Here is a 288,358-nt window from a genome sequence, read left to right on the forward strand (position 1 = left end):
TACACTGGTAGTGAAGGGGTTAACTTTATTCGAGAGGGAGGGGCTGTGTGTGTCCCTAGGGGCGTGATTCTAACTGTGAATGGCTGTGGCTTCAACTGTATGCAGAGTGATCAATGGATCTACATAGTAGATCCATGTGATCATCTCTCATACAGAGAGGAGAATGACAGGCAGCTTGTTTACACAAGCTGCCTGACTTTCTCCCTCTCCCCCGCCGATCGCAGAGTGGCCGGCGGCGATCGGGTCCGCCGGTCACACGCGCGGGGGGGTCCGTGACCACGCGGGAGCGGGAGCGTGCCTCCGGCGGCGCGCGCTCGCTCCCTAAACCCTCACAGGCGAGCGACGTAGACCTACGTCACTTTGCCTGTGAGGGGCTGACCGCCGCCGTAGATAGTCGTGCGGCGGTCGGCAAGTGGTTAAGAGAGCAAATTTTGCAAGGATGAGGGCTGCTTTCCAGGATTTACACTGGGAGGGAATATTAGCATAGATCCGCACAGAACAGAAGTGGGAAATTTATGCAAAGTATATTCTTATGGGCAATAAGTTTAAAAGGCTAAAAATAAAACCTATGTGGCTCACGCCCAAAGTTAAAAAAGCTATAAATAATAAGAAAAAATGAAGGAACACTATCATTGTTTAATTGTTATAAAGAGTAACAGAATATGTAAACAGGAAATCAAGGACGCAAAAATTCAAAATGAACGTCAGATTGCAAAAGATAGTAGGACAAACCCCCAAAAATTCTTCAAATATATTTATAGTAAAAAGGTTAGGTCTGAGCATGTAGGCTCTTTAAAAAATAATCAGGAGTGCGTAACTGGTGACAAAGAGAGGGCAAATGTATTAAATACTTTCTTCAGCTCTGTGTATACAAAGGAGCATGGGGGAGCATAATGAGGATGGTATTGACACAGCCCCAAATTATCAACAATGGCTCAAATATGATATGGTCCAGAAATATTTTGACAGAATAAAGGTGGTTAAAGCACCTTGACCAGATGTCATCCACCCACGCATCCTAAAAGAATTGAGAGCTGTAATTTTAAAGCCTTTGTTTTTAATTTTTAGTGATTAATCAAGGACTGGAATAGTACCACTGGATTGGCATAGGGCCAATGTGGTGCCTATATTTAAAAAGGGATCAAAGTCTTTGCCAAGTAACTATAGACCCATTAGTTTAACTTCTATAGTTGGGAAGATACTGGAGAGTTTATTATAAAAAACCACATAGATGAGTTCTTGCCGGAAAAAAATATCTTTAGCAACAGACAGCATGGATTCATTAAAGACAGAAGTTGTCATACAAACCTTATTTCTTTTTATGAGGAGGTAAGTAAAACTTTGGACAGAGGAGTGGCTGTGGATGTAGTATACTTGGATTTTGCAGAAGCGTTTGACACAGTTCCCCACACACGCTAATGTGTAAGGTAAAGTCTACAGGCTTTGAAAGATCAGTTTGTAAATGGATAGAAAATTGGCTGAAAGATAGGATTCAGAGAGTAGTGGTTAATGATTCTTACTCTGAATGGTGATGGTCTAAGGTTATCAGTGGTGTACCCCAAGGTTCAGTGTTGGGATCCTTACTTTTTAATATCTTTATAAATGATATAGGGTCTGGGATTAAAAGTACCATTTTAATCTTTGCAGATGACACCAAGCTTTGCAGTGGAATAACTTCCTTACAGGATATCTCCAACTTACAAGCTGACCTTAAAGCGGAGTTCTGGCCACAAAATCGACATGATCGATTTTGTGGCCATCCGCTTGCTTTTCCTCACCTGAAACAGAAATGGATAGTTAGGATTTTTTTTTTTTTTTACTTACCTTGTTATTGTAGAAAGATATACTCACCTTTCTTCCACTTCCTCCCTCGGCGGCCGCGGCCCGCGCCGTCACTTCCGGTTTGCAATGGTTCATTGCAAATGGCCTGCCCAGAAGCTGTGGAGGAATGCGGCGCCGCACCGGAAGTGACGAGAGGGGCCGGTGCAGGCGCATTCTGGGAGAAGAAGACACGGAAGAGGACGCAGAAGAGGATCGCGCTGGCTTCAGCTGTCCACATCAGAGATGGCAACGCTGGAGAAGAAATTTTAAAAGTGAGTATTTCTTCTTGCAGGTAAGTGCAAACCGGGACAGATCAGAGGCTAGCCATTGTGGAATGTACTAGCCCTGACTGTCCCGGGGGTATTTTCATTGAAAAAATGTTTTTGTGCCCGGAACTCCACTTTAATGCACTGTTTCATTGGTCAACTATGTGGCAAGTGAGGTTTAATGTTGATAAATGTAAAGTTATGTACTTGGGGGCTAAGAATATGCATGCATCATACATACTAGGGGGAGTAGAACTGGGGGATTCCTTAGTGGAGAAGGATCTGGGTGTTCTGGTGGATCCTAAGCTTAATAATAGCACGCAATGCCAAGCTGCAGTTTCCAAAGCAATCAAAGTCCTTTCTTGTATTAACAGAGGCATGGACTCCAGGGAGAGGGATATCATTTTGCCCCTGTACAAATCATTAGTAAGACCTCATCTGGAATACACAGTTCAGTTTTGGGCACCAGTTCTTAAAAAGGATATCGGGGAACTGGAGAAAGTGCAGAGAAGGGCAACCAAACTGATTAGAGGCATGGAGGAGCTCAGCTATGAGAAAAGATTAGAGGAACTTAATTTATTCTCGCTTGAGAAGAGGAGATTAAGGGGATATGATCAACATGTATAAATACATAAGGGGTCCATATAGTGAACTTGGTGTTGAGTTATTTACTTTAAGGTCAACACAGAGGACAAGGGGCACTCTTTAAGGATTCTTCACCTTAAGAGCTGTGAAAATGTGGAATAGACTCCCTCCAGAGGTGGTTCTGGCTAGCTCACTAGATTGCTTTAAAAAAGGCCTGGATTTTAAAACAGCTAGAAGGGATCATAATAGTGAGATTGAGTCGCTGCAGGAGATGGAGCAGATGCGGGCAAGGGAACATGCTGATTCGCCGTCTGAATACAGCTACTCTGCTTTGCTGGAGGCGAGACACCTTCTCTCCCTGCATCTGTCCGATCTTGCCCACACTGAGGCCAAAAACATGAGGGAATCCGTGTTTGCTCAGGGGGACAAAAATGGTGAGTTTCTGGCGCTGATGGTGGCTGACCAAAGGGCCCCTGTTAATATCCCACTCATTAGAAGTCCTGGGGGTGCTGTGGTGACTGATCTCCGTGACATACTAGAGACGTTTCGCAACTACTTTAAGGATCTGTAGGCTCCGGTCTCAGACGCGGACCCCTCGGGAATGGATAGGCTTCTGGGGGTGTCACTCTTCCAACCCTGACAGATGAGGATAGCGCCCGTTTGGATGAACCGATCACCCCTCTGGAGGTAGAAAAGGCCATTGCAGCGTTACCACCACACAAAGCTCCTGGTCCGGATGGCTTTCTGGCCGACTTCTATAAACATTTTTCAGAACAGTTGGCCCCAATAATAAGTTCTTTATTACAGCATTGTTTAGAGAGAGAGGAACTCCCCCTCTTCCATGTTAGACGCTGCTATTACTCCCCTGCTTCCATGTTAGCACTAGGTGCTGTTACCGAAACCTGGTAAGGACCCCCTGGACTGCTCCTCCTATCGCCCCATCGCACTTTTAAATATGGACCTTAAAATATTAACAAAGGTCCTGGCTACTAGACTGGCTGGGGTCATTCATTCCTTGATTGACCCAGACTAGACGGGCTTTATGCTTGGTAAGTCGGTTGATACCAACATTAGGAGGTTATTCACTCATCTTCAACTCCCAGGAGGGGACTTTAAACAGAGGGTGGTGGTCTCCATTGATATTGAGAAGGCCTTCATGCTTAAAGTGTTGGAGCTCATGGGTTTTGGGCCTAACTTTAGAACTTGGATCAAATTCCTTTATAGGGATCCTAGGACTGCCATCAGGCAAGGTTATCTGACATCTCAATACTTTGCAGTGGGACGGGGAATGAGGCAGGGATGCCCCCTTTCCCCTTTTCTGTTCGCCCTCACTCTTGAGCCCATTGCCATAGCGTTGCACAGTTCGCCAGCTGGTCAATCAGGGTGGGTTCCTTTAAAGAATGTCTTGCGCTATACGCGGACTATATGCTATTGTTTCTTGAGGACCGGGGTCCCTCTTTGAGGACGGCCCTGTCTATCCTGGATGACTTTGATAAGTGCTCAGGACTCCGGGTCAACTGGAGGAAATCCTCAATCTTGTCCTTAGATGAGGATGCCCGAAATGCTGCAGCTGGGGACCTTCCGCTCTGCTGGGTGGATACCTTCACTTATCTGGGAATTAAGGTTACTAGAAGCCCCCAAGACTATTACTCTTTGAACCTTCTACCCATGTTGCCCAGACTCCAACAACATGTACTGGCTTGGAAAATGCTCCCACTTTCTTTGCTGGGTCGTATTAGTGTCCTCAAAATGAAATTCCTTCCAGTGGTATTATACTTCCTCCGTAATTCCCCGCTATGGGTGCCCACATCCTTTTTCAAGAAGTTGGATAGCATCATAGGTTCCTTCCTTTGGTCCCCGGGGGCTCCCAGGATAGGCCTGTGGGCCCTCCAGGATCCTTGGGGCAGTGGTGGCCTGGCGCTTCCCAATTGGCGCAAGTATTACCTGGCGGGCCAGATGGTGTTTGCGTGGTGCTGGCTGCGGGTGGATGAGGGAGATTCGGCCACGATCCTGGAGGCAGCTCACCTGGGTTCCTTTGAGACCCTGAGGTTGGCACTGTACAGGGGCCTGGGCTCGGATGTCCCCCTGACGCTCTCCATGAAGGTTATCATTAAAGGGTGGGCCCAGTCTAAGAAACTGACTTGTCCCAGTTATGTGGGATCCTCTCCTTCAACCTCTCTGTGGATGAACCCTACTCTTTCCCACTTCTACCGATTGCCAGACCCAATGCTGTGGGCTGTGCGGGGGGGTGAAAACTTTGGGGGACATAACGGTAGAGGGGGCTCTCCTTCCTTTTGATCGTCTCCGGGATAAACACCACTTGCCGAATACTTACCTTTTTCGCTATTTCCAACTGCGCCATGCCTTTTAGAGCCAATTTGTCGACTTCCATGTTGAACCAGTTCCCTCTGATTTGGAATGTGTGTTGAACTTTGATACCACGCTCAAGACCCTCTTAACAGTATATAAGGACATGTTTAGGCTGACACCCCCAAGCATAGTCAGGTGCAGAGAGAAATGGACAACTGAGGTGACTGAACTTCAGGGTGATGACTGGGAGGAGGTGTGGACCGAACCCTTTAAATATTTAGTGGCTGCTAGAGACAGGCTCATACAGTTTAAATCTCTTCATAGGATTTACTACACACCAGCCCGCCTGGCCAAAATGTATCCAACCTCGTCGGCTGAGTGTTGGCATTGCTCCGCCTCCCCGGCAGATGCGACTCGTGTTTTCTGGGACTGTAATCAGATCCAGCAGTTCTGGTCTGAGGTGACTTCTTGTCTTGCGAAGGTGTTGCTGACTCCGATTCTGCTGACCCCGCGAGTCTGTCTCTTGGGTTTGGTGGAGTAGGTGGTACCCTCTGTGGCACACAGAATGTTACTGGTTATTCTCCTTTTTTATGCTAAAAAAGCGATCCTACTACATTCGAAGAAGGTGACTCCCCCTTCGCTCTTGTTCTGGAAGGGGTTGGTGAATGTTGTCCTGCCTCTTTATAAGGCGACTTACATTTCTAGGGGTTGCCCTAAGAAATTCGAGAAGGTATGGAGGGCGTGGGTTGAATCCTCGGATACTGTAGGTTAAATGTTTTCATCCTGCTAAACCAGACACTGGGCATGCATCTTGTAATGCACATTATTTATGCTGTTCTCTTCGGACTCTTTGAGTTTGTTGTATATTTGCATAACTAGGGTGGGCTTCACTATTTAGAGCTCAGGAGCTTTTACTTCCGGGGGTTGGTGCTGGACCGAGGCACTGGCCTGCGCCTACCCTCTAGCCTCAGTTCTCACTGAGTGTTTCGGGTTGCTGGTGCTTGTTCGGGGGGGGGGGGGGTGGAGTGTTGGGGGGGGGGCTTTGGTTTTTATTTTTTTGAGTGGATGTTTTTCTTGTCTGCCTTGTTTTTTCTTGTTCTGTAATTGTATAGTACTGTTTTTCTGTTCTTTTAAAACCAATAAAAATAATAATAAAAAAAAAAGGCCTGGATTATTTCCTGGGTGTACATAATATAAATGGGTACTAATATATATAGGTAAAGTTGATCCAGGGAATTTTTTCCCTCCAACTGGGACGTAAACTAAACCCGATAACAAAAGCATTGAATAACCACAAAATCCAAAATAAATGGTGCTAGCCTGCAACTATAATAATCACCAAGAATGGCACCTCGCATACTATTTTTACCCTCACTGGTGGGATGAAACTCCTGTACACACGGGGCATCATCTTAGAACCCCCAGAAGACACCAACCCATCCCCTGCTCTGAGACGTCAGTCGCAGCAACGTGGACACAACACAGGCAATTCACAAGGGAAACCTGGATGACACTACTACCAGTCATCCAGTCATGACAGGAATTCTTCCTCCAGCCCTAGGCTTATTTAATTTGTTGTTGTTCTTGACTGTTTACCCCCACCGTAGATTTGCTGAGTTCAGCATAGATCTTCCGCTACGTTACCACACAACATCTAGGAACTCCTTCTCATCTGCGGCAGGCTTCTCTTCATTATACCAACAAACCGTGTTTGAGACCCAAACATATACCAGCTCTTACACCAACGATGCTGATCAACTTCTTATCAATCAACACAAACAGTCTCAATCATCCCGCCAAGTGTTACTCTCTCTGGAACACTGCCCAAACTCACAGCTGTGACATATTCTGTGTACAGGGGACCCACTTCTCATTCACAGCTACTCCTAGATGTTCCAACAAACGCTTCCCACACATTTTTCAAGCTTCCTTCTCCTCCAAAAAATGAGGAGTTATGATTGCTATAAAAGACTCCATCACCTTCCAAATGCCATGCCTCATTCAGTCCTCGATCCCAGTGGGCAATACATGATATTAGTTTGTACTATCAAAAACACCCCATATACCCTGCTAAACATCTATGCCCCTAATGACCATCAAATGCACTTTTTCCACAAGGTTATGCGTTCAGTCAAACCAATTCAACCGGGTCACCTTATTTGCGGAGAGTTCAACTTGGTATCTAATACTCACCTAGACTCATCCTCTTCAGCTAAACACCGCAAATCCCCCCGCAAAAATTTCTATTTACTCAAGAGGTTTTCAATTGTGGTCAGACCTTGCACTCATTCACATTTCCATTGCGGATACACCAGTGCACCCACATCTTTGGCGGGTGAACAATTTCTTGTTGCAACAACCAATGTACTCAGCAGATCTCAACAACCACCTGTTGGAATTTTTCAAAAATAACACAGGGTCTGTGTTTGATCCCGGTGTGGTGTGGAATGCGCACAAGGCCTTTTATTAGAGGAATTCTCATTCAAATGAGTTAATGCTTGAAAAGGGAAAGGACGCGGCGTATAAATACACTTATGTCCCAAATCACTGACCTGGAAAAACAGAATGAAGCTAGTGCCCAACAACCCTGTTTAGCTAAACTTATGTCTCTTCGTCAGGAACTTAGGCTTCTTCTCCTAGAGTCCTTTAAAAAAAATGCAATATAAACTGAAGGCAGTTTCATATTCAACTTCCAACAAAGCAGAAAAAGCCCTAGCTCGTAATATCAAAGGATAAGGGTGAATATTATAAACAATTTTCCCAACTATTGGCTCCTCATACGTGTACAATTTTCAACAACGCTGCCTCCTTTTCCGTACTCCCCCCTGAAATGCAGACTTGTATAAAGTACTCGAAATTTCTACTTGAGTAAAAGTACAAGTGCTCGATCAAAAAATTACTTGAGTAGAAGTGGAAGTGCTCGCAGAAAAAGTTACTTAAGTAGAAGTACTAAAGTATTCAACATTTTTTTTACTTAAGTATTGCAAGTAGTTTTTTCAAAAAAATTGCTACTTAAGTACTAAAAGTAAAAAGTACCAGTAGTTTTGAAAAAAAAATTCTACTCAAGTACTGAAAGTAGAAGTACGAGTACTGTGTTATGTAGTTCTTAAAGAAATAAGTCAAAAGTTTGAACATCATATTGTTTTTATTATTTCAAATGATTTATTCAAATGATTAACCTGTGTTTGTTAGTAGTTTCTTGATGCACTTTAAGCGCTGTAGCACCATTTATTTGTTTGTTTCATATTTTCTTTTTATTGGAAAGATTTGGTATAGCAGCTTTTATTATACACAGCCTTTATTTTCGTATGCGCTGATTTACAAATGACATTATACGCATTTTTTTTAGCTTTATGCAACCTGCCATCTACTGTTCTGGCAGTGGTAATTTTTTTAAAAGTAACGAGTAACTATGCAGCACAAAAAAAAAATACTTGAGTAGAAGTATCGAAATCATCGAAAAAATGTAGTGAAGTAAAAGTAGAAGTAGGAGAAAAAAATTCTACTCTAGGAAAGTACAGATACCGCATTTCGGTACTTAAGTACAGTACTTAAGTAGTTCTACTTCGTTACTATACATCTCTGCTGAAATGTTGCAGGCATTGATAATATCTCTTCCAAAGCCAGGGAAGGGAGCCAACCTCTCCCCAAAATTTCAGACCGATTTCCCTACTAAACCTAAAATCATAAAAATACATGTAAAAGCTATACCCACTTGTTTACTTGATATCCAACCCTCTCTGATTCACTATGGCCAATCAAGCTTTACCAAAGGACGCCAGGTGTCCAATGCCACTTGAAGGCTTGATAATATTATCCACCATGCCGAATCCTCTGGAACGCCTTGTCTGCTTCTCTTGCTGGACGCAGAGAAGGGGTTCGACAGAATTCATTGGACTTACCTTCAACAAGTCCTCCACAAATTTGGATTTCATAGGAACATCCTGAATGCAATCCTTGCCCTTTACACTACCCCTCAGCAAAAGTATTCTCCTCGGATATGCTCTCACAGCCATTCAATATCATTAAGGGCAATAGGTAGGGATGTCCACTCTCACCTTTAATATTTAACCTTCTCATGGAACCTTTAGCTGCACATATTAGATCTAACCCCTTAATATCAAAATAGGCCAGATTTCCCACAAAATTAGTTTATTTGTGGATGACGTTATCCTCATGATTACAAACCCGGTTCCTTCCCTGGTAGAAATACAAAGAACTTTACATTGGTTTAGTAAGGTGTCATACTATAAGGTGAGAGAAATAAAGTCATTTTTTTCTGCATTTAGGACTTCCCGCCACAACTAGAAACCTGTTACAATCCCAATTCCCCTATATATGGGCAGACAACAGCATATCGTGTCTGGGTACCCAGCTTACAAACCCGGTTCCTTCCCTGGTAGAAATACAAAGAACTTTACATTGGTTTAGTAAGGTGTCATACTATAAGGTGAGTGAAACAATGTCATTTATTCTGTATTTAGGACTTCACGCCACAACTAGAAACCTGTTACAATCCCAATTCCCCTATATATGGGCAGACAACAGCATATCGTGTTTGGGTACCCAGCTTACAAAATCAGTGAAAGGCCTCTTTGCGGCCAATTACAAACCTTTTGCTACCAAACTATATATAGACTTCAAAGATTACTACCTAGCTACTGAACTAGCAAAACTATTTTCAACCCTTCCCTTGGATTCTATTAGAGCAAATCGAATCATCTCTAATACTTAGTTCCAATTTACAGACATGGCTACTTGGAGTCCCACTAGGATCCCCCATCTCCTCCGCCGTCTCCCCACCAATGAAAGCTTCGGCTCTAGCATGGTAAAAACTGGCTAGGACTGCGACATCCTCGCAATACTCTATTCACCCCACATGAGACTTTAAAGATATGTCCAGGATCTTTACTCTGGGTCGGCCTTTAAACCCTTTGACCTGCTAAGCCAAGAGTTTATCCTCCCATCCTCTGAACACTTTAACCACCTTTGTGTAACCCACTGTGTACGCAAACTACCTAACCCACTCTAAACTCTCCCCTAAACTCATGGTCTTACCTCACCTTCCCATCTATGAAGCGAAAAGGCATCTCTCTGTTATTTAATATGCTCCAGTAAAACGTGAATTCATGAAGCTCAAACCTCATCTACAGTGGGAATCGGACCTAGGAGACTCCAACTCTGACCAACAGTGGACAAGAGCATTTAAGACAAAATTCCAATCCACCTGTCGCTCTGCATTATGGGAAATGTCCCAAAGAATTTCATTAAGATGGTATCTGACACTTGCTAAACTAGCTTCTTGCAGGTTTCAACATTCTGAATCCAGCTGGAGATGCCGAGTGACGAGAGGAGATATGTTCCACATATTTTGGTCTTGCCCTTCCTTACACTCCTAGATGCAAATCTTCCGGATAGTGGGAGACATCACAGGAAGCAATACAGTATTCCTATTTCCCCTGGATTAGCCCTCCTGAGCCTCACAATTGAAAACATTCCTCCTGCAATTAGATATATCACAACATGTCCTCCTAGCTGCCAAGCTATGCTTAACTAAACTGTGGAAATCAGCTTATGCCCCTTCCATCAGTGATACCCTTGAACTAGTGAACACACATTTTACATACAAAGTGATGATAGCTTCCAGCAAGGGTAACTATTCAAAAGCAATAACCCTTTGGCAACCATGGTCTACTTGGAATAGGGCAGAAATGTACATTAGCTCCAAAAAGTAAAGGAAGATAGTGAACGCTCTTGATAGTCATGATATGCCCTACCTGATATGGCCTGTACTTGGTTATTACTAATGTTCTTAGTTGTTATTTATGCTATGACTTAATTTAATTCATTATTTGTCCCAATCTATGAAAAGCTTACTGTTAATTTTATACCGATTGCAAAAACTGTATGTCTTTGTATTGTTTCATACTCTTTAAAAACAATTTATTGAAGCGTAAACTATTGAAAATAACAGGTGGTTTGGTTGTTGCCCCCCCCCCCCCATGACACAGTTTGTTCCCAGATGGGGTGTCTGGAGGAGTCGGACAAAACCCACCACCCTACAGTTTGCACTTGGAACTAATTCCATAGCTCACTTATGCGTGTTACTTGTGTTCTGTATCCGCTCAGATGATCTTCTTTACTATGTCCTATTGTATGGCAGATACTGATTACTTTTCTGTTCTTTTCGATAAACACTATTAAAAATATTGAACCAGAGAATACATACACAAATCGTTTTTTTGTTTTTGTAAACCAGAGTTTAGTGACACTTTAAAGTGGTTGTAAAGGCCAAAGTTTTTTCTCTTTTTTACCTTAAAGTGAAAGTTCAGTCAAAATTTAACAAAGGCTAAACCTACTCCCACCCCCATTCTAAGGACTATTTTATCTACCATGTAAAAGATAAGATGCTTATACTTACCTGAAACCCATCTAGATCAAGCTCTGTGGCTGAGAGCAGCAGTTTTGCTCTCTCTCCCTCTTCTCACAGGACACAGAGGTAGCAGTGGGAGCCACGGGGAAAAACAGAATTGCTGGAAAGCCAAGCTAGTGTTCACAATAATATTGATTGATAATACCTGCTCACTCTTTTAAAATCTAAATTAAGTCAACAGAATGATACTCATGGCAAAGAAGCATATATAGAAAAAGAGAGGACATACAAAAGAAAATGCCCAAAAGCTTGGCTTTCCAGCAATTCTGAAGCCTTATTTAATTTTTCCATTTCAATCTGAACTGTTCCACTTAGACCACTAATATGATTGGGTACTATTTTGGATTCTAAGGGACAGCTGGAATATTTCATGATTTTTTTTTTTTTATTATGGCATAGGTGTTGGGTGATGAAGTAGATCTAGAAATTAAAGCGGCCCTTCAGAGTGGCTCAATTAATACATAAGATCAACACAATGAAATTAGGAGAAAATTCAGGAACCATAAAAAATTACTAATAAGGCACCTTAACAGGAAGTGGGATGTGTCTTCATTGTAGATATATATAGAACAAAAAAATATTCCAAGAGGCCTGAGGGAACGTGCCATTCCTGCTGAACATCTGCATAATGACCGTTTTCTACCAAAATGGAGGGAACTCTGCGTTGCGCAGTTCAACTGATGCAGTTGATTGTGAATGAGTAGAAGATTCAGGTTGAGAAATTGATAACTGAAATTAATAAAAGCATGTCTGAGATAGATCCCTTCAAGGACTGTGAGGAATTTTTGAAGCAAAATGAAATTCTGAAAAAAGAAGTTGAAAAAGCACAACGGAATCTTAAAAATACTAAACAAGCTAAATTTAAGAGAGATTTATCCGATTGGGAAAAAGGTGAAATCGTTGACCTGTCATCTCAAAGAGGTCACAATCGCTCGAGACACAGGAGGTTTAGGAGTAATTCTCAAACTGGCACTGAGTTTTTGACTAGTGACACTCATAGTAAAGGACATCAAAGATCGGTGGGGTTTTTTTTAGATCTAAATGGGGGGAGCTCTCCTCCCTCCCCACCAGGAAAAGAAATACAGGGACGGCCTGGGATCCTAAAAGGAAATCAAAAAATACCAAAAAGCTCAGGAAGGGTAGATGTGGATCACAGAAACAGAACCAGGAGCCAGAAGAAAAGGAATTAATAAAAATAGGGATACCTATGGAAAGAGATAATAAAGTGGTCAATCTCTCAACCTTTCCCCTTAAATAGCATCATATTTCTCTTCTTAGAAAAGGGCTCTCTTTCTTGCCCAAAGTGAATATGGAGGAATTTGTTTAAAGATTTACACCTATTTTTGCGCAAAGTTCTGTTACGGTACTTACATGAGGTTAGGGACTTGAACCCTTCTAGTCACGATAGTGCCCTTGATGAGGGAGAACTAAAGGCACTCAATGATCTTTTGGATCTGTTAGATGAGGGTGATCCTGTCTCTGATGATTCAGATGATGTCCTTGGGCAAGCTAACCTAAATATGAGATCCAAAAAAATGGTCCCTCTTACTAAGAACAAATTGATCAACCAATTCATGTATAGAGTGGCCCTCGACCTCAAATCCATGGATTGGCTTTCAATGGGCATGGACAATCTTTCCAAAACTGAAAGCGACAACTTAACGATAATAGGATTTATAAGAAACTGAGTTCCTCTCCCTTTGATGATGTCATTGGAGAGTTGAATGCTTTTCTGGCCTTGGCACATGAGGCGGGTCTCATTTCAAGGAAGGAATTAAACTTTCTTAAGGTATCAGAGTTTAACATTCCGGTGTCGGCAATCAATGGCCCCTTGGAAAGGATCGGTCAGTATATTGATAAACTTTTGAAACCGATGGTTCCACTATTGGACTCCTACGTACAGGACACAAAGGACGTGCTGGGCAAGCTTGTTGGTTTTAATGTTGAAGAAGACTGGACCTTAGTCGGAATTGACGTTGAATCACTATATACATCGATTCCCCATATTTGGGGCCTTCGTGCTGCCGAGTACTTCCTGTCCAAACATTAACCGGAAATGGCTCACCAGAATGAGTTCATTCTTAAACTCTTGGAATTTGTTCTGAACCATAATTTCTTCCAATTTGACGGAAATTACTTCCAGCAAATTTCTGGCACATCCATGGGGGCACCATGGGCTCCGGCCTATGCGTGCCTCCATCTTGGTATGTGGGAGGAGAAATTGGTCTATAATGTCCCAGACTTCACTGACTCGGTGGCCCTTTGGGTACAGTACATTGACAATATTTTGGTGATCTGGAGAGGTCAGGAACAGGGGTTGCAAAATTTTGTTGATGCGCTTCAGCAGAATAATTGTAACATTAAATCACCATATTCCTATGATCGGGCGAGTTTTTCATTTCTTGACCTCCAGATCACCAAAGATGGTGGTCACCTGATTACTTCTACGTTCCGTAAACCCACTGCAGCTAATACGCTGCTGAGAGATGACAATTTTCATCCCCCCTCCTTGATTCGTGGCATTCCGGTGGGGCAATTCCTTCGGATTCTGAGGAATTGCTCCAGGGACAAGGATTTTACCCAGGAGGCACATGATATGGTCAATCGTTTCAAGGAGAGGGGTTACACCAACAAAGTTCTCAAGGCCAAGAAGAGAGCCTCACTTAGGGAACGTGGTTCCCTATTGGCCCAGAAAGTACCATCAGAAAGAATGGGTGAAGTGTATGAACCAACAAGGTTCATTACCCGTTATGGGGCCCAGTGGGGTAAGGTGAGGAAAATTTTAACATCACACTGGCATATTCTACAGCAATGCCCCGCCTTGTCTAAAATCGTGGGCGATTATCCTCAAATGGTCCCCCAGCGTGCCCCCAGCTTGGGTGATAAACTTACCCAGTCTGCATATACAAGGTTGCAGGATTCTACTTGGCTTTCATCTATTCCTAGAACTGTAGGGATGTTCTCATGCAGGCACTGCCAAATATGTCCTCATGTTGAGCGAACAGACCGATTTTTTGACTTGGCTAATAAGAAGTCCTATTCTATTAAAAGTCTGATCAAGTGTGCTACAACTCGTGTGATCTATAGTATCAGGTGCCCATGTGATAAAATTTACATAGGTAAAACTAAAAGACAATTGCACGTGCTCATTGGAGAACACCTTAGAGACATAAAGAAGAAAGAACCTGAAAGTCCTCTTGCTCAACACTTCCTCCAATTTCATGACTCTAAGGCCGTTGGCCTTAAAGTTAAGGGCATTTTTGCACTGAAAATAAGCCCTAGGAGGGGGGATTTTGATAAAATTCTTCTTAAAAAAGAAAAATTCTGGATATATAAATTAAATACACTCTTTCCTTTTGGATTAAATAAAGAAATTAATTTACAGGTATTTTTGGATTAAAGAAAGGAAAATAATATAAAAGGAGTTGAGTATTTAATTTAAAACTAAAAAACATTTAATAATTAAAGTCCAGCTTTTTGCAGTCTATGCGTTTTTTTGTAGTCTATGTAGTCTATTTTTTTTTTGTTTTTTTTTTTTTTTGCAGTCTATTCGTTTTTGTTTTTTTTTTTCCTTTCTGTTCCTCCTGCCCCTTAATGTTCCAAAATGTAATCTTTAAATCTAATTGTGTTTTTAATACTGTTTTGTCCTTTTCTGGATGCATATCTAGACTGGTTGTCCCCTTTAAATTTTGAGGTAATTTGAATGGATGGGTGTATTTAAGGCAACCAGAGGCTAGGTGGCGCCACATCCTGACGAAGCTGATTGGTCAGCGGAATGCGTTGGCGGAAGGTCACTCACCTGCTGCTGTTCACCTGGAGCTGTGCTTATGAAGTGTTTGGAAGAGGTTTATTAGAAAAACTGTGGTGGAAGGCAGAACGCTATTATTGCAGTGCGACTCTATCACACTATCAGCCAGGCAGGATCAGTAAGGCTGGGCTCACTCATCCCTGGATTTGGACTGCATAGACTGCACAGTTGGGATGCATTCACGGTAGCACTGTAGAGCCGGGGCTAAGACCTGGTGCATCTGCTCACCATAGCATCAAGGCAGTGACAGGGAGGAGTTCAACAACGGTCTGGTGGCTCAATGACTGCACATGTCTGGTGCGAGTCTGAGCCAGCTGCTTACCTTTCACGCGCTGTCTTCACCCTGCCTTCCTCTGGGACCCCTACCGGTCTAAGTTACCACCGTGAGCTGTCTGAACTTCAAGCCCTCAGTGCCCTCTTACATAGCAGTGGATATGTGAGTAATACAACTGTCTCTCCTTGCTCTTGAATCTGTATGCTGCTGCTAATGGCGATATGAAGAGATTTCTGCTTCTGTGATCACCTTTTCACTGCACTGTTTATCTACATTTGCTGTTTCTCTGCATAGCTGTTTCTGGAGCCCTTGGGACTATTCCCCTAATATTATCTGTGGACCACAAGATTGTGTCACTTCATCTACTATTAATCCATGGTGGAACTTAATGAGACTTTTTGCTCTATTGATCAGTATCTCTTTCCATGCAATCCTATCAACCACAGCAGGGCCATCTTAAATATTGTTTGGGCCTTGGGCAAGCATTTTCTTGGGCCCCCCCCCCCCTATATGCAATTTCCCTCCCCACTCCAAAAAACAAACACACACTCTGTACCCCTTGTCCACAGCCACCTCTGTACAATCCCCCCATCCACAGCCACCTCTGTACAACCCCCCCCCACATCCACAGCCACCTCTGAATGCCACCTGTCCACAGCCACCTTTTGTACCACAGCCATCTCTGGACCCCCCCCCCTTGTCCACAGCCAACTCTGGACCCTCTCCTGTCCACAACCAACTCTGAACCCCCCTCCTGTCCACAGCCACCTCTTTACCCCCCCACCCTGTCCATAGCCACCTCTGTACCACAGCCACCTCTGTACCCCCCACCCTGCCCACAGCCACCTCTATACCCCCACCCTGCCCACAGCCACCTCTGTTCCACAGCCACCTCTGTACCCCCACCCTGCCAACAGCCACCTCTGTACCACAGCCACCTCTGTACCCCCCACCCTGCCCACAGCCACCTCTATACCCCCACCCTGCCCACAGCCACCTCTGTTCCACAGCCACCTCTGTACCCCCACCCTGCCCACATCCACCTCTGTACCACAGCCACCTCTGTACCACCTCTGTACCACAGCCACCTCTGTACCACCTCCACCTCTGTACCCCCACCCTGCCCACAGCCACCTCTGTACCCCCACCCTGCCCAAAGCCACCTCTGTACCCCCTACCCTGCCCACAGCCACCTCTGTACCCCCACCCTGCCCACAGCCACCTCTGTACCCCCAGCCTGCCCACAGCCACCTCTGTACCACAGTTACCTCTGTGCCCCCACCCTGCCCACAGCCACCTCTGTACCCCCTACCCTGCCCACAGCCACCTCTGTACCCCCTACCCTGTCCACAGCTACCTCTGTACCACAGCCACCTCTGTACCCCCACCCTGTCCACAGCCACCTCTGCACAGCCACCTCTGTACCCCCCACCCTGCCCACAGCCACCTCTGTACCACAGCCACTTCTGTACCCCCACCCTGTCCACAGCCACCTCTGCACAGCCACCTCTGTACCCCCCACCCTGCCCACAGCCACCTCTGTACCACAGCCACCTCTGTACCCCCACCCTGCCCACAGCCACCTCTGTGCCCCCACCCTGCCCACAGCCACCTCTGTACCACAGCCACCTCTGTGCCCCCACCCTGCCCACAGCCACCTCTGTACCACAGTCACCTCTGTGCCCCCACCCTGCCCACAGCCACCTCTGTATCCCCACCCTGCCCACAGCCACCTCTGTGCCCCCACCCTGTCCACAGCCACCTCTGTGCCCCCACCCTGCCCACAGCCACCTCTGTACCACAGGCACCTCTGTGCCCCCACCCTGCCCACAGCCACCTCTGTACCCCCACCCTGCCCACAGCCACCTCTGTACCACAGCCACCTCTGTACCCCCACCCTGCCCACAGCCACCTCTGTGCCCCCACCCTGCCCACAGCCACCTCTGTACCACAGCCACCTCTGTGCCCCCACCCTGCCCACAGCCACTTCTGTGCCCCCACCCTGCCCGCAGCCACGTCTGTACCCCCACCTCTGTACCACAGCCACCTCTGTACCACAGCCACCTCTGTGCCCTCACCCTGCCCACAGCCACCTCTGTACCCCCACCCTGCCCGCAGCCACCTCTGTACCACAGCCACCTCTGTACCCCCACCCTGCCCACGGCCACCTCTGTGCCCCCACCCTGCCCACAGCCACCTCTATCCACAGCCACCTCTGTCCACAGCTCATACAAGGAGAAGACTGATCAGAGATGCAGCCAAAAGGCCCATGATCACTCTGGATGAACTGCAGAGATCTACAGCTGAGGTGGGAGACTCTGTCCATAGGACAACAATCAGTCGTATACTGCACAAATCTGGCCTTTATAGGAAGAGTGGCAAGAAGAAAGCCATTTCTTAAAGATATCCATAAAAAGTGTTGTTTAAAGTTTGCCACAAGCCACCTGGGAGACACACCAAACATGTGGAAGAAGGTGCTCTGGTCGGATGAAACCAAAATCGAACTTTTTGGCAACAATGCAAAACGTTATGTTTGGCGTAAAAGCAACACAGCTCATCACCCTGAACACACCATCCCCACTGTCAAACATGGTGGTGGCAGCATCATGGTTTGGGCCTGCTTTTCTTCAGCAGGGACAGGGAAGATGGTTAAAATTGATGGGAAGATGGATGGAGCCAAATACAGGACCATTCTGGAAGAAAACCTGATGGAGTCTGCAAAAGACCTGAGACTGGGACGGAGATTTGTCTTCCAACAAGACAATGATCCAAAACAAAGCAAAATCTACAATGGAATGGTTCACAAATAAAATAAAACATATCCAGGTGTTAGAATGGCCAAGTCAAAGTCCAGACCTGAATCCAATCGAGAATCTGTGGAAAGAACTGAAAACTGCTGTTCACAAACGCTTTCCATCCAACCCCACTGAGCTCGAGCTGTTTTGCAAGGAGGAATGGGCAAACATTTCAGTCTCTCGATGTGCAAAACTGATAGAGACATACCCCAAGTGACTTACAGCTGTAGCAAAAGGTGGCGCTACAAAGTATTAACTTAAGAGGGCTGAATAATTTTGCACGCCCAATTTTTCAGTTTTTTATTTGTTAAAAAAGTTTGAAATATCCAATAAATTTCGTTCCACTTCATGATTGTGTCCCACTTGTTGTTTCTTCACAAAAAATTACAGTTTTAGATATTTATGTTTGAAGCCTGAAATGTGGCAAAAGGTCGAAAAGTTCAAGGGGGCCGAATACTTTTGCAAGGCACTGTACATAGTCAAGTCTTCATCTAGGCACATATTGTCAATAACATTGTTTGTTTTTCTGGTTCTTGTTTTTTCTGCTTTTTTTTTTTCTCCCTTTTCTCCATTTTGTAAAAGGCTGTCCCGTGCTGCACTGTGGCTGAACCTTATGGGATGGAGACTTGTTCACCTGGCGCACAAAGGGCCCCTTTCTCACTTCTGGTAGGCCAGGGGCCCAATCTTTGCAGTAGAGGGTCTTGGGAAGGGAAGTGCTGTCCTTATCTTCCTTTGGCTTGCGTTCTGGTCTGGAACGCAAGCTTTCTGCTTTTCCTGCGTCGGTGGCGTCATGGTGCGGGACACTGCCCACCCCTGTGATGTGGGATGGGGCAGCGTCGCACACCCCTTCACCAGGGGACTATAAGGGAGCGTCTGGTGTCACCATGATGACACCGGCTCCCGTCGATTGGCGCCCGCCCAGCTGTCGGCCAGGAACCTTAATTATCTACAGCTGATGGGGGGTTATTTTACTGCCGCCGTCTCCCATGCTCAGGTTGTAGCATGAAGAGAACGGCGGTGCATACCCCTTCATCGGCTGAACTTTGACTGACCACTCTATTTGTCCCTCTCTCCCCCTCTCTCTACCCAATGGTCTATTGGTCACACAATACTTCTAATTGGGACTTTACAGAAGGTGGATATTTTACATGTTGGACCTCTCCCCCTCCCCCCATCATCATTTATTGCAAACTAATTTAGAGCCTATCTAGGCAAGATTACCAGGTTGGAGTGATACAAATTAAGCTAATAATACAAATACTTAATAGGGAAACTATGTAGTTTGAGGCTGTATTCGCCTTTTTTTCTATTTGTATACTTTCATATATCTATATATCTATTTATATCATTCCTAGACATCGCCTATCGATAATTCAAGCAGAGGCATAGTGCCTGCTGCTCCATGTATTTCATGTTACATTGTGTATAATATGTCGGTTACATCTGTGTGAGTATTGGTTTGAGCTCATTTTTGTTTGATGTTTACTAGATCACATCATTATGAAGACATAAACTAAACATTGAATGACGAATATTGATATGAATATGTATTACTAATAAGCTAATATTTATGCTTTCAGAACAATAATGTAAATGCCCTTTATTTGACATGTCTCTGAAGAAGGACTCAACATAATTTTTAGTCTGAAACATTTTAGACGAACCCATGACCTACACCTCATAGCCACCATAGTGTACACCCCAAGTGGCGACGTACTACTGGTTTCTCCAATGAGTATTGGTGTATGATTCACCATGGGAACTATTGCCACTGTTGTTTGTTTTAATAATCAGTAATGTGTTTTCCATTTCTTGATGTTTGTATCTCACTATGTTTGTAAATCTAATAATATACTTTTTTTATTTATATTCATATTGCATGTCAAGTCCACGAGGGGTATTAGCACAATTCTTGTGCATTTTTTAACTTTTTTCTTGTTGTATATTTAGTGGACAAGACTTACCATATGTTATACACGTTTGTCTATTCATACCGCACCCCCTTTATTGTTATATGTATATGAGAGGGTTAAGTTGAAGCAGAGCGCATAGTCCTGCTGACTAAGTAAGGTTTGTGATCGAGATGAACACATACCTGCAGTGGCTGATAGTGATGTCCTCCAGCACGTATTAACCACAATGAGCTGCATTAGCTTGATCACTAGGGGTTACAGTAACATTTCACCTTTCACAGTAAAAAATGGCTTTAACACCTTGTCTGACTGGTGTTAAATCCAGGGGACTTTTCATCTTTACACTGGTGTTAAGACTCTTCTGTGCTTTTTACAGTTTATTTAACAAGTACATTCCTATTACTTTCATTGTAGTTATAAAATGCAGACTACACAGTAAAGTTAAGAGATGAGATATTTGGTTCCTACCTCAATTTACAAGCTTTATTTTACAGCTTAATGCGGAGTTCCACCCTGGGAAAGCTTTTTTTAATAAAAATACCCCCGGGACAGTCAGGGCTAGTACATTCCACAATGGCTAGCCTCTGATCTGTCCTGGGTTGCACTTACCTTTTAGAAGAAATACTTATCTTGAAAAAGTATTGTCCAGCGCTGCCATCTCAGGTGTGGGCAGCTTGAAGCCAGCGCGATCCTCTTCTGTGTCCTCTTCCGTCTTCTTCGGTCCCACGATGCACTGCACCGGCCCCGCCGTCACTTCCGGTGCCGCAGCATCATCCCTGCACAGCTTCTGGGCATGCCCAGAAGCTGTTTAGCAAGGTATGACGGCGCCTGCACCGGAACTGACGTCGGGGCCGGTGCAGGCGCATTGATTCCTGGGAGTGATGACCTTCAGCTTCCAGGAATCATTGCAAGCCAGGAAGTGACGAATCACCGTGGCCGCCGAGGGGAGGAAGAGGAAGTAAGGTAAGTATATTTTCTTCTAAACCAGGTAAGAAAAAAAAAAAAAATTGCCATTATCCATTTGTTTTTCAGGTGACCCCGGGCATGAAGATGGAGGTAAGTTTAATTTTAGGGTGGAACTCCGCTTTAAATACCGGGCCCTTTTACCCCCTTCCTGCCCAGGCCAATTTCTCACACTCTGAATGACAATTACTCATGTAACACTGTGCCCAAATTACATTTTTATTCATTTTTGAGACAGATAGAGCTTTCTATTATAAAATTTTGAATATAACTGGATTTTTGTCTTCCCGTAAAATCCTTTTCTCTGATGTTTATTGATGGACACAGCTCTATATCTTCTTTGACCCTTGGGTTATGCTGCTCTTCATAGGGGAAGGACTAGGTGGAAACAAAACTTTACTATGCCCATAGGGCAGTCCTAGGGGGTATACTTCCAACTTCCTGCTACAGTATAGGACTTCAGTTTGTAACAAGCAGTGTCAGAAGAATACATAACCCAACTCAACAGAGGGGTGGGTGCTGTGTCCGTCAATAAACATCAGAGAAAAGGATTTTACGATATGACAAAAATCCAGTTTTCTCTTTTGTTCATTGGCGGACACAGCTCCATATCTTCATTGACCCTTGGGATGTCCCAAAGCAGTGTCAATATGAGGGGTGGGAAAAACACAGCAATGCACAAAATTTCCACAAAGGGCTAAGCATAGCCAACCAGGTAAACCAGGAGCTCAACCAGGAACAACTGGAGCTCACCAACCATAAAGAATACACCCTCAAGATGCAGGAACCTCTGCGACAGCAGCTTGCAGAACTTTACGGCCACACGCAGCATCCGAAGATGCGAATACATCTACCTTGTAAAACTTGGTGAATGATTGCACAGAAAACCATGTGACAGCCTTGCACCCCTGTACCACTGATGCCTGATGACGGAAGGCCCAGGAGGCACTAAGCACCCTTGTAGAATGCGCCTTAACAGGGAAAGGAGGAGCCTGACCCTAATGGAATAGGCCTGCACCACCGTCTGCCTCATCCATCTGGAAATGGTCACAGCAGACATGGCCTGCCACTTACGTGATCCATCTGTAAGGACAAACCAAGAACCCTATTTTCGAATCAACTCTGTTGCCGCCAGGTACACCCTGATTGCCTGAACCCCATCCAGGCAATGCAAAGCAATCTCTTTAGGATGTGTCGGTTTAGGGCACAAGGAAGGCAACACAATGTCTTCATTCAAGTGGAAACCCGAGACAACCTTAGGAAGGAACGACTGACAGGGACGTAGCACCACTTTGTCCCTGTGAACCACCAGGTAAGGTGACCGACAGGACAACATAGCCAGTTCCGACACCCTGCGTGTAGAAGTAATAGCCACCAAAAAAGCTACCTTCTGTGACAGAGTAAGCAGAGGAAGTTCACAAATATTTTCAAAAGGCGGTCTTCGAAGAACTGACGGTACCAAATTGAGGTCCCATGGAGGGTTCTGTCCTGTTTAATTTATTCATAAATGATCTAGAGGAGGGGATATCTAGTACAATCTCAGTATTTGCAGATGATACTAAATTAGGCTTGCCAATATCTTCTATGCAGGATGTGTAAACCTTGCAAGCGGACCTGAACAAAATAACGGGGTGGGCAATTACATGGCAGATGAGATTTAATGTTGAAAGATGTAAAGTAATGCACTTGGGGGCCAGAAACCAGAAAGCAAGCTACTCACTAGGGGGGGAACCTCTGGGTGAGTCTAGGATGGAAAAGGACTTGGGGGTACTGGTAGACAACAGGCTTGGCAGTGGCATGCAATGCCAAGCCGCCGCAAGCAAAGCCAACAGAATACTGGGTTGTATAAAAAAGGGGATTCACTGTAGAAATAAAGAGATTATTCTCCCACTCTACAAGACTCTGGTCCGGCCACATCTGGAGTATGCTGTCCAGTTCTGGGCACCGGTCCTCAGGAAGGATGTGCTGGAACTGGAGAAAGTCCAGAGAAGGGCAACAAAAATAATTAGGGGAATGGAGGACATCAGCTATGAGGAAAGACTACAAGCACTGAACCTATTCTCTCTGGAGAAGAGACGATTGAGGGGGGATATGATATCAATGTACAAATACTGTACTGGCGACCCGAGCATAAGGAACAAACTATTCAGAGTAAGGAGATACAATAAGACACGTGGCCACTCACTAAAACTTGAGGAAAGGCGGTTTAACCTTAAAGTGCGTAAGGGGTTCTTCACTGTAAGGGCGGTAAGGATGTGGAATTCTCTTCCACAAGCAGTCGTATCAGCAGGGAGCATTGATAGTTTCAAAAAACTATTAGATGGACACCTTAAAGACCACAACATACAGGGGTATACAATGTACGGCTAAAAGCAAACACACACACACATCATAGGTTGAACTGGATGGACTGATGTCTTTTTTCAACCTCACTAACTATGTAACTATGTATCTATGTAGGTACCAGAGACCTTACCGTATTAGCCAAGTGACGAACCCCCTGGACGAAAGTGTGAACCCAAGAATTTGCAGCCAACAGCCGTTGGAAATAAAATTGCCAAGGCAGAAATCTGGTCCTTGACGGTGCCCAGAGCCAAATGTTTATCTACACCTTGTTGTAGAAACTCCAGCAGACGGGACACTGAAAAGGAACGGGGAGGGACCCCCCCGAGACTCACCAAGAAATGTACGCCCTCCAAATTCTATGTTAAATCTTCCTAGAAGTATATTTTCTAGCTTTTAACAGTGTAGGAATCGCTGAATCCGACAACCCTCTATCCTTCAGTATCTGGCTTTCAATAGCCAGGCCGTTAAAGCTAGCGACTGTAAAGCAGGATGGAAGATCGGCCCTTGAGACAAAAGATCTTGTCCGAGAGGAAGTCTCCAAGGAACATTGGTTACCAGCCTCACAAGGCTTGCATACCAAGACCGGCGAGGCCAGTCTGGAGCCACCAGAATGACTGGAATCCCTTCTGCCTCGATTCTGTGCAAAAGCCTCGGCAGAAGCTGTAGTTGACGAAAAACATAAATCAGGAGATATTGACTGGAGCCAAAGGATCCCGAGATCTTCCCACAAACCTCTGAACCTTCTGGTTGAGACGAGAGGCCAACAGGTCCACACAGTTGTTGAGACACTTCCGGGTGAAGAGACCATTTGCCTGGACTCGGGCCCTGCCGACTAAGGTAGTCCGCCTGCCAATTTTCCACCCCTGGAATGTGTACAGCAGAGGGCTGGAACATATCATTCTGCCCACCTTAGAATGCCGGCTACTTCTCTGGCCACTAGGGCACTTTTGATGCCCCCTTGATGATTGATATATGCCAAAGCCATGGCATTGTCCAACTGAATTCCTACCAGACATCCCTGCAGATGATTCGTCAACAGACAGGCAAAGCCTAATCGCCCGAATCTCCAGGATATTGATCGGCAGACTGGACTCCCCCCGAGTCCAAAGCCCTTGAGCCGAATCTGTGCTCAAGACCCCACCCGGACAGGCTGTCTGTGGTAACCACTGTCTAGTACAGGGGGAGAAAGGACTTCCCTTGTTGAAGAGCCAGGGGAACAGAGCCACCAAAGCAAGGATCCCCTTGCGCCCCAGCTCAACAGGATCAGATTGCCCAGAGATTGAGGATTCTTGTCCCATTTGGCAAGAATTTCCCTTTGCAGAGGCCTGGTATGGAACTGCGCAAAAGAAACTGCCTCGAAGGTGGAGACCATAAAACCCGGCACTTGCATGCAAGTCCTGAGAAATGACCGATAGTTGGACAACAGGAGCCGAATCGCATGCTGCAACTTCAGCAGTTTCACCTCCGGAAGAAACACTCTGGCTAAGGCTGAATCCAAAGTCAGACCCTGTTAGTGCAGGTTGGTGGATGGAATCACAGCTGATTTATGAAAATTCAGCGTCCAGACAAACTCTTGCAGAGTTCGCACAGTGATGTCCAGATCGTCTTTTAAGACAGATGGAGACTCTGCTCGCAGAAAAAGATTATCCAGGTACCCCAGTACCGCGATCCCCCTCTGCCTGAGCAAGGCTAACACCGGGGCCAACGCTTTTGTGAACACCCGAGGAGCTGAAACGAGACCAAAGGGTAATTCCACAAATTGATAATGTTCCTTTCCCATGGCAAAATGAAGAAAACGCTGATACCCTATATATATATTGGGATATGAAGGTAAGCGTCCTTGATATCGAGAGAGGCCAGAAAATCCCCTTGATTAGAGAATGCCACCACTGGGCGAATGGACTCATACGAAATTTCTGAACCCGCACAAAGCGATTCAGGGCCTTGAAAATTCAAGATCGGATGGACCTTGCCTTCCTTCCTGGGAACAGTAAATAGATTTGAATAAAATCCCTTAAAGAGGTCCAATTCTGGAACCGGGACAATTACTCCCTGTGATAGCAGATCCTGCACTGCCCTGCAACTGATCCGGGGACCGGTGCAAGTTGGAATGAAAGAACCTTGCCCGAGGCAAGGACTGAAACTCGATCTTGTAACCGGACCGAATCAACTCGTGGATCCATTTATCTTGAATGAGAGAGGTCCACGGGTATGGAAAGCAGCGTAGACGTCCCCCCACCCCAGATACCTGTGAGGGTGCCCCTTCATGCAGAGGAGAGCTTGTCTGCCAAACTAGTGGAACTTACTTTTGACTTACCAGCCCAGGGCCTATTGGAACCCCCCCCCCCCCACGAAGTGACAGGTGGACTTTTGTCCTTTGTCCTGTGAGCCCGCAGGACAAAAGGGCCAATTGTGAGCCGAGAAGAAAGGACCACGTTTACGACGAAGCTCTTTGCGCTTGGCAACCTATGGAAGCAGAGTACTTTTACCTCCTGTAAGACCTTTAACGATCTCTTCCATAGAAGAACCGAACAAACGGTCTCCTGCAAACGGTAGATGAGTCAGCACCTTTTTGGAAGCCTGTACAGCCGACCAGTACTTCAACCAAATCATGCTAGGATGATCACCGCAGTCACAGACACACTGCCAGCCAAAGGGGCAGAATCCAAGGATGCATCACAGATGTACTGTAGTCCCTGTATAAACTGACCTGCCAGCTCAGGAGGATGTTGACCCCCTTCCAGATCCTGGCGTAAAATTTTAGCCCATTTCGTTAGGGTCTGGGAGACCGGGAGACCAAGGTGATAGCAAACACCAGCTTCAAAATTGAACCCGCCACGGTGAAAAAGTATCGGACCAGAGCCTCAGCTGTCCACAGGGTCCTTAAAAGATGGAGAATCCTCTACCAGAAGAAGCATGGCCTTGTTTTAACTGCAAACCTAAGAGTCCACCGCCGGTGGAACTGTCAGCTTCTTCAAAAGAGACTACTCAAGAAAAACTTAGGTATTCCAACCATGCGTTTTGGGGATCCCCATTGACTAGCGACAATCTTGTTGAAATAGGAAGGAAAAGGGAACACCTTAGTCAGCTTGGATAGTCTACGGGTGCCAAATTGCACCGGCGCAACCGACGAAGCATCAGCTGTGTCCTCCAATTTAAAGTTTCCCGCACTGATATAATCCATGCCTCCACAAATGCCTTTTCATGCGTGGCTGTAGTGGAAGAGGAACCATCCTCACTGTCAGAGCACTTAGGGTGCGTGGACACAGACCCAGTTGGTTGACTCGCATCCATAGCGGCCAAATCCACCTCAGACTCTGAGGAGGCAGAGGACACAGGTGAAGGTGGGGAGGCCATATAAACCTTTGGCACAAGTGACTTTAGGACCGGTGTCATGGCCGCCAGGGTAGACTGAGATCCAGAGGGTCCCGCAGCTTCTGCGAATGGGTCAAGTGGTAATACCTGCTGCAGGGATTCCATGGTTAATCCAGAGGTCACCCTTATTATGCAAAAAATTGTCACAAAAAAAAACCCTCGCACCGCTACCGCTGTGGTACTGAAAGTCTTAGCACACCAGCGGTGCTACTATGGCAGAAGAGGGAGTTGTATACCCGCAGGGACTCACCACCACCTATTCAGAGCAGGAAGCTGCAATCAGAAAGGAAGAGGAAGCCCTGTCACTGCCACAAGAGGCTCACCGTGGCATCATCGCTCAACAGGCTACAGGAAAATGGCCGCCACATTGACTTCAATGGAAACTCCAAAAACATGGCCGCTGGGCTACAGAAACATGGCCAACGAGGCTGTATAACAGCCATCCACAACAGAATGGTGGCACAGCGCGGCACCCAGGATCCTAGACTGGCCCTTCAGGTACCTGTAGTCCACCAGGGGGCCTCCACAGGGACAATCATGCAGCCATTCACCGCAGGATCATCTGAATGTAAGCTGCCGGTGGCGTGCTACCACCCCCCTTCAGCCCATCACAATTTGACACCCCATACATCACAACAGCCCGTGCACCCTGAAGGGGGGTAGGAGAGGGCGACCTATGCAGGGGAACCCCGCTGGTGAGGGGGGAACCAGGAGGGAAGGAAGGAACCTGAGCGGGCACCACTAGTGGCAGTCCACCATGCAATCTTGGAATGGGGGGGCTGCGGGCCAGAGGTACACTGGGGCTCTGGCCGTGACCAAAGTCGTGACCAGGGCTAGGTGTCCCCGTGAGGTATTTCACTCGCCGGCCAGCCCTCGTACAGTGAGGCTAACAGTTGGGTCACGCTCGCTGGCCAGACTGGGAAGACCGTAAGGATCTAGGATATTCAGTGTGTAGCCCAGTCGGGCAGTAGATTTTAGTTCTCACAAGAAGCAACTTGATTGCAGTTCTCACAGGAACAGATAATAATCGAAGACAAAATTCCCTGTTAAAAGGAAAAAATGCTAGGACCAGAGATCCCAACAAGGAACCAGGCCCTTACTTCTGACTAGGCAGAAAAAACCTGAAGTCTTATAGCAGGAAGTGGGAAGTATACCCCCCCAGGGCTGCCCTAGGGACGTAGTAAAGTTTTGTTTCCGCCTAGTTCTACTCCTACGGAGAACAGTATAACCCAAGGGTCAGAGAAGATATTGAGCTGTGTCAGTCAATGAACGAAAGAGAAAAGTAATTTTTATTCATATATTTTGGCCAAAATTTATATTGCTACATTTCTTTGGTAAAAAAATAACCAAAATGAGTGCATATTATTTAGTCCGTGTAAAAGTGATGGCGAAACAGTGATGGCGAACCTTTTTGAGCCCGAGTGCCCAAATTTTAACACAAAATCAACGTATTTATTTCAAAGTGCCAACACTGCAATTAAATTTGAGTACTGAGGTTTTAGGTTAGAAAAAACAACTCATACAGTTGTCAGAACTAATTAACATCTTTTGTTCTTTTACTGAAGCCTGGACAGAATTTGGCAACCCTGGATCCTCAGCACAAATCGCAATAGCAGGGCTTCTATCAAAATGGGGTCTTGCGTCCTATGGGGTGCAGGCATTATGATCTATGTCCTTGTAATATTGGACTCTCTCGCTATAAGATTTGGTTAGGGAGTGTGTTGCTCACTTGCATATATTTGTCTCAGCAGCTTAAGGCCTCCACTCAGATCTCACAGAGAAAGTCGCTGATCTTTTAAGATTTTGACAAACTAATTTATGTGTTTTCTCCCCAATTCCAGATCCTAAAAGTTTGGAAGGATCTCATAAACTAAAGCCAGGTGACTTGTGGATTGTTAAGAGACATCACAGTTTGGGGTACTATTTATTCAAATGCTTTAATTGTAAGGAATATAAATATATATATATTTATTGTGATTTGAAAAGTAGTTCAGTCATGTTGAAGTCATATTGTCTTCTTTACGTCTTCCATTTTATGTAGAATTGTCTGTGTTTACCTATGCTAATAAATCAGCATGTCCACAGTTAAGCTAAAAGGCCATTCAGGCCACAGGAGTGTACAGCCAATTACTCTGTAAATATTTTTTATCAACCATTTTTTACACTGCAAAGACATTTTGTAATGAAAAAGCTGCTCTCTGCTATTTTTCTCCACAATGGAGTTTGCCTCTTTGGCCGGAATTACCTCCACCTAAGCATGTGGAGGTTCCAGGTTAAAGGTGATAGCAGGTATGGTTAGTGATCAAAAGAGAGGAGATTGTAAAGGAAATTTATACATCTTGTATATTATTGTATTATATTTATTTATTATATATATTTATTTCACACTGCACTCATTGTGCGCACGGAACTAATAATATTTTCATTACATGATTGCATTCTTTCGAGTCCTGATTAGAATTAGCCTGCCTATGTTACATCCCTTGTTACCATAAAAGTACAATTATAATAGCTACATAATCATGTGTATAAAAAACTTCAATTGCATCAAATAAAGCAGAACAGTTATTTTGGAAAGATGCGGAGTGCATCTTTTTGTGTCGGTTTCCTACTGCAGTAGTTATTATTAATTTGGAACCACAAATCAATATTAGGATAGGAGTTGCCTATCTATAAAATATCCAGAACAGCCAGGAGGGAATTTACAGGTGACCCTGAGAATCCGAAACGAGGAGCTTGAGACGATCTGGGAATTTATGATAAGCACCCGGCTGAGGTAAGCCTTTTGCTTACATTTGTGTTATCAGATTTCCTTGATCGGTAAGGCATTTTCAGGACAAAGGGTACCTATTTTACTCAAAAATGCCTAGCGCAAAAGGAGCGCTAGAAAATATTTGAACAGAAAGGTGCCTATACTGAGCCCATAGATAAAAGGTTAAAGTGGACAAGGATCCACAATGGGTACCAGGGTTACCAAAAGTCCATGGGGACTATGAATCATGCAGAATAAACAGCTAGAGGATCAGCTATCTATTTGAGCAGTATGGATGAAGGGTGACAGACAAATTAACACTAGACACAAAGGGAAATTTTGATGTGATAAATTTAGGGTCAGGCACACTACAACTAGTAAATTCCTAAACATGGGGAAAATGCCAAAACAGACAAATGAGAGTCACACTGTATAAGAATAACAATTTTTGGCCCTAGCTCAAACAGAATATTGTATATGGAGTGGGTAGATGGGATGAGCATTATGGCTGCCCGTCTGATCATAGGAGCTAGAGTAAGTTAAGTACAGCATTACAGTACATAGGATGCAAGGGGATATCAGAACAAAATAAGGAAAGCAGATTTTAGGGAGGTAAAACTAACTTAGGCAGGGAAATAAGGTAAAAGAAAGTGTTAGAACGATATGCATGTGTTGTGTATGAATGGGAAAAATGTAAGCGATTTTAGAGAGATAATTGTGTATGTGTGTGAATGCTGGAACTCTTAGTTCTAGCTCTTGTGTGTGTCATGTTAGCTCTGTGCAGACGTGATCCTCTCCCTTGCCCCCCTCCCTTTTCTCTTTCTCATAAAAGGAATGTACTGTGATGAGACATTACTGATATCTGGCAAGGTCAACCATGAGATGACTACACGTATATCATAATATGTGCAGGGTTAATTATTCTAATGATAAACAACGTGCTCACATTTATTTTGAGTCTGTTTCCCAAACAGAATGGTATAATTAAGGTTAAATTAAGAAAAGTGCACACAGTTTGGAATAACACATATTAAAAATCATTTGTTAGTGGAAACAGTGCATTTAAAAAAGAAAAGAAAAAAAGGAAATTAGGTAAAACGTAAGGGGATATATCTGTGGGGATATATTGAAATTAGGGTGTGATATTGAGATTATCAGATTTGAGTATTACTTTCTGATGTGATGTTAACAATTTTATTAATATTAAAAAAATATATTTTAATTGATTTAGACAACCTTTGGTTGAAAATAAAATACAGGTTATTGGGAAAACATGTAATATGGGGTTAGTTTAGATTAGGATGAGGTTGAGAATTATAATATAGCTGCCATAATACTGAACAAAGCCAAGATGGATGGGATAAATTCGAATTTTCTACAAAAGATGAAATCTAAAGGCCTGATAATAACTTGATGTGCAGTCCATGATGTGAGAGTAATAAATACAATTTAAAATATAACAGGCCCATCACATCAAGTCCACACACCCTTTTAGGATAGATGCCACCTGCAGCCAAGCTGTTTTATACTTTTTGATCTGGCTGATGATTTTTCTGCTGGTAGTTTTTTTTTTTTATGTACAATTACAAAGCAGAATGTGTGGATTGTGAAATGATGTGTTCCTTTTCCTTGTAAGTGCAGTGGTAAACTGCTGCAATACCGCACGGTATTGTTATCATTTATTATGAAATATATTATATTGTCAGATATAAACTAGGGACTTGTGTTATCTTGTTAAGACTAACAACAGCACAAGCAATGAGAATTTATAATATTGCCAGGAAAAGGTTTTATTTTTGAAACATGAAACTGGAGTTTTTACACAAACGGCATGATAGAAAAACAAGCCATTGTAGTTTATTTCATGCAAGCTGGACCCAATAATGAAGGATTCACCCAGCTAAATCAGAGTAGTAGAAGCAAAGTTACAGACATTATTTTGGTCAATTATTTAACTTTTAACCACTTTACCACCGGAGGATTTTGCTGTCTTACGTCCAGGCCACTTTTTGCGATTCGGCGCTGTGCGACTTTAACTGACAATTGCGCGGTCGTGCGACGCCATACCCAAACGAAATTTACGTCCTTTTTTTCCCACAAACAGAGCTTTCTTTTGGTGGTATTTGATCACCAGTGCGCTTTTTACTTTTTGTGCTATAAACAAAAAAAGAGCGTTTATTTTGAAAAAATAACAATATTTTTAACATTTTTTTATATGAAATTCCCCCCAAAAAAATGTAAAAATCAAATTTTTTTTAAATTTTTGGCCAATTTGTTTTCTGCTACCTATGTTTGGTAAAAAAAAATCACGATAAGCGTATTTTGATTGGTTTGCGAAAAAGTTATTGCGTTTACTAACTACGGGAAAGATTTCTGTCATTTTTGGTGTTTTTTTTTTTAACGCGTAATGGCGGTGATCTGCGATTTTTTTTGCGGGACTGCGACATTGCGGCGGACAGATCGGACCCTTGACTGACATTTTTGACACTTTTGGGGGTACCAGTGACATTACTGCAGTAATCAGTGCTATACATATGCACTGTTACTGTAAAAATGACACTGGCAGTGAAGGGGTTAATTTTATTGGAGAGGGAGGCGTTAATGTATGCCTGGTGCTTACTGACGTGTGGGGGGGGGGAGGTGACTGAGTGACAGAAGGACAGATCGGATGTTCAGCTATGCTGAACACTCCGATCTGTCAGTCCCTGTCACTTAGGAGATCCGCCCGCTCTGTTTACACAGGCGGGCAGATCTCCTCACTCGATTCCCCGACGATCGGGGCAGAGCAGCGGCGATCGCCGCCGCTCCTCCCCTGGCCCGACTCCCGCTGTGAATGAAAACAGTGGGAGCACGCCGCCTACAGGGGGAGGAGTCCAGCAACGTAGGTCTACGTCGCTGGACGGGAACGAGCCACTTTGCCGCAGTACGCTCAATGTGAGCGGTCGGCAAGTGGTTAAGGTCCCACATTTTGTGCAGCAAATATTGCAAACAGCCAAACTAATATTTATTTAATGAAAGGTTTACAAAATATGAATTTGTATTGTTGTTTATGTACAAATCTAACAATGAAAAGTGCATACATTGAAATCAGCCACCTTATTGCCTGTATTGGAGGAGGCTGGAGACAAAGAAAAACAACATGTTTTAAACTAATGACGTAGGAATCAACTGCTGTGAGCCCAGTGCAGGACACACTCCCGAAAGACCCAGATATTTGATTTGTTTTGTAGATTTTGATCCTGGTTTTATACCGAGGATGGCAATAATACCTATACTGAGTATGCAATTATCACCCAAAAGGGCGCTCTGTATTCAGAGTTGTTGGATCCTTCTACCATTGTTCAAGAAACAGAGCTTCATGCTTTAGCAATACCTGTGAGCTATCAAAAGAGTATACATTTATATAGATAGTAGAGATTTAGAGAGCTTTTGGTTCCATTTGAAGGGCCAGAAGTTTGTTTTTACTTCGGCAGGTAAACCAATCAAACATGCCAAGTTAATTAATTGGCTGTCTTCAGCCTTCCAGCTTCTTGCTGAGGTAGCCATACTAACATTAAAACTCACACATGGTAGCAGACCAGGTGACTAAGGATGCTGCATTAGAGCCCTGGACATTTGCTGGATCTGTGCAATTCACAGATTCCACCCTTGTTCTGGCCCAGTAGAGCTGGGAATATTTAAATTTTAAGGACCCCAGAATGAAAAGAACAAGTGGTCCACATAGGGCAACTTCTTATGAAACAGGACTTTGGAACAGGTGATCTTTTATGTCTGCCAGCCACTCTTTTCCCTCCAGCTTAACACATGGACCGTGTCATAAGTCAAAGGCAGTTATGGCTATCTTAGTAAACGAGTGTGGGATAGTGCCAGGGTTCACCTAGTTGTTTTTATAGTGACGGTTTCTTGTTTTACCTGTTACCAAAGGTGTTACCAAAAGCTGAACATCCCATCCAGAGATTACAAAAATGATATCCAAATGCCTAAGTCAGGATCTTACGAGTATGCATTTTATCTGTATGGACATGTTTTCTGGATGGCCAGAAGCTTGGCTAGTTGCAAATGCTATTGCAAAGGCCGCAGTAAAAGGTGTTATCAGAAGTAAATTGTAAGTACAGAGTCCCAGAAGCTAGAGAGGGTAACAGAGGGTAACAGAGGAACTATTTTTATGGGAGAGTCCTTACAAAAGGTTTTGAGGTTTAATTTTACACCTTTTACCATCTATCATGTAGTAGAAAAAGAGGAGTAAGAAACTAGAAAACGTTTGCCTGAATGTCGTCATAATATTTTTTATCAAGCCCGTAAGGGGATATTGGACTCTCTCCCTATGAGATTTGGTTAGGGAGTGTGTTGCTCACTTGCATATATTTTGTCTCAGCAGCTTAAGGCCTCCACTCAGATCTCACAGAGAAAGTTGCTGATCTTTTAAGATTTTGACAAACTCATTTATGTGTTTTCTCCCCAATTTCAGATCCTAAAAGTTTGGAAGGCTCTCATAAACTAAAGCCAGGTGACTTGTGGATTGTTAAGAGACATTGATATATATATATATATATATATATATGGAAATGTGTGGAGACACAATACAGCGTCTATTTTAGGTACAGTTTACAAAACTTAAAGGAAAAGTCACCTGGATCCACGCCAGACACTAAAAAATTACTAAATGAAAGTATCTCTATGTTTTATTTATTTTCCTCTTGGAATCACAATTTGGGGTACTATTTTATTCAAATTGTAAGGAATATAAATATATATATTTATTGTGATTTGAAAAGTAGTTCAGTCATGTTGAAGTCATATTTTCTTCTATACGTTTTCCATTTTATGTAAGATTGTCTGTGTTTACCTATGCTAATAAATCAGCATGTCCACAATTAAGCTAGAAGGCCATTCCAGCCACAGGAGTGTATAGCTAATTACTTTGTAAATATTTTTTATCAATTGTTTTTTACACTGAAAATTCATTTTGTAATGAAAAAGCTGCTCTTAGCTATTATTCTCCGGAATGCAATTTGCCTCTTTGGCTGGGATTACCTCCACATAAGCGTGTGGAGGTTCCAGATTAAAGGTGATATCAGGTATGGTTAGTGATCAAAATATTGATCAAAAGAGAGGAGATTGTAAAGGAAATTTGTACATCTTGTATATTATTCTATTATATTTTGTATGTATTGCACACTGCAATGAATATTTTTATTACATGTTTGCATTCTTTCGAGTCCTGATTAGAATTAGTCTGTCTATGTTACGCCCCTTGTTACCATAAAAGTACAATTGTAACACTAATGTGATACCTACATAATCATGTGTATAAAAACCTTCAATTGCATCAAATAAAGCAGTAAAGTTATTTTAAAAAGATGCGAAGTGTATCTTTTTGTGTCTGTTCCCTACTGCAGTAGTTATTATTAATTGAGAACCACTGATCAATATGAGGATAGGAGTTGCCTATCTATAAAATGTCCAGAACAGTCCTCGACAGGTAATGACCGCACCATGGCCATGCCATGCTCCTATTCAAAATTATCCCTTTGCTGTGGCCTAGATAAAGGATGCCAGCCCTGGATCCTCAGGACAGATCACAATGACAGGCTACCATTCATAGTGATGTCTTAGTCCTTGCAGGGTGTTGCTGTGTCCTGGCCATTGGAAGACACAGATCATGCCCGGCTCCCATTGACAGTGATAATCCTGATGCTGCCATGCTGCTCCATGTGAATAAACGTTCACCCACAGATATCAGGCTCCAATTACTCTCCCGGTCAGGTGATATTTCCGTGTTTCCTGAGTCTATTTTGGTGCAGATCTCAGTATACATGCGGCCTGGAAGCCCCGGCCCACCAGTGCTTGGCCTGGTCCTGCATCTGGCAGAGAGGAGGAGGAATGCAGTAGGCTGGTCAGGAGTGGTGAGCGAGCTGCAGTCTCATCGGGGGGGGGGGAACACTGGCGATGGCAGGTCAGTGTGCGCTGTTCTTCCGAGTATAGCCCGCTTGCCATGGGTTCGTTATCGCTGGTGTACATGCTGTGGTACGTATCAATGGAAATGTATCGGATCCGATGTACTAACTTTTCAACATGTAATTTTTTTCCACAAGTTTTTGGAAAATATGGAAAAAACATTTTTTTTTTTTTTTTTACACAAAGTTGTCAATTTATAAGATATTTCTAAAACACTGTATGGACATACCAAGAATTACACCCCAAAATTCATTCTGCTACGCCTTAGGATGGGGATACAACATGCGTCTGATTTTTTTCACAACCTGGCCACATGGAGAGGCCCAACATCCAAGTAGCACACTCGCATAAGGCCCGGCTATTCACGGAAACCTTACAGGATAACTACATGTCGCAGTTGGTGGATTCCCCTACTAGAGAGAATGCTATCCTGGATCTATTGATCACTAATGACCCAGACATAATCTCGGAGGTAGGAGTCCAGGACAACCTGGGCTCTAGCGATCACAGGATGATCACATTTAGTATAAATAACAATATAAAAAGGCAAGTGGGGAACATAAGAACCCTAAACTTCAGAAGGGCAGACTTTCCAAAATTGTACTCATTGATGGAAAGGGTAAACTGGGACCAAACCCTGGGATCACTGACCACAGAGGAAAAATGGGAATGCTTTAGAACAATATTAAGCAAAGGCATCTTGCAGTGCATTCCTATGGGGAATAAATTTAGAAGAGACAAAGCCAAACCTGGCTGGCTAAACCGTAGCGTTAAAAAACTTATTAGGGGAAAAAAATTGGCCTTCAAGAAATATAAATCAGAGGGCACCATATCGGCCTTCCAGCAATACAAGGAGGAAAATAAGAAGTGTAAACACGAAATCAAGATGGCTAAAATCAACTTTGAGAGACAAATAGCGGAGGATAGTAAAAAAAACCCAAAGAAATTCTTTAAATATATCAACAGCAAAAAAACTAGGGCAGAGCATATTGCACACATAATTAGCGATGATGGGAGGATGGTTACAGAGGACACTGAAAAAGCAACCGTGCTGAATTCTTTTTTCTCGTCAGTCTTTACGCAGGAAAAGGAAGGGTACACTGACCATGACTGTATGGTTAGTAGTAATACACAGGACTTGCCACTATGGCTAACAGAGGGGGAAATCAGGGAAAGACTGGATAAACTTAACACAAACAAATCACCAGGCCCGGATGGCGTACATCCGAGAGTGCTCAAGGAACTCAGTATGGTTATATCTAGACCACTGTTCCTGATCTTTGCTGACAGTATTAGGACAGGAGATGTACCAGGGGATTGGAGGAAGGCTAACGTGATTCCGATATTCAAAAAGGGCCAGAGACATATCCCGGGAAATTATAGGCCTGTCAGTCTGACATCAATAATATGTAAACTTTTGGAGGGGATGATAAGGGACTATATCGTAGAGTATGCTAAAGACAAAAACATCATCAGTAGTAACCAGCACGGGTTTACAAATGGGCGATCTTGTCAAACCAATCTCTTAGCATTCTACGAGGAGGTAAGCTGTGAGCTAGATAGGGGGAGACCAGTGGATGTGGTGTACTTGGATTTCGCTAAGGCGTTTGATACAGTTCCCCACAAGCGCTTAATTTATAAAATAAGGTCTGCAGGTATCGACAGCAGGGTTTGCTCTTGGATACGGAATTGGCTAAAAGGCCGTGTCCAAAGGGTAGTAATAAACAGCGCATACTCAGACTGGTCTGAGGTAGTAAGCGGGGTGCCCCAGGGCTCAGTCCTGGGACCAACCTTGTTCAATTTATTCATAAACAGCATTGAGGACGGGATCAGTAGTTCGTTATCAGTTTTTGCAGATGACACAAAATTGGCCAGGGCAATAACTGCACAGCATGAAGCAGATATCCTACAGAATGACCTGGACAAAATTACCGAGTGGGCAACGACATGGCAAATGAGGTTTAATGTGGAGAAGTGTAAGGTTTTGCACTTGGGGACCAAAAACATAAAAACACAATACACGTTAGGAGGGGAACCCTTGGGGGAATCAAAAATGGAGAAGGATCTGGGAGTCTTAGTTGATGATAGATTAGGCAACAGCATGCAATGCCAAGCGGCAGCTTCCAAAGCCAACAGAATATTAGCATGCATAAAGAAAGGGATGTATTCCAGAGATAAGACTATAATCCTTCCACTTTATAAAACTCTGGTCCGACCGCATCTGGAGTATTCTGTCCAGTTCTGGTCGCCAGTCCTCAGGAGGGATGTGTTGGAGCTGGAGAAAGTCCAGAGAAGGGCAACTAAACTGATTAGGGGGTTGGAGGACCTTACCTATGAAGAGCGGCTGCAATCGCTCGATTTATTTTCCCTGGAGAAAAGACGTCTGAGAGGGGACATGATAGCAATTTATAAATATCTTAATGGGGATCTCAGCTTAGAAGAAAAGCTGTTCATTCGAAGGAATTGCATGAGGACTCGAGGACATACAATGCGATTAGAGGAGAAGCGTTTTAACCTCAGGCAACGTGGGGGGTTCTTTACTGTTAGGGCTACAAGATTGTGGAATTGTCTACCACAAGAGGTGGTTTCTGCGGGTAGTATGGTGACTTTCAAAAGACTCTTAGACTTACATCTCAAGGATCAGGAGATTGAGGGCTATGTTAGATGATTACAGTCACACACACCTACACAGGTTGAACTGGATGGACTATTGTCTTTATTCAACCTCACCTACTATGTAACTATGTAACTATGTAACTCAAATTTCCTGACAACCTATCAAATTTTGAAGGTCCTAAAGCACAAGGACAGTGAAAACACCCACAAAGTGACCCCATTTTGGAAAGCAAACTCTAATGTTTAATCTATGAGGCATGATGAATCTTTGGACGTGTAATTTTTTTTCCACAAGTTTTTGGAAAATGTGGAAAGAATATGTGTTATTTTTTTTTATGAAAAGTTGTCAATAAGATATTTCTAGTACACAGCATAGGCATACCTAAAATTTCACCTCAAAACACATTCTCTAACTGCTCCTGAATATGGTGATACCACATGTGAGACTTTTTTCTTTTTGTTTACTGAGATTTTATTGGAATTTTTTAATATAACAAGAGAAATAAAAGCGGTACAAAAACAAAATGTAAACAGAAGGTATTAACACACTTTGTACAAATATTGCTCCCCAAATAAAAAGTGAGAGTGGCAACATCCTTATACTGTAATAGGACTTGGATAAGGAAGACCTACAGAACATCAAATTGTAAAAGTAAGTTGAAGCATTTAAGACATAAATGTCATTTGTTCACGAAAGATGCCAAAAGAAAAACATCCAGGCAATCAAATTAATATCATGAGTTAAGAAGGGGGGAATCAGCGCTCAATTTCTATAATTGGTGGGCCACAAGACACTTCATTATCATCATTAAGATTGCAGCAGTCAGGAGTGTTGAATTTGTGTTCAGCCTTGCAGTCCTGAGTTCTGACAGCTGGTCCCAGGAGACACAAAGAAGCAATCAGCAGGTGTTGAGCTGTCTTTAGTCGGAAGACCGTGTGAGACCAGCGTGGATTGTTACTGTACAAGCTATCCCGCTGCTACTATCGGAATTCTGGGCCTGCCTCCTAAAACATGTGACAGGAACTTCCCAGGATGAATCTGTGAGGCCAGAGTTACATCACCAGTGCCACACTCAACCAGAAAGTGTCAAAACAGATGATTAAATGGCTTAGGAATACACCAAGATACAGGTCCCATGAATTAATCACACACGAATATCACTGGATGCGACTCTGTTTTATTCACCGGAACACCTTTGAACTTTTTCACTTTTTGCAATTTATATATTTATTTATTTTTGTGCACATCACTTATTGGCACATGGACTATTATTATTATTGCTGCTAGCTTTTTCCACAAGTGTTTTTGTATGCTGCTTCTTTTCCTTATTTGCACCTTTATTGTCATTTATTGATTATTCATTTGCTGTTCAGCATTTTCACAGTCACTTTTTGTGTGCTGCTCCATTGCATCTTTTGCACCTTTATTATTGATCATTTATTTTATCACTTCACCAGCACTTCAGCACCTTTGGCTTATTTGCATATTTTGGCAATATTTGATAACCTTAGCAGCTTTTTCACTATTTCAATGTTCCTTATTGCGTATTGTATTTACACATATTGTGATTTTCATCTTTCATTACTTCTGGACATTCTTCATCTACTTTAAGTGTCTTGTGGCCCACTAATTATAGAAATTGAGCGCTGATTCCCCCCTTCTTAACTCTTGACCAGTATGTCGTGACACTACTACAATCGGCTGCTAATTTCGGTGCTCCACTTTTTCTTCTTCTTTTTAATTAATTATTCATTTACCTCATTGGTAGCGCATTGGTGCCTCCCACTTTTCCAAATTAATATCATGCAGTCTAAACTACCAATGTTCTAGCGATTCAATGAAATAACTGAAAGAGATTAGCAAGAGGCCTGGCGCAAAAAAAAAGGGAAGGGGGGAGGGGATCAAAAAATAGGCATCCATGGCCTACACTGTTCATCCAGAGCTTACTGGAGCACAACAAGGTGGGAAGGAACATGTAGAGGCTGGAAGCAGGGAGAATAGAGAAAGAGAGAGAGAAAGAATGAAAATAGAGAAGGGAAGGAAATGGGCATCCCAGGGGTTTTAAGCTGTACTATGTGGAACCATCGCAGTTCTAGGAATCGGGAGGTCATTGAGGTGGGAAGTGGTTCATCAAGGGCTGCCAAGTCCGTTGAAATTTGTCATACTTGTCTTTGAGGATCAAGGATCATCGTAACTCTTTTGTTAATGAGCGTGCCCTGAACCCGACGGGTTTTTAACCTCTTCAAAAGGTAAGAAGTGGTGTTTTCCATGACTGGGCTATAGTTTGTTTCCTTGCCATTAAAATGTAAGTAATTAGGGTGTGTTCCCAGCGGGTAACGTCTGTGATAGATTTATTTAAACGTGCTTCCTATGGGTCTCTCTATAGATTCACATTGAAAACTTTATCGACCAATATGTATACCCTAATCTATAACCTCTGGACTTTGGGGCATGTCCACCAAATGTGTTTCATACCACCCAAGTCTGGGCATCCTTGGAAGCAGTTGGACAAATACAATGGTAGACATTTCTCAAACCTAGCTGGGGTAATAAAAACAAGACATGACTTTGAAAGAAGAAAGGGCCAAGACATGAGTGGATTTAAACAGGGCCTTCCACATTTTGAGCTAGTCGCAGGGTTGTGGAGCAGAACCAAGGTCTTTTGCCCATTTGTCACAGTACATAGGGTTTTCGATCTAGTATTGTTCAATCAATACAGAGGAATATAACAAAGAGATCAGACCCTGAGTGGTAGGGTTGGTTCGACATCTGGTCTCGAAAGCAGTGGACAATAATGGGTGTTCATGATGTTTGATAAGGGATTCCAAAAAGTGGCAAATTTTTATATATTAAAAACGTTCCAATTCGGGGATCTCATAAGAATCCCTCCCGTTGTAAGGTAAACCAGATTCCTAGCACCAGAAAACCAGTGTGAGCTTATGCTAATATTCGTGAGCATTGTTCACATGCTAATACTTCTAGGCAAAGATGTACTATTCCTGTTCAATGTGCTCATATTTGTTTGCGCACTCGCACACACGCAGGCAAACGTGCACATACGAATTAGCATGCATACTTGGCACCCAGCTGCCTATTTAAACTGGCCTGTCAACATAAGCAGTTGCTAAATGGTCTTCAGCTTGTACCTGTATTCCTGTGACCTGATCTATTGAACCTGCTTACGTGTGTATGACCTTGCTTGCTCCTAGACTCTGCCTTTGCTCATACATTAACCTTGTTCACCTGATCTCTCTGACCTTAGCCTGTTTACTGGACTTGTCTTTGCCTGCTGATTCTGTACTGAGCTGCCTGGCTGTTGCCAACCTTAGCCTGCTTCCTGGACCTGCTTTACCAGCTGACTTGGTCTTTTGTTACCCGGCTGCCACTGGTCACTGCCTGCATATCAGTTCTGCTACCATCTCCTGCTCTGGTGCCAAGCTGCTTCAGTATCCTGTTCCTAGGACTGTGCCCCCCAGCTTCTTCCACTTATGTGCAGACTTCACTAGCCAGCTACTTAGCACTTGTGCCACTCTGTGCCCTCACACTCTGTCTCCACCTTCAGGAGTGTTGGGCAGGAGGTGCAAGAGATGGCTCCACAACATTCCAGTTGTCACCAGGTACGTGATACCTGTAAGTATTGGTATGAACAGATTCCTATAGCCATGAGCAAAGAACAGACCGTGGTGAGACCCATGTGTTTCCACCATTGAAAGTGTCTGGGATTCTCCAACTTATGTGGGAACGTAGGACAATTGAGCAATGGTAAGAGGGGGAGGTTGGGGGATATCAGACGTGCAAGGTATTTAATGGAGTCCCAGACCGAGAGCGTATGGGGGAAAAATTTGGGTTTAGAGGTTCAGGACAGTGCACGGGAGGAATCCATGGTATAGAAGGAGGAATTGGGTCAACATTCAAGACATCAATAAGTCCATATGGTGTATAAGGTCCATAGGGGTGCCGAATTACCCACATGTAGTTAGGCGATGGGAGCGATCTGGGTTGCTTTGTAATAGTGTGCAATATTGGGAACTCCCAACCCTCTCCTAACTTTGGAGTGTACAACAGGGACCTATTGACCTGCGGTCTGGTCCTACCTCAAATTAATTTTAAGATACGACATTGAAGAAAGCGAAGGACATGAGGGGGAACAACTATAAAATTTTGGAAGGAGGGACATTTTGATAGCATCAAAAATATGACCCATCCCTGAGATTTGGGGAATGTACCAAGTATCTAGCAGGCGTGTCAGAGAAGATATAAGAGGGGGATAATTAGCAGCATATAAGGAATGGAAAGAGGGGGTAAGATGAACCCCCAAGTACAGTATCGAGGATGTCCACTGGAATGGGAATTGTACTTGCAAAGATTAATAAAGGGAATCAGGTAAAGAAAAGTTGATATGAAGACCTGAAATGGTTGCAAAGTTACCCATTAGGGAAAGAACATTTGAAGAGGAGACATAAATAAACGTGTCATGTGCAAACATTGCCAGCTTGTGGGATACTCCCGGCAACTCTACACCCCCTATGTTTGGATTAGCAGTTATATGGGCCACAGAGGTTCTAGTGCGATAATGAACAAGAGCGGGGACAAGGGACAGCTTTGCCTCGTGCCTCTAGCGATAGAAAAAGTGGAAGACTCATAACCTATGTATTTCACAGAGGCTGAAGGGAAGCTATAAAGGGAGTCAAACTAAGGTAAAAACCCGTCACCCAGCCCTCTATGATGTAATACTACTCGCAGATAGGTCCAGGAAAGAGTGTCAAAGGCTTTGCGAAGGTCCAAAGAGAGAAACATAAGCTGCTGCGACCTTTGATGTGCATAGTGAGTAAGAAGGATCGCGCGTCGGATGTTATCCACTGCCTCTCTCAAAGTGGTGAAACCCAGCTGATCCTTGTTAATTAAGGCATGAAAGACGTGCTAGACTTTTTCATAGTCTAGCCACACAGAGGGGCCCCACATCCAATAAGCACCTTTAGGCGTTCTAGGGGCAAAAAATGCACATCTCATTTCTTGACTATCTATCACATTTTTAGAGGCGCTGGAGCACCAGTACAGTGGAAACACCCAGACAATGACCACATTTTGGAAAGCAAACAGCCAAGGTATCTTCTAAGAGGCAGGTTGAGTCTTATGAAGATTTCATTATTTTGCCATAAGTTTTTGGGAAATGTGGAAAGAAAATAAAAGTGTGGTTTTTGTTTTTTTTTTTGTTCAAAGTTGTCAATTAATAAAATATTTCCAATACACAGCATAGGCATACTTAAAATTACACCTCAAAACACATTCTGCTACTCCTCCTGTGTATGGCAATACCACGTGCCAGACTTTTTCATAGCCTAGTTAAACAAAGGGTAAAAAAAAAAAAAATTACCCGTGGTTTTAGTAGAGCAGTTGTCCGCAGAGGAGCGCATTGGTCAAGGAAGCAGGCAGAGATGTAGTCAGCAACAGCCAAAGGAATTGTCCTGGCAGGAATATGGTCCATAAACAGGCCAGGGTCAGTACATGCAGTGATATGATCAGCACAGCCAAAGATTTGGTCCAGGCAGCATTCAGGAACATGATCCAAAAAAAGACCAGGGTCAGTACAGGCAAAGATATGATCAGCAGAGCCAAAGTATTGGTCCAGGCAGCAGGCAGGAACATAGTCCATAAAAAGTTATGGGTCAATACAAGCAGCAGGCAGAGATATGGTCAGCACAGCCAAAGTGTTGGTCCAGGCAGCAGGCAGGGACATCAGACTTAGGGCCTTGGTCAGGTAAAACCTGGGCACAGGGGTAAAGGCTTTTTCCAAACCAAATCTTAACAAAGCCTCCGGACTCCAGACCTTGATCAGGGAATTACAACACCTGTAAAAATTCAAAAACTGTTTTTCTCTACTTGAAACACTACTTTGAAGCCCCTAACAAATGTGAGACCCCTGTGTTATCTTCAATCCCACTACCACAGTAGTTGGGTAAAAGATCAGTTCTCCCCCCCATTAAAGAGGAAGTAAACCCTCCTCTGCAACCTTTACCTATAGGTAAGCCTATGATAAGGCTTACCTATAGGTACTGTAAATATCTCCTAAACATGTACCGTTTAGGAGATATTTACCTTACATGCAGCCAGTGACATCACTGGCGCATGCGCTCTGAAGGAACGGCCGCTGGTGCCGTTCCTTCAGAGCCATGTGCCGTGACTGTCGGCTCCCGCGCGCGTGCGCGGGAGTGACACCACCGCGGCTCCAGCCAATCAGATGGCCGGAATCCCGGAAGACGGGCGACTGAACATGTCGCCCGTCATAGAGGTAAGGGGGCGGCACGGCGGGGGCTCGTTGTAAGGTAAATATTTCATAATGCATACTAGCTCATTATGTGTTTCTCTTTCAGGTTAAAAAAAAAAAAAATGTTTGGTTTTACAACCTCTTTAACCGATAATAATCATGGATGCACTTAGGCTTTTGGATGGGACCACATCTTCCGTGAATTTCCACCAAAGTGTAATTTTGGATGGCGGGCAAGGTGTATACATCTCTCTATCCCTACACTTCATGGTCAATGTTGTGGGAAGCTCTTCCTGTTTGTTTGCGTTGTACCTCAATCCAGTTTTATAGATAGAGATGATCTAGGTAGATGTGATACCACCTTTTTGAATAGTGAAAATGCAACGTCCCCGACAATTTTTCCACTTGTGCGGATGTAGGTTGGGCGCTTAGGGAGCTGTAGCTGGGAATCTTTGCCTACTTGCAACTGCAAGGCATCCACATAGCCTATGGCTCTATCACAATGTGTAGAGCTTCACTCCATATCTGGCCCTTTTTACTGGGAATGTACTGCTTGATTCAAAGCCTGCCAGTCAAATGGATAAGGGATTCGTCTACACAGATGTTTTTGTCAGGGACATACAATTCATCAAATCTCTGGGGAAAATAAAATAAATTATTAGGCAAATTTTGTAGAGCTTTTTTTATTAGCCTGGCTGCTTTTAGGGAGGACACAGTGTATTATTGCTGAAATGGAAGAAGTGCATGATCATGTCAAAGTATGACCTGGCCATACAGTATCTCACAAAAGTGAGTACACCCCTCTCATATTTGTAAATAATTTATTATATCTTTTCAAGTGACAACACTGAAGAAATGACACATTGCTATAATGTAAAGTAGTAAGTGTACAGCTTGTATAACAGTGTAAATTTGCTGTCCCCTCAAAATAACTCAACACACAGCCATTAATGTCTAAACCGCTGGCAAGAAAAGGGAGTACACCCCTAAGTGAAAATGTCCAAACTGGGCCCAAAGTGTCAATATTTTGTGTGGCCACCATTATTTTCCATCACTGCCTTAACCCTCTTGGACGTGGAATTCACCAGAGCTTCACAGGTTGCCACTCCTCTATGACGACATCATGGAGCTGGCGGATGTTGGAGACATTGTGCTCCTCCACCTTCCATTTGAGGGTGCCCCACAGATGCTCAATAGGGTTTAGGTCTGGAGACAAGCTTGGCCAGTCCATCACCTTTACCCTCAGCTTCTTCAGCAAGGCAGTGGTCATCTTGGAGGTGTGTTTGGGGTTATTATGTTGGAATACTGCCCTACGGCCCAGTCTCAGAAGGGAGGGGATCATGCTCTGCTTCAGTATGTCACAGTACATTGTTCCCTCAATGAACTGTAGCTCCTCAGTGCCGGCAGCACTCATGCATCCCCAGACCACCATGCTTGACTGTAGGCAAGACACACTTGTCTTTGTACTCCTCACCTGGTTGCCACCACACACACTTGACACCATCTAAACCAAATAAGATTATCTTGGTCTCATTAGACCATAGGACATAATTTCAGTGATCCATGTCCTTTGCTTGTCTTCAGCAAACTGTTTGCGGGCTTTCTTGTGCATCATCTTTAGAGGAGGCTTCCTTCTGGGACGACAACCATGCAGACCAATTTGATGCAGTGTGCAGCGTATGGTCTGAACACTGACAGGCTGACCCCCACCCCTTCAACCTCTTCAGCAATGTCGGCAGCACTCGTATGTATATTTCCCAAAGACAACCTCTGGATATGATGCTGAGCATGTGCACTCAACTCCTTTGGTCGACCATGGCAAGGCCTGTTCTGAGTGGAACCTGTCCTGTTAAACCGCTGTGTGGTCTTGGCCACCGTGCTGCACCTCAGTTTCAGGGTCTTGGTAATCTTCTTATAGCCTAGTCCATTTATGTAGAGCAACAATTCTTTTTTTCAAATCCTCAGAGAGTTCTTTGTCATGAGGTGCCATGTTGAACTTCCAGTGACAAGTATGAGAGAGTGATAGCGATAACACCAATTTTAACACACCTGCTCCCCATTCACTTCTGAGACCTTGTAACGCTAATGAGTCACATGACACTGGGGAGGGAAAATGGCTAATTGGGCCAAATTTGGACATCTTCACTTAGGGGTGTACTCACTTTTTTGCCAGCGGTTTAGACATTAACCAGTTGCCGACCACCCACCGCAGATATACTGCGGCAGGGCGGCTCGGCTGCGCAAAATCACGAATATCTGCGTGACTTCTTGCATGCTATCTCGGCTAACGGAGGCAATCGCCGCTGACCTCCGTGATCGTCAGAGAAACTGACAGAAGACCCGCCTGCTTATGTTAACAAAGCAGGTGAGTCTTCTGTCACACAGGCCGGGAGAGATCAGGAGATTCACCAAAGCTAAAAAAACCCTTCTCTCTGTACCTGTCACAGAGCCATTCTCCCACACAGTAAGTAAGCATAGTTAGGCATTCATTAACCCCTTTGATCAACCACAGTGTTAACCCCTCCCTGCCAGTGTCATTTTTACAGTAACAGAGCATATTATTTAGCACTGATTACTGAATTAATGTCACTGGTCTCCAAAAAGTGTCAAAAATGTCAGTTAGGGGTCCGATCTGTCCGCTGCAATGTTGCAGTCCCACTAAAAATCGCAGATCGCCGCCATTACTAATAAAAATAAAGAAAGAAAAAGTCAAATAATCTATCCTGTAGTTTGTAAATGCTATAACTTTTGCGCCAACCAATTAAAATACGCTTTTTGGGATTTTTTTTTTACCAAAAATATGTAGCAGAATACAAATTGGCCTAAACTGATAAAAAAAATTATTTTTTTCATTGGGAATGTTTTATAGCAGAAAGTAAAAAATATTGTGTTTTTTCCCAAATTGTTGCTCTTTTTTTGTTTATAGCGCAAAATATAAAAACCGCAGAGGTGATCAAATACTACCAAAAGAAAGCTCTATTTGTGGGAAAAAGGACATCAATTGTATTTGGGTACAGCGTTGCATGACCGCACAATTTTTCGTTAAAGTAACGCAGTGCACAATCGAAAAAAATGGTCTGGTCATGAAGGGGGTAAAACCTTCTGGAGCTGAAGTGGTTAATGGCTGTGTGTTGAGTTATTTTGAGGGGACAGCAAATTTACACTGTTATACAAGCTGTACACTCACTACTTTACATTGTAGCAAAGTGTCATTTCTTCAGTGTTGTCACATGAAAAGATATAATAAAATATTTACAAAAATGTGAGGGGTGTACTCACTTTTGTGAGATACTGTAACTGCTGAATAATTGGGCATGTGATGAATGGGACTGGTAGACCAGTAAACATGTACTTAATTTTTTTGTTTCGTAAGTCCCATGTTAATTGTGAGGCCCAAAAATAATTTGAACTCCTCCACTGTGAGACGTCTTCATTGAAACAGATGGGCATGGGATCAATAGGGGTTATTTGCAATGTATTGCTTGGCAAAAAGATTGGTCTGGTCCACAATCACCTGAAAAAAATGTCAGTAAAAAAAAAAAAAAATGGGAGAATATTTTTCAGTGTTGACTTGAACACCCGGCTGTGTACAGTAAAAGGGGGGCTGTAGTGGATCCTGAGTTGGAAAGCAGCCATAATGGGTTCTCAATAGGGATGATCGAACGGTTCGAACATTGACTGTTCGAGGTTCGGCCGAATTCCGAACTTTTTGCTGAAAAAGTTCAGATTTTGGCAACCAGAACCGACCAAAATGCAATGGGACAGGAAATGGGCTTTAAAAGCCCGCGATTGGACCAGAACCATCAGTAAAAGCCAATTGAGGGGGCAGGAGAATGCTAGGAATGTGATTGGAGTGACTAGGGGGTCCAGAGGCCAATCATTAGTAAATACGCCCGCCAATATATAAGATAGCCCCGCCAAATTCCTAGCATTGTAATACAGGGACGTGGAAGAGAGTGGAAGCAGTTCTGTTACTTCTGCTTCAAAGTGTCATTTAGCAATTATTAGTGTGAGGAAAGGGATAGCTAGTGTAGTTGGGGTACTATTTTCCACTATAGTTAGATTTAATAATCTAGTTTCTGTAGGGAAAGTGTTAAAGCGGAGTTCCACCCTGGATTTTTTTTTTTTAATACCCCCGGGACAGTCAGGGCTAGTACATTCCACAATGGCTAGCCTCTGATCTGTCCCGGGTTGCACTTACCTGTTAGGACAAATACTTACCTTGAAAACGTCTTGTCCAGCGCTGCCATCTCAGATGTGGGCAGCTTGAAGCCAGCGAGATCCCCTTCGGCGTCTTCTTCCGCCTTCTTCGGTCCCACGATGCTCTGCGCCGGCCCCGACGTCACTTCCGGGTCGCGCGCGTCATCCCTCTACAGCTTCTGGGCATGCCTAGAAGCTGTTTAGAAGGGGATGACGCGCGCGACCCGGAACTGACATCGGGGCCGGTGCAGGCGCAATGATTCCTGGGAGCTATGACGTTCAGCTCCCAGGAATCATTGCAGAGCCAGGAAGTGACGACGGGCCGCGGCCGAGGAAGGAGGAAGAGGGAAGTAAGGTAAGTATTTTTTCTTCGCTACGAGGTAAGTAAGAAAAAAAAAAAATATGCGATTATCCATTTCTTTTTCAGGTGACCCGGAGCGAGAAGATGGAGGTAAGTATTAAATTAGGGTGGAACTCCACTTTAAGTGTAAGGGGACCGTAGTGTAGTGTAGGGTTAACTGACTCTGACTGCTATGGCAGGGTGACAAAACCCTTCCATTTCAGGGTGACCGCTATAGAGAAAAGATTGTTTGTATTAGAACACTTATAGAACCGTGATATGGCTTCGCCCCTGTCACCCTGCTTTTTGCTGCAGGCGTTTATAGGGCTTTTTTGAGGACATGTTTGGAGTCAGGCATGACATCTGAACTTCTCTGTAGGGGTATATATACACACTCACATGTATGTATATATACACATACACATATATAGGTGTGAAAGTAGCAGAACCCTATGCTTGCGCTAATGAAATAATTAACAGGCATATGGCTCCGCTCCTATCACACCTATATATGTGTATAAATACATATAAGTGTGTGTGTATATATACCCCTATACAGAATTTCAGATGTTTTGCCTGCCTCCAAAGACCCCAAAAAAATGCCCAAAAAAAACGCCTGTTGCAAAAACACACCTGGGCGTTTTTGTAGCTGGCGTTTTTTTGGGCATTTTTTGGGTGTCTTTGGAGGCAGGCATAACATCAGAACTTCTGTGTAAGGGTATATATACACACACACATGTATGTATATATACACATACACGTATATAGGTGTGAAAGTAGCAGAACCCTATGCTTGCGCTAATGAAATAATTAACAGGCATATGGCTCCGCTCCTATCACACCTATATATGTGTATGTGTATAAATACATATAAGTGTGTGTGTATATATACCCCTATACAGAATTTCAGATGTTTTGCCTGCCTCCAAAGACCCCAAAAAAATGCCCAAAAAAAACGCCTGCTGCAAAAACACACCTGGGCGTTTTTGTAGCTGGCATTTTTTTGGGCATTTTTTGGGTGTCTTTGGAGGCAGGCATAACATCAGAACTTCTGTGTAGGGGTATATACACACACACACATGTATGTATATATACACATACACGTATATAGGTGTGAAAGTAGCAGAACCCTATGCTTGCGCTAATGAAATAATTAACAGGCATATTGCTCCGCTCCTATCACACCTATATATGTGTATGTGTATAAATACATATAAGTGTGTGTGTATATATACCCCTATACAGAATTTCAGATGTTTTGCCTGCCTCCAAAGACCCCCAAAAAAACGCCTGCTGCAAAAACACACCTGGGCTGCAAACGCCTGCTGCAAAAACAGCTCCAATCCCAGAAGCCGACTCTTCAGTAGAAACGCGTCGGGGGGGGGAGCCAGCCGTGCTGCTACAGGTCCCGGATCGCACTGCAGGCAACCGCGACTTCTTCTGAGCATTTTGCTGTCAACCTCAAAGGATGTTTGTAAGTGTTTTTACCATTTTTTATTCAATAAACCTTGGGTAACGCACTATTAGTCCCTTCCTCTTCTTTATTGTGGCCCTCCTGCTGGCAATTCTACCTGTGGAAGCCTCCAGACCCATAAAAAGATACCGGGAAGCTCCGTCCATCCATCCATCCATCCATCCCTCTGGATATTTTATCAAGTGTGGCCGTTTGACTGGACTCCCTGGTACCACAGCACATGCTCCATTCTCTCTCCATTGTGGTAAGAGTCCATTCACATCACTGGGTGTCACTTTAAGTTTTCAGTTTTTGCACCAAGTCACGTTTTACTGGATTATTGCTTTGGTAAGAGGTTAATTCACCTATCACCAATCAAGTTGGTCCGTTTTACATGCATCACCTTGGGAACACTCCCATTCAGATGGAATAGACTCCTCATTGTTTTCTGCATTGTTTTTTGGATTTTTTCACATATGGACAATGTTTATCGTTTTATTGTTTAGTAATAGCGCACTTTTGTAATTTTCAGTTACAATTTTTTTCACACATTCACTTCATAGACATATGCCGGTTTTCGGTAATTCGATATATTGCGGTATTGCATAGCCACGGTATTGTTATTGTGGCATTTTTAAAATACCGAGTTTCTCTGTCAAGTCTGCCTGACTTGTGAATTGATACATTTCAGTGAGCTGGATGACTCATTCACTCACACAGCTAACCCCTTTCAGCATTAAGTCTCCTAACTATAAACAAAAATGATTACATTTGTATCTTTTCCTTCCCTCTGCCAGGGAGAAAGGAAGTTTAACCTCTTAAAGACTGGATCTTTTTCTGACACTTGTTGCTTGCAAGTTAAAATCAGTTTTTTTTTTGCTAGAAAAGTACTTAGAACCCCCAAACATTTTATATATTTTTTTAGCAGAGACCCTACAGAATAAAATGGCGATTGTTGTAATATTTGATGTCACACTGTATTTGCGCAGCAGTCTTTCAAACGCAATTAATAGACTTTAATGAATAAAAAAAAAAAAAAAACGTAACAGTAAAGTTATCCCAATTTTTTTTTTTTTGTTACACAGAGAATCGTGAGAGAATCGTGATCTTTATTCCAAGCTAAAAAATCGTGATTCTCATTTTGGCCAGAATCGTGCAGCTCTAATAAATATATATATATATATATATATATATATATATACACACACACACACGCATAGCAGCCCACATTACATTATTATATAGCCATCAAGCAGTGTCTACAAAAAATGCAGAAAGCTTGCCAGAGCAGGAACTGCAGGTTAGTCGCATGGTGCAAAAGCAGGATGGATTTCAAGGCCACTGAATTTTAAAAAAATGCTGCATGCACCTTTTTTCTGCGGAAAATGAGGGCATAGCAGCCCATTCAAATCAATGGGCTGCTATGCCTGTGCAAATGTGGGCCGCCAACCCGCATACATGTGAACCGCCAACCCGCATACATGTGAACCGCCAACCCGCATACATGTGAACCACCAACCCGCATACATGTGAACCACCAACCCGCATACATGTGAACCAGGCCTAAAGCAATAGTAAAGTCATTTATAAACAACACCTCCTTCAGGTTTAACCACTTCTTGACCACAAGGATTTGCCCTCTTAATGACCAGGCCATCGGATCGGAGCCGAGCGCCAGGACCAGTTATCACCAGTTAGGCCAGACACTGCTTGATGACCTATTTTAGGCCTGGTTCACAGAGTCTGTACTGACTGACTATATAATAATGTGCATAAGTGAACCAAAGCCCCTAAATTCAGCAATGAAATTGAAGTGAGGTGGAAATTTAATAATTTAAATTTAATAATAGAATACCGTGATAATACCGTATACCGTGGCAAAACCTTAATCAATTAATCGCAGCATGAAAATCTGATACCGTCACAAGCCTATCACTTCATCACAGTGCTGCTTTTACACTTTTATATTGGTTTGCGCACCTTTTTTCATTATCATTTCAAGTATACACATACACATATATAGGTGTTATAGCAGAGAAGCCATATGGGTGTTAATTATTTCATAAGCGCAAGCATAGTATTCTGCTACTTTCACACCTATATATGTGTATATATACATACATGTGTGTGTGCATATATACCCCTACACAGACGTTCTAATGTTATGCCTGCCTCCAAAGACGCTCAAAAAATGCCCAAAAATACGCCAGCTACAAAAACGCCCAGGTGTGTTTTTGCAGCAGGCGTTTTTTTGGGCATTTTTTTGGGCATTTTTTTGGGGTCTTTGGAGGCAGGCAAAACATCTGAAATTCTGTATAGGGGTATATATACACACACACACTTATATGTATTTATACACATACACACATATAGGTGTTATAGTAGAGAAGCCATATGGGTGTTAATTATTTCATTAGCGCAAGCATAGTGTTCTGCTACTTTCACACCTATATATGTGTATGTGTATATATATATATATACATACATGTGTGTGTGTATATATACCCCTACACAGAAGTTCTGATGTTATGCCTGCCTCCAAAGACCCCCAAAAAATGCCCAAAAAAACGCTTGCTACAAAACCGGCAAGGTGTAAAAATAGCGGAGCCATATCCCTGTTCTATATTAATTCTAATACAAACAAACTTTTTTTTCTGGTTCTGGACATGCTACAGAGCTGAAACTTCACAGGTACACTTTTTAGACCCCCCAGACACTATATCCAAAGAAATCTCATTTATTATTTTCAATACTTTTTTCAATAATTGGCTCTTTATCAAAAATGACAATTTTTAAGAACTTTTTATTGTGTCATTAATAGTCCCTGGGGCATGACCCAGAACCCTAGGCACTTTTTAGGGGCATTTATTGGGTTTTAGGGCTTCAAAATTGTGTTTTTTGATTACCGAAGTTCGGGTTCCATTGATTTCAATGGGGTTCTGAAATCTGGGCCGAACTTTCGGGAGGTTCAGGTGTTCTGGTCGAACTGAACTTTTCGAAAGTTCGATCATCCCTAGTTCTCAAGTGTGTCTGGGAGGAATGTATGGGCCTTAATTCTTGTGATCTGATGTGATACCCCACTACTAGTACTGGGCCTTTCATCCAGGGGTCTAGGGAGATTGGTGTTTGCCAATTAACCAGTGGGTTTTATGCCGCTGCTTGTGATTGCTTGGGCTTCGGAGCATCTTATCCTTTTTGGAGGGGCCATTTCCTCCTTCCCATTGGGTCACTGATCCACTACTTTCGATGGGTTCATACTATGAATCAAAATCAGACAGTTGCTCCCATCCGTCATACTAAGGATTTAAAATGCCTCCTCACTAGTATAAACTTTCTTTGGACATGGCTGGTTTTGGTGACACTGGGACAGGTATACTCCTGATGGCAGCTGTGTGATGGGTACACTGCTGATGGGCAGCTGTGTGATGGGTACACTGCTGATGGGCAGCTGTGTGATGGGTACACTGCTGATGGGTAGCAGTGTGACGGGTACACAGCTGATGACGGCTGCGTCGCATGTACTCTGCTGATGGGCAGCACTTATGATACTGAGGATATGAAATGCCTCCTCACTAGCAATAACATTTTTTTGGACATGGTTGGTTCTGGTGACACTGGGACTGATACACACCTGATGACGGCTGTGTGATGGGTACACTGCTGATGGTGGCTGTGTGACAGGTCCATGGCTGATGGCGGCTGTGTGACGGGTACATTGCTGATGGCTTCTGTGACAGGTACACTTTATTCTGGGGCAATCAATGTGTTGTGCACAGGATCTGGGTGTGAGGAGGAGAAGCTGGTAACCGTGAGTTACCGATCTTTATTTACATTTGTGATCGGCTGTGATTGCACCTAGCAATCATGTGGTAAAGAGCCGCTGTCATTGGCTCTTTACCCTGATCGGTGATGCACTGTGTGCAAGAGAGATAGCTCACAAATAATTGCCGTACGCATGCACATCAAGTCTACCCAGAACAGGGACTGTCCTGCCCAGCAGTCATTTGACTATAGGCCAGGGGGGAATCGAAAAACATCTCTCTAGCATAGGCGGCCCCTCCATTGGGGGGCGCCGTGTTCGGCCCCCTAATCTACATGCAGGGTGCCAAACGCATGGATTCCAATGGGGTTTTTTATTTTATTTTGAAGCACATGATTAGAGCCAGAGGTTCTAATAGGCTTCAAAAAAGGGTGGCCTCGGGGCGCAGCTCCGAGCCCACCCAGTTGTGTGATAATAGCCGCTGCTGCCTGCCCTCCACATGTCCAGGATGAGAGGGTGAGTGAGCCGGCGATGGGGGGGTAGGGTGTGCGGGATGGGGTGGTCCGGGGGGGGGGGGGTTTATGGTCCGTCTGCCTCCCCACCCATGGAGCACCAGCCGCCACTGCTCTCTAGGCAATTATCAGCCTGATAAATCGTGTTAAGCCAATTCACAAGTAATTAGCCACTTTTCATGTATTAACCATACACCTCTAAGAAAATAATAAAACAAAGTATCCTTTCCAACTGTTTTAAAGTCAGCAATGCCTAGCAGCTCCCTTTCATTATATCCTCTGAAGTTCCATTGTTTCTTCTCAGCAGTTTCATAGTTTACAATAAGCCCCCCAAGTCTTTGTCGGTGTCCCTGTATAACGTCGTCCTATGCAGCTGTGTGTACTGGCTGTGCTCATTGCTGATAACATTCATGAGGAGAAAACACCACCAAAGCCAGACACGACAGGCAAAGGCTTCTGTCCAGGCCGCCTCTACACGCCCCTCGGACCCTGAAGAAACACGATCTCTGTGGTAACAGTTCAGCCAACCAGCGGCTGCAGCCTGACACGGGGGCGTGTCCTTATAGCCCCCTTCCTATGCTGTAAGCGCTGATGCGAAGCCTGGAACATGCGCCCTCTTCCCTGACAATCCCAGACAAGGTGTAAAGAGCGGGCCTTTGGGCGCGTCGGCTCTCCGCCCATCCGCCTGTGCCCGCCCCTTTCCCCTCCTCCGCCCGGCTCTCCTTTGGATAAGCGTAGTTTTGTAGCGTCACATCAGACAGAGAGGGACAAAAGCCGTCGAGATGTCGTCTTCTTCATCCTCCGAGCAGTACGAGGAAGGCGAGTACGAGAGCAAAGCCAAGAGGCTAAAGAGTGGCCAGGAGGACGGCGAGATAGACTGTACATCGGAGGAACAGGAGGGGGAGCTGGCCACAGTACCTGGAGACTCCGCCAGCTATGGGGTAATTCTATACACTCGTCTAATGCGTACACAATTCTCCTCACATCCCTGAATCAGGGGATACAGTCCCCATAGACTGACACAGTCCCCATAGACTGACACTGATTACTGATAAATGATCGCTAATGATGGCCACACATGGAATAGAATTGCTATTGGTGGCCAAACACGTAGTGATCCGATAGAATGATTCCTCCCAGAATTGGATCTATTGGTGGCCAAACACGTAGTGATCCGATAGAATGATTCCTCCCAGAATTGGATCTATTGGTGGCCAAACACGTAGTGATCTGATAGAATGATTCCTCCCAGAATTGGATCTATTGGTGGCCAAACACGTAGTGATCTGATAGATTGGATTCCTCCCAGAATTGGATCTATTGGTGGCCAAACACGTAGTGATCTGATACAATGATTTCTCCCAGAATTGGATCTATTGGTGGCCAAACACGTAGTGATCTGATAGAATGATTCCTCCCAGAATTGGATCTATTGGTGGCCGATAGAACGATTCCTCCCAGAATTGGATCTATTGGTGGCCGATAGAACGATTCCTCCCAGAATTGGATCTATTGGTGGCCGATAGAACGATTCCTCCCAGAATTGGATCTATTGGTGGCCAATGATTCCTCCCAGAATTGGATCTATTGGTGGCCAAACACGTAGTGATCTGATAGAATGATTCCTCCCAGAATTGGATCTATTGGTGGCCAAACACGTAGTGATCTGATAGAATGATTCCTCCCAGAATTGGATCTATCCATGTAATCTCCTAATCTGATGATACAAATACAATTGTATTCATGAATGAAGTATCTGATTACTGCTGATCAATGTAAATCAATTGATGATAATCCACCCTGGGCGATCAACATAGTTTGAATCTGTTTAAGATTGAGTATAAATCGATCAGAAGGGAAGTTTTGGCTATTTGATTGATCACAGAGCCTTTCATTTTGATTGAATCGCACAGATTAGATAAAATAGAAGCGTATATGGCCACTGTATGAATTGTCGAAAAGACACATGCAGGGGAATTCAGTAATGCTGCTGCACTGCTTTTCTGGCGTTAGTCCCTCTTGTTATTGTATTGCACCAAATTCATGAAGTGTTTAGATTCTGACAGAGACTTGTATGCCAAATTCATGAAGTGTTTAGATTCTGACAGAGACTCGTACGCCAAATTCATGAAGTGTTTAGATTCTGACAGAGACTTATACGCCAAATTCATGAAGTGTTTCGATTCTAACAGAGACTTATACGCCAAATTCATGAAGTGTTTCGATTCTGTCAGAGACTTGTACGCCAAATTCATGAAGTGTTTAGATTCTGACAGAGACTTGTACGCAAGATTCATGAAGTGTTTAGATTCTGACAGAGACTCATACGCCAAATTCATGAAGTGTTTAGATTCTGACAGAGACTCATACGCCAAATTCATGAAGTGTTTAGATTCTGACAGAGACTCGTACGCCAAATTCATGAAGTGTTTCGATCCTGACAGAGACTTGTACGCCAAATTCATGAAGTGTTTCGATTCTGACAGAGACTTGTACGCCAAATTCATGAAGTGTTTAGATTCTGACAGAGACTTGTACGCCAAATTCATGAAGTGTTTAGATTCTGACAGAGACTTATACGCCAAATTCATGAAGTGTTTCGATTCTGTCAGAGACTTGTACGCCAAATTCATGAAGTGTTTAGATTCTGACAGAGACTCGTACGCCAAATTCATGAAGTGTTTAGATTCTGACAGAGACTTGTACGCAAGATTCATGAAGTGTTTAGATTCTGACAGAGACTCGTACGCCAAATTCATGAAGTGTTTAGATTCTGACAGAGACTCGTACGCCAAATTCATGAAGTGTTTAGATTCTAACAGAGACTCGTACGCCAAATTCATGAAGTGTTTCGATTCTGACAGAGACTTGTATGCCAAATTCATGAAGTGTTTAGATTCTGACAGAGACTCGTACGCAAAATTCATGAAGTGTTTAGATTCTGACAGAGACTCGTACGCCAAATTCATGAAGTGTTTCGATTCTGACAGAGACTCGTACGCCAAATTCATGAAGTGTTTAGATTCTGACAGAGACTCGTACGCCAAATTCATGAAGTGTTTAGATTCTGACAGAGACTTATACGCCAAATTCATGAAGTGTTTCGATTCTAACAGAGACTTATACGCCAAATTCATGAAGTGTTTCGATTCTGTCAGAGACTTGTACGCCAAATTCATGAAGTGTTTAGATTCTGACAGACTCGTACGCCAAATTCATGAAGTGTTTAGATTCTGACAGAGACTTGTACGCAAGATTCATGAAGTGTTTAGATTCTGACAGAGACTCATACGCCAAATTCATGAAGTGTTTAGATTCTGACAGAGACTCGTACGCCAAATTCATGAAGTGTTTCGATTCTGACAGAGACTTGTACGCCAAATTCATGAAGTGTTTCGATTCTGACAGAGACTTGTACGCCAAATTCATGAAGTGTTTAGATTCTGACAGAGACTTATACGCCAAATTCATGAAGTGTTTCGATTCTGACAGAGACTTATACGCCAAATTCATGAAGTGTTTCGATTCTGTCAGAGACTTGTACGCCAAATTCATGAAGTGTTTAGATTCTGACAGAGACTCGTACGCCAAATTCATGAAGTGTTTAGATTCTGACAGAGACTTGTACGCAAGATTCATGAAGTGTTTAGATTCTGACAGAGACTCGTACGCCAAATTCATGAAGTGTTTAGATTCTGACAGAGACTCGTACGCCAAATTCATGAAGTGTTTCGATTCTGACAGAGACTTGTATGCCAAATTCATGAAGTGTTTAGATTCTGACAGAGACTCGTACGCAAAATTCATGAAGTGTTTAGATTCTGACAGAGACTCGTACGCCAAATTCATGAAGTGTTTCGATTCTGACAGAAACTTGTACGCAAAATTCATGAAGTGTTTAGATTCTGACAGAGACTTGTATGCCAAATTCATGAAGTGTTTCGATTCTGACAGAGACTCGTACGCCAAATTCATGAAGTGTTTAAATTCTGACAGAGACTTATACGCAAAATTCATGAAGTGTTTAGATTCTGACAAAGACTCGTACGCCAAATTCATGAAGTGTTTAGATTCTGACAGAGACTCGTACGCCAAATTCATGAAGTGTTTAGATTCTGACAGAGACTCGTACGCCAAATTCATGAAGTGTTTAGATTCTGACAGAGACTCGTACGCCAAATTCATGAAGTGTTTAGATTCTGACAGAGACTTGTACGCCAAATTCATGAAGTGTTTAGATTCTGACAGAGACTTGTACGCCAAATTCATGAAGTGTTTAGATTCTGACAGAGACTTGTACGCCAAATTCATGAAGTGTTTAGATTCTGACAGAGACTTGTACGCCAAATTCATGAAGTGTTTAGATTCTGATAGAGACTCGTACGCCAAATTCATGAAGTGTTTCGATTCTGACAGAGACTTGTACGCCAAATTCATGAAGTGTTTAGATTCTGACAGAGACTCGTACGCCAAATTCATGAAGTGTTTAGATTCTGACAGAGACTTGTACGCCAAATTCATGAAGTGTTTAGATTCTGACAAAGACTTGTACGCCAAATTCATGAAGTGTTTAGATTCTGACAGAGACTTGTACGCCAAATTCATGAAGTGTTTAGATTCTGACAGAGACTTGTACGCCAAATTCATGAAGTGTTTAGATTCTGACAAAGACTTGTACGCCAAATTCATGAAGTGTTTAGATTCTGACAGAGACTTGTATGCCAAATTCATGAAGTGTTTAGCTTCTGACAAAGACTTGTATGCCAAATTCAGGCAGTTCTAAAATGCTCCATGTTTACATTGTGGCGCAATGCATGGACCAAACTCAAAATAATGCAATGTGCTAACAATTGTAAATCTAAAAAAAACATCAATAGAATACATCAAAAAGTAAAGTGCAAAAATGTCCATGTAAACATATAAAGTGTATTAACAATTCACTATGGGGGATACTTAAAGCTGAGCTCCGCTTTAAGTGGTCCTGACCCCCTGACATGCCACGTTTGGCATGTCATTTTTTTTTGGGGGGGGGGGGGGTACCTAGATTTGACAGGTACCCACTCCCACTTCCACTCTGGCCACCTAGGCGGCTCAGGCGGAAGTTCTCCTCTGCCCCTCCCACCATGCAATCTTCTGGGACACGCCAGAGGTCCCAGAAGATTGCCTGTACATTCAGCACGTGCAGCGTGACTCGCGCATGCGCAGTGCGCACCCGGCTGTAAAGCCGCAAGCTGTCACAGCTGGGGTGCCCACACCAGAGATGCCGGCGCCACAGGGAGAAGACGGAGAGAACCGAGGCTCCCCCTGGCCGCATCACTGGATCCTGGGACAGGTGAGTGAGTGTTTATTAAAAGTCATCAGCTACAATTTCTGTAGCTGCTGACTTTTAATAAACTTGGAAACGACTGGAACTCCACTTTCAGTGCAATAACCACAAACAAAAAGTGCTCTGTGCTTCTCCATCACCCTTGTAGATGAGCCTCTCACCTCACTATCTGACCCCTGTTTCACCAGCGGGTCAGAATAAGCAGTTCCCCAATGGGGATAACTCCAATCGGGTGAAGGTCTCTGGCTCTGATCGCTCACTCAGATAAGTGATAATGGTCCACATATAAGGCTGAAAATAATATCTAGTGCTCTCCGTAGATTAAAATCACCATAGCGTTTATTAAAAAATTGGTACTCACAAGGAAGGCGGCGCTAAAAGGTGTGCATGCTTTACAGGCATTCAAAAAATCTCATGGCCATGGTCTGAAGTGGACAAACAGGCTCCGCCCCCTATACGCGTTACGTCGGCGTTGGCTTCTAAAAATTCTCATGGCCACGGTCTGAAGTGGACAAACAGGCTCCGCCCCTATAAAAATTCTCATCGCCACGTTTTGAAGTGGACAAACAGGCTCCGCCCCTATATGCGTTACGTCAGCATTTTACTTCCAAAAATTCTCATGGCCACATTCTGAAGTGGACAAAGTTTGTCCACTTCAGAACATGGCCATGAGATTTTTTGGACGCCTGTAAAGCATGCACAGCTTTTAGTGCCTTCCTTGTGAGTACCAATTTTTTTAATAAATGCTATGGTGATTTTAATCTACGGAGAGCACTAGATATTATTTTCTGCATTATATGCGGACCATTATCACTTATCTGAGTGAGTGATCCGAGGGATCAGAGACCTTCACCCGATTGGAGTTATCCCCATTGGGGAACTGCTTATTCTGACCCGCTGGTGAAACAGGGGTCAGATAATGAGGTGAGAGGCTCATCTACAAGGGTGATGGAGAAGATCAGAGCACTTTTTGTTTGCGGTTTTTGCACTGAATTATCATCCATGATGATTTATTATTACACTTTATGTGTTTACATGGACATTTTTGATCTTTACTATTTGCTAGTATTTTTTGATGTATTCTATTGATGGTTTTTAGATTTCCAGTTGTTAGCACATTGCACTATTTGCACTTTCTTCTGGCGCAGCATTGTTTGATATTTATGTATGTTGATGTGGAGTGGAATACACATTTAGTGTCAGCAGCGGGATTTCTATGCACTTAGCTTTTTGGATGCTTATTTTGTTTTAAACTTTGTAAAGATTGTGCTGATTGTATTTTTGATTTACAAATTCAAAATAATATACCAATGCTTGTAATCTTACGGAAGTGGAGCTAGTCAAGACCAGCTCAGAGAGACTGGCAAGAGTCTCTCTATTGCCTTCTAAAAGTGGCACAGCGTGACCAAATTTAAGTACAAGTTCTATCACTTTTAGAATGCATGTGAGACATTTTTTCAGAATCTGCGTATGCCAGACTTTATGATTTCCAGGGACTGTGTCATTAGTCAATTTTCAGCAGAATCAATTGATTTTTAACTGATTCTGATAGGATGGAAAATGTGATGATGGGGAAGTAGATCATTTGTTATGATCAATTAGTGTATGAGATGTTAAACTATTCTTTTGACTTTCTGATTATATTTCCAATCAGACAGCAAATCTATCAACAGCACAATTGTATATAAAGTCGTTCTGTGTATGGCCACCATAACATTATTCTACAGGATTTATATAGCGGAAACACTTTACAACACGAGGGCAAACAGTACAGTTACAATACAATTTAATACAGGAGGAATCAGAGGGCTCTGCACACTTGGCTTTGTGTGTCTGTGGATGGGCAAATCTGTTTTTGAGAACATTGGTTTCTGAGAGGTCTGCCCGTCTTCAAACATCTATAACCAAAGAAGAAAAAAAACAAAGGCCACTAGTACAAAAAATGTAATAAATAAACATGCCACATTTGTAGTTACAGTAAACCCCCCTCCTTTGCGGGGATTACGACCCAGCCGCGAAAAGTGAAAATCCGCGAAATAGAAAAACCCTATTAAAATGCATTGTAGGCATGTTTTTTTTACTGTCACTGTACGTGTAAAAGCATTTTAAGGTCTTTAACCACTTAAGCCCCGGAAGATTTTACCCCCTTCCTGACCAAGGGGTATTTTGCGATTCGGCACTGCGTGACTTTAACAGACAATTGCGCGGTCGTGCGACGCTGTATCTAAACAAATTTGGCGTCCTTTTTTCCCACAAACAGAGCTTTCTTTTGGTGGTATTTGATCACCTGTGCGATTTTTTGATCATGCGCTATAAACAAAAAAAGAGCGTAAATTTTGCAAAAATAGCAATATTTTTCACATTTTTTTATATGAAATTCCCCCCCCAAAAAATGTAAAAATCAAAATTTTTTAACATTTTCGGCCAATTTATTTTATGCTACATATGTTTGGTAAAAAATCGCAAAAAGCGTATTTTGATTGGTTTGCGCAAAAGTTATCGCGTTTACTAACAAAGGGAAAGATTTTTGTCATTTTTGTTGTTTTTTTTTAAACGAGTAATGGCGGCGATCTGCGATTTTTTTTTTTGCGGGACTGCGACATTGCGGCGGACAGATCGGACCCTTGACTGACATTTTTGACACTTTTGGGGTTACCAGTGACATTTCTACAGTAATCAGTGCTATACATATGCACTGTTACTGTAAAAATACACTGGCAGTGAAGGGGTTAACTTTTTTTTGAAAGGGAGGGGCTATGTGTGTCCCTAGGGGCGTGCTTTCTACTGTGATTGGCTGTGGCTTCAGATGTATGAACAGTGATCAACGGTTCTACATAGTAGAACCGTATGATCATCCTTCATACACCGGGGAGAATGACAGGCAGCTTGTTTACACAAGCCGCCTGACTTTCTCCCTCTCCCCCGACGATCACAGAGTGACCGGCGGACATCGGGTCCGCCGGTCACACGCGCGGGGGGGGGTGCGTGACCGCGCGGGAGTGCGCCTCCGGCGGCGCGCGCTCGCTCCCTAGACCCTCACAAGCTAGCGACGTAGACCTACGTCGCTTTGCCTGTGAGGGGCTGACTGCCGACGTAGATCTGCGTTAGGCAGTCGGCAAGTGGTTAAACACACTTTTAAAACAACAGAAACTCATTTAAACACATAAAAGATACTGAGAGACATAGCAAGAGCTATGGAATACGCAAAAATATTTCATTTTTAATGATTTATATAGTAAAATAACATTACACAAAAAAACGCAATATACCGGGACCACAAAAACTGAACCGCGATGGAGCGGGGGGTTTACTGTACACGTTTTTTTTTTTTTACGGATCTGAACCAAGATGCAATACACACAGCTGTGTAAAGATCTATAGTTCAGAGGTGTTAAAAAAAATGTTACGTTTCAGTGCAGTTATATACATAGGAGTGTATCCATGTAAATAATTACTGGTTGCTAGAAGAGGATAAGACCCCGTTCACACTGGGGCGACGCTACTTGCCGGGGCGACCTCACAGGTCACCTCGGAGCGGCCGGCACGGACTTCATATCATTGAAGTCAATGCAGGTCGCTCCAGGTCGCCCCAAAGAAGCTCCGGACCCTTTTTCTAAGTCGGAGCGACTTGTGTTGCTCCTATTAGAACGGGTCCACAGCTACTCTATGGCAGACGACCTACGGCGACCTGTCAGGCGACCAGGTCGTCCCAGTGTGAACGGAGTCTAAATGAGAACGTAGGGTGTTTACCTAAGGTCTTTACGGAACATATATTGTGTCTTTTATTTGGGATCTTTCTGCCAGCAAGATCCTGCGTCTATACTTCAGTAAATGAGTACGTCTGTGTGTAAGGGCCTGTTCACACCAAGATTTCTGTGCAATTTAATTGCAGTGTGTTTTCATCCATTTAATTTGAATGGGCTTAAATTGCACAGCATCGCATCAAAAGTAGTGCATGCACTACCTTTAAAAATGCATTGCAACTGGATCACAAGGTAGCATGCAATCTGTGCAGGCAAAAGCAGTGCGTTTGCTATCTATCTGCATTTGGGGTGTAGATAACTTTACACCGACACCTGCTGCAGATTGCAGACACAGCGTGTTTTGGGTACGATGCAGGAAACACGCACGAAATGCATTCCAGTGTGAACCGGCTCTAAGAGTCTTTATTCCTCCTATATGACTATGACTGATCTACCTTGTTATGATTGGACTGTCTGTATAGAGGTAGTGTACAAAGCGAAATTTCTCAGCTTGTATGACTGACCTCCTACTGATGGGCACTGGTCTGGAGCAGTTGTTTTCGGGAATCCTATTATTAGGACTGTCAGTTTGTTCAGGTTGTTTTACAATCTATTTCTCCATACTGCGTATTAAAACTCATCTAAAATGAATGCACATTTAATATGCATTTTACATGCTTGTTTTGTTTTTGTGTCATCCGTTGTCCCAGGAAGGGTTAAAATACTATGGCCCCCATTCACACATTTTTGCAGGGCAGAATGTTGTATGCGCTTGCCAGGTGAGCGGATTTCCTAAGGGCATGATGGCCTGAGAAAAATATTGCAGACTGTTCAAAAGAAACGGATGAATGCACACCAGCTATTTCCAAACTCCGTCTTTAATTGTTCATAAAAGCAATAGAGAAAATGAATAAAGACCTCCTGTTTTCTGTTAAAAAAAATTGCATAGTGGGGGAACATGTATAAAAAAAGATGAACTGCACATTTATCTGCAAATCCGATCACCTCTCACATCAGACAATACAGCAGTTTTGTGTTTGTACCCCTGGGTCTGCAATCCTGGGCAGCCAACTGAGGACTGTGATGGAATTACCACCAGAGATGACAGATTTGTGCTCCAAAGAGAGAATTAAAGAGTAATCAGGGGCAGATTTTATTGTTGCAGGGCTACTTTGGAGAAGCTGAGGGTGCAGTTTAAAAATCTAGCTGCCATATTATAATAAATGTTTCTCAGAATCTGTCTTGCGGCTCCTGTTTTCTAGATTTGCCTTGCTAAGTGAAAGAATTGATACATTGTCCCCTAATTCTTACATTATTGGGTACAGTAATCCCCCGTTTTATCGCGGTTCAGTTTTTGCAGTCCCGGTATATTGCGTTTTTTTTTCTTTAAGACCTATTAATGTTATTTTACTAATTAAATTATTGTTAATTAAATATTTTTGTGTTTTACATTGCTCTTGCTCTGTCTCTCAGTATCTTTTATGTGTTTTAAAAGTGTGTTTAAGTCCCGGTTCACACTTGTGCGATGCGGGAAGGCTGCGAATTCGCAGCCTGTTCCCGCATCGCAAACGCACCCCTGGCAGTTCACACTGCCATATGTGATATGCAGGGGGTGTCAATGAAATGTTAACGACACCCCCAGTTTGATCGCATATCGCAGTGCGATCTGACAGTTCGCACAGGATCGGATCGCACAAGTGTGAACCACTGTGCGATCCGATCCTGATGCGGCTGGAAAAATGCCTCATGTGCGTGTTTGGTGCGGATACAGTGCGAATTCAGCCATACAAAGTGTATGGCTGAATTCGCATCCGCACCTCCGATCGCATGTAATGAAGGAGCAGTGCGCTCCGATTTACATGCGATCGGCGCACTCGCAGGAATGTGAACCGGCTCTAAAGACCTTAAAATGCTTTTAAAAGTACAGTGAAAGTTATAAAAACATGCCTAGAGTGTATTTAAATAGGGTCTTTCTATTTCGCAGATTTTCACTTTTCGCGGGTGGGTCTGGAACGTAACCCCCCGTGATGGAGGGGGGGAGTTTACTGTATTTGAAATCTGTATACAATGAAGGGCCTGGTCAATCTGTGCGCAGTTGCCCACATTTTTTCACACTACATAAATGCAGATAACTGCAGTGACAATGAGACTCAGTTTATATGTGTTCAGGAGATATGTATTGAAATGCATCACGCCTGCATTTCATTTAAATGCTTAATCGCAAAATACACTTTTTAAAACCACATTAAACAAAACAAGCACATGCAAAATGCATGTAAATGTACATAAAAACGCATGTGATTGCAGGCCAATGCAGATGTATTTTTATGACATTTTTATGCACATCAGTGTGATTGACTCCTGATTATAAACTTTTAAATCAAATAGAATTATGTTGTAATTTAAAAATATACTCCTAAATGTTTATAGGACTACACACCTATCGATTCATTGTAATCAAAGTAGCTAAATAGTGTACTACATTTGCCTAGCATATGACCAGCCTAGGGCCCTTACACAAAGGGATGTCTAGCTGCTGTGCACCCCTCCTGGTGTTTTAGTGCACCCCTGCTGCCTGCAGCCGGTCAGACTATGGCAGGAAGCAGCTGAATACTGTACAAAGTGGTGCCTGCATTTTTTTAGGAGCCTACACGTTCAGAGACAAATTCCTGAAATGCAGATGACCTATGACTAAGAAATCAGAAACAATGCACAGCAGCTAGACAGCCCCCTGTGCAAGGGGCTTAACTCTGGCTATAAGGCCCTGTTCACACCTAAGCGTTTTTTTTTTTACGAGCTGAAAAACGCTCATCTCTATAGTCTCAAATGCCCAACAAGCAAATCCCATTTATTTCAGTGACACCTGTTCACATATGAGTGTTCTGTCGCCTGAAGCAAAACATCTGAAGCTCAAAAAAGTACATGAGCTTCTTCTTTGGCAGATTTACAGGCCTGTTTGTTAGATGTCAATGCCTGCCTCCAAACGCCTGCAAAAACGCCCGTAAAAACACCTAAAAAAACTCCTGAAAATGATACGCTCAGGTGTGAATAGAGCCTAAGGCTCCTTTCACACTATCTGTCCGTCGGACGGATTCCGTTTTTCTCAGCGGGGGATCGATCCGCCAATCCCCCGCTGAGCAGGAGAATGACAGCTGAGTGCGGAGACACAGCTGTCACAGCCCCATAGATCTCTATGGGGGAGTCGGATGGGAACGGACCGTCGGTCCGTTCTCATCCGATCCCATCCGATCCAATCCCCTAGACGGATGGAAAATAGGGTTTCCAGATTTGATGGATCGGATCGGGTGTCAGCGGATATGTCTCCGCTGACATCCGATGCCCTATAGAGATGCATGGGGGGACCGTTCAGATCCGCCAAAAAAAACGGACAGGCGGATCTGAACGGTCCGCCTGTGTGAAAGGGGCCTTAAGAAAGCAATATTTTGCCTTTTTTTTTTTTTTCTTTTGGCAGTTTTCACCAGATTTTGATTGCTAAGCCAATCAAAGGAGTCAACAGTATTTTTTATCCCTCCCATATAAATATAACATTTAAAGCTGAACTCTAGAAGTAATCTATTTTTAAAGTATGTACATTAGGACAGCTTGGTTAGCTGTAAATATTGATATGCAAGAGATTCTCAAAATCATCGTAGTAGTCAATGCCACATATGGGAAGTGCTTTTCTGTTCCAGCAGTGCTGGAGCATCTTCCCCTCGGTAAAACTGAACACAGAGAGTCGCTTGCCCAGCAACTCCACTGTTTGGAAAACGTCTTTTTTTTTTTCATGAATAACATTAACCCCCTTTGTCAAATTTCAGAATGCCTACTATTAAAATAAAATAAAAAATGTGTTTTCTGAATGAGGGAGGTGCCAGGCAAACAACTCCTTGCGTTCTGTGTACCAGACGGGAAGATGCTCCAGCACTGCCATGTCAGAAAAGCACTTCCTGTAATACTAGAGTGATTATGAGACTCCACTGCAGCCCACAGATGTGGCATATTGATAATTAAAGGTAACCAAGCTGACCCAATGTAAATAGTAAAACTAGATTTTCTCTTTTGTTCATTGATGGACAAGGCTCCTGTCATTCTTGACAGGAGTAAGACGCTAGGCAGAAAAGAATTCTGGCTACACCTATGAGCAGTCCCAGGGGGGATACACCCTTTTGCTGCTATAGTCACCTAAGGCTCTTTTCCACTGCATGGAACCGAGCGGTTTGGCACGCTTTTGCGCTTTTCCACTGCATGGTACCGCATGGTACAGTGTTGGAACGGTTCGGTACGGTACGGCAGTGCTTTTCCACTACATGGAACCGAACGGTACGGCTCGCTTAAACAGTACCACCTCGGTTGTGGTTCCAAGAGGGCCGTACCGATACCATATCCCACAATCCTTTGCATGCAGCCTTGGCTGTTTGTCACTACTAGCCACTGATTGGTCAGAGAATCGTTATTATCCCACCCACTTACTACTTAGTGGAAAAGCAAACCGTACCAAACCGTTCCAACACCATACCATTCGGTACCATGCAGTGGAAAACCAAACCGAGCCAAGCAGGGCTGAGTGGAGCCAAGTCGGTACTTGCAGTGGAAAAGTGCCACTAGTCAGGAGTAAGGACCTAGTTCCTTGCTGCTATCTTTGGTCCTGGCAACATTTTTCTTTTAAATAGAAAATATTTTCCTTCTGGATTTTTCCTGTGAGATTTACTATCAACTGTTGGACTGGACGATTGGCTAGATAATCTAGACCCAGTTGTCGCCCCCAGTCTGGTCACTTGCCTGGAATGAGGGCAGGGTGCTATCTGGCGATGGGAGCAGGGGGGTGCACCGCCAGGAAACCGGACGATCAACTGTGCAGGGGGGGGTTTGTACCATTGTGGGGGCTCCTGCCAGGCCCCCCGCCTTGCCTCGATCTGTCCTTGAGCCTAGTCTCCTTGTGGTGCCACACAGGGCCATCATTTTGTTGGAGCCTGTGTGTTCCTATACACGGCGGCCATGTTTGTGTAGTCCGGCGGCCATTTTCCTGTGGTTTGCCATTGCAAATAGCGGCGGCCATGACAGTGGAGCCCTGTGGGTGGGCATTTCGGCGGTGGGAGCCCCTTCTCATTTAGCTTCCTGATCGCCGCATGTGTAGTGCAGATTCTCCTGGTGCTTGCAGGTACCTGTGTCAAAGAGTGGTGAGTTTGATGGGGTCCTCTCCCTCTCTGCTGAGGATCGCTCTGTGCCTTGTGCTTGGCGACTTGGTGGTGCTGCCAGCCCGGTGGGGGATGTCCCTTAGCAGTGTGTTACACTTTTTTGTGGGGTCCCCCTAGTAACTCATGGAGCCTTTGGGGCACATTTACCCACCTATTCCCCTCTCTGAGGCTGCGGGGCCCTCCGGGTCCCAACCAACCATCCATGCACTGACGGCAGTCCTGGAGTCCCTTGTGTCCAGGGTGGAGGCGGCTTGGGGACGACGGGCTTGCAAAAAGCACCTCCCCCTTCCCCTGCCTCATCTGTCTCATCAGATCCTGAATCCGATTCACCTGCTGTGGGCATGGGTTACCCTTCTGGGTCTGCGGCCATGCACCTAGAATCCTCTGATAGTGAGGATGATTCCTTCATGTCTGCGACCGCACGTGCAAAGAGGTTGGTGGATGCACTGATTGTATCTGTGCGTGAGACCCTAAAGATGGAGGATGCAGCTGAAGGTGCGAGGGAGGTACAGGTACCCTTTGGCACTCACACCAGTGTACTCGGCCCAAGGTGTTTGGACTCGAGGAGTCCAGTTCCAGGAGTAAACATCCTGGAAAGTCGGGTGATCAGACTTTGTCTGTCTCAATGAACGGATCGTCTGCAGGGACGCCCTATGAGGATACAATCGGACAATGCTACGGCTGTGGTATATGTCAATTATGAAGGGGGCACAAGGAGTGCCCTGGCAACCTGGGAAGTGGCCGGTATCTTGAGGTGGGCAGAAGTATATGTTCCAGCTCTCTCTGCTGTGCACATTGCAGGGGTAGAGAAGTGGCAAGCGGACTCTCTGTCGGCAGACGTTGGATCCGGGAGAATGGTCTTTCCACCCGAAGGTGTTTCATCAACCATGCCTTCGGTGGGGGATCCCTGATGTTGACCTGCTGGCCTCCCTTCTCAACAGGAAGGTTCAGAGGTTTATGCCCAGGTCTTGGGATCCTCTGGCCGATGCTGAAGACTGGTGGCCCCTTGGGGTCAGTATCCTCTGATTTATGCCTTTCCTCCAATACAACTTCTGTCGGGACTGCTACATAGAGTTGAGGTAGAAGGGATTCCAGTCATTCTGGTGGCACCAGACTGGCCTCGCTGGTCTTGGTACGCAGGCCTGGTAAGGCTGGTAGCAGACGTCCCTTGGAAACTTCCTCTAAGGGAAGATCTTCTGTCTCAGGGATCTATCTTCCATCCTGCTTTACAGTCGCTTTCATTAATTTCTTTTGTGCAATTTTATTTTTTTGTGTGTATGGCCTGCATGCAAAATTTTGGGCTGTCCTAATCATGTCATGCAAAATCGTGCAGATACCGTTGTGCTTACATATGTGTGAACAGATCCTTAAAGAGGAGCTAAACTTTGCAAGCAGAAGAGTCAGACAGAGGCGAAAGACTAGTCACTATGATGTCACTATGATAGCCTGTGATGTCACCATTATCAACTGATGTTTCTCCCATTGTTCACTTTTAAACCTCGTTCTCTGCATGGAGGTGGCCTCCTTATGTCAGAGCCTCCAGCAAGGAGAACAGTAAGCCGTAATGATATTCTCAAATCTCCCCCCCCCCCCCCCATATCTCCTGATACTAGCAGAGGCAGCATTGTTTTAAGCTTGGCATATACACTGATCAAAATGTGGAAAATCAGTTTGTGACTTTCCTCGCTCAACATGTTAGATACTGATGGGAGATTCCTCCATCCACTTTGTGCAGACAGAGGATTCTGTTAGTTTTATTTTTTATTTTTTCACTCCGTCCACTAGCTGAATGGAAAAAATAATGGTGTATGACCAGTTTTATGTCTCACACTACAGAGTCTAGGGACCCTTATATTCCAGAAATTACACTGTAGTTCAAATGAAATTCAAGAAAAAAAAAAAAAAGTACTACTTGGGTAAAAAACATTTCTAAATGTTACCTGTACCATGGCAAATCTTCACCACTTTAATGTTTTAAAAAACCTTCTTTGTACAATTTGTATTAATCCCTACATTTTGGCGCTCTCAGTCCTGTACGATTTGAGTGCAGTATGTTTTCAGCCCATTGATTTGGATTGGCTGAAATCGCACTGCATTGCACCAAAAGTAGAAACCTTTTTTTAAAATCTTTGGTACCATGTGATCTGGCGCAGAAAAAAGCACTGCACAGCAAATTCAGTTTGGGTGTCAATTTTCCGCGGACACCCACTGCAAATAGCAGACACATTGCATTTTGAACGCAGGTTTTTGACAATAAAATTACATAAACCCCCCAAAACATTATATATAATATATATATAATTTTCTGAGAGCAGAGGCCATGTAGAACAAAAAAGGTGAGAGTAGCAAATTTTTGTTTCACGTCATATTTGTGTAACTGTTTATTAACTGCTTCCAGACAGACTGCCGCACATTTACTGAGGCAGGCTGGCCCTCCTGCGCGAACTAAAGTAGCCCTACCTTGGTCGTGCGCTTGGTGCTGGGGGGCGAGCGCAGGCACTAGGCAGCGGGAATGCCAATGCACGGGGCCGGCGGCCACGATTGCCGCCGGCACCCTCGATCGCTCCCCACTGAGAGAGAAGAACGGTCAGCTGTTGTAAACACAGCTGACCGTTCTTCTCTCTGAAATGATCACAGACCGCCTGTGATCCTTCTATATAGGATCACAGGTCTCTATGGTAATTTCACAAGTCCCTCCCCCCACAGTTAGTAAACACTCCCCTAGGCTCACACTGAACCCTTTGATCACCCACTAGGTTAACCCCTTCCCTGCCAATGTCATTATTACAGTAACAGTGCCTATTTTTAGCACTGATTACTGTAGTAATGTCACTGGTCTCCCCGAAAGTGTCAGGGGTCCGATCTGTCCGCTGCAATGTGGCAGTCCCGCTAAAAATCGCAGATCGCCGCCATTATTAGTAAAAAATAAATAAAAATTACCTAAATATTTCCCCTAGGTTGTAGACGCGATAACTTTTCAAATACGCTTAATGCAAAATTATTTATTTTTATTTTTTTGTACCAAAAATATGTAGTGGAATACAAATTGGCTTAAAGTAATGACATTTTTTTTTATGGGAATGTTAGATAGCAGAATGTGAAAAATATTGTTTTTTTTTCCCGAATTGTTTATAGCGCAAAAAATTTAAATCGCACAGGTGATCAAATACCACCAAAAAAACCCCTCTATTTTTGTGGGAAAAAAAGGACATAAATTTTATTTTGGTTCAGTGTCACACGACCGCTCAATTTTTAGTTAAAGTAACGCAATGCCGAGTCGCAAAAAATGGCCTGGTCATTAAGGGGGCAAATCCTTCCTGTCCAGAAGCAGTTAAACGCAAATTTTCTGGGAAAAATCTAATAAAATGAATTTTAGTGAAAAATCACATTGAGTAAATAGATACCTAACATGCCATGTTTTAAAATTGCATGCGCCCACGATCCTGCCAAAAACTATGGTGCCCGAAAATCACCATAGGTGATGCTTCAAAAGCGATTATAGCTCATCAATTTAGAGTTAACTAGGAGCTCTTTTGCTAGAATTATTGTTCTCACTCTGACGTTCGCGGCGATATGTCACGTGTGGTGCAGCTGAGGTTTACATACAAGTTCACTTTCACTTTGAAGCCGGTCACCGGCTTTACAAAACCCACACAAGCGCAGCCATCAGCTTGTGATCAAAGGTTAATTCTTTGGACATATAACGTATGCTCAAAGAGCTGAACTGGTTAAACAATCCATACAATAAATATGATGCATCCCTGTATTAGAGCTGCACAATTAATCGCAATTTTTATTCAACCCCCCTCACGATCTTATTCCAGCATTTCCACGTTTCATGTAACAAGTGCAGAGCCATTCCCTGCTCACAGCTGTCAAAAAAAAAAAAGCAGCCGGCAGTGTTTATCAACAAAATGCGCTTAAAGAGAGCGAAAAAGAAACATTGTATCATGTTCTTTTAGAGATCAAAGGGATGAACTTCTGTCTGCAAATAAAGGCAGTTTAATCACTTAAAGACTAAGCCTTTTTCTGACACTTGTTGTTAACAAGGTAAAATCAGTATTTCTCTATCGTTCATTGACGGACACAGCTCCTGATCTTCTCTACCATACTGCCCCCTACAGGAGTAGGACACTAGGCAGGAAAAAAGCTACCATGGGCAGTCCCAGGGGCCACTCTCAGCTATAGACACTCAGTTTTTTTCTGCCTAGTCAGGATTAAGGACCTATTTCCTTGCTGGGATCTTCGGTCCTGGCAATTTTTTCCTTTTTAATGGATTTTTCTATTTTTTTTCTGTGAGCATGTACAATCAACTGCTGGACTGAGTGATAGGCTGGATATTTTTTTAAAATCCAGTGGTCACCCCAGTCTGACCAGCGAGGGCGCGCAAGCCTCATCTCCTCGCTAGGTCGGCCACAACATAGCCCCACTGGACGGGGGCTGGCCTGTGAGTTAAACATCTCGCGAGGTCGCATACGACCTGGCCTCGGCCTGAGTCGCAGCGTTCTTCCTGGCCGACAGCCCCCCCAATTTGAAGAAGAGGAGGTTCTGGCTGGAGCGGTGCCTTTCTGTTCCTGGTATGGTAAGTAGCTGTCCCCCTCTCCCCCTAGAGGGTTTTGGGGTGGATGTGGGTCCCTCCCTTTGATGGTGGGACCCCTGGGTTCTCCTCCTTCCCATGCCGCATCCCCCCCTCTCTCAGTGGTCCCTGCGGACACTTCTCCCCTCATCTACCTACCCCCCTTCCCCATAGGGGGCCATACCACCTTTTCATATCGCTCTGAGGTGCTGAGCTGGCGATGGGGGGCGTGCCGCCGGTGACCGGCTTTTGGGAGGGGGTTGTACCTGGTGGGGGCTCCTGCCAAGGCCCCCCCTTCCTGCTGGTGTCATTTTCTGGGCTCTTGGGACCACTCGTGGGCTTCTGGGAGCCGCATGGTGCTGCCATTTTCTTGTAGCCTGTGTGTTGTAGATTCGGTGGCCATGTTTGTGTAGCCTCAGCAGGCATTTTCTAGTGGTTTCTCATTGCTAATAGCGGCGGTCATAACTGTGAAGCATATATGGGCGGTGATTTCGGTGGTGCTGACTCCTGGATCTTTCTCTTCCTGATTGCTGCATGTGTGTGCAGATAGCCTGGTGCTGCGGTGCTTGATTAGTGCGTGGTGAGTCTGGTGGGGTCCTCTCTGCTAAAGGATTGGTTGGTGCTCTGTGCCTGGCAACCTGTGGTGCTGCCAGTGCAGTGGGGGTGTCCCTAGAAGTGTTTTTACACTGGAGCACATTTCCCCACCTGATCCCCTCTGAGACTGCCAGGCCCTCAAGGTCCTAACAATCCCCTACAGCACTGACGGCCGTCCTGGAGTCTTTGGTGTCCAAGGTGCATTTGGGCCTGGGGAAAGGGGTAGAAGAAAGCGTCCCCCACCTTTACCTGCCTCATCTGTCTCATCAGATCCTGAATCTGATGCGGACGCGAGTCACCCTGCTGGGTCTGTGTCCATGCACCCTGATTTCTCAGATGGTGAGGATGATACCTCTGCTCCTGTGGCCGCACGTGGCCCACACGCTGGTGGATGCACTGATTGTATCTGTGCGTGAGAATTTAGAAATGGATGATGATGCCGCATGGGAGGAGTCGGTTCCTTTTGGCACCCACAAGCCCTCCACAGCGGCAAGGGTGTTCCCCATTCCCACTTACTTTGACAAAATTCTTGCAAAACAGTGCGGTAGTCCAAAACGCTCCCTTGTGGTCCCTAAGCGTTTTGCTAAGCGGTACCATTATGAGGACTCCCTGGTTAAAAGTGGACTGTCCCACGTGTGGATGACTCTCTTGTTTCTAGGTTAAACAAAGCAACCATGATTCCGGTTGAGGAGTCCCCGGCCTTTAAGAACTCGGCTGACAGGAAGGCAGAGGCTGTAGCCCGCCGTATGTACACTGTGGCTGGTTTGGCACTTAGGCCGGTATTTACTATTGCCCTAGTGTTGCAAAGTCTGACAAAATGGGTCAAGCTTTTACGCCGGGACCTGGAGGGGGAGCAGCTTCCCCCTGCCTTTGCTTAGCTGGCGGACCAGTTGGTCCAGGGGCTGCAGTTTGTCTGTGATGCCTCTTTGGATGTGGCTCCCCTGATTGCAAGGCTCTCTGTCTCAGCAGTGGTCCTTAGGCGTGTTATTTGGCTTAAATGTTGGTCTACCTTCTGCAGGCTACTAAGGGCAAGGAGCCCCGTCGTAGACGTGGTCCATCCTTCACGGCTCATAACTAGTTTTTTTCAGCCCTCAGGCTCTCCTCTGGAGGATCCAAACGAACCTGGTCTGGCAAGCCGAGAGGGGGCTTCTCCAGACCTGCGGACAAGACTCCCTCTGCATGAAGGGGCGCCCTCATCCATATTTGGGGTGGGGGGATGTTTTTGGACCCGTGGACTTCCCTGGCACAGGACAAGTGCGTCCATGAAGTCATATAGTCTGGCTACAAGATCGAGTTTCATTCTCACCCTCCGGAAAGGTTTTTTCCCTCCAACTTGCACCTGTCCCTAGACCGCCAACGGGTTATTGTCCCAGTTTCGACTTTGGAACATTTTCAGGGGTTTTATTCAATCCTGTTTACAGTCCTCAGGAAGGAGGGCAAGATGCATCCAATTCTGGACCTCATAGCGCTAAACTGCTTTGTGCGGGTGCAGAAGTTCAGAGTGGAGTCCATTCGCATGTTAGTGGCATCCCTGCATCAGGGGGATCTTCTTGCTTCTATCGACTTTAAGGACGCTTACCTTCACATTCCAATATATGTTGGTCACCAGCGCTTCCTCCACTTTGCCGTGGGAGAGGAGCATTATCAGTTTGGTCTCGCCTCCGCTCATCGGGTCTTCACAAAAGGCTTGGCCCTGGTGCTGGTATTGTTGCATCAGCCGGGGATGGCGGTACAGGGGTACCTGGACAATCTTCTTCTGCGAGCAGAGTCTCCGACTGCTCTGGTGGACAACTTGGGAGATTACGCTGCAAACTCGGAGGGAGTTTGGTTGGATTCTGAACCTTCAGAAGTCTGCGCTGGTTCTGTCCACAAATCTGGACTATCTGGGTTTGACTCTGGACTCCGGTCTTAGCCAGAGTGTTCCTGCCTCTGGAAAAAAGCCAGAAACTGCAGCAAGTAATTCAGCTTCTGTTGTCCAGCAGACGGTCATCCCTAGGGACTTCGGGTTCTGGGACTGATGGTGTCTACCTTCAAGGCAGTTCCGTTTTCACAGTTTCACACGAGATATCTGCAGAGAGATTCTGGTCAAATGGGACAAGAATCCACTGCCTACAGATGATCTGATCCAGCTGAGCCGGGGTACGAGTGGGTCCCTGATCTGGTAGCTTTGTTCTCTGGAACTTCGCCAGGGCAAATCCTTTCTCCCCCTGTACTTGACGTCAGTCACCACGGATGCCAGCCTGTCCGGGTGGGGAGGTGTCCCTGGAAAAGATTCTGCTGTGGGGGTCTGAAGGCTGGAAGAGTCCAGACTGCGATCAATATACTGGTACTCTGAGCGATCAGACTTTGTCTGGATCATTGGACGGGTCATCTTCAGAGGTGTCTGGTGCAAATTCAATCAGACAATGCCACAACTGTGGCCTATGTCAATCACCAAGGGGGCACGAGTAGCATCCTGGCGGCTCGGGAAGTAGCCAGCATTCTAAGGTAAGCAGAACATTTCATTCCAGCCCTCTCTGCTGTACACGTTCCAGGGGTGGAAAATTGGCAGGCGGATTACCTCAGTCGACAGGCATTGGACCAGGGGAAATGGTCACTTTACCTGGAGGTGTTTCATCAGTTGTGCCTCTGGTGGGGTACTCCCGAGGTGGACCTGTTGGCCTCTCGTCTCAACAGGAAGGTGCAGAGGTTTGTGGCATGGTCTCGGGACCCTCTGCCAGATGCCACAGATGCTCTGGTGGCCCTGTGGGGTCCCATATTGTCTGATTTACGACTCCCCCCCCCCCCCTCAAGCTTTTGCCAAGACTTCTGCACAGGATCGAGGCAAAAGGGATTCCGGTCATCTTAGTGGCTCCAGACTGGCCTCGCTGGTCTTAGTACACCGATCTGGTATGGCTGGTCACCAATGTTCCTTGGAAACTTCCTCTCAGGGAGGATCTGTTGTCCCAAAGCCAGTCTTCCATCCTGCTTTGCCATTGTTGTCTTTAATGGCTTGGCTGTTGAAAGCCAGGTGCTGAAAGATAGAGGTCTGTCTGATTCAGTTATTCCTTCACTGTTAAATCCTAGAAAACCTACCTCTAGGAAGACCTACCGTCATACAGTGCCTTGGGAAAGTATTCGGCCCCCTTGAACTTTTCGACCTTTTGCCACATTTCAGGCTTCAAACATAAAGATATAAAACTGTAATTTTTTGTGAAGAATCAACAACAAGTGGGACACAATCATGAAGTGGAACGAAATTTATTGGATATTTCAAACTTTTTTAACAAATAAAAAACTGAAAAATTGGGCGTGCAAAATTATTCAGCCCCCTTAAGTTAATACTTTGTAGCGCCACCTTTTGCTGCGATTACAGCTGTAAGTCGCTTGGGGTATCTCTCTATCAGTTTTGCACATCGAGAGACTGAAATATTTCCCCATTCCTCCTTGCAAAACAGCTCGAACTCAGTGAGGTTGGATGGAGAGCGTTTGTGAACAGCAGTTTTCAGTTCTTTCCACAGATTCTCTAATGGATTCAGGTCTGGACTTTGACTTGGCCATTCTAACACCTGGATATGTTTTTTTGTGAACCATTCCATTGTAGATTTTGCTTTATGTTTTGGATTATTGTCTTGTTGGAAGACAAATCTCTGTCCCAGTCTCATGTCTTTTGCAGAGTCCATCAGGTTTTCTTCCAGAATGGTCCTGTATTTGGGTCCATCCATCTTCCTATCAATTTAAACTATCTTCCCTGTCCCTGCTGAAGAAAAGCAGGCCCAAACCATGATGCTGCCACAATCATGTTTGACCGTGGGGATGGTGTGTTCAGGGTGATGAGCTGTGTTGCTTTTATGCCAAACATAACGTTTTGCATTGTTGCCAAAAAGTTCGATTTTGGTTTCATCTGACCAGAGCACCTTCTTCCACATGTTTGGTGTGTCTCCCAGGTGGCTTGTGGCAAACTTTAAACGACACTTTTTATGGATATCTTTAAGAAATGGCTTTCTTCTTGCCACTCTTCCATAAAGGCCAGATTTGTGCAGTATACGACTGATTGTTGTCCTATGGACAGTGTCCCACCTCAGCTGTAGATCTCTGCAGTTCATCCAGAGGGATCATGGGCCTCTTGGCTGCATCTCTGATCAGTCTTCTCCTTGTATGAGCTTAAAGTTTAGAGGGACGGCAAGGTCTTCGTAGATTTGCAGTGGTCTGATACTCCTTCCATTTCAATATTATCGCTTGCACAGTGCTCCTTTGGATGTTTAAAGCTTGGGAACTCTTTTTGAATCCAAATCCGGCTTTAAACTTCTCCATAACAGTATCTCGGACCTGCCTGGTGTGTTCCTTGTTCTTCATGATGCTCTCTGCGCTTTAAACGGACCTCTGAGACTATCACAGTGCAGGTGCATTTATACGGAGACTTGATTACACACAGGTGGATTCTATTTATCATCATTAGTCATTTAGATCAACATTGGATCATTCAGAGGTCCTCAGTGAACTTCTGGAGAGAGTTTGCTGCACTGAAAGTAAAGGGGCTGAATAATTTTGCACGCCCAATTTTTCAGTTTTTTATTTGTTAACAAAGTTTGAAATATCCAATAAATTTCGTTCCACTTCATGATTGTGTCCCACTTGTTGTTGATTCTTCACAAAAAATTACAGTTTTATATCTTTATGTTTGAAGCCTGAAATGTGGCAAAAGGTCGCAAAGTTCAAGGGGGCCGAATACTTTCCCAAGGCACTGTACATGGGAAGTCTGTACATTGCATGGTGTGAGTCTCTTGGGGTTCATCCTCGCTCCTTTGTGGTGGCTCAGATTTTGACCTTCCTCCAACAGGGTATCGAGCAGCGCCTGGCCTTGAGTACTTTAGGTTTCAAGGGCCAGGTCTCAGCCTTGGCGGTCTTCTTTAGACAACCATTGGCCACCCTTTCTGTGGTGTGTGTACGTTTTATCCAGGGAGTTTGACACTTGGCTCTTCGGTGCGGTCTCCATTGCTGCCTTGGGACCTCAATTTTGGTGCTTTCAGTCCTCCAAAAACCTCCTTTTGGAAATCTTAGGGATGTTCCCCTGCTTATGTTATCCCAGAAGGTGGCCTTTTTGTGGCAATCACTTCTGTGTGTAGGGTGTAGGAGCTGGCATTGTTGTCTTGTCATTTACCTTACTTGGTGGTTCTTAGAGATAATGTGGTTCTTCGCCTCTGTCCGTTGTTCCTTCCAAAGGTTGTCTCTGATTTTCATTTGAATGTAGACCTTGTGTTGCCTTCCCTGTGTCCCAGGCCAAAAAAACATCCTAAGGAAATTGCCTTTCATTCCTTGGATATGGTTTAGGCAATTAAGGTGTACCTGGCAGCTACGGAGTCTTTTACAAAGTCAGACTCACTATTTGTGCTCACAGATGGATCTCGGAAGGGGTTGTCCGCTTCTGCTGCGACCATTTCCAGATGGATCAGATAGACGGTGTTTCAAGCCTATTCAAATTAAGGGTCAGGTTCCTATTTTCGCTGTTACAGCGCATTCTACTAGGGCGCTTAGTGCCTCCTGGGCCTTCCGTCATCAGGCATCAGTGATGCAGGTTTGTACGGCGGCCACCTGGTTGTCTGTGCACACCTTTACAAACATTTTATAAAGTGGATGTGTTGCCATCTGAAAATGCTTCCTTTGGCCGCAAAGGTTTTGCAGTCTACTGTATAAAGGACTTGGTCCTCTTTGACGGTGTATGGTTGTGAGCTCCAGTTGTTCTTGATATAATCTAAAAAGTGCTGCGCAGTGTGCTAAAAGGTGTACATGAAATGTTGAACTAAGTGAGATATAAGAATATTATATAAATAAGATAATACAACTAAATAGTAGAACAATGCAACTTCACGCGATTATGTGCTAAATCACTGAAGCATATATGGAGACAAATCTCTATTTTCCAAAAATGCAAAGACATCCATAGTACTACTATCAGGTGATGAGGTGATTAGACTACATTACAATAGGGGATCCTGTGAGCAACTATGCATAAAAGAATGCAGCTTGCATTCTTTTAGGCATAGTTCTTTTAGACATGAATTAAAAAAAAAAAAAACCTAAACAGTAAAGTTAGCCCAGAATGTTTTTTCTATAATGTGAAAGATGCTGTTTTGCTGAGAATCGTGATCTTTATTCTAAGCAAAAAAATTGTGATTCTCATTTTATCTAGAATCGTGCAGCTCTACCCTGTATATAATGCATGTGCGGCTTCTTTGCAGCACCACAGGAAATTAGGGATCACTTAATTTCATTACCAAATGATCGATCATATTTTACTGTGTAGTGCCACCTGCTCAAAGCAGTCTTGAAATTTATATTTTTCTCTTAAAGACACACAAACCACTAATGTGTCATGCACGCTGGACATTTAGCCCCAGTGGCTTCAGCATTTAGGTGTGGGTGGAAGAAGGCCCAGGTGTACTGTACAGTCCCGGTCCTGGTAGCCTGTAAAACTCTGAGAGGCTGAAAACAGCTACAAACGGCGGTGCACCAAGCAGTACTTACGTTTAATGCAGCAAATACCCAAAATTCAAGCATTCTTTGTTCTTGGCATTTGTCCTTGGGCGCATACTGCAGTAAAGGTAAGTAGCCCACACTGCACCATCCAGCCGTAGCAGCTGTCAGCCTCTCCTAAAGTTTGACAGGCCAGCAGCAGTGGGGCTGAGGTATGTCTGTCCCTTTTTCCCACACCTAAACGCTAGAGCCTCATGCACTGAAGCTAAATGCACAGTGTGCAGGAGGCCTAAAACATTTGGAAAATATTGTGCAAGAAAACACAAAGGCCTGACCTGTGATATTCCTTATCATCAATCAGCAGTAAAGATCAACATACTGGGGCGTAAAATGCAAACGGTTTCAAAATGAGCATTGTATGTTGGATATCTACCTGAAACCTGTTCAGTGAGCATTTGTATTACTATCTCCTATCATACCATCTCAAATCATACCTAATTTATTGCGAGTGTGAGAAACCCACAATTGCTATGTGTCATGTTTGTGCTCCTTTATAAAGGGTTTGACATTGTCTACACTTCCTTTCATTACGCTGTTGAAAACTGACTTCATAACTGAAAGCATATGAACTCAAAAGTGGTCTTCAAAGAAAAGGGACATAAGGCCCAAATTGCAGAGCTATTACAATTAGATAGGTATCTTTATTTTTATTTTTTAAAAAAGGGACATTTTTATTTTCAGTTCAATATAATTAAATTTAATTGTGGTATAATTCTCTTAAACCAAGAACAGCAAGAATATACTGTAATTTACCAGTCTTTTAGATGTGGTGACAACGCTCATTCACTGTTCTGTATCTACATAAGATCAACATTGTCACCTTAGGCCAAGAAGTGTTGGGACTACACAACACCCCCTCTCTTCTAATATCCATACTATAGAGGGTGTTTTTTATATTTCACAAAGCTCATCTCCCACTCCTTGAGATAATGCTGCAGAGTGGATGGCAAATTGTAAGCTCACTGGATTTCATTTATTTATTTATTTTTTCTGTCGAACGGCTATAAGAAATCATGGTACATTACTACATTGTAAACCCTTACATATACCCAGTGAAGTGACAGGCATCAGGGGATAGAAATAGATGAAACAAATCCTCCTAGATAAGTTGTACCTGTTTATATGCAGTCTTCTCTCTACATCCGTTCAAAGTGCTGAATTTATAAAGCTTGTTAGAAATAAGGGGGCAGAGAGCTGAAGTTACATTTTGGAGAACACACACAAAGAGCTGAGGCTGTCAATCATCTGGGGGCCCATCCCCATCACCTTTTTTCTTGGTGTCAGGAAAACTTGTCAGAAATTGACTCATGCTTTTAAAATATAAAAATCTCACCTGGTGCCCACAAAAATCAGGATTGGATTTACTGGAGGATAGCTTGTCTACCATTACAAACAAGGCCTGCCTCCAGCAATTTGGTTGTTTTTGTTGATGTGCACATAAGCCTCATGATCTCTTCTGTTTTATTACTTCTTTATCACTTCTTTGTATGTGCTAGCCTTTTAGCGCCTTTCGGATGGAGCGGAATCCGTCATATGGATCCCCCTGCTCAGAGGGGGATCTCTCTGCTGATCCCCTCTGAGCAGGTGGGTGACAGGTCCGTGTCGGACACAGCCTGCTCCACTATGCAAAGCAGACACAGTCCGCTGTTCTTTATGGGGTAGTCGGAAAGAAACGGGCCGGCAGTCGGTTTCAATCTGACTGTCATCCGATCCGCCTGACAGATGGGGAACAGATCCCTATTAGTCTGTTTTTAGCAGGTCAGATTGGATGTCAGTGGGTGTCAGCGGACACGTCATCATGATATCCGCCACTCCATAGAGAACACTGGGTGGTCTGACAACGGACAGGCAGACCTGATTGGTCCACTAGTGCAGTGTTTCTCAACTCCGATACTCAGGGCACACTTACAGGCCAGGTTCGTAAGATAACTGAAATACATCACAGTTGATATTATTTGCTGCTCAGTGATTGCAGTATTCTAGTCTGCATCTCCTCAAGGTAATACTTAAAATCTGGCCTGTTAGTGTGCCCTGAGGACCAGAGTTGAGAAACACTGCACTAGTGTGAAAGGGGCCTAAGGCTGTAGTCCTTTCCCACACTCGGTATGATGCACTGCTTAATGTTTTATTTGATGTTGATTTTCGATGTTTAAACTTAACCACTTCCATACAGGAGGGCCCTTTTATCCCCCTTCCTGCCCAGGCCAATTTTCAGCTTTCAGCGCTGTCACACTTTGTATGACAATTGCGTGGTCATGCTACACTGTACCCATATGACATTTTTTTGCATTTTTTTTCACACAAATAGAGCTTTCTTTTGGTGGTATTTAATCACCACTGGGTTTTTAATTTCTTACAAAAAAAAAAGAAAAAAGACAGAAAATTAAAAAAAAAAAAAAAAAAAAAGAAAAGTTTTTCTAATTTTCTGTGAGTAAATTTTGAAAATAAGTAATTTTTCTCCTTCACTGATGTGCGCTGATGAGGCGGCACTGATAGGCTGCACTGATAAGGTGGCACTTATGTGCACTGATGAGGAGGTACTAATATGCCGCACTGATGGGAACTGATAGGTGGCACTGATAGCCACTGACGGGTGGCACTGATGAACACTGATGGGCAGCACAGATGAGCAGGCATTGATGGGAACTGACGGGCAGCACTATGGGCACTGATTGTGGGAACTTTTTTTTTTTTCTTTACTGTAATGCCCTGATTACCTGTCCTAGACTCGCCTTTAAGGAGGAGCTGCTGATCGGCTATCCTCACCACACACTCTGATAGTGATTGGACAAGTCATTGGCTCTTTTTCAAGATCGGGGTCGCGCCGTGTCCTAGGAACACGGCGCGGACAAGATTGCCTCACTGCGCGCCCCGTCATATGATGTTGTCCCAGAACGAGAGCCGCACCGCTCCGCTGTCATTTGTTGGTGGGCGGGCGGCAAGTGGTTAACCTACCTATAGCACACAACACCTATGTTCTTGATGATGGAGTCATGTCATGCTAATATGTTTTTGTTGCATACCAATAAATTAAAAACAAAAAAAAAGTGACTCGTGCTAATAGCGGAACAAAGCAGCAAACAGAAACAACACTTAATGCTCTTAGTCGAGGCAAGTACACACTATAGAGGGATATGCTTTGTTCATATTTCTTGTCTAATGTTTACAACCACTTAAAGGGCACATTCTGACTAGATGCACTTAACAAAATGCATGATTTGTGTGTTATTAGCTTGAGTTCATGCAGTTGACAAGGCAGCAGTTGTCAGATCTCAGGGGTCCTTTCAGATATAAATCTTCTCTCCCAAGAGCTATCCTCTGACAAACAAATTCAAAAAAGGGGATAATTATAAATCTTTTTTTAGGTAAGCTTTCCAAAATATAATTCAAGGCTCAGGGCCCCCATTTATAACAACATATGCTACTGTTTGCGGATCAGCAAGTATTTATGCCATGCTACAAGGTCATTTTAGGGGCCCTTGCATGCGGGGTGTCTAGCTCCTGTGCATACAGTCCCAGCGTTTTAGTGCTTCCGGTAGGCACAAGTGCTATGTCCAACATTCAGCCGCTGCTTGACAAAGTCTTTGGCAGTCTGAACTACCTGCAGCTGGATGGAGTTGAATACTGTACTGAATGTTACTTGTTTAGGGACCTATGCATTCAGGTAAGAGTGCCCAGAACGCAGGTATTCTGGTAATAACCCAAAGTAGTTGTTCCGTTTTGGGGTGGCATTTGTGGGTTAAAGTGGATAGAGAAAAGCTACAATCTAGAAACAGTTTAGTAACCCGGAGCTACCACAGTGGGGGGCCTCCATCCCAAACTATGTATACAAAAAATATTGAAAAGGTCATGGGACTTTGAGTAAGGCCAACCACTTTACCAAAATAGGTATATAAAATACAAATAATGTCAAATTAGTTGGAAAAATAAAACAATGCAGAAAAAAATAAATACAACATGCCAGTTTCTAAATGAAATAAAAAAAATATGTATTGAAAAATTAACATATGACAATTCATGATAGGTACAGTAAATGATAATATAAATATAAAGAATAAATACATGATTGGTATAGGTATAATAACTAAACAACTTGGAATGCTGACACTTGTCGCGGAACCCCGAGCGCTTCTTAAAGAGTATAATGCAAAGTGAGATCTAAAAATCTGAATAAAAATAAAATAAATAAATAGGGGGAAAAAAATTTTTTTTATTAATAATAAATGAATTACCAGCATCTAAAAAAGGGGTAAAGGGGCGGCCGACAAGTCTCATCCGGGGCTTTGGCACAAAGATCCATCCAAGTCGAGGGGACATTCGGGGGCCAGGCCAAGTGCAGAGTGTAATCCATAAAAAAGATAATGAGGGGGTAAATTCCAACCCATGTAAATCTAAAAAATAAATATGATGAATGTGCAATATATGTAAAAGTGAGGGATGAATGAGCAGCAAAATAGAAAATGTATAGGTTAAGGATTGTATCCCACAATTCCAAAGGAAATGAATCCAAATGTGTGCACATGAAGAAACAAAGCTCCTGGAAACCAATAGTGACATGAAAGAAGGACATGTGAACTAGGTGAAAGCAATGTTTAAAAAACAAACAAACGTGCCTGTGCTGAAAAACACGCTAGAAAAATAACAAAAAGGCAAAAAAATGTGTAAATTAAAAAACACACCCCAAGTAGATAAAAGTTGATGCGTCTATGATACAAAGTGAAGTGATATCCCAGTTGTAGATTAAGCGTTTGTGGGGAACTGTGTCGAATGCCTTAGCAAAATCCAGATACACCACATCCACAGGTCTCCCCCTATCTAGCTCACAGCTCACCTCCTCTTAAAAAGTTTACAGATTGGTTTGGCAAGAACATCCTTTTGTGAACCCGTGCTGATTACTGCTGATGATACTGTTGACCTTAGCAAATTCTTAGGTATAGTCCCTTATCAACCCTTCCAATAATTTACATACCATTGGTGTCAGGCTGACCGGTCTATAGTTTCTCGGAATATCCCTCCTCCCTTTTTTGGAATATTGGTATCGCATTAGCTTTTCTCCAGTCACCTGGTACAGTTCCTGTCAATATACTGTCTGTGAAGATTAGGACCAACGGTCTAGAAATAACCCTAGAACCTAGTCTAGACATACTTTTTAGTAAGCCAGCATTTCTGTATTAAAAATCCTTTTTTTTGTTGGTCTTATGTAATATTCAAATTTTCTGAGATACTTAATTATGGCTTACAGCTAGAGAAACCCCAAAATGATAAAAATTAAAAGAAACATGCTTGAAATATATCCCTCTGTGTGTAATGCATCTATGTAAAATGAGTTTCACTTTTTAATTGAATTACTGAAATAAATTATTTTTGATGATACTCAAATTTTTTAAGATTTAGGCTCCATGTACACGGGACGCTGGAAATGGCCGTTTAGGAGCAGTTGGGCGTTTTTTTCAGAAGCTCCTGAACCCATCTACATTTTATCTTATCTGTCCATGTACACCAGGTCGTTTACAGTAATTTGCAGGCAGTTGCGTTCAGGGACTTTTTTTAGAACGCAATTATTTGCGTTCGAACGTGTGTTTCCCGGCGAACGCGTCTGAACGCGATGACCCGCGTTTAGCGTTCGCGTTTTTCCATTTTAAAGGGAAATAATTTTTTGGACCTCTAGGAACGCTTCTAAACGCAAACGCCGCTAAACGCGGGTACAAACGCGACCGAACGGACGTTTCAAACGTCCTAAAAATTCCAGCATTCAAAGGGACTTTTAACAACGTCCCGTGTACATGGAGCCTTACTGTGTACCACAGGTAGAAATTGAAGCTTTATTTTCATTCTATGAACATTGTCTTTTGTGTGGAATAAGGCTGGCCATACATTATACAATTTTTCTTGTAGAATTCTTATGAATTCCGGTAGAAATTCTTATGTTTAAAGAAAGGCCTTTGCATTAATTTAGGCTTTTTCAAGCCACATCCAATTAATGTGTAAACAGCCTTTTTTTTTTTTTTTTACTCCTGAAGAGTGTTAAATCCACCTCAAAAATCCATTTACAGCAGAAAATTCAGAAGCATGTGTGCAGCTTAAATTACCATCCATCTATGGCCAACGTAAAATGGTTTAAAGTCCAAAGGTTTTTTAATGCATTTTCTGCACTAGGATAAAAAAACTTTCAAGAATAGCTAACCCTCAGGCCCCCTTAATACTTAAACCTGATCTCAATCCAGCACTGTGCTGGAGAGCAACTCTATCCCTCCCACTAGACATGGAGGCAACATGCAGCAAACAATCAAATAGAAATGAGGAGGGAGGACAGGGGGCGGGGCTTGAGCTGCGCTATGCGAGCTTGCACGTCAGACATCATAACAAGCTCTTGCTTTAGGGGCAAACACTGAAGAGGAGGGGACCTGAGAAGAGGAAGAAGAGGAGGTAAGTGCAACGTGTGTTATTTAAAAAAAAAAAAAAATAGTCTTTATTAACCCTTTAATTTAAGGATTACAGCCTTAAAAAGAAATATATACACACACTGCTCAAAAAAAAAATTAAAGGAACACTTTTTTAATCAGGATTTAACATCACGTCAATTAAACTCCTGGGATATTGATCTGGTCAGTAAAGTAGCAGAGGGGTTTGTTAATCAGTTTCAGCTGCTTTGGTGTTAATGAAATTAACAACTGGTGCACTAGATGGGCAACAATGAGACAACCTCCAAAACAGGAATGGATTTACAGGTGAAGGCCACTGACATTTTTTTTCCCTTACTCCCCTTTTCTGACTGTTTTTCACTAGTTTTGCATTTGGCTAGGGTAGTGTGACTACTGGTAGCATGAGGTGATACCTGGATGCTATAGAGGTTGCACAGGCGGTCCAACTCCTCCAGGATGGCACATCAATACATGCCAAAGCCAGAAGGTTTGCTTTGTCTCCCAGAACAGTCTCAAGAGCATGTAGTAGATTCCAGGAGACAGGCAGTTACTCTCGGAGAGCTGAACAGGGCTGTAGAAGGTCCTTTACCCACCAGCAGGACCAGTATATGCTCCTTTGTGCAAGGAGGAACAGGATAAGAACTGCCAGAGCCCTATAAAATGACCTCCAGTAGGCCACTGGTGTGAATGTCTCTGACCAAAAAATTAGAAACATAATTCATGAGGGTAGCCTGAAGGCCTGACGTCCCCTGTGGAGCTTGATTGGCATTTGCAATTGATTACCAGAATTGGCAGATCCGCCACTGGCACCCTGTGCTTTTCACAGATGAGAGCAGGTTCACCCTGAGCACATGTGACAGATGTAAAAGGGTCTGGAGTATCCGAGAAGAACGTTATGCTGCCTTTAATATAATTCAGCATGACCGGTTTGGTGGTGGGTCAATGATGGTCTGGGGAGGCATATCCATTGATGGGTACACAGACCTTTACAGGCTAGACAATGGCACCTTGACTTTCATTAGGTATCTGGATGAAATCCTTGGACCCATTGTCAGACCCTACTACGCTGGTGCAGTGGGTCCTGGTTTCCTCCTAGTAAACAACAATACCCGGCCTCATATGGCAAGAAAATGCAGCCAGTTCCTAGAGGATGAAGAAATCAATACCATTGAATGGTCCCCACGCTCGTCTGACCTAAATCCAATAGAACACCTCCGGGTCATTCGTTTTCAGTCCATCCGACACCGCTAGTTTGCACCTCAGTCTCTTCAGGAGCTCAGTGATGCCCTGGTCCAGATCTGGGTGGGAATACCCCAGGACATCATCAGTTGTCTCATTAGGAGCATGCCCTGATGTTTTGTCAGGTATGCATACAAGCATGTGGGGGCCATAAAACTACTGTATCATTTTGAGTTGCTGCAATGAAAGTTCAGCAAAATGGACTAGCCTGCTGCATCATCTTTTTCACTTTGATTTTCGGGGAGTCTTTGAATTGGGCCCTCTGTAGGTTGATAATTTTCATTTCCATCAAACGATGTGGCATCTTTTCCTTTTAGTTTTCATTACCTAGTCCATATCAGTATAGATATCCAGCATGATATTTCACCTAATATTATTTTATATAGACAGCCTTGCCGGAAGAGTTGAAGCTGTTATAGCTGCAAAGGGTGTCCAACTCAATTTTGAACCTTACGGACAAAGACTGGGATGCCATTAAAGTTCATGTGCATGTAAAGGCAGGTGTCCCAATACTTTTGACAATATAGTGTATGTCTGTTTACATCCAAGAACCTCTCCAGATTAAAAATAAATAAATCAATGATAGAAAAGGTCTGCGTACTTATCCAGATTTTTAAATCTAGCATGAAGGATCTGAAGTAGCTGGATGTAAAAGGATTCTCATAGACCTAATATGGGTCCGGAAAACTTTTTTTTTTTTTTTAAATACAGCAAAACATTGAAAAAACATGGATGTCGAAAATGTGAGATCAGTTCTGTTCTTCTCCAGTTCATAAGGGAATCTATCTGTTCACGGGGGCTTCAGTTGGGAAATATTTCCTTTCTTCAACTTGGTATACTACTTTTAAGGGCAGATTATTGTATTACCTTTGCTGAGAGGTACATTGGTGTATCAGATAAAGTGTATATATTTATGGATAGATTGTTTCTTATATCAAACTTTAGTGATAAAAGCTGTGTTAACACAGTGCGCTGGGACCTTGTGCTATAGTTGGCACAATGAAACCAATGTTCAGTCACTGCTGGAGTGTGTACGCATCCACAGGAAGTTCATCTAACGTGTCTACAGGATGTGCACGCTGCAGGTAGAGAGAAAGTAAATTGAAAAAAATGTTTAATTTTATTTTTAACAAAATAAAGATTCAATCCTGTTTTACTTACAATGCTCAACAAACTGCAGGGCTAATTTAAAACGCATGCTCTCTATTACACTCTGCTTCTCACGCCATGCCTTTCATTTTATGGCCCATTCGTAAAATGCAGGCCCTGTGGTATGTAGCGTTCATCACTCCATGGAGTTCTCTCCGTTTACCCACTTTAAGACTGGAAGATTTTGCTGCTTAATGACCAGACCACTTTTTACAACTTGGCACTGCGTGACTTTAACTGACAATTGTGCGGTCATGCAATGCTGTACCCAAACGAAATTTACATCCTTTTTTCCCCACAAACAGAGCTTTCTTTTGGTGGTATTTGATCACCTCTGCGCTTTTTATTTTTTGCAATATTAATAGAAAAAAGCGAAGATTTAGAGAAAAAATTACATTTTCTACTTTGTCTTTTAAAAAATATCCAATATACTCAATTTTTGTCATATATTATGGCCAAAATGTATTTAGCTACATGTCTTTGACAAAAAAAATCTCAATAAACGTATTTTTATTGGTTTGCGCAAAAGTTATAGCGTCCACAAACTATGGTGTAAATACTGGAATTTTATGCAGCTTTTACTTTCTTTTTTTTGGAAAGTAGACATCCTAAGGAATGTCCTGAGAGGCATGTTGATTGAGCTCATTGAATATTTAATTTTTTTTTGTCACAGGTGTTTAAAAAATGACAAAAAACCCCCCACAAAGTTGTCATTGAAATTATATATTGCTCACGCATGCCATGAGTATATGTGTAATTACACAAAATATATACTGCTGCTTCTCCTGAGTACAGGGATACCGCATGTGTGAGACTTTTTGGGAGCCTAGCTGTGTACGGGACCCCGGAAACCAATCACCACCTTCAGAACATCAAAGGGCGTAAATTTTTCATTGCACTTTCTCACTACCTATCATGGTTTCGGAGGCCCTGAAATGTCAAGATAGCACAACCCCCCCCCCCAAATTACCCCATTTTGGTAAGTAGACACCCCAAGCTATTTGCTGAGAGGCATGGTGAGTTCATGGAACAATTTAAATTTTGCCACAAGTTTTGGGAAAATTTAATTTTTTTTTAAATCTTTTTCAAACACAAAGTTGTCACTAAAAGATAAATTGCTCACACATGACATGGGTATATGTGGAATGACACCCCAAAATACATTCTGCTGCTTCTCCTGAGAACAGGGATGCCACATGTGTGAGACTTTTTGGGAGCCTAGCTGTGTACGGGACCCCGAAAACCAATCACCGCCTTCAGGTTTTCTAATGGTGTAAATTGTGCATTTCACTTCCTCACCGCCAATCACAGTTTTGGAGGCCCTGAAATGTCAAGATAGCACAACCCCCCCCCCCCCCCCCCCAAATGACCCCATTTTGCAAAGTAGACACTCCAAGCTATTTCCTGAGAGGCTTTGTGAGTCCATGGGATTTTTTATATTTTGCCACAAGTTCCGGGAAAATTATTATTTTTTTTGTTTTTTTAACACAAAGTTGTCACTAAATGATCTATATTGCTCACACATGCCATGGGTATATGACACCCCAAAATACATTCTGCTGCTTCTCCTGAGTATGGGGATACCCCATGTGCGAGACTTTTTGGCAGTCTAGTCGCGTACAGGACCCCGAAAACCAATCACCACCTTCAGGCTTTCTAAGGGCATAAATTGTTGATTTCACTCCTCACTACCTATCACAGTTTCAGAGGCCATGAAATGCCAAGATTTTCGGAAAGTAGACACCCTAAGCTATTTGCTGGGAGTCATGTTGAGTGTTTTGCAGATCTCACTTTTTGTCACATAGTTTTGAAAATTTTCCTTCATTTTCCAAAATAAATGAGAGCTGCAAAATATTCACCATGCATCTTAGCAAATACCCTGGGGTGTCTACTTTTCGAAAAGTGGTCATTTGGGGGGGGGGGTTGTGCTGTCTTGAAATTTCAGGGCCTCTGAAACTGTGACAGGTAGTGAAGAAGTAAAATAAGCAATTTATGCCATTAGAAAACCTGAAGGTGGTGATTGGTTTTCAGGGTCCCGTACACAGCTAGGCTCCCAAAAAGTCTCAGACATGTGGTATCCCTATACAGGCGGTCCACGGGTTATGAACACAATAGGGACTGTAGGTTTGTTCTTAAGTCAAATTTGTTTGTAAGTTGAAACAGTGCATTTTTAAGTGCAACTTCAGCCTGTGAAGGGATGTGGGATGTTTCGGGTGCTTCTGGGTGTGCAGTCATGTTACAAGGGTGTTCGTAACTCGGGGACTGCCTGTACTCAGGAGAAGCGGCAACATTTATTTTGGTGTGTCATTTCACATATACCCATGGCATTCGTGAGCAATATATCATTTAGTGACAACTTTGTGTAAAAAAAACAAAAACAAAAACAAATTGTCACCTTCCCGAAACTTAGGGCACAGTATAAAATACTTCCAAAAAAGGGTTATTTGGGGGGTGTTTCAACTGTCCTGGCATTTTATGCTCAATCTCAGCCACACATCACCCACTCTTCTAACCACTTGAAAACCAAGCCTTTTCTGTGGCTTTTTGTTTACATGAAAAAATATTTTTGTTTTTACTAAAAAATTACTTTGAACCTCCAAACATAAGCAGAGGCCCTACAGAACAAAATGGTGGATGTTGCAATTTTTTTTGTCACACGGTATTTTCCAAACGCAATTTCTGAGAATTTTTTTTTTTAATTTAATGCACAAATACACTATATAATTCCTAATTGTTTGGTAAAATGTAAAAAGTTGATCTTATGCCGAGTACATAGATACCAAACATGACATGCTTTAAAATTGCGCACGCCCGTGCAGCGGCAACAAACTACGTACATTTTTAAAAGTCTTTACAGGTTACCACTTTGGCCTTACAGAGGAGGTCTACTGCAAGAATTACTGCCCTCGACCTGGCGTTCGCGGTGATACCTCATCACATATGACACTAGACCAACGCTTGCATGCGCCTTTGCGTGCAAGCAGGGGGGGACAGGGGGGCTTGATTTTTTATTTTGCTTTCTTATGTTATTTTGACACCTTTCCTTTCATTTTTTTTTTTTTTTTATAATTTTTATTGTTATCGCAGTGAATTTAAATATCCCCTATGATAGCAATCTGTAGTGACAGGTACTCTTTTTTAAAAAAAAATTGGGGTCTTTTAGACTCTAGATCTCTCCTCTGACCTTAAAGCATCTAACCACACCAAGATTTGTGTGATAAGAGGCTTTCCCAATTTCCCAATGGCGCTTTTTATTTCTGGCGAAACAGAAGTCATGAAATGCCCGTAGCTTCCGGTATCTTAGGCCATAGAGATGATTGGAGCCATTCTCATCTCCAATCAGTTCTATGGTTAGATAATTGAACCTCCGGCTGAACTCTCGTGTTAACCGGTGGGACAGGAGAGCCCGAGAAAAACCGCGGAAGGTGGCCGGGGGGGGGGGATGTAATGCCCTCCCACTGCTTGTAAAAGCAGTGTAGCAGCTAATTATCTGCTAGAATCACTTTTACATGTAAGCTGACTGCTGGCTGTAAAAAACGATACCAAGATGATACCTAAATCTGCAGACAACATCCTGGTATAACCACTCAAAGTCCAGCAACGTAGCAGTACATTGCTGGTCCTTGTTTGGCATATATTGTAGGTTTTTTTTTTTTCATGCAGCCTGTGGGCTGAAGGAAAATAAAGAGAACCTAACAGAAATCTCCGCCAGACAATGTGTAGACCACGCATCATTAGCCGCCCAAACATCCAAACCCACTTTCTCTTACGTCCTCCGACAGTCGCCGCCACTTCATATTCGTCACTAAGGGGTTAATGACCTTTGCTCCGTAGCAGTAGCTAGGCAACAGAATATGTCAATATTAAAGCTTTTAACATATCCCACCCCCAGGGGGTGGTCCCCTCAGTCAATAACCTCCTACTTCCTGTATCCATACCTCAGTTTCAATGTCTAGCTTGTCAGGAGTAGCTGGATGTCTCTATGCTGGGGCATTTTGTCTCAGCCTTTCTCTTCCTTTTTGATTTTATTTGAGTTTTTTTTTCTCTCTCTTTACTTAGCTGTTACTTTTGTCAGCGTTAGTTAGGTCTTCTGATGAAGAGGATCGTGCAGGCTGGGTCTCGGGCTGATTCCCCTGCTCGCAGGTTGTGGGTCAGTGGCTTCCCAGCCTGCCATCGAGCGTTCAGTCAGGTACTTTTCCTGGCACTCTGAACGACCCATCCCTGTTCGATGCAGGGATGCTATGGTGAGGTGGCTACCTCACTGGACGCCATGCGGTTTCGCACCGCAATTCTCCTGCGTCCTGACTGCGACTCTCCCTGTCCCATGTACAGTGGCTTGTTCGCTTGTGCGGGTTCCCCGCGCCATTTAGAAGGTAAGTGTATCTGTGTGGGGAACTGTCTGTTTGGGGGGTGTCAATCTGGGACTGTGAAACCCTGCCTCTGTTCACACTGTTTGGTCTCCCTGTCTGCTTGGCTGCATTCTGTGGGCTGCAAGGAGGGGGGCTATGCTGCACTGTTCTGTGTCAGATTATGTGCTGTGTTTTACTGTGTGACAGGCTGTGTGCTGCGGGGCATGATTGTATCGTGTTATGCACATTTGCGGCGACCGCTGCGGCGGTCCGCCATTATTTTACTTTACTGCATGTGTTTTTGGCAGTTTCACTGTGTGTGAAGGAGCGGCGTTTCGGCGCCAAACGCCGCCATTTTGGCGGCGCTCGCTCCGGCCGCATGTTAGCACTGCAGGCGGCCATTTTTTTGTAGCCTTCCATAGGCTTTAATAGAGCGCCCTACGTGACATCACTTCCTCTTCCCTGGGCGCACCGATCGATGCAGCAGCAGCAGCGGTCTCTCCAGGTTTTTACCTCTCTATCCCTGTATCCTTGCCTGAGTTGTACTTTTTCCCTGTGGGGGTCGGCTTGTGCTGGTGTGTGTGTGCGGTGGGCTGCGCTCGCCGCGCTTTTTAAAGGGGCAGTTAACCCTTTATTCTTCCACATACTTGGGGGCATGGATTCTCAGGAAAGCAAATTCCCTGCCACCTTGGTGGGAGGCCAAGGGACTGCTGTGTCCCCCCCAGGGGGTGATTTGGCTACGGTTGTGGCTAACCTTGCTGCTCAGGTGCAAATGCTTGTGGCTGCTCAATCCACTTAAAGGCCCAGAGTTTCAATTTCCTCTAATTCAGAGGGTGAGGGTGATGGGGCTGCCATGGCTGGGGTCTCCTTATCGGGGTCCCGTTCCTCCCTGGATCTTGTGGGGTCTGAAGGGGAGGCAGAGTTTGAAGGGGTTGATAATTCTCCCCCTGGCTTGTCTGAAGAGCTTGCACTCATGGATGAATTGGTTGCTTCTATCAAACAGACACTGCGCTTACAGGATGAACCATGTCCTCCTGCTGCCCTGGCCGCTTATGGGACGCAGAAAAGGCGCAAGACATCGCAGGTTTTTCCCTGCACTGATGATTTTCAGCGCGCTGTTAAGGAACAATGGTGCAATATACGCAAGCCTTTTGCGGTGCCGAGTAGGTTCAAGCTGCATTATCCTTTCACGCCCGCTACTGATGAGCGTTGGTGTGTGCCACCTCCGGTGGATCACGCCATAGCGGTTTTGAATAAGTCCACTGCGGTTCCTGCAGAGGATACCCCGGTGTTCCGGGATGCCACGGACAGGAGACTGGAGTCTCTTGCTCGTCATACTTATTCTGTTACTGGCTCTATGCTAAAAGCTCTTTTTGCTTCACTTATGGCAGCCCAGGCTGTCGCGAATTGGACGCAGGTGCTTAGACGCGTCCTGGTGGCTGATTCTGCCCCACCGGCGACGTTGGCCATGGTGGATCAAATCCATCAGGGTGTCATGTATTTGTGTGATGCGGACTTGGATATAGTACCGGTGGCTGCACGTGTGCACAGTGTGGCGGTGTTGTCTCGCCGCCTGGTTTGGTTGAAGTGTTGGTCTGTGGACCAATCTTCGCGCAAGACCTTATCCAATCTGCCCTATGATGGATCTCGCCTTTTTGGCGAGTCCTTGGATACACTGATAAAGGGGATCACGGGTGGTAAGAGCACGCTCTTGCCCCAATCCCACAAGGCTAAGGGCGCTCAAGGTAAGAAGCATGCCTCTTTTCGGCCCTCTCAGGGGTCCTTTCGTGCCTTTCGGTCGCACTATAAGGGCAAGCCATTCAAAGGTCAAGGCTCCCAAAAGAAGCCGTGGACAGGTAAGCAGAAGTCCGGCCAATCCGGATCCGCTGGCCATAACAATGCGGCCTGAAGGGGCGCCCTCACCCAGTTCTGGGGTGGGGGGACGCTTGCTCGGTTTTCTTCAACCTTGACTGGCCCGTGTTCGGGACAAATGGGTTCAGGAAATCGTTCGGTCTGGCTACAAGATCGAGTTTCTCTCTCGGCCGGAGAGCAGATTTTTTCCCTCAAATCTTCAACTGTCTCCGGAGCGTTTGCGGGATCTGCACCTGGCGGTGCGGGACCTGCGGGCTCAGGGAGTGGTGGTTCCGGTGCCTTATCGGGACAGATTTCGGGGGTTCTATTCCAATCTGTTCACCGTGCCCAGGAAGGAGGGCAAGGTACGTCCAATTCTGGACTTGAAAGCTCTGAACCGCTTTGTGCGGGTTCGCAAGTTCCGCATAGAATCCCTGTGGTCGTGGTGGCTGCCCTGGTTCCGGGGGAGTTCATGGCCTCCATCGACTTGAAGGATGCATACCTTCACATCCCGATTTTCGAGGGTCACCAGAGGTACCTTCGATTCGCCATTGCGGAGGATCACTACCAATTCGTGGCGTTACCTTTTGGTCTCGCTTCGGCTCCACGGGTATTCACCAAGGTGCTTGCACCGGTTCTGGCTTTGTTGAGATCCCAGGGCATCTCTGTCCTGGGGTATCTGGACGACATTCTGGTTTGGTCTGCGACCAGCCAGGGTCTGGTGAATGACCTGTCCGTCATGACGCAGACTCTTCAGGAGTTTGGTTGGACGATAAATTTTCCAAAATCGACGCTGTGTCCGTCGGTTCGTCTTCCCTACCTGGGAATGATCCTGGACTCGGTCCAGGCGAAGGTCTTCCTACCGGACGACAAACTCAGGACTCTTCAGGAGGAAGTCAGGTCCCTCCGGGACGTTCCGTGCTCGTCCCTCCGGACGTGCATGCGGAGCCTGGGATTGATGGTCTCGGCCTTCGAGGCAATTCCCTTCGCCCAGTTTCACACGCGGGATCTCCAAGCGGAGATCCTGTCCAGGTGGGACGGGCGACCGCAATCTCTGGAACTCCAGATTTCATTGAGTCATCGCACCAGAAGGGATATTCTGTGGTGGCTCCAGTCCCCGACGGTGTCGGGGGGCAAGTCTTTTCGTCCTCTCTCATGGACGGTGATCACCACGGATGCCAGCCTGTCGGGCTGGGGTGGTGTTCTGGGCGTTCTGTCCGCCCAGGGAACTTGGTCGGAGGAGGAATCCTCCCTCCCGATCAACATTCTGGAATTGCGAGCGATAAATCTCTGCCTTCGACGTTGGACGGACAGGCTGCGGGGCCGTCCGGTTCGGGTGCAGACGGACAATGCCACAGCGGTGGCCTACATCAACCACCAAGGGGGCACCAGGAGTGCCCGAGCGGCTCGGGAGGTGGCCAACATTCTGTCTTGGGCCGAGACGCACGTCCCGGCAATAACAGCTGTTCACATTCCGGGGGTGGAGAACTGGCAGGCGGATTATCTGAGTCGCCAGACCCTGGACCAGGGGGAATGGTCCCTTCACCCGGATGTCTTCCAGATGTTGTGCGCGAAGTGGGGTCTTCCAGAGGTGGAACTGTTCGCGTCTCGTCTGAACAACAAGGTGGGAAGGTTCGTGGCAAGGACGCGCGATCCTCGGGCAGATGCGTCAGACGCATTGGTAGCTCCGTGGCATCAGTACCGACTGATGTACGCATTTCCACCGATTCAACTGCTGTCCAGGTTCCTTCGCAGGTTGAACTCGGAACCGCACGCTGTGATTCTTGTGGCACCGGACTGGCCTCGCCGGTCCTGGTACGTGGACCTCGTAAATCTGGCGATCGACGCGCCGTGGCGTCTGCCTCTTCGAGAGGATCTCCTGTCTCAAGGACCGATATTCCATCCTGCTTTACAGTCGCTGGCTTTGACGGCCTGACTGTTGAAACCAAGGTCCTGAAGGATAGAGGCCTCTCCCCTGAGGTCATTCACACCTTGATCAACGCGAGGAAGTCTTCCTCGGGGAAGGTCTATTACCGTACTTGGAAGGCCTATTTTGCCTGGTGTGAGTCCAGGGGGTATTCACCTCGCACGTACTCGGTGTCTAGGGTGTTGTCCTTCCTTCAAACGGTTGTTGACCAGCGTTTGGCGCTGGCTACGATCAAGGGTCAGGTATCTGCATTGGCCGTTCTTTTTCAACGTCCTGTGGCGTCTAACTCCTTGGTTAGCACTTTTGTTCAAGGGGTGCGACATCTGGTCCCTCCTAGGAGGGAACCTCTGCCTCCTTGGGACTTGAATCTTGTTCTGTCTGTGTTACAACATGCTCCTTTTGAACAGATCAGGAGGATCTCGTTGGCTATGTTGTCCAAAAAGGTCGCCTTTTTGGTGGCGATCGCTTCGGCTCGCAGGGTGTCGGAGCTGGCAGCTTTGTCCTGCAGGTCTCCGTATCTGGTCGTTCACTTGGATAAGGTGGTCTTGCGACCTAACCCTTCTTTTCTTCCGAAGAGGATTTCGGAATTTCACCTCAATGAGGACATTGTCTTGCCTTCGCTCTGCGCGAAGCCCAAACATCCGAAGGAGGTGGATTTACACTCCCTGGATGTTGTTCGGGCGATCAGGGTTTACCTGAAATCGACTGAATCTTTTCGCAAGTCAGATTCCTTATTTGTTCTTCCAGAGGGTCCTCGGAAGGGCATGGCGGCGTCGGCTTCTACCATCACCAAATGGATCAGACAGACCATTGAACAGGCATATGCTTTGAAGGGAAAAGTTCCTCCTATGCCTGTGAAGGCGCACTCTACCAGATCTCTGAGTACGTCTTGGGCCTGTCACCATCGGGCTTCTGTGGCCCAGGTGTGTAAGGCAGCAACTTGGTCGTCCGTTCACACCTTCTCAAAGTTCTACAAGGTGGATGTTCAGGCATCGGCAGATGCTTCCTTTGGCCGCAAGGTTCTTAGTGCGGCAGTTCTTTAGGGTCCCTTGTTTTGGGCCCTTGGCTGTTTGGGATATATTTTTATCCCTAGGTTATTTGCTTTTTTCCTGGGTTGTTGCTCCTGTTGAGCAAGTTTTTTTTTTTTCATGCTACCCAGCTGGTTTCCTTCCTTTGGTAAGGTTCCTTTCTCTGATGTGGAGACGGCGTTGCCTTAGGCGCGGCTGCGTTTCCCACCCCTCATGTTTGCACTGCTTTGGGACGTCCCCATAGTGACGAATATGAAGTGGCGGCGACTGTCGGAGGACGTAAGAGAAAACTGAATTTTTGTAAAATCTTACCTGTAAAATTCCTTTCTCTGAGTCCTCCGACAGTCGCCGCCCCCGCCCCTGTTTTGGGGTTTGGTTGTATACTCTACTGCTATTCCACTGAAACTGAGGTATGGATACAGGAAGTAGGAGGTTATTGACTGAGGGGACCACCCCCTGGGGGTGGGATATGTTAAAAGCTTTAATATTGACATATTCTGTTGCCTAGCTACTCCTACGGAGCAAAGGTTATTAACCCCATAGTGACGAATATGAAGTGGCGGCGACTGTCGGAGGACTCAGAGAAAGGAATTTTACAGGTAAGATTTTACAAAAATTCCGTTTTCTAATGATGGGTATACATGACAAATTCCATGTATACCTATTGTTTTTTTAACTGCGGTGGTGAAATCACCTCCTACAGGAAGTAGGAAGAGTAGAAGAGCAGAGTAAGAACAGAAAAATAACTCAAACGACAACTATTTTTGGCGTTTTTTATTTTATATTATTTTTGCTACAGACACGACATCTTCTTTGGGGGTTTCTTTTGGCAGGGGTACTCGGGAGGACATGTGTAAAATGCCTCTCATGCTGCCAGCTCACTGCATCTGGTAGGGAAAGTGGAGCAGGAGCACCTCCTGGATACAGGTAGGCACTGATGATCTCTTCCTGGAATTCTAGGAAGGATCCAGTTCGTCCTGACGCTTTGTATAGCACAAAAGCATTCAGCATAGCCAACTGAAATAAATAAACAGACACTTTTTTTGTACCATCGTCTGGCTTTACGGGTAACTAAGTATGGTGCCAAAAGCTGGTTGTTGAGGTCCACCCCTCCCATATTAAGGTTATATTCGTGGACACAGAGGGGCTTCTCCAAAACATCAGTTGCCGTATAAATATGGACCGTCGTGTCTGCATGAATGGAGGACAGAACAAAAACATTCCGTGTATCCCTCCACTTCACTGCAAGCAATTTGTCCATTTTCAAGCAGGCTCTCTCCCCCCGACTAAGACGGGAATCTACAAGCCGTTGGGGGAAGCCCCGGCAATTAGGTCGCCTGGTGCCACATGTGCCAGTTTGAAATTGAAGAAGATGTCTAAAAAGTGGCACGCTTGAATAAAAATTGTCCACGTACAAATGGTACCCCTTTCCGAATAAGGGTGACACCAAGTCCCAAACTATCTTGCCGCTGCTCCCTATGTAGTCTGGGCATTTCGGGGGCTCCACAGTGCTATCTTTTCCCACGGAAACTAACTGTATAGCCTGTGGCCCTGTCACACAGCTTATACAGCTTGACCCCGTATCTGGCACGCTTGCTGGGGAGATACTGCTTGATAGCAAGGCAGCCAGTAAACTTAATCAAGGACTCATCAACCCAGACAACTTGTTGGGGGTAAACAAAGCTGCAAACCGCTGATTGAAGTGGTTTATGAGGGGCTGAATTTTGTGGAGCCGATCATATCCAGGGTCTCCCCGAGGACGGCAGAGTTCATTGTCACTGAAGTGCGTGAACTGCAGAATTTGCTTGTATCTCGCCCTAGAGAACGCGAGTATATGGTGAATTGGGTTAGTGGACCAATAAAACCGCAACTCACTCCTTTTAGTTATACCCATGTTGAAGGAAAGGCCCAGAAAAGTTTTAAACTCAGAAACCGTTATAGGTTTCCAGCCAAATTCTCTGGCAAGGGACGAATTTGGATTGGCGGCGATGTATTGACCAGCATGTAAATTGCTTTGGTCCACAATAGATCTGAAAAGATCTTCCGTGAAAAACAGCACGAAAAAATTAGGGGAGTATAATTGGCTGTTTCCACGTGAATTCCGGGTTGGGCAGTGAATGGGGGAAGTATGGGCGCTGTAGAATCAGTGGGTTTGCCAATTAGGATATGCCAGCGCTTCAGGGAGGATACTATGGGCTCTACGGGTCTGTCTTTGAATTTGCGGTGGCTGCGGGCCACTACTCGTGCTAGCCACTGCACCAGCTTTAACTGCACTTATGGGACTCGCCACGTCACCAAGTGATACTGCAGTGCTGGTATGTCTAGGTCCAGGGTGTACTAGGCCGCTGGTGCTTGCCAGTTCACCAGAAGTGTGAGCAGCACTTGTACTGGCGCTCTGCTCCATGCGAGCACCCTGCAATTTTTACAGGTACAGTAGTGTCACTCACAGGTAATAAAGCACCTGGTTGTCAAGGACTATTTCAACCGCTACCAAAAAACTGCTAGTGCTAGCAGGAATCAGGTCTGACTCTGCCTAAGCAGCGGTTTTGTGTGTTGTGTTTTTTGGAAGTGACAGTAATCTATTGCTCACTTGCCTGGGTGGGGTGGGGTGGGCGGAGGGGCTTAACGCAGGTGCTAGCAGGTGTCGTGACTGATCCTGCTAACGCTGCGTTTTGGGGCGCCTAAACTATTGGGGACGCTAGTATGGTTCTGATCAGATCAAAGATATTGATCCGTTCAGATACTATACTAGTAGTGGAGGTGTATGTGTGTGTATGTGGTATTCAAGGGGTTAACTAATATTTCTAACTATGCGGCGGGGATCTGCGCTGTCCTAGACTGACGCTAACGCTAACTAATGTTACCTGTGACACTAATAATAGTGATCAGAAAAAAAACTGTACACTATAAAAGTGACACTGTGACAGGGCAATGAAGGGGTTAACTGGGGGTAATCAGGGGGTTAAATATTTTTTGGGGGGGGGGTTGTCGGGTATCCTAAGCCTATTTGGGACAGGAACTAACTCGCTAGCGCTAATTTAAGTCACAATCACACTAATACAGAAATACAGAAAAAAGCTATATACTGTAAATTGTGTGCGATGTGACAGGGGGTGAAGGGGTTAACGGGGTGATCAGGGGGGGATCAGGGGGTTAAATCTTCATGGGGGGGTGGCAGGTATCCTAAGCCTAAAAGTAACGGTCGCAAGCGGTAACCAAGTCACACTATTACAGAAATATAGATAAATGCTATATACGGTCTATAGTGTGCAATGTGACAGGGGGTGTAGGGGTTAACTGGGGGTGGCGGGGACCCAAAACCTACTTGGGATAGAAACTAACTCGCTAGCGCTAACTGAAGTCACAATCACACTATTACAGGAATACAGAAAACCACTATGGTACCTGAATATAGTGTGCAATGTGACAGGGGGGGAAGGGGTTAACTGGGGGTGATCAGGGGATTAAATCTTTATTGGGGGGGTGGCGGGTATCCTAAGCCTAAAAGTAACGGTCTCTAGCGCTAAATGATGTCACAAGGCACACTAATACAGAAATATAGAAAACTGCTATATACTGTATACAGTGTGCAATGTGACAGGGGGTGTAGGGGTTAACTGGGGGGGGGGGGTGATCGGGGGTTAAATGTGCCTATCTACCTGTGTGTGGGTGTGCTTGGTGCAGTACTCACGTTTTGGTCCTCTCTCTTCTCTCGATGAAATCCAAAAAGGATTTTGGGAGGGGAGAGAGATGACCTTTTTTGTGCCTGTGTTTGCAGTTCACAGGCACAGCTAGGTCTGTGATTGGTCAGGACCGATCAGCAGGTCCAGGCCAAAAATCATTGGCCTGGACCTGATGACTTATCGGTTCGGAACCGAATCAGACCATCAGCGGGGCCGGGGGTGTGCGGGAGTGCGCCCCAGGGCCCTGGGAACGAGCACCGTACATGTAGGGGGCTTTGCCTGTACGAGCCAGCCTGCCGCAGAACATTTGCGGCGGCTGGTCGAAAAGTGGTTAAAGTAATATTAAAGGTATTTTTTAAAATAACAACCATGTTATAATAAACTTACCTGCTCTATGCAGCAGTTTTGCATAGAGCAGCCCTGATAGAAACATAGAAAAGTGATGGCAGAAATGGCCTGAGTAGTCCATCGAGTCTATCTATGTTTGTCCCAAGCATGTTTGAAGCCATTTACATTTGACTGTCTCACTACTTCTGCTGTTAGTTTATTCCAAACTTCAACTACCCTTTCAGTAAAATAATACTTTTTTTAAGATAAGAGAGTTTTGAACTTTCCTCCAGTTAGTTTGAGGTCATGTCCCCGTGTTCTTGATTTTGATTTCATATTGAAAAAATGCCCTTCTAAACCTTTTCACCCTCCTGATGTATTTAAAGGTTTCAATCATGTCTCCCCTTTCCATTCTTTTCTCCAGACTATACATATAAAGTTCCTGAAGTCGCTCTTGATATGTTTTATCCCCCAAGCCTTTAACCATTTTTGTTACCCGTCTCTGGACTCGTTCTATTTCATCATTATCTTTCTGTAAGTGAAGCCCCCAGAACTGGGCACAGTATTCTAAATGAGGTCCCACTAAAGATCTTTATAGGGGAATTGGAACCTCCTCCTTCCTGCTGGTGATCCCTCCAGTCATGCATCTTAGCATTCTATTTGCTTTGCTTTTCCCGATCCTTCTCTTCTTGGGTCCCCTGCGAGCGCTCTTGTCCCCCCTGCCAAGTGCCCCCAGAGCAAGCAGCTTGCACACAGAATCTTTTTTGCACTTCATACATAGAATGAGAAAGCTCTGTGATTTGGAGATGAGCAGGTCACCTGACTGGCATTTTCTTCCAGCTGTAAACAACGTAACTTTTTATGTGCTGCACCAGCTTCTGAGTAAGGTAATGTCTTTTAGTTAATTTAAAATATGTTTTAATTAGAAAAAAGAAACTCTCTAGTTGTGAAGCATCGACTTAGGAGTGTAAGGACTCATCTTTATGTCCTGACAGATAAAAATCGAGAGAAACTTTCAACTTGGGTAAAAAAAAAAATGTCTCTAGGTTCCATTAATAAATGTTTTTGCACTACTTTTACCCACAATTTACACATTTTTCCAACTGAATCAGATTAGAAAAATGTGTGAGTAATGAAAACATTAATAAATTGACCTTAGGGCAGGGGCGAGTAATTCATTTTCCTAAGGGGCCGCATTAGAAACTGGGACTGTTGTGGAGGGCCAAATGAATAGGCTGAACTTAAATAGGCTGAACCAGCGACTGACTGTGACTGACGGCGACTGAGTGCGGCCTGCGACTGAGTGCGGCCTGCCACTGAGTGCGGCCTGCGACTGAGTGCGGCCTGCCACTGAGTGCGGCCTGCGACTGAGTGCGGCCTGCGACTGAGTGCGGCCTGCCACTGAGTGCGGCCTGCCCCTGAGTGCGGCCTGCGACTGAGTGCGGCCTGCGACCGACTGCGATCTGTGACCGACTGCGATCTGCAATTGAGTGACTTTCTTGAGACTGAGTAGCATGTGACTTTCTTGCGACCGAGTAGCGTGCGCCTGGGAGTAACCGTCGGGCAGGGAATACCTTGTTACTGGTGAGTACCTGGGAGGACTGGTGAGTATCTTAGCGACTGGTGAGTACCTTAGGGTTAGTACCAGGGGAGATAGAGGTAGAGTAGGTAAGGAATAGCAGGTCGTTACTAATTATCCCCATAGAGTAGTGGGTAATAATGTCTGACAGGATTGGGTATGCGTTCCTTGATGAACCAATCGAGGGCGAATACTGCTGTGCAATATGTGAGCGACTTGTTTCTCTGGAAGCTCAGATCCTGGATCTAGAGAACAAAGTGGCAACACTGCGTAGCATCAACCTGCAAAGGAGCTTGGACATTACCCATCAGGTGCTGACAGGGGCCAGCATAGAGGAGGGAGGAGAAGAGGAGACGCAGGCATCAGAGGTAGGCAGTTGGGTGACCGTTAGGAAGGGTAGAGTGCCAGTCCTGAGTTGGAACACCGCAACAAATATGCCAAGTTGCATGTTGATGGGGATATCAGCTCAGGGTTGGCAGTGTTGGAGCATGCGCCCTCCCCCAGCTACCAGGGGAGCAGCGGCTCCAGGAAAGAGGGGGGCCGAGACACAGGGAAGGTTAGACAGTTTGTGGTAGTGGGGGACTCAATTATCAAGAGGACAGAGAGGGCAATCTGTCAAAACCATCGTGGTAGCCGAACAGTATGTTGTTTACCAGGCGCTCGAGTTCGGCACATCGCGGATCGGGTAGACAGATTATTGGGCGGGGCTGGGGACGACCCAGCGGTCATGGTACATGTGGGTACCAATGACCAAGTAAGAGGAAGGTGGAGGATCCTAAAGAACGATTTCAGGGACTTAGGGAATAGATTGAGGAATAGCACCTCCAAGGTGGTTTTCTCTGACATACTGCCGGTACCTCGAGCCACACTGGAGAGGCAGAAGGAGATTAGGGAACTTAACAAGTGGCTGAGGAACTGGTGTAGGAAGGAGGGGTTCAGGTTCCTGGAGAACTGGGCTGACTTCTCAGTTGGCTACCAGCTCTTTAGTAAGGAAGTGCTGCACCTTAATGGGGACGGTACAGCTCTTTTGGGGAGAAAGATGACCACCAAGTTGGAGGGGCTTTTAAACTAGGAGACGGGGGGAGGGCTCAGAAGTAGAATCAGTCAGAAGGGAGCAAATGACAGAAGGTATTATTAGGGTCAGCAGCGACAATAGATCCGAAACGTCAATTGGGGGGTATGTGCAGGCAAACCTCAGACCAAACAGGAATAAGAATAAGCACCATTCACTACCAAAAGTTCTGGTGCTCCCCTTGGGTGAGCTATTGAGAACGCCCAATAGGAGGGAGAAACGCAGTGTCTAGTGAGGCAGAGAGCGTGTGACGTCAGCCCCTACTACTTCCGGTCGGTGGAACGCACGCTGCGAGAGCAGCGTCCATCAGACCAGACCGCATTTTATTACCTGCAACATTGTAAGTGTGATTCTTTTATTTTAATAAACTTTCATAATGTACTTCACCATGGCGGGCTATTCTTGTTTTGTTTAAATGAGGAAATACACAGCCAGCGATATTACCAGCAACCCTGTAGAGATATAGGATCAGTGTGGGATTATCCAGCTATCGTCATATCCAGATACAAAGCGCAGTATCTACATCTTTCTGCTGAGTGGGGCCACCCAAGGGGAGCACCAGCACTTTTTATGTGAATACTGCACTGAAGCACCTTTTGTTCACTATCAACTGATTTATTGAAGGACTATTTTCATTTTATATTTATATATTTATTAATTTGGTTATTTATTGATTGAAAAGCACAACTAGCACTTGATCATTTATAAAGTATAATTTTATTTTGTTAAAGATATTTAATTGTATGTTTATGGATTTTACTAGGATCCATACAGATGGTAATGCGATTTGCACCTTTGCACTTTATTATATTTATAGTTTTATTACACAGTATGTCAGAAATAAGAGGGCAGCGCTGACTCACAAATCTTTTCACTTTTAAAGGCAGTACACCTTATTAGTCAGCAGCAGCCTCTTTTGGATTAATTTACACGTTTTGATTAATTTACACCACTGGTTTAGATAAGATCCATAAGCGCTCAGACCCCCCTTTTTTAATTTACCATTCACTACCAACTTCCACAAATCTAAGAGGGGTATATGCAAATGCCAGGAGCCTAGCCAATAAAATGGGTGAGTTGGAAATGTTAGTACATGAGGAGGACTGTCACGTACCTGGTCCTGAAGCCGAAATGCTGAGAGGGCTCTCCTTGTGGCTGAGTGCTTGGTGTCCCTGAAGGTGGTAACAGGAAGCACGAAGCCCAAAGTAGCAGGGATTGCCAGCTGTGCCCCAGATGAGGGTTGGTGGTAGGTAGATCTCTCTGCAGGTGAACACCAGAGGAGGTGAGCACTAGGACCCAGGAGTGCTGTGGAAGTTGCAGACTGCACACAGCAGGAAGTAGTTTGTAATGGAGAGTGCAGCTGGCAGGATCAACAGGTAAGTACTGGAAGCAGGTTCTGCAGGCAGGGTACAGCAGGTGGATACCAAGGCAGATCACAGCAGACAAGGCACAGCCGAAGGCGTAGTCGGGGACAGAAGCAGAGGTCAGTAAGCCAGTGGTCAGCAGATCGGATAGCAGAGTCGTGGTTAGGCAAGCCGGGGTCATACACAGGGCAGATGACAAGAGAAGATCCGTGAACAATCCGAGGTCAGAGCTGGGAGCAAGACAAGAGGAATCCAAGAACAAGCCGGGTTGACAACAGGTGATCAGAAGCAGCAGCAAACATAGGAAACAGGAAGCTGAAGACCAGTCAGCAAAGTTCATGTGCCACAGATATCCTTTTAAAGGCCAGAGGGTGCTAGGATTGGATGTCCACTCTGTGCGCCAGCACGCACACGTCTTCGCCCTAGCGGACATGCGTTTGCAATACGTGTGTGCGTATTCATGCGGGCGTGGCCATGTTGAGAACTGGCTAATGTGTCAGGTCTATGAGTGTTTATTCTCCGGCTAGTTCCCTGGCAAGGACATTGACCTTGTGGGAATAACAGAAACTTGGTTCGACCCCTCACATGACTGGCTGGCCAATATCCAAGGGTATTCTGTGTACCGGAAGGACAGGGTAGGAAAAAGAGGGGAAGGGGTATGTCTCTATGTCAAGAATAATGTAAGGGTGATAGAGAGGAATGATATTATTGAAGGGATGATTACGGAGTTAGAATCTGTGTAGGTAGAACTCCATAGGAAAGAAGAAAAGGGAAAAGTAATTTTGGGGGTTTGTTATAGGCCACCCAACCAAAGGGAGGAGGTGGAGCTTGAATTTATATCACTGTTGGGTCATCATATTAGGGGACTTCCCGACATTGACTGGGAAGAGGGGACTACACACTCACAGAAGGCCCGTCTCTTCATTGAAACCTTACAGGACAACTATATGTCTCAGTTGGTGGATTCTCCTACTAGAGATAATGCAGTGCTGGATCTATTGATCACTAATGACCCAGACCTAATCTTAGGAGGTAGGAGTCCAGGACAACCTGGGCTCTAGGGATCACAGGATGATCACATTTAGCGTAAATAACAATATAACAATGCAAGACGGGAACATAAGAACCCTAAACTTCAGAAGGGCAAACTTTCCCAAATTGTGCTCAATGATGGAAAGGGTAAACTGGGACCAAACCCTAAGAACACGGACCACGGAGGAAAAATGGGAATGCTTTAGGAACATATTAAAACAAATGCATCTCGCAGTTCAATTCCTATGGGAAATAAATTTAGAAGAGACAAAGCCAAACCTGGCTGGCTAAACCGTAATGTTAAAAAAAAATACTAGGGGAAAAAAAATGGCCTTCAAGAAATATAAATCAGAGGACACATTATCAGCTTTCCAGCAATACAAGAAGGCAAATAAGAAAAGTAAATACGAAATCAAAATGGCTAAAATCAACTTTGAGAGACAAATAGCGGAGGATAGTAAAAAGAACCCTAAAAAATTCTTTAAATATATCAACAGCAAAAAAACAAAGGCAGAGCATGTTGCACACATAATTAACGATGAGGGGAGGATGGTTACAGAGGACACTGAAAAGGCAACCTGTACTTAATGCTTTTTTCTCCTCAGTCTTTACACAGGAAAAGGAGGGGTACGCTGACCATGACTGTATGGTTAGCAGTAATTCACAGGACTTGCCGCTATGGCTAACAGAGGGTGAAATCAGGGAAAGGCTGCATAAAATTAACACAAATAAATCACCAGGCCCGGATGGCTTACATCCGAGAGTACTCAAAGAACTTAGTAAAACTATATCTAGACCACTGTTCCTGATCTTTGCTGACAGTATTATGACAGGAAATGTACCAGGGGGTTGGAGGAAAGCTAACGTGATACCGATATTCAAAAAAGGGCAGAGGCTTGTCCTGGGAAATTATAGGCCGGTCAGTCTGACATCGATAGTATGTAAACTTCTGGAGGGGATAAGGGACTATATCGTAGAGTTTGCTAAAGACAACAACATCATCAGCAGTAATCAGCACGAGTTTACTAAAGGGCGTTCTTGTCAAACCAATCTAGCATGGTACGAGGAGGTGAGCTGTGAGCTAGATAGGGAGAAACCAGTGGATGTGGTGTACCTGGATTTCACTAAGGTGTTTGATACAGTTCCCAACAAGCGCTTAATTTATGAAATAAGGTCTGCAGGCATCGACCACAAGGTTTGCTCTTAGATACGGAACTGCCTAAAAGGGCATGTCAATAGGGTGGTAATGAATAGCGCATACTCAGACTGGTCTGGGGTGGTAAGTGGGGTTCCCCAAAGCTCAGTCCTGGGACCGACCCTGTTCAATTTATTCATAAACAGCATTGAGGACGGGATCAGTAGTTCTATATCGGTTTTTGCAGATGACACAAAATTGGGCGGGGCAATAACTGCACAGCATATGGCAGATATCCTACAGAATGACCTGAACCAAATAACAGAGTGGGCAATGACATGGCAAATGAGGTTTAATGTGGAGAAGTGTAAGGTTTTGCACTTGGTGACTAAAAACATAAAAGCACAATACACTTTAGGTGGGTCCTTTGGGGGAATCAAAAATGGAGAAAGACCTGGTAGAGGATAGACTAAGCAATAGCATGCAAAGTCAAGCGGCAGCTGCCAAAGCCGGGAGAATATTAGCATGCATAAAGAAAGGGATGTATTCCAGAGTTAAAACTATAATCCTACCACTAAAACACTGGTCCGACCGCATCTGGAGTATTGTGTCCAGTTCTGGTCGCCAGTCCTCAGGAGGGATGTGTTGGAGCTGGAGAGAGTCCAGAGAAGGGCAACTAAACTAATTAGGGGATCGGAGGACCTTAACTATGAAGAGCGTTTACAATCGCTTAATTTATTCATCCTGGAGAAGAGTTGCCCGAGAGGAGACATGATAGCAATTTATAAATACCTCAATGGTGATCTCAGCATAGAAAAAAAGCTATTCAGTCGCAAGGATTGCATGAGGACTCGAGGACATACAATGCGATTAGAGGAGAAGCGTTTTGACCTAAGGCAACGCAGGGGGTTCTTTACTGTTAGGGCTACAAGAGTGTGGAAGTGTGGTAGTTTCTGCGGGGAGTATGGCTACTTTCAAAAGGTTCTTGGATGTACATCTCAAGGATCAGAACATTAAGGGGTATGAGGATTATGGCCACGCACGCCTACACAAGTTGAACTGGATGGACTATTGTCTCTATTCAACCTCATCTACTATGTAACTATGTAAATTCTGCTTAAAGTGGAGTTCCACACGAAAGTGGAACTTCCGCTCATTCCCCCCCCCCTCCAGTGCCGCATCCGAATGCGCAGTGCGCTTCGCGCATGGAGTTTGACTAGGAGACATCCTCGCACCACAACCGAGCCTCCCTGCTGTATCAATTGGCTCCTCAGGTTCTCCTTCAAGTGCTTGCAGCTTTGCTGCTAATCTCCCTGAGCCTGTCTGTCCAGTGACACTGGAGGGACCAGACAAGGACAGCCAAAGGATGTAAAATAACCAGGTCTGCTATAGGGTTTATTTATAAAACGTTAGCAGAACCATTTAGTCCTGTGAAACTGCTTGCATGTTTTTTTGTGCACCTGGGGGCAAAATCAAATTTTACTAGGCCATTTTTTTCTCCAGAGAAGTAGAATGAATCTGGAAATTTACCATATTATGGCCACTAGATGGAGTTGATGATCATAGGAAATAAGTACGTATTTACTATGATTGTCAGCTCCATCTAGTGCCCATAATGTGGTATTTTCACAAAACATTTTATTTTTGATGAATAAACAACATTCTACCTGGAGAGAAAATAGCCTTATAACATTGGATTTTGCTCACATTTGCACAGAATGAATATCCATGTAGTTCCATTGGCCAAATTGTGATTTTTTTTTTCATATATATATACAATCCTTTTGTGTTTGCAGTACACTTTTTTCACCAGAACAGATTTCTGATTTCAGCACTTGACAAATTTTACTTGTCATTATAATATAATGTAATTTGTAGCTTGAATCTTAAAGTTGAACTCCAAACAATCTTTCTTTCTGTTTTGGTAGAGTAGTTTAAAATTGAATTGCCTACCAGGTCTTTTCTGATTGTGTGAATAAAATAAACAGGAGTGCCTCTAAAGCCGGGTACGCAATAACCATATTTTTTTTTTGTGTAACCCAAAAAGAAACTGATAGCTCTTGTCAGAGCCGCTGTACTAAACCATGCAAGGTTAGTTTAGCGATCTCCTCCACTGAGCTGTTGTGTTCTGGCAGGGGGACAGAACACTCTTGTCAGCGCTCTATGCCACTGGTTTAGAGCGCGGATCGGGGGTCAATCAGGGGCTGATTTTCCAGCAAGCATGTTGAACAGAAGCCGGCTGAACAACATGCACATGGGCCAAATGTCAGACGTGTTTGTTTTTTTAACCGGCATTTGTCTCCCAACATTCGGCTCGTGTGTACCCAACTTAAGAGTATTCCTTTAAATGGTCTTATGCAGATAGAAGATGTTGTTTGCTTACTTCTGATTTTCTGACACTCCCTAAATTCTTTTGTCTTTGTACTTTTCTTACTGATTGTATTTAATCACTTGTGTCACTGCCTAAGGAGCTACTTTTTAACCCCTGCAGTTTTGACAGTGATAACAGAAATGTACTTTTATTCAGCTGTAATTTTCAACAGTTGATTCACAGTAGGTGGATTACCGAAGGACGGTTGATTACGATTACTTCTGTCCGATAAGGCACTAAAGGCTCATTCACATGTGTGGCTATTATTGCCGCCCCTCTGAAAAGTAATCCATGGTGGATTGCTTTTTAGAGGGTGTTTGAGAAGGGATGGGGAGGTGTTATTTTGCCTCCTGTATAATTTGCATTGAGGCATGTTATTGGTACAGCCCTGAGGGACTGCATTTCTCTGTTTTAGTTGGGTTGTTGGGGGATGGTAAAACTGTGGCTTAACTGCTGCTTTTAACGCCCGTGTGAATAAACCCTAAGTGATGTAGGGTGATTCACAGCCTCACCACAATACAGTAAGAGGGCAATCGGAAAGAACACTGGTAATTGGCCAAGATGGGTTTAACATAATTACATAGTTAGGTTGAAAAAAGACCCAAGTCCATCTGGCTTAACCATTAAAAAACAAAAAAAACGTAAAGACAACCCAACCATACAATCCCATATACACAATCCTATACCTGCAGTTGATCCAGAGGAAGGCGAAAAACCCCAGCAAAGCATGATCCAATTTGCTACAGGGGAAAAAAATTCCTTCCTGATCCACCGAGAGGCATTTGGATATTCCCTGGATTAACTTTACCTATAATTATTAGTACCCACTTATATTATGTATACCCAGGAAAGAATCCAGGCCTTTTTTAAAGCAATCCAGTAAGCTGGCCAGAACCACCTCTGGAGGGAGTCTATTCCACATTTTCACAGCTCTTACAGTGAAGACACCTTTCCGTATTTGGAGATTAAATCTGTTTTCCTCTAGACGTAAAGAGTGCCCCCTTGTCCTCTGTGTTGACATTAAAGTGAATAACTCAACACGAAGTTCACTATATGGACCCCTTATGTATTTATATATGTTGATCATATCCCACCTAAATCTCCTCTTTTCAAGAGAGAATAAAATCAGTTCCTCTAATCTTTTCTCATAGCTGAGCTCCTCCGTGCCTCTTATCAGTTTGGTTGCCCTTCTCTGCACTTTCTCCAGTTCCCCGATATCCTTTTTGAGAACTGGTGCCCAGAACTGAACTGCATATTCCAGATGAGGTCTTACTAATGATCTGTACAGGGGTAAAATGATCTCTCTCTCTCTCTCTATGGAGTCCATGCCTCTGTTAATACAAGAAAGGACTTTACTTGCTTTGGAAACCGCAGCAATTATATTCTTATACATCTGCTGAAATTAATCTTATAAATAGTAACATCTGTCAGTGGGTTTGAGTAACCTAAATTAATTTGCTACAGAGGTATGGAAGTGTTCTCATTTTATTGAAGAATAGAAAGATAGTGTCTCACACTGAATGGAAAGCTTCATACAGAGCTTTTAATGTCAAAGTTTTAATATATTTATAATTTGTATCTTTTTCAGGACACAGGTGGAAATCAACACAAAGTATCGGTCTCTCCTGTTGTCCATGTGCGAGGGCTGTGCGAGTCTGTGGTAGAGGCTGATCTAATGGAGGCTCTTTCGAAGTTTGGGACAATATGGTAATGTGTATTTAAGTTACACATCATATTAATTCTGTTCTTTTTGATTGAGATCAACCTAGGGAATTTGGGCGCCAGGTAAAAAAAAAAGTCAGCAGGGGATTCTGTCAGCATACCTTTGTTTTACCCTTTGTAGTTATATGCGTTTGAATAGTTCTTGTTTTTAACAGTCTTGTTTTCTCTGTGTTCCAGTCTTTCTCACAGTGTGACAGAGATGCAGGGAACCAGTATTCCCTATTCACTTAGCATGCTTCTGTACCAAAAGTCACATCTGATATAACATTTCGGTAGTACAGAGATAAGGAGTGAACGTTGAACACTAGTTCCCTGGGCTCTACATGGCTGCAGGGTGCCATTAGAAATCATGGGGCCCCACACAGCTTACCTTACAGCCCCCTCTCCCTATAGGGGCATAGAAATTTGTTGGCACCCTTGGAAAACCAGAGGAGAAAATTAGGTGGTTTGTTGATTGTGCTGCAGTAAATTGTAGGTGTAGCAAGTCTGCACTAATTAAGAGCGGTTTAAAATGTGACTACTTCAGAGTGCAGGGGTGAGAAGTATGTAAAGTACAGAGTGCTGGGGTCAAGTGTGTGTAATGTACATAGGGCAGCAGGCAAAAGATGCAGGACATGTGCCCTGCTGGTGCTGCCCGCTGCACTGGTTCCTGACTCCCGGCCAGTGGTGTAGCCTGCAGGGGTAGCTGGAATTTTCAAGGGGTGTAGAAATTAGTGCAAAACCCCCCTGGAAAACTCAGGGTTCCATCTACCTTTCTTCCCCTTCCTTGGATGGCCGGTACGTCCTCCTGACCATCCTGCTCTGTCTCCTCAAGGATGCCTGAGCTTTACATTTCTCTCTCTCTCTCTCGCTTAGATCTTCACCTGCAGGTTCATAGGTTATTGTCACGAACCGGCAGGACTGGTAGTGGATCCTCTGGACCAGAGAGGCGATGGCGCGGGTTGTACTAGAGGACCGGTTCTAAGCAGTTACTGGTCTTCACCAGAGACCACCGCAAGGCGGGATGGATTTGCTGCGGCAGTAACTACCAGGTCGTGTCCCCTAGTAAAAACTCGACCTCTCTGGCAGCTGATATGGCGTGGTACACAGGGAGTAGGCAAGAGCGTAGTCGGATGTAGCAGAGGTTAGGGCAGGCGGCAAAGGTTCAAAGGCGAGTAGTCGGTAGCAACTGGTTCGGCAACAGGCAAGGCAAACTAACACAGTAGGGAACGCTTTCTCAGAGGCACAAAGATCCGGCAGGAAGCTGTGGGGGGAGAAGGTATTTATGGGCAGTGCACAGGTGAAGCCTAATTAAGTCAGCACTGCCTCTCACAAACCTTTACCCTTAATAACCACTTTGGGCCAGGCACCAATCACTGGTGCACTGGCCCTTTGAATCTAAGAGTCCCGGCGCGCCCTAGAGAGCGGGGACGCACACGCCGAGACGCTGGAGTGCTGCCTGGGGGCATACGCTGTGAGCGCTCCGAGGCCAGCAGGGGGCCCAGAGCGATCAGCGTAACAGTACCCCCCCCCCCTTTGGTCTCCCTCTCTTTTTGGTACCGAAGAACTTGAGGATGAGGCTGCGGTCCAGGATGTTCTCCTCCGGCTCCCATGACCTCTCCTCAGGACCGCAGCCCTCCCAGTCGACCAAAAAATATCTTTTTCCCCGGAAGATCTTGGTCGCCAAGATCTCCTTGACAGAGAATATATCGGAGGTACCGGCGACAGGGGTGGGAGAAACAAGCTTGGGAGAAAAACGGTTAAAGACAGCAGGTTTACGAAGGGAGACATGGAAGGAGTTATGGATTCGGAGGGAGGGAGGGAGGAAGATGGAGCTGATAAGAAACTTGATTGATACGACTCTTGATTTTATAGGGTCCCAAGAAATGAGGGCCCAACTTGTAACTTGGGACCCCAAATCGGATGTACCTAGAGGAGAGCCACACCTTGTCACCTGGGCGAAATTCCGGAGGAGATCTGCGTCTCTTGTCAGCTTGAACCTTCATACGGGCGGAAGCCTTGAGGAGAGCAGTGTGGGTTTCTCGCCAGATGGAGGAAAAGTCCTGTACAAGACTGTCAACGGCAGGTACAGAGGAAGGAGTGGGAGACTGCGGCAGAGGTGGAAGAGGATGACGGCCAAAAACTACAAAGAAAGGAGACTTGTTAGAAGCAGAGGATTGTTTGTAGTTGTAGGAGAACTCCGCCCAGGGAAGTAGATCAGCCCAGTCGTCATGGCGTGAGGATACAAAGTGACGCAGATAGTCACCCAAAATTTGGTTCACCCGTTCTACTTTGCCGTTAGACTGAGGATGGTACGAAGAAGAAAAGTCCAATTTGATCCCGAGCTGAGCACATAGAGCCCTCCAGAATTTGGAGACTAATTGTACCCCACGATCCGAGACAATATGTTTGGGAAGGCCATGGAGACGGAAGATGTGTTGGAAAAATTGTTTAGCCAACATGGATACAGAGGGTAGACCGGGCAGGGGTACAAAGTGAGCCATCTTGGAGAAGCGATCCACCACTACCCAAATAACGGACTTGCCATGGGAGGAGGGAAGATCTGTAATAAAGTCCATAGCGATGTGAGACCAAGGAACTTCAGGAACAGGTAGAGGCAAGAGGAGGCCCGCTGGTTTCTGGCGAGGCGATTTATCCCGGGCGCAAATCATACAGGCCTGGACGAAGTCCGAGACATCTTTCTCCAGAGAAGGCCACCAGTACCTTTGGGAGTTCAGTTGGAGAGATTTTAGCACCCCTGGATGACCGGCAAAAGGGGAGGCGTGGCCCCACTTGAGAATTCGCAATCGCTGACGTGGAGGTACGTAGGATTTGCCAGGAGGAAGAAGGCGCAGGTCCACGGGAGCGACTGTAATAAGGCGTTCTGGAGGGATAATATATTGAGGTGTTAACTCGTCGCCCACCACATCAGAGGAGCGAGACAGAGCATCTGCCCTAATGTTCTTACAAGCCGGACGGAAATGGATCTCAAAATTAAAGCGGGCGAAGAACAGAGACCAACGGGCCTGACGGGGATTTAATCTCTGAGCAGACTGGAGATAAGCCAGGTTCTTGTGGTCCGTGAAGATGTACACAGGATGTGTGGCGCCCTCAAGTAAATGTCTCCATTCCTCCAGTGCCAATTTAAATGCCAGCAGTTCCCTGTACCCAATGGAGTTATTTCTCTCTGCGGGGGAGAATGTTTTCGAAAAGAAGCCACAAGTTGAAGTCTTGCCCCTGGAAGACTTCTGGGTGAGGACAGCTCCGGCTCCCACCGAGGAGGCATCCACTTCAAGAGAGGCTTGGTGGAATCTGGTCTAGAGAGAACGGGTGCTGAGGCAAAGGCGGATTTCAGGGACTGGAAGGCTTCCTCGGCTTGGGAAGGCCAGGATTTGGGGTTAGCTCCTTTTCTTGTGAGAGCTACGATAGGAGCTACCAGAGTGGAATAGTGAGGGATGAATTGCCTGTAGTAGTTCGCAAAGCCCAGAAATCTTTGTATGGCTCGGAGACCAGAGGGGCGTGGCCAATCCAGAACCGCCGAGAGTTTGGCTGGGTCCATTTGAAGTCCTTGGGCTGAGATAATGTATCCCAGGAAAGGCAGGGAGGTCCGTTCAAAAAGACATTTTTCAAGTTTAGCGTACAGGCGATTCCTCCTAAGACGAGTAAGAACTTGTCGCACATGGGCCCGGTGTTGATCCAAATTGGAGGAGAAGATGGGGATATCATCCAGGTATACGACCACGCAGGTGTAAAGTAAGTCCCTGAAAATATCATTGACGAATTCCTGGCAGGTGCGTTGCAGAGGCCGAAGGGCATCACCAAATACTCAAAATGGCCGTCCCTTGTGTTAAAGGCGGTCTTCCATTCGTCTCCCTCACGGATACGGATCAGATTATAGGCCCCTCGAAGGTCCAATTTAGTGAACATCTTTGCCCCTCGGAGACGATCAAATAGCTCAGAGATTAGAGGCAGAGGGTAACGGTTCTTGATGGTAATTTTATTAAGACCTCTGTAGTCAATGCAGGGGCGGAGGGAGCCGCCTTTTTTTGTCACGAAGAAAAAACCGGCCCCAGCAGGAGAAGAAGATTTTCTTATGAATCCTCTCTGTAGGTTCTCATGTATATAGTCGGACATGGCAAGAGTCTCAGGAGGTGAGAGAGGATAAATTCTGCCCCGATGTGGAGTAGAACCAGGTATCAGGTCGATCGGGCAATCGTAGGGTCGGTGAGGAGGAAGAACCTCAGCTTGTTTCTTGCAGAAGACATCCGCAAAGGAATGGTATGGCTTGGGCAGCCCAGGAGGCAGAGAAACTTGCGGGTCCTGTTTGACCAGAGCAGGCTTGAGACAGCGGTCAGAACAGGAGGAACCCCAACGCAGGATCTCACCGGTGGACCAATTCAGGACAGGACTATGATGTTGAAGCCACGGCAGACCCAGGAGGAGTTCGGAGGAACAGAAGGGAAGGACAAAGAACTCTAAAGTCTCGGTATGAAATATTCCGATGTCCATCTGCAGAGGCTGGGTACGGAACTGCACGGTGGCAGAGAGTCTCTCACCGTTAACAGTAGAGATGAAAAACGGTTTGGGTAGACAGATTACTGGAATACGGTACTTGTCAACCAAGGAGGCGTGAATGAAGTTGCCAGCTGAACGGGAATCCAAGAAGGCGGTTGCGGAGAAAGAGGACTTGAAAGAGATGATCAACTGCACAGGTATGATGAGACGTGGAGAGGAAGAATCCACACCTAGCAACGCCTCTCCCACGTTTACTAGGTGCGAGCGTTTCCCGAACGCGGTGGACGGAGAGGACAATCTCTAAGGAAGTGCTCGGTACTGGCACAGTACAGACACAGGTTCTCGTCTCTGCGGCAGCTTCGTTCTTGCGGAGTCAGGCGTGACCGATCCACCTGCATGGCCTCCACGGCGGGAGGCCCAGTAGTGGGTTGAGGTGGACGCAGAAAAACGGGAGCCAGACGAGGGTAGCGTCTAGGACGAGCTTTTTCCTTTTCAAGGAGGAGTTCCTCTTGTCTTTCGGCGAAACGCTTGTCTATCCTAGTGGCCAGCAAGATGAGGTCACTAAGAGTGGAAGGAAGCTCACGTGCAGACAGGACGTCCTTTATCTCGCTGTTAAGTCCCTTCTTGAAGGTGGCGCAAATGGCTTCATTGTTCCAGTTCAGCTCAGAGGCCAGGGTGTGGAACTGAATGGCATAGTCACCCATGGAAGAACCTCCTTGGGTCAAGTTTAGTAAGGCAGTCTCTGCGGAGGTAACCCGGGCAGGCTCCTCAAAAACATTCCGGAACTCTAGGCAGAAGCTCTGGACTGAAGCGGTGGCAGGATCAGCGCGGTCCCATAGTGGTGTAGCCCAGGCCAGGGCCTTCCCGGACAGTAAACTGAGAATAAAGGCTACCTTGGCTCGCTCAGAAGGAAACTGGTCGGACAGTAGCTCGAGGTGGAGAGAGCACTGCGACAGGAACCCACGGCACTGCTTTGGATCTCCGTCATATTTGTCTGGTAGGGACAAACGGATTCTGGAACCGGTGGCAACTGCAGGCGGAGGTGATGGCTGTTGCTGAGAAGGCAGGAGCTGCTGCAACATAGCGGTCAACTGGGCCAGCTGTTGACCCTGCTGGGCCACAATGGTGGTGAGGTCTGCTAGGCTTGGCAGGGGAACATCAGCGGGATCCATGGCCGGATCTTACTGTCATGAACCGGCAGGACTGGTAGTGGATCCTCTGGACCAGAGAGGCGATGGCGCGGGTTGTACTAGAGGACCGGTTCTAAGCAGTTACTGGTCTTCACCAGAGCCCGCCGCAAGGCGGGATGGATTTGCTGCGGCGGTAACTACCAGGTCGTGTCCCCTAGTAACAACTCAACCTCTCTGGCAGCTGATATGGCGTGGTACACAGGGAGTAGGCAAGAGTGTAGTCAGACGTAGCAGAGGTCAGGGCAGGTGGCAAAGGTTCAAAGGCGAGTAGTCGGTAGCAACGGGTTCGGCAACAGGCAAGGCAAACTAACACAGTAGGGAATGCTTTCTCAGAGGCACAAGGCACAAAGATCCGTCAGGAAGCTGTGGGGGGAGAAAGTATTAATGGGCAGTGCACAAGTGAAGCCTAATTAAGTCAGCACTGCCTCTCACAAACCTTAACCCTTAATAACCACTTTGGGCCAGGCACCAATCACTGGTGCACTGGGCCTGGGAATCTAAGAGTACCGGGGACGCACACGCCGAGACGCTGGAGTGCTGCCTGGGGGCATACGATGTGAGCGCTCCGAGGCCAGCAGGGGGCCCGGAACGCTCAGCGTAACAGTTATGTATATATAAATGCATAAAACTATAACATAAAATAACATATAAAATCTGTAACACAGAGGGACCAAGCGAAAAACCCTAGTACTAGTTTTTATTATCAATATCCATATCCCCACCACACACCGATCTTGCAAGACTCTTAGCGTCTCATCCCCAACCCATGCCAAGTGCTCTGGCACCTCTCCAGGTGTCAACAAGATATATATATGTGCTGCTCTTTGGCCTTTATATACGAAGTGGCAGAGTGAAAGCTGATAGTGACTGGCACCGTATTATGGTGTGCATCTAGAAACACCTGCAGCTCACCCGAACTCCAGGGATGGTTCCTGTATGGGAGATACACCTCTCTCTCCTCTACAGTTTGGGTTATGGTCCCTTTATAAAGGACATCAAAGGGTTTGTAGACCCACAGGAGATGTTTAAAATACAAGAAACTACACTGATGAAACAGTTGAGCTGTAGTAGTTTTTGAGGTTGGAAAACATCCCTAAAAGCTGTAGTACTGTAACACCCCTCCTGTAGGTGCAAGCGTGTTGTATTTTGTATGCTAAAATTAAGTGGACTTTTGATGTTACTAAGCTGAAGAAAGGCTACATTTTTTTTTCTGTTGTGTTGCTATTTCGGAAAATAGACTGTGGATATGCAGCTGCTGGTGACGCAGACTCTTTAAAGTGTTACTAAACCCTGGACCCTGCATTCACTATTTCTGGTCTCCCACAGTACACAGAACATGGAAATGCAATTATTTTAGTAAGTATAAACTGCTAAATACCTTTTCTCATCAGTAGTATATAGCAGTCTTGTGACTGCTGTCAGTGTCCGGCCGCTTGTAGAAGGAGTTTTCATTCTCCTCTGGCTGTCCTATGAGGCTGCATGATCCCTGACTTTCTGTTTGGACAGTTGTAATTGGCCCTGTGCTGATTACATGCACCCTCCCAAAAAAATAATACAAAACCTCTCTAGTAGGGATAGAACGATTATCGGTGGCCGATAATGCACTTTCCCCGATATATCGGTATCAGCCCTGGAACTGGCCAATATTTTTGTGACGTCATTCTGCCTTCTTAGGCCGCCTCCCTCGCCTTGGACAGCATTGTCTGGAGTCGGGACTAGTCTCGCGGGAGCGTATCACAGCCATACACCCACCAATAGCAGCCCGGTACCAGCCAGCCACCCACATCCACAGGCCCTGTACTAGCGAGCCAGCCACAGGCACTGTACCAGCCAGCCACCCACAGGCCCTGTACCAGCCAGCCACCCACCACAGGGTGCCAGACAGACAGCCACCCACAGACAGGGTGCCAGACACCCACAGGCCCTGTGCCAGCCAGCCACAGGCACTGTACCAGCCAGCCACCCACCCACCCACCACAGAGTGCCAGGCAGGCAGCCACCCATCACAGGGTGCCAGACAGGCAGCCACCCACCACAGGGTGCCAGCAAGCAAGCCACCCACCACAGGGTGCCAGCAAGCCAGCCACCCACCACAGCTTGCCAGCAAGCCAACCATCCACCACAGGGTGCCAGACAGCCAGCCACCCACCACAGGGTGTCAGACAGCCAGCCATTAAGGATTAAACAAAAATTAACATGTTCAGTACCAGATTTGTGTCAAAAATTGTCTTTATTTTTCAAAACTTTAAATGTACAAAATATCGGCCCATATCGGCCAATACCGATACGTTGTGACCAAAATATCAGTATTGGTATCGGCCCTGAAAAAAACATATCGGTGCAGAGTGCCTCCTAGGGCTCTGTTCTATCAGCAGATGGATTGGAGACAGTACAAAAAGTGGAGGATCAGAGGAGACAGGATCAAACCGCCTTTTTACACAATGCGGAGGATTCACCCCTTCGGTTCCACATTGAGTATACCCAGCTTGCTTTACTGCATATACAGATTGATTTTACTGTTGTGGGTTTAGTAACACTTTAACTACAAAAAATGAATATACATTTATAATATAATCTCAATTTTGTTGCCAAAAGTGATCTGGTACCTAACATAATAACCTTTCTTTTCTATGCAGTTATGTGATGATGATGCCCTTTAAGCGTCAAGCCTTGGTAGAATTTGAAAATACAGAGTTTTCTAAGAAATGTGTTACATTTGCTACCTCTGAGCCTGTGTATATAGCAGGACAGCAAGCCTTCTTCAATTATTCCACAAGCAAGCGAATCACAAGGCCAGCAAACACTGAAGATCCTTCTGGAGGAAATAAAGTTCTTCTACTATCAATTCAAAATCCCTTATATCCAATCACCGTTGTAAGTCTTCTCTCATGCATGGATTAGGCTCAGTGTGAGAACTGGTTGCCAGTTGCTTACACTGTTAACCTTTTTTGTTATTATAATAATGAAATGCATCGCTAAGTGAACATGTGTAATCCAAAAAAATGCAATAAATACTAAAATCAAACCTAGCATCAACAGCATTCAGCAGCGCTCAATATGTATGTACATATCGTTAATCATAATAGTCCTCATAAGTGATATGCAAATAGGTCTAAAATGTTCAGTCCTCCTGATGGTTAAACAAGATTTCACAATAAACGATGGTACTCCCAGTGCTCTTAATACAGATCCAGCAAACGCCTTCACCACACCATACGTGCTCCCCTTCAGAATGGGCACTCACCAGATGACCACTGGTCATTCGCATGTAAAGCATAGGTTGCTTGTACGCTTGGTGACCTCGAGTAGGGACCCTCCTATTCTGTGGGTAATCACTGGTGTTCTCAGAGACCGGACCGTACCAAATGTAAAGATAGGATAGCAGGCACAATAGTGTAATACTGCTTTTTAAGTTTATTTCACAACACAGCATACAGCACCAAACCTCCCTAATCCCATCTGCCTACATTCAAATTTAAATGACAAGGCAATACGATCAAAAAACCGCAACCCAGGCGTTCTGGCCGGCTCACCGCTACTGATGGACCTTCCCACAGCTTCCCAGTGGTGAGTTCCGGATCCCAGCCGTGATGTCACTGGTTGCCTTGGAGACAGCGTGCCTACGTGATGACGCGTTTCGTCACAGGGACTTCCACCGAGGACCTTGGAGACAGCGTGCCTACGTGATGACGCGTTTCGTCACAGGAACTTCCACCGAGGACCTTGGAGACAGCGTGCCTATGTTCTGAGACGTGTTTCATCACAGGGACTTCCACCGAGGTCTTTGGAGACAGCATGCCTATGGAATGACACGTTTCATCACAGGGACTTCCATCGAGGACCAAGGCAACCTGTGACGTCATGGCCGGGATTCGGAACTCGCCGCTGGGAAGCTGTGGGAAGGTCCATCAGTAGCGGTGAGCCGGCCAGAACGCCTGGGTTGCGGTTTTATGATCGTATTTGAATGTAAGCAGATGGGATTAGGGGGGTTTGGTGCTGTATGCTGTGTTGTGAAATAAACTTAAAAAGCAGTATTACACTATTGTGCCTCCTATCCTATCTTTACATTTGGTACGGTCCGGTCTCTTAGAACACCAGACAACAGTGATTAACCACAGAATAGTAGGGTCCCTACTTAAGGTCACCAAGGGTACAAGCAACCTATGCTTAAATGCGAATGACAAGTGGTCATCTGGTGAGTGCCCATTCTGAAGGGGAGCACGTATGGTGTGGGGAAGGCGTTTGCTGGATCTGTATTAAGAGCACTGGGAGTACCATCGTTTATTGTGAAATCTTGTTTTACCATCAGGAGGACTGAACATTTTAGACCTATTTGCATATCACTTATGAGGACTATTATGATTAACGATATGTACATACATATTGAGCGCTGCTGAATGCTGTTGATGCTAGGTTTGATTTTAGTATTTATTGCATTTTTTTGGATTGTCCTATTTTTTGACAGCAGCTGATATCAGTGAACCATATGGTGTTTGTTTTTAATTATTTATGAAATATCTCTGATAGATCACAAGCGCTGGGCGAGTGTTTCAAGATTTTTGTCTGCAACCACTATACTCTTTTAAAGTGAACATGTGTGTCCTATACATTATCATTATAATATTATTTGTCTACTGTGGTTACTGGTAGATTATTAATGGAAAAGATCAGTATATAAATATTGGAGCTACAGCTGCTAACTTATTTCTATTATTGCGTGATCAAGGGCTGTCTTCCTAATTCCCAACTTTAACCTGTATTTTGTCATTGACCTGAAAGATATTAGTTTAGGTGGCCCAACACATTATTGGTTGAATGCTTGTTCTGGTCAGTTATTCACTACATACTGCAGCCAAGATCAGCATGACTCCCCCATTGCATGCATCTTTGAAACAGGTCTGCAATTCACATAAGCACCTCTAACATTACTGTATCATTGAGGACTGTTTGGTGTTTTTTTTTCCCCTAAAATGCTGCTCTGGGCCTGAAGCCCATTGTATTATTGTTTAGTAGTAAATTGGAATTGCATTTAACCCCAAGACAACCAGTAAATACACAAATCAGATACATGTACAGTACCTTAGAGTGGTTTACCTGCCGATAATTTGTAATTTTAGGATTAAGGGTTCTATTACATAGGTGGTTAAAGCAGGCGGTTGAGCCTTATTTCTACTGCTCACGTCCAAAGGAACTTGGTGGCACTCAAGTGAGTACACATGGCTGTGATGCTTCGCATTGCAGTGTAGCAAATTTTAACTTGGCAGAGTATAGCAAGTGGTGCATACTTGCCAAACTCACCCATTGAAGTCGAAGGGACCGTGACACTTTTCAGAGGGGCAGTAGGAACTGCCACTTTTGTGTGAACCTAGCCTTAAGACCCGTACACAAGGGCCAAATGTTGAGAGACATTGGCTGGTTTAATAAAAACCAGCCGGCATTCGGCCGGTGTGTATGCCAGCCGGTCCGACAGAAACTGGGTGTGCTTACTTACTTTTTTTTTTTCGTTCAACCCACTGGTCAACTTTACCACTTGCTCATTATTATGTGGCGCCTGTCAGGTTTTGAAATGTAACAAAGGTATATAAATGACTATTAATGAAAAGCATTAAAAATCCTTTGTCAAGTTAAACAGTTCACATATACTGTGTATTTAAACTGTGTATTTTACAGTTTCTCTGGATTCCCACTTTAATCTTCACCATTTTATTGGTTAGTGTATATTTTGACATGACTTAAAGAGGAGCTCTAGCCTCGCCCTAAGGAATTGCCGACTTTTAATATAAGGACACTTACCTGCCCAGGGATCCAGCGCTGTCCTACCCTGAGCCGATTCTTCAATAGGCTTCGGGTCCAGGCACCGGTATCTTAACTTGCCAGCTTCCTACTGCCCATGTGCAAGCCATACTATGCTTTGTGAATGGTCACGCAGTCTTCTGAGACCTGTGATGTATCCAAGAACGCTGAGGGGGAAGGAGGGGGGAGCTGAAGTACCGACCCAAGGTTACAAAAAATACACAATAATTTTTCTTACCTGCCAATCTTTTCATCCAATGGTTATTTAAAGTAGAACATTTTTTCATTTTGTATAGAGTATGGGAGGATCAATACCCTTTTTGTTTAGTTTTTTTTTTTTTTTCTTATGGTGGGGATTTCTTTTCAGTTCCTGTTCTGTATCTACAATAGGAAATTAGAGGATATCCCTCCAAAGTGAAGGAAATCCATGGTAGTCACCAGAACTAGTGTTCCAGTTAGAAGATTTCTCCTGTATTCCTGTTCTGTTCACTACTTAGAATTTGGGATTTTCTTTCACTTTTGGCGCTAGCACCAGGACAAAGAAAGGGTGGATCTCCCTAACAAGGACACAGACCACAATAAAAACCTGACAGGTTTTCTAATCCCTCTCCATTCTATCTAAAACTAAAACATAGTTTTACCTTCAGTTATTATGTTTATTAATAAAAGAAAAATGTACACATTGCAATGCATTTATTAAAGGTATTGTTTTCACAACTATAAAATATTCTTCTTCCTTATTCCTTTCCTATAGGATGTCTTGTATTCAGTCTGCAACCCAGTAGGAAAAGTGGAGCGCATTGTAATTTTTAAGAGAAATGGGATTCAAGCCATGGTGGAATATCCTTTTTATTTTTATTTTTTTCTTCGCTATTTATTTTTTAATGTTTAGAAAGGGTAAAATAAAGAATATAAACAAGGTTTGTTTCATAGAGATTTCATTGGTATAAGTTTTTAGAACTGGTTGGAAAAACCGCTTTCTATTTCTTTCATTGAGGCACACAAAATTCAGACAGAAAAAGAAAACCTGACCAGGCTGGCATAACCCCTCACATTTTTAGCATGTATCGTTTTTTTGCTATTGTCCTAGGCGGATGGACACCTTTTTTCTGTTTGTTGTAAGAAGTTTTTAACCATTTTGTTCTGGCTATTTGTCCTGTCTTTCAAGATTATTTTCTTTATCATAAATTACAGCACTTAGGAGGTATTGAGAAATGTAGGGTTATGCTGCCATCTTCAGGAGTTTGGACACAGACAAAATTGTTGGGGCAGTCCTGCACAACCCCTCTCATCCTAGCATGCCTTCAGTTTTTGCAAGTGTTCTTAGGAACTTTCCAGATCGGCTTATTTTCCACATTGCCTCCGTACCCGGACCCCGCAGTGAAGAGGAAGCAGATTTGGCCTGTAAGTGCCTTAGTGCATTGGATACTGTGTTAGGTAACCAATTCTTAGTACCGTCAGTGCAACATGGGTGGCAACCACACAGCACTATACAGGTCCAGGGATGTGGTTCACACTTTGGTGGTGCCCTGTCCCTAAAGACTCCTGTGGGAGTTTGACATCCAGAAGGGTAATTTTTCGAAAACCTACTTTCTTTCATTCATTGACAGACCCAGCTCCTGATCTTCTTAACTATTGGGTTATACTGCCCCCTACAGGAGTAGGACACAAGGCAGGAAAAAAGTCTGACTACACCTATCGGCAATCCCAGGGGGTATACTCCCTCTCTCTGTTGTAGGTACTCAGTTTTTTGCTGCCTAGTCAGGACTAAGGACCTAGTTCCTTACTGGGATCTCTGGTCCTCGCATTTTTTTTCTTTTGAGATCTACAATCAAATGCCGGAATGGTGCCATGGGCTGGATAATCTAGATCCAGTGGTCACACCAGTCTGGCCAACGAGCACGCGCAGACCTCAGCTCCACGCTAGGCTGCAACTTAGCGCCACCGGATGGGGGCTGGCCTGCGAGTTAAACGCCTTGCGAGGTCGCATGTGACTGGGTCTCGGCCCGAGTCGCAGCGTTTCTGCTGGCCGACAGCCCCCACATTTCGATGGAGAGGAGGTTCTGTATGGAGCGGTGCCCGCCTGGTTCCTGGTATGGTAAGTAACTGTCCCCCCTCTCCCCCTGGAGGGTTTTGGGGTGGACGAGGGCACCTCCATGGGATGGTCGGACCCCTGGGTTCCCCTCCTTCCCGTTAGGCATCCCCCTTATCCGTATGGTGGTCCCTGTGGGTCATCTTGCCCCCCCTCTTTTACTGATGCTGGGAATGTGGGGTGGCCTGGTCCACTGCCTAGGGTGGGGGCAGAGTGCTCTCCTGGCGATGGGGGCAGAGGGGGTGCGCCGGTTGGGACCAGACGATTGGGGGGGGGGCTGTACCTGGTGGGGGCTCCTGCCAGGGCCTTCCATTACTGCCTGTGCCGTTTTTTTGAGGCCTAGGGATCCCTCCTGGGATCCTAGGTGCCGAATGGGGCCGCCATTTTCTTGTAGCCTGTGTACTCAATGCAGAGCGGCCATGTTTGTGTAGTTCAGCGGCCATTTTTCGATGGTTTGCCATTGAATATAGCAGCGGTCATGAAAGTGGATCCCTCTGGGTGGCGATGTCACGGAACCATGAACCAGACGTACAACAACAGATAAGTGAAAATAAGAAAGCTTTATTGAAAAACAAGCTATAAAGCAAAAGTCCAAACGGATGGCGAAACCGATGCAGAGTCTTTGCGAAGCCAGGGGTGAGGAACCAGCAGGGTAGTCAGACGAAGCCAGGATCAGGAACCAGCAGGGTAGTCAGACAAAGCCAGGATCAGGTACCAGCAGGGTAGTCAGACGAAGCCAGGAACAGGAACCAGAAGTAGCAGCAGTCTTAGTAGCATGTGAACACAGGAGGACCAAGCAGGGAACTGAAGCCACAGACCTCCTATATATATGAGCTAGGTATCCAGCTCCTCCCAGTGGGAAGGAGGAGCCGCAGGGGGGGAGGCTACAAGAAACCCAGAAACCAAGATGGCCGCCAGCACATGTCAAACGAAGGAGAACAGCAAGAAGGTAAGACCATGACAGTACCTCCCCCTCAAGGGCCCCTCCTCCGCGGAGTAAAGAACGGTTTCTGAGGGAAGCGTGCGTGGAAGGCTCGGAGCAAGGCAGGAGCATGGACATCTGCGGAGGGAACCCAGGAACGCTCCTCTGGACCATAACCACGCCAATGAACCAAAAACTGCACCCGACCGCGGACCAGGCGTGAGTCCAGGATATTGCTCACCTCATACTCCTCACGATTGCCCACTCGGACCGGACGAGGCCGAGGAACCGAGGAAGTGAAACGATTACACACCAGAGGCTTCAACAGGGAGACATGAAACACGTTGGAGATCCGCATGCCAGGAGGAAGCGCAAGGGCATAGGCTACCGGGTTTACCCTGCGAAGCACTCGGAAGGGACCAACAAAGCGAGGCGCCAGCTTGGGAGTGGGCACTCGAAGGTTGAGGTTGCGGGTGGACAACCATACACGGTCTCCGGCCTGGTAGGAAGGAGCAGGCGCTCGTCTGCGATCAGCCTGGAGTCTCTGGCGCTGCGCAGAGACCTCAAGGGACCTCTGGATCTGTACCCAAGAAGCACGTAGGACGGAAAGGTGATCCTCCACAGCCGGAATATCCTGGGGAGAGAATACCTCCGGTAACACGGCAGGTTGGAACCCATAGTTGGCCATGAAGGGAGACGTCCCAGAGGAAGAGTTCACCGCCGTGTTCCTGGCAAACTCAGCCCAAGGCAGGAGGTCAACCCAATTGTCTTGGTGATCGGAGACATAGCAACGAAGGAATTGCTCCAAGGCCTGATTGGAACGTTCTGCGGCCCCATTGGACTGAGGGTGGTAGGCCGAGGAGAAGGAGAGATGAATCCCCAACTGGGAGCAAAAGGCGCGCCAGAACCTGGACACAAACTGACTCCCCCGATCCGACACAATCTCCTTGGGCAAACCGTGCAACCGGAAGACCTCCCTGGCAAAAATCGTGGCCAACTCCTGTGCAGAGGGTAACTTCTTGAGAGGAACACAGTGACACATTTTGGAAAACCGATCCACAATCATGAGAATGACCGTATGGCCTCGGGATGCAGGGAGGTCCACAATGAAATCCATCCCCAGGTGTGACCATGGGCGCTCCCCGGTGGCTAAGGGTTGCAGAAGGCCCAACGGAAGGTGCCGAGGGGACTTACTCTGGGCACAAACGGAGCATGCCGCTACATATGCGGCGATGTCGGAACGTAGGGAAGGCCACCAGAACAGACGTGAAACAGCCCAGGACAGCTGATTCTTTCCAGGATTCCCCGCGGTCTTGGAGTTATGGTAGGTTCGCAACAACCGAGTGCGCAACTCCTCAGGCACAAAACATCTGCCGTTGGGTCTCCCAGAGGGAGCACCAGATTGAGCCGCCAAAATCTGCTCACCCAGGGGAGAGGTCAGGCTGGTGCGAATGGCAGCCAGGATCTGATTCGGAGGTATGACCGAAGTCGGAATCGACTCCTCCCTGGACAGGTCGGAGTACTGCCGTGATAAGGCATCAGCCCTGATGTTCTTGGAACCGGGTAGGTAGGAGACCACGTAATTAAAACGTGACAAGAACAGAGCCCATCTGGCCTGACGTGGTGTCAATCTCTTGGCCTCAGAGAGGTAGGTCAGATTTTTGTGGTCCGTCAGGATGAGGACCGGAACCACCGAACCCTCGAGCAAGTGCCTCCATTCTTTAAGAGCCTGCACGATGGCCAATAACTCCCTGTCACCAATCTGGTAGTTGCACTCCGCGGAAGACAGTTTCCGGGAGTAAAACCCACAAGGAAGCAGAGGACCCTCTGGTGTTCTACGCTGAGACAGAAGGGCGCCTACTCCCGTCTCAGACGCGTCCACCTCGAGGACAAAGGGCAACCCAGGGTTGGGATGCGACAGAATCGGAGCCGACACAAAGGCGGACTTTAGAGCCTCAAAAGCTCGGATGGCCTCGGGCGGCCAGACCTGGGAATTACTGCCCTTCCTGGTCAGATCCGTGAGAGGCTTGGCTAGCATGGAAAAGTCCCTGATGAACTTCCGATAATAATTGGCGAAGCCCAAAAAGCGCTGCAGGGAGCGAAGACCACTGGGCTGGGGCCACTGTAAGACAGCCGAAACCTTCTCAGGATCCATGGAGAACCCCTCAGCGGAAATGATGTAACCTAAGAAGGTTACCTGGGATCGGTGAAATTCGCATTTCTCAAGCTTACCGAACAGCTTGTTCTCTCGTAACCGTTGCAACACTCGTTTGACATCCAGAATGTGGGTCTCCATGGACTCAGAATATACCAAGATGTCATCCAGGTAGACCACCACACACTGCTGCAACAGGTCACGGAAAACATCGTTGATGAATTCCTGAAAGACTGCGGGCGCATTGCACAGCCCAAAGGGCATAACCAAGGATTCATAATGACCGGTCCTGGTGTTAAACGCGGTCTTCCACTCATCGCCCGCCTTGATCCTTACGAGGTTATATGCCGCCCTCAGGTCGAGTTTGGTAAAGACCGTGGCCCCTTTAAGGCGATCGAACAGCTCGGAAATCAAGGGTATCGGGTAAGCGTTCTTGATCGTGATGCGATTGAGACCCCTGTAATCGATGCAAGGCCTCAACTCACCGCCCTTCTTTTTCACAAAGAAAAATCCAGCCCCTGCCGGGGACGAGGATTTGCGAATGTGTCCACGTGAAAGGGCCTCCCTCACGTACTCCTCCATGGCCTCATTCTCCGCTACCGACAGTGGGTAGACTTTGCCACGAGGAGGAACGGCACCAGATTGTAACTCGATGGCACAATCGTATGGGCGGTGCGGAGGTAGGGCAACCGCGCGCACCTTATCGAATACATCCCGGTACTCCTCGTATTCAGGGGGCAACAGAGAGTCCGAGGAAGTACAAAGCAACTTGACAGGCCCATGGATGCAACTAGCCCCACACTGCGGTGACCACGAGAGGATCTCGGCCGATCTCCAATCGAAAATCGGATTATGCTTCTGGAGCCAGGGGTACCCCAAGACCACCGAGTAGTGTGGAGACGAAATAACCTGGAAGCAGACCGACTCTCTGTGGACGGCACCAATGGCTAACCCCACTGGAAGGGTCTCATGAGTCACGTGTGGCGGCAGAAGGGGTCTGCCGTCTATCGCCTCAAGAGCCAGAGGAGAACCTCGAGCCTGCAGAGGAATGGAATTGGCGGCAGCGAACACACTATCAATGAACAAACCACCAGCACCAGAGTCCACCAACGCCTGGGTCGTCACCGAGCCCCCGACCCAGGAAAGGACAACAGTGATCAGTGGTTTGTCAACACGGGAAACCGGGGACGAGGAGACTCCACCCAAGATCTGCCCCCGACAGGATCTCAGGTGCGAGCGTTTCCCTGGACGGTTCGGACATGCCAACCGAAAATGCCCACCGAGACCACAGTACATGCATCGGCCCTCGCGTCTCCGGAGTACCCTCTCCCCCTCGGACAGGCGAGCAAACCCCAGCTGCATGGGTTCACCCCCAGACAAGTCATCCCCAGGAGGCGTGGGAGGAGAGGGAGGCACGGGTGGGACAACAAAGGTAGGCGCCAATCTGTTAGGAGGCCTCCGCATACTCTCCTTAAAGGAAGGTCTCTCCCTGAGTCTGGTGTCAATCAAAATCAGGAAAGAAATAAGAGACTCGAGCTCCACTGGTAGGTCCTTAGCTGCAACCTCATCCTTCAAGGCATCCGAGAGACCATGAGAGAAAGCAGCGACCAGAGCCTCATTATTCCAGCCCACCTCTGCTGCCAGGGTACGAAACTCAATGGCGTATTCAGCTACGGATCGTGAACCCTGTCTGATGGACATAAGGAGCTTCGCAGCAGAGGCAGCACGAGCCGGCACATCGAATACCTTCCGAAGAGAAGCAACAAAACCGGAAAACTCGGCAACCACCGGATTGTTGTTCTCCCATAAAGGGCTGGCCCAGGCCAAGGCCTTGTCCGAGAGCAGCAAGATTAAGAAGCCCACCTTTGATCTCTCAGTAGGAAAGGCATGTGGCAGCAACTCGAAATAAATGCCCACCTGGTTAAGGAAACCTCGGCACTGAGTTGGCTCTCCCCCAAAGCGCTGTGGAAGGGGGGCAGAACCGGACATACCCCGAAACACCGCAGGCGCAACAACAGGTGTCGGGGTAGACTCTGGCGCAACAACCGGAGCGGCAGTAGGAGCGGACCCAGGAGCGGACCCAGGAGCGACAACCGAACCATCGGCAACGGGAGCGAAATGAACCGTGCGTTCAAGCAGGGTTTGCAACGCCACGGCGAACTGACCCAACAGGTGATCCTGCTGATCAAGTCTGGCAACCAGCGTGGGTAGTGAGGATGGCCCTGCACCGTCAGAATTCGTGGCCTGTGGTACCGTGCGTTCAAGCAGGGTTTGCAACGCCACGGCGAACCGACCCAACAGGTGATCCTGCTGATCAAGTCTGGCAACCAGCGTGGGTAGCGAGGATGGCCCTGTACCGTCAGAATTCATGGCTTGGTCCTAATGTCGCGGAACCATGAACCAGACGTACAACAACAGATAAGTGAAAATAAGAAAGCTTTATTGAAAAACAAGCTATAAAGCAAAAGTCCAAACGGATGGCGAAACCGATGCAGAGTCTTTGCGAAGCCAGGGGTGAGGAACCAGCAGGGTAGTCAGACGAAGCCAGGATCAGGAACCAGCAGGGTAGTCAGACGAAGCCAGGATCAGGTACCAGCAGGGTAGTCAGACGAAGCCAGGAACAGGAACCAGAAGTAGCAGCAGTCTTAGTAGCATGTGAACACAGGAGGACCAAGCAGGGAACTGAAGCCACAGACCTCCTATATATATGAGCTAGGTATCCAGCTCCTCCCAGTGGGAAGGAGGAGCCGCAGGGGGGGAGGCTACAAGAAACCCAGAAACCAAGATGGCCGCCAGCACATGTCAAACGAAGGAGAACAGCAAGAAGGTAAGACCATGACAGGCGATTTTGGCAGTGGGAGCCCCTCCTCATCCCTTGGTGCTGACTCCTGGATCTTTTAATTTCCTGATTGCTGTTCGCGCAGTGCAGATTCTACAGGTAGCTGCGGTGCCTGGTTTCTGCAAGGTGATGAGTTTGGTGGGGTCCTCTCCCTCTCTACTGAGGATCGATTGGTGCTCTGTGGCTGGAAACCCCTGGTGACTCATGGAGGCTTTGGAGCACATCTCCCCATCTGATCCCCTCCTCTGAGGCTGCAGGACCCACTGGGTCCCATCCATTCATCGATGCACTGACGGCGGTCCTGGAGTTCTTGGTGTCCCGGGTGGAGGTGGCTTTTGGGCGACAGGCTGGCAAAAGGCGCCCCCTGCCTTCCTCTGCCACCTCTGTCTCATCAGATCCTGAATCTGATTTGGCCGCCACAAACGTGGGTCACCCTGCTGGGTATGCGACTACATTCCCTGAATCCTCAGATAGTAAGGTAGATTCCTCAACTTCTGCAACCGTGTACGAAAAGGTGCTGGTGAATGCACTGATTGTAGCTGTGCGTGAGACTTTAAAGATGGAGAACGCAGCTGAAGCTGTGGTGGAGGTGCAGGTTCCCTTTGGCATTCACAAGCCATCCATAGCAGAAAATGCGTTCCCTTTCCCCTTCTGTTTTAAAAGAATTGTCACTAAATAGTAGGGATGACCAAAGCGCACCCTTGGGGTCCCTAAGCGATTTTGCTAGGCAATACCCCTGTAAGGAGTCCCTTCTTAAGAAGTGGACTGTTCCACCGGTGGTGGACCCTCCAGTTTCCAGATTAAAAAAGGCAGCCATGATTCCGGTTGAAGAGTCCCCGACATTTATCCTGCTAACAAAAAGGTGGAGGCTGTGACCCGCAATATGTCCATCCTGGCTGGTTCGGTAAGATATTCACCATTGGCTGGGCTAGGCTTTTGCGCCATGACCTGGAGGGGGGAGTAGCTCCCGCCTGCTTTTGCTAAGCTGGCGGACCATCTGGTCCAGGGGCTGCAGTTTATCTGTGATGTCTCTTTTGATGCGGCTCCCCTAGTGGCTGGGCTCTGTTTCAGCAGTAGTCCTTCAGCGTGTCTTTTGACTCAAATGCTGGTTTGCAGACCAGACTTCTAAAAAGACCTTGACTGATCTTCCCTTTCAAGAGGATCGCCTGTTTGATGCTACCCTGGGTGACATCATTAAAAGGTCTCAAAGGGGGAAGAGTACCTTTCTTCCACAGGCTACTAAGGGCAAGGACCCTCATCGTAGACGTGGGCTCTTCTTCTTGCCTCATGAGAAGTTTTTTCGTCCCTCAGAGTCAACTGACAAGGGGTCGGAGCCCTTCAGAGCCTCCTCTGGTGGATCCAAACGAACTTGGTCTGGCAAGTCAAGAGCGGGCTTCTCCAGACCCACGGACAAAGCCCCTTCAGCATGAAGGTGCGCCCTCACCCGTATCTGGGGTGGGGGGGTGTCTTCGCTGGTTCCCAGGACCCGTGGACCCCCCTGGTACAAGTCAGGTGGGTCCACGAGATCATTCGGTCCGGCTACAAGATCTAGTTTTGTTCTTACCCTCTGGTAAGGTTCTTCCTTCTAACGTGCGACTGTCTGCCTACAGGCTCTTTTTGGGGCAGTGCAAGACCTTTTACCTTAAAGGGTGATGGCCCTGGTTCTGGCCAAATGGGACAAGAATCTGCAGTCACTGGACAATCAGATCCGGCTGAGCCAGGGAATAAGAGTTCCTGATATGGTGGTATCCATCCCTTGTATTAGACAGCGGTCACAACAGATGCCAGCCTGACCAGCTGGGGAGGTGTCCTTTGCAGAAATTTCTGCTCTGGGTTGTCCGGACACTGGAAGAGTCCAAACTACCGATCAATGTCTTGGTACCCTGAGCGATTAGACTGTGCCTTGAACATTGGACAGATCGTAGTCACGGGATGTCCAGTGCACATTCAGTGGGACAATTCCACACACTGTGGCTTATATCAATCAACAGGGGGACCAGGCGGCTCTGGAGGTAGCCAGCATTCTAAGGTGGGCAGAATGGTTCGTTCCAGCCCTCTCCGCCATACACATTCCTGGGGTGGAAAACTGGCAGGTGGATTATCTCAGTTGGCAGGCGTTGGACCAAGGGTAGTGGTCCCTTCATCCGAAGGTGTTTCATCATTTGTCTCCGGTAGGGCATCCCTGAGGTGGATCTGTTGGCGTCCCGGCTCAACAGAAAGGTGCAGATGTTTGTGGCTCGGTCACGGGATCCTCTGGCGGATGTCACAGATGCGCTGGTGGCCTTGTGGGGTCAGTATCGTGTGATTTACGCCTTTCCCTCCTCTCAAGCTGCTGGCAAGACTTCCACGCAGGATTGAGGAAGAAGGGATTCCGGTCATCTTAGTGGCCCCGGGCTAGCCTCGCGGGGCTTGGTACGCTCATCTGGTTCGGCTGGTCGCCGATGTTCCTTGGAAGCTTACTCTCAGGGAGGATCTGCTGTCCCAATGACCAATCTTCCATCCTGCTTTACAGTCGCTGGCTTTGACGGCTTGGCTATTGAACGCCAGGAGATGATGGATAGAGGTTTGTCCGAGCCGGTGATTCCAACGCTGTTAAAAGCTAGGAAATCTATTTCTAGGAAGATCTACCATCATATGTGGAAGACATACATTGGGTGGTGTGAGTCTCTTGGGGTTCATCCTCGCTCTTTTTTCCGTGGCTCGGATCTTGACCTTCCTTCAACAGGGGGATGAGCAGAAACTGGCCTTGAGTACTATCAAAGGGCAGGTGTCGGCCTTAGCAGTGTTTTTTCAATGGCCCTTGGCCACATACTCCTTGGTTCGTACTTTTCTTCAAGGAGTTAGGCACTTGACCCCTCCAGTGCGGTCTCTGTTGCCACCTTGGGATCTCAGTTTGGTGCTCTCAGTCCTCCAGAAGCCTCCTTTTGAGAATCTTCGAGAGATTCCCCTACTTACGCTGTCCTAGAAGGTGGCCTTTTTGGGGGCTTTCACCTCTGCGCACAGGGTGTCGGAATTGGCGGCGTTACCCTGTTGTTCACCTTACTTGGTGGTTCACAGTGATAAGGTGGTGGTTCGCCCCTGTTCATCGTTCCTTCCTCAGGTTGTCTCTGATTTTCATTTGAATGAAGACATTGTGTTGCCTTCCCTGTGTCCCAGGCCAAAACATCCGAAGGAAATTGCTTTGCATGCCTTGGATGTGGTCCAGGTGATTAGGGTGTAATTGGCAGCTACAGAGTATTTTAGGAAATCATACTCCCTATTTGTGCTTACGGATGGGCCTTAGAAAGGGTTTTCCGCTTCCCCTGCGACCATTTCTGGATGGATCGGATAGATGGTGATTCAGGCCTATTCCATCAAGGGTCAGGTTCCTCCTTTCCCTATCAAGGCACACTCTACTCGGGCGCTCAGTGCCTCCTGGGCCTTCCATTATCAGGCATCAATGATGCAGGTTTGCAAGGAGGCCACCTGGTCGTCGGCGCACACTTTCACAAAGTTCTATTAAGTGGATGTGTTGGCATCTGTGGATGTGTTGGCATCTGTGGATGCTTCCTTTGGCCGCAAGGTTTAGCAGGCTGCTGTTTAGAGGACCTGGTCCTCTTTGAGGGTGTATTTGTTTTTTTTCAGGTGAGCTCCAGTTGTTTTGGTTGAGCTCCTGTTTACCTGGTTGGCTTTAGTTAGCCTTGGGAAATTGTTTTTCACTGTTCCCACCCCTCATGTTTAACACTGCTTTGGGACGTCCCAATGGTTTAGATGATCAGGAGCTGTGCCCGTCAATGAATGAAAGAGAAAATGTGATTTTTGACTTACCGTAAAATCTATTTCTCTGATGTTCATTGACGGACACGGCACCCACCCCTCTGTGGAGTTGTCATTTTTCTGACACCTACAGCAAAGAGAGGGAGTACACCCCCTGGGACTGCCCATAGGCATACCCAGACTTGTTTTCTGCCTAGTGCCCTACTCCTGTAGGGGGCAGTATAACCCAATGGTTAAGAAGATCAGGAGCCATGTCAGTCAATGAACATCAGAGAAATGGATTTTACAGTGAGTCAAAAATCCCATAATCCAATATGCAGCTGCGAGTGTACACAGCAGTAAATCTGGGCATCTGGCCTTCATTTCGGGGGGGCAGACAGGATGCATGCCTTGCTGCACTCTTGGAGGTTTGTACAGCTCACTGGTTGTGACACTTGGATTGCAGTTGAGGTGGGTGGAACACAGTACCATTTTTTAATTTGGTACATTTTCCGTACTCCCAGGCAGGTCGTCCTATTATATCTGCACAGCCCTTCGTATGGGACTTCCTTCTGCACATTTTTCAGGACACATGCAGCTGTATCCACACCTTGCCAGCTCCACGGCTGCAGTACACTGTGATCCTTAGACATTTCTGGGCTCCTTCTGCCCCTGGTGCAGAATCATTGGCACCCCCCCCCCTTCCCCCTCTGCGGGTGCTGTGAGTGGTCCTTTTGGAATCCTTCTCCGGCATATTACAAAGGATCACAGGTACAAAGCCATCAGTACTATGGGTCTGCACAGCTTGCGATCCAGATACAGTACTGGGTGGTTTGCAGTGCACTTCCTAAGAAACCTGAACCTGACATTTCAGATCTTGGTCTGAATTATAGCCCTCACCTGCTTCTTCCTTAACCCCTTTTGGGGCAGATCCCTCCTCTGTCATGTATAGGGAGGAGTTTAATGCTGTTATGGCTAGTTTTTGGGAACATTTTCAGCCATGATTACTCACTTTGCAACACAATGGCTGCAAACGGGTTTCCTTGCTCTCCAGAATCATCTGTTTCTGAATTTCCTGCTGTGGCTGGGAATGCAGAGGTGGGTGCCTTCTCCTTGGTAGATGGTTTGATACTTGAGGAATCTGTCTACTTGGATACGCCTACAACTAAGAGGCTCCGTAGCTAAGCTCACTGATGCAGTTCGCATACGTCTAGACCTGAAACAAACAGGTCAGTTGTACTTAAGTTTTCTCGTCTGTGGTCTCCTAAAAGCCCGCAGCTAAAAGTAATTTTCTTGTACAATCATTTTTACACCCTTTTTTAAAATGGTGATTGGCCTAACCCATCTAAGGTTTTTACTCCTCCCAAGCAATTTGCACGAAAATGCCCTATGGAGGATGAGGAACTACACTGCATCTGAGCACTACAAAACGAAAACACTATTTTTAATTCATTTTTAATATTTAAAGCAAACTCGCCCATCTATGAGTTCTTTTGCTGAGAAATCATTTTGAGAAACACCCCCTAGCATTTCTGGCCATTGCCTTCTTGAGTAAGGACAGATGATTATGTAGCACTTACTTCCTGGAATCCATCTGCTTTTGGCTTACAGGCACAAGGGTGTGCTCAGCTGAGAAAACCCCTCCTGAAGATTCCTGGGATGTATGACATCATTTGCCTAGACCTGAAAACCAGGAAATAACTGAAGAAATGTTAAAACAAGTAAATATGAGTAAATATGATATACTCCTATCTATTTACTAATGCTAGTAGCATGGAGTAAAAATAGTCAATGGGATTGAGAGAATGAAGTTCTGCTTTAACTGTCCTAGTTAGGGATGTACCAGCATTTAAGACTAGATGCCTTTTGAGGTGGGGATGCCTATCTCGTACTATCCTGCACGTTTACAATTAACAGGGGGGAAAGAATTTTGCCCAAGCAAAATCTCAATCTGGGAAAATCTTTGTCTTGGTTTCTGGAAATAATTCCTTTAGTTACCCAAAGTTTTTCAAGGCAAAACCTTGATCTAAATCCCCCAAGCCTGCAACTAAGTCCTCCTCACCAAGAAGGTATGCCCCCACAAGCGTAATTTCCTTTGCGTACACCTGGACCTGGGACAGGTGGTTGGATCCAGAAAGTTGTCGCAAAATAATACAGATTAGAGTTTCTTCCCTTTCAATGCCACGTTTCAGGTTGTGAAACCTGTCAGCTTCCCTACTTTCTAGTTATTTTATGTGTAGGAAGGGGTTACCAATGTTCTGGGATGGGTTTTAAATGTATGGTTATTAATTGCACCTATTTGACTGAATGCCAGGTTCCTTAACACCAGTGAACATTTGACACAGTGCAAAGTGCCCAGAAGGCCAAAGCTGCATTAAATGGCGCAGATATTTATGCTGGATGCTGCACACTAAAAATAGAATATGCCAGGGTAAGTTTTACTCTTGTTGCATGTATTTTTGTTTTTTTCGTCTGCTATAATATTGATTGTCTCTTTCATTGTGTGCAGCCTACACGTCTCAATGTTATTCGGAATGATAACGATAGCTGGGATTACAGCAAACCCTACTTGAACAGGCGAGGTAGGAATTTCAAATCAATGGTTCCTATGCAAACATGAGAAATTACATTCAGTCTTTTATGGTGTATGGCAAAATCCTGATTAGGGTTCTGGTTAGATGCTGTCCAGGGTATTGTTTAAAAGGCTGTCTGTGATAGCTTGCAGTTTTCTACTTTTCTCTCCATGCAGCCTCTTTTTCCCTGTTGTCCCTTTTCACTTTATCGCTATCACGCTTTGATGAGGGGGAGGGATGCATTTCCAAACCATAAACTTGCACGCTGCTTTTCAACGGACGAGACTTTGTTCCTACGCGTTAAAGCTGGACAAGGCATTCAGAAGTCCAGAGGAGGACGTCTCAGCAGGCTGACTCTACACCTCTTCATGCATCACTGAGACAACTGCAAACAGCTCTCCGAAATACCATCCTAAAATCAGACTTGCAACTCACCTTGACTGCATTCTGCATGCATCCTTACCACCAGCACAGGCTCTCAGTGGAGGACATTTGAAAATCTTTTATTTGCTTGGATTCAAGCTGTCACCGGGATGTATTCTGACTTATCTCCAGTAAAGAGGTTGCAAATCAGTCTTTTAAGAGGACTGTTGAGCATGTCCAAAGCTTAATACATTGACTTTTGAGCTACTATATCCACGTATTATGGACCATCGATCAATGTAGTTTAGCAAAAGTTTATACAAGTTGGGTAACTGTTTTACCAGTGTACTTTAAATAATCAACAACAAAATTAACTGCAGTGATTTGTCCACATTTATTAAGATGAGGGAGTGTATTATCCAACTGTGTGAAGAACAGTTTTAGAGGAGCTTACATCTTTTCAAATGTGATACATTAAAAAAATGTATTATAGCATTTGTGTAGTATTTAGGATGTGTATGACATTTGGATAATTTTCTTTTTATTTACTAAATGAATCAAAACTGAAAAATACAAACTATTAGGATGTTCTATAGCACTTATGGGGCATGACCTTCCCTTTTAAAACAGTGTTTCTCTTTCGTTCATTGACAAGTACAGCTCCTTAGAATTCTTAACAATTTGGTTATACTGCCCCCTACAGGAGTAGGACACTAGCCAGAAAAAAGAACTTAACTAAGGCTATGGGCAGTCCCAGGGGGTATACTCCCCCTCTCTCCTATAGGTACTCAGTTTTTTTGTGCTTAGTCAGGAGTAAGTGTCTAGTTCCCTACCGGGATCTCTGGTCCTGACATTTTTTTCCTTTTTTTAAATGGCTTTTTTTCCCCTGATTTTTTTTTCTTCTTTTTTTTTCCCTGCGAGATCTACAATCAACTGCCCGACTAGGCAAGGGGGTGGATAATCTAAATCCAGGGGTCACCTCAGTCTGGCCAGCGAGTGCCGTGTAGACCAGAGCTCCACGCTGGGTTGGCCGCGACTGGCCGCATCCTGGACCAGGATGGCCAGCGAGTTAACGTCTCATGGGGACACATATGACTGGGCGCTGATAGTCCGCGTCAGTGTTACACGCATGCTGGACTGGTAAGTAGAAGGCCCCTTCCCTCCTTCTCAGATGGTAACTGGGATGCGGGTACTCCTTGGGGTGGCTGGTCCCTCAGGCTTTGCAGCCTACTGGCCAGACGCTTCTTTCGGCAGCTCTAAAGAGGTCGTATGCCGCCCCTCCTCCGCTGCCTCGGTCTGTCCTGGTCCCTTTCAGGCGCCTGAAAATTTAGGCCGCTTGGCCGAGCCGGGCCCCTCCTTTTAGAGGGGCAGCACTGTGGGGGTGGTCCAGGTTTGTTACCAGATCCTGAATCTGGCTCTGTTGCTGCAGACGTGCCCACCCTGCGGGGTTAGTCCACATTCCCTGACCTGTCAGTGAGGATATTTCCTCCACAGCTGTAGCTGTGTTCAAGAGGCGCTGGTTGACGCAATGAATACATCCGTGCGGGTGACTTTGCAGATGGAGGGTGCAGCTGAGAAGGCTGAGTAGGTTGCCGTCACCTTTTTTTGGCACTCACTAGCCATCTCGCAAGGCAACAGTGTTTCCTTATCCTTCCTATTTTGACAAATTTGTCTATATTAAATGGGAGCGTCCAAACCACCCCCTTGTGGTTCCTGAACGCTTTGCTGTGAGGTACCCCTTTGCAAAGTCACTACTCCAGAAGAGGACTGTTCCACCAGTGATGGACCCCCTCTGTCTCCAGGTTGGACAAGGCAACCATGATTCCGGTTGAGGAATCTCCGGCCTTTAAGGATCCGGCTGACAGGTAGGCGGAGGCTGTGGCCACAATATATTCTCTACTGCTGGCTTGGCCCTTAGGCCAGTCCTGGCCATTGCCCTGGTGTTACAAACACTGAGTGGGTTAAGCTTTTGTGCCATGACCTAGAGGGTAAGCAGGTTCCCCGCCTTGGCTGAGTTAGCAGACCAGCTTGTCCAGGGGCTGCAGTTTGTCTGCGATGCCTCTTTGGTTGCGGCTCCCCTGATTTCTAAGCTGTCTGTTTTGGCAGTGGGCTTAAGCGTGCATTTTGGCCTAAGTGTTCGTCTGCAGACCAGACTTTTAAGAAGCTCTGACTGCCTTTACTCCTTCAATGCGATCACCTGTTTGGGATTACCCTGGATGACATCATTAAGAGTCTCACAGGGGGCAAGGGTACCTTTCTTCCACAGGAAAGGAAAAAGCACCTCTTTGCAGACGTGGCCCGACTTTCTCCGCTCACAAGAAGTTTTAAGTCCTCCTCGGGAGGTTCCAAGCAGCCCTGGTCTGGCAGGCCGAGAGCGGAATTTTTTCCAGCCCCGCAGACAAGGCATCTTCAGCTTGAAGGTGTGCCCTCACCCGTGCCGGGGGTGGGGGGATGTTTTACTGGTTTCTGAGCTGTGGACCTCCTTGGTAAACAACCAGTGGGTCCACAAAGTGATACTGTCCGGTTACAAGTCGGAGTTCCGTTCTCCCTCCGGAAAGGTTCTTTCCTTCCAATGTTTGTCCCGAACTGATTGCAGGCTCTCCTTGGGGCGGTGCATGTCCTGTCGCTTCAGGTATCGGAATGGTTTCAAGACTTTTATTCAAGCCTGTTCGTGGTCCCAAAGGAGGAGGGCTAGGTTCATCAAATTCTGGACCTTTGGGCTCTGAACTGCTTTATGCGGGTACAGAAGTTCAGAATGGAGTCAATTCGCATGGTGGTGACATCCCTTCCTCAGGGAGACTTTTTGCTTCTATCGGCATCGCAGATGCTTCCCTCCACATTCCAATGTGTGCCGGACTCTAGCGCTTCCTCCATTTTGCTGTGGGAGAGGAGTTTTACCAGTCGTGGCGTTACCCTTGGCTCTCGCCTTCACTCCTCGGGTCTTCACAAAGCATTGGCCCCGGTTCGGACGTTGCCACGTCAGTGTGGGATTGTAGTACTGGGCTCCCTGGATGACCTCCTCTTGCGAGTGGAGCCCTCTGCTGTCCTGTTGGACGACGTAGGGATCACTATACATGCCCTGAAAGAGTTTGGTTGGCCTCTGAATTAACAGAGGTCTGCTCTGATTCCATCCAGAAAATTGGATTATCTGGGTCTGACTCCGGATTCAGCTTTAGACAGAGTATTCCTTCCTCTGGTATCTACCTTTTGAGGCGGTTCTGTTTGCACGGTTCCATACGAGGTCCCTTCCAAAGGAGATCCTGGTGAAATGGGATGAGTGTTCGAAGTCCCTGGACAATCCAATTCGGCTAAGCCAGGAAATCATGAGGTCCCTGGTTGGTGGATTCATTTCCAGGCTCTTCGGCAGGGCAAATTCTTTCTTCCCTTGTATTGGACAGTGGATGCCAGTCTGTTCGGGTGGGGAGGTGTCCTGGGCCTGAGCTCTGCTCAGGGTTGTTAGATGCGGGACGAGTCCAGATTACTGATCAGCACTTTGGACGATCAGGCTGTGCCTGGATCACTGAATGGATCATCTCAGGGGACTGCTGGTACAGATCCAGTTGGACAATTCCACAGGAGTGGCCTATGTCAATTACCACGGTGGAACAAAGAGTGTGTGGGCAACCCTGGAAGTACGATGCGTTCTGGCCCTCTCTGCCGTACACATTAGAAGAGTGGAAAAATGGCAGGCGGACTATCTCAGTCGGCAGGAGTTGGACCAAGGGGAATGGTCCCTTCACCCAGACATGTTTCGTCAGATATATCTTCGGTGGGGCTCCCCTGAGGTGGATAGATTGGCATCCTGACTCAACAGAAAGGTACCAAGGTTGTGGCACGGTCATGGGATCCTCTGGCGAACGCCACAGATGCTCTGGTGGCCTCGTGGGGCCAGTATCTGATTTACACTTTTTCCTCATATCAAGCTTCTGCCGCGGCTTTTACGCAGGATCAAGGTGGGAGGTTTTCTGGTCGTTCGTTCTAGGGGCCCTGGACTGGCTGGTCTTTTGTTCGCCAACCTGGTGCGATTTAGTCGCTGACGTCCCTTAGAGGCTGCTTTTTAGGAAGGATCTGCTGTCCCAAGGGTCGATCTTCCATCCTGCTTTACAGTTGCTGGCTTTAAAGCCTGGCTGTAGAAAGCCAGGTGCTGAAGGATAGAGGTTTACCTGGGTCAGTGATCCGACACTGCTGAAGTCTAGGAAGTCTACCTCTAGGAAGATCTACCATTGCACGTGGAAAGCCTACATATCGTGGTGTTCACCCTCGTTCTTTTTTCGATGGCTTGGATTTTGACCTTTCTTCAACGAGTTGTTGAGCAGAAGTTGGCCTTGAGTACCATCAAGGGCAGGTGTAGGCCTTGGCAGTATTCTTTCAGTGGCCCCTGGCCAAGCATTCTCTGGTGCATACCTTTCTTTAAGGGTTTCGACATCTGACTCTGGCGCAGTCTCGTTTACTGCCTTGGGGTTTGAACTTGGTGCTTTCAGTTTCCCTGAAGCCTTCCTTTGCAAATCTTCGAGAGATTCCCCTGCTTACACTGGCCCAGAAGGTGGCCTTTTTGCTGGTTATCACCTCTGCTAGCAGGGTGTCGGAGCTGGCGGCGTAGTCTTGTTGTACCCCCTACTTGGTGGTCCACAAGATAAGGTGGTTCTTTGCCCATGTCCGTCATTCCTTCCTAGGTTTGTCTCTGATTTCTATTTGAATTAAGACATTGTGTTGCCTTCCCTGTTTCCTAGGCCCAGACATCCTAAGGATGTTGTTCAGGCAACTTGAGTGTATCTGGTAGCTACGGAGTCTTTTTTGGAGGTCAGACTCACTGTTTGTGATCATGGACGGGCCATGAAAGAGCTGTCCGCCTTGTTTGCGACCATTTCCAGATGGATCAGACAGACGGTGACTCAGGCCTATTCTATCAAGGGTCCGGTTCCTCCTTTCCCTGTAAGGCACATTCTATTCGGCGCTTAGAGCTTCTTGGGCAGGTTTGCAAGGCGGCAACTGGTCGTCGGTGCACATTTTCACCAGATTCTAGAAAGTGAGTGTGTTGGTATCTGTGAAAGCTTCTTTTGGTCGCAAGGTTTTGCAGGCTGCCATTTAGAGGGTTTGTTCCCTCTTTGGGGGTGTGTTGTTCAGGTGGGCTCCAATTGTTTTTTTTTTCTGTTAAGCTCCTGTTACCTAGTTGGCTAAGGTTTAGCCTTGGGAATTTTTTTGTTGTTCCCACCCCTCATGTTTGACACTGCTTTGGGAAGTCCCAATGGTTAAGAATTTTAAGGAGCTGTGTCCGTCAATGAACGAAAGAGACAGACAATGGGATTTTTGACTTACCGTAAAATCCATTTCTCTGATGTTCATTGACTGACACAGCACCCACCCCTCTATGGAGATGTAATACTTCTGACACTGCTTGTAACAAACCTGAGTACCTATAGCAGAGAGGGGGAGTATACCTCCCGGGACTGCCCATTGGCGTAGTCAAGTTCTTTTTCTGCCTAGTGTCCTACTCCTGTAGGGGGCAGTATGACCCAATGGTTAAGAATTTTAAGGAGCAGTGTCTGCTAGTGAACATCAGAGAAATGGATTTTACTGTAAGTCAAAAATCACTTTTTTTTTTTTTTCAGTTGCTAGTAATGGCTAAGAATACTGATACCGTTAACAAGCCTGCATAGGATGCAGAACAAAGTTTGTGTGTTTGACATTGTGTATACAGTGGCAGTGCAACTAAAGCACTTTTGTCCTGTGTGATATTGGCCATTTAAAGCAAAAGTTCCCCATTAAAGAAGCCAAAATAAGCTAAAGTATAGGCAAAGTTTGAGTCATGCTATTCAGTTTTCATTTTGAACATAGAGATTATTTTATTAACTATTGTAGTAAGCACTAAGTGTCATTTCTGTCTGCTGCTTTGTTCCTCTGCTATCAGCAGGAATCTTTTCTGACAAGTTTTCCTGACGCCAAGAGAAAAATGGTAACAGGGGAGGGACCTCTGCCTGATTGGCAGCCTCAGCTCTTTTCCTGTGTACTGTGTGAAGGGGGTGCGTTTCTTCCCTCCAATAAGCTCTCAGAGTTCTCCTCACTGAGCTCTGCAGAATTTAACTTCAGCCCCCCCCCCCCCCCACACTTTTTTCTGAACTCTTCAGACAAACTTAGAAATTCAGCACTTTGAAAGGATGTAGATAAGAGAAGACTGTGGATAGACAGATACAACCTATGTAGGACAATTTTGTTTTATCTTTGTGTATCTCCTGAAGATCGTTCCATCACTGGGTATATTGAAGGGTTTCCAACCACTTTAAGCACTAAGGTGCTTGGAGAAGTTTGATTTTGCTGCCTTCTGACCAGTTCTCTGGCGTGTGACTTGGTCCAAAAGGAAAGGCTGGCACAAACGGCGATGCTCATTCTTCTCTTTTATAATTCTACTTCAGCCTTTAGTGTTGGTGCTCGATTACCTTTTAGATGTGCCAGGGATGAAGCGAAATGAGCTTTGAAGGGATGCTGATACTCCCCTCTACTATATTATTTTAGCTAAATAAAAATATATGTATAGCCTTGTTGACTGTACACCTAATAGATGATGAGCATGGAGGATTCATTTAATATCCATCTATGTTGTATGAATAATACTAGCATATATGGGCAATATTCTGAAAAATCGGGATAGCTACAAATTCATACCACTGTATTTATACAGAGTTTCAAGTTGTGCTGAAGTAAGATACCATCACATGTGTTTTAAAGTATTATTAGACATTCATTGCAGAGATAGAATGAAGAAAATTAGAATGAGAAAAGGCATATTAAAGTGATTGTAAAGTCTAATTTTTTTGGGTTAAAAAATAACAAACATTTCATACTTACCTTCTCTGTAAAGTGGTTTTGCACAGAGTGACCTGGATCTTCCTCTTCTCAGGTCCCTATTCTGCTCTCCTGGCCCCTCCCTACTGTTGAGTTCCCCCACAGCCAGCAGCTTCCTATAGGGCAACCTGAGCCGAGCCTCAGCTCCGTGTATCCATTCAGACACGGAGCCATGACCTAGCCCCTTCTCCTTCTCTCTCATGATTGGCTCACTGGACTTGATTGACATCAGCAGGAGCCAATGGTGCCGATCTGCGATCTCAGCCAATCAGGAGGGAGAGTCTCGGGCAGCCGAGACACTCCTGAAAACATTGCCAGATAGAGATGGGCTCAGGTAAGTATTGGGGGGGTGTTGCTGCACACAAGGCTTTTTATCTTAATGCATTAAGATAAAAAAAAAACCCTCTGACTTTACAACCACTTTAACATCTTTTCAGTTTGTTTAGGAAAATGTTTGTAAAAAGTTCTTAACGCGCCTGGATATTTTAGATATTTGGTATGTATGATATGTACAGCGCCTTACCAAAGTATTCACCCCCTTGAATTTTTACCTATTTTGTTACATTACAGCCTTAAGTTCAATGTTTTGTTAATCAGAATTTTATGTGATGGATCAGGTCTAAGTTGGTGAAGTGAAATGAGAAAAATATATATACATAAAACTATTTTTTGGAAATAGAAAACAGAAAATTGGCATGTGCGTATGTATTCACCCCCTTTGTTATGAGGCCCATAAAAAGCTCCAGTGCAACCAATTACCTTCAGAAGTCACATAATTGGTGAAATGAAGTCCATCTGTGTGCAATCTAATTATCACATGATCTGTCATTACATATACACACCTTTTTTAAAGGCCCCAGAGGCTGCAACACCTAACCAAGAGGCACCACTAACCAAACACTGCCGTGAAGACCAAGGAACTCTCCAAACAAGTAAGGAACAATTGTTGTTGAGAATTACAAGTCAGGGTGAGGTTAAAAAAAATATCCAAATCTTTGATGATCCCCAGGAGCACCATCAAATCTATCATAACCAAATGGAAAGAACATGGCACAACAGCAAACCTGCCAAGAGATGGCCGCCCACAAAACTCATGGACCGGGCAAGGAGGGCATTAATCGGAGAGGCAGCACAGAGACCGAAGGTAACCCTGGAGGAGCTGCAGAGTTTCACAGCAGAGACTGGAGTATCTGTACATAGGATGACAATAAGCCGTACACTCCATAGAATTGGGCTTTATGGCAGAGTGGCCAGAAGAAAGCCATTACTTTCAGCAAAAAACAAAATGGCACGTTTTAAGTTTGCGAAAAGGCATGTGGGAGACTCTCAAAATGTATCGCAGAAGGTGCTCTGGTCTAATGAGACTAAATTTAAACTTTTCGGCCATCAAAGAAAACGCTATGTCTGTAGCAAACCCAACACATCACATCACCCAAAGAGCACCATCCCCACAGTGAAACGTGCTGGCAGCATCATGCTGTGGGGATGTTTTTCAGCAGCCGGGACTGGGAAACTGATCAGAGTTGGGGGAAAGATGGATGGTGCTAAATACAGGTAAATTCTTGAGCAAAACCTGTACCACTCTGTGGGTGATTTGAGGCTAGGATGGAGGTTCACTTTCCAGCAAGACAATGACCCCACACTGCTAAAGCAACACTTGAGTGGTTTAAGGGGAAACATGTAACTGTGTTGGAATGGCCTAGTCAAAGTCCAGACCTCAATCCAATAGAAAATCTGTTGTCAGACTTAAAGATTGCTGTTCACAAGCGCGAACCATCCAACACGAAGGAGCTGGAGCAGTTTTGCAAGGAGGAATGGGCAAAAATCCCAGTGGTAAGATGTGGCAAGGTCATAGAGACTTATCCAAAGCGACTTGTAGCTATGATTGCTGCAAAAGGTGGCTCTACAAAGTATTGACTTTAGGGGGGTGAATAGCTATGCACATTGACTTTTTCTGTTATTTTGTCCTATTTGTTGTTTGCTTCACAATAAAGGAAAAAAAATAATCAAAGTTGTGGGCATGTTCTGTAAATTAAATGATGCAAAACTTCAAACAATCCATGTTAATTCCAGGTTGTGAGGCAACAAAACACGAGAAATGCCAAGGGCGGTGAATGCTTTTGCAAGGCGCACTGTATGTGTAGGTGTACTCCTAGGGTATGTTTTTTGGAATATATCTCCTTGTGGGTATCCTATAAAAGTTGTAGGATGTTTCTTGTAAGTTCTTTAGGCCCTTTTATCAGTATTTCAACAATTCTTTGTTGCTCCCTGAATCTGCAGAAATCTGAGCCATGGGTGACCCACCCGACTCAACAAAAGTTGATTTAATATCAACTGAGCGGGATTGAAAATTATCAGCTGAACAGTCCTCTATCTGAAAAGCCCATCTTGGCTGAATAATCCCATTGGATGTAATCTCTATTGGGGTATAACTGACAGTGGAGGTTCTTCCATCCATATGTTGTAGTGTTGATATGAGAATCAGCTGAGTTTCTATCATTCGAATGTATGAGAGAAATCAGTGTATAGCTACCCAAAGCAACAAATGCAGCACTACATTGTAATCATGATAATCTGTGGAGGTAATAACAGAGCATGAATGTTTAACTCCTAATTATTTATAACATACATTTTTTTAAGGTATGGAGTGGTTAGAAGCTCCTGTATTTTTACACTATATTGTCAAAAGTATTGGGACACCTGCACTTGCTTTGTGCACTAGTATTTAGTCATGTTAGAACAGGAAGGGGCCATTGTCCAAAATGTCTTGGTATGCTGACGCCTTAAGAGTTCCCTTCAATGGAACTAAGGGGGCAAGCTAAACCCCGGAAACACAGCCCCAAAAACAGTGCACAAAGCAAGATCCATAGAGACATGGATGAGCCAGTTTGGGGTGGAGGAATCTTTACATTTAGTGTATTCTCTGTAGACACTTTTTTGCTTCCTATTCCAGTGACCACTGTCTCTTTGACTTGGTTGCATTTCTAATGGATCTTTGTATTACAGTATTTTCGAATAATAAGCTAGAACAGGGGTTTCAACTTCAATTTTATCACGGGCCGCATCAGCATTATCTTTGCCCTCAAAGGGCCGGTGGTATCTGTAAGACTAGATGTCCAGAGCACCCCACCCCCCCTTACATCAGATGTCAAGACCCCCCCCCCAACCATTAGCAGTCAAAAGTCCCCCACCCTCCCTTACATTACAGTGCACCCCCCCCCCTTACCTTGTGCTGCTGCCAGGAAGGAGCTGGGAAGCAGAAGGTGAAGGGTCTGGAGGAGGACCAGAGAAAAGCTGGAGTCTGCTGAATGCTAAGAACAGGAGAGGTGAAGAACAGGGGGGTTCTGTGGCTGCAAAGAGAAGTACAGGATCTGTAGGAGGCATTTTATTCTCCTCTCTGCTGCTGTTTGCTGAGACAGAGAGGGGTCAGGGACGAGCCTCCCTGCGGCTACACAGAGAAGTTCAAGATCTGGCGGAGGAGTTCTGTCCTCCTCTCTGTTGTCTACAGCTGAGAAAGGGTGAGGGCAGAGATGAGGGTGATGCTGCAGGAGAGGTGCAAGGGCCACATGAAATTGCGTGGCGGGCCATGTGTTTGACACATGTGAGCCAGTGGATGCAAGCGGCATTGATCTTCTGGGTTGTACTGGCAGATTCTCCAATTTTATTCTACTTTAAAGTCCTGGTCCACGCTGGTGCGATGTGGGAAACCCTGCGCATCGGTGCCGGTTCCCGCATCGCACCAGAATCTCACAGTGGTTCACACTGAGATTTGCGAATCAATGTAAAGTTAATGACACCCCCAGATTGGATCGCAGTGCAAACTGACAAATGGTGCAGGAAACAGATCACATAGGTGTGAACACCCAGACGATCTGATTCTAGTGCAACCCAAAAAAAGGGTCCTGCACCATTTTGGTGTGAATGCGATGCAATTTCAGCCATACATTTTGTATGGCTGAAATTGCATCGCACAGACATCGCATGTGATCTGCACAGCAATGCGGTGCAAATCACATGCGATGTCTGCCATTGCACTAGTGTGAACCAACACTAAATGACCGCACTTCTGTGGTTGTTTTGTTGAGTGGTTAGAATATCTCATGTTTTTTATTAGCGTTTTTGCTCTCAGTGGGAAGAACTACTTTCTGCTTCTATTTGTGACCACTGTCTCCTTGACTTGGTTGCATTACTAATGGATGTCTGTGTAGCAGTATTTTTATAGAAAAAGGATACATGGCTATCCTTTTGTGCCATCCTGGAAGATTCCCCAATGTATTTGACTTTTAAATGGCATGACATTGTTTCTGTTTTGTTTTTCCCAAGGATTGGCTTTGGGAGCTAATTTTTCATCACCACTATGGGTGACAATTTCATCACTATGGGTGACCATTTATATTTTTTATATAAAGACCAAACCTAACCCGCTCTTATGTATCAGCAATAATAAAAAAGAGAGAGAAACCGCAGCAAGCACAATACACTGGTTATGACATGTTAAAAATATAAAATACAAAATGCAGCACTTCAGATAAAATCCTATATGGGAGAATTCAAAGAAAATCAAGATAAAAAGTCTAAGGGTGTATGGTTCAAATCAAGGTGCCAGAGTAAATCTTCCACCAAAGTGTAAAGTACACATTAAGGTGCCAAACCTGATCCTCCACTGACAATAATGAACACACTGAACCTTACCATATGAGATAGACCACTATTTTCATAATGGTCAAATGCGCAATGTTTGATTGTAACAGGGATCACACAGCCTCTGATCTGCATAAATCTTTCCAGATATAAGCTCATCCGCATCATAGGTATGGGCACATGGGTATCAAAAGAAATCAGCAGGGGAGCCTCATGATGAAGTAGGTTTTAACCCCATTTATTTGGCAATAGCATAATATCACTCAACGAACAAACAGCATTTAACGCCTGTAGGCCGCAGTGCTGTGGAAATGTTTCAAACCCACAAAATGGCCAACCTCCGTGCGTGGTGACATTTATGCGAACCAGCTCCTCCCAACGCGTTTTGTCACATAGACGTCATCAGGGGCATTATATTTTTTGTTTTAAGTTTTTGTATGTTTTGATCTGATCACCTGCCAATAGAAAGGGTCCACTTTGCTGTAAACAGACACACTGACAGAATGAGCCTACATTGTAACTGTAATTTACAAAATCTGGTTTGCTGTGAAACAATAATTTTATTCTAAAAATGTGTGTGTGTATATATGTTTTTGTGTGCATTTTCTGTCTAGTTCTTCTATTTCAACATTGTTCATTTATGTAGAATGTTAATTGTGAAACCATGTAATACAGGTTGTTTTTGGATTATGCTGAAACCTCTTGAAAGGAGACATCTTTGAAAATATCTTGCTGATGAAGCTTGTAATTGATTTCAGGTACTGTTTTTGTTATCTGAACCTATTTCTTGATGTAGTCTGTAATATTGTTATTATACTGTTGTACTATAAGCCTTTATTTATTTTTACAATTTTGTAATGATTGTGATTAATTTGTGCATGGTGATAGGCTTGAACAATACTTTTATTGTTTTTAGATAGGAGGATTAGAGGGCAAGAGTGTAAAGTATTGCTGGCCATACATGTAGCTCTATAATTGTTCACTATAACAATCATTTGATGAATACTATATCCTCTAGAAATGCCTTGCACTAAATCGGTAACCTGATTAATACACAGGTATTTTTATTAAACAAAATATGCACTTGGTGGAAAATCTGTTAGAATATCCCAAACTGATCTTGTCTTTGTTGTGTTCAGTGTTTGTTTCTGAACAAAAAAACATTTAGAAAATATGGAATCTATGGCTGATTTATTACATGTATGGCTATTTTAACAGTGTTTATACCCACTAGGCTTGTGACGGTATCAGATTTTCATGCTGCGATTAATTGATTAAGGTTTTGCCACGGTATACGGTATTATCACGGTATTCTATTATTAAATTTAAATTATTAAATTTCCACCTCACTTCAATTTCATTGCTGAATTTAGGGGCTTTGGTTCACTTATGCTCATTATTATATAGTCAGTCAGTACAGACTCTGTGAACCAGGCCTAAAATAGGTCATCAAGCAGTGTCTGGCCTAACTGGTGATAACTGGTCCTGGCGCTCGGCTCCGATCCGATGGCCTGGTCATTAAGAGGGCAAATCCTTGTGGTCAAGAAGTGGTTAAACCTGAAGGAGGTGTTGTTTATAAATTACTTTACTATTGCTTTAGGCCTGGTTCACATGTATGCGGGTTGGTGGTTCACATGTATGCGGGTTGGCGGTTCACATGTATGCGGGTTGGCGGCCCACATTTGCACAGGCATAGTAGCCCATTGATTTGAACGGGCTGCTATGCCCTCATTTTCCGCAGAAAAAAGGTGCATGCAGCATTTTTTTTTAAATTCAGTGGCCTTGAAATCCATCCTGCTTTTGCACCATGCGACTAACCTGCAGTTCCTGCTCTGGCAAGCTTTCTGCATTTTTTGTATACGTGGGCACGGCATTTAAAAACAGTTTGCGTGTGCAGCAACGGCAGGTAAGTCGCATGGTGCAAAAGAAGGATGGATTTCATGGCCACTGCATTTTTTTAAATTCTGCATGCACCTTTTTTCAGCTGAAAACGCAGGCATAGCAGCTCAAGCCCATTCAAATCAATGGGCTGCTATGCCTGTGCAAATGTGGGCCCCCAACCCGCATACATGTGAACCAGGCCTAAAGCAATAGTAAAGTCATTAATTGGTTAAACCTGCAGGAGGACCGGTGTTTTTGGACCAGTCATCACCAGGTAGGCCAGACACTGCTTGATGGCTATATAATAATGTAATGTGGGCTGCTATGCGTGTGTGTGTGTATATATATAATATATATATATATATTAGAGCTGCACGATTCTGGCCAAAATGAGAATCACGATTTTTTAGCTTGGAATAAAGATCACGATTCTCTCACGATTCTCTGTGTAACAAAAAAAAAAATTGGGATAACTTTACTGTTACGTTTTTTTTTTTTATTTTATTCATTAAAGTCTATTAATTGCGTTTGAAAGACTGCTGCGCAAATACAGTGTGACATAAAATATTACAACAATCGCCATTTTTTTCTGTAGGGTCTCTGCTAAAAAAATATATAAAATGTTTGGGGGTTCTAAGTACTTTTCTAGCAAAAAAAAAAACTGATTTTAACTTGCAAGCAACAAGTGTCAGAAAAAGGTCCAGTCTTTAAGAGGTTAAACTTCCTTTCTCCCTGGCAGAGGGAAGGAAAAGATACAAGGTAATAATTTTTGTTTATAGTTACTGGGAGACTTAATGCTGAAAGGTGTTAGCTGTGTGAGTGAATGAGTCATCCAGCTCACTGATATGTATCAATTCACAAGTCAGACCCAGGAGCAGAGAAACTCTGTATTTTAAAAATGCCACAATAACAATACCGTGGCTATGCAATACCGCGATATATCGAATTACCGAAAACCGGCATATGTCTAATACCCACTAAAAAAAAAAATCTGACTGGTGGGATCCTGAACAGTTTTTCTCCCTGGAACAGCAGACTGGTTGGTGTAAACATAGTGAGTCCAACATTACCTGATGGCTAGAACATGATCCGCATGCAAGTGTGTGTGTATACCCAATCCTTTGTTACCCCTAGGTCATATAGATTCTTTAATGAGGAGAAATATCTTCTTTGAACATATCCTAAGATTTGTTTGTAATTGGATAAATATGAAATATTGCATGTAAAACTTAATTTTTATCCTTTTACAGGCAGCTAGTCTAGAACTCCAGGGTATCAGGTTTTGGACATTTGGGTTTCTGATGTGCCATTTATATATGGCACTTCATGTGACACAAGAGTTGCCAGTGCGCCTGTGAATGACTTTGAACTGAGCTGTCATTGGACGATAAATAAAAATCATCAATACAAAGGCAGCAGCAGATTCAAGGTTAGGGTTTTATTTATTTATAGTGGAGGTGTTTCTTAATGCCTTTACCACCCCTTGTCCTGCACAATAACCCTTTCATCTCCATCCTCTCACTGTATGTGACCCCCCTCACCTCCTCCCTCTGTTTATGACCTGTACATTAATGATGTGCTGTATCTAGTGTACCATTGCCAAACTTTTGTTTTAATCCCCTTAATACCAGCGTTTTACAGAATTTCCAAAGAAATTGGCAAAAAAAAGATTACCCTCCAATAAGGGGTCATTTTAAGTTCATACTTTACTGACATTTTCACTTGCAATGTTTTGTACCATGAAGTCAAGGAAAACATTTTTATTTCCTAGAAGTTGGTATTTCTCTTTCGTTCATTGACGGACACAGCTCCAGAATCTTCTTGACCATTGGGTTATGCTGCCCCCTACAGGAGTAGGACTCTAGGCAGGATAAAACTTTACCACCCCTATGGGGCAGTCCCAGGGAATATACTCCCACTCTCTGCTATTAACACTCAGACTTTTTTCTGCCTAGTCAGGAGTAAGGACCTAGTTCCTTAGTGGTCCTAGCATTTTTTTCCTTTTTTTAAATGGAATTTTTTTCCTCTTTTATGATTTTCTGTTCCTGTGAGAACTACAACCTACAGCTGGACTGGGCAATGGACTGGATATTCTAGATCCTTACGATTTCCCCAGCGAGCGCGTGCAGGCCTCAGCTCTGGGCTAGGTCGGCCATGACATAGCCCCACTGAACGGGAGCTGGCCCTGCGAGTTAAACGTCTCGCGTGGACGCGTATGACCTGGTCTCAGCCTGATTGGCAGCGTGCCTCTTGGCTGGCATCACCTCCATTCTGATGATGCGGTAGTCTGCCAAAAGTTCAGTTTTGAGTGGGTGTTGTCCTGGTGGGGGCTTCTGCCAGGGCCCCCCTTAGTTAGAATGAACCCCTGAGGGTCCTGGGAGCCACATGGAGCCGCCATTTTGTTGTCTATGGCTGGCTGTGTCTTCGGCGGCCATGTTTGTGTTGTCCAGCGGCCATTTTCTTGTGGTTTCCCATTGACAAATAGCGGCCGCCATGTTTTTTGAGCCTTATGCTGTAAGGTGGGAGCCCCTCCTTATCCTCTAGTGTTGACTTCTGAACTCCCTCTTTCTCTCGGATCGCCGCATGGTGTGCAGCATCTGGTGTTCTTCTCTTTGCCCGACAGTGGCGGTAAAACCCTTTTGGGTGCCTTGCAGCTCTCCCTCTCTCTGCTATAGCAGCAGCTGGTTGTGCTGGGACTTGTGGTGGTGGGGGGGGGGGGGTCACTTAGCAGTGTTTTTTTTAGTTTTTTGCTTGTGTGGTTCCCCTGGTTACCCATGGAGTCCCTGGAGCATATTTCATCACCTGATCCCATCTACAAGGCAGCCAACCCTTCTGGGTCCCAGTCCACCCTGTCTGCAATGGCGGCGGTTCTGAAGACCTTAATGTCCAAGGTTGATTATGGTCCTGCATAAACAGACTAGCAAAAATGCTAGTGTCTGTGTCCACGCACCTTGAGTGCTCTGAGAGTGAGGATGATTCCTCTTCTACTACAGCCGCGCATGAAAAGGCGCTGGAGGATGCACTGATTGTATCAGTGCAGGAAACTTTAAAAAATGGAGGATGCAGGTGCGGCGGAGGCGCAGGTTCCTTTCAGTGCCCGCAGAGTCTCAAAAGTGGGAGAGGTTTTCCCCTTTCCCGCCTATTTTGACAAAATTGTCGCGAGTCAGTGGGGTTCCCCTAAACACAATATGGCGGTGCCTAAGCATTTCGCTAGAAGGTATCCTTTTGAAGAATCCCTGTTCAAGATGTGGATGGTCCCACCTGTGGTGGATTATCAGGTTTCCAGGCTGAATAAATCCACTCTAATTCCTGTGGAGTCTCCAGCTTTTAAAGACCCTTTTGACAGGAGAGCCGAGACTTTGGTCCGACACATGTTTACCGTGGCCAGTTTGGTCCTTTAGGCTAGTATTCACCATAACCTTGGTGTCTCAGACCTTAACGGAATGGGCAAAGCTTTTGCGCCATGATTTGGTGGGGGCCTTTGTGGAACTGGTGGACCAGTTGGTCCAGGGGTTACAATTTATCTGTGATACCTCTCTGGATGCTGCTCCCCTGGTTTCTAGATTGTCCGTGACAGCAGTGGTCCTTCGGCACATGATGTGGCTTCCAAGAGGGCCTTATGTGATCTTCCCTTTGTGGGGGATTGCTTGTTCAAGTCTTCCCTGGATGAAATCATTAAGGGTCCATAAGGAGGGAAGAGTACTCTTCTTCCATGGGCTTCCAGGGGCAAGGAGTCTCGTCGCAGATGTGGTCCTTTTTTCTCGGCTCATAAGCAGCCTTTTCATTCTTCAGGATCTCAAGACAAAGGAACCAAATCTGTTAGGACCTCCTCCAGAGGTTCCAAGAGGCCCTGGTCTGGTAAGCCGAGAACGAGTACTTCCTGACCTGCAGACAAGCCCTCTTCTGCCTGAAGGGGTGCCCTCACCCCTATCAGGGGAGGGGGGGGACGTCTTCGCTTCTCTCTGGACCCGTGGACCTCCCTGATTCAAGACAGGTGGGTCCACGAGCTGATTCGGTCCAGTTACCAGATCGAATTTCAGTCTAATCCTCAGGAGAGATTCTTTCCTTCCAACCTGCATTTGTCCAGAGACCACCTGCGAGGTCTCGATTTGCTACTACAAGGGGTGATTGTACCGGTTCAAAACTAGAAACGCTTTTAAGGTTTTTATTCAAACCTGTTTACAGTTACCAGGAAGGAAGGCAAAGTTCATCCTATTCTGGACCTCAAGGCCCTGAACCGCTTTGTGCAGGTACAGATGTTTCGGATAGAATACATTTGTACGGTAGTGGCATCCCTTCATCAAAGTGATCTGCTGGCTACTATCAATATTAAGGATGCTTACCTTCATATCCCAATATATGTCGGGCATCAGCGTTTCCTCCACTTTGCCGTGGGCGTAAAGCATTATCAATCATGGCATTACCCTTTGGTCTAGCCTCAGCTCCTCGGGTATTCACAAAGGTGTTGGCCCTGGTGTTAGCATTGTTGCAACAGCGGGGGATTGCGGTAATGGGATATCTGGACGATCTTCTTCTGCGAGCAGAGTCTCCGGCTGCTCCAATGGACAACCTGGTTACTACTGTGCAGACTCTGCAGGATTTTGGTTGGAAATTTACATTCCAAAAATTTGCTCTGGTTTCGTCCACCAAGTTGGACTAACTATTTGGGTCCAACTCTGGACTCAGTCAGAGTGTTTATTCCAAGGGAGTTGGTCATCTCTCAGGACTTGCATGTGGGTGCTGGGCCTAATGGTGTCTGCCTTCGAGGAGGTTCCATTTGCACAGTTTCACACAAGACCTCTGCAGATAGAGATTCTTGCCAAGTGGGACAGGAATCCACAGTCTCTAGACAATCTGATTCTGTTGAGCCGGGGTAGGAGAGGGTCCTGATTTGGTGGCTTCGCTCTCTGCCGCTTTGACAGGGCAAATCCTTTCTTCCCCCTGTACTGGACTGTGATCAATACGGATGCCAGCCTGTTGTGGTGGGGATGCGTCTTAGGCACAGATTGTGCTCAGGGGGTCTGGACTCTGGAGGAATCCAGACAACCAATCAATATTCTGGAACTTCGGACGAAATGACTTTGTCCTGCCCATTGGACATATTGTCTTCAGGGGTGTCCGGTAAGGATTCAATAGGACAGTGCCATGGCCATGGCGTATGTCAATTATTAAGGGGGCACAAAAAGTGTCCCGGCAGCTCAGTAAGAAGCCAGCATTCTAAGTGGCTCAGAACATTTAGTTCAAACCCTCTCTGCTGTGCATATTCCAGGGGTCGAAAATTGGCAGGCGGATTACTTCAGTCGACAGGCGTTGGACCAGGGAGACTGGTCACTTCATCCAGAGGTTTCATCAGCTGTGTCTCCGGTGGGGAGTTCCCGAGGTGGTTCTGATGGCCTCTCATCTCAACAGGAAGGTACAGAGATTTGTGGCAAGGTCTCGGGATCCTCTGGCCGACCCCACAGACGCACTGGTGGCTCCTTGGGACCAGTATCATCTGATATATGCCTTTCCCCCTCTAAAACTGCTGCCAGAGACTCCTGCGAAGGCTCGAGGCAAAATGGATGCCTGTCATCCTAATGGCCCCAGACTGGCCTCGTCGGTCTTGGTACGCAAATCTGGTGCGGCTGGTCGCCAATGTTCCTTGGAGGTTTCCTCTCAGAGAAGATCTATTGGCTCAAGGCCCAATCTTCCATCCTGCTTTACAGTCGCTGGCTTTAACGGCTTGGCTGTTGAAAGCCAGGTGCTGAAGGATAGGGGGTTGTCTGAATCAGCGATTCCCATGCTATTAAAAGCTAGAAAATCTACCTCTAGGAAGATTTACCATCGTGTTTGTAAAACTTACATTGCTTGGTGCTCCGTTCCTTTTCGGTGGCTCGAATTTTGGCATTCCTCCAACGTAGTATAGTGCAGCGCCTGGCCTTGGGCATCATCAAGGGCCAGGTTTCGGCCTTGGCAGTTTTCTTTCAACGTCCTTTGGCTATGCATTCTCTGGTTCGCACCTTTATTCAGGGGGTTTGCCTGGCTCCCCCAGTGCGGTCTCTGTTGCCTCCGTGGGATTTCAATTCGGTGGTTCTCCAGAAACCGTCTTTCGAAAATATTCACGAGATTTTGCTGATTACATTGTCCCAGAAGGTAGCCTTCCTGGTGGCTATTACTTCTGCGTGCAGGGTGTCAGAGCTGGGGGCTTTGTCTTGTCGTTCACCTTGGTGGTTCACAGAGATAAAGTGGTGCTTCCTCCTTGTCAGTCGTTCTATCCTAAGGTTGTTTCTGGTTTCCATCCTAATGATGACATTGTGTTGCCTTCTCTGGGTGTGGTTCGGGCAATCAGGGTGTATCTAGCAGCAACTCATTTAGGATATCAGACTCACTATTTGTCCTTACGGATGGACCTTGGAAAGGATTGGCCGCGTCTGCCACGACCAATTCCAGATGGATAAGACAGATGGTGATGCAGGCCTATTCCATCTAAGGTCAGGTTCCTCCTTTCGTTGTTAAGGCTCATTCTACTCGGGCACTTAGTCCGTCTTGGGCCTTCTGTCATCAGGCGTCTGTGATGCAGGTTGGCAAGGCAGCCACCTGGTCGTCCATGCACACTTTCACAAAATTTTACAAAGTGAATGTACTGGCATCTGTGGGTGCTGCTTTTGGCCGCAAGGATTTGCAGGCTGCTGTTTGAGAGGACCTGGTCCTTTTTGAGGGTGTATTGTTTTTTCAGGTGAGCTCCAGTTGTTCCTGGTTGAGCTCCATGTTACCTGGTTGGCTAGGTTATAGCCCTTTTTTTGTGAATTTTTCTGCTGGTTTTTTTCCTGCCCCTCATGTTTGACACTGCTTTGGACGTCCCAATGGTCATATTCTGGAGCTGTGTCTGTCAGTGAACGAAAGAGAATATTGAATTTTTGTCTTAGCGTAAAATCCCTTTCTCTGATGTTCATTGACGGACACAGCACCCACCCCTCAATTGAGTTAGGTTGTTTTTTTCTTCTGACACTGCTTGCTACGAAACTGAGTGCCTATAGCATAGAGTGGGAGTATATCCCCTGGGACTGCCCCATAGGCGTGGTAAAGTTTTTTTTCCTGCCTTCTGGAGCTGAGTCCCTCAATGAACATCAGAGAAAAGGATTTTACGGTAAGAACAAAATCCATTTTTTTTTTTCCTTTTAATAAAAAAATAATATAAATCCAGTTATTAAATATTACCAAACCAAAGCTCTATCTGTGCTAAAAGATAATATACATAAAATACATTTTGGTACTGTGTTGCATGACCAAATAATTGCCTGTCAATTACAGCACTGAAAAATTGGCTGGTATTAAAAGGGGTATTACAGGCTGTTATTCAAAGAGGTTAAATGCCTAAATAGTGTAGACATAGACACACACCTATTTGGGTGAACTGAATGACTTAGGAGGGACTCTTCAGGTAGAGACCATTGTTGCCTAAATTTTCAGTCTGCAGAAGCAGTCAACAAATGTAGAGAAACCAATGGGCTTTCCTTTTAGCCAAGTGTGTGCTGAATACACATAAGTGTGTGATGCATGCTTGTTTGTAAAAAGACTAAATAGACAAATAATCCTAACATTGCTTAAAAAAACGGCTATAGTGCAGTCTCACCTCTTCTTCAGCTTGTCAGTATTTATACTGTGTTTAGTGACTTCATCTTCATGTTGTGTGTTTTTTTTTTTTTTTATTAGCTTTTTAATGTACTTTTGAAATTTTCTGCAAAAGCTAAATAGGGCAGTGTTCAATAACAGCCAATCCGATTGTAGCGTTCTTTCTGTTGCTTTTGTTAAAAGGTAAAACAATACTTTTCTTTTCTTCCATTGGTATAAACAAAAATTTTCATGTGTTACTGTAATGTGATACAATACATACAACACCAATTGTTTAAACTGTTAAAATCGAAATGTGCTCTTCCATATTTGCTTTGTTCATGCACTGCTATTCAACTTTTAAAGATGCCACTAAATGTATATTATTTTTGCGCTCCTTGCAGAACAATAGATTACAGACCCCGATAAAGTAGACCATTATTTACTATTTACTACTATTACTATTTATTACTAATACTACTATTTACTATTTACTATTTTACTGAAATAAACCTGGTGTTACTTTAAAATGAGCAAATTGTTAGCCTGAAATAAATGCAGGCATCAAGAGGCATATATAGGATGTTTCATATATTTTGCAAACGCCTATTGAAGTTTGTAGGCCCAAGGCTGATTTGTAAGTCTCATTGTCAGTCCATTACTGGGATGGGTGATTAAGGTATAGGAGGGAGGACAGAAATACAACTTTGGGAAATGAAGTTGGAATTCCCATAATGGTGTTTTGCAAAGTATGAAACTATAGGTGTCTGCTTTCAGTGTATTCTAACTTAATGCAGAATTAAGCTAAATGCTAATGTAGAATTTGTAGCACCCAAGACTTCTGAGTGTCTGATACCTGACCCTATCTGCGAATTATGGATTTTTTTGTTGACTTCTACATCACTACCGGACTCAGTGTATGTAGAGAGTGAAGACTGATGATATGGGAGGCGAGAGGGTGAGTATTAATTGATATCTTTGCAGTAAAACCCTTTTTTCTGTTTTTTTTTGTTTTTTTATCCATTGCAACATAATTATTTTTAAGGTAACCACTGATTTACATTATGCACACTAATTTCTGTTATTTTCGCAAATGTTTAAAAATGTGTGATTTATGTGAAGTTTTTGCTTTAAGATCGGGGTAAGGGACGTCAGCGGCAAGCAATTCTAGGAGACCACCCATCATCTTACAGATATGATGGCTATGGTAAGAACCTTGAACTTTTCAAGATAAATGTATATTTGTTACTTCTTTATATGGTTATCATAGATATCATGTAGTATCAAATTAAATTTGTTTTTTACAGAACAAAGTGCCTAGCATATCAAATAAACTTAAGCTTAGAGTGTTCCATATTTAAGGTTTGCTGCATGGTTCTGGGGCATAGAGAAATGTACTTCAGAGTAAAGTCATGCTGATTAAAGGGGGGAAAAGGGGTGGCAGTTAAATTAAGCTGACAAACAAAATTCCAGCGCTGACACTGTGTGGCAATGTTACCATGCAAAGTTTCAAACCAGTAAGAGCTGCTGCCAATGAAATAAAGTCAAACAGGAAAAGGAGGCAGCGCTATCCGGATTGGTATTGTAAAAGTAATGTATATCAAAGCCAATGGGTAGAAACCATTTATTGAAAAGAATAAAATTCAAATACATAAAATCATTCTGTACCAGACTGGTGTGAATGGCGATGTCAATCAAGAGTTCCCGGTCCGCTGGGTGGTAGATGTCCGATCCCTTGGATGGGTTGCAGATGGAACAGCTCCAAACAAAAGGGGGGGGGAGCTGGACGAAGAGCGGTGTGGAAGCCGTGCAACCGTTGCAGGTGGGACCCGAGCCGGACCAGTCGCTCACCGCTCGGAGAGTCAACAATGCTGAAGCCGAATGGAAGTCTCGAACCCGAAAGTATAACCAGCCTGGAACGCAGGAAGAGAGGGTTGCCATGACAACATGTTTTGCGCGCTTGCGCTTTGTCAAGTCATGGGAAAATGCAACTGAATTAATTTATAGACAGGATTAGGAAGGGCTGAAACCCTTAACCCTTCACTACCTGTTCATATAAAAAAATTGCACAATATACACTATTAAAAGAACATCTAGACTCATATATTGAACCATCTGAACACATATACCAAATACAAAGACAGTGTAGATGAAAATAAAATTAAAATAAAATGGGAAAAAAAAACACCAAATTTTTTTACATTTAGTTTAAAACTTGAAGATTATACCGAACTCCACCTTGTGCATACAAACCCAGGATGGGAAATACTGTTGTGTACCTCCCTGTCCCTACCTGACATAGTCTGTGCATGCATGGATACGTGCATAATTGTGCAGGAATAAAATTAACCAAAATAATGATGACAGTGAAATATTATCCAACACCATTACTAGACTAAATTGGGATAATAAACTATACGATGGTATGCACTTCCAGATCCTCGTTGAGGCCATGGGGAGTCAAAGACCCAAACTTAAAAATCCAAAAAGTCTCCCTTTTGCACAAAAGGAAGAACCTTTTGTTGACTGTCAGGGTGCCCTTAGGACTGGCCTCAATTGTAATAACCTCCAAGCACTTTAGATTCTTTTTGTGTGCCTGCAAAAAATGGCGAGGGACGCTGTGTTTGTCACAGCCCATGATAATAAATCTACGATGTTCACTAATGCGTTTCCGCAGGGTTCGGATCGTGCTTCCTATATAAAAAAAAAAAATACACGGCATTTTTAACACCTAAATCACATATTCAGTTGAACATGTGATAAATTGTTGCCCCCAGTATCGCAGATGCTTTTCCTGTGACTTGACAAAGCGCATGCGTGCGAAACATGGATGGTTATCGAGACTTCCATTTGGCTTCATCGTTGTCGACTCGCCGGGCGGCTCCCGCCTGCAAAGGTTGCAATGCTTCCACACTGCTCTTCATCCAGCTCCCCCCCTTTTGTTTGGAGCTGTTCCATCTGCAACCCATCCATGGGATCGGACATCTCCCACCCAGCGGACCAGGAACTCTTGATTGACATCTCCATTCACACCAGTCTGGTACAGAATGATTTTATGTATTTGAATTTTATTCTTTTCAATAAATGGTTTCTACCCATTGGCTTGGATATACAGTACTTTAACAAAACCAGTCCGGATAGCGCTGCCTCTTTTTTTCCTCTTTTAGTTAAATGAACCTGTTGCTTTGACCTGCACAGGCAACATATTCTATAACTGTCAGACATTTTACATTGCTTTAAAGGTTTAAAGAAATGGGGAACCATTGCTTAATATATTCAATTGGTAAAATTTACTATTGATTTTTGAAGGAAGGGAAAGCTGTTAGTGTACAGTGATTATATAGAACAACCCACAGTTTTTGTTGACATGCAAAACCTTAGTTAAGGCCATCCAAAATTATTTGTCTTTTGTTTACGATTAAATGGTGTGTTTGTATACTTTTCTATGTTCCCATGTATAAGGTGAACGAGCTTACTTTGGTGCCAGTTTGTTATAAGAGAAAGGGAAGTAACAAATAGAACATTTTATATTAACATTACCAGTGTATGTATGTATACATATACATACATACATACATACATACATACACACATATAAATACACAGTGCAAACATTTTAAACATTTTTTTTTGGCTGGCAGTTTTATTTCTAAGAAATAACACATGAATACACACCTGCACTACAGAATAATTTAAAAAAGTGGACCCAGCTGCTGCCTCAAAGTGCAGAAGCACTCTAAAAAAAACAAAACAAAAACCACACGGGGTGCAGCGCTATGTCGCCAACAATTGAACCCGTAATAAAATCAAAAAACTGTGTTAAAACAGCCCAACCTAATAATGCATTAAAGTCTGATACAATAAAGGGCTCAGTGCTTGTACTAGTCCCAAATGCAGAATTTGTGGCTTGTGTAAGAATTCATCCAATAGTTGAGGTGATATTCTCATGTGTGCTACCCAAGTGCAATTCAAGTGACCTCCAACTTCTCCCTCACTCACAGGATGCTATTGACTCCTTGTTTTATCAAGTGAATCAAACCTAGCTTTTGCACCCAGGGACTAACGTTAGCATGGTTTCACATGTAATGTCAGTTGCATCCCATATATAAGATTGAACAATCGATGCCAAGGAGTGACAAGAAAGCTATAGTGAAATACACTTTTCTAATCTAAGTGGGGGGGCGGTAGAAAGCTTCCAGATCCCAAGTAGTTTGCACATCACACCACCTCAGTGAAAGCAGATGGGGCTTACCAGATCTACAGGATCACTAGATCAAAACACTTATGACACTCCGGGAAATTAGCACAGCACAGCAGCCATCAGAATGGGATGAGCTGTCATAAGAAATAGACTGTCACTCCTCAAACTTCAATGCCAATACGTATGGATCTCAAGACCATTCGCACATCAAACCACACTAGGAGGGAAGAAGAGATTACTCTCCATTGTGATGACCAGCGATAAAATATAAAATTTATTTGGAGAAATGCAATTACATGGGTAAAGAAAAAATCGGCACTTCTTACTAGTAAAAACATCTATCCGCCAGAAACAAAGATGGCTGCAATCGATTGGGCATGCGTGTCCCAGGTCAACCCTACGCATTTTGTCACATATGAGGCTCAGGACAAATCGCCACCATGCAGTTAAATATTGAAATACCATTTGTTGAAAAAAAAAATGCACTTACAAAACCATACATATAGATCACCTGTATTAGAAAGCACTGCTGTACTCGTATCCAGCGTGTGCTTCAAATTACGGATACGACTTCCCTGGAAGTTCCCACTCAGTATGTTTCATCATCAGTAAAGGACGTCTTCAAGAGCGAGTCGGTGAGCTAGCTCCTTAACCTCTGCAGGGTTTTTGTTAATGCAACTCGAAGGAGCCGATTTATAAAGAAGAGGTATGACCATACCATGATCCTACTTCTGCTTTACAAAAATGACTGCACATTTATAAAGCCCAGCAATGTATTTTAGTAACGTGGTTAGTACTCCGCTACTCTTTTGAAAACAAAAGTAAAAATCACATGAGCGACCCTCTGCTGGGCTACAAAGAGAGAACTTAGTGTGGTACTGCAGGCTTCATGAATAGGCTGTAAAATGCAATGCACCATACCTGATGTGAGTTTAACTGAGCTAGGACTGCATTATCTTCTCTCTTTTATATAAATTGGCCCCTTCAGAATCTCTGACTTGAAACAGGTATAAAGATGAAGAACACTCATCTAATATCAGTTTACATCAACTGAGAGTATCATCAATTTTGATCACTTTTTCCATTTTCCTTTTTCTCCCATTTGCAAAAATGTAGCACCAAATCTGCAAAAAACCTCCACAGTGTTTCACTGTTGCTGGTCATTCATAAACCCGCCTCTAGCCCTTCTGCTGAGAAACTGCCCTCTGTCAGAACCAAATATTTCAATTTGGTTATTCTCTTCTTTCCAGAAAACCTGGTGCTGTTTTTCTGCACCTAGTGGTTTTTTATACATAGATGAGGCAATTTATTGTGTTTCCATCTCCATCTCCGAGGATAGTTTTTTTTTTTCTAGTATCGGCACTCAGTTTTCATGGTTGACCACTTTATTGCCAGCCCTCATCCTTGTTAATTTGTGCTTTTGCAGATGAGTTTAGACAGCATATAAGGAGATCTTGATGATGCAGGATGACCATTTTTTGTCTTGATACTATAGTTACTTTTGCCTTGCTGTGAAATTTCCAGATTAAACTACCACATCTATCGTATTATTCTAAATATTTTTTAGTATAGTTGCCCCTTGCCCAACTTTGTTACTTTACCTAACTTTAAGCAAGCTATATCATCTGTCTGCAGCAGGCATAAGAATGAATTTCCTCAGTCTTCATCCCACCTGTGCTCATTTAGTGTACTGTATTAAATAGCAAGAAACACTGGCTTGTTGCAGGGAAAGACACTCTTAAACTTAGCTGAGCTGGGTGTGGTAGATTTTTACATTGGCTGGTTACAGATTGAGAGGTGGCGACAGAAGGGACATGAGCTGTGTAAGACATCTACAGATTACTGCATTGGGATTTACATGATGCCATGGATGAACATCATGGCCCATGACGTTGACACAGAACCAGAATTATTTTAAGGGGAAACAAAGATGAAATTATTATCAAGAGAAGGAATTATAGCTGTGTTACCCATACACATTACATAGCGTGCTTGCGCTTGCCCCCTCTTATCCTTTTGTAAGCTTTGTTTTGTTTTTGTTTTTTTTGTTTTTTTTTTACACCATTTTAAGAGTAAAAGTTACTGTATACACAGTAATGTGCTGACAAAGATTTTACTTCTATCTGAAGGAAACCATGGCCCATTGTTACCTCTACCAAATCGCTATAGGATGGGTACTAGAGATACTCCAGAACTAGTGGCTTATCCTCTTCCTCAGACCTCTTCATACTTTCATGGTGGACCTCCTGTTGGTTCGGTAGCCATGGTTAGTGGTCTTCATCAGGAGAAGATGAACTGCTCTCATGTTTTCAACCTCTTTTGCCTATATGGAAACGTTGAAAAGGTACAGTATATGGCTTTCATGTGACATTTCATCCATATGTTTTTAGCCTAAAAATGTAGGATAGTGTTTTAAAATAAGGACCTGAGGAAATCACTAAACATACAGGTGGAGGGGGGGGGGTGCATGTGAATAAACCAGTTGCATGTGAACTATAGTATGCTAGCTTGAGTTTTTGGGTCTTTTTTGTAACCAAGCTGACAAGATTAGTTCTGCGTGATTGTGCACATATAGTGACAATTTTCTCTCTTTGACTCTTTTTTGAAGTTAAAGTGGAGTTCCACCCATTTTAGTCACATTAGATGTATGTAATCTCCTTTAAAACGACTTTTACCAATGGAAAGTTTTTTTTTTTTTTGTTGCTAGTAAATACCTTATTTTCTGCTTTATTTATCCTCTTCTCACTTCTGGGTCCGGTCGGCGATTACGTAATTCGGCAATTCGCAGTGTGTGTTGGGATGTATCTCAGGGCATGAAATCTCGCATTATTATACCGGAGATGAGCTGTACTGCGTGCTCTGCCCCGCCTCCGCCCCGCCTCCTCTCAGTGAGCTGTATGTATGTAGTGTATTGAGGCCGTGCTCCGCCCCGCCTCCTCTCAGTGAGCGAGGACTGAAAGCATTATATCCTCACTGAGCTCACTGAGAGGAGGCGGGGCGGAGCACGGCCTCAATACACTACATACAGTACAGCTCACTGAGAGGAGGCGGGGCAGAGCACGCAGTGCAGCTCATCTCCTGTGTAATAATGCGAGTTTTCATGCCCTGAGATACATCCCAGCACACACTGCGAATCGCCGAATGACGTAATCGCCGACCGGACCCGGAAGTGAGAAAAGGATAAATAAAGCAGAAAATAAGGTATTTACTAGCAAAAAAAAAAAAAAAAACTTTCCATTGGTAAAAGTCGTTTTAAAGGGGATTACATACATCTATGTAATCCAATTTATTAAAAATGGGTGGAACTCCACTTTAATTTGATTATACATCTGTCAGAGAACCAAGTGCTAAGGAGCACTTTTAAACAGGCACAGTCAGGCTAATTTTTTTCACTAACATTTCAAAGGCATTCAAATTGGGGCTTTGAGTAAGCCTATCCATAACCCTCGATTTCTTCTTGCTGAGCCATTTCTTTGTGGGTTTTCTAGTTTATATTTTAGCAAAAAATATCCTATCCATCACATTCTGTCCATAGGTGCGATATTAAAAACCTAAAAATGTCACTATCATTTTATCCCAGGTAAAGTTTATGAAGACTATTCCAGGCACAGCTCTTGTAGAAATGGGTGATGAGTACGCTGTGGAAAGAGCAGTCACACATTTAAATAATGTGAAAGTCTTTGGAAAAAGGCTAAATGTTTGGTAAGAACCTTATTTCTAACACAAGGAAGTCAGTATTTTTCAGCTTTGTTGTTCATATGGCCTGTTTTAGACATCTGTGATATATTCTCACTTATACGAATGTGTGATGTTTGGCTCACAAGCCTGCAGAGTCCAGAACCTCTTTGAATGGAATTCCCTATTATGGTTCCAATCTTAAGTCAATTCAATTGGCTGGGCCCAGCTGACGTCTCTTGCATGAATGCGTGAGAGTTAATTCTCCTCAACAGATCCTTTAACCACTTAAGCCCCGGAAGATTTTACCCCCTTCCTGACCAGGGCCTATTTTGCGATTCGGCACTGCATGACTTTAACGGACAATTGCGTGGTCGTGCGACGCTGTACCCAAAGGAATTTGACGTCTTTTTTTTCCCCACAAACAGAGCTTTCTTTTGGTGGTATTTGATTACCTGTGCGATTTTTTTGATCATGCGCTATAAACAAAAAAAGAGTGACAATTTTGCAAAAATAACAATATTTTTCAAATTTTTTTATATGAAATTCCCCCCCAAAAAAATGTAAAAATCAAAATTTTTTAACATTTTAGGCCAATTTGTTTTATGCTACATATGTTTGGTAAACAAAAATCGCAAAAAGCGTATTTTGATTGGTTTGCGCAAAAGTTATTGCGTTTACTAACTAAGGGAAAGATTTTTGTCATTTTTGTTGTTTTGTAATTTTTGTTGAATCCCTAGGGGCGTGATTCTAACTGTGATTGAATGTGGCTTGTTGTGTAAGAACAGAGATCAACGGTCCTACATAGCAGAACCATATGATCTCCATTCTTACACAGGGAAGAATGACAGGCGGCTTAGTTTACATTAGCCGCCTGCCTTTCTCCCGGTGTAACGGACGAACGCGAGTGCCCGGCAGACATTGGGTCCGCCGGACACACGCGCGGGGGGGGGGGTCCGTGACCGAGCGGGAGCGCGCCTTCGGCGGCGCGCGTTTGCTCCCTAGAGCCTCACAGGCTAGCGATGTAGTCCTACATCGCTTTGCCTGTGAGGGGCTGACCGCCTCAGTAAATAGTCGTGCGGCGATTGGCAAGTGGTTAAGTGGTCGTAAACGTTGTAAAAAAAATCTCCCTATGGCCCTCCAGCTGTTCAGGAACTACAATTCCCATGAGGCATTGTAAATCTCTGACATTCACAGACATAACTAGGCATGATGGGAATTGTAGTTCTTGAACAGCTGGAGGGCCATAGTTTGGACATAGCTGCTGTAAGGTAAAGGCGTAATGTGCTAGTATGCACTGCATGTTAGCACATAATAAAAGATATACTTTGAAACAAAGCCCTCTAGCGGCACGCTTTTACTGCTGAAGAAGCTTCCATCTTCACCAGGTCATCCTTCTGGCCGCAGTGATGTCACTCCTGCACATGGGAGTCATGGCCGTGGCACAGATCTCTGAAGGAACATGAAGGGTATGCCGTTCCTTCAGAGCGCATGCCCCGGTGATGTCACCAGCTGCTGCTCACAAGAATATCTCCTTTTGTTTAGGAGATATTCATTTAACCTACAGGTAAGCTTTTTTTTATAATCTTACCTGTAGGTAAAAATAGAGAGTTTACTACCACTTTAAATTGTACACATTTCACTTTCTGAAATAAGTGTCAGAATGTAGTAAAAGTATCTACCCATACTACAAGCAGCCTTGGAATTGCTGTGCAACATGAATTTACATAATGCTCTAACCTAAACTATTTTGTGAATATGTAGTTAGAACTGATTCTGTCACTTTTTCTATTTGGCAGTCTCATCGCTTCCTGATTGTCAGGCATTACTTTGGCACGCTGGTGTTGCAGGTTTGCTGAGCCAGAAGTCTGTGAATCCAGCTAGCGCAGTCCCTTTTAAACTATATGTTACCCCAAAAATGAATAACCTGTATATGTGTTTTTGAATTATACAGATGTTGTTATCCTGTTGTTTTTTTTTATTCTTCTTTTCCTATAAAATACCTGCTAATCTTACCATTTCATTTTTCTTCCTCTTAATCTGATTATGCAAAGCAGGGGAGCAGATCAATGCTGGTATTATCAGTTTGTGTATCTGGGCTTAGAGTTACAGGACGCTGTGCCTACACACAGTGCGTCTGTATCTCTTGTGTTCAACTTTATAATCAAGCCTCCCTCCCAGCCCCAAATGTACAGGAAGGATACTGCCTGCCCATTGCACAAATAGATAGAAGTTCAAAAGAAAAAGGCCGCACGTCAATTGAACAGTTTTTCAAAAAACAGTTCCATTCCCGGCACAGCACACCCCCTGTTTTACCCTTGCTGAAATGACTGACAGCGGCTCCTATCTGAAGTCCTCCTGTTGAAATTGTATCAGTACACTGTGTCCTACAGAGAATGATCCCCAGCTGTGCCTTAAATAAGTGAATTACATTTTGCAAAAGTTATCCTCCTGTATGTAGTGTGCTTTTGATACCATGACTTCTGACAGAAGTCATTGTCATTCCAGGCAGTACTGAAAGAACTAAACTAAGAAAGGAATGCCTTCCCAAACACAAACCAAGACTAATCCACATTTCCTCAGCTATTGAAAGAAGAGTATGATAGGTGAGATCACTTGCCAGCTAATTGCAGAGAAGGATTACTTTTCTTGGTGGAGGGATTTAGCACACTTTTATTACAATAATTGTGATATTTTTATGTATATCCAGTTGCAGACTCTTGACGTACTAGACCCACCCAAAAAAATGTCAGTGTACACAGGGCTTGTCTAGTACATCCAGTCCTTCTGCCCTGCTGCCCCCTGTCCCAGCAGCACATGGTAATTCAGCTCTGATTAATCACAGCTGCATTGCTACACAGGGAAGGTCCGTAGGAGCTGTCAAAAAAAAAAAAAAAATGCAGTCAGGCAATGTTCGTTAACAACATTGCTCAGCCGTGAGTACAGAAAGCTGCAATGAAAACATTGTATCATTTTGCAACTGTTTCATCGATCTGTAGATGAAGTCAGTTAAAGCAACCTGACAAGTTAAAAAAAAAATAATTGTTGCAGGTTAATATTCATGAAAAATAAAGTCTTGTTTGTCCTTAAAAAAATATATATATATATATGTATTATGATGTTATGCTAAAAGTGGATGTAAACCCCATTCATGAAATCTGACCTGGGCACATAAAAAGTTGTGCTCATAAGTTAACATATCCTGACAGAATTTATGATTTCTCTTTCGTCCACCGATGGACGTAGCTGATGCTTTAAATCATAGACGGAGGGGTCATAAGCCCCTCCCACTAGGAGTGACCAGGTAGAGCCAAAGGCTTTGACACGCCCAGGGGGGTGGGGTCCCTGGGTTATTACCCCTGGCCTCACCGTTGCATCTTCAGTTTTAGCTGCCTGGTCTTAGGAGTGGCCAAACGGCTGCCTGCTGGGACCTTTTGTCCTAGCTCTGTTTTAAACGTCTTAAAGAGAACCTTTTTTTATTTTATTTCTTGTTGCTGATTCCAGTTCCTGTGGAATGCCGGCTGGGTTTCGGACTAGCTATATGAGAGCCTTACAGTCTCCCAGTTTTTGCCAGCGAGCGCTTGCAGACCGTAGCTCCGCGCTGGGTCTCCATAGCGACTATAGTCCCACGGACGGGAACTGGCCTACGGGTGAAACACCCCACGGGGACGCACACACCTGGCATGCCAGCCTCCCAGCGTGCCCCTTGACCGACAGTGCCCTCACTGGGGTGCAGACGCAGTCTGTCAGGATGGACGCGTGGCCCGGTAAGTACAGTCCCCCCGTCTGGTTAGCGGGCCTGAGGCGGACGTGGGCTCCTCCATAGGTGAGTAGGACCCTCGGGTACCCATACCTCCTACCACCATCCTCCACTATTAGGGGTAACCTGGGACCTTCCCCTCCTACCCTGACCTCTCCCCACCCTGGGCCCCGGACCCCCGGGACTCTTTTAGTGAGGGGTCCCCTATGTAATTCGCCTCAGGTGCTATACCAGGTAGTTGACGGTGGGGGGGGGGGAGGCCTCGGAGGGGGTTACATGGTTTTGCCTCATACCGCTACCTTGGGGGGGTTTTAAACCGCCGGAATGACCCCCGCCAGGGCCCCCAGGTCTGTTTCTAGGGTTGGCCTCACTAGGCCCGAGGTCACATGCTCATCAGTGCGAAACCGCCATTTTGCCGTGGCCTGCAGCCTTAACAGGCCTCAGCAGCCTGCCCGGGTATCCCTATCACTGTAATGCCGGTGGCCATTATGCTGGAGCCGGAGACAAAATAGCACAGGAGCTTCTGGCTCTTGTGGGCGGGGGCATTTCCTTCTACCTTTTCTTCTCCATGCTGTTGATGGACCTTGCTGTGTTCTTCATGTGGTAACTACTCTAGAGGAGTTTAATTACCCTGGCCTTCACCTTTTCATCTTCAGAGGGGTTTCAGGCCTTTAGGGGGCTTAGGATTATCCCTCGGAGTAGCGCTGCGTGCATCGCGATTGTCTCTTAAAGGCGCAGTGCATGCCAGTAGCGGCGGACTTGGTGGAACCTGTGGTGCTTTTGTGACCTCACTGAGCCTCAGGGCCGTTAATCTTTGGTGATTGGGCGTAGATTACTCCCTCTTAGGCCATTGCTCCTGAGAGAGGAGAGGCTTCTGTTTAACCTCTTGCGGTGCAGGTTCCGGTGTTTCCCCGTTTCCCGGTCTGCTCTTTACACTCTTACTGTGCAATCCTACCGTTTGGCCATATGTCTAACATGGATTCCCCAAGTTTGTCTGCGACCCCCGATGTATTGTTGGGGCCCGTTTCTAATGCTCGTGATGTCACTTTATTGTCTGTGATGCAAGTAATGTCCAGAAAAATGGACAAAGTTATTGCGGCAGCATTTACTAAGAAACGCCCTTGGCCCTCGCCTGTCTCATCTCAGACCTCGGATTCTGAGGCCGATATGGTCGCCGGCAACGCAGTCCCTCTTTTGGTGGATGCGTCCCTGCATTCAGACTTTTCTGACACGGAAGAGGATGTTTCCACACCCGCCTTTGCACGGGAAAAGGTGCTGGTAGATGCTTTGATATCCTCAGTGAGGGACACCCTAAAAATCACGGATACGATTTCTAAATTGCAAGGAGCCTCGGTATCCTTTGGATCCCTCAGGGCGAAGAAATCGGCCAAGGTTTTCCCTTGTCCCGAAGTCTTGTCCGCCTTAGTGGAAGAACAATGGCGGCGACCTAATCGCTCGCTTGCAGTTCCCAAACATTTGGCTAGACGCTACCCGTTTGAGGAAGAGATCTAACGCAAATGGACGGTCCCCCCCTCAGGTGGACCCTTAGATATGCGGTATTCACAAGGCCACAGTTTTACCGGTGGCAGAATCCTTATCTCTCCCTGATTCGGTAGACAGACGTATTGAGGTCTTATCCCGACACCTGTATACCTGCCTGCCCTGACTACCATTCTAGTCTCTCAGACTATGTTTGAATGGGTAAAGGCTCTGAGAGAGGCACTGACTGTAATCCCATTACCGTCATCTGCCCTGGAACTCGCTGACCAATTATCGCAGACTCTGCAATTTGCATGCGATGCTAACCTGGACGTTCTTTCGCTCGCGGCCAGAGCGTCAGTGGTAAGTGTGCTCATCAGACGTGCGATCTGGCCAAAGTCCTGGTCGGCCAACCAGGCTTCTAAGAAGCTTTTGGCAGATCTTCCCTTTCCCGAAACATGTAATCTTCTTTGGCGTTTGGTTCATTTTCCCCCACTTGGCTCGCACACTCCGGTGTTCCTGTGTGTGGATAGTGCAGCCTCCATCATGGTGTTCAGCTGCCTGGCGGTGCCTTCCCTTGCCTCTCCTGACTTGGCCGCCGACTTCCTGTGACGTCACCACCCAGCGCGGCCGAGGTCCGACGAGTAGAGGAGACGCCGGCGCGCTGTGAAAGTGCGGCCGGCCGATCAGTGATGCTCACGTCCTCCTGCGCTGCCTGTTTGTATTCTCCCCCTCTGTGTGGATGACATTCGTTTGATCACCGTCCCAAACAAGTCCAGTTCTGTTCACCATCTATCATTGGGGTGTCATCTTCCCCTGCAGCATTGGCTCCCATCACAGGTACTGCATAACACCTTATTCATCCATGATGTTTTGAGTGCTTTTCTTCACCATCTAATGCCCGGATTTTTTTTAATAAACTGAGACTTTTAATAAACTGAGACATTTATCTCTTATTTCTCAGCCTAGTTGTCTCTGCTTGGGGAGCGCTAAGTATCCAATTTTTTTGTTGATTGTGTGACTACCTGAGTCAGGGAGAGTGGTCCCTGCATCCACAAGTGTTCCACCAGCTGTGTCTCCAGGGTGGGACCCCGGTTGTGGACCTGTTCGCCTCCAGACAAAACAGGAAAGTTTCAAAGTTTTGCGGCTCGGTCCAGAGATCCTCTGGCCGATGCAGTAGATGCCCTGGTGGCTCCCTGGAGCCAGTATAAGCTCATTTATGCGTTTCCTCTGCTAAAATGTTTATTTCGCCTGCTACACAGGGTCGAGATGGATGGGATGCCAGTAATTCTGAAGGCTCCAGGCTGAAGGTCGCAGGTCAGTGGACACTTCCTCCGCGGGAAGATCTTCTATCTCAGGGTCCGATCTTCCATCCTGCTTTACAATCGCTGGCTTTAACAGCTTGGCTGTTGAGAGCAAGGTGTTAAAGGAGAGGGGTCTGTCCGATTCTGTGATCCTTACCTTTTTCAAGGCTAGGAAGTCAACTTCTCTGAAGATTTATCATTGTGCGTGGAAAGCGTAGATTGCTTGGTGCTAATCGCTGCAGCTGCATCCTAGATCCTTTGCTATCAGCAGGATCCTGACCTTTCTGCAGAAAGGGGTTGTAACGGATCAACCAGCACCCCGACCGGGTACCTCCGTTGATGGATGCTCCTAGTGCTTCCCGAGGGCTCCAAGCACTCCACCAGACACCATAACTGCTTTAGACCCCACGAACCGCCGCAGCTTGTTTAGGGTCTCCTACCCACCCTGGACCTACGACAAGGCTCCAGGTTCCCGCGGGTGAACCTCTCTTTCCCCAGAGAGTGCAGCAGAACAAGCTCTTACACAAGCTCTTACAAGGGCTTAGTGATTATTCAAGGGAGTATGTAGGACACAGCAATCCCTTGTAGCCGATTCCCCCACTAAGAGACAGGACTCTAGATTGAGGGTGAACTATAACTCTTTATTGAACAAGAAACAGACTTTATACAGTTTTTCCCCACAAGGTTACCGCCCAGGTGGACCTTGTTGAGAACAGGCCCTGACATTCACAATCCAATGAAAACAGAGTTTTACACTCCCATACAGTGTACACATATACATCCCATAATAAGTTTATCTTAAGACAGACAGAACAAGAGACGTCATTAACATTTAACTATGCGACAGATAAACTTTAACACAATACACATTCCATTTCAATACACAAACAGTAGGGAAGCCTGTCTGGCATGCAGGGACATGGAATACACACATTATCTAGGAGTCCGACTTCATGGCAATTGTCTATAACAGTCTAAGTCTCCCACTGTAAAATTGGATTAAATCTTCATATTTCTATATGACGATATTGCTGACAAATATTGCTGTCCCATCTGAAGCAATTCAAACCATTAAGAATTTGCTGCTCACCTCCAGTGACGGTGAATACCATCACATAGAAATATGAAGATTTTTTCCCATTGCCATGTAATCTGTAATTCCTAAATAATGTGTGTACAGTATTACATATCCCTCAATGTCAGACAGGTTTTTCCTATGGTTTGTATATTGGGATAATATGTATTCCAGTTTCAATGTGAGAGAGACACACAGACTGTCATTAGCATTCTTGTCCTATTGTTGTGTATTAGGAGGGAGTGTGGATTGTGCCGTCCCATTGTCTAATGCTAATGACCTCACATTGTTCTGCCCAGATGGCCAGATAATTAGTTTAGGTTTAATTCTGTTCCTGTATACACTTTCATCTGCATAAGATAATGTATTCAGCCAGAGGGGAGGGATTGTGTATACAGTATAGGAATGACTGAGTGTAAAACCCTGTTCCTATTGGATTGTGAATGTCATGTCCTGTCCCCAACAAGGTCCACCTGGGTGGTAACCTTGTGGGGAAAACTGTATAAGTATATTTCTTGTTCAATAAAGAGATATAGTTCACCCTCAATCTAGAGTCCTGTCTCTTATTGGGGGAATCGACTACAAGGGATTGCTATGTCCTCCATACTAGGAGACGGCGAGATCCTAACCAAGCTGTGGTGGTTTGTGGGGTCTGAGGCAGTTATGGTGTCTGATGGAGTGCTTGGAGCCCTAGGAAGCACTAGGAGCATCCGTCAACAGAGGTGCCCGGTCGGGGTGCCGGTTGATCCGCTACAGGGGTTGACCAACGTTTGGCATTGGGAACTCTTTAAGTGTCAGATCTCGGCCTTGGCTGTGTACTTCCTACGCCCTTTGGCTACGCACTCTTTGATTCGTTCGTTTCTTCAGGGGGTTCGCCATTTGGCTCCCCACAGGACGTCTCTGTTACTTCCTTGGGACCTTAATGTGGTTTTATCGGTTCTTCAGAAATCTGCCTTCGAGATCATAAGACACATTTCCTTTCTCGCCTTGACGCAGAAAGTTGCCTTTTTGGGGGCTATCACCTCTGCGTGCAGGGTTTCTGAACTAGCGGCGCTATCTTTCCGCTCTCCTTATCTGGTAATGCACAGGGATAAGGTAGTGTTACGGCCTAATTCGTAGTTTCTTCCGAAGGTGGTTTCAGACTTCCATCTAAACAAAGACACAGTGCTTCCGTCACTCTGTCTGAAACCTTCACATCCTAAGGAAATTGCCTTGCATTGCTTGGATGTGGTTCGGGCGATACGGGTGTATCTGCAGACTACTGAGTCCTTTTGTGAGTCCGACTCTCTGTTTGTGAATATGGATGGACCCCGTAAGGGTCAGGCTGCATCTGCGGCGACCATCTCTCGATGGATCAGACAGATGGTGGTGAAGGCGTATTCTCTTAAGGGCCAGGTTCCTCCTTTCCCTGTCACGGCTCACTCTACGTGGGCGTTGAGTGCCTCTTGGGCTTTCTGCCATCAGGCGTCAGTGATGCAGGTTTGCAAGGTGGCCACTTGGTTGTCTGTACATACGTTCACCAAGTTTTACAGAGTAGATGTGTTAGCATCCTCAGATGCGTCCTTTGGCCGCAAGGTTTTGCAGGCCGCCATTTAAGGAGCAGTCTACTTTTCCTTCTCCTTTATGGTTTTGTTACAATTGAGCCCCAGTTGTTGCTTGTTGGGTTTCATGTTATAAAGTTAGCTATGTTAGCCGTGAGAATTGCATTCTTTTAAGTTTGTCCTTTCCCCAACCCTCAGTGGTTACTGCTTTTAGACGTCCCATCCGTCTAGGATTTAAAGCAGCAGCTACGTCCGTCAGTGGACGAAGGAGAAAATGGGATTTTTTACTTACCGTAAAATCTACCGATGGACGTAGCTCCTACCCCACTTTTCTCTGAAGAGTTGGGTTTTGGTTATTATTCACAGCTTGCAACTAAACTGAAGATGCAACGGTGAGGCCATGGGTAATAACCCAGGGACCCTGCCCCCCTGGGCGTGTCAAAGCCTTTGGCTCTACCTGGTCACTCCTAGTGGAAGGGGCTTATGACCCATCCATCTATGATTTAAAGCAGCAGCTGCGTCCGTCGGTTTTTCTTAAGTCTTAAGATCTGAGACTTTTTCTATGTACACAAAAGGCCTATATCTCTCAAATATTCACAAATCTGTGTTAGTGAGCACTTCTCCTTTGCCGAGATAATCCATCAACCTCACAGGTGTGGCATATCAGGATTCTGATTAGACAGCATGATTATTGGACAGGTGTTCCTTAGGCTGGCCACAATAAAAGGCCAATCTGAAATGTGCAGTTTTATCACACAGCACAATGCCACAGATGTCGCAAGTTTTGAGGGAGCGTGCAATTGGCATGCTGACTGCAGGAATGTCCACCAGAGCTGTTGCTCGTGAATTGAATTTTAATTTCTCTACCATAATCCGTCTCCAAAGGCGTTTCAGAGAATTTGGCAGTACATCCAACCGGCCTCACAACCTCAGACCACGTATAACCACGCCAGCCCAGGACCTCCACATCCAGCATCTTCACCTCCAAGATTGTCTGAGACCAGCCACCCAGAAAGCTGCTGCAACAAACGGTTTGCATAACCAAAGAATTTCTGCACAAACTGTCAGAAACAGTCTCAGGGAAGCTCATCTGCATGCTCGTCGTCCTCATCGGGGTCTCGACCTGTATGCAATTCGTCGTCGTAACCGACTTGCGTGGGCAAATGCTCAGATTCGATGGCGTCTGGCACTTTGGAGAGGTGTTCTCTTCACAGATGAATTCTGGTTTTCACTTTACAGGGCAGATGGCAGACAGCGTGTATGGCGTCGTGTGGGTGTGCGGTTTACTCATGTCATCGAATGTGGATCGAGTGGCCCATGGTGGCGATGGGGTTATGGTATGGACAACGAACACAGGTGAATTTTATTGATGCCATTTTGAATGCACAGAGATACCGTGACGAGATCCTGATGCCCATGGTTGTGCCATTCATCCACGACCATCACCTCGTGTTGCAGCATGATAATGCACGGCATGTTGCAGCATGATAATGCACGGCCCCATGTTGCAAGAATCTGTACACAATTTGTGGAAGCTGAAAACATCCTAGTTCTTGCATGGCCAGCATACTCACTGGACATGTCACCCAATGAGCATGTTTGGGATGCTCTGAATCGGCATATACGACAGCGTGTTCCAGGGCCTGCCATTATCCAGCAACTTCACACAGCCATGGAAGTGGAGTGGACCAACATTCCACAGGCCACAATCAACAACCTGATCAACTCTATGCGAAGGAGATGTGTTGCACTGTGTGAGGCAAATGGTGGTCACACCAGATACTGACTGGATTTCGGACCCCCCAATACAGTAAAACTGCACATTCTAGAGTGGCCTTTATTGTGGTCAGCTTAAGGCACACCTGTGCAATAATCACGCTGTCTAATCAGCATCTTGATATGCCATACCTGTGAGGTGGATGGATTATCTCGGCAAAGGAGAAGTGCTCACTAACACAGATTTAGACACATTTGTGAACAATATTTGAGAGAAATAGGCCTTTTGTGTACATAGAAAAAGTCTTAGATCTTTGAGTTCAGCTCATTAACCACTTAAGCCCCAGCCCTATTTCGGACACTTTTTGTTCACAAGTTAAAACCAGTATTTTTTCCTAGAAAACTACTTAGAACCCCCAAACATTATATATATTTTTTTAGCAAAGACTCTGGAGAATAAAATGTCGGTCATTGCAATACTTTTTGTCACGCAGTATTTGCGCAGCGGTCTTTAAAACGCCATTTTTTTTTTGGATCAATTTTGAAAAATCACATTTCACTGCGTTTAAAAAATACTAAACAGTAAAGTTAGCCCATTTTTTTGTATATTGTGAAAGAACATGTCACGCCGAGTAAATAGATACCCAACATGTTACGGTTTAAAATTGCGCCCCCCCCCCCCGTGGGATGGCGACAAACTACGGTCAATAGAGATCTTAATAGGCGACGCTTTAAATTTATTTAACGGGTACCAGTTTAGAGTTAGAGTGTAGCTCTTTTTTTTTAATTATTGCTCACGCTCTGGCGATCGCGGCGATACCTCACATGTGTGGTTTGAACAGCGATTTCATTTGCGGCTCGACTTCCGTATACTTTTTTTTGTGCGCGAGCTAACAGTGACGGGGGCGGCTAAATTTTTTTTTTTCCCCCCATTTATTTTATTTATTTTTTTAACTTTATTACAGTTTTTAAAAAAAAATAAAATCTGATCACTTTTATTGCTGTCACAAGCAATGTAAACATCCCTTGTGACACCAATATGCAGTGACAGGTACACTTTATGGAGGGATCAAGGGTCTTAAAGACCCCTCCACTACACTTCCCTGTATGCAAAACGCCGAAAACGGCGTTTTTGCATACAGCCGTTTTTCAAATTTGCCGCCTTTTGCAGCACAGTAACCCGGAAGTGACTTCATGGACGCCGCCTCTGGGTTACGTCATCGGAGACCCGATCAAAGCCGTTTCCGGCATTGATCGGGACTCCATCCAGCCGGCGGACGTGTCGGCTGGGTGCTCGGGGCTCCCCAGTGGGACGGGAGCCCCGGTAAAAGCCACGGAAGGCTGCGGGAGGGGGGGGGACGTCCCCTCCCGCCCCCTCGGGTACCGATTGAGCGGCTCCCGAGCCGCATCGGTCGGTACCGACGGAAAGCCAACCATCGGCTCTAAACCACGGTACCGGGATGATGCCTCTAGTTAGAGGCATCATCCCGGTATAACCCCGCAAAGTTTACCGACGTACCCCTACGTCAGTATGCGGTAAGTGGTTAAAAATGGGGGCAAAAACAAAAGTGTTGCGTTTTTATAATTTTCGTCCTGCTCGTGGAACAATATTGAACACTGCTCAGCCATTAACAAATAACCTTTGTATTCTATGAATAAATATGAAGCTCCCTCTGGCTGAATCTGAGATTATGAGGTAATTCGCCTGCCTCTACGCCTCAGCCTCAGTCAGAGGAAGATTTGTATTCATTCATAAAATATAAAGCTCTCTGTGATACAGAACTCCCTTTGAATGGTTGAAAAGTCCGAATCAATTTTGTAATGGGAGTGGGACGGAAGGTCTTGTTCAGCTGCTGGAACTTAAAGACCATAACATACAGGGGTATACAATGTACGGTTAACAGCAAAAACACACACACATTATAAGTTGAACTGGATGGACTGATGTCTTTTCTCAACCTCACTAACTATGTAACACTAACTATGAACACAGCATTGTATACTGTATGCAGCTAAGGCTACGTAGTAAAGTTTATATGGTGCTCCCAGATGCTGAATCTGTTAGCTAAGTAAATAGTTTATTGGGACCAATTTGGACCCAATGAACTATTCAAACTTTAATAAAAGCTGAAAATCAGCTTTAAAATGTGACCTGCTCCACAGTTGCTCAATAAGGTTTTAAAACCCTATGTGCCAAACAAAGGAGCAGCTCTAAAAATACCCTTTGGTGTTTGCTCAGAGAAAGTAAGTTAGTGTATTATTATCAATACAACAGGCTTTAACAGGACTCTGGTCCGACCGCATCTGGAGTATTCTGTCCAGTTCTGGTCGCCAGTCCTCAGGAGGGATGTGTTGGAGCTGGAGAAAGTCCAGAGAAGGGCAACTAAACTGATTAGGGGGTTGGAGGACCTTACCTATGAAGAGCGGCTGCAATCGCTCGATTTATTTTCCCTGGAGAAAAGACGTCTGAGAGGGGACATGATAGCAATTTATAAATATCTTAATGGGGATCTCAGCTTAGAAGAAAAGCTGTTCATTCGAAGGAATTGCATGAGGACTCGAGGACATACAATGCGATTAGAGGAGAAGCGTTTTAACCTCAGGCAACGTGGGGGGTTCTTTACTGTTAGGGCTACAAGATTGTGGAATTGTCTACCACAAGAGGTGGTTTCTGCGGGTAGTATGGTGACTTTCAAAAGACTCTTAGACTTACATCTCAAGGATCAGGAGATTGAGGGCTATGTTAGATGATTACAGTCACACACACCTACACAGGTTGAACTGGATGGACTATTGTCTTTATTCAACCTCGCCTACTATGTAACTATGTAACTATGTAACATTAAAATCATGCTATATAGTCAGATTGAAAAAAGTGCATCTGGCTCAACCAATAAAAAAAAAAAAAAAACAGTAAAGAAAACCCAACCATACAATCCCATATACACAATCCTATACCCACAGTTGATCCAGAGGAAGGCGAAAAAACCCCAGCAAAGCATGATCCAATTTGCTACAGCAGGGGAACAAAAATTCCTTCCTGATCTCCCGAAAGGCAATCGGATATTCCCAGGATCAACTTTACCTATAAATATTAGAACCTATTTATAATATGTACACCTAGGAAAGAATCCAGGCCTTTTTTAAAGCAATCTAGTGAGCTAGCCAGAACCACCTCTGGAGCAAGTCTATTCCCACTTTCACAGCTCTTAGGGTGAAGAAACTTTTCCATATTTGGAGTCCAAAGCCTGTACTTCATGTACATACACTGTGTGTTGTACTCTCCACACAGCAAACTATTTTTTTTACTTTTATAGATTTTTGCTGTCATTTTAAGTGATATTTGTATATTAGTCTCTTCCAGCAAGAATTTTACATGAAAAATAGGAAATAGGAAAATAGCCTTAAAAGATAAAATTATTTTGATCTAGCGCCAGGCAATTCAAGGCTGTATTAAAAAAAAACAATTAAGAGTATAATTGCTGCCAATTAACTGTAAATGGATGCCGCAGCAGAATGAAAAACAGATAAAAAAATCAGTGCAGAAATACTCTAGGTGTATATCCTAAAGTGATATGTGCATCACCAAATATATAATAAAATATAATATTATACACGTGACACCAGTAAATTGCAATCAAATATTCATGCCATATGAATGTGCAAAAATTGCTGACCAAGATCTATGTGCAAATATATGCAAATAATCTAAATAAATGAGCAACAGTTCATATCTGTAACAAATTCATACAAATAAATAAATAAATATAAATCATTAGTGATAATTAAAAATCCCAAGAAAAGTCCAATAAAGTGCAAAAGGGATGCAAGAAAATGTGCAAAAAAGTGCAAATCAATATCTGTTGTGACAATCCTCAATGAAAGGTGTGCACTGTAAAGCACCCTATGTGCTGCTTCCACCAGTCACCCCAAACTGACTCACCAGATGGAGTAGCTGGTAAGATTATAAACCAGCAGTTCAGTTTCAGTATCACGTGTAAATTTTAGAAATCATGCAGATTTAGTTACTTATTTCAACACTGTGCACTTTTTTACAATTAATATTATATATTTGGTGATGCACTTATCACTTTAGAATATACACCTAGAGTATTTTAGCGCTGATTTTTTATGTGTTTTTCAAATAGCCTTAAAAGAATTCTAGAAATTCCCATTTTATTTTAGATATGCTGCCAATGTAAACATTTCAACTCTAAACGCATTTAAACTCTGAAGCAAACACTGCTTTAAAAAGACTATTTGTTGGCGAACTTGCAGTGTGTATAATGTACCTGATATTTGCGTTTCCATGTGCATATTAAATACTTTGAGCCTATGTATCCTGTTTCGCTGATGCAACACAGGCATGCAGTTTTTGTTAAATAAACCCACTGCTGAAAAATGTACACAGTATGTAACCATATGTCAATTTAAAATTTAAGAGCGAGGGCCTGTGTTAACACACTTTGGGCATTTTTTTTTTTTTAGATAAGCTTGAGACATTTCTGGGATCATTCACAGTTCATTGACTGGTGCATTTGCCCTGCAATGGACCTCTTTCTAAGCTGTATCTAGCTTTTGCATACCCATTGCCTTGTATGCAGCGAGAAGCAGTTGTAAAGTAAAGAAAAGCCCATCAAGACAGGCACAAATGCAAATCAGACATTGAGTGTACTGTAGCTCTCATGATTGGCTGGCAACCATTCAGGGGTATTCCCTTTATCGCAGAGATAGAGAAGGTAAAAAAGGGGGAGGGGTATGTCTGTATATTAAGAACAATGTACAGGTAAATATGAGGGATGATATTAATAATGGAGCTATAGACGAGGTAGAATCCCTATGGGTAGAACTTCAAAGGGAAGGCACTATGGGAAAAGTAATATTGGGCGTATGCTATAGACCCCCCCAACCAGAGGGAAGAGGGGGAGGCGGACCTCCTTTCACAGATTGGATTGGCAGCAAGGATGGGAAATGCCATTATAATGGGGGACTTTAATTATCCAGAAATAGACTGGGCAGAAGGAACCGCACATTCATCCAAGGCTCGGCAGTTCCTAAATGTTTTGCAGGACAATTTCATGGGTCAGATGTTGAACGCACCTACAAGAAACAATGCGGTACTAAACCTACTGATTACCAACAATACAGACCTGCTCACGGATATAGAAAAACGGGGCAACTTAGGAAACAGTGACCATAGGTTAATTCGTTTCAGTGTTAATCATAGTAATAGGAAACACAAGGGTAAAGACACTGAATTTCAAAAGAGCCAATTTCCCTAAATTGCGCTCTTTGCTAGAAAATATCAAATGGGATAGAACCCTGGGAACAAAGAACATGGAGGAAAAATGGGAGTGCTTCAAGAGCATACTCAACAAAGGGATTTGCCAGTGCATTCCAAAAGGGAGTACATTTAAAAGAGCAAAAGTAAAACCTTGGTAGCTAAACTCCAACATAAAAATGCATATTAATACTAAAGAAAAGGCCTTCAAAAAATACAAGGCTGAGGGGTCATTGGCAACATTCAAGCATTACAAAGAGTGCATTGAGAAATGTAAAGGGGAAATCAAGGCAGCTAAAATAGACCATGAGAGACATATAGCAGAAGAGAGTAAAAAAACCCCAAGAAATTCTTTAAGTATATAAATAGTAAGAAAGCGAGGCCAGAACACATTGGCCTCATAAAAGATTACGAAGGGAAGCTGGCCACAGAGGACAGAGAGAAGGCGAAAGTATTAAATAATTTCTTCTCTTCAGTCTTCACAAAAGAATCGGGGGCTACACTAACCCAGCTTGTAATGATAAATTAAATAATACACCTCAGGAAGTACCCCCATGGTTAACAGAAGATAGACTTAGAACTAAACTAGAGAAATTAACATAAACAAAATCACCGGAACCGGATTGCTTGCACCCGAGGGGACTTAAGGAACTCAGCCAGGTGATAGCCAGACCATTATTCTTGATCTTTAAGGATAGTCTACAGACGGGTATGGTGCCAGCTGATTGGAAAAAAACCAATGTGGTACCAATATTTAAAAAAGGGCCAGGATATATCCCGGGTAACTTTAGACCTGTCAGTCTAACATCTGTAGTCTGCAAGATTTAGGAGGGGATGTTAAGGGACTATATACACAAGACTTTAGTAATGAAAACGGTATTATTAGTAGTAATCAGCATGGATTCATGAAAAATCGTTCTTGCCAGACCAATCTATTAACCTTCTACAATGAAGTGAGTTGCCATCTAGACAAAGGAAGGCCTGTAGATGTGGTGCATCTGGACTTTGCAAAGGCATTTGACACAGTCCCCCACAAACGCTTACTGTACAAGCTAAAGTACATAGGTATGGACCATAGGGTGAGTACCTGGATAGAGAACTGGCTCCAGGGGAGAGTCCAGAGGGTGCTGATAAATGGAGAGTACTCGGATTGGGTGGGTGTGGAAAGTGGGGTCCCCCAAGGTTCTGTCCTGGGGCCAATCCTGTTTAATTTATTCATAAACGACCTAGAGGAGGGGATATCAAGCACAATCTCAGTATTTGCTGATGATACTAAACTAAGCATGCCAATATCTTCTATGCAGGATGTGGAAACCTTACAAGCGGACCTGAACAAAATAATGGGGTGGGCAACTAAATGGAAGATGAGGTTTAATGTTGAAAAATGTAAAGTAATGCACTTGGGCGTCAGAAACACGAAAGCAAGCTACTCACTAGGGGGGGAACCTCTGGGTGAATCTAAGATGGAAAAGAGCCTGGGGATACTAGTGGACAACAGGCTTGACAGTGGCATGCAATGCCAAGCTGCTGCAAGCAAAGCCATCCAAATACTGGCATGTATAAAAAAGGGGATTCACTCCAGAAATAAAGAGATTATTCTCCCACTCTACAAGACTCTGGTCCGGCCACATCTGGCATATTCCGTCCAGTTCTGGGCACTGGTCTTCAGAAAGGATGTGCTGGAACTGGAGAGAGTCCAGAGAAGAGCAACAAAAATAATTAGGGGAATGGAGGACATCAGCTATGAGGAAAGACTACAAGCATTGAACTTATTCTCTCTGGAGAAGAGACAAATACTGTACTGGTGAGGACCCTAGCATAAGGAACAAACTTTTCAGAGAAAGGGAATACAATAAGACACATGGACACTCACTAAATCTAGAGGAAAATAGGTTTAACCTTAAAATACGTAGGGGGTTCTTTACTGTCAGAGCAGTAATGATGTGTAATTCTCTTCCACAAGCAGTGGTATCAGCAGGGAGCATCGATAGTTTCAAAAAACTATTAGATGGGCATCTTAAAGACCACAATATACAGGAGTATACAATGTACGGTTAACAGCTAACACACACACACACACATCATAGGTTTAACTGGATGGACTGATGTCTTTTTTCAACCTCACAAACTATGTAACTATGTATGTAGATCCACGTATGTATTAGTGTGTTATTGAGAAATGTGTAACTAGAACTGGCATTTGAATTATATTTAATGCTTTATTGTTTTCATTTCAGTGTATCAAAGCAGCATTCTGTTGTCCCAAGCCAGGTTTTTGAGCCTGAAGATGGAAGTTACAAGGATTTTTCAATGAGTAAGAACAATAGATTTACCAGTGCTGGTCAGGCCTCCAAGAACATCATCCAGCCACCATCTTGGGTTCTGCATTTTTATAATGTCCCCTTAACAATGGATGAAAGTATATTTCAAAAGGTAATCTATTATGCTTTTCTTCGTTGTTTGTTATTTGGGCAGTGGAAGGTGCTAGAATCTGGCTAATTCAGGTGGGGGCTGCAAGAAAAATGTTTACAAGGGCAAAGCAGTATGTTTTGATTTTTTTTTCCCCATCTGTGTCAGTTGTATTTTGCACATATTTGCAAATATGCATGCATGCCTTGCGTATCTACAGCGAGGCAAACAAGGATGTTTGCCTTGGGCAGCATTTTTCAGGGGGGTGGCGGAAGGGACACTACAAAGACTGCAGAGAAGCAGTGGCATCGTTACGGGAGTGTGGGGGGTGGGGACCACACCCAGGTCACACCCCCCAGAGGGGTGGAACCAGGAGCGGCCGCAGACTGATCATTTGGTGATGGGAGCAAAGCAGGAGGTGGCAGTGGCTGCAGCCTCCGATCCCGGAAGCAGCTCAATTGGTATAGCAGGTTGGAGTCCCGGGCTATGATCGTACCTTGGCAAGCGCTCATTGGACAGCATGAACTCACTAACCAATGATAAATGTTTATTCTGTGACATCAGAAGAAGAAGCCTTAGATGCGCTTCTCATTGATCAGCATGGTCATTTGGCTGCTCTGACCATTGGACGCTTGCTGTTGCTAGCATGTCCGAAGTTCATTCTGGGGCTGGGTATTGCATGAACTGCTATACCAGCAGCACAAGGCATTTCAGCCTTTATGTGCAGCAGGGTTCAGAATGGTGGGTAGAATATTTGGAGTTAGTTCACCTTTTCATTTTTCCTGAATAGGTGATCTTACCCTTTTAAAGGGGGTGTTCCATTCTTGTATACAGCTTCTTTATGTTTAGTCCCTGTTCACACTGGGGTGACCTGTGAGGCGACCTGGTCGCCTCACAGGTCGCCGTAGGTCGCCTTCCATAGGGAAGCTGCGGACCCGTTCTAATAGGAGCGACACAAGTCGCTCCGACTTAGAAAAAGGGTCCGGAGCTTCTTTGGGGCGACCCGGAGCGACCGTCATAGACTTCAATGTTATGAAGTCCGTGGCGGCCGCTCCGAGGTCGCGGCGCGCTGCTCGCACCGCAACCTCGGAGGTCGCCCCGGGAAGTCGGATCGCCCCAGTGTGAACGGGGCCTCAGTGCTAACAGAATTATAGATTTATTTATTTTTTTAGTTTTATTTAGGTAAACATGATACAATATAAAAAAGGTCCCAAGCACACTTATGAGCTAGCCAGCAAAATCAAACAGACTAAACTGTTTCAACAATTCGTGTTAAAAACAAAAAGGTGTTTTTTTTCTTGCAAGCATTTGCAAATATGGGTAAAGCTATACTGCCATGCCAAGGCTCCAGTACAAAGTGTGAACTCCCATCTATGAATTGACAGATATAATTTTTCAGGGCCGATACCGATTTTCCAGCCACACTTTAGGTTGATAGCCAATATTAGGTGCCGATATTCTGTTACATTCTGTACATTTAAATTTTTTTATTTTTACACTGTACTTTAAAAAAAAAAATGTCTTTGATCACTCATTGCTGTCACAAGGTGACAGTAATATACAGTGACCGGTACTCTATATGGAGGGATCTGGGGTCTATAAGACCCCAAACCCCTCCTCTGCACTTAAACGCATTCAAAACGCCAAGTTTGGCTGTTTTAAATATGGTCTTTTTTTTTTTACATCTGGTGCCTTTTAGGCTCCAGTAACCAGAAGGGATGACATCGCTTCCAGATTACTACATCAGAGACCTGATCAGAGCCGATTCCAGCTTTGTTAGAGTCTTTGGCCAGCCGGCATTGGGACAGGAGACCCGGGTGTGGGGCAGCGGGGGGACATATTCTCCCGCTGCTTGTAATAACAGCGAGCTGCTGATTAGCCGCATCGGTTGTTATTACAAAAAAGACGACCGTCTGCTCTAAAAAACGATACCAGGGTGATGCCTGTTGCTGCAGGCATCACTCCGGTACAACCACTTGAAGCAATATCGGCAAGTTTGTGACCAATACTTCAAAAAAAGTGAATATTGGCCCCACCAATAATCAGTCGATCCCTACTCCCATCCTCAGACATGTTGTTTTATCAATGTGAAAGAACTGGGACAACTGAGCTGCCAGATAGTACAGATTAAAATCCGGCAGGGCCAACCCCCCTAGATTTGTAGGATTTTTGAGTTTGCGCCAGGAGATCTTGTGCCGATTAGCACCCCAAACAAAGGTCTTGAGGAGTGATTCCATCTGCTTAAACAGCCTGAGTGGCAGATATATAGGAGAATGCCATACAACATAGAGAATTTTGGGGAGAAGAATCATTTTAATTAAATTGACCCTACCCATCACTCCCAGAGGTAATTTGGACCATACTTGAATTTTGGCCTTAAGCAGTGGGAACAAGGGTTGAACGTTATCTGGGACATAATCTGCTGAGCTAGCTGTCACCTGAATCCCTAAGTACTTAATGCGGGATACACACTGCAGGGCCGGGTTTGCGGGGGCGATCGCCTGCGGGCTCTCGTCAAGCGGGAGAATTTGTGACTTATCCCAGTTTATCTGAAAACCGGAGAACCGTCCGTACCGTTCAATTAAAGAAAGGGCTGTGAGCAGGGATTCTCGAGAGTCTTCCAAATATAACAAAGTGTCATCAGCATACATGCTGATCTTCTCCTCCAGCGGTCCCTTACGTAGGCCACGAATCCCGGGATGTGCTCTAATGGCCATCGCCAGGGGCTCCGCGGCCAGGGCATACAGCAGGGGGGAGAGGGGGCACCCCTGTCGAGTGCCACAGGATAAAGGGAAGGCGGTCGACTGCCAGCCGTTGGCCAGGACCCTAGCTACCGGGGTGCTATATAGAAGTTTGACCCACTTAATAAAATTAGGGCCAAAGCCGTATCGGTCCAGGCAGGTCCAAAGAAATGGCCACTCTACCGAGTCGAATGCTTTAGCCGTGTCCAAGGAGACCACCACCCTGCCGCCCATTCCGTCGTGTTGTGCCTGGAGATTCATGAATAACCGGCGAAGGTTAAATGAGGCGTTCCTCCCAGGCATGAACCCGGCCTGGTCCGAGTGTATGAGTGAAAGGATCACCTTGTTGAGACGGAGGGATAAAATTTTCGCAAGGATTTTAGTGTCTACTGGGAGCAAAGAGATGGGGCGGTAAGACTCTGGGGCGTGCAAGTCTTTGCCCGGCTTGGGGATGAGCACAATTAGCGCCTCCCGCATAGAAGGGGGCAGGGCTGCATCCTTGAACAGAGATTGAAACAGAGCCAATAATTTAGGAGAAAGGAGTTCCGAATATTGGGAGAAGAATTCAATCGGGAGGCCGTCCAGGCCGGGGGCCTTAGATCTAGGGAACTCGGACACGGCTGCTGCAATCTCCTCCACAGAAATGGGTGCCTCGAGGGTCGCCAACTGGTCGGGTGTCAATGTGGGAAAGGCAATAGAGTCCAGAAAGTCATGCATGTCAGTGCAGTCAGCGGGGGCCCTAGAGGTGTAAAGTGTACTAAAAAATGATCGGAAACACTGTGTCACCGCAGCAGGATCGGTGATCTCATTACCCAGGTCATCCTTCAAAGTTATAACTACCGGGGGCCTATCCTCACAATGAACTAAATATGCGAGGAGTTTCCCCGCCCGCTCTCCATGTGCAAACAGATTCTGCTTCTGGAAAAACATCTTAGATTTCGCCTTCTCATATTCAAGTTGGGAAAGGACTTTAGAGGTCAATTTATACTGGGATTCATGCGTCGGAGTCGGGTCCGCCATAAAGGCCTGTTCAGCTTCAAGCAGATTCGCCGTTGCCCTGGAGATCTCCTCAGCAGCCCGCGCCCTAACAGCTTTAATTTTGGAAATCATAGTGGATCTGGCGAACAGTTTAAATGCCTCCCACACTGCAGCCGGGGAGGCAGTGCCCTCATTATCAGAAAAGAATTGTGTCCAGGTCCCCTCAATGTCGTTCCCATCAGACACCAAGGGGAGCCAGGCGGGATTCAGGCGCCAGGCCGGGGGAGGTCTATTACAGGGCAAGGACAACAGTATCCAATAAGGGCAGTGATCAGACAGAGTCCGTGGGGCGAAGCCTGCCGCCAGTAACCTGGGGAGCAGGGTTCGAGACATCAATATCAGATCAATGCGTGACATAGAATGGTGTGCAGCCGAGAAACAGGAGTACGCACGCTGAGCGGGGTACTTGCTGCGCCAGGAGTCGGTCAAACCAAAGCTCTCCACCAATCGGGAGAACCTGGTCGGGGACGACCCCGGCGGCGCCTGGGAGGCGCCACCGGATCTATCCAGACCCGAGTCCAGCACATTGTTAAAGTCGCCCAGCCAGATCACCGGGGCCCCCGGGCATGGTGCCATGAACGCCAATCCCTCCATTATAACCACAGCAGAGTAAGGGGGGGGCACATAGAAAGCCATCAGAAGCATCAATTCCCCATAGACTGACGTTTTAAGGAAAACATATCTACCCATTGGGTCAACCTGAGATCCTAGGAGCTGGAAATGCACCGATTTGGCCACCAGAAGCGCCACACCCCTGGAGTGCGAGCTGTATGCAGAGTGATGCACCCAGCCAACCCAAGGCCGTTTGAGAGACTGCTGTACGCGGCCCTCCAAATGTGTCTCCACCAGTACTATAATGTCAGCCCGGACACGGCGTAGAACATTAAAGACAGCCGTCCGTTTAATCTTATCGCGCATACCCCTGACATTCCACGTCAACAATTTCAATGCGGCCATGGCAGGGGTAATACGGAGCGTGGAGCGGAGGCTCCCAGGATCTCAGGCAATAAGGCCACAGAACTAACAATTCCACGGTCATACACTAACATTAATAAACGGCAGTAAAAGAGCAGGCAGTTATTACTTGAGGTCAACGTGCATAGAACAGAAACAGTATAGAGATTGTACCAATTATAAACTGTAAACAATGGTAATACCCCAAACCCCCCTCCCTGCCCTGCACCAACCCCAACTTGTGCGGGCATGTTCCCAAACAAGTGCCTCAACCAGAACAGGCCCACATGCGACTGGTAAAAAACAAGATCAGGAGGCCAGGGACCCCCAGGATAGTCAGCAAAAATACAGCAAAATACAACTAGGACAAGCAAGGGGGCCCGGGGGCCCAGGTCCAGCAGAAGTCGCAGGGGGCAACAGGGGAGTTGGGCACAAACACACGCCTGAGCGGGTGTAGGGGGCGAAAACCAACAGGTGTATCGCTGGGTAGCAAAACCTATGGGCAGGTGGAAATCCATAGGAAGAGAACAGAAAAATCAGTTCCATCTGTGGAGCTAGGGCGCTCCGCCGGTCAGACACAGGAGCAGTGGGTCAGGGAAATGAGGGGGGGGGGGAAAGGGGGTACAAAGTCTTGAGTTCCGCAGGATCTACAAAGCCCCCCCCCACCTCAGCAGCAGCATAAGGCACAGGCAATCAGGGAGAAAGTGTCATGAAGTCGCCAGGGCAAGGTGGTCAGGCTCTAGCTTCCAGTCCTTCTAGCCAGGAGATGGCGGCTTCCGGATCCTCAAAGAAGTGGGCTCGGTCCTCACCCTCCACTCTAAGACGGGCCGGGTACAACATAGAGTATTTGATATTCTTGATACGCAGCCTGCGTTTGACCTCCAAAAAGCTCTTGCGGCGCCTCTGGACCTCAGCAGAGAAGTCGGGGAAAATCGCTATTTTGTGATTTCCAAATGGAATGTTCCCCTTAACTCTGGCCAGGCGCAATATGGCATCTCTGTCCCGATAGTTCAGGAATTTAGCGATGAAAGTGCGGGGGGGTGCACCCTGAGGGGGGGGACGCCCTGAGAGGCGATGTGCACGTTCCACAACAAAAGTGGGTGAAAAGGATTCTCTGCCATATGTTTGAGTGAGCAATTGTTCCAAATAAGATGAGGGGTCTGCACCTTCAGAGCCCTCCGGGAGGCCAATGAACCGCAAGTTACAGCGGCGCAGCCTATTCTCCATGTCATCTTGTTTTTGAAGGATAAGGTGTACTTGTTGCTGCAGCCTGTCTGAGGAGCTTTGCAATGGGGGGAGGGAGTCCTCCACCTCGCTGATTCTGTGTTCAGCCTCACCAACTCTGTCCCTCAGCTTCTGCATATCCTGACGCATCAGTGATATATCTACCTTCACCTCCTCGATTTTAGTCGTCAGCATGGTCTGGCAGGTGGCAATCGCTTCCAATACCTTGGATGTAGCAGGGCTCTCCGGCTCCTCCACCACGAGCGACGGGCCGGCGCCATCTTGGATCGGGGCCTCCTTCTCCAGCCTCCGGAATGCAGCCAGTTTTGCCGCAGCTTCCGAGCCTTTCTTCGGCGGAGACATGCGGAGGTCAGTGCCGCGGGTGTGCGGGAGGTGAAGGGAGGATTATCGTGCCCGGAGGGCTGCAGGATTAGCGGTAAAGGAGATCGGTCCGGCGGAGCTCCTCTCACACACGTCCTCTCACATGCTGCGCCAGGCCACGCCCCCTCAGACATGTTGTATATAACACTGAATAAACTAAGAACAGGTATACCTTTTAAAGGTGCAGGGACACACCAGATGCCCAGATTCAGTAAATGGCAGCTAAAGACATCAAGAAAAGTAAGAATTGCAACCACTCTCTATATGTAATAATTTCCAGTCTGAAACTAGCGCTTCTTGTTCCAAATATTTGTTGAGCTAATCTTAACTGCTTTGCCCAAAAAAGTCTGGTACAAAGGTGAATCAATGTAGTTTAAATTGCACAGGCAGCTGAATGAGTCGAAGAATGACTCCTCCCGTCTGATTGTATAGGGCTGTGTAAATGTAAATTCTAGGAAAATGACAGTCACATAGGAATCGGCTACTACTGCTCTGTCTCTTTATAAAAAACAGAATATAATACCAATGTGATGGGTTCCCCTATATTAAAGCTGACATGTAATCTGTCTATTTTTGTCTTCCTCGATTTCTCCTTTGCCCACCCCCCCCATCACCATGCTAATGAAACTTTTAAATCAAACCTTTGGTTTTCACTTTTTAACTTGTTTAAGAACGAGTGGTGTCATCGTTGGGTCTCTGTGCTTCTCTTTGCAATGCAAACAGATCATGGCTGATGAGAGGGGCTCAGAGTTCAGTGAAACCTGAGTGGAGAGAATGGACACACCCACCTTTACACTGAACCATAGGACAATATACATAGCTAAGGCTGTCAGCTGCTATGTGCAGGGGGGGGGGGGGGGGGGGGCGGGCGTCAATACAGTGTATTGCCCCCTTTAACATCAATGACAGCTTGAAGTCTTTTCTGGTATTTGTGGATGAGGCTCTTTATCGTCTCAGATGGTAAAGCTGTCCATTCTTCCTGGCAAAAAGCCTCCAGTTCCTGTAAATTCTTGGACCGTCTTGCATGAACTGCACGTTTGAGACCTCCCCAGAGTGGCTCAATGATATTGAGGTCAGGAGACTGAGATGGCCACGCCAGAACCTTCACTTTATTCTGCTGTAGCCATTGACAGGTTGACTTGGCCTTGTGTTTATGATCATTGTTCTGTCTCAGCATCGATTGTACCTGTGACCTTCTTGTAGACCCAGTCTCTAAGTGTGTGCAGCAGGTTGAATGATGGCTTTAACAGATAGTTTACTCAATGAATAAAGACTCCAGAGGTGTTCTCCAATGCTTCTTTATGCTTCAAGTTAGCAAAGACATAAACATAGAGGCTTTTCCATAGGTAAATTTACAATGAAGTTACACAACTTCCTCACTCTGCAGTCTCCTCATAACAACTAAACAGCAGGTGGTGCTGTGGAGCAGAGCGCGGGATCAGAGGCTGTCAGGGCGTGCAGGAGAGAGGAGAGTGTGTGCGTGACCGCGTGTGAATACCCCCCCCCCCCCGAGAGCAGCGGCGGGGAGCGGCGCTCGAACCCCGACCCCCCCCCCCCCCAGAAGCGAGCGGCGAGCGGGTCGGTAACCCCCCCCCCTCTCTTGTTGCGGGTGGCGAGCCGAACAGTAAACCCCCCCCCCTTTTTGCGGCGGGCGGCGAGTGGTGCGGACCCCCCCCCCCCCCCCCCAGACAGAGAGGGAGCAGAGGAGACTAGCGAGCAAAGGCTGACCGGGAAGTGACAGAGGGAGGCGGGTGCAGAGCGGAGACTGACCGTCTGAGGGAAAAAAAAAAAAAAAAAAGAAAAACAGCCAGGAACTGCTAGAGTCAGACTTAAAGGGACATACACTAGGTAAGTAAGACTGGTGACTGAGATTGTACACTGACTGAGGGTGTAGTGTAGTACCTGAGTATCTGTGAGTACCTGAGTATCTGTGAGTATCTGTGAGTACGTGAGTACCTGTGAGTACCTGAGTATCTGTGAGTACGTGTAAGTACCTCTGAGTACCTCTGAGTATCTGTGAGTATCTGTGAGTACCTGTGAGTACCTGTGAGTACCTGAGTATCTGTGAGTACCTGTGAGTATCTGTGAGTACCTGAGTATCTGTGAGTATCTGTGAGTACCTGTGAGTACCTGTGAGTACCTGAGTATCTGTGAGTATCTGTGAGTATCTGTGAGTACCTGAGTACCTGTGAGCACCTGTGAGTACCTGTGAGTACCTGTAAGTACCTGTGAGTACCTGTGAGTACCTGAGTATCTGTGAGTACCTGAGTATCTGTGAGTACCTGTGAGTATCTGTGAGTACCTGTGAGTATCTGTGAGCACCTGTGAGTACCTGTGAGTACCTGAGTATCTGTGAGTACCTGTAAGTACCTGTGAGTACCTGAGTATCTGTGAGTACCTGTAAGTACCTGTGAGTACCTGAGTATCTGTGAGTACCTGTGAGTATCTGTGAGTACCTGTGAGTATCTGTGAGTACCTGAGTATCTGTGAGTACCTGTTGCTACCTGAGTGACTGGGAGTACCTATCACTACCTGAGTGTTTTGCGTCTGACCGGGCTGTGCGACTGAGCGTTGTGCGTCTGACCGGGAGGTGCGACTGAGCGTTGTGCGTCTGACCGGGAGGTGCGACTGAGCGTTGTGCGTCTGACCGGGCGGTGCGACTCAGTGTTGTGCGTCTGACTGCGCTGTGCGACTCAGTGTTGTGCGTCTGACCGGGCTGTGCGACTCAGTGTTGTGCGTCTGACCGGGCTGTGCGACCTAGCGTTTTGCGTCTGACCGGGCTGTGCGACTGAGCGTTGTGCGTCTGACCGGGCTGTGCGACTGAGCGTTGTGTGTCTGACCGGGCTGTGCGACTGAGCGTTGTGCGTCTGACCGGGCTGTGCGACTGAGCGTTTTGCGTCTGACCGGGCTGTGCGACTCAGTGTTGTGCGTCTGACTGGGCTGTGCGACTCAGTGTTGTGCGTCTGACCGGGCTGTGCGACTCAGTGTTGTGCGTCTGACCGGGCTGTGCGACTCAGTGTTGTGCGTCTGACCGGGCTGTGCGACTCAGTGTTGTGCGTCTGACCGGGCTGTGCGACTCAGTGTTGTGAGTCTGACCGGGCTGTGCGACTCAGTGTTGTGCGTCTGACCGGGCTGTGCGACTCAGTGTTGTGAGTCTGACCGGGCTGTGCGACTGAGTGTTGTGCGTCTGACCGGGCTGTGCGACTCGGTGTTGTGCGTCTGACCGGGCTGTGCGACTCGGTGTTGTGCGTCTGACCGGGCTGTGCGACTCGGTGTTGTGCGTCTGACCGGGCTGTGCGACTCGGTGTTGTGCGTCTGACCGGGCTGTGCGACTCGGTGTTGTGCGTCTGACCGGGCTGTGCGACTGAGTGTTGTGCGTCTGACCGGGCTGTGCGACTTAGTGTTGTGCGTCTGACCGGGCTGTGCGACTCGGTGTTGTGCGTCTGACCGGGCTGTGCGACTCGGTGTTGTGCGTCTGACCGGGCTGTGCGACTCGGTGTTGTGCGTCTGACCGGGCTGTGCGACTCTGTATTGTGCGTCTGACCGGGCTGTGCGACTCTGTGTTGTGTGTCTGACCGGGCTGTGCGACTCAGTGTGGTGCGTCTGACCGGGCTGTGCGACTCAGTGTTGTGCGTCTGACCGGGCTGTGCGACTGAATGTTGTGCGTCTGACCGCGCTGTGCGACTTAGTGTTGTGCGTCTGACCGGGCTGTGCGACTTAGTGTTGTGCGTCTGACCGGGCTGTGCGACTTAGTGTTGTGCGTCTGACCGGGCTGTGAGATTGTGAGTGTTGGGTGACTGACCGGTGTCAAGTGAGTGGAGCGGAATACCAGAGGGTGAGAAGGTAGCGTTAGGAAGCCAGGAAATAGCCACATAGGATAGACTTAAATCGCTGAATCCCCATTAGATTAGATAGTAGGTACAATGCCCGGCGGGTGTGGGGATGCGACTCGGTGTACATCTTGTGATATGTATGCGTTCCTCGGTCATGCGATAGAGGGCGAATACAAATGCGCAAAATGTGAGCACGTTGCTTCCCTGGAAGCTCAGGTCCTGAATCTAGGGAAGCAGCTGGCAACACTGAGACGAATGTCCATACCGGAGGAGAGCCAGGATTGTACCAATCAGGTGCAGACAGGGGCCTGCACAGAGGTGGGCGGAGTATCGGAGGTGCAGGCATCAGAGCAGAGCAGAGGGGTGACAGTTAGGAGGGGTAGAAGGGGACAAGGCAAGGAGGCTGATCCTGGGCTGGAGCACCCCAATAGATACGCCCCGTTGTGTGATGTTGGGGAAACCAGTCAGGGACCAGCATTGCTGGAGCAGAGCGACGCCCCTAGCTGCCAGGGGACGAACTCCTCCAGTGAGGCCGGGAGAAAGGGAAAGGAAAGACAGATGCTGGTGGTAGGGGACTCAATTATTAGAAGGGCAGACAGTGTAATCTGTGACATAGACCGTGTGCGCCGAACAGTCTGTTGTTTGCCGGGCGCTCGGGTTCGGCACATCGCGGATCGGGTGAACAGATTATTGGGTGGGGCTGGGGAAGACCCAGCTGTCATGGTACACGTGGGTACCAATGACATAGGCAGAGGAAGACGGAGAGTCCTAAACGATTTCAGGGACTTAGGCGCTAAGTTGAGGACTAGGACCTCCAAGGTAGTATTTTCCGAAATACTACCGGTACCTCGAGCCACACCAGAGAGGCAGCGGGAGATTAGGGAAGTTAACGAGTGGCTGAGGAGCTGGTGTAGTAAGGAGGGTTTCGGGTTCCTGGAGAACTGGGCCGACTTCTCAGTCGGTCACCGGCTCTTTGGTAGGGACGGATTGCACCTAAATGGGGTGGGTGCAGCCGTACTGGGTGAGAGGATGGCCAAAAAGTTAGAGGGGCTTTTAAACTAGGGAATGGGGGGGAGGGTACAGATGTAGAATTAGCCAGTGGAAAGCAAGTTTCAGAGGGCAGAAATGGGGGCATTAGCGGTAGGGTGTTCGGAGCCCCTATACCCAGGGTGGGTACGGGGAAAAATCAAGAGAGCAGCCTAAAAACATCAAAATTACGAGGCTTATATACCAATGCCAGAAGCCTGGCCAACAAGATGGGAGAGCTGGAGCTGCTGATGTTTGAGGAGGACTTAGATTTTGTGGGGATAACTGAGACTTGGTTTGACAGCTCTCATGACTGGATGGCGTCCATTCAGGGGTATTCCCTTTATCGCAGAGATAGAGAGGGTAAAAAAGGGGGAGGGGTATGTTTGTATATTAAGAACAGTATACAGGTAAATATGAGGGATGATATTAATAATGGAGCTATGGACGAGGCAGAATCCCTATGGGTAGAGCTTCAAAGGAAAGGCACGGTGGGGAAGGTAATATTGGGCGTATGCTATAGGCCCCCAAACCAGAGGGAGGAGGGTGAGGTGGACCTCATGTTACAGATAGGATTGGCAGCAAGGATGGGAAATGTCATTATAATGGGGGACTTTAATTATCCTGATATAGACTGGGCAGAAGGAACCGCGCATTCAGCCAAGGCTCGGCAGTTCCTAAATGTTTTGCAGGACAATTTCATGGGTCAGATGGTGAATGCACCGACAAGAAACAATGCGGTACTTGACCTACTGATTACCAACAATACAGACCTGCTCACGGATATAGAAATACGGGACAACTTAGGGAACAGTGACCATAGGTCAATTGGTTTCAGTATTAATTACAGTAATAGGAAACACAAGGGTAATATAAGGACACTGAATTTCAAAAGAGCCAATTTCCCTAAACTGCGCTCGCTGCTAGAAAATATCAATTGGGATAGAACCCTGGGAACAAAGAACACGGAGGAAAAATGGGAGTGCTTCAAGAGCATACTTAACAAGGGGGTGGACCAGTGCATTCCACAGGGAAATAAATTTAAAAGAGCAAAACTAAACCCTGGGTGGCTAAACTCCAACATAAAAATGTATATTAGAGCTAAAGAAAAGGCCTTCAAAAAATACAAGACTGAGGGGTCATTGGCAGCATTTAAGCATTACAAAGAGTGTAATAAGAAATGTAAAGATGAAATCAGGGCGGCTAAAATAGAACACGAGAGACATATAGCGGAGGAGAGTAAAAAGAACCCCAAGAAATTCTTTAAGTATATAAACAGTAAGAAAGCGAGGCCAGAACACATTGGCCCCATAAAAGATGATAAAGGAAAAATGGCCACTGAGGACAGAGAAAAGGCGGAAGTGTTAAATAATTTCTTTTCTTCAGTCTTCACAAAGGAATCGGGGGGCTACACGAACCCCGCTTGTAAGGCCGAACTAAATAATACACCTCAGGAAGTGCCGCCATGGCTAACAGAGGATAGACTTAGAGCTAAACTAGAGAAACTTAACATAAATAAATCCCCGGGACCGGATGGCTTGCACCCAAGGGTTCTAAATGAGCTCAGTCAGGTGATTGCCAGACCATTATTCTTGATCTTTAAGGATAGTTTACAGACGGGTATGGTGCCAGCTGATTGGAAAAAAGCCAACGTGGTACCAATATTTAAAAAGGGGCCGAGATATATCCCGGGTAACTATAGGCCGGTCAGCCTAACATCTGTAGTCTGCAAAATTTTGGAGGGGATGATAAGGGACCACATACAAGACTTTAGTAATGAAAACGGTATTATAAGTAGTAATCAGCATGGATTCATGAAAAATCGTTCATGCCAAACCAATCTATTAACCTTCTACGATGAAGTGAGCTGCCACTTAGATAAAGGTAAGCCTGTGGATGTGGTGTATCTGGACTTTGCAAAGGCCTTTGACACCGTTCCCCACAAACGCTTACTGTACAAACTAAGGAAGGTAGGTATGGACCATAAGGTGAGTACCTGGATAGAGAACTGGCTCCAGGGGAGAGTACAGAGGGTGGTGATTAATGGGGAGTACTCGGATTGGGCGGGTGTGGAAAGTGGGGTCCCCCAGGGTTCTGTCCTGGGACCAATCCTGTTTAATTTATTCATAAATGATCTAGAGGAGGGGATATCTAGTACAATCTCAGTATTTGCAGATGATACTAAATTAGGCATGCCAATATCTTCTATGCAGGATGTGGAAATCTTGCAAGCAGACCTGAACAAAATAACGGGGTGGGCAACTACATGGCAGATGAGATTTAATGTAGAAAAATGTAAAGTAATGCACTTGGGGGCCAGAAACCAGAAAGCAAGCTACTCACTAGGGGGGGAACCTCTGGGTGAGTCTAGGATGGAAAGGGACCTGGGGGTACTGGTAGACAACAGGCTTGGAAGTGGCATGCAATGCCAAGCCGCTGCAAGCAAAGCCAACAGAATACTGGGTTGTATAAAAAAGGGGATTCACTCCAGAAATAAAGAGATTATTCTTCCACTCTACAAGACTCTGGTCCGGCCACATCTGGAGTATGCTGTCCAGTTCTGGGCACCGGTCCTCAGGAAGGATGTGCTGGAACTGGAGAAAGTCCAGAGAAGGGCAACAAAAATAATTAGGGGAATGGAGGACATCGGCTATGAGGAAAGACTACATGCACTGAACTTGTTCTCTCTGGAGAAGAGACGCTTGAGGGGGGATATGATATCAATGTACAAATACTGTACTGGCGACCCTAGCATAAGGAACAAACTATTTAGAGTAAGGGAATACAATAAGACACGTGGCCACTCACTAAAACTAGAGGAAAGGCGGTTTAACCTTAAAGTGCGTAAGGGGTTCTTCACTGTAAGAGCGGTAAGGATGTGGAATTCTCTTCCGCAAGCAGTCGTATCAGCGGGGAGCATTGATAGTTTCAAAAAACTATTGGATGGACACCTTAAAGACCACAACATACAGGGGTATACAATGTACGGTTAAAAGCAAACACACACACATAGGTTGAACTGGATGGACTTGTGTCTTTTTTCAGCCTCACTAACTATGTAACTATGTAACTATGTAAACAAAATGGCAGTTACAGCAGGAAAATGGAGGATGGGAGAAACCATCTAGCCAGAAACAGCAGGGGTGCAAGGAAGATACCAATAACATAGCATAACATAACATGTAATAACAACTGCTAGACAGTTAAAGCTGCGTGGCAGCACACTCCCCGCCTGGTATCGTGAGATACCACTACACAATTATTTTCCATAAACATACAATTAACATTGCATACAGTAGAATGCTATGTAGCCCTCTTCTCTAAGCTAACTATGCTAGAGGTCTAAGTGACTCCTACACATAACACTGAATCAGAATTTTTGGAAGCAGGCATAATTAGGACTGTCTCAGTGACTGGTCTCAGGAAGGTTTTTGGGCTCCCGTCCTTTACAATCCTGACTTCCACACTTCGGAACTTTCCATCATCACTAGCAATGGCCTTTGAAATAACTCCAACTGGCCACTGGATCCGATTGGTTTGCTTTTCTTTTAGAAGAACCAGGTCCCCTTCCTTTAAGTTAGGCTTCTGGGTTTGCCACTTTTTACGTCCTTGAAGAAGTGTGAGGTATTCCCTCCTCCATCTGTCCCAGAAACAATCTGCAAGGTATTGAGCGTATCTCCATTGACGTTTATATATGTCCTTTTCATCAAAGATGCTCTTTGGCGCTGGGATCTGTCCAATTTTCCGGCTCAATAATGCAGCTGGAGTTAAAACAGTCGGACATTCTGGGTCTGTGGATACAGCTGTCAGCGGTCTTGAGTTGATTATTGCTGCGACCTCAGCAAGGAATGTAGTAAGTACTTCATGGGTAAGACGTGAAGAACTCACATCAAGCAACATAGAATCCAGTATGCGCCTTGCTATCCCAATCATACGTTCCCATGCTCCGCCCATGTGTGAAGCGTGTGGTGGGTTGAATTTCCACTGGTTTGCAGTGGTGGAGAAGGTGGCCCTTGGAGGTGGCTCTGTCTGAGAAGCTCGCTCCCGCAGGGGTTTGTTAGTGCTCTGGGACGCTCTCTTGCTATAATTGAACTGGTTGGTCAGTTTTCTCTCCTTCTTGTTCCTGGATGGTATTTCCTCACCTTCTGTCCATTCTTCACTAGCCTGAGCGTCAGACTTCCCATCTGTATCTTTGTCTCCCGGCTCTGTGGAGTCGTTGGTCTGAGTCTCTTCAATGACTCCCAACTTCGCCATCTGTCGCCGCGCTTTATCAGAGTCTTCGTTTAACATGTTTCCATCCAGGGAGAAGTGTACGGCCAGCTGGTCCACGATGCTAATGGGTTTGTAGGCCAGTTCCTTAAAACTGTACCTCACAATGTTCTGGGGGGCATGAGGGTTGTTTGCAGTCAGGATACGAGTGAATTCCTCCTTAAGTTCAGCCTCGCTGAGTTCCAGCTGGTCCGGAGGCTTAACCAGAGTCTTGGCCTGCATCCATTCATCAGCTCCATCCCCCATAACTGTGGAGTCATCTTCATCCTCCAAATTTCTTCTTGAGCAGATGTTGGAACTCAATGCTACAACTTCAGGCCGGATTTCCGGATCAGTATCTGGATCCTCCAGGTAGAAATCGATATCTTCTTCTGAGTTTGTAGAAGACTGGTCCATTAAAAACTTGGGTTCTGAAAACCAAATGGTTTGTGTGAGGACAACTGCTGGCACTAAAATCTTCTGCATGAATGCTAGAAAGTGCTCTCGCTTCTCAGGTTTGTTACGGAGAGTTTTCTTCAGTGCAGCAAATCTGGTTAAAGCTTGTTCTCGATTGTTAGGGAGAGTAAGCCTTGGTACTCGGAAGGGTACTGGAGCTACCCAATTGTTGGAATTGTCCTTGAAGAACTCTTCATCCGTAATCTTAATGAGCTCCTTGTCTTCGACTGAAGGAGCAATCTTGTGGTCATCACAAGTAGTCTGGTACACTGAATCACCAAAGTCCTTTTGAGAAGTGAGCTTGCAGTTAATGCTTTGGAGTGCTTGATATGGAACTTCGTTCTTAAAATCAAGTCTTTCCTTCACATAATAGTGCGATGGACATTTCATCAATTGACAGGTAACAGTTTTGTAGGAAGCTACATCCAAGAGCTTGTGAGATTGGTCTAAGCAGACTTCTCCTATTATCACCCATCCAAGATCGAGTTTCTGGGCCTGAGGAGCATCATCTGGACCGTTACATAACTCTCTTATTTTATGAACTCTAGGAATGTCTCTCCCTAGTAGAATCAAAATCTTAACATCCTTGTTAAGTGGTGGAATGTAGTTAGCAATGTGGCTCAAATGAGGGTGATGACGTGCAACCTCTGGTGTGGGGATTTCTTCTCTGTTGTTCGATAGCTGACCACATTCGATTAGAGTTGGAAGAGGAAACTCTGTGTCCTCAAATTCTGATGCAACTACGAAGCCATGGGCTCTTCTTCCAGAAGTATTGACCTTTCCTGCACATGTCTGCAAGGTATAAGACCAGGTCTCTCCTTGAATGTTGAATAGGTCAAAGAATTCTGTACTGGCCAATGAGCAATTGCTCTGATCATCGAGTATGGCATACATTTTTATGGATTTTTGTGGACATCCTTCAGGAAAAACTCTTACAAGACATATCTTGCTACAAGACTTGCTATGAAGCCCTTCTCCACATACCTCTGTACATCTTGTGGTTACGGGGTCGGCATATTGCTCAGTTCTCTCCCCGCCATCATCTGATGTAGTCTTGGGGTTGCTGCCGGGTGAAGGTTTCCTTTTGAACAGGTCTGAATGAAGAGCGTCCACATGTTTGGCACTGTTGCAGAGAGAACATCTGATGGCGATCTTACAGTCTCTAGCTAAATGATCGGAGGATGCACAACACTTAAAACAGATATTATGCTCTTTGAGAAATGACTTGCGTTCTTCAATAGGCTTGTCCTTAAATGCACGACATTTGGAGAGAGAGTGTGGCGCATTATGAATAGGACACTGTTGATTAAGATTGCTAGCTTTAATGTCTGTAGCTAAGACGTTGGATGCTATTGCAGTCTTCCTCATGGCAATAGGATGCCTTAAATCCTTGAATTTACTGTTGGTGGCAATACCCCTTGAAGTACTTAAAGGAATGGTGGTAGTATCTGGATAGAAGAAGCTTGGGTCATTCTTGGATCTTGCAACCTTCCGCACGAACTCTGAAAAATAAGAAAAGGGAGGGAAGGAAACACGATGCTCATACTTATACTTTGATCCTACACTAGTCCACTTTCCCTGAAGATAACTAGGCAACTTTGCTACAATAGGATTTACGCCCTGAGCAGTGTCTAAATAGCTAAGACCTGGTAAACTAGGATCTAACTTAGCAATTTCAAGTTCTTGAAGGAGGTCACCTAACTCTCTAAGCTTATGATTGTCCTTAACAGAGATTTTAGGAAAGTCGTTTAGTCTCTGGAATAAGGCAGATTCAATGACTTCGGGGCTCCCATAGTCTTGTTCTAGACGTTCCCAGGCAGCATCAAGGCCTGCTTTAAAGTTATAAATGTAGACAGATTTAAGTCTCTTTACTTGTTCTGCAGATTGACGCCCCAACCACTTTATTAGTAAGTCAAGTTCTGCTTGAGGATCAATGTCCAAGTTCTTGGTTACCGCCTTAAATGTAGATCTCCAACTCCTGTAGTTCTCTGGGCGGTCATCAAATCTAGACAGTCCAGTTGTAATCAACTCTCGTCGAATCATATACTTTCTGAACTCTGCAATGTCAGTGCTTTCAGTTTTTATAGCCACAGGGTCTACTGATGGTGCGCCGTCTTGGACCATGGTTGGTATCTGATGTTGGCTGGTAGGTAGAGAGAAAGGTGTTGCAGATGGGTTTAATTTAGGTAAGGGTCTGTCGACTGAAGGTCTCTGAGCATTTGAAGTCAAAGAGAGCTGTATCAAAGGGGGTATAGAGTTCATTCTGTAGTCTTCTGCTGTGCCCTTGTAATCTCTATGCACATAGGGTTGTGGTGGCACATGAGCTGCGTAGGTTGATTCACTTGATTTTGTGACGTGCGGTAGTTGTGGAGGGTCTCTGTTAGTAGGTGTGTCTAGTTGACCAGCTTGCTTTGGCGACACATTGCCTTCTGATCCACTTGCTGGATGATTATGAGAAGAATATCCAACTGTAGGTGGGACTGTATTGTCGTGGTTCTGAGTTAGGACAAACTGTAGGGTCCTTTCAACAGGGTCTTGACAAGCAGGCAAGCTGGTACAAGCTGCTCCTTCTTCTTCCAATAGGGCTTGTTCCAAGACAGATAACTCTGCTAAAGCTACTTCCTTTTCTCTGTTCTTCTGAAGAATTTCTAGCTGAGCCTCTGTTTCTGCTTGAATGCGTTTAACTTCTGCTTTGAAGGCTGCTTCTTTTTCAGAGCAGGCGGCTTGAACCTGGGCTACTGCAACCTTTTGGCGAGCTTTGAGTATTTGGTCGCTCAGTATTGACCTTATAGAGCAGGACCGCAATGACTTAGAAGAAGATTTATGATATGAGCGGGCAGACCTAGAAGATTTTCCTGAGTGTCTGGAAGAAGCAGAGTTACAGGATATAGTCTCATGTATCTGTGCCAATCTCCCTTCTATCTGTGCCTTTGCTTCAAGATATGTGCTATGCCTCTGCTGGTCATTAGAAGTAAAGTCCTTTAATTCCAATGCAGCTTCCTCTATGTTGGAATGTGACAATAGAGAATAGTACTTCTCAGAAAGTCTTTTATAATTCTCAAATGCCTTCTTAACCCTTGAGAGAGCAGTGTTCAATTGCTCAGAATTGTTGCTAGTTTCATTAGTGGCTGTTATACAACTTAAAGTCTTTTCCCATAATGCAGTCAGGTTACTAGATGTTTCTTCCTTACTTGCTTCATAAACCTCCCTTGCCTTCAAGGATGGGTGAGGGGCTCTGACAGGACGAGCAGAATGAAGTAAGGAGTCTGCTTTATCTTGACTAAATGCAGGTAATTCTGTGAGATCTCTGTCAGACATAATAAGTACTGTATTTCTGGTGTCTTGTTAGAAATCTGCCAGAGCTCAGCTCTGTAAGTAGTGACTTCTGTTATTAAGCAGGCTGGCTGAGGTGCTGGGTATTTGATACAATAGCTAGCTATTGCTGGAACTAGTTCAAACTGGATCACCTCAGAAGGCTGTAACAGTAATGAAGCATTCAGTAGGTGGCTGGTTTCATATGCAGAGTAATGCTTCTGGTGACTCACAGACAAGTGTGGTACTTACTGTTCTGAAGCTGCAGAGTCTTGGAAATTTACTTTTCTTAAGCTGCAGAGATACCTGTGATGAATTCTTCATGTAAATTTACTCTCTGAAGCTGTGTATTCCTGTAAATTTACTCTCTGAAGCTGTGTACTCCTGTAAATTTACTCTCTGAAGCTGTGTACTCCTGTAAATTTACTGTTCTGTCTCAGCATCGATTGTACCTGTGACCTTCTTGTAGACCCAGTCTGTAAGTGTGTGCAGCAGGTTGAATGATGGCTTTAACAGATAGTTTACTCAATGAATAAAGACTCCAGAGGTGTTCTCCAATGCTTCTTTATGCTTCAAGTTAGCAAAGACATAAACATAGAGGCTTTTCCATAGGTAAATTTACAATGAAGTTACACAACTTCCTCACTCTGCAGTCTCCTCATAACAACTAAACAAAATGGCAGTTACAGCAGGAAAATGGAGGATGGGAGAAACCATCTAGCCAGAAACAGCAGGGGTGCAAGGAAGATACCAATAACATAGCATAACATAACATGTAATAACAACTGCTAGACAGTTAAAGCTGCGTGGCAGCACAATCATTGTCATGTTGGAATGTCCAAGTATGTCCCATGCACAGCTTCCAGGCTGATGAATGCAAATTGTCCTCCAGTATTTTTTGATGACATACTGCATTCATCTTGCCATCAATTCGGACCAAATTTCTTGTGCCTTTGTAGCTCACACATCCCCAAAACATCAGCGATCCACCTCTGTGTTTCACAGTAGGAACGGTGTACCTTTCATCATAGGCCTTGTTGACTCCTCTCTAAATGTAGCGTTTATGGCTGTGGCCAAAAAGCTCAATTTTGGTCTCATCACTCCAAATTACTTTGTGCCAGAAGGTTTGAGGCTTGTCTCTGTGCTGTTTGGCGTATTGTAAGCGGGATACTTTGTGGTATTTGTGTAGTAATGGCTTTCTTCTGGTGACTCGACCATGCAGTCTATCTTTCTTCAAGTGCCTTCTTATTGTGCATCTTGAAACAACCACACCACATGTTTTCAGACAGTCCTGTATTTCACCTGAAGTTATTTGTGGGTTTTTCTTTGCATCCCAAACAATTTTCCTGGCAGTTGTGGCTGAAATTTCAGTTGGTCTACCTGACCGTGGTTTGGTTTCAACAGAACCCCTCATTTTCCACTTCTTGATTAGAGTTTGAACACTGCTGATTGGCATTCTCAATTCCTTGGATATCTTTTTATATCCCTTTCCCATTTTATACAGTTTAACTACCTTTTCCCGCAGATCTTTTGACAATTCTTTTGTTTTCCCCATGACTCAGAATCGTCAGTGCAGCACTGGATGAAAGATGCAAGGGTCTGTCAGGAGTCCAGAAACTCATTGACCTTTTATACACACACACCAATTACAAGCAAACAGATCACAGGTGAGGATGGTTACCTTTAACCACCTCCCACCTGGGCCATTGTACATATACGGCCTGGTGGGAGTCTCGTCCTTCTGATCGGATGTTCCGGAACGTCCTTCAGAAGGAGAGAGATTGCGCCGCCGCGGGCACGCGCAGCGGCGCGATCTCGATGTGCCTGTGTCCCTAGGACACAGAGCGACAAGATGCGGCAGGAGGGCCCTGTGATTGGCCCTCCTGATCACATGACGGCTGTGTCCAATCACAGCCGTCATGTAATGTCAATACAGCCGTTGTAACGGCTTCGATCTCTTCTCCTCCTGACAGATCCTGTCAGTGAGGAGAAGAGGAGAGGATCGATTCTGCAGCCGGGGTGATCAGTGAGTATTTCTAAGTACTCACTGGTCACAGGGGGGTCTGTGCTGGTAATCAGATGATTGATTACCAGTGCAGCCCTAGGGGGAGGGGGTGCCACTAGAGCCACCAGGGATGCCCACCCATGACCACCAGGGATGCCCACCATGGCCACCAGGGATGGCAAACAGGGCTCAGAGAGCCTGCTAGTGGTGCCCCCCTATCAGTGCTGCCCACCAATGCCATCTATCAGTGCTGCCCACCAGTGCCCATTATTGCCATCTATCAGTGCCGCCCACCAGTGCCCATTATTGCCCACCAGTGCTGCCTATCAGTGCCCATCAGTGCCCCCCATCACTGCTCATCAGTGCCGCCCATCAGTGCCACCTATCAGTGCCCATCAGTGCCACCTATCAGTGCCCATCAGTGCCGCCAATCAGTCCCCATCAGTGCTGCCTGTCAGTGCCCATCAGCGCTGCCTATCGGTGCCCACCAATGCTGCATATCAGTGCTATCTATCAGTGCCCATCAGTGCTGCATATCAGTTCTACCTATCAGTGCCCATCAGTGCTGCATATCAGTGCCACCCCATCAGTGTCTGTCAGTGCGGCGTCATCAGTGTTCATCAGTGCAGGAAAAACGTATCTATTTACAAAATTTTATAACCTAAACAAAAAAACTTTTTTTATTTTTTCAAACTTTTCGGTCTTTTTTTATTTGTGCACCAAAAAAGAAAAAACCTGGCGGTGATCAAATACCACCAAAAGAAAGCTCTATTTGTGGGGAAAGAATGACATAAATTTGGTTTTGGTACAGTGTTGCATTGCCGCGCAATTGTCATTCAAAATGCAACAGCGCTAAAAGCTGAAAATTGGTCTGGGAAGGAAGGGGGTTTAAGTGCCCAGTATTGAGGTGGTTAATAGCCATTCAAACCCCTTTGTGTCAACTTGTGTGCATGTTATCAGGCCAAAATCACCAGGGTATATAAACTTTTGATCAGAGTCATTTGAGTAGTTTCTGTTGTCATTATGATTTAAAAAGAGTAAATACAGTTGATTGATAATAAATAGCTTCAGCCAAACACTAACTATGAGTGAAAGAAAAGTTTTTGTGTTATTCATATTCTCTGAAAAATGGCCAAGAAATCATAAATTCTGCCAGGGTATGTAAACCTATGAGCACAACTGTATAGACAGCAGAGAAAATGCCACTCTGCTCTTTGGATTGTGGCTAGTACACACATAGAGGGATATGCTTTTTTTGGTTTACAACCACTTTAATACTCCTCTCAATAGTCCTCAGCCTTGATGCAAGCGATGGGCTGGCTCTTAGGAGTTATGCAAATATTAAAATGCCTTGATGGGTGGATGTCAGTCTGGAAGAGTGGGCAGTCCTAGGTAGGCTGCATTTTTGTGCAGACTGCCCTAGGTAACACCCAATGTGATGCTAAACCTTTATGACTGAAAGAACTGAAATTCAGTGAATGAAAAGGACAAGCAAGGGACCATAATGCTGAGGAGGAATTAGCTAGATCATGATGGATGTCCTCCAGACAGGAAAATAGGTGAGCTGTGTCTGACCTGCTGCAACTGTCATTGCGCATTGTGAAAAGCTTACAGTTAGCAGTGAAATCAGAGTAAACTATTTCAGGACAGAAGAGTACCCTATAAAAGTGTTCAAGACTGAAGGTGAGAATATTACAGGTACTTATATAGTGCCATAAATTTACTTATATATTATATATATTATACATTCATATCAGTCCCTGCCCTCATGGAGCTTACAGTCTAAGGTCCCTAACTAGCATTCATATTGCACATACTAGGGCTAATTTAGACAAGCGCCGATTAACCTATCAGCATGCCTTTTGGAGTGTAGGAGGAAACTGAAGTACCCGGAGGAAACTGATGCAGGTACAGAGAGAACATGCAAGTAGTCCTGTGGTTGGGATTCAAACTGATGACCCTAGTGCTGCTGGGTGGAAGAGCTAACCATTTAGGCACTGTGCTGCTGAACATGTTCCTTTAACAAATAGAGAAATAAAGGGAACTTAAGGTTCTCATACCTAAACGTCCAACTCAATGAAAAATGAAGAATGATCGCTGTGAATGAGAATATGGAATGACATTGCCTTACGTGTATATACATAAAAATGTATGCAAATTGCATCAAACCGCATCACAAATGTGGTGTAAATGTCATAAGCTAATCCTGGATCCCTGAGAAGCTTTTTCAGTGTCTTGTTGAATGCAAAGAATGCAGGCTGTCCCAGAAGCTAATGGGGGTCCACTCGGACCACGCTACATATATATAGAAGTTAAGACAGGAAAGTCGCAGAAAATTTGGGTGGAAAATCATATCGCTCGTGGGCGGCTTATGATGACATGATTTCTCAGGGATTTTCAATGGACTTGATTGCAACTATCAAGTGATTTCTCTGACCATTAAGACTACTGTGGCTGGGATGATTTATTACAAGTTTATGCCCAGCTGTTATTCGCGGTAGGGGTTTCCATGGTTCTGATCTTTGGGGTTGATTTAATGGGGGTCCTTGCCCAGTACTAGATAGGTGGATAAAGTGACCACATAGTTTTCCTGTTTAGTATTATGCAAACTTCCATTTCTCTCAACCTTCTGTGATCATTTGTGTAATACATGAAATAGTAACAAGCGTAATAGTTGTTTTTTGCCCTTTTTTGACGTGTCTAGCTTTTCAAGAAAAGAGAATGACTTAAGTAAACCTTACCAAGTCTAAAGCATTTCTAAGCTAACGGTACTGAATTGCACACTTTGTAGTGCTCACAAGTACTTCTGCTAGTTGATACCCTTTGGACCCCAGGCTCAGACTGTACATTGGACCTTGGCTTAAAGTGGTTGTAAACCTCTAACATGAAAAATAAACAAAGCATATGTCTCTATAGTGTATGCTAGCCTCAACTTAAAGCACAGTGTGTAATTTCTCTCTAACCTCTCTTCCCTCTGCATGAATCACAGAATAGTTTCTGCCGATTCAACTGCATCCTGGTGGACGACCTGCCCACATTTGCCCCATCCAACACACAGAAGATGACTGACAGCCTCAGCTGTGTATGTTTTCCTATGACAGTGTGTAGGGGGGGGGGGGTCCATCCCCCTTACACAGGTTTCACTGAGCTCTGAGTTCTAGATGTGCACTGTGTGATCCCAGATGTCAGATCCCCACCCCCTGCCTTCTGCTAAGAAATAGCCTTTAATCTGTGTGCTTTGAACTGATGTAAAAGGAGAGATAAACAGGTACAACTTATGTAGGAGTATTTGTTTAATCTCTGTGTATCACCTGAGGCTCCCGAATCACTTCAGTGGGTATATGTAGGGGTTTACAACCACCTTAAGCCCCTCCCCTCCTAATGGTAAAGTCTGCCCATTGTAATCAACAGTTAAATGTCAATTCCCCTACTGCTGAGTGCAGCTCTGAAATTTTACATTTGCAAACAGATGGAGGAGCTTATGTGTGTCCGATATAAACCAATTGTTTTCCTTCTCACATAGTTCTTTTCCCCCTATTGATTTACAGTAAAAAGTTTGCTGTAAGTAAAATAGTATCTGTTTAACACTGTTTTACCATAAATATGTCATGCATTTTTCATGGAATCAAATTTGCTGACACGGATCTGGATCAGAAATAAAATTCTAATACTTTGTGTCCAAACTTTCTAATACGGAAATCTAGAAAGCATACTTAGTCTAACTCTAGAGCAGGCTACTCTACTGTTTCAGCCTGAGCTAAAATATTGCAACTGGCAGGGGGGAACTCCTCTTTTGAAATGCAGATACTTATACACAATAAACATTTCAAACAGAACCTGGGTGCGACAATATGCACTAAAGCACTAGCAGCTTATTGGCTAAGTCCCAGACGGCCCCACCTAACAGTACGAAATACTAAACTAAAAGCCTTCTACAATTACAGACCATACGTGACAATATATGTCTGAGCAATCGGAGAGGACATATGCACTAAAGCAGCTACCATCCGGTTCTCTTCTATTAACACTCAACCTACTAACCCACTTTGAGTCTATTATAGGAGGGCAACCAAAAAAGGTGGCCCTACCTTACCCAAGTGCTTCTGACAGTAAACTTCAACAGATTTGGCCTAATGCCAGCCATAGATGGTTAGAATCTTGGTTGGTTCAGCAGGGACTGGCTGAGCTTTGAACCATGTATGGTAATGCCGGATTTTACATGCAATTATTGCTAGCAGCTATTTCAGGGCCAGGGCAGAGCATATTGCACACATAATTAACGATGATGGGAGGATGGTTACAGAGGACACTGAAAAGGCAACCGTGCTGAACGCCTTTTTCTCGTCAGTCTTTACTCAGGAAAAGGAGGGGTACACTGACCATGACTGTATGGTTAGTAGTAATACACAGGACTTGCCGCTATGGCTAACAGAGGGTGAAATCAGGGAAAGGTTGGATAAAATTAACACAAACAAATCACCTTGCCCGGATGGCGTACATCTGAGAGTTCTCAAGGAACTCAGTAAGATTATATCTAGACCACTGTTCCTGATCTTTGCTGACAGTATTATGACATGAAATGTACCAGGGGATTGGAGGAAAGCTAACGTGATACTGATATTCAAAAAGGGGCAGAGGCATATCCCGGGAAATTATAGGCCTATCAGTTTGACATCGATAGTATGTAAACTTCTGGAGGGGATGATAAGGGACTATATCGTAGAGTTTGCTAAAGACAACAACATCAGCAGTAGTAATCAGCACAGGTTTACAAATGGGCGTTCTTGTCAAACCAATCGCTTAACATTCTACGAGGAGGTGAGCTGTGAGCTAGATATGGGCAGACCAGTGGATGTGGTGTACCTGGATTTTGCTAAGGCGTTTGATACAGTTCCCCACAAGCGCTTAATTTATAAAATAAGGTCTGCAGGTATCGACTTGGATACGGAACTGGCTAAAAGGGCGTGTCTAAAGGGTGGTAATAAACAGCGCATACTCAGACTGGTCTGAGGTGGTAAGCGGGGTCCCCCAAGGCTCAGTCCTGGGACCAACCTTGTTCAATTTATTCATAAACAGCATTGAGGACGGGATCAGTAGTTCGATATCAGTTTTTGCAAATTACACAAAATTGGGCAGGGCAATAACTGCACAGCATGAAGCAGATATCCTACTGAATGACCTGGACAAAATAACAGAGTGGGCAACGACATGGCAAATGAGGTTTAATGTGGAGAAGTGTAAGGTTTTGCACTTGGGGACTAAAAACATAAAAGCACAATACACGTTAGGGGGGGAACCCTTGGGGGAATCAAAAATGGAGAAAGATCTGGGAGTCTTGGTAGATGATAGACTAAGCAATAGCATGCAATGTCAAGTGGCAGCTGCCAAAGCCAGCAGAATATTAGCATGCATAAAGAAAGGGATGTATTCCAGAGATAAGACTATAATCCTTCCACTTTATAAAACTCTGGTCCGACCACATCTGGAGTATTCTGTCCAGTTCTGGTCGCCAGTCCTCAGGAGGGATGTGTTGGAGCTGGAGAGAGTACAGAGAAGGGCAACTAAACTGATTAGGGGATTGGAGGACCTTAATTATGAAGAGCGTCTGCAATCGCTTGATTTATTCTCCCTGGAGAAGAGACGCCTGAGAGGGGACATGATAGCAATTTATAAATATCTCAATGGTGAACTCGGCATAGAAAAACAGCTATTCAGTCGAAGGGATTGCATGAGGACTCGAGGGCATACAATGCGATTAGAGGAGAAGCGTTTTAACCTCAGGCAACGTGGGGGGTTCTTTACTGTTAGGGCTACAAGATTGTGGAATTCTCTACCACAAGAGGTGGTTTCTGCGGGTAGTATGGTGGCTTTCAAAAGACTCTTAGACGTACATCTCAAGGATCAGAACATTCAGGGGTATGTGAGATGATTACAGACACACACCTACACAGGTTGAACTGGATGGACTATTGTCTTTATTCAACCTCACCTACTATGTAACTATTCTAGCTGCTAGCAGTAATCACGGCTCTTGTCCAAAGGATGTAAAAACTTTGATAAGAAGTTCAACAACCATGCAAAACTGAAACCTTTTACTTTTACTACAAAGTCAGAGCGCACTGTCTGCATTGACAGTATAATCTCCTCTTGCTTGTACTGAGCAGCACCCATATGTAGCATAAGAAAATAACTGCCTTACTACTGAAGAGCTAACTTTGTACTTTTGTATTCATTATTAATGCATGTACCTGTATGTTTCTTAGTTTTGTAACATTTTTGTGTTTTTATTTTAGCTCTGCGAAGACCACGACATTCCTAAATTCATCAAGTACAAAGTGTTTGATGCAAAACGTTAGTAAAACAAACTGTCATAGAATATGTTTTGCTGTGGTGTTACTAGCCTATTTAACATCCCTATCCTGGTTGTCTTCTACAGCTTCATCTAAAACATTGTCTGGCCTAATAGAATGGGGGACAAAGAATGAGGCTGTTGAAGCACTCACAGTATTAAATCACTATCAAGTAAGAGTACCAAGTAAGTTAACTTTCTGTTTTAATCATTATGTAGTAAAAAGAAATGACTCTACAGTATATCAAAAAATTACTGTCAGTATGTGCTTCAACTGTTTTGCATTCTGAGATAAGCTGGTGAAATGTTTTTCACCATATGCAAAACTAGTTGCAAACTCTAAAACAAATTTAAATTTAAAGCAGGTTATACATATGTAGAAAACAACTACCAATGGCTCATTCTACATAAACAGGTTGCAGCAGTGATTATACATAAACATAAGCACGGTTTCTCCATTTTGCAATTATCCGTAACTCATTTTCAAATGGGTATCCTATATATTTCAGGACATTATTTGTAAAGCCAACCTGCCAACTGGATTCACTAATACATGGATACTATGATTCTCTGCTGATCTTTATTTGTATGTTATTTATAATATTTTGCCAGCTCATCTTGAAAATACAGTAGGATCTGCAGGCATTGGCACAAATCCCTGCTCACAAAAAAAAAACAAGCAAAATGCTCCTAAAACGTCATCAAGTAGGAAATCGATGATTTAGAGAACGTTCAAAGACAGGCAATGACATTTGGTTTGATTAAAAGGACACGTTTACATAAACCAGGCATAAAAGGTTTACAAAGTAAATGTGATTTAATACTCTGTGTAAATAGATCTAACAGTTTGGCGAATAAACTTTTTTTTTTAGGAGATCAGTTACATCTCAAGGAAAGAAGAGTTTAGTTTTTGTCGTCCTTTCACATTGGCCTTGCCTGGGGTCTGTTCAACAGGGAATCCATTAACAAATCGACTGCTGAAGTGTAGCAAAACAGTATCAATATCACTTTTGTGATATTCCCAGTGCCCAGTAACCTTTTTTCTGTATATTGACACCTTTCCCTACCAGTGTGCGATCTATGGGCAACTGGATTACATATAGTTACATAGTTAGTCAGGTTGAAAAAAGACACAAGTCCATCCAGTTCAACCAAAAAAAAAACAGTATTGAAAACCCAACTATACAATCCCATATACACAATCCTATACCCGCTGTTGATCCAGAGGAAGGCGAAAATAAACCCCAGCAAAGCATGATCCAATTTGCTACAGCAGGGGGAAGAAATTCCTTCCTGATCCCCCAAGAGGCAATCAGATATTCCCTGGTTCATGCACAGAGGTCTATTGAAATCACACCCGAAGTCGCCAAAAGTAGTTCAGAAAGTATTTATTGGAATCTGTGCGGCGCTACGAAATCGGCGTTGCACCGTTTTGGACGGTGCTGTTGCCTGCACTAGGCTCCGATTTGGCATGCAATTTGACATGTCAAATCGTATGTCAAATTGGCATGATGTGAACAGGGACTTACATGGAGTTTCCCATCAGGTCCACCTGAAAAACTGACAGGCAAACCTGATTAGAAAGCCAGTGTTAAAGGACCCTTGATGCAGGAAGGATTTTCTCTTACGTCCTCCGACAGTCGCCGCCTCCTCTAAGTCCTCACTGTTGGGTATTGTCTTCCTATCAGTAGGAATAGCTAGGCATATAGACTTAGTCCAAAGACAAAAGGCATTAGCATATACACACCCACGGGGGCTGTCCCATCCGGTCAATACCCCCCTGCATCACCACTCCCAACTCAGTTTTAATTTGCCTAGCATCAGGAATAGTCAGGCTTACCTTGTGCTGGGGCTTCAGTCTCAGCCTTCCTAAATCTTTTATTTGATTTTCTTTAAAAATGTCAGTTTCTCTTACGTCCTCCGACAGTCGCCGCCTCTTCATATTCGTCACATATGGGTATTAGACTTTGCTCCGAAGGAGTAGCTAGGCAACAGAATATGTTAACATTAAAGCTTTTAACATATCCCACCCTCAAGGGGTGGTCCCCTCAGTCAATACCCTCCTACTTCCTGCAACCATATCTCAGTTTCAATGTCTAGCTTGTCAGGAGTGGCTGGCTCTCTCTGTGCTGGGGCTTTGTGCCCCAGACTCTCTCTTCTTTTTTGATTTTTTGTTTGAGTTTTCTCTCTACCTTTACTTAGCTGTTCTTTTTGTCAGCATTAGTTAGTTCTTCTGATGAAGAGGATCATGCGGGCTGGGTCTCGGGCTGATCCCCCTGGTCGCAGGTCGTGGGTCAGTGGCTTTCCAGCCTGCCATCGAGCGTTCAGCCAGGTAACGCTCCTGGCACAGTGAACGACCCATCCCTGTTCGGTGCAGGGATGATTGGTGAGGTGGCTACCTCACTGGACGCTGTGCGGTTTCTTAACCCCCATTTTGTGCGTCTTGTATGCGACTCTCCCTGCCTCATGTGCAGCGGCTTGTTCGCCTGTGCGGGTCCCCCACGCCATTGTGAGGTAAGTGTATCTATGTGGGGACCTGTCTGTCTGGGGGGGGGGTGTCAGTCTGGAACTGTGGAACCTGCCTCTGTTCTCACTGTTTGTCTCCCTATCACTCGGCTGCATGCTGTGGGCTGCAAGGGGGGGGGGGGGAGCTGTGTGACACTATGTGTGTCAGCTTTGTCAGTGTGAGAAGCTGTGTGCTGTGGGGCATGTTTTGTGGCATGTTTTGGCACTATACAGCGATCGCTGCGGCGATCTACCATGTTTTTTATATATGGCTAAATGTGTGCATTACTGTACTGTGGAGCGGCGGTTTCGGCGCCAAACGGCGCCATTTTGCCTACACTCGCTCCGGCCGCATGTTCTACATGCATGGCGGCCATTTTCTTGTAGCCTCCCATAGGCTTTAATAGAGCGCCCTGGTCACATCACTTCCTCTTCTCCTGGGTACACCGATCGAGGCAGCAGCAGCGGCGAGGGTCTCCTCAGGTTATATCCTTCTTATCCATTGCCTGTGTCAGTTTTATTGTCCCTGTGGGGGTCTCATTGTGCTTGTGTGTGGTGCGGTGGGCTGCGCTCGCCGCGCTTGTTAAAGGGGCAGTTAACCCTTTATTATCCGGCATTTTGATATTGGGGCAATGGATTCTCAGGAGGGCAAATTTCCTACCGCCTTGGTGGATAGCCAGGGGACCGCTGTTTCCCCCCCAGGGGGGGATTTAGCCACTATTGTGGCTGGCCTTGCTGCTCAGGTGCAGATGCTGGTGGCTGCTCAATCTACCAAGAGACCCAGAGTTTCTCTTTCCTCTGAGGGTGAAGGTGATGGCTGTTATGGCGGGGGTCTCCTTATCGGGGTCCCGCTCCTCCCTGGATCTAGTGGGGTCCGAGGTGGAGGCTGAAGTTGAAGGGGTTGATAATTCTCCCCCTGGCTCGCCTGAAGAGCTTGCAATCATGGATGAATTGATTGCTTCCATAAAACAAACGCTGCGTTTGCAGGATGAAGTGTGTCCCCCCGCTGCCTTGGCGGCTTATGGGACGCAGAGAAAACGCAGGACGCCGCAGGTTTTTCCCTGCAATGATGATTTTCAGCGCGCTGTTAAGGAACAATGGCGCAATCTACGCAAACCTTTTGCTGTGCCAAGTAGGTTCAAGCTGCGTTATCCTTTCTCACCTTCCACTGATGAACGGTGGTGTGTGCCACCCCCGGTGGATCACGCAATTGCGGTTTTAAACAAATCTACTGCGATTCCTGCAGAGGATTCCCCGGTGTTCCGTGATGCCACGGATAGGAGATTGGAGTCTCTTGCCCGTCATACTTACTCTATTACGGGTTCTATGCTTAAGGCTCTGTTTTCCTCCCTCATGGCGGCCCAGGCTGTCGCAAGTTGGACGCAGATGCTTAGGCGCGTCCTAGTGGCCGATTCGGCCTCGCCGGCGACCCTGGATATGGTGGATCAAATCCACCAGGGTGTCATGTATCTGTGTGATGCGGACTTGGACTTGGTCCCGTTGGCTGCACGTGTGCACAGCGTGGCGGTGTTGTCTCGCCGCCTGGTTTGGTTGAAATGTTGGTCGGTGGACCAATCTTCACGTAAGACATTAGCCAATCTGCCTTATGATGGGTCTCGCCTTTTTGGGGAGTCCTTGGATGTGTTGATTAAGGGGATCACCGGAGGTAAGAGCACTCTCTTGCCCCATTTCCCCAAGGCTAAGGGGGCTTCTGGGAAGAAGCATGCTAATTTTCGGCCCCCTCAGGGGTCCTTTCGTGCCTTTCGGTCGCACTACAAGGGCAAACCGTTCAAAAGGTCAAGGCTCTCAAAAGAAGCCCTGGTCTGGGAAGCAGAAGTCCGGTCAGTCCGGATCCGCAGCCCATAACAGTGCGGCCTGAAGGGGCGCCCTCACCCAGTTTTGGGGTGGGGGGATGCTTGCTCGGTTTTCTTCAACCCTGGTTGGCCCGCGTGCGGGACAGATGGGTTCAGGAGATCGTTCGATCTGGTTACAAGATCGAGTTTCTCTCTCGGCCGGAGAGCAGATTTTTTCCCTCAAATCTTCAGCTGTCTCCGGAGCGTTTACGGGACCTGCACCTGGCGGTGCGGGACCTGAGGGCTGAGGCAGTGGTGGTTCCGGTGCCTCATCGGGACAGATTTTGGGGGTTTTATTCCAATCTGTTCACCGTGCCCAGGAAGGAGGGCAAGGTTCGTCCAATTCTGGACTTGAAGGCTCTGAACCGCTCTGTGCGGGTTCGCAAGTTCCGCATTGAATCCCTGCGGTCGGTGGTGGCTGCCCTGGTTCCGGGGGAATTCATGGCCTCCATCGATTTGAAGGATGCGTATCTTTACATCCCCATTTTCGAGGGTCACCAGCGGTACCTTCGATTCGCCATTGCGGAGGATCACTACCAGTTCATGGCGTTGCCTTTTGGTCTCGCCTCTGCTCCGCGGGTTTTCACCAAGGTGCTTGCACCGGTTCTGGCATTATTGAGAGCCCAGGGCATTTCTGTCCTGGGGTATCTGGACGACATTCTGGTTCGGTCTGCGACCAGCCAGGGTCTGGAGGAGGACCTGTCTGTCACGATACAAACTCTGCAGGAGTTTGGTTGGACGATAAATTTTTCAAAGTCGACACTGAGTCCGTCGGTTCGTCTTCCCTACCTGGGAATGATCCTGGACTCGGTGCAGGCGAAGGTCTTCCTGCCGGAAGACAAACTCAGGACTCTTCAGGAGGAAGTCGGGTCCCTCCGGGACGTTCCGCTCTCGTCTCTGCGGACGTGCATGAGATGTCTGGGATTGATGGTCTCGGCCTTCGAGGCGATTCCCTTTGCCCAGTTTCACACGCGGGGTCTCCAAGCGGAGATCCTGTCCATGTGGGACGGGCGACCTCAATCTCTGGATTTTCAAATCTCGTTGAGTCATCGCACCAGAAGAGACCTTCTGTGGTGGCTCCAGTCCCCGATGGTGTCCGGGGGCAAGTTGTTTCGTCCTATCTCGTGGACGGTGATCACCACGGATGCCAGCCTGTCGGGCTGGGGTGGTGTTCTGGGCGTTCTGTCCGCCCAGGGAACTTGGTCGGAGGAGGAATCCTCCCTTCCGATCAACATTCTGGAATTGCGTGCGATAAATCTCTGTCTTCATCGCTGGACGGACCGGCTGCAGGGCTGCCCGGTTCGGGTGCAGACGGACAATGCCACGGCGGTGGCCTACATCAACCACCAAGGGGGCACCAGGAGTGCCCGAGCGGCTCGAGAAGTGGCCGACATTCTGACTTGGGCCGAGACTCATGTCCCGGCGATAACGGCGGTGCACATTCCGGGGGTGGAGAACTGGCAGGCGGACTATCTGAGCCGCCAGACCCTGGATCAGGGGGAATGGTCTCTCCACCCGGCTGTCTTCCAGATGTTGTGCGCGAAGTGGGGTCTTCCAGATGTGGACCTGTTCGCGTCTCGTCTCAACAACAAGGTGGGGAGGTTCGTGGCAGGGACGCGCGACCCTCGGGCAGATGCGTCGGACGCGTTAGTGGCCCCGTGGCATCAGTACAAGCTGATGTACGCGTTTCCACCGATTCAGTTGCTGTCCAGGTTCCTTCGCAGGTTGCAATCGGAACGCAGCACGGTGATTCTTGTAGCGCCGGACTGGCCTCGCCGGTCCTGGTACGCAGACCTCGTGAATCTGGCGGTCGACGCCCCGTGGCGTCTACCTCTTCCAGACGATCTCCTGTCTCAAGGGCCGATATACCATCCTGCTTTACAGTCGCTGGCTTTGACGGCCTGGCTGTTGAGACCGAGGTCCTGAAGGAGAAGGGTCTCTCCCCGGAGGTCGTTCATACCTTGATCAACGCGAGGAAGTCTTCCTCGGGGAAGGTTTACTACCGTACTTGGAAGGCCTATTTTGCCTGGTGTGAGTCCAGGGGGTTTTCACCCCGCACGTACTCGGTTTCCCGAGTGTTGTCCTTCCTTCAAACAGGTGTCGATCAGCGTTTGGCGCTGGCTACGATAAAGGGTCAGGTGTCTGCGCTGGCCGTTCTGTTTCAACATCCCGTGGCTTCCAACTCCTTGGTTGGCACTTTTGTTCAGGGAGTGCGGCATCTGGTTCCTCCTAGGAGGGATCCTCTGCCCCCTTGGGACTTGAATCTCGTTTTATCTGTGTTACAACGTGCTCCTTTTGAACAGATCAGGGAGATCTCGTTGTCTATGTTGTCCAAAAAGGTCGCCTTTTTGGTTGCGATCACTTCGGCTCGCAGAGTGTCGGAGCTGGCGACTTTGTCCTGCAAGTCTCCGTATCTGGTTGTTCATTTGGATAAGGTGGTCTTGCGACCTAATCCTTCTTTTCTTCCGAAGCGAGTTTCGGAATTCCATCTTAATGAGGATATTGTCTTGCCTTCGCTGTGCGCGAAGCCCAAACATCCACAGGAGGGGAGGCTACATTCTTTGGATGTTGTTCGGGCGATAAGGGTTTACCTTAAATCGACTGAGTCTTTTCGAAAGACGGACTCCTTGTTTGTTCTTCCAGAGGGTCCTCGGAAGGGCATGGCGGCGTCGGCCTCTACCATCGCCAAATGGATCAGGCAGACCATTGAACAGGCCTATGCCTTGCAGGGGAAGGTTCACACTTTCACGAAATTCTACAAAGTAGATGTTCAGGCATCGGCGGATGCTTCCTTTGGCCGCAAGGTTCTTAGTGCGGCAATTCCCTAGGGTCCCTTGTTGGGGACCTCTGGCTGTTGGGATAAGTTTTTTATCCCCTGGTTCTTTGTCTTTTCCTGGGTTGTTGCTCCTGTTGAGCAATTATTTTTTTCCTGTAGCCCAGCTGGTTTCCTTCCTTTGGTAAGGTTCCATTCTTTGATGCGGAGACTGCGTTGCCTTTCGGCGCGGATGCGTTTCCCACCCCTCATGTTTGCACTGCTTTGGGACGTCCCCATATGTGACGAATATGAAGAGGCGGCGACTGTCGGAGGACGTAAGAGAAAACGGAATTTTTGTAAAATCTTACCTGTAAAATTCCTTTCTCTGAGTCCTCCGACAGTCGCCGCCCCCGCCCCTCTTTTGGGGTTTGGTTGTATACTCTACTGCTATTCCACTGAAACTGAGATATGGTTGCAGGAAGTAGGAGGGTATTGACTGAGGGGACCACCCCTTGAGGGTGGGATATGTTAAAAGCTTTAATGTTAACATATTCTGTTGCCTAGCTACTCCTTCGGAGCAAAGTCTAATACCCATATGTGACGAATATGAAGAGGCGGCGACTGTCGGAGGACTCAGAGAAAGGAATTTTACAGGTAAGATTTTACAAAAATTCCGTTTTTTTTTCTCTCACTTTACTAGCTGTTTATTTTGTCAGCTTTAGTGTTAGTTTATTCTTCGGATGAAGATGGATCATGCGGTGCTGGTTTTCGGACTGGCCACCCTGGTTCTCCAGGGCACAGAGGGTCAGATGGACCCCCAGCCCGCCATCGAGCGTTCAGCTATGGTTCGCCCTGGCATTAAGAACGACCCATCCCTGTTCGCTGCAGGGATGCAGCCGTGAGGTGGCTACCTCACAGGACTAGTCTGCGATGCTGCAGCATCATGTCCCTGGCTCACGGCACTCCCTGTCAGATGAGGACAGAGGTTTATCTGTGCATAGAGGCTCCCCCACGCCATCTGGTACAGGTAAGTACTTTTCTGTGTGGGGCCTCTGCCTGGGGTGGCAGTCTGTGTTGCTGTGTGTCCCCATGTCTGTGCCTGTGTGACTCCCTGTGCGATCCCTGCGGGGTTCGCTTTTGCAGATCTGTATATTTGCCGGGGGTCCCGGTCCCTGTGTCACCTTAGGCGCATGTTTGGGGGTGCAGACTTATGAGTTTTGTGCGGCGACCGCTGCGGGAAAAATTTGCGCGGTCCGCCATGTTTTACTGTGGGCACACGTGTATAGCTCCTCTGGGGCGATTATACATGTAATTTTAGCGCCATCTGCCGCCATTTTGTGGGCGGTGGAACGATCGGTTCGGCCGCATGTCGGCGGCCATCTTGGTGTAGCCTCCAATGCATCCCTATGGGGCAGCCATTTTCCCTGGGGTCTGGCTTATAGTCCAGCCCCTCCAGCGGCATTTCCTTTTCCTTTCAGGCAACAAGGACACAGGTAGCAACGCTCTGCGGGCTCTGCAGTTTGTCTCTCTCTGTCTTCTTCTGTATACTGCTTCTGGCTCAGTTTCTTTTCTCCTTTTGGGGGTCTTCATAGCTGTGACAGTAGCGGTGGGCTGCGCACTCCGCAGCGCTATTTAAGGGGACAGTACACTACTTTTTTGCACTGTAGTTTTTTATTATCTTGAGCCATGGATTCTCAGGAAAGCAAGTTTCCTCCAGCTTTAGTGGGGGGCCCCAGTTCTCCTGTGGCCCCGCTGCGACCTGATCTGGCTGCTGTAGTTGCGACTTTAGTGGCAAATATGGAAATGCTGATGTCTGAACGGGCTGCGAGAAAACGGCCCAGGCTGTCTCTCTCTTCTGATTCAGATGGGGATATGGCTGCTGCTGCTGCGAGCGTGCCCTTTTCGGGGTCCCGCTCATCCTTAGACCCCCCGGGGTCTGAGGGGGAGGCTGAAATGGAGGGTGTTGAGAACGGGCGACCATGGATGAGTTGATTATTTCGGTTAAGGATACCTTACATTTGGAGGATGAGCCCAGTCCTCCGGGCGTTGTGTCCTCATTTGGGACGCACAGGGCCCGCAAGTCTGTGCAGGTTTTTCCCTGCCCAGCTGAATTTCATTACACTGTTAATGAAATGTGGCACACGTTAAAACGTCCATTCCTGGTGCCTAGTCGGTTCAAATTGCTTTATCCTTTTGCGCCGGCTACGGAATCACGATGGTGTGTGCCTCCACAGGTAGATCACACTGTGGCCGTGCTGAACAAAGCTACCTTGGTTCCTACTGAGGATAACCCGGTTTTCCGGGATCCCTCGGACCGGCGGTTGGAGTCTCTAGCCCGCCATTCCTATACGGTGGCGGGTTCGCTGCTCAAACCCGTTTTCGCGTCCGTTATGGTGGCTCAGGTGGTGGCGGATTGGATTAAGATGCTCAGAAGCAACCTTGTGTCTGATGACGCGCCGTCTGCCCGACTGGAAATGGTGGACCAGATCCACCAAGGAGTCATGTATTTGTGTGATGCAGCCTTAAATGAGGCCCCCTTGGTGGCTCGCCTCTCGAGTGTCGCGGTACTTAACCGGCGATTGATATGGCTAAAGAGCTGGTCGGCCGACCAGTCCTCGCGGAAAACAGTTGCTGATTTCCCCTATGCTGGCTCTCGCCTTTTTGGCGAGGCGTTGGATACCCTGGTGAAAGTCGTCACGGGGAGCAAGAGCACTATGCTGCCCCAGAACCAGAAGAACAAGTCTTTCCGAGGCAAGCGGGGTTTTGCGCCTAGATCCACTCAGGGGTCCTTTCGTGCCTTTCGGAACCAATCCAAGGGCAAGCCCTTCAAGGCCCAGGGCAACCAGAAGAAACCCTGGGCGGGTAAGCAGAAGACCGGCAACGCCGGCTTGGCAGGACAATACGCATCTGCCTGAAGGGGCGCCCTCACCCGTTTCAGGGGTGGGGGGACGTTTGCGGGGTTACCTCCAGCCTTGACTGCTCCGGATTTTGGACAGGTGGGTCCAGGAAATCGTTCGATCAGGTTACAAGATCGAATTCCTTTCCAGGCCGGCGGACAGATTCTTTCCCTCCAATCTCCATCTGCTTCCGGGGCGTCTGCAGGACCTGCATCAAGCGGTGCAGGACCTGCATGCTCAGGGGGTGATTGTCCCGGTGCCTCATCGGGACAGGTTTCGGGGGTTCTATTCGAATCTGTTCACTGTGCCTAGGAAGGAGGGCAAAGTGCGTCCTATTCTGGACCTGAAAGCACTGAACCGCTTCGTGCGTGTTCGGAAGTTTCGAATGGAGTCTCTTCGTTCGGTAGTGGCCTCCTTGATTCCAGGGGAATTCCTGGCTTCGATAGATCTGAAGGATGCGTACCTGCATATCCCCATTTTCGAGGGTCATCAGCGGTACCTTCGGTTCGCTATCGCAGAGGACCACTACCAGTTTGTGGCATTACCGTTCGGTCTCGGTTCGGCACCCAGGGTGTTTACCAAGGTGTTGGCACCGGTCCTGGGCCTGCTGCGGGCCCAGGGCATTGCGGTCCTGGGGTACCTGGACGATCTGCTTCTGAGATCGCGTGCCAGTCAGGACCTTGTGCGCGACCTGTCCATCATGGTACAGACGCTCCAGGAGTTCGGGTGGACCAACAACGTTCAGAAATCAGCGTTGTCTCCGTCGCTTCGCCTTCCCTATCTGGGAATGGTTCTGGACTCTGCTCAGGCAAAGGTATTCTTGCCGGAAGACAAGCTCCGGACTTTGCTGGACGAAATCCGGTCCCTCAGGGACAATCCGTCCTCGTCACTCAGGACCTGCATGCGGGGCCTGGGGTTGATGGTGTCGGCCTTCGAGGCGATTCCCTTTGCCCAGTTCCACACGCGGGCTCTCCAGACGGAGATCCTGGCCAGGTGGGACAGACTTCCTCAGTCCTTGGATCTGGATGTCTCCTTGAGTCGCCAGACCAGATTGGCTCTTCTGTGGTGGATCCAGTCCCCGTCGGTGGCGGAAGGCAAGTCCTTCCGCCCGTTGGTGTGGACAGTGGTTACCACGGACGCCAGCCTGTCGGGCTGGGGTGGAGTCCTGGGCAACCTGTCTGCCCAGGGCACTTGGTCGGAGGAGGAATCCTCCCTCCCGATAAATGTGCTGGAACTACGAGCCATAAAACTCTGTCTCTTCCAGTGGTCGGACCGTCTCCAGGGCCTGCCTGTTCGCGTACAGACGGACAATGCTACCGGGGGGGCACCAGGAGTGCTCGAGCGGCCCGGGAGGTGACCGACATTCTGTCTTGGGCCGAGACTCATGTCCCGGCGATCTCGGCAGTTCACATTCCGGGTGTGGAGAATTGGCAGGCAGACTATCTGAGCCGCCAGACCCTGGACCAGGGGGAATGGTCCTTACACCCGGAGGTCTTTCAGATGCTGTGTGCGAAGTGGGGATCCCCAGACGTGGATCTGTTCGCATCCCGGCTAAATCGAAAGGTGGGAAGGTTCGTGGCAAGAACGCGCGATCCGTTGGCGGACGCCTCGGATGCGTTGGTGGCCCCTTGGCATCAGTATCGTCTGATGTACGCCTTTCCTCCGATTCAATTACTATCCCGGTTCCTTCGCAGATTGATCTCGGAACCGCACATGGTGATTCTGGTGGCGCCGGACTGGCCTCGCCGGTCTTGGTACGCCGACGTTGTTCACCTGGCAGTGGCGCCCCCGTGGCGTCTGCCTCTAGGGGAAGATCTCCTGTCTCAAGGTCCGATCTTCCATCCTGCTTCACAGTCGCTGGCTTTAACGGCCTGGCTGTTGAGACCCAGGTCTTGAAGGACAAGGGTCTATCTCCTGAGGTTATTCCTACCCTGATCAAGGCTAGAAAATCCTCCTCTGGTAAGATTTATTACCGTACCTGGAAAGCCTATTTCACCTGGTGTGAGTCCAGGGGGTTCTCCCCTCGTTCTTTCTCGGTGTCGAGAATTTTGGCTTTCCTCCAGTCTGGAGTGGATCAGCGCCTGGCGCTGGTCACGATAAAGGGCCAGGTGTCTGCACTGGCTGTTCTTTTCCAACGCCCTTTGGCGTCTCGTTCTTTGGTGCGCACCTTCATTCAAGGTGTGCGACATCTGGCTCCTCCCAGGAAGGAGCCTTTACCTCCATGGGACTTGAACTTGGTTCTGTCCGCGTTACAGCGTGCTCCCTTTGAAAACATCAGGGAGATATCGTTGCCTCTGCTGTCTAAGAAGGTTGCCTTTTTAGTGGCGATCACTTGGCTCGCAGAGTGTCAGAGCTGGCGGCGTTGTCTTGCCGCTCCCCTTACTTGATCATTCACAAGGATAAGGTGGTTTTGCGACCACCCCCATCCTTCCTTCCCAAAGTGATCTCTGAATTTCACCTTAATGAGGACATTGTTCTGCCTTCGCTTTGTACGAAGCCTAAACATCCAAAGGAGATTGCTTTGCATTCCTTGGATGTTGTCAGGGCGATCAGGGTTTACCTGTCGTCTACGAAATCCTTTCGGAAGACGGATTCCCTCTTTGTCCTTCCTGAGGGACCTCGGAAGGGCATGGCTGCGTCCGCAGCAACTATTGCCAAATGGATCAGACAGACCATTGAGCAGGCTTACGCCTTGAAGGAATGGGTTCCGCCCTTCCCTGTTAAGGCGCACTCTACCAGGTCTTTGAGTGCATCTTGGGCCTATTGGCATCGGGCCTCGGTGGCCCAGGTGTGCAAGGCGGCGACTTGGTCGTCGGTGCACACTTTTTCCAAGTTCTACAAAGTAGACGTTCTGGCATCAGCTGATGCTTCTTTTGGCCGCAAAGTTCTCAGTGCGGCAGTGCCATGATGGACCCTTGAATTTTTCTCTGGGTCCCTGGCTGTTGGCATTTGCTTTCCTGGGCTGTTGCTCCTGTTGAGCATTGTTTTTTTCCGTTGCCCAGTTGGTTCTCTTACGGTGCATGTAAGATTCCTTTCTCTGATGTGGGTACTGCGTTGCCTTTTCTACGGTTGCGTCTCCCACCCCTCATGTCTATACTGCTTTGGGACATCCCAACAGTGAGGACTTAGAGGAGGCGGCGACTGTCGGAGGACGTAAGAGAAAACGGAATTTTTATAAAATCTTACCTGTAAAATTCCTTTCTCTGAGTCCTCCGACAGTCGCCGCCCCCGCCCCTCTTTTGGGGTTCTTATTACCTACTGCTATGCTACCAAACTGAGTTGGGAGTGGTGATGCAGGGGGGGGTATTGACCGGATGGGACAGCCCCCGTGGGTGTGTATATGCTAATGCCTTTTGTCTTTGGACTAAGTCTATATGCCTAGCTATTCCTATGGATAGGAAGACAATACCCAACAGTGAGGACTTAGAGGAGGCGGCGACTGTCGAAAGACTCAGAGAAAGGAATTTTACAGGTAAGATTTTACAAAAATTCAGTTTTTTTTCACTATGAGAGTGGTTATTTTTGGGGCTTAATACTGGATGTTTTTGTTTTTTTTTTTTACCAATTTGAATATGCCAAGATAGTAATATTTGGATCCAGAAAATTGCTCTACTTTTGTGCAGACATGAAGGAAATGTACTCCCTAATGAGACAATATTTTATAGTATGCCCTTTGGACTTTGACTTCAGTTGAGCGAAAGCTACTGCAGTTTGTGAAAAGCTTAAATTGACACATTCCTTTTTCAGCTGAAAAACTTGTATGTGGTTATTATTTTACTTAGTAAGTTTCTTAAATAAACCACATTGCTCCTGAAGTTGACCATTCGCATTAGCGTGTCACTAAATGTGCATTTAAAGTTAAACCACATCCTCTCTACAGCTAAAAAAACAGTTTTTTGCAGTTGTATGATTACTGTCGATGGTTGGTGGTCAAGACTCCTGCTTTATGTCCTATATTAGCAACACAGTGAGCCCAAACAAATTGTGTTCCAGGGCAGTTTTGTTTAAGAATCCCCTAAAATCCCATAGAATAATTCTTTGAATGACAGACCTCAACACTAAAGCTGGATATACATGTTGAGTTTATTTTTTTGTTCAACCAGTGAGTTGAACGGGAAAAAAAAAAACACAGATCCCTACATCAACACAAGGGATGTGGATGCAGGGATCTTTTCTGCTGAGCTTTTGTACTCTGACAGTGGGGGCTCACCCTAATCCATTCTGCATGCACCGATTGAGTGCTGGTTTTTCGACATGCCAGTTCTAACAACCGGCTTCTGTTGAACAGACAAGTGTACACGTACTGAAATTCGTCCAGTTCCTGCTGAACCGGCAGATTTCGATATGTGTACCTAGCGTAAGACAAACCTCTGGTTGTAATTAATAGTTTTACATTTGGTTGTACTGCACACAGAACCTGCATCAATTTAAAGCAACTCTGTCGCTAGTTAAGAAACTGGTAAAATAAGAAAAAAGGACAAAGCAAAAATAAAACAGTGCTCACACTTAAAACATTAGAAAATTTCAATAAAGGGTTCATAACAGTCTATATCAAAAAGCTTCTGTTCAGTGTTTCATATCTCCCACAGATGCGTGACAAGATTGTAACAATATGTGCTCCACTCCACCTTGTGCCAACATATACCTCACTCACCAGATTGAATTAATTCCTTGTTTGCACAAGAAAGTCCAAAAATGCTTTGTTGTGACATACACCTTGAAGACTAGAAACAGTTGCCACTTTGGTGCAGGAAACGTGTATAGTCAGTTAGAGATGTAGCCAAGGGTGCCGCTGGCCACCAACACCGCTTGCCTCTCAGAACCACCGGGCTTTAACATAAGGATGTGAAAACCCCCCAAAAAATGTGATTAAATTAAAAAATTATCAACCCCTTCATACAACGCATAAGAATCCAAGAAATAAAAAAAAAATGAATTCGGGGACTGCTGCACTCCACCACCTATCTTTGTAGATGTGATAAAACTAAACAAAGAACACAATGTGTGCTGTCCTTTGGACAGCAAAGTTGTGTTCTTTTTTAGCATAAGGCCCCTTTCATACGGGCGGTTATCGTGCCGTTGGTAAAAGCATGAAATTCCAACACTTATTCACATTTGTACATTGCGATTATGTGCGTTTACATGCGGCTGCGGTAGTAAATACTTGCCTTTTGTATAGCAACTGTTTACTTATTTTTTTCTTTGTACTACATCTACCTGCGTTTATATACAGATAGCTACGGTACATCGCTCCTGGACGCTGTCAACTTTATTTTTTCTAAATGCACAAAACCGTATGCTATGAAAACGTTGCTAAACGCAGTGTGTAAACGGGGCCATAGGGATGCATTGTCTGCATTTAACTTCGGTAAATAGGTTCCTCTTTCCGCAGCTAAAAGCTGAAATCTAACCGTTCATGTGAAAGGGGCCTTAGGAACATTAAGGAGGAAAAGAAAGCCTTCCATAGAGAAATAATATTTATTCAAAGCATTCAATAAGGTAAAATTGCACTTCCAGTGTGTTAAGATTGGTCAGGCATTCACAGTAATAAACCAGGAAGCACTGGTGGTTTTCCAGTGTGCGTTCCACGAGACCGAAAGTGATGTAACTGAAAGTCCTATCCAACGCATTTGGCATTGAGATGCAACAGCCTCAAAAAAAAATTCTTGTTACTTCCCTTTTCTGCTGCCTGAGCCACTGAACTTTAGTCTGTTAAGGTGCTAGACTACTGAAAAATCTTCAGCATCAGACTCCTTTTTAGCTCCTGTGTGTTCTGTGGTTCTGTCTGAAAACTCCTGAAGCTCTAAGTATTAAGTATTTTTTGTACAGACTGAGCATTTTCTTATTTACATTTTAAACTACTAACAGTAGTTTTCAAGCGATTGGATGGTTCTCCGGCCATCGAAAAATACAGTAACTAGTTGCACAAAAATGTGTTTGTGTATACACCTTTATTAAAGACAGAATAATAATTTGTACCGCTCATGTATTTTGCCATGCAGCCAACTAAAAATGAATCGTGTTTTTTGTTTTTTTTTCTTCTGCAGATGGTTCCAATCCATATACATTGAAACTGTGTTTCTCTACCTCTTCTCATCTTTAGACAAGAGTATCGCGGAGCTTTTGTACTCTGCATGATTAACAATGCCTTGTAATAAATATATGTTGTTAGGTGTTTAAAGCAGCACTACATGTTTTTATTATAAATGTTAGCTTAATTTAATTTGGAATTATGGGAAGTAACATTAACAAAAGGTATTTAAATATCTTTGCCATTACCAGTAACTCTCATTGATTTAGGTTTTAGTCTCCTTATATAAAACATTTGACTGGTGGTTTTATTTTATGTATATATATATATATATATATATATATATATATATATATATATATATATATATATATATATATATATATAAAGTCAGGTCCATAAATATTGGGACATCGACACAATTCTAATCTTTTTAGCTCTATACACCACCACATTGGATTTGAAATGAAACAAACAAGATGTGCTTTAACTGCAGACTTTCAGCTTTAATTTGAGGGTATTTACATCCAAATCAGGTGAACGGAGTAGGAATTGCAACAGTTTGTATATGTGCCTCCCACTTTTTAAGGGACCAAAAGTAATGGGACAATTGGCTGCTCAGCTATTCCATGGTCAGGTGTGTGTTATTCCCTCATTATCCCATTTACAAGGAGCAGGTAAAAGGTCCAGAGTTAATTCAAGTGTGCTATTTGCATTTGGAATCTGTTGCTGTCAGCTCTCAATATGAGATCCAAAGAGCTGTCACTATCAGTGAAGCAAGCCATCATTAGGCTGTAAAAAAACAAAACAAACCCATCAGAGATATAGCAAAAACATTAGGTGTGGCTGAATCAACTGTTTGGAACATCCTTTAAAAAGACGCACGTGAGCTCAGCAACACCAAAAGACCTGGAAGACCACGGAAAACAATTGTGGTGGATGACCAAAGAATTCTTTCCCTCGTGAAGAAAACACCCTTCACAACATTTGGCCAGATCAAGAACACTCTCCAGGAGGTAGGTGTATGTGTGTCAAAGTCAACAATCAAGAGAAGACTTCACCAGAGTGAATACAGAGGGTTCATCACAAGATGTAAACCATTGGTGAGCCTCGAAAACAGGAAGGCCAGATTAGAGTTTGCCAAACAACATCTAAAAAAGCCTTCACAGTTCTGGAACAACATCCTATGGACAGATGAGACCAATATCAACTTGTACCAGAGTAGAAGAGTATGGAGAAGAAAAGGAACTGCTCATGATCCAAAGCATACCACCTCATCAGTGAAGCTTGGTGGTGGTAGAGTTATGGCGTGGGCATGTATGGCTGCCAATGGAACTGGTTCTCTTGTGTTTATTGATGATGTGGCTGCTGGCAAAAGCAGCAGGATGAATTCCGAAGTGTTTCGGCTCATATTCAGCCAAATGCTTCAGAACTCATTGGACGGCGCTTCACAATGCAGATGGACAATGACCCAAAGCATACTGCGAAAGCAACCAAAGAGTTTTTTAAGGGAAAGAAGTGGAATGTTATGCAATGGCCAAGTCAATCACCTAACCAGAATCTAATTGAGCATGCATTTCACTTGCTGAAGACAAAACTGAAGGGAAAATGCCCCAAGAACAAGCAGGAGAGGCCTGGCAGAGCATCACCAGGGATGAAACCCAGCGTCTGGTGATGTCTATGCGTTCCAGACTTCAGGCTGTAATTGACTGCAAAGGATTTGCAACCAAGTATTAAAAAGTGAAAGTTTGATTTATGATGGTTAATCTGCCCCATTACTTTTGGTCCCTTAAAAAGTGGGAGGCACATATACAAACTGTTGTAATTCCTACACCGTTCACCTGATTTGGATGCAAATACCCTCACATTAAAGCTGAAAGCCTGCAGTTAAAGCACATCTTGTTTAATTTCAAATCCATTATGGTGGTGTATAGAACCAAAAAGATTAGAATTGTGTCGATGTCCCAATATTTTACGGACCTGGCTGTATAATGCTGCTTTTAATTTGCATGTATGCATTCTGACTTCATTTTTGTCATACACAGAATTATTTCAATATATTTGTATTAATGTGCATTGTGTTGGTTCTAAAGAAGATATCCAGTTTTACATAAAACTTTCTTTCATAGCCCTGTCTGTAGTAATGTGGATGGTCCCTAATGCCAGCTACTGGGTTTTACTAGTAGCTACAACCTCCGTTATCACTTGCTGGGGAAGTCTAGCATTGTAGTCCTGACAAGAAAGACTTTTCTACATTTATGGGGCTGTGGGAGTTGGGAAACCCTTCACATTACTACACAGAGGGGTGAAGAAATGATTGCGGTTTTCCAGTAAACCAGGAAATCCTCTTTGTTTCATAGGAAACTTTTTTAGGAAATGGTGATATATACAGTAGGTAGCCTACATCTTATAAACATTCAAAAATCTTAGTTATGTCATCAGTGTGCATAATTGGAAATGCATTTCGAAAACCTACATGTTAGTGCAGTGTTATTAAAGACAGGTTTTTAGACTTTTTTTTTTTCCCAGAAAGTTTTACTTATTTTAATTTTGAGCATTTATTATGCTTTTTAACATCTGATAAAATGAGCTTTCCATCTTTAGGATAGAAGGTAGAAGAAACCCCTATCATTTTGTTTAACTTTATGACTACATAGTCGTGTCTTATTTTCATTGTGAATCAGCGGTTTGACTGTTGTCATTCAGCTTGGAGGCCACCACTGCTCAGGCCTTTCCAGCTTATTCTGATGCAACATTGCATGGCCTGGAAAACGCATTTAAATGCAAAGATAAATAAGACAATGGGGTTTATTTACTAAAGGCAAATAGACTGTTCACTTTGCAACAGAAGTTGCACTTTGCACAGAATTATTCCCCAGAGCTTAGTAAATGTGGTAAAGTTTCACTTTGCAGAGAATACCCAACCACATACAAGCAAAATAAAAAAAACAGCATTTTCACTGATTGGATATTAGAAGTCAGCAGAGCTTCACCTCATTCACTTAGCTTTGGCATAAATCTTCTTGCAAAAGTATAACTCCCCTTGCAAAGTGAACAGCCTATTTGTCTTTAGTATATCAACTCAGTGGGTCTGATAAGCTGCACATTTCAAACAGCTGATTAGTGACAGTACCCTATTTTATCACCATTCACACAAAACTGAGGAATTTTCAATCTGAAAGCCTAATGGAAAACTTCTAAGAGAATAGATGTACTATAAAAAAAAAAAAAAAACATTGGCTTTGATATCATGAGACCCATCAAACAAGTTTGCAGACATAACCTTTTACATTTCTCTTGCATTTGTATGTTACATTGGGATCATTAAAGGTCCTGCCATTTCAAATTTCCTTCTGTTTAGTTACAAACAAGTATAATTATTTAGATGTCAACGCACATCCTTGGAGATTTGCTACAATCGCTGAACCACACTCGCGATGCTTTACTTCCACATGCATATACACAGAACAATTGTAGTCTAATGCCCCATACACACGTGCAGATTATCTGCAGACTTTTGTCTGCAGACTTACCAAAACCATATAATATGAGGTCAAACCTCAACACTTTCAATTTGTATGCAATACGGCAGGCCCTTGCACTACATAGAAAAGGTAAGTCTGCAGACAAAAGTCTGTAGATAATCTGCACGTGTGTATGGGGCATTAGCGATCACCCCTCCAATGTTTTACACAGCACTGTTTACTAAGATTCCTAAAAAAAATAGTAATACCACCTATAGCTTTAGCAATCACCTCTTATGTTGTATAAAGCATGTGTATTCTGATTGTCCAGATACTATCAGCACAAAAAACATTTAGGTTTAACAATCATACCTCTTGCTATCTGATTTTTGTGGTCAGATAAAAAAAGAGCTCCTGGCTATGCTTGGATACAAAAAATACCCCCTTTTTTTTTTTTTTTATTAGTCCTTGTATATGCAGTCATTTTTCAATATAAGTGACTGCTGTCATTCAGTTTCAGAAATAAATTCACCTTTCAAACCATAAAAAAAGAAGAAATTTTATCTCTGCTTCAGTTCGTAGATCTCTGTTCCAGTTTGCCTGTATCTCTCCTCGCAGTCTGTCTTCCAATTTCTTCCAGGTTGTTTCTCAATGAAGGTAGAAACACCCTTTCCTATCCAGATACTTGTTTTTGTCTAATTGGTGTTCCCAAAACTTCTCCACACTCTCTCAAAAGGTTCAAAGGAAAAAAAAAAATGTGCTTTTCCTTGTGTAATCTAAAGCTATAGGTGGTAGTACTATTATTTTGTGAGTATAGGAATCAGTGAACAGTGCTGTGTAAAGCATAGGAGGGTTGATCGGTAAGACTACAATCCTTCTGTTCAGGTGCATGAAGTCCTCTCATGAGTGGGAGGCAATGGAATTCCTGCAAACAGATTTATATCACAGAATGTACAGAACCCCTTCTGTGAATTGATCTTGATTGGCAGGAAAATGCTGCAAATTTAAAGTGGTTGTAAAGGTTTAAAGTTTTTTTACCCTAATGCATTCTCTGCATTAAGCTAAAAAAACATTCACTGGTCAGCACCCACACCTCCCCTCCTCCTCCCCATACTTACCTGAGCCTGATCTCGATCCAGTGCTGGCCATTGGCTCCTGCTGCTGTCAGTCAAATCCTGTGAGGAGGGGGGAGGGGCTGAGCCACGCTGTGTGTCAGTAGACACACACAGCCCAACTCGGGGTGGAGCCTGCATGAGTGTACCTATAGGAAGCGGCTTGCTGGTGGGGGCACTCAAAAGCGAGGAGGAGCTGAGAGCACTGGCTAGAGGAGGAGGTTGGGGCCTGCTCTGTGCAAGACCTTTGCACTGAGCAGGTAAGCATGACATTTAAATTGTTGGGCATATTTGTCAGCCAAGCAGCAGGTGGAAAATTGTCAGCCAAGCAGCAGGTGTATCCAGTCAGATGTAGCCGTGATACGAACATTCAAAAAGCCACTGCTGCTAGCAATCACGATACAGTTGCCCAGCACGGGGGATTCTTCCATCTGTATTATATAGTGTGGAAGAAGCAATCTCTGAGATTTTTTTTTTTTTTTAGTCTACAGGCTAAGAAACAAAAATAATCAGTGTATGGCCAGCCTTGGTCTTTTCTTAGCTTCTGCCTCCCATGTCCTACTCCACTGGAGCCAGCTGTTATACAAAAATCATCTAACAGATGGCATAGAACTGTACAGGTACAGGGAACATCATTTCTTATATGACAAAACATTGACTAAAAGTTGATACAACTTGTTCTCTCAGTATCTAGTTGACTGACTGAATAGCAAGGGTTAGTGTAGTAGTGTTTTAGCTTTTACCATGTGATGTACATTATGTGCCTACTCTTTAACTGTGGTTATATCTGTCACGAGTGAATATAAAAGGAGTCATTTAAAATGTATAAAGAAACCTGATTTTTGTAAATTTGCATCTGAGCAAACTATTATGTCAAATCTGAAAACACAATAAAGGTATTCAGAAGTGTGAGAATTGAATTAGAGAACCACTATGGTGGGTAAATAGTTTGTGGTTACTCTTAAATGATTCTCTCTACTTCTCTTAAAGGAAATCTGTAAGGATAGAAACTCAAAAGCTATGATTGTTGACTGCACTTCAAAAGTGCAGGCTATCAGGGTGTCATCCCGGCTCAAGCTTAGTAAGTCACTGACTTGGAACAAGCATGCAGCAAGAAAAGTCTAAAATTGTTCACTCTTCTCCTATATAAAGGTCAATAAAGTCTGGATCAGGATGACACCCTGCTTCTTTAAAAACAAGTAGGCATTGACAGCGCTCATGACTCTATCCTCACTGGTTTCCTTAAAGGGCTCCATATGATAATGTTTCTAAATATGCTTATTAATAAAATAAATAAGAAAGTGCATTGTTTCAGTTGTGTGTTACTGTTTATGCTGCTGTCAGTATGAGAGTGGAGCTTGAAACCAACAGTGTGAATAGTGACCGCAATAAATGTCCAAATACTGTCATTCATATTACTTGTTAACATCATCCGCTGCTACTTCACCAAATATCGTATAAATTGGAAAAACATATATAAAAAGAATAGTAGCGCAAAAAGTCACTCAGATGTGACTCAAGAATTGCATAAAAATACAACCATAAATGAAGGGTGTTTGCAAAAACACTCAAATAAGGGTAAAGAGTCCTTTAAAGTCCATAGACCGTCCAGGATTGAGTGATGTTACTAATGGATCACCTTTTCAACCACCACCAAGTGTCACACCGAGGGGTCAGTAGAAGTGGCAACTCACCAGATATAGTGGCTCAGGTGTTCTCACACAAGAGCACAAAAAGCAGGAATCAAAGATATTGATGATGGGTGTCAGCAAACAACCTTGATGTATCCTTGCTGTATACTCTAGATCAGACCTCCTTTCCACAGACTCCACTCAGCATTATGGTCACATGTAAGGTAAAATAACTACAATAGTGAAGTACTATAAAACTCAGCTTTATTAAAAAGAGAATTGCACTCACATTTGTAGGGAAAAGTCAAGCTTCCATATAGTAATACACAGCGGCCAGGCGGGAATCCTCACGTATAGCCTCCTGGGTTGACTCCACGCCAACCCCGATACTTCTGGGTGGGTCCTCTACCGTACCACGTAACAAGCAGCGGGCACACAGATGCTAAAATAGAAATACAGCTTAATGATAGCAATTACCATACTTGAAGCGTTTTTCTAAGGGTCTCCCCTATGCCGATATTAGGTCTGCAGGGCGCTACCAACCGCATACATAATACAATATCAGCATTTATGCACATGACACATGACCTCAAAAATCATGAATACCATATACAAATAAATCAATATATGCATACATGGAGTAATCCATATCTGGCATACATGTTTAAAATACTACAAAATCACACCCATACAAATTGTAGTAAGGCTATAGTAAAACTACATAAAAAGTAATAATAAAAATAATACTAAAAATCATCAACAACCCGATAGTCTACTGGGGCACCCAGACATGAAAAGTAGCCCCAAGACAAAGCAGAATGTATGTATCATGAATCACTAATGTAGCAATTCAAATCCAATTCTATATTTAACCCCGTCGGGCCGAGGGCCTGGGTGAGGAAAATCCACTTAGTCTCACGTTTGGATAATTCTCTCACCCAATTGGCACCCCGCCACGACGGGGTCACACGCTCTATGCCCCAAAAGTGGAGACTCCTGGGGTCCCTCTGATGGAATTTGCGAAAGTGTGCGGACACATTGTGTTCTCGCACACCTTTCAAGATATTGGTGATATGTTCACCTATTCTCACCTTTAAGGCCCTCTTAGTGCGACCTATATATACTAAGTTGCAGGGACACATCAATCCATAGACCACATGTGTGGTATCGCATGTGATCAAATTTTTTATTTTAAAAGTTTTAGCAATAGCCGGAACTGTGAAGGATTCACTTCTCCTGAAGTTGGTCGGTGTAAAGGAACAAGCCCTACATCTACCACAGGTGAAGGAACCCCTCATGTCCGGGAAGAAAGAGACATTCGGGGGATCTAATACCTTTTTGACGATCTGATCTCCAAAGTTCGGGGCGCGTCGATAAATAAATGATGGTTTGGCTGGAAGAACTGGACCTAGTGTTCTATCCATTTGTAAAATGGGCCAATGCTGTCTGAAGATCTCCTCTAACTTTTTATAGTCGTTGGAGAAATCCGACAGAAAGCTCCATTGTTTGGGATCGTCGTTGGTATGGATAGATTTTATTGAGGGTCTAAGAGGTCTGGGAGCATTCTTGATTTTAATAATCTCCCTATCCAGACAAGATTCGTCGTATCCCTTAGCCACGAATCTGTCCTTCAAGACCTCTGCCTGTTCCATATAGTCAGTAACAGAGGTGCAGTTACGTCTGACACGGACAAACTGGCCTCTAGGAATATTCCTGAGCCAGTTAGGATGGTGTCCGCTCTGAATCGCCAGGTAACTGTTCCTATCTGTGGTTTTGAAAAAAACTTTAGTAGTGAGTCTCTCACCCTCTCTTTTGATTACAACATCTAAAAAGTTAATTTCCTTAAGACTATAATGGAAATCTAACTTAATGTTATTCCGATTGGAATTAAGATGTTCCATAAAGCCAATCAGGCCTTCTTCCGATCCCTGCCAAATAAAGACAATATCATCTATGAAGCGCCTATATAGTAATAGCTCCTGCCGATCTTGGTTGAACACAAACTTGAAGTGGTGTGAGAGATTTATCCAAACGTGAGACTAAGTGGATTTTCCTCACCCAGGCCCTCGCCCCGACGGGGTTAAATATAGAATTGGATTTGAATTGCTACATTAGTGATTCATGATACATACATTCTGCTTTGTCTTGGGGCTACTTTTCATGTCTGGGTGCCCCAGTAGACTATCGGGTTGTTGATGATTTTTAGTATTATTTTTATTATTACTTTTTATGTAGTTTTACTATAGCCTTACTACAATTTGTATGGGTGTGATTTTGTAGTATTTTAAACATGTATGCCAGATATGGATTACTCCATGTATGCATATATTGATTTATTTGTATATGGTATTCATGATTTTTGAGGTCATGTGTCATGTGCATAAATGCTGATATTGTATTATGTATGCGGTTGGTAGCGCCCTGCAGACCTAATATCGGCATAGGGGAGACCCTTAGAAAAATGCTTCAAGTATGGTAATTGCTATCATTAAGCTGTATTTCTATTTTAGCATCTGTGTGCCCGCTGCTTGTTAAGCTAGGCACTTCCGGCGCTGTTAAAAGATCTTTACAGTGTCACGGCCTTTGTTTGTATACAGAGGATATACGTAATCTAAATGTGTCTGGTTACTTCCGCCCTCGGAAGCGCTGGTTCTCTTCCGGCCGGCTCACCGCTATGCCGATTGGTCGCGGTGCGCTCCAGCGGAGGTATATAGATGGTGGATGGCGACGTCTGGTCACGCCCCCAGTTGAAGTCGGAAATGACGAAACGCGTCGGGGCGTGACCAGACGACGCATCCGACATCACGTGGTACGGTAGAGGACCCACCCGGAAGTATCGGGGTTGGCGTGGAGTCAACCCAGGAGGCTATACGTGTGAGGATTCCCGCCTGGCCGCTGTGTATTACTATATGGAAGCTTGACTTTTCCCTACATATGTGAGTGCAATTCTCTTTTTAATAAAGCTGAGTTTTATAGTACTTCACTATTGTAGTTATTTTACCTTACATGTGACCATAATGCTGAGTGGAGTCTGTGGAAAGGAGGTCTGATCTAGTGTATACAGCAAGGATACATCAAGGTTGTTTGCTGACACCCATCATCAATATCTTTGATTCCTGCTTTTTGTGCTCTTGTGTGAGAACACCTGAGCCACTATATCTGGTGAGTTGCCACTTCTACTGACCCCTCGGTGTGACACTTGGATCACCTTTTCAACCACCACCATTAGTAACATCACTCAATCCTGGACGGTCTATGGACTTTAAAGGACTCTTTACCCTTATTTGAGTGTTTTTGCAAACACCCTTCATTTATGGTTGTATTTTTATGCAATTCTTGAGTCACATCTGAGTGACTTTTTGCGCTACTATTCTTTTTATATATGATCATCCATACAGTGCTCAAAAAGTTGAAGGAACACTGTTTAATCAGAATATAGCATCAAGTCATTTAAACTCCTGGGATATTGATCTGGTCATTTAAGTAGCAGAGAGGGTTGTTAATCAGTTTCAGCTGTTTTGATGTTAATGAAATTAACAGGTGCACTAGATGGGGCAACATCGAGACAACCTCCAAAATAGGAATGATTTTACAGGTGGAGGCCACTGACATTTTTTTTGCCCTACTCCTCTTTTCTGACTGTTTTTCACTAGTCTTGCATATGGCTAGGGTCAGTGTCACTACTGGTAGCACGAGATGATACATGGACCCTATAGAGGTTGCACAGACAGTCCCAATCCTCCAGGATGGCACATCAATACATGCCATTGCCAGAAGGTTTGCGGTGTCTCCCAGCACAGTCTTAAGAGCATTGAGGAGATTCCAGGAGACAGGCAGTTACTCTAGGAGAGCTGGACAGGCCATAGAAGGTCCTTAACCCATCAGCAGGACCGGTATCTGTTCATTTTTGCAAGTAGGAAAAGAATGAGCACTGCCAGAGCCCTACAAAATGACCTCCAGCAGGCTAATGGTGTGAATGTCTCAGACCAAAAAATCAAACAGACTTCATGAGGGTGGCCTGAGGTCCTGATGTCCTCTAGTGGGCCCTCTGCCTAGAGCTCGATTGGCATTTGCCATTGACAACCAGAATTACCAGATCCTCCACTGGGGCCCTGTGCTTTTCACATATGAGAACAGGTTTACCCAGAGCACATATGACAGAAGTGAAAGGGTGTGGAGAACACTATACTGAATTTACCATCGTTCACCATGACTGGTTTGGTGGTGGGACAGTGAAGATCTGGGGAGGCATATCCATGGAGGGACACACAGACCTCTACAGGCTAGACAATTGCACCCTGACTGCCATTAGGTATCAGCATGAAATCCTTGAACCCATTTTCAGACCTTACGCTGGTGCAGTGAGTCCTGGGTTCTTCCTGGTGTGCGACCATGCCCGGCCTCGTGGCGAGAGTATGCAGCTAGTTCCTGGAGGATGAAGGAATTGATACAATTAAATAGCCCCCATGCTCACCTGATCTAAATCGAATAGAACACCTCTGAGGCATTATGTTTCAGTCTATTGGACACCCCCAGGTTGCACCTCCGTCTTTTCAGGAACTCAGTGATGCCCTGGTCCTGACCTGGGAGGAAATACCCCAGGACAAAATCTGTCGCCTCATTAGGAGCACGCCCCGATGTCAGGCATGCATACAACAAGTACGTGGGGGCCATCCAAACTACTGAGTACCATTTTGAGTTGCTGCAATTAAATTTCAGCAAAATGCACTAGCCTGCTGCATCATTTTTTCACTTTGATTTTCCGGGTGTCTTTAAACTCAGCCCTCTGCAGGTTGATCATTTAAATTTCAATCGAATGATGTGGCATCCTTTCATTCCTAACACATAAATTGATTCCAGGTGATTGGTGCCTCAAATTGCCATCATCCCAAAAATTCGATGCTTAAAACTAACACTGTACAGTGTTGATCTCCTCTGAGAAAGGGGAGGGATTTTTAAGGCAATAATATATGAAAAAACAAAATAAATAAAATATGATAATTTATTGATTAAAAACAACATATCATGTCATGAATACATAGATCTAACAGATTCCCTGGCCGATTGTGGAAAACCACGGCAGGCCATGGATCACAAAGACATGTGACATATATCTAAGCCATACAGAAATGGAAATAGACAAGAATGGTGAAACTGTGCAAGAAAGCAAGGGATATAGTATCTCTCCCACACCGGGGTGCAACCCTAGGTGAAGGAGAGCATAAATCCAACGCGTTTCGAGAGAATAAACAAACTTTTAGTTCCAATCTTCGTCAGGGATTTGTCTATTAGTCCCTTTATTTTCTTACCTAAAGAAGAAAATTCCACAAACAAACACAGAAAAAAAATATACATTAGAGGCATGAATAGCTTGACCCATCCTGCACCTGTTTCCAAGGTCATAGATGTAAAAAATGAGCGGAAATGAAAATAATATGTGACTATATATATATGTGTATATATATGTGTATATGCCCCCATTTGTGTCCCCACCTCTCATTGGAATTCTCTGTGGTTTGGCCGATTGGGCCATAGACGCATTTTGTGTTGCTGCTGCCGTGTATATACCATATGTTTTTTGCGATATTTTTGGCTCCCAATAATATATTTATGTACATATATATTTTTTTGTTTTTAGGCACCATATGTTAAAGGGTACCTTTTTGTTGATACATACCCGTGAGTCTACTGGAGGGACATATGATGGGTGCCAGACCTCATGCCCAGGACTATCTGTGAGCTATTCAGGCTTCTCTTTTCCTTTTGGAATATTAGTGGTAGTTCATTATCACCTTTTTTTTGCTGAAGCTTGGGTTTTTTTTTTTTTTTTTTTTCCAGCAAGGACAACATTATGTTGCCATGAGGAGGCATTGGTGGGTATTTTTATATCTGTATATACACATATATATATAGTCACATATTATTTTAATTTCCGCTCATTTTTTACATCTATTACCTTGGAAACAGGTGCAGGATGGGTCAAGCTATTCATGCCTCTAATGTATATTTTTTTTCTGTGTTTGTTTGTGGAATTTTCTTCTTTAGGTAAGAAAATAAAGGGACTAATAGACAAATCCCTGACGAAGATTGGAACTAAAAGTTTGTTTATTCTCTCGAAACGCGTTGGATTTATGCTCTCCTTCACCTAGGGTTGCACCCCGGTGTGGGAGAGATACTATATCCCTTGCTTTCTTGCACAGTTTCACCATTCTTGTCTATTTCCATTTCTGTATGGCTTAGATATATGTCACATGTCTTTGTGATCCATGGCCTGCCGTGGTTTTCCACAATCGGCCAGGGAACCTGTTATATCTATGTATTCATGACATGATATGTTGTTTTTAATCAATAAATTATCATATTTTATTTATTTTGTTTTTTCATATATTATTGCCTTAAAAATCCCTCCCCTTTCTCAGAGGAGATCAACACTGTACAGTGTTAGTTTTAAGCATTCATTCCTAACACATTACCCAGTCCATATCCATATAGATATCCAGCATAATATATTTTCCCCATTGAGATCGTATGTGTTTTCAAAGGGTTCCTTTAATTTTTCACTTTCGTTTATTAATTGACACAGCTCCAGAATCTTCTTGACTATTGGGTTATGCTGCCCCCTACAGGAGTAGGACACTAGGCAGGAAAAAGCTTTACCATGCCTTTGGGGCAGTCCCAGGGGGTTTAATCCCACTGCCTAGTCAGGTGTAAGGACCTAGTTCCTTGCTGGGATCTTTGGTCCTAGCATTTTTTTTTCTTTTTAAATGGAATTTTTTTCCTCTCATTAATTTCTGTTCCTGTGAGAACTACAATCAACTGCTGGACTGGGCGACGGACTGGATATTCTAGATCCTTAAGGTCTCCTCAGGGCTCAGCTCCGTGCTAGGTCTGCCTGAACATAGCCCCACTGGACTGCGAGATAAACGTCTCGTGAGGACGCATACAAACTGGTCACTGCCTGAGTCACAGCGTTTCTCCTGGCCAACCACACCCTTTATTCCAGTGGAGAGGTGATCTGTCCAAAGCGGTGCCCACCCGGTTCCACGGTATGGTAAGTAGTTGTCCCCCCCTTTCCCCATTGAGGGTTTTGGGGTGGACATGGGCCCCTCACTGGGACGGTGGGGTACAACAGGGTCTTTCGTCACCCTGGGGGTTAGTGACCCGGGCAGGTTGGGTCCTAAGGGACAGGGTTCGTACGGTCATGAAAATCCTGGAAAAGTCATGGGATTTAGACATGGCACTTTCCAGGCCTGGAAAAGTTATGGGAAATGAGTAAACCCCACTAAGTTTTGGAAAAGTCATGGAATATTGTGCAACTATTTAATTTAGAAAATATGTCTCCGGGCCCCCTGTATTCCGTGGGAGCGGGGGACAGTAAGTGGACTATTTTCTCTTTTTCGGGTTTAGGCGGATTAATCAGCCGCTGCGTGCTGCACAGCTGAAGCCTGGTCACTGGCCTCTTCAATAGGAATAGACCATGACAGGCTGGGAACCTGAAACCAAGAAATAGTGCACTTACTGTCCCCGCTCCCAGGGGCGTACCAGTGGTGAGGGGGGCGCGCACGCTGGGGGGTGTCAGGCCGATGTCTGCCGGGCCGCCCGCATCGCCACACTGCGGGGTGTCAGGCCGCACTGGGGGTTGTCAGGCCGGTGTTCTCCGGGCCGCCCGCATCCCCGCACTGGGGGGTGTCAGGCCGGGCCGCCCGCATCGCCGCACTGGGGGGTGTCAGGAAGCACTGGGAGGGCTGTCAGGCTGGTGTCCACCAGGCCGCCCGCATCGCCGTGTGAAGAAGGCAGCGGCAGGAAGAAGGTCAGTGAGAGTGTCTGAGCAGCCTTGTTTTGTGTGCTGGATAGGAGGGGGATGGGATGGGGCAGCTGCATATAGATGAATTGAACTTTCCATATTTCTCATGCTGTCACTGAATGCTTGTTACTCCTCCTCTCAGTGGCTGCAGGAGGAATATGGAAAGTTCAATTCATCTATATGCAGCTGCCCCATCCCCCTCCTATACAACTTCCTTTGCTGGCCCTCAGTGCTCTTAACCCCCCCTCAGTGCTCTTTAGCCCCCTCAGTGCTCTTTAGCCCCCCCTAGTGTTCTTTAGCCCCCCTGCTCTTAGCCCCCATGGTGCTTTTCATCCCCCCCCATGCTCTCTGGCTCCCCCAGTGCTCTCCACCCCCCTTTGCTCCCTGGCTCCCCCTCAGTGATTTCCAGTTCCCCCCAGACAGTGCTCTCCAGTTCCCCCCCCTCCCCCTGTGCTCTCCATCCCCCTGGTTTTCCCTGCTCCCCCCCCCCCAAGTGCTCTCCACCCCCCTGCGCCTTCCAACCCCCCTGCAATGCTTTCCAAACCCCCCCTTAATTCTCTCTAGTCCCCCCCCTCCGTGCCATTCAGCTCCTCCAGTGCTGTCTGCTTCCCCTGTGCTCTCCAGCACCCCTAGTGCTCTTCTATCATGTCTGCAGTCTCTGACCATCTCTTGTATCATGTCCGCAGTCTCTGACCATCTCTTGTATCATGTCCGCAGTCTCTGACCATCTCTTGTATCATGTCCGCAGTCTCTGACCATCTCTTGTATCATGTCCGCAGTCTCTGACCATCTCCTGTATCATGTCTGCAGTCTCTGACCATCTCCTGTATCATGTCTGCAATGACTGACCATCTCTTGTATCATGTCTGCAGTCTCTGACCATCTCTTCTACCATGTCCGCAGTCTCTGGCCATCTCTTCTACCATGTCCGCAACCTCTGACTATCTCCTGTACCATGTCCGCAACCTCTGACCATCTCCTGTACCATGTCTGCAGCCTTTGACCATCTCCTGTACCATGTCTGCAGCCTTTGACCACCTCCTGTATCATGTTCACAGCCCCTGACCACCTCTTGTATCATGTCCACTGTCAGCCCCTGACCACCTTCTGTATCATGTCCACAGCCCCACACTTTTTTTCCCAGGACTTGACCCCTGAGTATAGACAAGAGTAAGCGTCGCATTTGTGCATCTGTGCCATCCATACCAGTCTACCTGCACCTCCATCATGACTGTGGCTTGGGCCTAAAGAGTAAGCGCCACATTTTGTGCATCTGACTGTGCCATCCATACCAGTCCGGGTGCACCTCCATCATGACTGCCTCAACTGAAGCTTTATCCCCAAGCAGGAGCGGCCATTAATCTTATTTCTCCAGTTACAGTATATTGGTCAAATTACAAGTTAACTTTATGGGGATAACGCAGTTTCAGCTAAAGTTAGTGTGTAGCAATGCCAGGGAAATGCAGCTTTAAAATGTATGGCTTCATGATGAAAAGTATGAGAGGTGGCTGGAGAAAGATCAGGACCTGGGACGTGCTAAATGTACACTGTGTCGTAAAACGTTTGACATTTCGAAAATGGGAGAGGCAGCGCTGTCTAGCCACGCTAAAGGTGCAAAGCACCAGTCTGCAGCTGCGTGCTCGACCGCTTCCAATCCGATCGCTGGCTTTTTCACCCATGCTCCTGAAGTGACACCGGCTCCCAGCTGCGGCAGTGGTGCTTCAAATCTCATCCACTGTAAAACAAGGGACCATTTTGAGTCGCGCTGTATCCAGAAACGAAACCCTAACTGCAGAGGTACTGTACACTACAAATGGGATGTGGGATCTGTGTGGCTGGTGCCTTCCCTGGGGGAGGGGTACTGTGGGGGTGGACACCTTTGTTTGATGACAGAATGCCGCCATTATTGTGGAGGGAACCCCCCCTTTAGCGCTGCCTCTAGGAAGATTTTAATATCACGCTTGGAAGACATACATTGTGTAGTGTGAGTCTTTTGGGGTTCATCCCCGTTCCCTTTCGGTGGCTCGGATGTTGGCATTCCTCTAATGGGGTGTTGAGCAGTGCCTTGGGTACCATCAAGGGCCAGGTTTTCGGCCTCGAAGGTATTCTTTTACTGTCTTTTGGGTACGCATTCTTTGGTCCGCACCTTTATTTAGGGGGTTCGCCACTTGGCTCCCGCAGTAGGGTCTCCATTGCCTCCGTGGGATCTCAATTTGGTGCCGTCGGTTCTCCAATACCCACCTTTCAAAAATATTCGCAAGCTTCTTTGCTTACATTGTCCCAGAAGGTAGCCTTCTTGGTGGCTAATACTTCTGCACGCAGGGCATCGGAGCTGGCGGCGTTGTCTTGTCGTTCATCTTACCTGGTGGTTCACAGAGTGGTGCTTCACCCTTGTCAGTCGTTTCTTCCTGAGGTTGTTTCTGGTTTCCATCTGAATGAAGGCATTGTGTTGCCTTCCCTGTGTCCTAAACCTAAACATCCTAAGGAGATTGTCTTGCAATCTCTGGATGTGGGTCGGGGTGTATCTTGTTGCAACCGAGTCATTTAGGAAATCAGCCTTACTACAGTATTTGTCCTTACAGATGGACCTCGCAAAGGGTTGGTTGCGTCTGCTGCAACCATTTCCGGATGGACAAGACAAGCGGTGGTGCAAGCCTATTCCATCAAGGGTCAGGTTCCTCCGTTCCCTGTTAAGGCGCATTCTACACGGGCGCTTTATGCCTCCTGGGCCTTCTGCCATCAAGCGTCAGTGGTGCAGGTTGGCAAGGCAGCCACTTTGTCGTCTGCACACTTTCACAAAATTTTATAAAATAGATGAGCTGGCATCTGCGAATGCAGCCTTTGGCCGCAACGGTTTGCGGGCCGCTGTTTGAGAGGATTAGTCCCCTTTGAGGGTGTATGTTTTTTTTTTTTTCAGGTTTCAGGTTAGCTCCACTTGTTTATGGTTAAGCCCAATGTTACCTGGTTGGCTAGGTTTAGCCTTTTGGGAATTTTTTCTGCTGTGTTTTTTTCCCACCCCTCATGTTTTACATGGGATGTCCCAATGGTCAAGGAGATTCTGGAGCGGTGTCCGCCAATGAACAAAAGAGAAAATTGGATTTTTGTCTTACTGTAAAATCCTTTTCTCTGATGTTCATTGATGGACACAACACCCACCCCTCTATTGAGTTGGGTTATTTTTCTTCTGACACTGCTTGCAACTAAACTGAATGCCTATAGCAGAAAGTGGGAGTATTCCCCCTGGGACTGCCTCATAGGTGTGGTAAAGCTTTTTCCTGCCTAGTGTCCTCCTGTAGGGGGCAGCATAACCCAATGTTCAAGAAGATTCTGGAGCTGTGTCCGTTAAAGAACATCAGAGAAAAGGATTTTAGAGTAAGACAAAAATTTTGAGCAGTGTAGTTTTGCTCTGCCATACTTTTGCTATAGAATTTCTTTGGAGTTTGCCACAGTTACAGAATCCAAGAAGCTGGTAGCTGTGATGTCCTCCCCCCTCCAAATTTACCAGTTTGATATATAAAGTACAGATCAAACATGCTATTATTGAGCTTGGACCACCTTTTAGTTTTGTTCCAAGCTTTACAACTAGGTAAAAATTATAAAAAATTAAATCCCTGAGGGATTTGGCAAGCAGGGAAAGGGATGTTGTGATACCAAAGGTGTCAATACAAAAAGTATATAAAAAAGTATAATTTTTATTGTTAACACAGATGAAAAGACAATATATTGCTGACATTGCATAACATTAAGTACAAAAGTACTGTCAATACAGCAACAATTAAAAGTGCACAGAATACAAAAATTGTTCACAGAGGATACTTGCATAATGATACTCGAGTATATGGACTCCAAACCCCTACGCGTTTCAACTGAAAGTCTTCTTCTGTGGGTACATTTGTCCAAAGTTTCTGACCATATCTGTGTATACAATGACCAGAAAAATAAGTGATGTAAATTAGTAGAACCACAGTAAACAAAAAAAGATGTGGAAGACCACAAATACAGTTACATAGTAGGTAAGGTTGAATAAAGATAATAGTCCATCCAGTTCAACCTGTGTAGGTGTACGTGTGTGTCAGTGTTGATGATTATTTCCCATATCCCTGTATGTTGTGTTCTTTATACATGCACGTCTAATGCCCCGTACACACGTGCAGATTATCTGCAGACTTTTGTCTGCAGACTTACCTTTTCTATGTAGTGCAAGGGCCTGCTGGATTGCATACAAATTGAAAGTGTTAAGGTTTGACCTCATATTATATGGTTTTGGTAAGTCTGCAGACAAAAGTCTGCAGATAATCTGCACGTGTGTATGGGGCATAAGAGTCTTTTAAAGATGTCAATACTCCCCGCTGACTCCACCAATTGTAGAAGGGAATTCCACATCCTTATCGTCCTGACAGTGAAAACCCCTCCTTGTAGCTAAAGGTTAAACCACTTCTCCTCCAATCTCATTGTGTGGCCCCATGTCCTCTTACACTCCTTGAGACTGATGCTGGGATCACCATTGAGGTATTTGTAAGTCGCTATCAAGCCCCCTCTCAATCGTCTCTTCTCCAGTGAGAAAAAATTTAGTGCTTGTAGTCGTTCCTTGTAATTGAGGTCCTCCAATCCCCTTATTAATTTTATTGCCCTTCTTTGGACTCTCTCTAGCTCCAGCACTTCCCTTCTGAGGACTGGTGACCAGAACTGGACAGAATACTCCAGATGTGGCCTAACCAGCGTTTTATAAATTGGCAGGATTATAGTTTTATCTCTGGAGCATATCCTCTTTTTTATGCATGCTAGTATTCTGCCGGATTTGGTAGCTGCAGCTTTTATTGCATGCTATTGCTCAGTCTGTCTTCCACTAGGCCATGTAGTTGCCCACTCCATTATTTTGTTCAGGTATTTCTGTAAAATTTCACTATCCTGATGTGAAGTTATTGCCCTGCTTATTTTTGTGTCATCCACAAAAACTGAGATTGAGCTATGTATCCCATCCTCTATATATAATTTATGAATAAATTAAACAGAATTTGTCCCAAGATCGGGCCCTGGGGTACCCCACTTACCACTTCAGACCAGTCTAAGTACAGGTTATTTATCACTACCCTTTGGATGCACCCCTGTAACCAGTTTTCTATCCAAGAACAAACCTTATGCTTCATGCCTGCAGACCTCAGCTTGTAGATTAAGCGTTTATGGGGAACTGTATCAAATGCCTTTGCAAAATCCTGATACACCCCATCCACAGGCCTCCACATCCACAGACCTCCCCCTATCTAGATTGCAGCTTATCTCCCCATAGAATGTTAACAGATTGGTCTGGCAAGAACGACCCTTTGTAAACCCATGCTGATTACTACTAATGATACTGTTTTCTTCAGCAAATTCTTGGATATAGTCGCTTATCATCCCTCCAATAATTTACCTACTATTAATGTTAGACTGACTGGCCTGTAGTTTCCAGGAATATGTCTGCCCTTTTATGAATATTGGTACCAATCCGCTGTTACAATTACTGTCAGTATGCTGTCAGCAAAGATTAGGAATAATGGTTTAGCTATAACCTGATTGAGTTCTTTGAGGACTCTCAGGTGTAAGCCACCTGGTCCTCTTGATTTATTTGTGTTAGGCCCCTTTCACACATGCGGACGGTTCATTTCATAAGTTCAGTCACGTCAAAATGGATGAAGTATTCATCAGTTTTTCATCAGTGATCATCAGTTTTTCAACCGTTTTTCATCAGTGATCATCAGTTTTTCATCAGGGATCATCAGTTTTTTTTTTACATCCACTACCAATGCAAAAAACGAATGAAAAACTGACTTTCGTCAGTTTACATCGGTTTTTCATCCGATCTGTTTTTTTAACAGAAGAAAAATAGAGCTTTGATCAGTTTAAAAAAATGGAACATGACGGATATGGATGTAAACTGATGTAAATGGATGATCATCTATTTACATCTGTTTTCCCATAGAGATGCATTGATGTCCATTTTTTTCATCTGTTAACGAATGGATGAAAAACGGAGAGCATGTGTGAAAGGGGCCTTAGGCTTATCTAGTCTTTCCTTGACTCCGGCCTCTGTTAGCCACAAGTGTCCATCCTGTGATGTGTTATTAACAATCCTGTCATGGTTGGTATACCCCTCCTTTTCCTGTGTAAAATCTTAGAAGAAAGCATTTAGTATACTTGCCTTCTCTGTGTCATCTGTAACCATCTTCCCATTATCGTCTTTTATGCGGGCAATGTGCGCTAATCTCACTTTTTTACTGTTAATATATCTAAAAAATTCCTTGGGATTCTTTTTACTCTCCTCTGCTATGTGCCTCTTGTAGACTTCTTTTTTTTTTATTCACCCTGATTTCATCATCTTATTGCATCTCTTGTAGTGTTTGAATGCTGACAATGTCCCCTACGTTTTATATTTTTTAAAGGCCACTTTTTGTCTTTAATAAGACTTTTTACATTACGGTTTAGCCACCATGGTTTTGCCTTCTCTCTTCTATATTTATTGCCCATTGGAATGCACTGTGTGATACCTTTGTTTAATATGTTCCTAAAGTATTCCAATTTTTCTTCTGTGTTAAATGTTTCTAGGATTTCGTCCCAATTGGTGTCTTGTAGTATTGAGCAGAGTTCAGAAAAGTTTTCTCTTTTGAAATTTAGAGTTCTTGTGCTACCCTCATGCCTCCTTTTCCTATGATTTACGCTAAATGAGGTCATCCTGTGGTCGCTAGATCCCAAGTTGCCCCATATTGCCACATCTGAGATAAGACTTGGATCTTTCATAATAATAAACATGTGACATAAAATATTGCATTTTATTCTCTGGGGTCTCTGCTAAATATATATATAAATAATGTTTTGGGGTTCTAAGTAATTTGCTAACAAAAATACTGATTTTAATTTATAAGCAACAAATGTCATAAAAAAGCCTGGTCTTCTAGTGGTTAACTTTTGTTAAGGCAGACCGTGTTCAAATCTAGTGCAACTAATGAGATTTCATCTGCCTGCATAATATAGTACAGACAGGGTTAATTATGGCAAACACTGCTCCCCAGTCTCATCATAACAAGGAAAACTAGTACATTTTTTGCTAGCCGGAAGTAAAGTTTAAGGATTCTTTGTTACACATATTTTACTACTTGTATAATACACATGGCAAAATATTCCTACTGTCTAAGACCTCTAACTCAGACACATGGCAAAAATCAGAAAAGCAAATGAAAATATGACTACATTTCAAAGCGGTTAATTGTCAGAATTAGTTTATTTTCCCCTCTCATTGTCAGACTAGATCTACTTGCCTCCTACTCTGATACCTGCTCTGAATATGTTTGGAAACCTCTTTTGTTCTTGATTTCCCACTCCCCATTAGAATGTACAAATTTAAAACCAACCCCAGGAATGTAAAAGAAAATTACCTTGGCAGTGCCCCCCCCCCCCAACTCCAATAGATACGTGCTTGTTATTTTTAGGGGCGAGATGACTTACCTTACACTTCACACCAGTGCTCTCCTCCTGTAAGGAAAAAAAACAACATATATATATATATTACCAACCATATTAAAATAACATAACAATTATCAGTGCAGAGATCTTCAATACAAACTACCCCAATTTTGAATATCCTGAGATTTGTGTTTGGATTGAACCTTAAAAGAGATGTATGGGTTTTTTTTTTTTTTTTTTAATTAAATCATACTTATCTAGGTAAGCATCTGTCCCGCGGCGCCTCTAACACTGAGAACCGAGCGATCGAACACCGCCGGTCGCTTGGTTGTCACAGCTCCGTGAGCAGAGAGTTGCGTATTGTCAGCTGAGCTGAGAGGCTGAGCCGGGTGACAGTCCAGGCATGTGGGGGATCCCCGAATCTATGGTCGTGATGATGCCCAAGCTGGGACCGACTCCGTGACATCAGCAGAGATAGGACTTCAGCCCGCTCTCTGCTGAAAACGGGTCACAGGAGTGCAAAATTAACTGCACTCCTGTGATCCACAGGAGAAGTACAGCCAAAAGAGCTTTGGCTGTACTTCTCCTTTATTAGGTACAGACTTAGAATTTTGCATCCTCCAAACAATACCTGTGCTGTCAATGTTTCTTCCCCTTTGTTCCTGCTATAGCTCCCTTTGGCATTGTCCCAGTGCTCATCCCTGGGATGTTTGGCAAGTAATTAAAGGTAAAATAAGAAAATGTATGTAGTTACCACTTGCTTATCTCTACACTGATCAGTGTTCTATATATGTGGTTTATAATGTTTTTAATCATTGAATATGCCCTCATTTATACTCCTGAAGAAGCAGAATTCTGTTGTGGTAAACGTATTGAGTTTAGAACTACTTTTTCCACTCCCAGATGGTGCTGTAATTACATTGGTTAATGCAGTACCAAACCAGCCTTTATTTTAATTTATTGTGATAAATATACTGTACAGTAAGATCACAGTCCTCATTAAGATGTTTTGTGAATTTGTGTCAAAGTTGCAACATACAACCAAACAACTGTATAAGGGACTTTTTAGGCAGTCTTAGTCCATAGGGTTCAATATTGAGTTGGCCCACCCTTTGTGGCTATAACAGCTTCCACTCCTCTAGGAATGCTGTCCACAAGGTTTAGGAGTGCGTCTATAGGAATGTTTGACCATTCTTCCAGAAACGCATTTAAGAGGTCAGGCACTGATGTTGGGCGAGAAGGCCTGGCTCGCAGTCTGCACTCTAATTCCTCCCAAAGGTGTTCTATTGGGTTGAGGTCAGGACTCCATGCAGGCTATTCAAGTTCCTCTGATCCAAACTTGCTAGCCTGCACAGAGTTCTGACATCAACCCAATAAAACACCTTTGGGATGAACTAGAGCGGAAACTAGATAGTGCAGGGGTTTCCTTTTGTTTTTTTAGTCTATCTCATAAAATTAAATGGTAAGCAAAACAAAAGGATAGCTGCAGCTGCCCTATGCAGCCTTACCAAAGCTAAGTAAGGGCTCTTTCACACGGGCGTTCCGTATGTCCGTTTTTCATCCCATCCGTTTGCGGATGAAAAACTGCCATAATGTATCTCTATGTAAATACGGATGTCAGTGGATGATCATCCGCTGACATCCGTTTTTCATCAGTTCAGTTCAGTTCAGTTTTTTTGAACGGAGGAGAACCCTATTTTTTCTTCCTTTCAAAAAACGGAACGGACGCAAAAACGGATGTCAGTGGTGTCATCCGCAGACATCCGTATTTACATAGACATGCATTATGTCAGTTTTTCATCCGCAAACGGATAGGATGAAAAACGGACATACGGACCGGATGACACAAGTGTCATCCGTGTCCGTTACAAAAAAAAGAAAGGACCTGATCGGGCAAAAAAAAAAGGAACGCCCGTGTGAAAGAGCCCTAAATTGACTAAAGATAAATATGCATGGAGCTGCGCTGATTCAAACAAAAACTATATATAATTATAAGTGCTCAATCCATAGGTGTGAATAAATAACATAAGATGCGGTGCACTAAAGTGATGACAGTGAATAGTGCATAATTGATAATAATATTATAAAAAAAAATTATTGAAAGATTTCAACAGTATAAATATTATGGTTATAAAAAGTCCATTAGCGTGAATGGTGTAAAAAATACATAGGTGGTGGTGAACGCTCCAAGGTGTAGACCATGGACAAATATAAATATAAATCCAACACCAGGTGTTAAAACAGAGATAAGATCACTCTTCCAGGTGTACTACACCCTAAGGCTTCTTTCACACGGTCCGCCTCCGCAGGCGGATCCGTGTTGCTCAGCGGGGATCGATCCGCGATCCCCGCTGAGCCGGGCGGATGACAGCTCCGTCTCCGCTTGCAGAGCGGAGAGGGAGGTGTCTCAGCACCCGCTGCCCTCTATGGGGGATGGGAGGAGAGCGGACCGCTTGTCCGCTCTCATCAGATCCGCTCCGCTCCGATTACTGAACGGATGGAAAAATAGGGAAAAATAGGGTTTCCGTCCAGATTTCAGCACAGGATCGGATGCGGATGCGGAGGTGACCTCCGCTGACACCCGCTGCCCCATAGAGCTGCATGGAGGATCCGATCAGATCCGCCTAAAAAACTGATAGGCGGATCTGATCGGACCGCCCGTGTGAAAGAGCCCTTACCTTACTGCTATAAGGTAACCGCATGGAATAAATCACTGGCAGTCCTGGAGTAAATTCAGGGCGAATGTAGAACGTTCTAAAAGTCTCCAATAAAAGCAGAGCACAAACAGAACACTCCGTATAGTGTAGTATTTAACCACTTTAAGACCGGAAGATTTTGCTGCTTAACCACTTGCCGACCGCCGCACGACTATATACGGCGGTGGTCAGCCCCTCACAGGCAGAGTGACGTATCGGTACGTCACTAGCCTGGGAGGGTCTGGGGAGCGAGCGCGCGCCGCCGGCGGCGCGCTCCCGCGTGGTCACGCACCCTCCCGCGCGTGTGACCAGCGGACCCGATGTCCGCCGGTCACTCTGCGATCGTCGGGGGAGAGGGAGAAAGGCAGGCAGCTTGTGTAAACAAGCTGCCTGCCAGTTCTCCCTGTGTAGAGACACTGATTATACGGATCTACTATGTAGAACCGTTGATCAGTGTAACTACACCTCAAGCCACAGCCAATCACAGTTAGAATCACGCCCCTAGGGACACACACAGCCCCTCCCTCTCAAATAAAGTTAACCCCTTCACTGCCAGTGTATTTTTACAGTAACAGTGCATATATATAGCACTGATTACTGTAGAAATGTCACTGGTAACCCCAAGTGTCAAAAATATCAGTCAAGGGTCCGATCTGTCTGCCGCAATGTCGCAGTACCGCAAAAAAAATCGCAGATCGCCGTCATTACGCGTTAAAAAAAAATGACAAAAATCTTTCCCTTTGTTAGTAAACGCGATAACTTTTGCGCAAACCAATCAAAATACGCTTTTTGCGATTTTTTTTACCAAACATATGTAGCATAAAACAAATTGGCCGAAAATGTTAAAAAATTTTGATTTTTACTTTTTTTTTTTTGGGAATTTCATATAAAAAAATTTGAAAAATATTGTTATTTTTGTTTATAGCCCGTGAGCAAAAAATTGCACAGGTGATCAAATACCACCAAAAGAAAGCTCTGTTTGTGGGAAAAAAAGGACGTCAAATTCGTTTAGGTACAGCATCGCACGACCGCGCGATTGTCCGTTAAAGTCACGCAGTGCCGAATCGCAAAATACCCCCTGGTCAGGAAGGGGGTAAAATCTTCCGGGGCTTAAGTGGTTAATGACCAGACCACTTTTTACAACTTGGCACTGCATGATTTTAACTGACAATTGCGCGGTTATGCAATGCTGTACCCAAACAAAATTTACATCCTTTTTTTCCCCCACAAACAGAGCTTTCTTTTGGTGGTATTTGATCACCTCTGCGCTTTTTATTTTTTGTGATATTAATAAAAAAAGAGCGAAAATTTAGAGAAAAAAATTACATTTTCTACTTTGTCTTTTAAAAAATATCCAATATACTCAATTTTTGTCATATATTTTGGCCAAAATATATTTAGCTACATGTCTTTGACAAAAAAATCTCGATAATCGTGTTTTTATTGATTCGCGTAAAAGTTAAAGCGTCTACAAACTATGGTGTAAATACTGTAATTTATGCAGCTTTTACTTTCTGACTGCCTATCTCATTTCATGAATTGCTAAAATGGCAGGGCAGTACAACCCCCCCCCCCGCCCAAATTACCACTTTTTGTAAATTAGTGGAATGTCCTGAGAGGCATGTTGAGCTCATTGAATATTAAATTTTTTTGTCACAGGTGTTTGAAAAATGACTAAAAAAAAGAAATTTTTTTACACAAAGTTGTCATTGAAATGATATATTGCTCACGCATGCCATGGGCATATGTTTAATTGCACCCCAAAATATTTTCTGCTGCTTCTTCTGAGTACAGGGATACCACATGGGTGAGACTTTTTGGGAGCCTAGCTGTGTACGGGACCCCGAAAACTAATCACCACCTTCAGAATTTCAAAGGGCGTAAATTTCTCATTGCACTTTCTCACTACCTATCACCGTTTCAGAGGCCCTGATATGTCAAGACAGCACAACCCCCCCCCCCCCCCCAATGACCCCATTTTGGAAAGTAGACACCCAAGCTATTTGCTGAGAGGCATGGTGAGTCCATGGAATAATTTATATTTTGCCACAAGTTTTGGGAAAATTACATTTTTTTTTAACACAAAGTTGTCGCTAAAAGATACATTGCTCACACATGACATGGGTATATGTGGAATGACACCCCAAAATACATTCTGCTGCTTCTCCTGAGTACAGGGATACCACATGTGTGAGACTTCTTGGGAGCCTCGCTGTGTACGGGACCCCAAAAACCAATCACCACCTTCAGGTTTTCTAATGGCGTAAATTGCTTATAATACTTCCTCACTACCTCTCACAATTTCAGAGGCTCTGAAATTTCAAGATAGCACAAAACCCCCCCAAACGACCACATTTTGGAAAGTAGACACCCAAGCTATTTGCTGAGAGGCATGGTGAGTCCATGGAATATTTTATATTTTGCCACAAGTTTTGTGAAAATTACTTTTTTTTTTTTTAATAGAAAGTTGTCACTAAAAAATAAATTGCTCACACATGCCATGGGTATATGTGGAATGACACCCCAAAATACATTCTGCTGCTTCTCCTGAGTAATGGGATACCACATGTGTGAGACTTTTTGGGAGCCTAGCTGTGTACTGGACCCCGAAAACCAATCACCACCTTCAGGTTTTCTAATGGTGTAAATTGTGCATTTCACTTCCTCACCGCCTATCACAGTTTCGGAGGCCCTGAAAATTCAAGATAGCAGAAAACCCCACCAAATGACCCCTTTTCGGAAAGTAGACACCCTAAGCTATTTGCAGAGAGGCATGTTGAGTGTTTTGCAGATCTCACTTTTTGTCACAAAGTTTTGGAAATTGAAAAATAATTTCCTTTTCCTTTTTTTTTCTTCATTTTCCAAAACAAATGAGAGCTGCAAAATACTCACCATGCATCTTAGCAAATACCCGGAGGTGTCTTCTTTTCGAAAAGTGGTCATTTGGTGGGGGGGGGGGGGTTGCGCTATCTTGGCATTTTATAGCCTTCAAAACTGTGATAGGTAGTGAGGAGTGAAATCAACAATTTACGCCCTTAGAAAGCCTGAAGGCGGTGATTGGTTTTCGGGGTCCTGTATGCAGCTAGACTGCCAAAAAGTCTCACACATGGGGTATCCCCATACTCAGGAGAAGCAGCAGGATGTATTTTGGGGTGTCATTTCACATATACCTATGGCATGCGTGAGCAATATATCATTTAGTGATAACTTTGTGTAAAACAAAAACAAATTGTCACCTTCCGAAACTTAGGGCAAAATATAAAATACTCCATGGACTCAATATGCCTCTCAGCAAATAGCTTTGGGTGTCTACTTTCCAGTTACCAAAGGGTAATTTTGGGGCGGTGTTTGAACTGTCCTGGCATTTTATGCACAATCTTAGCCACACATCACCCACTCTTCGAACCACTTGAAAACCAAACCTTTTATGTGACTTTTTGTTTACATGAAAAAATATTTTTGTTTTTACTAGAAAATTACTTTGAACCCCCAAACATTATATATTTTTTGAAAGCAGAGGCCCTACAGAACAAAATGGTGGATGTTGCAAATTTTCTTGTCACACGGTATTTGCGCACAGATTTTCCAAACGCAATTTCTGCGAAAAAAATACATTTTTTTAAACTTAATGCACAAATACACAATATAATTCCTAATTGTTTGGTAAAATTTAAAAGGTTATCTTATGCCGAGTACATACATACCAAACATGACATGCTTTAAAATTGCACACGCCCGTGCAGTGGCAACAAACTACGGACATTTTTAAAAGCCTTTAAAAGTCTTTACAAGTTACCACTTTGGACTTACAGAGGAGGTCTACTGCAAGAATTACTGCTCTCGACCTGGCGTTCGCGGCGATACCTCACATGCATGCTGCAATTGTGGTTTACATATGACACTAGACCAACGATTGCGTGTGCCTTTGCACGCAAGCACGGGGAGACAGGGGAGCTTGATTTTTTATTTTTTTATTTTGCTTTTTTATGTAATTTTGAAACCTTTCCTTTCATTTTTTTTAAATAATTTTTATTGTTATCACAGTGAATTTAAATATCCCCTATTATAGCAATCTGTAGTGACATGTACTTTTTAAAAAAAAAATTGGGGTCTTTTAGACTCTAGATCTCTCCTCGATTGGTGTGATAAGATGCTTTCCCAATTTCCAAATGTTTATTTCTGGCGAAACAGAAGTCATGAAATGCTCGTAGCTTCCGGTATCTTAGGCCATAGAGATGATTGGAGCCATTCTCGTCTCCAATCAGCTTTACTGTATGGTTAGATAATTGAACCACTGGCTGCACTCTTGGGTTAACCGGTGGGACAGGAGAGCCCGAGAAAAAAAGCGGAAGGCGGCGGGAGGGGTCCCTTCCCACTGCTTGTAATAGCAGTCAAGCGGCTAATTATCTGCTAGGATCACTTTACGTGTAAGCCGACCGCTGGCTGTAAAAAACTATACCAAGATGATGCCTAAATCTGCAGGCATCATCCTGGTATAACCACTCAAAGTCCAGCAACGTACCGGTACATTGCTGGTCCTTGTTTGGCATATATTGTAGGTGTGCATGCAGCCTGTGTGCCTAACAGAAATCTCAGCCAGAAAATGTGTAGTACACCCATCATTAGCCACCCAAAACATCCAAACCCACTTTCTAATGATGAGTATACATGACAATTTCCATGTATATCTATTGTTTTTTTTAACTGCGGTGGTGAAATCACCTACTACAGTGCTGCCATCAGAGATTTCCATATATGCTGAGCGCAAACGCTGTTTGTGTCAGAATATATAAAATCAGCTGATGAGTGTACCTGCAAGGCAAACTGGTTAACAATAGAATAGAAATAAAAGATTACATTAATACCTGAAAAGTAAAAACATGGTTACCAATGAAAAACAGTAACAAAGTACAGTAAAAGTAAAGTAGGAAGAGTAGAAGTAGAAGAGCAGAGTAAGAACAGAAAAATAACTCAAACGACAACTATTTTTGGCTTTTTTATTTTATTTTATTTTTTTTACACTTTTTTTATAACTAAAAGGAGTGGGGGGCGTAACCGGAAGTCAGCCGCGCTGGACGCTTTCTCCAGGGCTCCAGAACGCCAGCGGACAATCAAGGGCCATCCAGGCATCCGGAGCCGGCCAAATTATAGAATCCAGCACCAGGAGACTGTGGAATCTGAGGGGCACCTGGGGATATCCCCATTTTGAACTTTTGAGATCAGACGGTTGCAAATCGGAGTCTGCGGCCTACTCGCGACCGCCGCCGGTGAATCCCCGGGCTCGCGTAGGCGGCCGATGACCGCGATCGACAATTGGGTAAGACATCCGACCCTCAGCCATCCTGAAAATACCTACCGATACGCCCACAGTAGCACACCACTGCCGGCACAACCAGAAAAAGGCTTATTTTACCTCCTCCAGCTCGGGCCTAGCGCGGCCGGCCGCCATATTGACTAGGCCGCACTCACTCCATATTTGTCTGGGGGCCCCCGGAGACTCACAGTCACTGACATATGACCCCCTGCCAACCCCACAGAGCATAATCACTCCCAGCTGCCACTCTGCACAATTGGCACATAAGAAAGATCTGCCACTCCTTTCTTATCTCTGGGGCCATGCATATGATGTTTTAAGGGGTCTGGCTAGGAGTAAGAAGGCAATGGACGCCTGAACCCCCAGCTATTTTCCATAGGAGCCGTGCAATCAGCCTATAGGAGGTACCCTTTTAAAACAACCATGGGGAAAAATTCAGGGAACAATTCCCAATCTCGATCCCGCTCTCCAAGGGATCAGGGACCGTCTCAGTCACACAGTATCCCGGAGCTCTTCAGAGGTGTGCAGGAACGTGAAGCACAGACCACCCCACAAACGCCACATGCCCAGCAAGCTGCACGCTCTCCCTGCACCAGCCCCGCGATCTCTGAACAAGCACCACCGACAGACATAGACATTCCAAATGATATGTATATATCATAGGTAAAAAGGCGCTGGTAATCTTAATATATCACGTGTTATAAAAATTAATAGGTGATTTAAAGTGTAATATATGTGATTAAAAATTGCTACAAATATATATATGATCTACTATTGGTGCAATTAGCAAAGAAAAGTGCATACCAGTGCAATTTCAATTCAGAAGTGTTTGTGCTTCTCAAAGTAAATTAATCCACAAAGGTGTGGATCAGTGAACCAATAAATAGATATATAAAGAATTCCATACAAAAATCACATAAGAATATATAAAAATATAAATATATAAATGTGCTCCAAGTAGTGTTTAAAAGTCCAGGCAATAGCATGCAATCAAAATTGTGCTTGGTGGATTCTTATTAATCCCTTCACAGTGCTCCAGGTGCTGGGATGTGACAACCGTCAATTAAGAAGTGCTTGTGCTTCTCAAAGTAAATGAATCCACAAAGGTGTGGATCAGTGAACCAATAAATAAATATATAAAGAATTCCATACAAAAATCACATAAGGATATATAAAAAAATCACATAAGAATATATAAAAAAGTATAAATATATAAATGTGCTCCAAGTAGTGTTTAAAAGTCCAAGCAATAGCATGCAATCAAAATTGTGCTTGGTGAATTCTTATTAATCCATTCACAGTGCTCCAGGTGCTGGGATGTGACAACCGTGGCCTCTTACCAGCTAGCAGCAGGTCACAAGGACCCCCAACGCCTGTGATCCCTTTATTGGGTGGATCAGACCTCTCCTCGATTGCTTGGATCTCTGGCTCCTATATTACTCGAGTTGGACCATGTAGTCCCCCCATACACATAAAGATATAGAAGAACAAATAGCCTCCAATAGTGAAATACTGTTTTATTCTCCAAAAAACATACACTATAAGGTGACAATTAGCCTCTTACTATTTGTTGTGCCCTCCTGGCACTGGGCAATTCGGCAGTACAAAATCGTTTTTTTGGGTCTTAGGAAGATATTCTCCGGGGATCTGCAGCACCCTGTATCTCCTTTCCCCCTTTCTTTGTATTGCAGCGGTGGATGTGTATCCCAGCCTCTGTTCCGAATGCCTCTGTGTGTTACTTCCGGGTTAGCATTGACCACAATGCATTTCGCTTAACGAGCGTCCTCAGGCAGTCTATGCTGGCCCTGTCAGTCACATCTTAAGTATCGCTATCTCTATTATGATTGGCCGGTGTTTAATTTTGCTTTTGTAGCGCCATTCATTTATTTTTATTGACATTAAGTGCCGATCTGTATATTTAACAAGATGGTATCGATTTATTACGTGACCCTTTTATTTTATGTGTATTTGACATTTGCTGCAAATCGCCCGGGTATATTCCTATTCCCCGCATTATACAAACAGCAATTCACATCCAATAATTCTTAAAAACACATAATGTATTTCCCACAATTATAAAACTATTTATATCTAGTATTAAATCTTTATTAATAAAACATTATAAATTAAAATTGAAATTAGACATTATAAAATAAAAAAATATATATCTTTAATTGACGCCATCTAGTGGTCATCTAATTTTTCCTACATTCTTTTTAGTGTAATTCGGGACTATAACTCCATCTAGTGGCCATATATAGGAACAATTATTTTTTATTTTATCATTCTTATGGACATAGATATTAATTTATAGGGACATATGCGTATTAAAAGGTACAGTGTACATTATAAATTTTTTTAAAATAATATTATCTATATAAAAATCCATAATTTGTATTAAAAAATATATATATAAAATGGATATATAAAATATAAATATGAGATATATTATCTAAAGGCAAGGGATATATTCAATTAAATTCCTAAAAATTATTTAAAAAGCAATTAAGGTCTATGTCTGCATTTAACCCCATGGGTTTTAATGTTTTTAGTCTATGGATCCATGCGGTTTCGTTCTGCGATATCATTTTTCGCATATCTGAGCCTCTCCAATGACTGAATATTTTGTCAATTCCACAGAACAAAAGGAGGGAGGGATCTTGGTTGTGGAAAATTCTGAAGTGATTGGACAGGCTGTGCTTTTTGAAGCCTTTCTTTATGTTATCGACATGTTCTCCTATCCTAATTGCTAAAGTGCGGGTCGTGCGTCCGATGTATTTTAATCCGCAAGGGCAAGTACACATGTATGTAACAAATCTAGTATCGCAGGTGATGAATTTTTTAATCTCAAATTCCCGATTATCCGCGGAGAAGAACTTGTGTTCAATCCTTTTCTTAAATCTGCTTGTCCTGCATGCTTTACATCTTCTGCACCTATAGAAGCCATTTTTTGCAAAAAACATTTGTGTTTTTTTTAGCAGGGGTGGAATTTACACCATCAGAATTGAAAATATTACAAGAGGGACTGAAATTTGCCCCTGCTAAATCTCTAGATCATTTTGAGACTTTTATCGATCTAGAAAAGTTTACACGAAAACTTAATATTAAGAAATTTTTTGCGGAACAACACAAGAAAGGGATAGCAGGAGAGGAAGAAACAGAATACCAACATACCCAACTTCGGAATAAATCATTTTTTAATCCTAAATCCAGTACCTACCAATATATCCAAGTGTTCAGGAATATTGTTCAAAAAGAGGTACAGATGATGAAAAGGAAGCCAACTAAAAATACAAAGGAAGTTTGGGAAGCCATCAGAAGTTTGGAAGAAAAGAAGAATATCATTATTAGAGCAGCTGATAAAGGAGGGGGTCTAGTGATTCTCAAAAAAGAAGATTATATCAAGGAACTGGATCGTATTGTAAATGATGAAGATACATATGTTAAATTACCTGGAAATCCTACAAATAAATTGAAAGCCAAAATGATACAGTGGATTAATAAAGGGATGAAAAAGGGCCTCCTGAACAAAAAAGAAGGAAAATACCTGAATATTAAAGCCCCTCGTATGCCGGTGATATATCAAATCCCCAAGATTCATAAAAATCTACAGCAGCCACCGGGAAGACCCATAATCAGTGGCATAGAATCTTTATATGCTAGGATGGGTGAATATTTGGATACATTTTTTCAGCCTATAGCTGCTATTGGAAAATCCTTTTTAAAGGATACCAAGGAAACATTAACCTCACTAGTGGACATAAATATCACCGAAAACACAATATTGGCATCGATCGATGTGGAATCATTATATACGAACATCAGACAGAAGGATGCATCAAGGGCTATCAAATGGGCCTTAGAAAAATACACCAATTTAAAGGAACCACAAAGAGATTTCCTATTGGAAGGCCTGAATATGGCTATGTCAAATCATCATTTTTGGTATAAGAATGAGTACTATAACCAAATAAAGGGTGTAGCTATGGGAGCACGTTATGCTCCCAGCGTAGCAAATATATTTTTAGCCAAATGGGAAGAGGAGGATATCTACTCAAAACTTCCACAACAACTGAAGTATTACCGCCGATATCTTGATGATATCTTGGTTGTGTGGGAAGGATCGCAAGAATCCCTGGAACATTTCTTCAAGAAAATGAATAAAAACAAATATCAGATCAAATTTACAGGTAATATGGACAAAAATACAGTGCAATTTCTCGACTTGGAGATCTTTAAGCACAACGGCACTTTAAACACCAGAACCTTCTTTAAAAAGGTGGATACTAATGGCTACATCTCTAAGAGGAGTTGCCATCACCCGGCTTGGATACAAGCGATACCAAAAGGGCAATTCACCCGAATTAGAAGAAATTGTACAGATTTAAAAGACTACAATACACAGACAGATAAATTAATAGAAAGATTCAGAGAAAAGGGATACAAAGAGAAAGACCTGAGAATCACACAAAAGAAAATATCCGAATTGAAGAGAGAAGACCTCCTAAAGAATAAGAAGAAAAAGAAGAAAGAAAACCCAAACTTTGAACTAGCTTTTATTACGGGATTCAACACCCAATACAAAGAGGTTGAAAAATGCATAAAGAAAAATTGGCACATCCTATTAAGGGATGACACTTTAAAAACACTCCTCCCAAAGAATCCAAAATTTATTTATAAAAGAGCCCCGGGACTACGGAATATCCTATCAAAAAATGTTCCAGACCCACCAAAAAAAACACAAATGTTTTTTGCAAAAAATGGCTTCTATAGGTGCAGAAGATGTAAAGCATGCAGGACAAGCAGATTTAAGAAAAGGATTGAACACAAGTTCTTCTCCGCGGATAATCGGGAATTTGAGATTAAAAAATTCATCACCTGCGATACTAGATTTGTTACATACATGTGTACTTGCCCTTGCGGATTAAAATACATCGGACGCACGACCCGCACTTTAGCAATTAGGATAGGAGAACATGTCGATAACATAAAGAAAGGCTTCAAAAAGCACAGCCTGTCCAATCACTTCAGAATTTTCCACAACCAAGATCCCTCCCTCCTTTTGTTCTGTGGAATTGACAAAATATTCAGTCATTGGAGAGGCTCAGATATGCGAAAAATGATATCGCAGAACGAAACCGCATGGATCCATAGACTAAAAACATTAAAACCCATGGGGTTAAATGCAGACATAGACCTTAATTGCTTTTTAAATAATTTTTAGGAATTTAATTGAATATATCCCTTGCCTTTAGATAATATATCTCATATTTATATTTTATATATCCATTTTATATATATATTTTTTAATACAAATTATGGATTTTTATATAGATAATATTATTTTAAAAAAATTTATAATGTACACTGTACCTTTTAATACGCATATGTCCCTATAAATTAATATCTATGTCCATAAGAATGATAAAATAAAAAATAATTGTTCCTATATATGGCCACTAGATGGAGTTATAGTCCCGAATTACACTAAAAAGAATGTAGGAAAAATTAGATGACCACTAGATGGCGTCAATTAAAGATATATATTTTTTTATTTTATAATGTCTAATTTCAATTTTAATTTATAATGTTTTATTAATAAAGATTTAATACTAGATATAAATAGTTTTATAATTGTGGGAAATACATTATGTGTTTTTAAGAATTATTGGATGTGAATTGCTGTTTGTATAATGCGGGGAATAGGAATATACCCGGGCGATTTGCAGCAAATGTCAAATACACATAAAATAAAAGGGTCACGTAATAAATCGATACCATCTTGTTAAATATACAGATCGGCACTTAATGTCAATAAAAATAAATGAATGGCGCTACAAAAGCAAAATTAAACACCGGCCAATCATAATAGAGATAGCGATACTTAAGATGTGACTGACAGGGCCAGCATAGACTGCCTGAGGACGCTCGTTAAGCGAAATGCATTGTGGTCAATGCTAACCCGGAAGTAACACACAGAGGCATTCGGAACAGAGGCTGGGATACACATCCACCGCTGCAATACAAAGAAAGGGGGAAAGGAGATACAGGGTGCTGCAGATCCCCGGAGAATATCTTCCTAAGACCCAAAAAAACGATTTTGTACTGCCGAATTGCCCAGTGCCAGGAGGGCACAACAAATAGTAAGAGGCTAATTGTCACCTTATAGTGTATGTTTTTTGGAGAATAAAACAGTATTTCACTATTGGAGGCTATTTGTTCTTCTATATCTTTATGTGTATGGGGGGACTACATGGTCCAACTCGAGTAATATAGGAGCCAGAGATCCAAGCAATCGAGGAGAGGTCTGATCCACCCAATAAAGGGATCACAGGCGTTGGGGGTCCTTGTGACCTGCTGCTAGCTGGTAAGAGGCCACGGTTGTCACATCCCAGCACCTGGAGCACTGTGAATGGATTAATAAGAATTCACCAAGCACAATTTTGATTGCATGCTATTGCTTGGACTTTTAAACACTACTTGGAGCACATTTATATATTTATACTTTTTTATATATTCTTATGTGATTTTTTTATATATCCTTATGTGATTTTTGTATGGAATTCTTTATATATTTATTTATTGGTTCACTGATCCACACCTTTGTGGATTCATTTACTTTGAGAAGCACAAGCACTTCTTAATTGACGGTTGTCACATCCCAGCACCTGGAGCACTGTGAAGGGATTAATAAGAATCCACCAAGCACAATTTTGATTGCATGCTATTGCCTGGACTTTTAAACACTACTTGGAGCACATTTATATATTTATATTTTTATATATTCTTATGTGATTTTTGTATGGAATTCTTTATATATCTATTTATTGGTTCACTGATCCACACCTTTGTGGATTAATTTACTTTGAGAAGCACAAACACTTCTGAATTGAAATTGCACTGGTATGCACTTTTCTTTGCTAATTGCACCAATAGTAGATCATATATATATTTGTAGCAATTTTTAATCACATATATTACACTTTAAATCACCTATTAATTTTTATAACACGTGATATATTAAGATTACCAGCGCCTTTTTACCTATGATATATACCTATTTATTGTTTTATTACAATTAAAAGGGCAGCAGGTTCAACAATCTTTTATTTAAAGGGCCAGGCGCCTTCTCTTTTCTTTTTATTCCAAATGATATGCCAGTAAACATGGGAGCACTCAGACTGGTAGCTTCTGATATAAAGAACTCATTTGCGGCAGCAATTGCTGATCTTAAGCAGAACCTCCAATCTATGGGTCTGAGAATGGAGAACATAGAGGGAGCCACTGCACGACATGAGGTTGATATACAGCACAATATGAGAACCACTTCAGCTCATTCTGCTCAGCTGAGAGAAATGCAAAGACATCTAGAAGATCTAGACAACCGCGGTCGCAGACACAACTTGAGAATCAGAGGTCTCCCGGAAACGATTGAACCCTCTCAATTGCAACAAGCTACTTATTTAACGATCTTCTAGGCAGACCCCCTGACACTACCATTCACTTCGATAGGATCCATAGAGCATTAAGACCGAGAGGCAGGGATTCAGATCCTCCCAGGGATGTTGTATGCTGTCTGGCGAGCTTCAGAATGAAAGAAGACGTCCTGAGGCGGGCAAGAGACAGGAGGGAGATTCTGTATCAGGGGAATGAGGTTAAAATATTCCAAGACCTCTCCCCCATCACCCTTCAAAAGAGGAGAGATTTGCGCCCCCTCCTGGAGGCATTGAGATCCAGGTCAATTGTTTACAAATGGAAGTTTCCATTTTGTCTTTCTGCCTCCGCTCAGGGTCGGACTGCCTTGCTTAGATCCCCGGACGATATGCGAGCATTTTGTGAGATTCTAAACCTACCTTTAATCGAGCTTCCGGACTGGTCGAACCCATACTCCGCCTCTTCCTTGCGCAGAGTTACTTCCATGGACACTATCCCTGAAAGGGATGAATTCAGTATCCGCCGCCGCAGATCCTACTCACCAAGGAGAAACACAGAACCATCTCAACGTCCGGGCAGAGGTAACAGCCCAACTGCTTCCCCTGTACACCGTAGGCCACGGCAGGATTACCACAGATAATCAGCCTTGGCGAAATCTATTCTCTCACCAGCCCTTTCAAATTTTTTTTTTTTTTTTTTTTTTTTTTTTTACCTATGTAACAAAGTGTGTTATTCCTGAAACCTGTTGCACGCTACTCAGCGTATTTTTTGAACCGACCTATCATAAGACACCCGGTTTGCACAGTTACGCTCTATTGTCTACATTGCCATCCTGGTGATCTATGGAAGCAGATACTCCCCAAAGCATGGATTCACCGTCTAACTATTTGAGACCCTTTTTTTTTTTTTTTTTTTTTTTTTTTCTCTCTTTTACCCATTCTGTCTAGGTACCTGAAGTGAACACAGGCAACAATTTGAGGACATTCTTTGGAATAGAGATGAGGTCGCTACAGCCCCCTAGGCTATAACTACAGGTGAACACTGACCTTACTGGGGACTGCTAACCCTTCCTTCTTCTACCCTTATTTGCAATGCTGCATACAATTGTGTGGTTGTTTTATAACATGTTTAGATTGTTTGTTTCTAGTGCACAATGATGCTAATGCAGGGTAGACGACGCAGGAGGAAGGATATAGAGCGTAAAGTTACTTCACATTTTTATTGAGATACCATCTTTCTAAAAACTGAGCCTATTTTTGATGGCACTTACGAAAGAATCCTGTTGCCCTATATTAAATTCTACCCGATAATTTGTCTCATACGTGCCACAAATATAGGTCTTTCTAAAGTATGCGACATGCTCTCACAATGGCTATTGCTGAGGCCCCCCCTAATGGGACATGTGCTACCTATAATATCTAGCAGACTGGTCTGTTCAACCTATACGAGCTCCATCCTCCTCCTGCATTTGTCTGGGTGTAAAGGTGAAAAGTTAATTAGAATCTTAATGACTTTAATGATGGTTTATCAACGTAGGTTGAAGTATAATATACTTCCTTAAGTGGGTTCCTTAAGTGAGTTCCTTAAGTGGGTTTATCACAAATCCCTAGACATGTCTAGGCAGATGCTTATCTAGGTCTTATGGGGGAGGTACTCCTCCTCCCCTCCCAGCAGTTTACACTTCATTCAGCTTGACTAGAGGTCCGCGGACACATTTCTTAACCTCTCAAAGCGGGATACAGGTGATAGTTGCTCCCCATGTGTCAGTGAACAATTAGTTTTTGCCTACACATACCTCCCACATAGTTACTTAAGTTGGCTCCTTGGATGATGGCGTTACAACTTAGGCCGTAGTTCTTTCCAGTTACGCCTCCACACGACGGGATTCCTTGTGAGCCCTGTCGACACTTTCCGGATTGTAATTTTAAGGGACGGTTATTCATAATAACCGATACCTCCGGTCTTTTTTGTCTTTTTTTTTCTCGTTTTTCCTTTTCTCTGAGGGATTAAAATTTTTTTTTCTATCCCCACACGGAAAAGGTGCCACCTCGTTCTCTGTTTTTACACACAACATCCTACAAGTATAGCCTACATACTACTTATTCTCTTACACTAAATACACGCTTATACGGCTCCCGTTCTGCTCACCTACCCCCTTTTTTTTTGTTGTGAGCGAAAAGGGAGAGTGGTACACCTACCCCCCCCCCTTTTTTTTTTTTTTTTTTTTTTTTTTTTTTTTCCTCTTCCTTTGTCCTTCCTTTTCTCTCTCTGCCCTTTACCCCCTCGCTATCTTCTCCCAACATGCCGACTAGGTCCACACCCTCGGACAAGGTCTATCTTAAAATAGTTTCTCTTAATGCCAAGGGTCTTAATATACCTGAGAAGCGCTCCCAAGTGTTATCTTTGGCCCACAAATTAAAAGCTGATGCAATCCTAATCCAAGAAACACACTTTCGTTCAGATGCTGTACCCAAATTCGGTGACAGATACTTTACCTCCAATTATCACGCTACCAACCCTTTGGCCAAGACCAAAGGAGTTTCAATCCTAATCTCAAAAAACGCCCAATGGGAAGCCCTGGATTCTATAATAGATAAGGAAGGACGTTTTATCTTTCTGAAAGGAAAACTGAAAGGACACATAGTGACATTGGCTACCATTTATAGCCCTAACAAGCACCAAGTTAGCTTTTTTAACAAAGTGACTCAATCTCTTGCCACTTTCCAAAAGGGTACAACCATTCTGGGAGGAGACTTTAATGTGGCTCTTAACCCCCTAATAGACACATCCTCAGGCACCACTTCCATTACATACAGTGCGCTTACCAAAATCAAAAAGTCCCTACAATCTATTATGTTACATGATGTCTGGCGGATTCAACACCCTTCTGAACGAGACTACACATTCTTTTCACCCCCGCACAATAAATATACCAGGATAGATTACCTGTTTTTGACGCAAAAAGACCTACCGTTCCTGACCAAATCGACCATAGAACCAATGCTAATATCAGATCATCATCCGATCTCCATGACGCTAGCCATCCCCGGAACTCCTCCCAGCACAAAAATTTGGCGGTTAGACTCGTCGTTACTAACTAAGCAACATGACATCCTTAACATAGAATCCCAGATCACTGAGTTCTTTAATACAAATGATACTCCAGATGTTACGGCCATTTCGCAATGGGAAGCACACAAATGCACCCTAAGGGGAATTTTTATGGCTATGAAGACAGCTAGAAACAAGGAAAGACAGGCCGAGATGTCGGCCATAATAGAAAAAATCCAAAAGTTAGAAACTTTACACAAGCAATCTAGGGCTACACAAACGTTCCAGGAACTGTCCACAGAAAGAACAAAGCTGAAAGAACTCTTAGACTCCAAATACAGGCGTAAACTAACATTGTCACATAAATTATTTTATGAACAAGGTAACAAATGCGGGAAATTTTTAGCTAGATGTGTTCAATCGAAGAAGGCGAATTCCACCATCCACTGTATTAAAGATTCTTCAGGTAAATCATACACAGCTACACCAGACATAGCAGCGCAGTTCGAGAAATATTATACGGAATTATACAATCTCAATCCTACGCCCCTGACACCCAATCTCTCGTCTAAAAGAACCCGACTCCTAAACTCATTTCTTGATCAACATTGCCCTAAGGCGATCTCAAATGAAATTGCCACATCTCTTGAAAGCCCAATATCGGAGGTAGAATTCAGATTAGCAGTACATCAAATGAAAACGGGGAAGAGTCCTGGCCCCGATGGTTTCTCCACAACCTATTATAGAACTTTTCTAGATCGTCTATGCGGACCTTTCTTGAAAGCCTTTAACTCCCTTTCATCTCCTCCTACACAGCCAAATAGACTTCTTGAAGCACACATAACTATCATCCCCAAGGAAGGGAAGGACAACACGGCAGTTAACAACTATAGACCTATTTCCCTACTGAATGTCGATATAAAGATTTTTGCCAAGATATTAGCCAATCGCATCCAACCACTTCTAACCTCACTCATTGCCAAAGATCAGGTAGGATTCATCCCAGGTAGAGAGGCGAGGGATAATACTATCAAGGCAATCAATTTACATCACTTGCTTACCTCCTCTCATAAACAAGGCTTCTTTTTGGCACTGGACGCGGAGAAGGCGTTCGACAGGTTGGCATGGGACTATTTGTATGCGGTCCTTCATCACATGGGTTTCCGATCCAAAATGCTTACTTTTGTGATGTCCCTATACAATGCGCCCTCGGCCAGAGTGAGGGTAAATGGCCACCTGTCGAACGCCTTCTCCCTACGAAATGGTACGAGGCAAGGCTGCCCGCTCTCCCCAATCTTGTTCATACTCACTCTAGAGCCCCTGCTGTGTGGTCTTAGAGCAAATCAAAATATCAAAGGAGTAACAATAGGAAAACGTACCTACAAATTGGCAGCTTTCGCTGATGACATTTTATTATTCCTCCAGGAACCACTTGTTACCATTCCCAATGTTCTAAAAGATTTCGAACTATTCAAAACAATTTCCAATCTTAAAATAAATTTTAGTAAATCCCAAGCCTTGAACATATCCCTTCCAGCCCAGGTTCTATCCCAATGTAAGCAGAACTTCCCTTTCAAATGGGAATCAAAGGCAGTCAAATATCTAGGTATCTCTCTTCCCTCCAAACTGACGGATTTGTTTACCTCAAACTTCCCTCCTATTCTTAAAACCATCACAGAAGACCTGCGTAGATGGGACAGATCGTTCTTCTCCTGGTTTGGCAGAGCTTCTCTGCTCAAGATGAACGTTCTTCCGCGTATTTTATTTCTCCTTCAAACTATTCCTATTGCTATCCCGCGCCAATTTTTTCAAAATCTTAAAACAATTTGCTCCAATTTTCTTTGGAATCATAAGAGACCTAGGATTAGCTACGAACAAATGACTAGACCTAAACATAAAGGTGGTGTCGGCCTTCCAGATGTTCAGCATTACTACTGGGCATGCCACTTGTCTAGAGTAGTGGACTGGAACGTTCATGAAGATCTGAAAGACTGGATAACAATAGAAACCTCCTTTAGCTCACTTAACCTTGCCTCTATGCCATGGATTCCAGATAATTTCATTCCCCCCTCACTCAAGAATCACCCTTTAATTGGCCCAACACTAAAATGTTTTAAAGCCACTTGCTCTAAATTCAAACTCTCTTCTAATCCTGGTCCGCTAACGCCGATCAATAACAACCCAGCATTTTTGCCAGGTACACATATACCCCGTATCTGTGATATTTGGCCTCACTCAAATATACTAGCCCACCACTTCTTCCAAAATGATGCTTTACTCACGTATGCCGACGTCTCGGCCAGGTCTAGAAATTATTCCTTCCCCTTCTGGCTATACCTACAGATTAGACATTACTTGAAAGAGATCAACCGAGATCAGCAAATCTCACGCTCACTCACACAGTTTGAAATTCTATGTACGCAAAATACCCCCCAAAGACATGTGATCTCAGCGATACATAATCTATTTTTTGTGAATTTTTCCACGAAAGCGGGAAAGGCCTGCCTTTCATGGGAACGTGATCTGCACCTGGATCTGTCAGAAGGGGACTGGGAGCGTATTTTTACATTGTCCCACAAGGGTTCTGTTAACGTGGTCACACAAGAGAACAACTTTAAACTCACTACAAGATGGTATAGAACTCCAGAGCTCCTCCATCGCTTCAACTCGACTTTACCCAATAAATGTTGGCGCTGCTCTCAAGACACAGGCTCACTGTTACACATCTGGTGGGATTGTCCACGAATAAAACCCTTTTGGTCACAAATCCATCAACTAATAACTCAGGTATCCTCGTACTCTTTAGACTTTAACCCTGCCCAGTTTCTCCTTCATCATTCTAACATCTCAGTCACCTCATACCGCAAAACCTTACCCATACACCTTATAAATGCAGCCAAGTTGTGTATACCAGTACACTGGAAATCCACAGAGGTGCCATCCATAAAAGAATGGATCATCAGAGTAAACAAAATTGCAGAGATGGAGGAGCTCATACATATAGCAAAAGATACCCCTAAAAAGTTTTCAAACACATGGGCATGTTGGTCCCACTTCCAAACAACAAATACGTATTCTGTTCTTATGTCATAATAGTTGTAAATCCTTACCCTCTGAGGTATAAGATTGCTGTTTATCTCCTTGCTCTGTTTGCTCTTGTTTTAGTCAAGAGGCTTCCCCCCCCTAACACAGGGTTGTGAGGGGTTGCCTAGACTACTACTCATAATCTTACTCTAAACACAAGTCTTGCGATTAGGTTTGCACCACGGGTCAATTTTAGTGTTGCAAATATCTTTATTTCTCAGCTCTCAGGTTTTCGTTGCCTCATTACAAGGAGCGCTCTCACTTATTCCTCATTAAAAGGTATAAAATTAAGATTGAGGATTTCATAGAACATAGATAAATTGACATGCTTAGGATAGACCGGATAAAAGGAAATCATCTACACCCCCAAATTCTCCCCTTTTCATCTTCTTTACCCCCCCTCCTGCTTTTACTTGAATATATACTGTTATTGCTTAGTATGTACCATTCTACTGTTAACTGTAATGCAGAGATTTCTTATCATTTGGATTTATGTACGTTTTTTTTGTTAAACACTTGTTGGATGTTTAATGCTCATGCTGTATGCACAATTACTTTTCAATAAAAAAACTTTATGGAAAAAAAAAAAAAAAAAAAGGAGTGATTTGCGGTTATATTGGTCCACTAACCCAATTCACCATATACCCGCGTTCTCCGCTTCCACTAGTGTGTGCTAGCGTTGGAAACATTCCCCGATGCAGAGACCAGGTTGGTCAGGACAGAAGGGACAATAAGTGCGGTGATCACGCCTAAATCCGCGCCTGCTACGGACACAACATCTTCTTTGGGGGTTTCTTTTGGCAGGGGTACTCGTGAGGACATGTGGAAAATGCCTCTCATGCACCCGGCTCACTGAATCTGGTAGGGAAAGTGGGGCAGGAGCACCTCCTGGATACAGGATACTAATGATCTCTTCCTTGAATTCTAGGAAGGATCCAGTTCGTCTTGAAGCTTTGTATAGCACAAAAGCATTCAGCCTAGCCAATTGGAATAAATAAACAGACACTTTTTTGTACCAACGTCTGGCTTTACGGGCAACTAAGAACGGCGCCAAAAGTTGGTCGTTGAGGTCCGCACCTCCCATATTAAGGTTATATTCGTGGAAACAGAGGGGCTTCTCCAAAACACCAGTTGCCGTATGAATGGAGGACAATTTGCAATTTGTCAGTTTTAAAGCGGGCTCTCTCCCCCCGACTAAGATGGGAATCTACAAGCCATTGGGGGAAGCCCCAGCGATTAGGTCACACGGTGCCACATGCGCCTATTTGAAATTGAAGAAGATGACTAAAAAGTGGCACGCTTGAATAAAAATTGTCCACATGCAAATGGCACCCCTTTCCGAATAAGGGTGACACCAAGTCCCAAACTATCTTGCCGCTGCTCCCTATGTAGTCTGGGCTGTTGGGGTCTCCACAGTGCTATCTTTTCTCTCGTAAACACAGAAACTAACTGTAACGGAACCGTCGACCCACACCGTACTTGTGGTCTTCCGTCAGTATGTGGCTTCCTCCAGTCTGGACATAGATGGAGATATTCCAGCTGCCCTACATACAAAAACTAGCCTGAACTTAACTTGTATGTCTCTGAAAGCAACTCACACTTTATTGAACACAGGCACAAAAGATAAAAACTCAGGGGACAATCCTCCCCCTCTTTGCATAATAACAACACACTGGGCGGGGAACTACATTCTGTAACATTACACACAGGTGTATTCAACTTTCCAACAGTAGACAGTCTAGGAAGGGCTGCTGGAGAAATCCCCTCCTCCCCTCTAGAAGCTAATACACATGTACATCCCATAATAGGTTTAAGGCAGACAGAACAACAATATAACAAAGGATTGCAGGAACTTAACCATAACAAACCCCACCCCATCTCAACCTATTTAGCAGAGGTCTATGGGACACCATTTCCAATATTATAACAGTCTGAAAGGTGAAATTGTTCATCTTTATATATTTCTTTGAGGAATATTGTTCTTAAATATTGCTGCCATAGGTTCAACACAACCCCACATACAGAACCCAGGATAGCCGGGATAACAGCAAATGCTTAGTCCGGTGTGGTTTTACAGTGAGTCTGGTTAGTGCAGACCCAACTGGGGTTCTTGGTCACCCTGTGCCCCTAGTAGACACAGGGGACTTACACATAAGAGGAGACTAGGGGGCAGAGAGAGGGATTTCCCAAGGTAAGCTGAGTTCCACAGGACCTCCAACCAAAGTGACTCCCGTCACACTAATTGTATAGCCTGTGCCCCTGTCGCACAGCTTATACAGTTTGACCCCCTATCTGGCACACTTGCTGGGGAGATACTGTTTGATAGCAAGGTGGCCAGTAAACTTAATCAGGGACTAATCAATGCAGACAACTTGTTGGGGGGTAAACAAGGCTGCAAACCGCTGATTGAAGTGGTTTACGAGGGGCCGAATTTTGTGGAGCCGGTCATATCCAGGGTCTCCGAGGTTCATTGTCACTGAAGTGCATGAACCGCAGAATTTGCTCGTATCTCCCCCTGGACATGGAAACGGAGAACGCGGATTGGCGCCGATGTATTGACCAGCATATAAATTGCTTTGGTCCACAATAGATCTGTAAACATCTTTCGTGAAAAATAACTCAAAAAAATGAAGGGGAGTAAAATTGTCTGTTTCCACATGAATTCCGGGTTGGGCAGTGAATGGGGGAAGTATGGGCGCTGTAGAATCAGTGGGCTGCCAATTAGGATATGCCAGCGCTTCAGGGAGAACACTATGGGCTCTACGGGCGTGTCTTCGAATTTCCGGTGGCTGCGGGCCACTACTCGTGCTAGCCACCGCACCAGCTTCAATTGCACTTATGGGACTCTCCACGTCACCAAGTGACACTGCAGTGCTGGTATGTCTAGGTCCAGGGTGTACTAGGCCGCTGGTGCTTGCCAGTTCACCTGAAGTGTGAGCGCCACTAGTACTGGCTCTCTGCTCCATACGAGCACCCTGCAATTCCTGCACCTCAGCAAATCCATAATGGGGTCGGGTACTCCTGACCTTTAGCAGGGACCCCTCCGTCATCGGAGCTATCTGTCAGGGAGCCACTGCTGTCTACAAGCTCATATACTGACCCTGATTCTGCCAGAGAGGCTTCCCCATCGCTCTCATCTGACATGGTCAGTATGCTGTAGGCCTCTTCACTACTGTACCACCGTTTGGACATTTTAGCAACTAAATTTACAGGTACAGTAGTGTGACTCACAGGTAAAAAAGCACCTGGTTGTCAAGGACTATTTCAACCGCTACCAAAAAACTGCTAGTGCTAGCAGGGATCAGGCCTGACTCTGCTAATGCAGCGGTTTTGTGTGTTGTGTTTTTTGGAAGTGACAGTAATCTATTGATTACTGCACTTGCCTGGGTGGGGTGGGGTGGGGTGGGGTGGGCTTGGCGAAGGGGCTAAACGCAGGTGCTGGCAGGTGTCATGACTGATCCTGCTAACGCTGCGTTTTGGGAACCCTAAACTATTGGGGACGCTAGTATAGTTCTGAACAGATCAAAGATATTGATCCGTTCAGATACTATACTAGTAATGGAGGTGTATGTGTGTGTATGTGGTAATTAAGGGGTTACCTAATATTTCTGACTATGCGGCGGGGATTTGCGCTGTCCTAGACTGACGCTAACGCTAACTAATGTCATCTGTGACACTAATAATATTAATCAGAAAAAAAACTGTACACTATAAAAGTGACACTGTGACAGGGCAATGAAAGGGTTAACTGGGGTGATTGGGGGTTAAATCTTTATGGGGGGGTGGCAGGTATCCTAAGCCTACTTGGGACAAAAACAAAGTCACAATCACACTAATACAGAAAACAGCTAAATACTGTATATAGTGTGCGATGTGACAGGGGGTGAAGGGGGGATCAGGGGGTTAAATCTTTATTGGGGGGGTGGCGGGTATCCTAAGCCTAAAAGTAACAGTCACAAGCGCTAAACCAAGTCACATGTCACACTATTACAGAAATATAGACAAATGCCATATACTGTCTATAGTGTGCAATGTGACAGGGGGTGTAGGGGTTAACTGGGGGTGATCAGGGGGTTAAACAGAAACGAACTCGCTAGCACTAACTGAAGTCACAATCACACTATTACAGGAATACAGAAAACCACTATATTACCTGTATATAGTGTGCAATGTGACAGGGGGGAAGGGGTTAACTTGGGGTGATCAGGGGGGGGATCAGGGGGTTAAATCTTTATTGGGGGGGTGATGGGTATCCTAAGCCTAAAAGTAACGGTCGCTAGCACTAAATGATGTCACAAGGCACACTAATACAGAAATATAGAACACTGCTATATACTGTATACAGTTTGTAATATGACAGGGGGTGTAGGGGTTAACTGGGGGAGGGGGTGATCAGGGGCTAAATGTGCCTATCTACCTGTGTGTGGGTGTGCTTGGTGCAGTACTTACGTTTTAATCCTCTCTCTTCTCTCAATGAAATCCAAAAGATTTTGGGAGGGGAGAGAGAACGTTTTCTGTGCCTGTGTTTACAGTTCACAGTCACAGCTAGGTCTGTGATTGGTCAGGACCAATCAGCAGGTCCAGGCCAAAAATCATTGGCCTGGACCTGATGACTGATCAGTTCTGAACCGAATCAGACCATCGGCGGGGCCAGGGGCGTGGGAGCTTTGCCTGTCCGAGCCAGCCTGCCGCAGTACATCTGCGGTGGCTGGTCGCAAAGTGGTTAAGCGATTTATTTGAACAAAAACATAGTAACTCACATTTAGTAGAGCAAGATCAGCATGAACGGCCGCACTTCTGGGTTAGCCTATCACCTGACGTCTGTAACGCTCCTGCGTTTCATGTATGGTGTGGATTTTCAGCTGCAGAAATATTCCACTTCAGTAGTCATGTAAGAGAGATGCTGAGATACCATTCCCAACCTCAACGACTCATCAAGTGTGGAAGGTCTTAATTCAGCTAGTAAATACACACACTCAACAAGCTGGTTCCTAGAGTGACTTTATGTATGTAGTAACACAGTGATGAAGATTTAAGAGACAGGTTGAGTGGAGGTGGTAGGTGACAGACACTTGAAGGTAAGACAGTAGCAGATGGATGCAGGTAGGTTTAGCAATCATGTATGGTAGCAGATGACAGAGTAGCAGGTGGACATACAAGAGAGATCAACCCAGTGCAAGAATAAGTAGCACTAGTCTTAAGAGCTAGCAATCTAGATATGCAGATGTGGTAAATAGTCTTTACTATGCAGAGCTAGATAGTGTAAGCTTAGTATAAGTTTATAGAGGGTTCCCCTGCGGGGTACTTAGCACTAATAGCAATACAGCCGAAGGTTGGTTCAGGAGGAGCGGATGATCCGGAAGCGGGATGCAGGGATCAGCGCAGCGAGGTTCCGTCAGCGAGGTATGCTTGCAAGCACGAAAGCTTCAAGCCAAGTTAGCATCCAGGTAAGGGTGTTTGAACGAACACATGTGAGTGAGAACCGGCGATTTAAATAGCCATCCAGTCCGGCGCTGAGTGATGACAGCATCAGTCTTAAAGGGAAACACACCTATATGTGTTTCTTCTATCTAGGTAGATGGAAATCACCCGGAAATAATGTGATAGGAGGCACTGAGAGTGCCAGAACCTTACAGTACCCCCCCCCCCCATAAGGCCGGCTCCGGAAGGCCTCCAAGGCTGGTTGTCGATATAAGAATCGGATAATACTGGTTGCCGATACGAGAATCGGATCAGACTGGTTGCCGATGCGAGAATCGGATGAGACTGGTTGCCGATGCGAGAATCGGATGAGACTGGTTGCCGATACGAGAATCAGATGAGACTGGTTTCCGATATGAAAATCGGGAAGAAAAAAAAAAAATGGTTGCCGATATGAGAATCGGATAATACTGGTTGCCGATACGAGAATCGGATAAGACTGGTTGCCGATACGAGAATTGGAAAATACTGGTTGCCGATACGAGAATCGGATGAGACTGGTTTCCGATATGAAAATCGGGAAAAAAAAAATGGTTGCCGATATGAGAATCGGATCAGGTTGGTAACCGATCTGAGAATCGGATCCCTTGTTGCCGATGTGAAAATCGGATCAGGTTGGTAACCGATGAGAATCGGATCACTTGTTGCCGATATGAAAATCGGATCAGGTTGGTAACCGATCTGAGAATCGGATCACTTGTTGCCGATATGAAAATCGGATCAGGTTGGTAACCGATGTGAGAATCGGATCACTTGTTGTTAGGGTGTCTGCTACATGGACCCCTCACTAGAATCGGACGCATAACCATCCGAAGTAATCCTAGTAGTCCTAGCAACCAATGCTTCTTCAAACATCCTCAGATCCTTCCTACATACCACCGTGCCATTAGAAGCGCGTACGCAGTCAGGTGCAAGAATCTCAATATTTTCATTGGAAGCTAAAAATGTGCTTGCAAAAATAGGAGTATCCTCAGGAGGTGGTACAGGAGGTTTTTTAGAACGTGGCATCAAGTTCACTGGAGTTGAAGGAATATCTATTCCAATATTTGTTAATTTCTGGGTGTCCTTCTCTGATATAGAACGGGGACAGGGCTGGCAACAGCCTTGATAATTTCCAGGCTGTTTTTCAGGGAAGACCCTTCGGATTCGCCTGGCCTCCATTGGGAGAGCCTTAGGCCTATGGGGTCTGGTTGGGCAGAATGTAATGAAATGTCCCCCTTCACCACAATAAAAACAAAGGCCACAGATTCTCCTGTGATCTCTTTTTTCTTGTAAGGACAACCTAGTATGTATGGCACCAATCTCCATAGGCTCCTCATCCATCTCTGTAGGATCAGGGTCCAAATGGGATGTGTCAGAGTGACAAGGCTGACTGTTTAAGGCAGGCTTGGACCATGACCAGGCAGGATCACCATTTTTATTAGGTTTCCTTTTTTCCCTAGTTAGCCGGGGTCTGTGGTTACCTGGAGCGGGTTTAGGAGTGGGGTCAATGGCCGAAATCCGAGAAGAACTGGATAATGGCATTCCCATTTTTTCAGACTTCCTTTCTCATAGTCTTCTATCTATGGTGATACTGAGTTGTATCAATGCATCCAGGGTTTTTGGCAGATCCGCTCGGGCGAGCTCGTCTTTAACGGCTTCTGATAGGCCAAGCCTAAATTGGGTTTTCAGAGATGCATCATTCCATTCTGAATCAAGGGTCCATCTCTTGAATTCTGCGACAAAGTCTTCCACAGGTCTCCCACCTTGGTTCAAGGATCTTAATTGAAAATCGGCAGTACTCTGCCTATTGGGATCATCATATAGGCTAGTAAGTTCTGCTAGGAACAAGGCATAGGAGCTGAGAAGCTGGTCGTTTTTCTCAAAAAGAGAGTCTGCCCAGGCCCGAGGATCGCCTGTTAGGTAAGAAATAATAGTACAAACCTTAATATGATCAGTAAGGTAGGTACGGGGTCTTAACAAGAAAAGTAACTCACATGCGTTTTTAAATTCGCGAAATTTTTTGCGATCGCCTGTAAATACCAAAGGAGGATTTATTTTGGGTTCAGGAGACTGAGCAGAGGTAAGTTGTGTCAGTCTAATTACCTGCTGCGACAGAGCCTGATTGTCTTCTTTTAATTCAGCAAGTGCGTGTATTAACGCAGTTACTTGCTGTTTTAATTGTGTCACCTGAGTGGTTATTTCTGCTGAATCCATTTGTGGGTTCGTTCAATCTGTAACGCTCCTGCGTTTCATGTATGGTGTGGATTTTCAGCTGCAGAAATATTCCACTTCAGTAGTCATGTAAGAGAGATGCTGAGATACCATTCCCAACCTCAATGACTCATCATGTGTGGAAGGTCTTAATTCAGCTAGTAAATACACACACTCAACAAGCTGGTTCCTAGAGTGACTTTATGTATGTAGTAACACAGTGATGAAGATTTAAGAGACAGGTTGAGTGGAGGTGGTAGGTGACAGACACTTGAAGGTAAGACAGTAGCAGATGGATGCAGGTAGGTTTAGCAATCATGTATGGTAGCAGATGACAGAGTAGCAGGTGGACATACAGGAGAGATCAACCCAGTGCAAGAATAAGTAGCAGTAGTCTTAAGAGCTAGCAATCTAGATATGCAGATGTGATAAATAGTCTTTACTATGCAGAGCTAGATAGTGTAAGCTTAGTATAAGTTTATAGAGGGTTCCCCTGCGGGGTACTTAGCACTAATAGCAATACAGCCGAAGGTTGGTTCAGGAGGAGCGGATGATCCGGAAGCGGGATGCAGGGATCAGCGCAGCGAGGTTCCGTCAGCGAGGTATGCTTGCAAGCACGAAAGCTTCAAGCCAAGTTAGCATCCAGGTAAGGGTGTTTGAACGAACACATGTGAGTGAGAACCGGCGATTTAAATAGCCATCCAGTCCGGCGCTGAGTGATGACAGCATCAGTCTTAAAGGGAAACACACCTATATGTGTTTCTTCTATCTAGGTAGATGGAAATCACCCGGAAATAATGTGATAGGAGGCACTGAGAGTGCCAGAACCTTACAACGTCCCGATGCATATCGTCACAGTCATGTGACTTCCTCAGGGCCTGTGAGTTACTATGTTTTTGTTCAAATAAATCGCTTAAATACTACACTATATGGAGTCTTCTGTTTGTGCTCTGCTTTTAATTGGAGTCTTTTAGAACGTCTACATCCACCCTAAATTTACTCCAGGACTGCCAGTGATTTATTCCATGCGGTTACCTTATAGCAGTAAGGTAAGGTTGTAGTACACCCGGAAGACTGATCTTATCTCTGTTTTAACACCTGGTGTTGGATTTATATTTGTCCACTGTCTACACTTTGGAGTGTTTACCACCACCTATGTATTTTTATAATCAGAATATTTATACTGTTGAAATCTTTCAATAATTGTTTTTGATTTATAATATTATTATCGATTATGCACTATTCACTGTCATCACTTTAGTCTTATGTTATTTATTCACACCTATGGATTGAGCACTTATAATTATATCATTGCTTGGATTCACTTATCTGGTACTTACCAGATCTTATTGTTATATACATTCACAGTTTTATTTTAGACACTGTTTTTGTTTGGATAAGCGCAGCTCCACACATATTTATCTTTAGAGCGGAAACTGCAAGCCAGGCCTTCTCATTCAACGTTAGTGCCTGACCTCACAAATGCGCTTATGGAAAAATGGTCAAAATGTCCCCTAGACACACTCCTAAACCGTGTGGACAGCCTTCCCAGAAGCGTTAAAGCTGTTATAGCTGCAAAGGGTGGGCCAACACAAAAGTGAACCCTACGGACTAAGACTGGGATGCCATTAAAGATCATGTGTGTGTAACGACAGGCATCCCAATACTTTTGGTAATATAGTGTGCATGTATATATATATATATATATATATATTGTGACAGGAAGTCAGCTAAATCTGGGAATGTAGTCACAGGAAGGAGATACATTTCCACCTGATTGAGAAGTCCATTAATTAATTTAGGGTGTTGGCTACAGAGCTAGCCAGCAGGAAGTTGAAAGGCCTTCACCTGTTCAGAATGAGGGAGTTAAGGCTCTATAATTTGTTCAGAGAAAGTCCTATTGTTTGCTGCCTCCAGAAGCTGTGTCCTGAAGCCATGTGGGCTGGGAGCAGGAGGACAGTCAGCGTGTGCCTCCCGACAGGATGTGTGGGCCTGGGAGAAGACCCCCCGGAGTGATGTGTGCCCGGGACGGTAACCAAGGGTGAATACGTCTCAAAGGTGAGAAGACGAACTGTTGATGTGAAAGAAACAAAAGGACTGTGTTGCCCTGTATATTGAGTGTCCGCTGTAGGACAAGGAAGTCTGCCCGACGGTAGGTTGGAGACAGACACTTAGGCAGGTTCCAGTTGTGAGAAGGTAGCCGCCCACAGAGGCAAGGATTTATTTTCTGTTTTATTTTATTTTGGATGTTTTGCTGCATACAGCCTGATGAAGAAAACACCATTTAATAAACCACACTGTTTGTTTGCAAGCACTTGTCGGCTACCTCTCTGGGAAAACGCACCCCCCAAGGGGTCATCCACACCCGCCACCGAGCTAATCCCTCACATATGGTGGAGGATGCGGGCAGAAGCAGCAAGATCCCTGCAAGGAAGTGCAAATGTTTGATGAACTTTGTCTGGTGCATGAGATTGCACAATCTATGTGTGCAGGAGAGAAGATCCTGACAGAAAAAAAAAAAAAAAAAAAAAAAAAGTGTGTTAAAGAGACAGTGGTCTGAAAATTGTTTGCTGGACTGTGAAAAATTTGTTTGTGGAGTTATTGAAGATGGGGCGATCCAAACGCCTGAAAAATGCAAAGATAGATGAAATGAGAGACCGGATTCTATGGATGGAGGGGATGTTACCGTCTGAACCAACCCCATCCATGCCTAAAGAGAGTCTACTAAAGAGGAAGGTTGTTGTCCCTAGCAACACTGATGAAACTGCTATGGAGACGCAGTGTGCTCAGATGAAAAGTAAACCCAAAATGGGGGAGATGCTGAAACAACGGAGCTTTGCAGCTCAACAAAAGGCTCATCAAGAGAGCATGGCAGGCTGGAAACAGAGACGCCAGCAGCCAATGGAGGCCATCGGTTTGGAAGAAACCGAGTATGTGTGCAGGGCTGAGTTGGATGCCTTGCAACGGAAAATGGAAGAAAAGGAACAAGCCTTGGAATTGCTTAAAATGGAGCATAGAAACTTGCAGGAAACGAATGAACTACTCAAGTCTCATGTGTCACAGTGGGAAGAATCCACTGCTCTTCTTTTGGTCGAGTTGCAAAAACGCAGAGAGACTATAATGGAGAAAGATACCATCCTCATGGAAAAGGAAAGTGAAATTCAGACTTTGCAGAAGCAAAGTATGGCTGATATGTTGGAGTTGCGTAATCAGCTGGAAAAAAGTCTTCAGTCTTTGGGAGCTACAAAAATAGACCTGCAGGAGTCGCAGGAACAGAATGTTGCTCTGAAAGCGACATTGTCTCTCAGCGACAAAGAGAAAAGTGAAAGAGAGGCTAAATTACTGAGTACTGTGTATGAGCTCACTACTTTGAGCAATGTGGTAGATGAATGGCGTGCGGACTGTGAAAGTTGGAAAGGGGAAGCCCAACGTGTCCAGCAGCAGTTAAAGGAGAAAGAAGCCTGTGTGGCAGAATTACATTCTTATTCCCAGATGCTAGCCAATGAGGTGAAGGCTCTTATGCAGGGAAAAGGAGATTGTGAACATAAGAGGGAAAAAGTAGAGGCACAGCTTCTGGAATCGCAAGTCAAGGTGTCAGAAGGTGACCGATTGTGTGCTAAGCTGTCAGAGAAGGCAAACCGACTGCAGGTTGAGTTGGACAATGTTACAAATCAGCTTTCTCAAGCAGACAGCAAATCTAGAGAAATTGCGGAAGATTTTTCTATCTTGGAATCGCAGCTGCAAGACACGCAGGAACTCTTACAGGAAGAGAGGTGTCAAAGGCTGAGTTTTAGCACAAAGCTCAAACAAATGGAAGATGAGAAAAATGGCTTCCTGGAACAATTAAAAGAGGAGGCGGAAGCAAAGAAAAACCTATCAGAGCAAGTCGCAACATTGCAAGCTCAGATAGCGGATATGAAAAAACGCATGGAAGAAAGCGTTGGTTCATTACAGTGTGTTGAAGATGTGAAAAAGAAGTTTGATCAGATGCTTGGTGAAGAGAAGACTGTGTCTGCAAAATATGCAGAAGAACGCGCACGTGCAGAAACGGAGGTGCGTGATAACGAGAGCAAAGCCCTGTTCTTGGCTCGCTTTTTGGAGGAAGCTCTAGAGTGTAAGGCTGAACTAGAAAGTGTTAAACAGCTGCGTACAGAAATGGAAGAATTGGTCAGCTCCAAGGATGATGTTGTGAAAAGCGTTCAGGAGCTAGAAAAGTCTAAGCGAGCCTTAGAACAGCAAGTAGAAGAGATGAAGATTCCGTTGCAGGAACTGGAAGAGGAATTCCAGGCAACAGAGGATCTGTCCCAAAGAGGGGATAGTGTGCCTGATGCAGTTTTTAAAAGGATCAGTGTTTTGGGGTCTGTCCTGAGTGAGCCTCAGAAATGTGATGACATGTGGCTTGAATCACCCCTTTGGAATAAACCGTTCCTTCAAAAACTTCAAGCATTGGAAAATGTATCATTAGAACTTCAGCAAACAAAGGAGCTGAGTAAGAAATGTGATGATTTCTCAGTTCAGGCTGAAAACCTAGTGGGGAAAACTAAGGCTGTTGGTGAAAACGTGAAGCAAATGAATAAGTGCCTTTCAGGGAATATTTCCAAAATGGAACTGGTGAAAGACGGGTGGCAGAAGTTTGATCGTGATCTTGAGATGCATTCCATGTGGAATTCAGATAGAGAAAAAGAACTAGGTGACCTTGAGCGGTCAAATAGTTCAGCAGAAAGTGCATTGAAGAAACCTGTAAAAGAATGTGTTGCAGTTCCATGCTTCTTCACTGATGCAGAGAGGAGGTCTATAATGGATACCACCCAGATCGCTGGGTTCAACTGTGTTGTTGCCTTTAACCCCTATGTTGGTGTAAGGAAAGTTGATGATGTTCTGGTTGACTACTTCTGTGAAGAGTTTGGCAAGAAATATAAACTGAATATCAAATCAAATAGTAAGCCTTTACTGCGACTCGCTCAGGAGGGCGAAAAGTTTAAGAAGTTGATGAGTGCAAATGCTTCAGATCTGCCTATGAATATGAAATGTTTGGTGAATGATATTGATATCTCTGGGAAAAGGAACAGGGGTCACTTTGAAGAAATGTGTGACAGCCTGTTGTCTCAATTGGAAAATCCTCTGCACAGCATCTTAGAGCAAGCAAAGCTCAAGAAGGAAGATCATTCCCTTTTACAACAAAAAGTCAATGATTGTGTACAGATGTATGGAGAGGCAACTCAAGTCACAGAGGGATGTCAAGAGTCCCTACTTGGAACAAAGCTTAGTGAAGCAAAGGTTCTCAAAGTTTTGTGGAAAACATTTATGGATTGCAGAGAGAGGCGTCTTAAGAATGTTGAAGACATTAAGACTAGCCCAATTGAGTTGCCTATGGATCACGGTCCTCCATGGTGGATTGGACAGACGGTTATGAGGGACAAGCTGTCTGACATTTATGAGAAAGCTGTCAATGAAGATGACAGAAACGAGAAGGAGCAAAATGATGCCAAAAATGCAGTTGAAGAATGTGTATATGAGATGAGAGACAAACTGTCTGGCATTTATGAGAAATCCGTCAATGAAGATGACAAAACAGTTTCATCCGGAAGCTTGAGGATAATAGGAGGCTTATCAGTGAGTCAGCAGTGCCTGACACATGCGTGCCTGGAAATATGTGTCCCAACCCTAGGGTTGAAACAAGAGGGGGGGGTATGTGACAGGAAGTCAGCTAAATCTGGGAATGTAGTCACAGGAAGGAGATACATTTCCACCTGATTGAGAAGTCCATTAATTAATTTAGGGTGTTGGCTACAGAGCTAGCCAGCAGGAAGTTGAAAGGCCTTCACCTGTTCAGAATGAGGGAGTTAAGGCTCTATAATTTGTTCAGAGAAAGTCCTATTGTTTGCTGCCTCCAGAAGCTGTGTCCTGAAGCCATGTGGGCTGGGAGCAGGAGGACAGTCAGCGTGTGCCTCCCGACAGGATGTGTGGGCCTGGGAGAAGACCCCCCGGAGTGATGTGTGCCCGGGACGGTAACCAAGGGTGAATACGTCTCAAAGGTGAGAAGACGAACTGTTGATGTGAAAGAAACAAAAGGACTGTGTTGCCCTGTATATTGAGTGTCCGCTGTAGGACAAGGAAGTCTGCCCGACGGTAGGTTGGAGACAGACACTTAGGCAGGTTCCAGTTGTGAGAAGGTAGCCGCCCACAGAGGCAAGGATTTATTTTCTGTTTTATTTTATTTTGGATGTTTTGCTGCATACAGCCTGGTGAAGAAAACACCATTTAATAAACCACACTGTTTGTTTGCAAGCACTTGTCGGCTACCTCTCTGGGAAAACGCACCCCCCAAGGGGTCATCCACACCCGCCACCGAGCTAATCCCTCACAATATATATATATATATATATATATATTGACGCCCTCAGTTGAAGTCTGTGATGATGAAATGCGTCAGGGCATGAGCACGCGGCTACCAAGGCGTCCTATGTCACGCCATCGACACGTCTTGGAACCAGGAAGTCCGTAGTGGAGGTATCCGGTCCTTGCGGTGCAACGGTGGCAGCGTCTGTGGTGGGAGGAGCAGCGGGATTCCTTCGGTATATTTACATGCTGTTATCATCTTATCCCATGTGAGTGCAATACTTTTTTAATCAATAAATGAATTGTGTGGTACGTGTTACGCTATGCGTCCCCTTGTTTATTACATGTGATCTGGCTATGAGGATATGAGGAATTGGGGACCCTTATTGACAATCCCATTCCTGGATGTGAATCGCCATTGGGAGGTGGATGATCACCAGATTTTCCTAAAGCGCTTGATCCTTGCAATAAGGGTACGTTTTTATTAACTAGGGGAAGCACGGCGGTGTGGTGAAGGCTCTTTGTGTTACTCTGGGGAATTGAAGAGGACCTGTTTGGGACTTTCTCACACTACTCTATTTTTTCCCATTGCTTATTGATAAGAGACTTTAATAACCATGCTTTACATGCTGGTCAGCAAATAGGACGATTATATTTATGCTGATTGATCATTTCATTCATTTTATTGATTATTATATAGATTCGATGCTCTTGGAAGCAAGTGCGTATTAGCGCTGCTAGTGCATGTATAGGGCTTTTGTTTTATAAACGCACCTTTTTGATTTTATTCTGATTCTTATTTTTATTCTTGATTTTGATATAGCAGCAGCTTATCCGAATCCTGTGTGTAACAGTGTTTCTCATCTTCAAGTGGTGATTGCCATTTGTTTGTGATTGCATAAGACCTAAGCGCTGACAGGGCTATCATCTGATGGATTGCAGTCCTTGCCCTTGTGTTTGTGCTCCAAGGTGCATCTCTGCTAGCAGTCTTCTGTTCTCCGTGGTTGTCAGCATATGATCTGGCTTGGCTGACGACTCTCCTGGCTCTCAGCCCCGCATTGGGAGATGACCCGGCATCGGCAGACGACCCGCTTCTTTGACTCCAGCTTGGATGACTACCTGCTTCTGGACTTGACCCCGGCTTGTCCCTGCTCCCACTTCCTCATTCTTGCTGTGTGTTTATTGTTGTTTGCTCCAATAAACTGCTTTTATTTAATA

At 44.8% G+C, this 288,358-nt stretch overlaps 1 protein-coding gene across 1 annotated transcript; it reads left to right on the top strand.

The window, feature by feature from the left end:
• Positions 1-55,444: 55,444 nt before the first annotated feature.
• On the top strand, positions 55,445-230,424 carry HNRNPLL (heterogeneous nuclear ribonucleoprotein L like). The gene is made up of 13 exons (XM_082249368.1): positions 55,445-55,687; positions 112,810-112,928; positions 121,264-121,501; positions 125,175-125,260; positions 138,498-138,594; positions 138,673-138,745; positions 161,187-161,258; positions 166,382-166,596; positions 167,833-167,954; positions 186,321-186,516; positions 214,004-214,061; positions 214,147-214,245; positions 230,117-230,424. Exons 1-13 carry the CDS (start codon positions 55,529-55,531, stop codon positions 230,170-230,172), a joined length of 1,590 nt encoding a protein of 529 aa, XP_082105494.1. The 5' UTR covers positions 55,445-55,528; the 3' UTR covers positions 230,173-230,424.
• The last annotated feature ends 57,934 nt before the right edge of the window (positions 230,425-288,358 follow it).

Source organism: Pelophylax lessonae (assembly GCF_965119305.1).
Source record: "Pelophylax lessonae genome assembly, chromosome: 3".
NCBI classification, from domain to species: domain Eukaryota; kingdom Metazoa; phylum Chordata; class Amphibia; order Anura; family Ranidae; genus Pelophylax; species Pelophylax lessonae.

Excerpts from the sequence above, each read along its gene's own strand:
- HNRNPLL (XM_082249368.1), top strand. The coding sequence starts at position 55,529 with ATGTCGTCTTCTTCATCCTCCGAGCAGTACGAGGAAGGCGAGTACGAG. Across the intron at positions 55,688-112,809 it reads GAGACTCCGCCAGCTATGGG|GACACAGGTGGAAATCAACA; the intron begins GTAATTCTATAC and ends TATCTTTTTCAG. Across the intron at positions 167,955-186,320 it reads GGAAAAAGGCTAAATGTTTG|TGTATCAAAGCAGCATTCTG; the intron begins GTAAGAACCTTA and ends TTTTCATTTCAG.